Source organism: Aethalodelphis obliquidens, unplaced genomic scaffold (assembly GCF_003676395.1).
Source record: "Aethalodelphis obliquidens isolate GAN/ISIS:26980383/991018 unplaced genomic scaffold, ASM367639v1 scaffold10, whole genome shotgun sequence".
Classification (NCBI taxonomy): domain Eukaryota; kingdom Metazoa; phylum Chordata; class Mammalia; order Artiodactyla; family Delphinidae; genus Aethalodelphis; species Aethalodelphis obliquidens.
Window position 1 is genome coordinate 33614962 of NW_020837954.1, and position 256345 is coordinate 33871306.

The 256345-nt window shown below is 37.0% G+C and overlaps 3 protein-coding genes, 1 long non-coding RNA gene and 2 pseudogenes across 15 annotated transcripts; 2 read left to right on the plus strand and 4 right to left on the minus strand.

Moving 5' to 3' along the window:
* Nucleotides 1–20203: 20203 nt before the first annotated feature.
* On the minus strand, nucleotides 20204–22022 carry LOC113623040 (transformer-2 protein homolog alpha pseudogene; annotated as a pseudogene).
* Nucleotides 22023–24407: 2385 nt separating this feature from the next.
* LOC113622822 (uncharacterized) lies at nucleotides 24408–164883 on the minus strand. 2 transcript variants are annotated; one of them, XR_003433671.1, is made up of 5 exons: nucleotides 164748–164883; nucleotides 76671–76721; nucleotides 28474–28517; nucleotides 25548–25598; nucleotides 24408–25025 (listed from the first exon to the last, which is right to left on the minus strand). It is a non-coding gene; the product is annotated as an uncharacterized LOC113622822 (long non-coding RNA). The 2 variants fall into 2 exon arrangements; XR_003433672.1 differs by lacking the exon at nucleotides 164748–164883 and adding an exon at nucleotides 90364–90451.
* On the plus strand, nucleotides 32421–133784 carry LRRC9 (leucine rich repeat containing 9). The gene is made up of 32 exons (XM_027111400.1): nucleotides 32421–32501; nucleotides 39597–39815; nucleotides 40435–40575; nucleotides 41110–41173; nucleotides 41449–41519; nucleotides 46085–46267; nucleotides 49682–49837; nucleotides 53020–53216; nucleotides 54111–54242; nucleotides 61585–61761; nucleotides 62088–62205; nucleotides 65773–65905; nucleotides 68016–68138; nucleotides 68755–68870; nucleotides 73648–73860; nucleotides 78814–78933; nucleotides 88042–88233; nucleotides 89482–89607; nucleotides 91753–91887; nucleotides 92908–93085; nucleotides 95184–95404; nucleotides 96334–96456; nucleotides 100726–100856; nucleotides 104560–104668; nucleotides 105311–105450; nucleotides 108271–108407; nucleotides 119480–119697; nucleotides 121583–121651; nucleotides 126433–126573; nucleotides 130635–130779; nucleotides 132439–132607; nucleotides 133363–133784. The coding sequence occupies exons 1-32, from the start codon at nucleotides 32454–32456 to the stop codon at nucleotides 133400–133402; spliced, it is 4485 nt and encodes a 1494-aa protein (XP_026967201.1). The 5' UTR covers nucleotides 32421–32453; the 3' UTR covers nucleotides 133403–133784.
* Nucleotides 124317–124419, minus strand: LOC113623054 (uncharacterized; annotated as a pseudogene).
* A 120-nt stretch (nucleotides 164884–165003) lies between the features above and the next one.
* Nucleotides 165004–207060, plus strand: PCNX4 (pecanex 4). 8 transcript variants are annotated; one of them, XM_027111401.1, is made up of 11 exons: nucleotides 165004–165471; nucleotides 175237–175981; nucleotides 181194–181373; nucleotides 181464–181978; nucleotides 182227–182327; nucleotides 182453–182575; nucleotides 186807–187167; nucleotides 189734–189837; nucleotides 192877–193913; nucleotides 194275–194461; nucleotides 206796–207060. In XM_027111401.1, exons 2-11 carry the CDS (start codon nucleotides 175293–175295, stop codon nucleotides 207045–207047), a joined length of 3549 nt encoding a protein of 1182 aa, XP_026967202.1. In that variant the 5' UTR covers nucleotides 165004–165471; nucleotides 175237–175292; the 3' UTR covers nucleotides 207048–207060. The 8 variants fall into 8 exon arrangements, with proteins under 8 accessions (XP_026967202.1, XP_026967203.1, XP_026967204.1 ...); XM_027111402.1 differs by having other exon boundaries at nucleotides 165004–165321; XM_027111405.1 differs by having other exon boundaries at nucleotides 165005–165471; nucleotides 175237–176865.
* On the minus strand, nucleotides 193311–227469 carry DHRS7 (dehydrogenase/reductase 7). Of its 4 annotated transcripts, XR_003433670.1 has the most exons (8): nucleotides 227273–227469; nucleotides 220960–221112; nucleotides 219104–219210; nucleotides 218397–218636; nucleotides 215692–215814; nucleotides 214254–214469; nucleotides 207700–207853; nucleotides 193311–193327 (listed from the first exon to the last, which is right to left on the minus strand). XR_003433670.1 is itself a non-coding variant. In XM_027111410.1 (7 exons), exons 1-7 carry the CDS (start codon nucleotides 227403–227405, stop codon nucleotides 207809–207811), a joined length of 1017 nt encoding a protein of 338 aa, XP_026967211.1. In that variant the 5' UTR covers nucleotides 227406–227469; the 3' UTR covers nucleotides 207636–207808. The 4 variants fall into 4 exon arrangements, 3 of the variants coding, with proteins under 3 accessions (XP_026967211.1, XP_026967210.1, XP_026967212.1); XM_027111410.1 differs by lacking the exon at nucleotides 193311–193327 and having other exon boundaries at nucleotides 207636–207853; XM_027111409.1 differs by lacking the exons at nucleotides 193311–193327; nucleotides 207700–207853 and adding an exon at nucleotides 211065–211578 and having other exon boundaries at nucleotides 227273–227463.
* Nucleotides 227470–256345: the final 28876 nt, after the last annotated feature.

Below are 256345 nucleotides of genomic sequence, written 5' to 3' on the forward strand. Positions count from 1 at the left end.
TTTTATTTCTAAAATTTCTTCAGTAACTCCAATAGTTATCCCACTTAGTACAAATCATTATCCAAAACAAACAGAAAAACAAACAAAGAAAACCATCTGAGAATGACTTTCCAGATGGACAGTATTGGACTGATTAGGGATTCTGAAGTCAGGCAGGATTTGAATATCTATTGCATCACTTACTAGCAGTATAGTATAGCAAGAAAGAACAAAAGGGCATTGTGGTATCAGACTTCCTGGGTCCAAATTGTGACTATCCAACCTACTCAACTCAGGGAAATAACTTAACTCCTCCAAAGCCTCAGCGTCTAATATCTGTAATAATAATAAAAGTACAGTCATAATGTAGACCTCATAAGACTACTGTGAAGTTTGCATAAGGTGGGTCATACATTTAGGGTTAAGAGCATGAGCTCTGTGTCATGTGGCTTGAATTTGGGTACCAGCTCTGCCATGGTCTAGCTGTGAGACCTTAGGTAAGCTACTCTCTGTGCATCAGCTTCCTCATCTGGAAAATCAGAATAATAGTATGTCCTCCAGAAGATTGTGAAGATTAAATGACATGATAATATAAAAGACTTAGCATAGTGTCTGATGTATAGTGAGTTCTTTTTTTTTTTTTAATTTATTTATTTTTTGGCTGCATTGGGTCTTTGTGGCTGCGTGCGGGCTTTCTCTAGTTGCGGCGAATTGAAGCTACTCTTCATTGTGGTGTGCAGGCTTCTCACTGTGGTGGCTTCTCTTGTTGCGGAGGATGGGCTCTAGGCATGCAGGCTTTAGTAGTTGTGGCACATGGGCTCAGTAATTGTGGCTTGCAGGCTCCAGAGCACAGGCTCAGTAGTTGTGGCGCACAGCCTTAGTTGCTCCGCAGCAATGTGGGATCTTCTGGGACCAGGGCTCGAACCCGTGTCCCCTGCATTGGCAGGCAGATTCTTAACCACTGTGCTACCAGGAAAGCCCCTATAGTGAGTTCTTAATAAACACTATCTATTATTTTGTATTTAGCGCAATGCCTGACATATAGTCAGCACTCAATAAATGGTTCTAAATTATTCTAAAGGGAAAGCTCTTAATGCCTCTGCAAGACACTTTGATCCCATAATAAATACTGGTTTACCTAAAGCCTAATTGACAATGCTAGCATTCCAACTACCATTAATGGGTTGCATTTTCACAAAATGTAGAAAGCTGGGCTTCTGAAAACTAAATTACCCTAGAAATAAGGGTACATTAAACACTGCACCTGAGCAGGACACATGTAAAGCACAAACAGCTGCAAGATACTAGGTAGGTGCTCCGACGTGAACAAAAAAGCAAAATAATTGCAAGCTGAAGAAACATCATAAAAATCAATGGATGCAGAGCCACAGGCAACGATGCCCCTGCTTTGTTACAAAATGCTAAGATACAGCAGTGCTGAGCTGACCAGCTGGATCCACTGCCAGGAGTGCTGCTGTGAAACTACATTGAAAAGACTGCAGCTCAATATCAAAAAAACAAACAACACAATCCAAAAATGGGCAGAAGACCTAAATAGACATTTCTCCAAAGAAGATATACAGATTGCCAACAAACACATGAAAGAATGCTCAACATCATTAATCATTAGAGAAATGCAAATCAAAACTACATTATGATATCATCTCACACCAGTCAGAATGGCCATCATCAAAAAATCTACAAACCATAAATGCTGGAGAGGGTGTGGAGAAAAGGGAACCCTCTTGCACTGTTGGTGGGAATGTAAATTGGTGCAGCTACTATGGAGAACAGTATGGAGGTTCCTTAAAAAGCTAAAAATAGAACTACCATATGACCCAGCAATCCCACTACTGGGCATATACCCTGAGAAAACCAAAATTCAAAAAGAATCATGTACCAAAATGTTCATTGCAGCTCTATTTACAATAGTCCGGAGATGGAAACAACCTAAGTGCCCGTCATCGGATGAATGGATAAAGAAGATGTGGCACATATATACAATGGAATATTACTCAGCCATAAAAAGAAACGAAATTGAGCTATTTGTAATGAGGTGGATAGACCTAGAGTCTGTCATACACAGTGAAGTAAGTCAGAAAGAAAAAGACAAATACCGTATGCTAACACATATATATGGAATTTAAGAAAAAAATGTCATGAAGAACCTAGGGGTAAAGCAGGAATAAAGACGCAGACCTCTTAGAGAACGGACTTGAGGTTATGGGGAGGGGGAAGGGTGAGCTGTGACAGGGCGAGAGAGAGTCATGGGCATATACACACTAACAAACGCAGTAAGGTAGATAGCTAGTGGGAAGCAGCCGCATGGCACAGGGATATTGGCTTGGTGCTTTGTGACAGCCTGGAGGGGTGGGATGGGGAGGGTGGGAGGGAGGGAGACGCAACAGGGAAGACATATGGGAACATATGTTTATGTATGACTGATTCACTTTGTTATAAAGCAGAAACTAACACACCATTGTAAAGCAATTATACCCCAATAAAGATGTTAAAAAAAAAAAAAAAAAGATACGTGTACCACAACGTTCATTGCGTCACTATTTACAATAGTCAGGACACGGAAGCAACCTAAGTGTCCATCGACAGATGAATGGATAAAGAAGATGTGGCACATATATACAATGGAATATTACTCAGCCATAAAAAGAAACGAAATTGAGTTATTTGTAGTGAGGTGGATGGACCTAGAGTCTGTTATACAGAGTGAAGTAAGTCAGAAAGAGAAAAACAAATACCGTATGCTAATGCATATATATGGAATCTAAAAAACAAAAAAGAAAATGGTCATGAAGAACCTAGGGGCAAGACGGGAATAAAGACACAGACCTACTAGAGAATGGACTTGAGGACATGGGGAGGGGGAAGTGTAAGTTGGGACAAAGTGAGAGAGTGGCATGGACATACATACACTACCAAATATAAAATGGATAGCTAGTGGGAAGCAGCCGCATAGCACAGGGAGATCAGCTCGGTGTTTTGTGACCACCTAGAGGGGTGGGATAGGGAGGGTGGGAGGGAGGGAGATGCAAGAGGGAAGAGATATGGGGATAAATGTATATGTATAGCTGATTCACTTTGTTATAAAGCAGAAACTAACACACCATTGTAAAGCAATTATACTCCAATAAAGATGTTTAAAAATAAATAAATAAAATCAGCAGTAAAAAAAAAAAAACTGATATATGTTGACCAAAAGTTATTTCAGTCCTGTAAAAATGAACTTCTTCCTATATGTTGTGTTAAACAGGGAATCACTGAGTTCTTGGGATGTCTTTTTGCTCACTGATTTATATGCACATTTTATAGAAGTGACTAGCATAAAGTAGATAATACATTTGGGCTAAATAAATGAATCAAGTGTGAAGAGTCCCACTAGAAGAAGAGACATTGGGGATCCTTTAGACTAAGCAGGGCCATCACCTCCAAGGGACACTACTCCATATGATTCCTGAGATATCTACCCAGGGTCTCCACCAGATACCTCCAGATGCTATGATTTCCTGGGTTCTGGCTTTGATGCACATTTTCCTTCTGGAGGTGAAGTAGCTGAGACTTCAGCTTTCCATCTCCGCTTGTCCTGGTCTTTCCCTCACATATGGCTTCCCTTCTGAGAACTCAGCTTTCCCTAGTTTCACTTCAGCCTCTTTTCACCTTGCAAGTCTCCACTCACTTCCCAGATGAAGCAGAGTCACTAGCTTCCCACTCCTTGGCTTTCTGTTCTCTATGTCTGTCACCCATGGGATAGAGGCCTTTGTGCAGCTGTGGCCCCTGCAGGCTCTAAAATTAACCTCTTGCATTCTGTCAGTCCTTGCCTATTCTGCCCATTAACCCCTAAGACACATAGAGGAATACTACCCCCACCCCACAGCCATGTAAAAGGTCACAGCATTCCTAAATATTTCAAAGACTGAAGTCCATTGCACTTTTCCCTTGTTTCTCCTATAATTTGCTCCCTCAGCCTTCCAAATAAATTTGAAAGAAACAGAAAACTCTGTCCAAACTCTTGGCATGGCTCTAGCTTTAGCTAAAATCTTTGACCTGTAGACTTCAGCACAGATACCTTGAAATTTGGGCTTCCTCATAAATCACCAGGAGGGATAGAGATTCAAATCTCCAGTGATAATAAATACAGTCTCCTTCTCTGCTGCTATGGAGAATACACAGCTTAATTGGGGTGGATTTTGAAGGATGCCTAAAGATGATGGCTGAGTCTGGAAGCTTCAGTGGCAGTAGCAGAGCCATAGCTTAGTTTTTCCTAAATTACTCATTTAAATTAGCTCGCTCAGTTTGGATTGGAATAAAGCCACTCTAGATAATGAGTTTAAGGAAGGTCTGAATAGTCAGTCCATTTGGGCTACCTAAGAGGATATAGTTGTGATTCTGTCCAGATTACTGTGCCTACTGATTGAAGCTGATTCAATGCCCCTTAAATACTAGCTCAGATGTGTCTGTAATTTTTTTTCAAACTTGGTGGCCTTCTCAGGCACCATCTTAAACTGATACACTTAGGCTACACTCACTCCAGCTTTCTCTTCCTCTTTGAATTTGGGCAGGCAAGCCACTATGCCATTTACAAGCCCCCACTGGAGAGAGGGAGTGGAAGAATCCAGCTCTGGGCAATGAGGCCCCTACCAAAGGATGAATTTCATCAGGGAGCAACCCCAGCACCTTTATCGATCATTCTACAGTTCCTCAACAAGTTCTACCAACCTAAGAAGTTCTGGGAACTATACACTTTGACTGATAACTAAGGACCACATTTACTTCTACCCAATATTTCCCCAAATGTTACCATACTTCAAAAATTCCACAGAGCTCCATGCCCATCGCATTTTATGTGAATGGCATTCCCAGGAGCCAAACACTTGCAGACTTCATTGCCTCACTGGAATTGAAACGGTGAGAGACCAACCTTGAGAACTACCTCTTCATGATAACTACTCTGTTTCTCTAACAGACTGTAATCCTGAGTGTAATATGTATCCCACTTTTTCCTAGGTTTCAAAATTTGTGGTCTGCCTCAGAGCTGGCATTTTGCTCCCCTAACAAGGTCTATGGTTTTCCTGGACTCTGTCCAAAAACCAGCAGCCAAGCAAAGTGTTCCTGAGATATGCAGAGAATATCAAAACTTCCAGTACACTTATAGTACCATGGAAGCTACCACCCTGGTGCTGGGAGTCCCACTTCTGATGGGGAATGTTCATCCCTCTGAGAATACAGATTCAAGGATTCTGAGACTTCCTTCCAACCAGTCTGACAGTGCCCCAGCTGAGGAACACCATTCTTTACATGTTGGATTGGGGCGCAGTCATATTCTGGATGATTGTTTTCACAACTCCAGGGAGTTCTGGCCCATTCTCTCATATGACCCTGAATTGCTGCTGGCAACTCTGGCTCTTTGATGAAATGAATCAACCCAAATATGAGACTGTAAAGGTCAATTCTCTAGAGTCATCTTCCCTCAAGACATTCCCTGACACGCATGATTGGGGCAGGCCACCAAGCTCCAACAGTTGGTAGTACTTTTGGGGTTTGTGGGATATGACAGGAGAGATGTGGGAGGGATATATAAACACACCTTCTTCCATATTTCTTCATCCTGACTTCCAAGCTTACCAAACTGCTTAAGGAAAATAAGCCAAGCATCATTAAAGGCCCAAAAGACATTTAAAAACCACAAAGATGGTCCATCCTGCATCTATTCTAGTACACCCAGACTATCAGGGTCTTTCCTCTCGCCAAGCATATTGTTCTGAACATACCATGGAGGAATATTTCTCAAAGTATGTTCTAGAGACCAACTACATCAGAATCACTTGATATTCTTGCTTAAGATGCTTATTCCTGGGCCCTACCCCAGACCTACTGAATTAGATTCACTGGAAATAAGCACCTGAAATTATTCTTATATCCACTAAAACTTGAAAATTACAGCTGTGGAAGCACCTTTCCTAACTCAGCCCTGACTCAGCATTTTCACAAACTTATTACACAAATTTCCCACTCCCTATCCCTTGCCCATCTAACCACCCAAAATTATATGATATGGGAGAAGAAGCCCTTAAGAACCAAAGCACAGAAAGCCTGAGAGTATTATTTGGAAGAGGGCCATGTTTCCAATAAGGACAAAAACAGGTTGTTACAACCGAGAACAGCATCCAATTGTCCAAAGATTAAGCCAAAGGTCCATTCATTTGTTCTAAATCTCTCCTGGTGCAGAAGACAGAATTTATAAGTTCAGGCTCAGCTGGACTGAGATGATCATCAGGGATCAGGATTCATCTTTATCTCTCGGACAGAAATTCTCCCTGTAATGGGTGAAATGACCATTGGCAGATCATAACATCCATCCCACTAACTTAGTCCAGCCAGGAGCAATAAAACCATCTTTGCTGATAGCTCTGAGGAGAGCGCCCTGGGGAGGACTTCCATCACCTTGATTTGGGGTGATATGTGAGGTCCTTTAGAAAGAGGGCTAGTTATAATGTAGGGCAGGATGACTAACTTGTCCCAGTTTGCCTGGAATTCTTCCAGTTTTAAAGCTGAGAGTCTATATACTAGGGAATCCCCTCAGTTCCAGGCAAACCTGGAAGATTGATCACCCTAGGTGGGTCAGCCATTTTTCTATTTGAAATGAGTTCTCCACAGGAAAAAGCAGTTCTGTTACAAAAGAAAGGGGGAAGAGGGGCTGAAGCAGGGGAAAATATTCACTTCACCCAGGCCAGATCCATCTTGTACCTGGGTGGAAGCATGGTAAAAGCCCCCAATTCTCCCCCCTTCTCTACGGCAACACTGGGGCAGGTTGTCTTTCAGATCAGGCTGGGGCTGTGTGACTGGCCCAGGCCATCACCTCAAAGGGTGTCATCCCTCACTAAGCTCAACCAGGACCTGACTTCTATCTCCCCAGATTCTCTGCACCCTCTCTAGGTCCTTGGTCCTGGTTCCTGGCCTTGATCTGACTCTCCACTCTAGTAACATGGCACCTTGCTCTTCGGCTTTCATCCCTGGGTTAACCCTGGTTTCTGGCTTCTGTGTCTCTGTATTTGTTGTAACTAATCTGCACACTCCTCTGATGCCATCGCTGCATCTTGCTTGCATTTGGCTTGACGTTCTTTCAGTAGGGTCTTAGCAGTCCATCTGCAGCTAAGGTTTGCCAAAGCCTCCCAACTCATGCAGTTCACCACTGCCCCCACCTGTTTTCAGGTGGAATTCAACGTGGCTGCCCATCAAAATCTGTCCCAAACTGTAAATTTAATCCTTATAGTCACAGCTATTAGTTCTCTGACTTCACACACACACACACACCCTCTGATCCTTACAATTCTGCAGTGCAGGCACTTTTTCCCATTTCACAGATGAGTACACTAAGGCTTAGAGGCTTAGAGGAGTGAAGTAACTGGCCCACATTCACAAAGCCAGTCAGTTCTGAAGTTAGAATTCAAAACCTTGAGCTGACTCTATTAGGCAATATGACAGTGGTAACTAGTTGAAACAAAGATCACAAATGACAACTTCTGAAGACTATTTTTTAAAGTTCTGCTCCATGTGTATATCTATCCTTATATTACTGGCACTCAGCAGTGTCAAACATGTGGAATTTTTCAGAATTTAAAAACTAATCTCTACCTCTACAACTTAAATAGTAAAGAGGTTATTTTAAAATGTATCTTAAGATTGTTTTCCAGTAACCGATGGAGTACCATCTAGGCTTAGAATTCTAAATTTATTTACTTTCAATTACATACATTGCACCTTTTCTTTTCATGGGTCAAATATTGTTCTAAACCAGTGGTTCTCAGTGTGTGGCCAGTGACTCTTGGGGTTTGTGAGGTCAAAACTGATTTCATAACAATATTAAGTTATTATTTGCCTTTCACTCTCATTCTCTCATGGGTGCATGAAGCTACGTGATCTGAGATTCTGTAACAGATTGACTGCAAAATCAGGCATGAGAATTCAAATATCTTCCCTTACATCAGACACTAAAGAATTTTTAAAACATGTAAAACGTTGCTTTGTTTCTCACCAAACCTTTTCTTTAAGAAAGTACAGTTATTTTTCACAAACATATGTTGTTTATGTTAGCATGAAATGTTTTTAAAATAAATGAATAAACATGTTTTAAATTTCTGAGTTGTAATTTTGAATGGTAAATATCAATTGGCATAACTCACATAAACAAAAGTTCTTTGCGGTCCTCAATAATTTTTAACAGTATAAAGGAGACCAAAATGTTGAGTATTCCTGTTCTAATTAAGAGATTTTTTTGTGGTGAAATTCTAAATTAAAAGCTCTCTCTAGTATAAATAAGCTTTGATATTCTAGAAAGCGGGGAAAGATAGGGATATTTTACAAATTAGTCAAGTGTATTATTATTACAAAAAAAATAGAAACACAATAAACTTGTGATTTGAAATACCTGTCAGTCACTCATTACAGTCATTGACTCATCTGAGTCATTGTATTTATGGCTTTAATAATATTCCTAATGATTAGCAATTCATTTAAATTGAACTAAGAAATAAAACCTAAGGGAAGAAAATTAGTGACAAAATCTAAGAATATTTTTAAAAGCCTTGAAAAAATAAGCCTTGGTTTGTTTTCTTTAAATGGGATATCCAGTAGGAAAATTCTTAACAGCAACTTAAAGAATTGAGGCATTCAAAACAAGATTTGCAGATGAATTCAATAATCACTTCAGTTGAATTAGGAAGAAGTAAAAGTGAAGATTTAAAGATATAAAGTGCTTTCAGGGAAGGGAGAAACGTCTACAACTGAAGAACACAAAGATCTTGTCTGCAATCATCTCATTTATCCTTTCTTCTCCATTCTCAGATCTACAACTTTAGAAGGGGCTTAAATCTTTTCTCATTTATTTTCCTTTTGAATCCGATCAAGCGGCTGCTGAAATAGTTTTAAATGAGAATAGCAACATGATTACACTCACTAAAAAGATTTGATGTGGGAAAGGCAAACGTGATCCCTTTAAAGTCATCATTTTTATTCAGATATCTTTTTAGCTCACCAACTTTGGTTAGTAAAAGTATATTGGCAGCATTTCAGGGGTTATTTCTTGGGGCCACTGTAATAAGAAGGAGTCTTAACTGTTCTGTCATTTCACGACACACATGTGTTGAGTAACAACTCAGTGGTAAGTGTGCTCCTGAGGCCTGAAGGCAGGAGAAGCCTGAGAGAGGGACCCTGTCCTCTGAGAGCTGCCCAGTCTAGTGGAGAAAATTACAGTGAGGCTCAAGCTGACCTGATGTTTCTTTCCCATTTATTTTATTGTATGACATTTTACTTCCCCTGGGTGGTTCCTCTCTCCTTCCCTTTCTCAGACAAACCTAAACTGTCTACTAATGCATTCATTTACTAACTTAAATAAAAATGAATTCATTTTGAGAATTTTGCTGCAGCCGTTTAGATTATTGAAGGCACTCTAAGTTGCCATAAAAACTTAGCTGGAAACCCATTTATTTATCATCAGGCTTCAAGTCTCCACACAATTTAAATAATTTTCCAGAAACAGTGATGCTTTTTGTTGGAACAGAAGTTAAGAGTATTGATTGAGGGATGGAGAATGAGAGAATTTTTATTTCAACTGTTAGGATATATCTTGAGAAAGTAGGCAAACTGTTTTTGAAGAAGAGCAGGAAAAGTATGGCTTTGAGTTTTTTGTACTATCTGTAACCTTGATCCTTCGATATTTGCCCTAGATTTCATAGCCTTAGAGTAGTGGTGCATTTTAACTAGAAATATCAAATATCTGCTTATTCAAATACTCTACTAAAGTTGTGTCTGGGAAACACAAAAACAATAAAATATAGGCCCTTGCCTTCTGGATATTTAGAGATATTTAGGAAGAAAAAAAACACCTAACAAAATGATTAAATGGTAAAAAAGCAAACCTGCCAAAAAAGGAGAAATGGAGTCCATCCTCCACTTAGCCCATTTTTTCTCCAGAAACTACTCCACATTTAGAGAACTTCTAGATTTAATACATTTCTTGAACACATGAAAACTCAAATTTAATAACTAGGCATTTAAATATGTGCATGTATGAATATAAGATTGGGAAGCTGGAATAAGAAAAGGCATCTCAAGTGATCTGCTTATAAGCCAAGACCGAGGGGACCTTTCTACTGTAGCAGAAGCCTCTCTGAATGTTACACACCATACTGTTCTACTTCTAAGGTCACACAACCCATTTGCATCTCTGTCTTCTGGAATGTTAAATGTCAGTCGATTTGCCAGTAAATTAACAAATTTGTTGATTAATTCTATTGAAGTAGATATAACCCTAAAAATGTCTTGTTACACTTCCAAACAGTGATGAGTATATTCAAGACAATCTCCTCAAAAATCGATTGAGTTTTCAAAGACCCTCTTGAAATAAAGACTACTGTTTCCCCTCATTATCCATTTCCTTTTCTTCTACAGTAGTAAAATCTCCAATTTTAAGATGGATATAGGGCTACCTTAAATTAACATTAAAATTTTTCACCACCTCTTGCAGCTATCTGTGGACTTGTGACTAAGTTCTGGCTGATGGTATATGACTATCATATGAAATTTCGGCCTTCTCTTTCCTCCTCTCTGCTGCAAGCATCTTAGACCATGAGGTGATCTTATTAATCGAGGCCGTACAAAGCAAAGCAACAAGATAAAAAAGCTGGGTCCCTGATACCTTACTAATCCCAGACCACTATTTCCCAACATCGTATAAGAGAGAAATAAACTTCTATATTTATAAAGCCATGATTATTTTGTGTCTTCTTTCACTGCAGCCAAACCTAAGTTTAATATTCATCTAAATTCTAAATTAAAAACAATCATTTAGAATTGCACATTTGAATATGGTAGCCACTATTCACAGGTGTGTCTATGAGCACTTGAAATGTGGCTAGTCTGAATTTAGATATACTGCAAGGATAAAATATACACTGGATTTTGAAAACTTCATATGAAATAAAGAATGTAAAATCACTCATTAATGATGTTTTATATTGATTAGATGTTGAAATGAAAATATTTTGATATGTTGGGTTAAAAAAATATCATTAAAATTAATTTCATCTGCACAGTAAAGGGAACCATCAACAAAATGAAAAGGGAACATACTAAATGGGAGAAAATATTTGGAAATCATATGTATGATAAGGGGTTAATATTCAAAATACATAAAGGACTCATACAGCTGAATAGCAAAGAAACCAAATAATTCAATTAAAATATGGGCAGAGGATCTGAATAGACATTTTTCCAAAGAAGACATAGAGATGGTCAACAGACACATGAAAAGATGGTTAACATCACTAACCATCAGGGAAATGCAAATCAAAACCACAATGAGATACCACCTCACACCTGTCAGAATGGCTATCATCAAAAAGACAAGAAATATGTGTTGTCAAGGATATGGCAAAAAGGGAACTCTTGAGCACTGTTGATGGGAATATAAATTGATGCAGCTATTGTGGAAAACAGTATAGAGGTTCCTCAAAAAATTAAAAATAGAACTACCATTTGATCCAGCAGTTCCACTTCCGGGTATTTGTCTGAAGAGAACAAAAACACTAGCTTGAAAAGATATATGGACCCCCAGATTCATTGCAGCATTATTTACAAGAGCCAAGATATGGAAACAACCAAAGTGTCCACTGATAGATGAATGGATAAAGAAAAATGTGAGATATATATATATATATATATATATATATATATATATATATACATACATATGTAAAACTCAGCCATGAAAAAGAATAAAATCTTACCATTTGTGACAACATGGATTGACCTTGAGGCATTATGCAGAGTGAAATAAGTCAGACAGAGAGAGACAAATACTGTATGATCCCACTTACATATGGAATCAAAAACAAACAACAAAAAAAGAAAGCCAAGCTCACAGATACAGAGAACAGATTGGTGGTTGCCAGAGGTGGAGGTTGGGGGTAGGTGTGATGAAAGGGTAAATGGAGTCAAAAGATACACACTTCCAGTTATAAAATAAATAAGTCATGAGGAATTAATGTGCAGCATGACAACTATAGTTAATAGTGCTGTATTGCATATTTGAAAGTTGCTAAAAGAGTAAATCTTAAAAGTTCTCATCAAAAGAAAAAAAATCTGTAACTAAGTATGGTGATGGATATCAACTAGACTTACTGTGGTGATCATTTCACAATACATACAAATATCAAATCATTACATTGTACACCTGAGACTAATATAATGTTGTATGTCAATTATACTTCAATTAAAAAAAAAAGACTTTTCTGATGATAATATATGTGATATTTTAAATATTGTAAAAACATTAATTTTACACGTTTGTTTTACTTCTTTACTATGGCTAATAGAACATTTAAAATTACATATATGCATATGAGATTAAGAGATACAAAGTACTATGTATGAAATAGATAAGCAAAAAGGATATATTGCACAGCACAGGGAAATATAGCCATTATTTTGTAATAACTTTAAATGGAGTATAATCTATAAAAATATTGAATCACTATGTTGTGCAAAAACTAATATAATATTGTAAATCAACTATACTTCAATAATAAATAAATAAGTAAATCATTAAATCAATCAATCAATATTTTTAAAATAAAATTACATATATGGCCCACATTTTGTTTCTACTGAACAGGGTTGATCTAGAATACAAACTTTTTAATATGGGGGTCAGTAGCTGTCTTCACTGAAGATGAAAACAGACAAAAAAAGGTAGAGTCTATAGAATTTCAGGTTTAGGTCAGGCTTGGAGATAAACATTCTGTCAATAGGGATTTTTTAAAATTAAACTGAAAGATTGCTAACGTATCTTTTAAATAAAGAGTATCTGGGACGATTTTTTAATGTGACTCTGTTTTAAGACAAAAGGTGAATTAAATGGCCAAGGTCTCATAAGCACACAAATTTTAAAACTCTGATAACTCTGATACAAAATGCACTATCTTAGGTAAAATTCTTCAGTATGTGTATAAATACATATATACAAATGAAAATACATATGAGACATTAACATTATATATGTATTAGCTTTTACCATATGTTACTAATGTTTTCAAGGGCATGAATGGCTTATTTTTGAGGTCCTGGATTTGATTTAAGAGGGTCATTTAAAGTTAATTATAATCTAATGTTCAGCTTGGTATTCATCTTGTACATGCACAATTAAAATTCTGCTTCTATTCAGGTGTTGTGTTTGCAGGTTGGATCATATAATGATCATTCTGGCATAGCTAGCAAAATGGTGCTGGCCACCACTAGGAATTGTCTCAGAGTTCTCTGTATTTAATAACAGTGTTACATCTTTTTCCAAGATCTCTTGTCAAGTGAACAGATGTGTACTTTAGCCATGGTTTGTAAAGCAAATCAAGTGTTTCTATGTAGGCTGGCTCTAATTTCCACAGATACTGTCATCTTTGTGTACATGTGGCTAAGAAGTAAGCCTGTAGTAACAGTATAGCAAACTTTCACTTTTCCGAAATTGAAAAAGAGTTCCTTATTCTGAATAATGGAATACTCTGTTTTTTTCAGTGTCAATATTCATTTTAAATTACAAACATTTGGATTACACAAAAGTACACTTAACCCAAACTATAGAATTAGGCTTTAAAAAGCAAATAAATAATAACTCTTTCTTTCCTTCCCAAGCTTGGAACCAACTGGGAAATAGACATGAGACAGATAACTGGAGATTAAAATATCAGCTTTAATACTGGAAAAGTCATTGGGAGAATCGTTGTGTATCTGTATAGAAAGGCTCACTAGCATACGCTATTCCCACTAGATCTTGCTAGAGCGCACTCAAGGGAAAATTTGGGTCTATTCAGGCAATTCACTTAGGCAAAATTGCTGCCTCCCACTAATCTGGGGGCACCAACAGATGAAATCAGGAGCAAATCTCCTGTAGTAGATTGGGAGTGGGGAAGGGGGGTGGGGTCTCACATTTGCTCTCTTAACTTCTCAAATATTTTACTGTAAAATACTACAGATGGAAAAGAAATGAGGATAAATCTATACAAAGTCAAAGCAGCTCTAGTTTGGTGTATGTGTGTGTAATGCTTACCTACACATTGTGATATAAAAGTTGTGGGGACAGCCACTCTCTCTACAGTGCACATCTGCTGTTTTTGCCTTCCCAGCATTCAACATTCTGGTAAGAACACCTCAATTTTTCCTCACGTATCAACTCTCTTCTTACAGTATACCTGAGATTCTGGTGGACCTGACCCCACCCCTCAGCCCAGGCCAATCAGAGCATTCCAGTTGAGCATATGACCCAAGTTAGGCCAATCAGGCTTGAATACCAGAACTTGTGTTGAAACTAGTAGGAAAAAGACCCCCTCTTTCCATTAGGGTCCTTAAGCTGGCAGATGGCACTATGTGGAGATGCTCCTCTCTGAAAATGAAGCTGATTAAAATAGAATCAGAGTCATGGAGAAACTGAGTCCAGATATTTTCATTTGAAATGCTTTCCCTAAACCTATTCCTACCCCTGGACATTTGACCTGTTGCTTGTGAAGGTCAATTTTTTTCAATTTTCTTAAACATTTGAATTGGATTTTCTTCACTTAACATCAAAAAGATTCCAGGTTAATAAACTCCCTTGCCAAAAAAATTTTTTTTCCAGAAACCTAAAATTGTGCCACAAGAGGAATCTTTTCCTGGGAGAAGTATTATACTATCAATTCTTAGTGTTAACTATCATCTTAGTGTTAATTTTTTTACCAGTTTTTTTGAGAAAGGACAGTGGGATAATGGACATTTTTATCAAGGATGCTTGTATTTTTTCTAAGGAAAATAAAGAGATAAAGAAGCTAATTTCTTCATCATCGAATCAGCTTCTAGTTAGAGCTTGATAATTAGCTAGGGTATCTCAACATGACTGATTACTAACAGCATCTGGAAAAGTTTTTAAAACACAAATTTGTGAACCTTACTCTAGACCTACTGAATGGTATTCTCTGGGATATGTCCTTAGAATCTTAAAAACATTCTACAAGTGATTCTAATAATCAGATAGGTTTGCAAACAATAGGTTTGCAGTCTATTTTGGTTTAGACTAAGGTGGTGGTTCTTTAGCCTAGTGGTATTCATTCATTCATTTATTCATTCAGGCATTATTTTTAGGTTTCTACTTTGTTATTATCTACAGAAATGCAAGGATGAATGAGATGTAGCCCTGACTCATAAAGATCACAGTCTGGTTGAAGAGACTCACCATAGATAAATGTGCTATATCTGTAATGGAAGCATGAACCAAAACCTGGGTGCAAGTTGGGAAGAGAGAACAGCTCACTCTGCTGGGGTATTGAGTGAAGGTGTTGAAAGGGATTTGTAGGATAAGGTAGGCAGGAAGGGGAAAAAAGCATTTGAGGCCTAGGAACTAGTAGGTACAAAAGGGTAATGTGGTACAAGGCCTTGCAATACTCTGGAAATAAGTTTGGTGTGGATGGAGGAATTGCTGCCAAGTGGGGTGTGGGGTTGAGGAAGCAAGAGGTAATTTGAGCTTGTATTTTATGAAGTGCTAAAAATTTGGGATTTTCTTGTGTGGCCTCACTGGTATTCATAATCCATAGATCCTACCACTCTTATCCCCTTACCTTCTTCATGAAGTCACTTCCTTCCACATCCAGCTTAAATTCCAAGGTCAATCACTATTAACCTTCCTGTGAATACACTCTCAAGCTATCCGCGCTCTTTCACTTTGCTGCATATATCTGGCCAAATTCAACTCTTCTTATCTTCCATGCTAGCAGCCACACAGCTGACTGTGGATGGAGGAAAATCACAACCATACTGACAAGTATCACTTACACTCCTGATCACTAAACTCATAAGAAAGTAATGCTGTTAGGCAATCATACGCTGTTGCCCTAGTCCACTCACTCACCTGGATAATTACATCGTACTTTTTCATCTCTCATCAAACCTCAGCATCTTTCCAAATTCTTACTCTCAGATGACCTTCTTTCTACTTCACTGAGAAAACTGAAACCATGAAAAGAAGGCTTCTACACACCTCTACCACCATATATACCTACCCACCTGCTTCTGTACAAATCCACTGTACCTGATCTCCTGTCCAAGCTCTTAGCTAGGGCTAACCCTGTGACCTGTGTGCACCCACCTTCTCTCAACTCCTCAAGGATGTTGCTGCAACAATTCTCCCTCTATCTCCTGGATACATTTTGGTCCCCACTGGATCATTATAATTAGCATAAAAGCATGCTGTTATTCTCCCAACTTGAAAAATATCTTCATTGACCCTACTTCTCCTCTAGCTTATGCCCCCATTTCTCTTCTTCCTTTTATAGCAAAACTCTTTGAAAGAGTTTTCTGTAATACTCATGTTCTCCAATTTCTCTCCTTCCATTCTTCTTGAACCCACTCCTTAGAAACTGTCCATCTTCCTTGACCTATCATTACTCAATTTTCTTCATTTGGCTCTAGAACACCATACTTTCCTGGTTTTCCTCCCACTTTTTTGGCTAAGATTCTTAGTCTTTGGTGGTTCTTTCTCATCTCTCTTAACTTAAGTATCCAAGTGTCCCACAGCTTAATCTTTCAACCTCTTCTCTTTTCTACCCACACCTACTCTTTTGGAAATTTAATCCAGTCTAATGACTTTAAATATCATCTTTAGGCTAATGAAATTTGTATTTCCAGCCTGGATCTCTCTCCTGGACTCCAGACTCATAAGTCCAACTTCTTACTTAGCTTCTCTACTTGCATTTCTAATAGGAATCTTCAACCTAAAATATCCAAGTCTATGCTTTAATATCCTCCCACCCCTAAATCCTGTTTCATTTGCAGCTTTCCCTTTTCAGAAAATGCCATGTCTTTTCTACAACTGCTCAGGTCAAAGCCTTGGAATCATCCTGTCATTTTTTTCACACCCCACATCCAATCCTGTATAGTCTTCCCCAGACATCATCATGATTCATGCCTCGCCTCCTTCCAGTCATTACTCAGATATCATCTACTGACAGTGGCCTTCCCTGGACATCCAATTTGAAATTGCATAAACACAAACACACACACTTCTTATCTCCTTTCTCTTCTTTACTTTTCTTCTTAGCACTTATCTCTAGCTAACCTGCTATACATTTTATTTATTTGGCTTTTCTCCATTAGAATGCAAGCTACATAAAGATAGATATTTTAACCTATTTTGTTCACTAACTGTATCTCTAGTGTCTAGAAGAGTGCTTGGCTCACAGTGGAAGTTCAATAAATATTTGCTGAGTTAATGAATGCACAAATGAACACACATGTAAAGGATGATGCATGGGAGGTCTATTAAAGCATGACTTTATCAGATCTGTTTTTTAAGACCATAACCGTGGAGGTAATGAGGAAGATAGGCTAGTGGGCAAAGATTAGTGGCTGGAAAATAATTTAGGGGCTATTGATAAAAAAAAATTTTGCACCCTGAACTAAGGCAGTAGTGTTAGAAATAGAGAGAAGGAGATGAGCTGGACCAACTGGGGCAGGCATTAGGAAAGAAAACGGGATGGTCAAAGTGTATACAGGGATGTTAGTATGAGTTAACCTGCCTCATACCTGAGGTGGGGCAGAAAAGTCTGGCTACACTCTTCTTGTCTCTGCCTGGCTCAAACTGGGCTCTGCTCTCAACTCTAATCTTATTTCTGGCTCTTTTATTAAGTTCTGCTTTGGATCCCTTCCCGTATGTATAACTTTGGGCAAGATACTTTCCCCTTCCTAAAAGTACCTGTAATTATTTCCTAGAGCTGCTATAACAAATTACCACAAACTGGGTGGTTTAAAGCGGAAACTTATTCTCTCACAGCTCTGAAGGCTAGAAGTCTGCAATCAAGGTGTGGGCAAGGTCATGCTCTCTCTGAAGGTTCTCAGGAAGAGTCCTTCTTTGCCTCTTCCTGGGTTCTGGTGTGTGCCAGCTATCCTTGGCATTCCTTGGCTTGCAGGTGCATGACCGTAATCTCTGCTTCTGTCTTCACATGGTTTTCTCTCTGTGTCTGTGTCTTCACATGGCATCCTTATAAGGACACAGTCACTGGATTTAGGGGCTACTCTAATCCAGTATGACTGCATCTTAATTAATTACATCTGTGAAGAACCTAAATCTTAATAAGGTCATATTGTGAGGTTCCACATGGACTTGAATTTTGGAGAGACACCACTATCTTCCAGAGAAAGGAGGTGGACATTTAGGGTAAACTATCATTATCAATTTGTGTTTTATAAATCACAATCTTCATCTTGGAATTTCCTGTAAGTTTGCAGATGAAAAAAATTATTTGCTAACTCTTGCTTTCCCAAAGAAAGTGAAGGAGGGGTAGGATTCTATGGGTGTGTTCTAGAGGCCTAATACACCAAAGTGATCAAAATAAGAGACTGTTCATATAAAGCCCTTGGCATATTACTTGGTATTCATACATTCCACAAATCTTTCTTGAGCACTTGCTATGTGACAGCCACTGAGGTAGATGCTGGGAACACAACGGGAAATGAGAGAGATGCGATTCCTGCCCTCACAGAGCTCAAAGCGTAGTGGTGGAGGCAGACATTAAACATTCAGCAAAGATATAGGTGTAAGAGTAAATACAAATCCAAAAAGAAAAAGAAATTAATTTTCCCTGGTATAAAAATGGTAAAGAGACTCTTCTCTCCTCCTTTTCTTTCAGAGCATTTCTTTAGAGTACTTGTAATTGCGAATTCTTTCTTTGTCCCTTTTAAAAACCTAAGCCTCTTGCCAACTTTATAACCCAGGAATGTCTTTCTCAAGGACCTTGGAGACATCTTTTTGAAATGGAATCATCAGGGAAGATAGTGTCAGAGAAAACCAGAGCCAGACAGAAATTAAAGTGGTGAAGGTAAATTTCATGCAGGAACTATTATAATAGGGGAAGAGAGACATGAGTATGAAGCTCCATTCTGAATACAACAAGGACAAGTGGGGACTTACAGCCAAGGAGCAAGGTAAAGAGGGGTCAGTGGATAAAAAAAATTGCCAAGAGGAAACATCAAGGATAAGGGGGTTTCTGGCCAAAAGAACTTGATAGAATTATTAAGGAAGGTAGGATGGTAAGGTATTGGGGGGAGGGGAAGTGTGGAGGGAGGAATTTGATCAGATAATCACGGTTGGGAGATTTTTCCCCTATTACAAATGAGAACTCGGGTTAGTGAATGTGCTGGCTGTCCCCTGACCTTCTATTTAATATGGCCTGTGGTTTTGGTCCTCCCCGACCTTTGCCTTTGCAGTATATATATATTTTTTAACATCTTTATTGGAGTATAATTGCTTTACAATGCTGTGTTCGTTTCTGCTGCATAACAAAGTGAATCAGCTATATGTATACATATATTTCCATATCCCCTCCCTGTTGCATCTCCCTCCCACCCTCCCTATCTCACCCCTCTAGGTGGTCATAAAGCACAGAGCTGTGTTATGTAGCTGCTTCCCACTAGCTATCTATTTTACAGTTGGTAGTGTATATATGTCCATGCTACTCTCTCACTTCGTCCCAGCTTACCCTTCCCTGTCCCCGTGTCCTCAAGTCCATTTTCTATGTCACGTCCTCTTGTTTAAGGCCTAGTTATCATTTGAGAACATGTATGGGATGGGTTGTATCTGCTTGGCTATATAAAAGGGTTAGGTTTCTTTCTGTCTTCCATCTCTTCAGGGGATTGCCTGTGATATGAATCATATTCTGGTTTAACGTTTATTCAGTAATAAAATTGCTTTCTTTTCCTTCTACCTTTGTGGAGAGGTTTTCTGGGTAGCCAGGAGATTTTGGTTTTAATTATATTTCCCCAAAAAGGGGAATGAGAATTGTCAAGCACTACTGGTGGGAGGGAAATCTGGAACAGCCATTCTGGAAAGTTATCAGATGATATCTAGTGAAGTATATGTTTGCCTTTTGCCCAATAATTCTATTCCTGGCATATACCCCAGAGAAAATGTCCTTAAGAAAACAATTTCAAGGCTGTTCAATACCCTATTGTTTATTGTAGTCAAAATAGGTGCCCATCACTAGGGGAACAAATGAAAGATAAAACATGGTAGATATATATTATGGAATAATGTGCATAATACAGAAACAATGAACTACATGAACATACAGAAACAAGGATAGATCCTAAAATAGCACTGAATGAAAGAGAATCAAAATACAATTTATAGCACAATAACTTATTTTTTTCAAAGAAATTAACTTTTATTTGAAAGGAGACTACCCTTCCCCTCACTATTTCTAAGGACTCTATACAATAGCCTACTTAAACCACTTCCCCAATACCAAAATTTCTAACAGCAAAGCATACAACTGCTCTAAATAATAAGGCTTGTCCTTCACTGATTAAACTTCAAAAATTTCAACACAAAAATCAAACTTTACGTTTTTAAGTTTTAACAAATGTATTTTAAATACAACATGTTTTGTAGGAGTCCACAAGCTTTTCATCTCTAAAAAAATGACATAATTTTTAGGGTTCAAAAATTCCATTCTTCAAAAGAAATGACCAAGTGTTTTCTTCTATAGCTTCAAACTTTCTACACTCAATTATTTGATTGCTCCATGCCACCCCAGACAAACCTGACATGACTGAACTACTTTATGTTACTAACTTCCCCAAAAGAAAGTTAAAAAAGGAGTTTGTAGTAAATGCAGCTCTCTAATACCATGTCTAATACAATATCTAACACAAAAGAAGCTTTAAAAAGATCATTTCTTTCTTCATTCGATTAGTCAGGAGTTAATTTTCTGTAAAAGCAACAAACAAACAAAAAACCATTTACAAAAGCATAACACTAGGGGTTCCTGTTTTACTCAAGATGTTTAACTACTCAAAATGACAACAATTACATCTTTAAGAATATAATAAAAGGGGTGAAAACAGCAATACAATCGACAAAGTGTAGATGCTAAATAAACCAAAGATGTTTTTAAGGAGTAGGAAGGATTAGAAGCTTGGAGAAATCCAGAATTAAACAAAAAAAGAGAAAGGGAAAAAAAAAAAAGAAAAAGATGTCCTCAACAGCAGCCACTCTGTTTATCAATAGCGTTTTGGGCTGTAGGAACAAGATCTTTATTGTGATCTGTATCGACTATAGTAAGGAGAAGGTGATCTTCTTCTGTACCAGTAATCATCATCTTCATATCTGTCGTACCCACGATCATATCCTCTATCATAGTAAGAATCTCGACGTCTGCCACCTCCTCCACCTCCACCTCCACCTCCACCGCCTCCACCACCACTGTGAGTTGGTCTGCCCATGTATATGCCTGGTGTGGGTGTGTGCACTCTCTTGGTGATAGAATAATCTACACGAATTCTTCTACCATCCAGCTCCATTCCATTTTCCCTTTCCATAGCCTCCTTTGAGTCATCTATTCTCTCAAAATAAACAAAAGCAAATCCTTGTGATCGTCCAGTTCACTGGTCATAAACCACATTGACACCACTCAATGGTCCATATCAAGAAAATACTTCGCGAAGATCTCTCTCTGTCGTGTACAAACTGAGGCCAAACACTCCTAGACAAGTGTTGGGATCTGGATTTGCCCTGCTGCCTGTATGTCTTCTCTGGTTAGACATTGGAGAATGACTTCGGCTCCTGTGACGCCGGTATTCTAGTGTATAGGACCTACTTTGAGATTGTCTTCTATGAGAGTGAGAATGGGATCTGGATCAAGTGTAACGTCTATGAGAATGCCTCCTTGACCTCGACCTGGATTTTAATCTTGATCGAGAATGGGATTGAGAGTGTTTGGAAACTCTTGATGGACTATGAGATCCTGACCTGCTCTCTGATTTTACATGAGCATGAGTTCCCGTTGGAGATTTTGACTGAGAGCGAGGCTCTCTGCCCTCGAAGTTGTTCTCTCTACATCACTCATGTTGACCAGGCACTCCCCAGAACTAAATAAGAGACAGGTCTCGGCTTGAGGGCCGATGGCCTAATCAACCAGCTGACTGGACCGTGGGGAGGAGGAAAGAGTTGGCAACAACAGCCGCTCCACTCCACTCCCACTCGGTCGCAGGCTCTGGCAAAAATCCACAATAACTTTTTATAAATAAAAAATACAGACACACAAAACAGTACTGCCTGTTTTTCAAAGATAGATGCACAACTCAAGGTTTATAAGAAACATCAAATGTATGGCTATTATTGGGATGGGGGTGGGACTGGATATAAAATAAAACAAGGGCCTTATATAGACAAATGTCGATAATGTGCTGTGATCTGAGGAATACAATCAATTTTCTGAGCCTCAGGTATAATAAATAAATAAAAGACACAAAAGAAAGGAGGTAGAGGAAAGAATTCTCCCACACAAAGAACTGGTCAGCTCTCTAGCGAATTAAGACTACCATCCCTTCTTAAATTCACTATCCTTCAATTTGCTACCATAAAGCTAAATACAAATAGAATTAGGAAGGTAAAATAAGGAGGTTATGTTGTCTGAAGTGGAGTATCTTTTTACAATTCCGTTCTGGCTGCCTTTTAAGAAAAGCTTGTGCATTAATTATATGTCAACAAATCATGGACAAAGATTATTTAACATTTTTAGATAGACTCATTAGAAATAGCATTCTGTTGGTCTAATTAAAGTTTTATTTCAGGATAATTCCTACCTTTTAATTGAATAATATATATTTATTGCCAGACATGAGTAATAAGAGGACCCCTGCTGATGACTTTATATGCACCACAAAATTATCTCTTCCGCTGCCAAAGTAAACCCTAAGTTGTGCTGCCTTCGTGTTTTCACGATATATCAAATTTAAACATGTGACAGCAAATTTTCACAGATAATCTAATAAAATCATTAACTGGAAAGTACTCATTTGCATAAGGATCAAATGTCAACAAGAATATAAAAATTAAATTAGCATTTGAAATCTCCAGACTTTTGGTTCTCTGGAATTAAACTTGAAGACATTACAAAGCCAAATTGTAATTAGATGTCTCCACTGTTGTCTACCAATAAGAATAGGGCTTTGGGGGAAATCAATTTAACCATCTATTCAAAAGATTTTAATAAAGAAAGATTTTCTTATTTAGGTCTATAGTCATCTCTATTTTGTTTAAGTAATTCCTCTTTAATTCAGGTGGTGACACGGTAAGTGTGCCATAATCAGTGGTAAGATAGCTTCCCAATTGTTTTCAGGTTCAAGATACCTTTATCCATAAATAAAGTAGATTTAAATTTATATGTTTTGGCCTTTGTCTAGGAGTATGAACAGACTGATGAATGAAATGAAGTCTTATTTCACTTAGAATGTTTTACTTTGCTTGACTTTTAGTGGCTTCTACTTCTGTTGTTTCTGGTACAGACACATAAAACCATATCATAAAGAAGCTTTAAAATAAGAAAAGGAGATTAACAAGAATGGTCACTGATTCTGTATGCTTTCTCTGGTTTTAACTGTAATCACCTTTTGCTCCAAATACCATCTAGAACACGCTAACAGGCAATTCTTCCTTTAAGAATTACTAGGACAAGGGCTTTAGTTTGGCAACTCACCAATGGTTATCAGTCTACAGCTATACAGGAACTCTGACTCAGTTGCTGACCAAATCCTTGAGCTTTACCTAAAAATAACACTCTTAAAATTACTCATTTATATAATATAACGAAAACTGTGTTAGCTTTCTCCTAGTCCTTTACTGGTTAGGAAAGTCACAATAAAAATTTCTAACAATATCAAAGTAGATAATCTCTATACTTTTATGCAAGAGTTGCATCTCCCAAAATGAGAAGCTTGATGTAGATAATTCACCTAATTGATTTCTGATCCAATTTCTTAATTTAATTTAAAAGTTTAAATTTCTAAACTATTGTTATCTAGCTTTTACACTCTAAGATGAAAATTTACCCAGACAGGTCATCTTGTTCAACTAGATTTTCAGAGAAGTTAATAGTAAAAGTACAAATATGAATCAGATTTTTCTGGTCCTTTTTTTAAACCCTTAAACCATAAATATTTTAATTAATTTTTAACTAATGACAGAAACTGAAATTTCTGTGAAATAAAAAAATGTACAGGTAAAATTATTTTTTCTTTTTCTATGTTTATGTATGTTTATAAACAGTCAATATTACAGATAAAATATTTGAAATGAAAATATATTTAAAAATCTGCACTCATATTTTTCATGAGAAAGCAGTTTTAAACTATAGTCTATTGAATGAGGCAGCCATCTGGTGACGGAAAAGAGCACTACAGACACTATCTTGCATGAACTGAACGTCATAAATATTCTACACAAATCAACTTAACCTCAAAAAATATAGTAGTGCTCTCCAAAAGAAATATAATAGAAATCACATATGTAATTTAAAATTTCCTAATCGCCGCTTTTAAAAAGTAAAAAGAAACAGTAATTTTAATAAGGCATTTTTATTTAAACCAATATATCAAAACACATTATCATTTAAACATGTAATCAATACATATTTTTTTCATGCTAGGTCTTCAAAATACCATGTGTGTTTCACAGCACAACTCAATTCGGACTAGCCACATTTCACGTGGCTGTGGCTAGTGGCTGCCATGTGGGACAGCGCAGATCTAGAAAATGAAACGAGACCTGCAGTTACTTTGATTTGCCTAAGTTCATTCATTCCTCAGCCCCTCTGCCCACTCTTTTAAAAGTTCTTTCCTTTCCCTCTTTAAATTTTATCTTGTAAAATTTTTTGGCCTCCTGTACACTTTGGAATACATAAACGGCCCTCAAAAGTCTGTCGACGAACGACAAGAAGACCCTTGGAGGTCCTATGTCTTCTCTGAAGGGCACCAGGGCGTTACGTAGGCCTGCGCTGTCCTTCCATTCGGCTCGCTCTGCGCTCAGCGGCTTCGGGCTGCAGTCAGCTACACTCCTGGAGGGCGGTGGTGGCGGGCCGCAGGACCAAGAGCGCGCGGGGGGCATCAGGGCCTGTTTCGACCATCTGGCCGCCTTGACATCACAGCGTCGTGTCTTCGGGGTTCAAGTCCAGCGAGGCTCCGGGCTTCCAATGAAGGTCAAAGATTTTCAGTAGGAAAGAGCCGGGACTGGAAGAGGCAACGACTAAGTCCCCGCCATAAGTCGTCGCTTCCCATCCGGGCCTCTGATCCGGCGAAGGTGAGTGAAAAGCTACCTGCAGGGATCAAATGACCCGCAGCTCGGGAAGCTCCCCACCCTTTCCCAGGAGCACCAGCAGGGTCTTCCGGGTGGACCCCGACCTCTGCTGATTGGTTGGAGCTTGCCACCACGTGATCCAGAAACAAGTCGGCCACCGCTTTCCCCGCCCCTTTCTCCCCCTCCCCACCCAGAGGTCGCGGGAGGCGGAGGGCGGGTTTCCTAGGCAACCGCAGCGGGGTAGTGTGTACACACCAGGCCCCACGGTAGAGAGGGTGTCGTGCCTGCTGCTGCAAGACAGGGATTAAGAAGTGGGAGTGGACTCTGTTCTGTCTCGGATTGCCCCGGAATCCATCCTCTCTCTGGGATAAGGTGAGTGACTATCCCCTGGTGGCCTTTGGGAGTACCTCACCTGTAGGCAGGCCCCAGGAGTCTCTGCTCCCCTCTCCTCTCTCTGGCTACGCTGGGAGGAAGACAAGAGAGACGCAACGTTGAGGTCAAAAGACCCCTGTAACGGTGCAGTGGCGATCATGATAATGAGAGACAGTGACATGACTTTATCTGAGGTCGTCACGGTTGCCAGAGCAAAGCTGAAGAGGAGGAGGAGGAGGAGGAGAGGGAGGGTGGCCCACAGCCGCCTGTGCAGCCTTTACTGAGGGAACGAACTGCTCCTTGGACACACTTGATACTGCTCACCTAGAGCTGGAAGGGCGTTTTTTTGCCCATCAGTAATAATGGATGGATTCTGATCCATTTGTACCCAATTAATTTTTAACTAATTAATGACAGAAACTGAAATTTCTGTGAAATAAAAAAATGTACAGGTAAAATTATTTTTTCTTTTTCTATGTTTATGTATGTTTATAAGCAGTCAATATTACAGATAAAATATTTGAAATGAAAATATATTTAAAAATCTGCACTCATATTTTTCATGAGAAAGCAGTTTTACTTGACCATACAGGGCTTCTAGTTTGTAGAAAAGAAATTTGATTTGCTCACAATGACACCCTCCCCAGCTCTCATGGCAGACAAAAACATTACTCTTTGTACTCTAATTATTGTTCTACTCTGATTGGTCATGTACAGAAAGTATTTAAGTTATATCATATAGGACCCTGTGGCATGACAATTAATTCAAACCATTCAACAAATTTTTATCAAACACCAAGCATGTGTCAGGCACTGTGGTAGGTTCTTTGTCCCTGCCTTCAGTGAACATGTAACCTGTCAAGGAGGAAAGACCTGGAAGCATCACAATACAGTGGAACAGGTGTTGTATATAGGGCATATGCTGGGTTTAATTGGAGTCATGAGGAAAAGAATGATTATAATACTATCAGAGAGAATTAAAGTCTTCACAGAGAAGACCCTTGATTTAAATCTTTAAGGGTATATGGAGTATGCCGTAAAGTCAAGGGACAGTTAGGGAGGGGGAACAGCATGTGCCAAGAACAGAAATATCCCATGCCATTCAGAGAACTATAGTTGTGGCCAGAGCCTGGGTTGTTCCTGGGAGTTTGTGGTTGATGAGCTTGAGAGGTAGACAGGAGTTAGAGTTTGGAGACCATGAATACCTTCCAAGAGGAGCAGCGTGAGTGGATTTCCCTTTCAGGAGGTTGCTGTCACAGTAGAGTAGAGGATCGATTGGCAGGAAGTGGGACTATAGGGAAAGCATTGGTTAAGTTGAAGTGATGAGAGCCTGAATCAAAGCAGAGGCAATTGGATAGAGGGGAGGAAAAAAAAACAACAACAACGTGATAGACATTTAAGAGGTATATGCAGAAAGATTTAATGAGTGAGCAAAAGTGGGGGAAAGAATAAAAGAGTGGTTGAGCATAAGTTCCAGGCTTCTGACTTGGATGATTAAAAGAATGGTGTCACTTACCAAGAGAAAACATGCATTAGGAGAAGCAGGCTGGCTGGAAAATATAGAGTTCAGTTTTGAACATACTGAGTTTGAGACACATTCAGATGGAGCTTTCCATGTGTGTAGTTGGGTGTTGCACAGAAAAGAGGAAGATAAAAATTAGTAATTCTTCAGCAAGAAGGAAACTATTAATCAGAAAATTAAGTTTTACATAACAAATAGAGAGACGCCAAGGAGAAAAAGTCACACCAAAGCAGAAAAAGAGCCATTAGCATCATCAGATTCGATGACAGGGTCAAATTGAGAGCTGAAACATGTCTAGTGTCTTTGGCAATTAGATTATTGTTGACCTGGAAAAAGAAACTGCAGTGGCCTGAGGTGTCCTCACTGAGACTGCAGTAAACTGAGAACTGAATAGAGGTACTGAAGTATTGCTAATGACTACATATCTTTTGTAATGTTTCCTAATGCTATAATATGGTACTAATGACTTATATCTAAAAGTTTTCCTGTAAAGGGATCTAAAATCAGCTGTTCATTGAACACAGGATAGGAGAGCTTTTTTTTAAAGATAGTAATGACCTAACATTCATATATAGAGAGAAAAGAGACCCTAGAGAAAGAAAGAGGGGAATAAATGAAAAGAAGGAAAATTTGACAGACCAAAGTTCTGAAAGAGACTGAAGAGGATGGGATGAGTACACAGGAAAAGGGATTCATTTTGGGCAAGAGAAAGAATACTTTTACTAAGACAGGAATCAGAAAGTGAAAGAAATACAGTTGACCCTTGAACTGATTAACTGGGGGTTAATCCATGTATAACTTATAGTCGGCCCTCTTATCCTTCGTTTCTCCTTATCCTCGGATTCAAAAGGCATGGACCATGTAGTATTGCAGTATTTACTGTGGAAAAATATCTGCATATAAGTGGGTCTGTGCAGTTCAAACCTGCATTGTTCAAGAGTCAATTGTATATTTTAAGAGGTGTGGGAATTTAAGGAGTGTATATCTGATGGTGTCACTGTTCTCTGTGAAAATGGGGACAAGATCATCTGCTGAGAGAGAGAACTTGAGAAGAGTGGTGAAAGTTTAGAATAGTCCAGACGTTGTGAATCCCAGATCTGTATCTCTAGTCCTACTCCCTAGGAGAGGAAGTTGAAGAGGAAAATATAAAATGTCTGTTGTTGGATTCAACTCAAGTTAGAGACCATACATTTGCAGTGATTTCAACTCACATGACCAACTGGCCATGTGAAATCTTCCAGCAGCACTCCAAAGCAGAGAGCACAGGTGACTAGATCAACCCAAGGTTTGAGATTGGAAGCGTGAAAGCTATAGAAGCTCCTGGTAGCTCCTGGCTCCCTGGAGAAACTAGAGAAGATCTGTAGTTTCTTAGATGGGCAGGCCCTGAAAAGAGCTTTCCCAAGGTGCAGAAGAGTGGGTACAAGCTGGGCATCAGGACACTCACCTCTTGATGGAATCAGAAACTGGAAGCCTTGGGACCACTTGTGACTGGAGAAAACATACAAGACTTGTAAATACCAGGAAGGCCCATAATTATGCATAATTAATTACGCACAATCACATAATTCAGATGTAGTTATGCAAATTATAGAATTTGGGGGTTTTAAGTTAAATTTTGTTTTGCTAATTAACTATTGAATTACAACAAGGTTTTTCCTAAATGAGGGCATTGGTGAAGGGAGGATAAGGTGAAGTGAAAGAAAAGGTTGGTACCCCAAATATGCATAGTAGTCTTCTTGAATAAATGGAGAGTTATATCTTGTTCTAGAGGAAGACTCAATACTGTAAAGATGGAAGTTCTCCCTAAATTAATCTTTACAATCGCATCTCAGTCAAAATCCCAAGTGAATTTTTAAAAACTAAATGCAAAATAATCATAAGTCTTATTTGGAAAAATAAATATGAAAGAATAACTGGAAATTTCCAAAAAAGAAAATGAGATAGAAATTTACAACATGAATCACAGTAATCAATACAGGATAATACTGTAGGAATAGATAGAGCTAAGGGAAAGCAGATTAGAAAGTCCAAAATTAGGCTCAAGTATATGTGATAATTTAGTGACTAATGAAGGGAGCAGTTAATTTCTTCTGTAATAGGTATCTTGGACGTGGACTAGAAAACTTGGATGGCTGTTTGTTGACTTTGGGGGTGTTAAAGGCAGGTTTTATCCCTTGTGTGGTGGTGGGCAGACAGACTTTTCCTTTGGTGCTCACAGACATTAAACCAGAATGTAGGGGCTTCTCTTCTGATAAGAAGAGGTACTACAAAGCCCTCCTTTACTTGGGGTGCCATCCAAGTAAACCTAAGGAGGGAAGACTGTGGCCTGCATCTCTGTATGGGCCTCTGATGGATTATCTAAATTCCTTCAGGTTGTTCCTTGCTACATGCTCCCTTGCCTGGCCACTCCTATGCTGTAATATCTGGGGGTTGTCCAAGAATGGGGTAAAGAGACAGTTGCCAATTGGAAGCAGGGAAGGAATGATCAATATTACTTTTAATATAGATCCATCATCTAATCACTGCTCACCATCCTCACTACTACCACCCTATTCCAGCTGCCATCCTCTCTCACGTTATTATAACTGCCCCTTGACTGATCTCCTTGCTTCTCCCTTCAACCCCTACAGTCCATTTTCAACAGAATAGCTAGGGCGATCCTTTCTGAAACCTAAGACAGCTTGTGTTATTCTTTCTTTCAAAATCTTCATACAGCTTTCCATCTTACTCATAATGAAATCCAAAATCCTCATAAAAGCCTACAGGATAGCACATGATCTGACCCCACAGAACCTCTCTGACCCCACATCCTACTGGTCTCCATCTCCCTCACTGTGCTCCAGCTACATCATCTCACTTGCTATTCTACAAACATGTCAAGTATACTTTCACCCATTTTTTTTTTGCATTTTCTTTTCCCCATGCTTTGATGCTTTTCCCCAAGATTCCTCATAGCCCGTACTGCCTCATTTTCCACAGTTCTTTGCCCAGATTCCACATTATCAAAGAGGTCTTCTCTTTTCTCCCATATCTATTATTCTCTAACTGGTAGATATTAGTCCTCAATGCATAAATGAATGAATGAGTGAATGAACAGAGATTCCATTGTATGAGGATAACTTTCTGGGTGTACTTTTCTTTGTGGTGCTAGCTGGGATCCCTTCCTCAGCATAGTGGAGCAATGTCCCCAGTTTACAAAGCCTGAGTACAAATATAGGCTGTAAATATTACCCTGATACAGATCTCAAAATCCTTTGATTTGGACTCTTTGGATGGCCCACAGCCACTTTCTTCCCAATCACTGCTGCTCTGAGTTTGGGGAATTTTTTTTTTCTTTTTTTTTGTGGTACGCGGGCCTCTCACTGTTGTGGCCTCTCCCATTGCGGAGCACAGGCTCCGGACGCGCAGGCTCAGCGGCCATAGCTCATGGGCCCAGCCACTCTGCGGCATGTGGGATCCTCCCGGACCGGGGCATGAACCTGTGTCCCCTGCATCAGCAGGTGGATTCTCAACCACTGCGCCACCAGGGAAGCCCTGGGGAATTTTAAAGGATAGTTTTGTAAAATTTCTTCCTCTGGTACCTTGAATTTTGGGCTGGTCTGTACTGATGGGCTTTTTCTCTCAGTCTGATGCCATCTGCTTTATCTTCATTCAAAAGACCTTTCTCAACATCTCTGGCCATCAGTGCTCTTTTGCTAGCACTGCTACACATTCCTTTCTTATTTTCCTAGTTCCCTAGTCATTCCAGCGAGATTTGAGCAGAGAAGGTAGGTAAATACATGGCCTCAAGTCACCATCTTTTTTTTCTTAAAATTTTAATTTACATGTACACCTGCACATGTATGAAGTTTTGCATAAATGATTAAAAGTGAGCATATAAATACTTTAAAAATAAACATTTATGTAAAATTTCATAACATGTATGTAGAAACCACACAAATCTTAGGTATCTAATTTTATTCTCTCGAAGTAAATGCATTCCATTAGCACCTAGATCAAAAAATTTATCTTCATCAGCACTCCAGAACCTATCTTTTGCCTCCTCCTAGTCAATCAGCCCTGAAAGGTAATGACTATCTTGACTTCTAATACCATAGATTAGTTTCCAGATTTTATATGAATGGAGTCATGCAGTATGAACTCATTGTGTTTGTGTCTTCGTTTGTTCAATATTGTGTTTGTGAGAATCATCCATGTTATGTACACCAATAGTTTCTTTCTCATTCTACTCCTAGGTATAAACCCCAAAGAAAACTGTACCTATGTCCTGCATAATAAAACTGTCCAGGAAAACACTATTCAGCTCCAAACTGGAGACAGTCCAAATGTCTACTAACAGTAGAATGAATAAGTAAATGGTTATATATTCATATTATACAATACTAAACATGCTTTTTTAAAGTGTAGAGTTTTTTTTTTCCTTTTTACCTAGATCCATCTCCATGCAACCTCTCATGCCTATTATAACCACACCAGCTTTCACCTATATCCAAGGTAACTCATGTTAACAACTTAGTATGTATCTTTACATATTTTCTCCTTACATATGCATAATCATAAACTCACATACATATCTCTATTCTATATCTATACACACATGTATGTACACACATATCTGTGGAGGAGTTATTATCGTAAAAGGTAGAATCACAATAAACAAATAAATACAATTTCTACATATTGCTTTGTCATGTCCTCATATTAAAACCAGGATTCCTATATTTTTAAAATAGTATATGTCTGGAATAATATAATGAATATATTAAAAATTATGAAAAATTAGGTTAAATTTTATTGAAGCTACTTAGGTATTTAGTAGTTCATACCATCTAAAATGAGGAAGTTGACTAATTCATTTTAATAAACATTTATTACCATGCCTATGGTGTGTCATTAAGCCCTGAAAATTCTTTTCTTTGCTAACTGTACTTAGAGAACTGTATTCAGTTTGGAACACCATAGTATAATAGGATGAATGAACTGGAACTGGTTCAAGGGAGAAAACAGGGCTCTTTCTAGTGAGAGAACTAAAAGACATGAACTGAGGGCAAGGTGAACATATAGATGAGAGATGACTATGTTCTTCAAGTATTAAAGGGTCATAGTGTGAAAGAAAAATTATGCTTGTTTTATTTGAACCCAGGAGGTAAAATGACAGTGAATGGGGAGGAGTTATAGAGAGAGAGAATTAAATTCAGAATAAAAAATAACTGTCTAAGAGAAAACTTCATAGATGGAATGGACTGTCTTGGGGTCCAGACATACTTGGTAATGTACTGTTGGGAAATGTCAAGCCACAGGTGAGTAATTCCACCTAAGTAACTTTAAGGCTCCTTTAAATGATATGGCATGACTCTAGTACTTATTTCAACTTTTCCTTTTCCTTAACAGTTATATTATTATAACCTTCATTTTTAATGGAAGATGATTGAATGTGAAAACCTAAACCAAGAAGACATAATTAAAGAACTGGTGAGTCAAAGCCAGGTTTCTTTTCAACTACATTTGTAAGAATATTAAATGGAACATTTCTACACTCCTTTCTGGAGCTTATCTAGAGATTTCTTCTACACCATGATCTTTGGAAATAGAGAAAAATCATATATATGACACAACTTTTCTTGTGAGTGAAAAATGACATCAGTGAAACTGGCCGTTTATAATTTCTAATGGCAAAAATAAGTTTTTATCTTTTTTTTTTCATTTTAACATCTTTATTGGAGTATAATTGCTTTACAGTGGTATGTTAGTTTCAGCTTCACAACAAAATGAATCAGTTATATATATACATATGTTCCCATATCTCTTCCCGCTTGCGTCTCCCTCCCTCCCACCCTCCCTATCCCACCCTTCCAGGTGGTCACAAAGCACCAAGCTGATCTCCCTGTGCTATGCGGCTGCTTCCCACTAGCTATCTACCTTACGTTTGGTAGTGTATATATGTCCATGCCTCTCTCTCGCTTTGTCACAGTTTACCCTTCCCCCTCCCCATAGCCTCAAGTCCATTCTCTAGTAAGTCTGTGTCTTTATTCCTGTTTCACCCCTAGGTTTTTCATGACATTTTTTTTTCTTAAATTCCATATATATGTGTTAGCATACGGTATTTGTCTTTCTCTTTCTGACTTACTTCACTCTGTATGACAGACTCTAGGTCTATCCACCTCATTACAAATAGCTCAGTTTCGTTTGTTTTATGGCTGAGTAATATTCCATTGTATATATGTGCCACATCTTCTTTATCCATTCATCCGATAATGGACACTTAGGTTGTTTCCATCTCTGGGCTATTGTAAATAGAGCTGCAATGAACATTTTGGTACATGACCCTTTTTGAATTATGGTTTTCTCAGGGTATATGGCCAGTAGTGGGATTGCTGGGTCATATGGTAGTTCTATTTGTAGTTTTTTAAGGAACCTCCATACTGTTCTCCACAGTGGCTGTATCAATTTACATTCCCACCAACAGTGTAAGAGGGTTCCCTTTTCTCCACATCCTCTCCAGCATTTATTGTTTCTAGATTTTTTGATGATGGCCATTCTGACTGGTGTGAGATGATATCTCATTGTAGTTTTGATTTGCATTTCTCTAATGATTAGTGATGTTGAGCATTCTTTCATGTGTTTGTTGGCAGTCCGTATATCTTCTTTGGAGAAATGTCTATTTAGGTCTTCTGCCCATTTTTGGATTTGGTTTTTTTTTTGTTGTTGTTATTAAGCTGCATGAGCTGCTTATAAATTTTGGAGATTAATCCTTTGTCGGTTGCTTCATTTGCAAATATTTTCTCCCATTCAGAGGGTTGTCTTTTGGTCTTGTTTATGGTTTCCTTTGCTGTGCAAAAGCTTTTAAGTTTCATTAGGTCCCATTTGTTTATGTTTGTTTTTATTTCCATTTCTCTAGGAGGTGGGTCAAAAAGGACCTTGCTGTGATTTATGTCATAGAGTGTCCTGCCTATGTTTTCCTCTAAGAGTTTGATAGTTTCTGGCCTTACATTTAGGTCTTTAATCCATTTTGAGCTTATTTTTGTGTATGGTGTTTGGGAGTGATCTAATCTCATACTTTTACATGTACCTGTCCAGTTTTCCCAGCACCACTTATTGAAGAGGCTGTCCTTTCTCCACTGTACATTCCTGCCTCCTTTATCAAAGATAAGGTGACCATATGTGCGTGGGTTTATCTCTGGGCTTTCTATCCTGTTCCATTGATCTATATTTCTGTTTTAGTGCCAGTACCATACTGTCTTGATTACTGTAGCTTTGTAGTATAGTCTGAAGTCAGGAAGCCTGATTCCTCCAGCTGCGTTTTTCATTCTCAAGATTGCTTTGGCTATTCGGGGTCTTTTGTGTTTCCATACAAATTGTGAAATTTTTTGTTCTAGTTCTGTGAAAAATGCCCTTGGTAGTTTGATAGGGATTGCATTGAATCTGTAGATTGCTTTGGGTAGTAGAGTCATTTTCACAATGTTGATTCTTCCAATCCAAGAACATGGTATATCTCTCCATCTATTTGTATTATCTTAAATTTCTTTCATCAGTGTCTTATAATTTTCTGCATACAGGTCTTTTGTCTCCTTAGGTAGGTTTATTCCTAGATATTTTATTCTTTTTGTTGCAATGGTAAATGGGAGTGTTTTCTTGATTTCACTTTCAGATTTTTCATCCTTAGTGTATAGGAATGCCAGAGATTTCTGTGCATTAATTTTGTATCCTGCTACTTTACCAAATTCATTGATTAGCTCTAGTAGTTTTCTGGTAGCATCTTTAGGATTCTCTATGTATAGTATCGTGTCATCTGCAAACAGTGACAGCTTTACTTCTTCTTTTCCGATTTGGATTCCTTTTATTTCCTATCTTCTCTGATTGCTGTGGCTAAAACTTCCAAAACTGTGTTGAATAAGAGTGGTGAGAGTGGGCAACCTTGTCTTGTTCCTGATCTTAGTGGAAATGCTTTCAGTTTTTCACCATTGAGGATGATGTTGGCTGTGGGTTTGTCATATATGGCCTTTATTATATTGAGGAAATTTCCCTCTATGCCTACTTTCTGCAGGGTTTTTATCATAAATGGGTGTTGAATTTTGTCGAAAGCTTTCTCTGCATCTATTGAGATGATCATATGGTTTTTCTCCTTCAATTTGTTAATATGGTGTATCACGTTGATTGATTTGCATATATTGAAGAATGCTTGCATTCCTGGAATAAACCCCACTTGATCATGGTGTATGATCCTTTTAATGTGCTGTTGGATTCTGTTTGCTAGTATTTTGTTGAGGATTTTTGCATCTATGTTCATCAGTGATATTGGCCTGTAGTTTTCTTTCTTTGTGACATCCTTGTCTGGTTTTGGTATCAGGATGATGGTGGCCTCGTAGAATGAGTTGGGGAGTGTTCCTCCCTCTGCTATATTTTGAAAGAGTTTGAGAAGGATAGGTGATACCTCTTCTCTAAATGTTTGATAGAATTCGCCTGTGAAGCCATCTGGTCTGGGCTTTTGCTTGTTGGAAGATTTTTAATCACAGTTTCAATTTCAGTGCTTGTGATTGGTCTGTTCATATTTTCTATTTCTTCCTGATTCAGTCTTGGCAGGTTGTGCCTTTCTAAGAATTTGTCCATTTCTTCCAGGTTGTCCATTTTATTGGCATAGAGTTGCTTGTAGTAATCTCTCATGAAGTTTTGTATTTCTGCAGTGTCAGTTGTTACTTCTCCTTTTTCATTTCTAATTCTATTGATTTGAGTCTTCTCCCTTTTTTTCTTGATGAGTCTGGCTAATGGTTTATCAATTTTGTTTATCCTTTCAAAGAACCAGCTTTTAGTTTTATTGATCTTTGCTATCGTTTCCTTCATTTCTCTTTCATTTATTTCTGATCTGATTTTTATGATTTCTTTCCTTCTGCTAACTTTGGGGGTTTTTTGTTCTTCTTTCTCTAATTGCTTTAGGTGCAAGGTTAAGTTGTTTATTCGAGATGTTTCCTGTTTCTTAAGGTAGGATTGTATTGCTATAAACTTCCCTCTTAGAACTGCTTTTGCTGCATCCCATAGATTTTGAGTTGTCGTGTCTCCATTGTCATTTGTATCTAGGTATTTTTTGAGTTCCTCTTTGATTTCTTCAGTGATCACTTCGTTATTAAGTAGTGTATTGTTTAGCCTCCATGTGTTTGTATTTTTTACAGATCTTTTCCTGTAATTGATATCTAGTCTCATAGCATTGTTGTCGGAGAAGATACTTGATACAATTTCAATTTTCTTAAATTTACCGAGGCTTCATTTGTGACCCAAGATATGATCGATCCTGGAGAATGTTCCATGAGCACTTGAGAAAAATGTGTATTCTGTTGTTTTTGGATGGAATGTCCTATAAATATCAATTAAGTCCATCTTGTTTAATGTATCATTTAAAGCTTGTGTTTCCTTATTTATTTTCATTTTGGATGATCTGTCCATTGGTGAAAGTGGGGTGTTAAAGTCCCCTACTATGAATGTGTTACTGTCGATTTCCCCTTTTATGGCTGTTAGTATTTGCCTTATGTATTGAGGTGCTTCTATGTTGGGTGCATAAATATTTACAATTGTTATATCTCCTTCTTGGATCGATCCCTTGATCATTATGTAGTGTCCTTCTTTGTCTCTTGTAATAGTCTTTATTTTAAAGTCTATTTTGTCTGATATGAGAATTGCTACTCCAGCTTTCTTTTGGTTTCCATTTGCATGAAATACCTTTTTCCATCCCCTTACTTTCAGTCTGTATGTGTCTCTAGGTCTGAAGTGGGTCTCTTGTAGACAGCAAATATATGCGTCTTGTTTTTGTATCCATTCAGCCAAGCTGTGTCTTTTGGTGAGAGCATTTAGTCCATTTACATTTAAGGTAATTATCGATGTGTATGTTCCCATTCCCATTTTCTTAATTGTTTTGGGTTCGTTATTGTAGGTCTTTTCCTTCTGTTGTGTTTCTTGCCTAGAGAATTTCCTTTAGCAGTTGTTGTAGAGCTGGTTTGGTGGTGCTGAACTGTCTCAGCTTTTGCTTGTCTGTAAAGGTTTTCATTTCTCCATCAAATCTGAATGAGATCCTTGCTGGGTAGAGTAATCTTGGTTGCAGGTTTTTCTCCTTCAACACTTTCAATATGTCCTGCCACTCCCTTCTGGCTTGCAGAGTTTCTGCTGAAAGATCAGCTGTTAACCTTATGGGGATTCCCTTGTGTGTTATTTTTCCCTTGCTGCTTTTAATATGTTTTCTTTGTATTTAATTTTTGACAGTTTGATTAATATGTGTCTTGGCGTATTTCTCTTTGGATTTATCCTGTATGGGACTCTCTGTGCTTCCTGGACTTGATTAACTATTTCCTTTCGCATATTAGGGAAGTTTTCAACTATAATCTCTTCAAATATTTTCTCAGTCCCTTTCTTTTTCTCTTCTTCTTCTGGAACCCCTATAATTCGAATGTTGGTGCGTTTAATGTTGTCCCAGAGGTCTCTGAGACTGTCTTCAGTTCTTTTCATTCTTTTTTCTTTATTCTGCTCTGCATTAGTTATTTCCCCTATTTTATCTTCCAGGTCACTTATCCGTTCTTCTGCCTCAGTTATTCTGCTATTGATCCCATCTAGAGTATTTTTCATTTCATTTATTGTGTTGTTCATCATTGTTTGTTTCATCTTTAGTTCTTCTAGGTCCTTGTTAAATGTTTCTTGCATTTTGTCTATTCTGTTTCCAAGATTTTGGATCATCTTTACTATCATTATTCTGAATTCTTTTTCAGGTAGACTGCCTATTTCCTCTTCATTTTTTAGGTCTGGTGGGTTTTTATCTTGCTCCTTCATCTGCTGTGTGCTTTTCTGTCTTTTCATTTTGCTTATCTTACTGTGTTTGGGGTCTCCTTTTTGCAGGCTGAAGGTTCGTAGTTCCTGTTGTTTTTAGTGTCTGTCCCCAGTGGCTAAGGTTGGTTCAGTGGGTTGTGTAGGCTTCCTGGTGGAGGGTACTAGTGCCTGTGTTCTGGTGGATGAGGCTGGATCTTGTCTTTCTGGTAGGCAGGTCCACGTCTGGTGGTGTGTTTTGGGGTGTCCGTAGACTTATTATGATTTGGGGCAGCCTCTTTGCTAATGGGTGGGGTTGTGTTCCTGTCTTGCTAGTTGTTTGGCATAGGATGTCCAGCACTGTAGCTTGCTGGTTGTTGAGTGAAGCTGGGTGCTGGCGTTGAGATGGAGATCTCTGGGAGATTTTCGCCGTTTGATATTATGTGGAGCTGGGAGGTCTCTTGTGGACCAGTGTCCTGAAGTTGGCTCTCCCACCTCAGAGGCACAGCACTAACTCCTGGCTGCAGCACCAAGAGCCTTTCATCCACACGGCTCCTTAATTTGGGATGATTCGTTGTCTATTCATGTATTCCACAGATGCAGGGTACATCAAGTTGATTGTGGAGCTTTAATCTGCTGCTTCTGAGGCTGCTGGGAGAGATTTCCCTTTCTCTTCTTTGTTCTCACAGCTTCCAGGGGCTCACCTTTGGATTTGGCCCTGCCTGTGCGTGTAGGTCGCCGGAGGGCGTCTGTTCTTTGCTCAGACAGGACCGGGTTAAAGGAGCCGCTGATTCGGAGGCTCTGGCTCACTCAGGCCGGGGGCAGGCGGTAGGGAGGGTCACGGAGTGCGGGGCGGGCCTGCGGCGGCAGAGGCCGGCATGATGTCGCTAGCCTGAGGCGCACCGTGCGGTCTCCCGGGGGAGTTGTCCCTGGATCCTGGGACCCTGGCAGTGGCGCGCTGCACAGGCTCCCCAAAAGGGGACCTGTGTTCGCACACAGGCTTCTTGGTGGCGGCAGCAGTGGCCTTAGCGTCTCATGTCTGTCTCTGGGGTCCGCACTTTTAGCCGCGGCTCGCGCCTGTCTCTGGAGCACCTTTAAGCAGCGCTCTTAATCCCGTCTCCTCGCGCACCAGGAAATAAAGAGGGAAGAAAAAGTCTTTTGCCTCTTCGGCAGGTCCAGACTTTTCCCCGGACTCCTTCCCGGCTAGCCGCGGTGCACTAACGCCCTGCAGGCTGTGTTCACGCCGCCAACCCCAGTCCTCTCCCGGCGCTCCGACTGAAGCCGGAGCCTCAGCTCCCAGCCCCGCCCGCCCCGGCGGGTGAGCAGACAAGCCTCTCGGCTGGTGAGTGCCGGTCAGGTCGGCCCTGATCCTCTGTGCTGGAATCTCACCGCTTTGCCCTCCGCACCCCTGTTGCTCTGCTCTCCTCCGCAGCTCCGAAGCTCCCCCAATCCGCCACCCGCAGTCTCCGCCCGCGAAGGGGCTTCCTAGTGTGTGGACACTTTTCCTCCTTCACAGCTCCTTCCCGCTGGTGCAGGACCCGTCCCTATCTTTTTGTCTCTGTTTATTTTTTTCTTTTGCCCTAACCAGGTACGTGGGGGGTTTCTTGCCTTTTGGGAGGTCTGAGGTCTTCTGCCAGCATTTAGTAGGTGCTCTGTAGGAGTTGTTCCACGTGTAGATGTATTTCTGGTGTATCTGTGGGGAGGAAGGTGATCTCCACGTCTTACTCTTCCGCCATCTTCCTTTATTATCTTAAACAGGTAATAATCCAATTTCTTTCTTGAAAACAGTGTTTATGCAATGGTTTATCTTATGAGATGATTGGAGAAGAAGGATCAGACACTTCAAAACTGGAAATGTTTTTCTCAGGGTACCCTCGTATACTCGGATTATCATTATTTCCTAATTTAACAAGTCTCACAATTGTTGCTCAAGATATAAAAGAAATTTCAGGACTAGAAACTTGTTTACGGCTTAAAGAACTTTGGATTGCCGAATGCTACATAGAGGTAAGTCTAAACATAACCTTACATGAAGATTATGCTAAGTCCTTTGGCTTTGGAAAAATAATTCATTGAAGTATATGCTTGAGGCATGGATCAAAACAGATAGATTCATACATGATGAATTGCAATTAAACCCTTTGCCCAGTAAAACAAAACAGAACAAAAACAGATAAATGGACAAAATATAAAAATAGATTTATACAAAGGAGAAAATAGAAATAAAGAGCCAAAACAGAGACACATTCTACTTTTTAATAATCAAATCAAATCAAATAATACCCAGTACTGCTAGTCAAATTGGTTTACTTTGACCCTATTGGTTGTGTGAAAATTATAACATCTATATTGAAAAGCAATATTGCAAAATGTATATGGTTATGATTATAACCATATAAAAATAGATATCAAGTTGATTTAAAAAGAATATGAAAATTGAAAATAGTATTTAGGCAGAGGGATTGTATGATTTTTTATATTTTAGTACATTTCGCTGGGTGTTGATTTTGCAATCTATTCTGAACATGTGATTTTTAAGGAAAATGTACTTAAAATCTACTTTATTGAAGGATTAATAGAAAAACACAAGTTAACACTATTCAGGCTCCTCTTTTTTTTTTAACAGAAAATTGAAGGTATTCAAGAATGTAGAAATTTAGAAAAACTGTACTTATATTTTAATAAAATTTCTAAAATAGAAAATTTAGAGAAATTATCCAGATTGGAGGTTCTTTGGCTGAACCACAATGCAATTAAAAATATTGAGGTAAGATAATTTCAGTGATTTATATTTAAAGTCAACTCCTGTAGAGTTTAACCACAATGTCCAAGAAATATTCATGACTAGTTTAATTAGTTAAGAAGAACTAATGTGTATGTAGCATATTGTAACATATAGAGAACTTCGTATGCATCATTTTCTTTACTCCTCCCACCGTGTCTGGGAGGTAAGGTGTTATTTCTTCTCTGAAGGTTAAAAAAAAAAAAAAAGGAGGTTTAGAGAAGTTTTGAATATAACTTGCCTAAGATTTTAAACACACTCTGTGTGATGTGTTCTTTTTGCTACTCCTCCTCCTCTTTTCCTCTCTGCTTCCCTCCCTGTTCCCTTCTCCTTCAAAAATTCTTTCCAGGTTCCAGAGAACAAAGTAGACTTCACTGAGGCACCCACTTACTTCTAAGCTTGTAAAGTAAACAGCACCTGGTGCTTGGAACACCTGGAGAACTAACCAGATTGCTCAGATGATTTATAAACATAGATTTTAATGATTTCTTCTAAATTATATATTGTCTAAAATTTTAGGGTTTGCAAACTTTGAAGAATTTAAGTGATCTCAACCTTGCTGGAAATCTAATAAGCAGCATTGGTATGTACAGTTTCATTTGGAATATGAGAGAATGTTACACTAATTTTTTGTCAATATGAAAAGTACAGTCTTGAAAAGCATTTCTAAATCTATAATTACAGGATGTGAAAATACTACCCATTGATCAGTGGTTACTAATTATACAACGTTACTGTTAGTCTCATTTATATGCAAGAAAAAATAGTCATATACAACTCAGAAATATGACAAGATATGAACAGGAGGTAAAATGAGAAATTTAACTTTTTTCTCATCTTGTTTTTTTTTAATTAAAGGTCGATGTCTTGATCCCAATGAACAACTAGAAAGATTAAACCTTTCTGGTAACCAAATATGTTCTTTCAAGGTATGTTTAAGTGGAATAATTTATTTTATTCATCAACCTGGATCATGAACCATCTTTTTGCAGAAAATGGACTAAAGAGTCCCCACTTAAAGAGTAATTTATTTTGGACTACCCAATACTTCCAGAAATTTGAGAGTTACCTGATTAAATTGGCCCTAACGATCTGACACTATTAAAACCAAACAAATAACTATTTACTTGGCTCTTAGGATACCACTTTCTCTTAGTTTTTCTCCCATCTTTCTGGCTACACCTCTTTGGTTTTCTGGTTTCTCATCCTCTCCTAGCATCTAAAAAATGGATTGCCCCAAGTTAGTCCAAGATCTTTTCTCATTTCTATCTGCATTCATTCTCTAATCTAATCATCTTATAACTTTAAATACCTTTATCCACTTATTACTCCTAAATTGGTATCTCTACTTTCCCTAACAATTACCCCAAATGATAGACATCTCCTATCCTAACTCAAACTGATTTCCCCTCTACCGAACCTTTGTCTCCTGCAGCCTTCTCCCTTTCTCTAAATGTCATCTCAATTCTTCTAATAACTTAAGCCAAACTCCTTGAGTCATTTTTGACTCCTCTTATTCATTCATACCCCATAACCAGTCCATCAGCAAATTCTGTTGGCTCTACCTTCAGAATATATCCAAAGTCTGACCATTTTTTACCACCTGCATCACTATCAACCTGGTTGAAGACACCATTATCTCTTTCCTGCATTATTGGAAAAAAAAAAGCCTCCTAACAGTTCTCCCTGTGTTTACCCTTTCACTGCACTCAGTCTGTTCTCCACATAGAAGCCCACTCCTTTAAAAATATGTCAGATCAAATCATTTCTGCTCAAAACCCTCCCTTGGCTTCTCATCTCTTTCAAAGTAAAAGTCAGTTCTTACAATGGCCCACCAGACTCTATATAATCTAGTCTCCCCACTGTCTCTCTGACCACAGCTTCTACCACTCTCCCCTTTGTTTTCATCATTCTAGCCACTCTGGTCTCCTCACTGTTCCTTACATATATCTAGGACACATTCACCTTAGGGCCTTTGCACTTGCTGGAGTATTCTTACCCCGTATATCTTCGTGACTCATCTCATTTCTTTCTGGATGTTATTCAAATGTTATGTTCTTGGTGACACCTTTCCTGCCTAATTAAGTAAAATAGCAATGACCCCTACTACCCTCCTCAAGTGGAAGCATTCCATTACTTTTCCCCTGTTTTATTTTTCCTATTGGCACTTACCCACAACCCTTACTAGAATACAAGCTCCATGAGTACAGGAATTTGGCTTGTTTTGTTCACTGCTATATCTACAATACTTAAAGCAGTACTTGACTTGTAATGAATCTCAATAACCATTTGTCAAGCACATAAATGAGAGAGAAAAAACAAATAAGAAGACAATGTTTATGGTATATAATGTGGGTGAAAGCATATGGCATTCATAATTCTGACAGCGTCAGACTGAAGGTACATTTTCAAACACTTCCTCTAGACAATAGGTGAGCAAATTAGCTATAGAAATAATTTTGAATTGATCAATATTAAAGTAGGCATTCTTTTACTCAGAGAAGAATATAAGACACCAAAAATCTATAGAATGAGGCAGAATGTTATAAACACCTTAAAAAGAAATTTCAATAAAATTTAATTTTATTAGTCAAATTCAAGAGGAAATATCTGATGTGAACATTGAAGGGTTGACAGAATTTCAACAGGCATTGTAGGGAGGATTTTCTACAACGCAGTGGGAAGTAGGCATTCCAAGATGAGAAGAACAATATGCAAAAAGGTGTGGAGGTAAGAAATCAGTGTTATTTGAGTAACATCAGCAGCAGAGATCAGAGGGAGCTGTGAAAGGTAAATTCAGAATGCTGTAGCAGGTAATGTTTAAGGTAACAAATGAGACATAAGCAGGAGTTACCTAGGGAAATAGCATTCCAAGCAAAGGTGTGAAGGACCTAAGTGGTGGAAAGAGTGTGGCAAATATAGAAAACTAGAAATCCTCTGTGCCTGGAACGGAATGAGGGAGAGAATCATGAGTTGAGGCTGAAGAAGATAAGTGCAGAAGGCTGGGAGGATAAGGTATCACCCTGCCAAGAAGCCATATGGAAGTTTATCTCACCCTGGCCAGCCACGGCAGCCTTGTGGTAAAGAGCAGAGGCTGCACAGGCAGAAAGATCTGTCACTTCTAGCCCTGCCACAGACTAAGGGCAGCATAATACAATGGTAACATGAAGTTGAAGTGAAATAATAAAATAAAGCTCCTAGAACAATGACTAAACACAGTAAGCACTCAATAGATATGCCATTTTATTATTATTACTATCACTTTAATGACGTTAACCTATTTCAATCTCCTCATCAAAAGGATGGGGATAAAAATAGGATTATTGTGAAGGTTCATTGTATGGCATAAAATTAAAAAGGCTCTCTATAATAATTATGGCTTCTCATAAAAACATTGAACATGACTCACAGCAACCTTTATTATTCAAATATTAGGAATATTCCTGAAATATTATTATTCTGAATTTTTATGTCTACCCTTTCCAGTCACCCTAAAAAGATACTATCCTGGTGAAAGTGAGATGTGCTTTCATAGACTCCAGTGTCATCTAACTTCTGAGTGTATGTGGAGGATTCCTGCATAAGACTTCAAAGTTCACACCCGCCATAGCCCAGACTGATGGTCAAATGCAACACAGCCACCCAGAAATCAAACAGTATCTTTACTCTTCAGCATAGTCAATGGTTTACCTTCCTTGCCCTGCAGAATTTGACCAAATAATTCTCTGCACAGCTCTATTCAGAAATCTCCTTTTTAGAGTCACCCTGATTAGTTAGTCCCACTCATGCTATGGGCCTAGCCATAGCCTTAGGTCCAGCCAGTAAGCCAAGTTATCACTTGTCCAGAGAGAGTTTGGACACACATTATCCACCTCACCCTGTCTTACTCTTAATTCTAGCAGCCTGATTTCACTACTTGCTTCCCGATTCCATTTGTATTGATACTTTATCTTCTAAATTAGTGCCTCCTGGTCCTTGCTTTGGATTTCCTTTAATTCTGATTCTGAGTCTCTTAACTAGCAGTGCATTCATTTAAGTCCAACTCTACCATAGTACCTTCCTACCCCAGGCACCACCCTAGTAATACTATTATTGAGAAAGATGTGAGCGTGTCTTAGAGGTTGGTAGAAAGTAATAAGCATTCAATTCAATTCACATTATTTATTTAGTGCCTGCTGTGTTCTAAATGCTGAATGCTGGGAATGCAGTGTTAACAGGACACAAACCCTGTTCTCAAAGAGTTTATCTCAGGAATTGGCAAACTTTTTCTATAAAAGGCCAGAAAGAAAATATTTCAGGTTTTGTGGGCCATATATGGCCTCTGTCACACATTCTTTTTTATTTTTTCCCAACACTTTAAAAATGCAATCACCATTCTTAGCTTGTGGATTGAGGGCCAAAGCACATACAGACCCTTGGCTTATAGACTTGTGGATAATTGACAATAGGGTGTGATAAATTTTATAACAAGGGTAAGCCCTGTGGCTAAGAGAGTTCATAGGAGGAGCATCTACCCCAAGCCTGGGGGATGAAACAAGGCTCTCAAAGAAGAAGATACCTAGGTTGAGTCTTGACAGATTAAAAGGTAAAATTGGGGTGAAGTTCAGTCCATTCAAAGGCAGAAGCGTGAGTGAATGTCTAAATGGTCTGGGACATTCTGAAACTTCAAGTTGTTCAGTATGGCTAAAACATAAAATGTCAGGGTTTAAATAGAAGGGACAAGACTGAAGAGTTAAGCAAGGGCCAGATGCCAAATAAAGGAAGGTGTAAACAGTGACTTAAACTTCAAGATAAAAGATGTTAAGGAATCACATTGGTCTGGAAGTGCATCGTCAACCCCTACCCCTCCAGAGGCTGTGAGGAAAATGAGGCCCTCAGGAGAAAGCTAGCTTTCAGTTGCCCTTAATAGGCAGAAAGGGCATTTATAGAAACAAACAACAACAGCAACAACAAAAACCTCAAACCAAAAAACCCTAAAAATCAGGAGTTCAGTGTTAATTATATTAAAACATAGGTGCCATAGCCTTTGGTGAGAAGAGCAGACCTGGAGGCTGAGGAAAATAGCGAGCTGTGTTCCTGGGTGGTCAGTGTGGGGAGTATGGTGAAGGAGGTAGGAGACCTACATCCTTGTTATTCCTGGGGCACGTGTTAGCAAAGGGGCTGTGCAGAGAGGGAATGGTGTCTTAAGGAATAAATGGGCTTCAGGGTTTCATGTGGAATACATCATTTAGTAAATACTCTTTGTCATTTTACATTTAAAATGTATAGTTATATAGAGTCTGCTGTTTAATTATTGTTGATCCATTTTTCATGTATTTAGCATCTTTTTCAATAGAGAATAATACTTTATGCATCTAAATACCTTTAACATATTAAAGCACATAATTAGAATGCATTACATTAAGTTATGGGTGATCTTAAGAGCTAAAATGCCTCCTTTAGAAATGGAGAGTTGCAATTAATCAATTGACCATTATTGTTGCTGTTGTTTTAGGACCTCACTAACTTAACCAGGCTGCGTCGCTTAAAGGATTTATGTCTCAATGATCCTCAGTATAAAACCAATCCAGTTTGTCTGCTGTGTAATTATTCCACACATGTGTTATATCATTTGCCTTGCCTTCAAAGACTTGACACGTTTGATGTGTCAGCAAAGCAAATCAAGGAACTGGCAGATGTAAGTGCATACCTAATCAGGTGTCTGTGTCTTAAGTTTAATTAACTCCTTCTTTCTGGCTGTGTCAACATGTGGTAGGTAGTATGATCTTGTCAGTGTTGTCACCAATTCTACTTTTGCCCAGTGAACTGGATATTTCACATAGATGCATACAGATAATAACATTAGTACTAGAATCTCAATTTTGATGACAGTATTGGAAGGTAAAATAATAGAAAAACGTTTAAACTTATATAAAACTTGAAGGAAATCTGAAAAATTATCAGTGTTAAGAATAATTAAACTAATGCTATATATACGAAAATTAAGCCTAAATAAAGTAGAAATGAAACAAGTAACCTCCTCTCATTTGGAGTATTATATATCAAAATTAGAAGATACCCATGGTTGATGGTAGTATGCCAGGATTAGGTAGATTTTAATCTAATTAAAGATGGTTTGGGGTTCTCTGTAAGTATAAGTGAATCTACCCACACTGCCAAAATCTTGAAGATCTCCAAAATCTTGAAAAGGGCTTTTCCTGGGCTGTCACTGATGGTGAATCTCCCAGTAAGGGGACTACTATGCCATGGTATGAAAGGCTTTATAATTTGAGAGTAGAGTTCATAGGAATTTACCATGTTTTTTAATATTCTTCCCACATTATATTTCTACCTCTCCTTCTAGTCCATTGAGTCCCATTTGTTTATTCAGTTAACCATTCAATAAATAGTTTATGAGTGTCCAGAATGTGCCCACATGAAGCCCTCCCATCCTTTCCTTGTGGCTCATCCATCATCTCAACATAGATAAAGAATGTCTTTATCCATTTCTCTTGTATCTCTTCTCTTGGTAGCTTGAGGATTTATTCTCAAGTTCCACTGTCTCCTCTCATCTTTTCAAAACTGAGATTATCCTCTCTCCCATCCCAATCTAAGAAGTGAGCTGTCTTGTAATATTGAGCAAAAGGCTAGAGTTATTGTCTACTAGCAGATGTCCAGAGTCATTGGAGGGTCAGGGAGGAATGTCTTCTCTAACAATGTTAAATCAAAAATAATGACAAAACTTTGCAGTGACAACCATATTTTTGAAATTTCCATTATCATCTCTGTAGTTTTTCATCATACACTTTCTGAAAAGGTGAGCAGGATGAATGTGCTTCACTAAATTACTTGGCTGATTAATTTATCTAACAAATATTTAATGCCTATTACATTCGAGGCACAGTTCAAGGCACTAGAAATAGAGTGACCAAAACAGAAAAAAAAACCCTGCTTCCTTGGAGTTTACATTTAGTGAGAGAAGACAGATAGTAAGCAGCTAAATGAGTGAAAAACTAGTATGTCAGATGGTGATAAATGCTATGGAGGAAAATGAAATAAGGGTGAAGGAAACAAGATTGTTGGTAGGGGCAGAGAAAGGGCTGTAGGCTCTTTTCTATAGAACTGTTGGGAAAGGATTTACTAAGGCAACATTTGAGCAGAGACCTGAAGGAAATAAGGGAGCAAGTTTTTCAGGGATCAGCAAGTACAAAGACCTTGAGCAGGAGCATGCCTCATATTTTAAGCACAACAAGGAGGCTAGTATGGCTGGAGCTGAGTAAGCAAAGAGGAAAGAAAGAAGAGATGAATACAGGAGTGGTGGGGGGCAGATCACGTGAGACTGAAGAATGTTGTAAGGACTTTGGCTTTTACTTTGAGTGATATGAGGCCACTGGAAAATTCTGAGAGGAGGAGGAAACAAGATGACTTATGTTTTAAAGGGATCCTTTTGGTTAATGAATTAAGAATAGAGGATTAAAGGAAAAGGTGAAAGCAGAGAGACCAGTTAGATTCCAGAAACTTGGATGAGAGATGCTGATGGTTTGATACAGGACACTGTAGAGGGGGTAGTAAAAAGTAATCAAAAGTAATTGTAGCAGTAGTTAGAAGGTAGAATCCATCTGGATTTGCTGATAGATTGAATTTGAAGTGTAGATGAAAAGGTAGAGAATAATTCCAAGCAACTAACCCAAGCAACTGAAGGAGGGAAGGAGTTGCTATTTGATGAGATGAGGAAGAGTATGGGAGGAGTAAATTTAGAAGGAAGAATCACAGCATAATGTTAAGCATATAAAGTTTGAACAATCTTTTGAATATCCAAGATGGATATATGAGACTGTTATTTAAGAGAGTTGCCTGGATTGGAGATAAAGATATGGGAATTGAAAGCAGAAGGATGATACCAAGCCGAGGACTGGATGAATCACCAAGGGAATGTTGTGGGTGGGGAAGTGTGTCACTTGGGTAGGTAAGTTCTGACTTTACTTGCCACTTGTAGGCAAAAAAAAAAAAAAATCAAGAAACACCATCTGCCATTTCCTTAGTTACAGTTTCTTCTACTCAATTGCACCTGAGAAACAAGCTCTTCTTGATCAGGAATTTTTATCTGCTAATCATCACCCTAAAACAGCCTTTTTCCCCTTAACTCTTCTATGTTATGAATGCCTGATTTTTTGCAGAAGAATTTAGTAATTTCAGTTTCAGAATTTCATATTATGTGTGGAGAAGGAATTCTTTTGTCTGTTCATCAAGCCGTATATTTGTTTCCATTCTATCTGTTATGCCAAATAATTCTGTTGGGATCTTGACTATCCACTTTCTACTAAATAAATCACACAACAGTGTACAAGCCTTCCAACTTAATTGAGGTACAGATTTGCCGATAATGCCTTCATTATTTCAGGTAAACAGTTAAAACTAGGTCACATTATAACATGCACCTGATTTGTTTATTTTCTTAGCTAGTTCTTTTGACTAATATAACTCTTGAGCACCATTTACCTGGTATATTTCTTAATGGTGGATTTAATCAATTTATCATGATAAACATTAGTAACTGCATGATCCATTGATATTAAGGAATTCAAGATAACTGGATTAGATTGACAATTTAGTAATTTGCTCAATCTAAAACAAGTTCATTTAGAGCATTCTTTTATAGATTTGGGGGAAAAAAACCCACGAAATCCTATTTCTTAGCCATGCATTTAAAAAATGAATAATGTTACATTTGATTTTATTCTTTTAAATTTATTTTTTCTCTAAATTAATCAAATAGGAATAATATGTTAGCTTCAGTAGTACTGCCACATTAGCTAAATGACACTATTTTGTAAATTGAGTTCTTTCTATAGTCTCTTTATGTTGTCACTGAAAGTAAATATGCCTCACACTTAAAATATTATACACAAAGAACATCTCTGAAATTTTATGTTTTGCTTATTAAATTTAAATAGAGGATTCTGTGTAGCCATTATTTCAACTAATATCATTATTAGTAACTGAGCATGTAAAACTTAAAAATAATTATATAGAACATACCACACTCATATAATACCACTAATAATTACCTATAATGTTTTTTGTTTCAGCTAACCTTTTTTCTCACTTTTAGACCACAGCAATGAAAAAAATAATGTATTACAATATGCGTATAAAAACTGTTCAGAGGCATCTTAATGAAGATCTTGAAAAACTGAATGATCGAAAATGTAAATTACAGAAGTTGCCAGAAGAACGAATAAAATTATTCAGCCTTTTGAAAAAAAATGTGAGATTTAATATTGTAAAATTTCAATAGCCTTGTCTTAAGAAAACTGGCAGATAAGATACTATTATCTTTTAAATTTTATATGTATGTATACATTTATAAATATGCATACCTTTTAAAATTAATACTAAGTTTCAAGTAAGTTTGCCCTGAAAATGTTTTGATTCTAGGTACTTAACTAAGCTTCATTCTGTGCTTAGAAATCTGCAATTTAAAAAAGGTATAGGCAGGGCTTCCCTGGTGGCGCAGTGGTTGAGAGTCCGCCTGCCGATTCAGGGGACGCGGGTCATGCCCCGGTCCGGGAAGATCCCACATGCCGCAGAGCGGCTGGGCCCTTGAGCCATGGCCGCTGAGCCTGCGCGTCAGGAGCCTGTGCTCAGCAACGCGAGAGGCCACAGCAGTGAGAGGCCCGCATACCGCAAAAAAAAAAAAAGAAGTATAGGCATATTAATTTATAAAGTTTTAAAAATGCTGTGTAATTCAATATGATTCAGTGAGTTATAGAGATCTGTTAGACTTATTTCACTACATTTTTATTAGATACCAGCAGGCTGTGCTCAAAATTCATTTTCTTGTCTAAAATGCTAAAGTATTCTTTACTATTGTATGTTGTATACTATTAAAGTATAGCTTGTTATAAAGTTCCCATAATGTTGTATACTTCAATAGTTTGTGCTTTAGTAGTTATATGTGCTTTTTTAATTTAGAATAAATTGGATTTCCTTTACTAAAAGTAGACTCTGAGAAATGAAGGCTTACGTCAAAACAGAACTTTGTATGTATAAGAACTTATTGTATTAAAAAAAAAGGTATAAGAAAATAATGGTTTATTCAAAAAATGGTGTTACAAAAATAGTCAAACTACGTGGGAATAGGGGACTTGGATCCTTAGTTTATACTTTACTAAAAGTAAATACAGTGGGGAAAATAGAATTAAATGTAAAAATGAAAACATAAAAAAGCAGAAGAGTATATGGATTAATATATTTAACTGATCTCAGCCTGCCAAGTAAGAAAAATACTAGAAATCACAGGGAACAGAATTTAGCTTTGATTGAAAAAAAAAAAGTAAAACGCTTTTGTACTAAAAAGCATCATTAATGAAAATAAACAATAAATGACAGTCTGAAAAATTGTTTTCAACAAACATGAAGGACAAACATAATATCCTTAGTATAAAAGTACTCATAAGTAAAACAAGACAAAAAGGGACTTCCCTGGTGGCACAGTGGTTAAGAATCCGCCTGCCAATGCAGGGGACACGGGTTCAATCCCTGGTCTGGGAAAATCCCACATGCCACGGAGCAACTAAGCCCATGAAGCCCACGTGCTTAGAGCCTGTGCTCCGCAACAAGAGAAGCCACTGTAATGAGAAGCCTGTGCACCACAATGAAGAGTAGCCCCCACTCACTGCAACTAGAGAAAGCCCACACGCACCAACGAAGACCCAATGCCGCCAAAAATAAATAAATTAATTAAAAAATTTTAAAGAAGACAAGAAAGTATATATCCAAATAGAAAAATTAAGCAAATTCCATAAACTATCTTTTTACAAAAGAAGAAATAAAAACTAATAAACATGTGAAAGAGGACCTCAATCTGATTATTAATTTCCTAATATGAAATAAGACAACAAGCAACCATTTTCACCTATAAATTTGTCATAGCCTGCCTGGTGAAGATGGGTGTGACACTATTACACCACTGATGAGAGTGTAATTGGGTCATATATATTACTAACAGCCTAAAAATGCTCATAGCCTTTGACCCAGTAAATCTACTTCTAGCACTCCATTTAAAGATTTGGATAAATATTTATATGAGAATATTCATCACTGTACTATTAATAACAACAAAAAATTGGAAACTACCTAAATGTTTAAAAAAGAGAGGCAGAATTACTCATTCTTAAGATTGAATGGTATGTAGCGATTAAAAATCAATTTTTAAAAATATATTTAGTACTCTTTATGAAATGAACAGGTTTAAATTCATATTATAATCAGAAAGGTATTCTTAAAACATTAACGTAATTTATTTATTTGAATAAAAAACGACAGGAAAACCAGTATATGGAAATCATTTTATATCTGCCATTTTCATGTGCAAATGGATGTATTAATATGTGAAAAATAATAGTTATAAATTATATAAACTATAGGTATTTTTATAAAATATGCTTACTTCATTTTTTTAACAGCTGTATGTAGCCATTATAGAGAAAGGAGTACAGATACTTAGCAAATTTCTATTTGTATGCACTTCTCTGTGTACAGTACAATTTATCTTGAAATCCATTCTACGATGCTGGGGTTAGGGTAAGGCAAATGAGGCACTCACCCTGGGCCCAAAGTTTAAGGGAAGGTCTAAAACCTCCATAATTAAGATAAATCATGTATTTTATTATAATATATATTTTAAAAATATTTATTTAAATTTATTTGGTTGCGCTGGTCTTAGTTGCGGCATGTGGGCTCCTTAGTTGTGGCATGTGAGCTCTTAGTTGTGGCATGCATGTGGGATCTAGTTCCCTGACCAGAGATTAAACCCAGGCCCCCTGCATTGGGAGCATGGAGTCTTAACCAATGCACCACCAGGGAAGTCCCTATTATAATATTTCTTAAAAATACAAATGAATGCAAAAAAAGTCCATTACGAACAACAAGAAAAAATCACAAATATCAAAATTTTAAATAACGACATTGCTGTGCAGAGCCGTATAGGAGACTGAGGCAAAGAGAAAAATGTGCACCCCTATATCCATGCTTGTGTATATTTTTTATGTTGTTTCCCAGAATACCAAAGTAGTTGAAAAATTGAAAAGTAGGAGTGATAAAAGTCACATTATTTCAAGCTTATTCTCTTTGTTCCAAAACCAGCATTTCTTATCATTTTACTTTGGCTTTATTAGAAGCTAACTCATCAATAATATTTTAAAATTTATTTCTTTGCTTTTCTTATTTTCAGTTGAGAGAACTGCCATGTCTGAAGTATTTAATTTCACTTGGTCAAGAGAAATTCGTTGACCAAACTTGTACTAAAGTTATAATCACATGCTTGCCATGTTTTTATGAAGTTTGGCTTATTTATTATCTAGATTGCTACTTTGTTAATTTAAGTTAACTAAATATTTAATAGATTCCACTGAACAATTTTGCTCTCTGGCACATTGATTTCAACAGTTGGAACGGGAACTGACTGAACTCAGAGGATCTGGCAAAGGGCACAATGATAGATCCAGTAACAATAAAGTAACTGAGCTTGAAAAATCAAAAAACTGTGAAACTCTCACAGAAGAACCAAGTCTTCAGCAGAAGATAGTGACCAAACTAAATGCCTTGAATGAAAGGGTAACATTCTGGAACAAAAAACTAGATGAGTACGTTTAATGAATTATCTCGTTGTTCAAATTTGAAACATGAGGGAAAAGAATGTTCTGGGCCACTGGTCGAGCTCAATTCTCTTCTTCAGGAATGGAAAGAATTACAGTATGAAGTAAAACACAACATGTTTTTTCAGTCCAGTTCTTAGTAGAGGTAGGCATCATTGGTTCAAAGTTAGCATATAGTTTTTTAAAGAAGCAATACTTTACTAGGAACACTGGACTTCCCCTGAGTGGCTTCTTGTCACATGACTCTAGTGTCTGCAAATTAAAAACATTAGTTTTTTTAACGTTAGTTGCTACTGGTGCAGAAAGCACATACAAAAGTTGTCTGGAATCATGTAGAAAGAAACTCAGGTTGAGTATCAACTAGAAACATAAAGCAAGAAGACTTATTAAGTACTGTGAATTTTTTTTTTAATTTACTAAGGCACTAAGTGGATAAGTTAGTTTGCCCTGTAATAATAAATAGTAACAAAATAATAACTAATATTTATTGAGTTCTTACTCTGTGCCAAGCTCTTGGCTAAGAGCTTTTCATATATTTTGCCTATAATCTTCAAAAAGCCTATTCAGGTGTAGGTACTATCAATCTTGTCATTTTCTAAGAAGTTGCAGCAGAAAAATGTGACTTGTCTAAGATCTGAGAATCATAAATGGTGGAGCCAGGAGAGTCTTCTAACCTTCACTTACTCTGAGGTTAACAAAATTTGAGGTGATTTTAATTGCCAAAAACAGAATGTCTTTTACTTGGTTTAACTGTTAGCACCAAGCTGTCTTTATTCATTGATGAAAGCCTTATATTTTAACATCAGCTTAGAAGAAACTATCATGAATTTTAATGTTGTGAATTTTAGATCATTTTAATAGCTTTATTTTTTTCTTAAATAGAATTGAAGGAATTTATCGTATTGAAGTAAAACAAAAGAAGAAAAATCATAGTTTATTAATCCCATTTTTGTTAATTGAGTTGGAGACTGTGGGAAACATCTACTTTGAAGAAGGCACTCGATCTGATGACTGGTAAATCTTTTGATATTTAGTTATAGCTTTAAAACTAATTTTAAGTGCTTAGGATCATCAACCAAAATATCAACTTATAAAAATCTTAAAATGTCCCATTTCAAAACACTTACCATATAGAGTATTCATCCACTGAAAATTGGCAGTTACCTACTTTACCATATATACATTTCTCTGTTTATACTATTGCCATGAGCTAACTTGAAAACATCCTAATAGTATTTCTTTGCTCTTTACTTAATTTTCCTTAGCCCAAGAGCAGAATATAATTTAGAAAAGCTTATGGTCACGAATTAATTTTATGTATGTTTATACGGTTTATTTCTGGACTGAATATAGCCCTGGATTCTGAATACTGGGTGAGAGGCTAGAATAGGGAAGGAGTGGCAAAGCAGGATTGGCAACAGCAAGTTGCAAATACTGGAGGAGGCTGCCTAGTAAATTTCCTGGGGGTCCATGATCAAAGTGAAACCAGTTGTCTAGAGCTAGATAGAGTCAGGGTGCACATAGACTTTATGAGTTAAAATAAGGCAGACGCTTAAAAACCAGGAATTCGGGTGAAAAGCCCATTTGGACAAAAATGGCAAAGCCACCCAAAATGGAAACAGGAAAAAGGGATCCACACTTCAGAATCAAGTCCTACTGGTAGACACAAGGAAGTGGTTGTGTTGCTTCAACTAGAGGGTACAACCCAAAAAATGATCCTAAAAAAAGAGAGCCTTGGCACAAAAATATCATAACTTTCATATTTCTGCAGTCACTTTCTCAAAATTGAGAAGCCCGTGAACAAGGAAACATGTAAAGCTATAGCATGGACTTGATATATCACCCCAGAGGATGGTTTTACTCACTGTCACTGTTGAAACAAACATGATTTTTGTGAAGTAAACTACAAAACTTACAATAACCTTTTAGAAAGAAAAATGTGTGACTGTTATCCATTACTTTAAGCCAAGCCCCCTGATTCTATTAGATGTGGCTCTAACTCACCTCTGTGAGTAAAAGCTTCTGAAGGGCCTTGGGGGTACTTTGGTGGAAAAGTCTAAGACGCTCTGCCCAAGGGACAAAGGGATCTTCTAAAATACTTTCTTTTGTATCAGTAGATCCATTTGCCCAACAGTTATCACTGTTGCTTAACCACAATATTTGATTTTTATGTACAAAGATAGAAAAGGTATTCATCCCAGTCCCCATGTAAACAAGTAGAGGCCTTGATTTTTCAAGTGTTAAGAATTGAATGGTGTCTCTCTGCAGGATGTATGCATAATTCTTCAGTCTTTTATTTGTATTCACTTAACCTAAACAGAATTGCTTTTTATTATTTGTTTCTTTTTAACTTATCACAAAGTAAGCTCTTTATAAAACAAGTACATTAGTGAAAAAAACTATGTAAAAGCAAAATAACTAAAAAGCCATTTAGGTAACCGTGTCAGCCTGATAGTAATTTAGATAGCTTTGGTGGATTTTAATAAGCATTAATAATTGTTTACTTGGTTTTAATAAAAATAACCTTGATCCATTTTAAGGAGAAAATCAAATACATGTTGGCAGAATTTCAAGGACTGTTTGTTACTTTTAGCATACTACAAGCTTGGCTACCTTAGCTCTGATCGTTTATGTATATTAGGAAATAACTATTAAAGTGCTTTAAATTGCTCTGTGTGGTACATATCTAGTCATTTTATAATTTAAACACTGACTTTTCTTTAATATTTTTAAGGCCAATATTTAGCATTTAAATAAAAAGTACTGGGGTAGAGCTAGAACTAAAACATAAAGGTTTTCTCTCAGAAAAGCCTATGTTTATAGTAAAAGAGCATTGCAGATTTCTAATTGTATATCGTTAAAAATTTCTTAGTGGGCTTCCCTGGTGGTGCAGTGGTTGAGAGTCCGCCTGCCGATGCAGGGGACGCGGGTTCGTGCCCCGGTCCAGGAAGATCCCACATGCCGTGGAGCAGCTAGGCCCATGAGCCATGGCCGCTGAGCCTGCGCGTCCGGAGCCTGTGCTCCGCAACGGGAGAGGCCACAACAGTGAGAGGCCCACGTACCGCAAAAAAAAAAAAAAAAAAAAAATTTCTTAGCTTCATTTCTTTTTTGAAATTGAAGAGCTTTATTTTTCAGTTTAAAAAAGTCCTGATTTTACAGAGACTTGTCTGTTGAGTATTGTTGCCACTACAGCATTTTCATTATAGATCATATTATTTACCTCTGTATTGCCAACTGAGTTATATCTATTGACAACAGACAACATTTATCAACATTTATCAGATGGGGACTCCAATGCATCAAAGATGCTGTCCTTGTGCTTGAGAAGCTTTTTTAACCTGGTTATAGATACATGCATGGCATTTACAATTTAAAGAAATAACTTCAAAGTACCACAAAACAATATATAAGTGACTCTGTGAGATCCTTGGGGACAGATAGGATGTGCCTTATAAGTCATTACATCTAGCATAGGGCTGGCTGGATTCATAACTCAATAGATAACTAATTGAAGTCTCTATATCAATATATAGATATTCACTTAGTAGGTTCACTTTTGTCTATAAAATAACTTTCAGTAATTAATCTAACTTTATATATAAACATTTCAGGCTGTACTGTTTTAGAGAGCTACAGAAACTCAGACTTTTTGTTTTATACTGTTTTATATTTGTTTTTGATATGGTTTAAGTCAGCAAGTCAGTTAACAGTATTTATTAAATGCTTGTTTAGGATTTTGAAGTGATTTTAATAGATTATATTATGCTTCAGCCATTTAAAACCATGTGCATTCTACATTTGCTAAATGGGTGCATCATTTGTATATTAAGAACGTTTGTAGGCATCTCTCTGTGTAACTGAATATCTTAGTCAATGTGTATATCACCACTGTGGATGCTCACACATTCAGGTCTTACTGAATGAGTGGGGGCACCCAGTGACATGAGGGGCCCTCACTCTCCTAACCTCTGCAGATCTTGTTGCTTTTAGCCATTCCTTCCGTGTAACTTCACCTCTCTCTCTCTCTTTTTTTTTTCTTGTAGTTAGACATTTCCTATTTTCTTTTTACACTCTCCCTTGACAGTCTCTTCTACTCCTGCACTTTCAAAAATTACTTAAAGTTACAATCTCTCTCCTTTACCCCAGTCCTGAATTTCTACCTATTAGACATTTCTAGCCAAATGTCCAACTGGCAAGGCAAACTCAACACATTTAAAAGGGAACTCAGCTGTAAACTAAAAAATAGACAGTGGGGTTAGAGTCAGAAAGCCTAGGTTCAAACTCTATCTGCATAGTCTTAAAACAGTTATTTAACTCATCTGAATGTCATCTGTAAAATGAGAAAATAAAAAACTATCACAAAAGGTTACTGTTAGGATTAGACAAGGTGATGTAAAAATATTTAGTTCTTAATCTTTTTGCTTTTGTTTTCCTCTTCCTGCCCACAAACCACCCCTTCCTTCTGACTCCTCCATTCCTGTTTGTAGCACTACCACCCTCTTAGTCATAGAGGCACAACAAACACTGAAGCCATTCTTGACTCCATTCTCTTCCTCCATCTCCATATCCAATCAGCCTAAGACCCACAGGTTCTCTCCATAATGTCTCTTGCATTCGTTCTCTCCCTCTTTGTAACCAAAATCTCCTGCACATGGGCCATCATAACCTTCCTCTTAGACTATTGCTACATATAGCTGGTCCCTGCCTATGCCAAGAGCACTCTGTTAAAAACAAAACAAAAGCCTCCTGTAGCAACCTGTTATCTTCCAAATTACATTCTAACTCTTCACACTGACATTCAGTGTCCTTCACTGTATAGTCTCCAAACTACCCTAACCCCTTTTCAAACCCTTTCAGAGTCAGCTGAACTGTTCATGCCTCACTGCTCTTGGAATATATCTGGTACACCATCACATAAGTGGTTTTCTTTGTTCTACTTCCTTCACCCAGAATGCCTCGCATCCCAGGCCCTGGCTCTATCATTGCCTGTCAAAACTTACTTTATCTTCAAGGATGACATCAAAAGCCATTCCTTTGTGAGGAATTTTCTTGTCATCTCCATCAGCTATAGTCATTTCTTCTTCTTCTTTTTGAATCTTCATAGCACTGAGTTTTATCTCTCCTATCTTATACTCTATTATAATTTTGCTTGTACTTATCCATTACTTCTTCACTTTATTGGTTTATAAACTCGGTGAAGATAGAGACTGCATCTTTTTAATCTTTGAGTCTTTTCTACTTTGTTCACTTGCTCAGCATTCATCCACTGAGCTTCTACCATAAGTCACATTCTATGCTAGGTGCTAGTGATAAAAGTTAAATAAGATATAGTTCCCTCTCTAATCAAGCCTACAATCTGCTGTAGAAGACTATGGTAATGAAATAGTAATAAGTTCTGGGATGATTGTACACATGGAGAATGTAGGAGAGGGCAGCTATGTGAAGATCAAAGCAGAGTGGCAAGTTACAGAAAGTATTGTGGAAGTGGGGACACTTGAGGGAGATGCTTTGATCTGAGTTTTGAAGGACTGATAGAAGTTAACTATACGAAGAATTAGAGGAAGGACTTTGCAGGCAGAGGAAACAGCATGTGAAAGGGTGTGGAAATAGTATAATATGTTTGGAGAACTCAGTAGTTCCACATGACAAGGGCCTGATCATTAAGGGTCTTGCAGGCTGGGCTGGGTAGTTTCAATTTTGCCCTTAAATCTATCAGACTGAAAGAAAGGTGTAGCAGATTTCAATATTATTTTATACAAAGTCCTACAGAGTCATTATTTCAGGTTCAGACTAAAATGTGTATACATCAGACCAGTAATGACATGCTCCCCAGTTGCATGTAGCACATATTCAACAGTGCTGTAAGAAGTTATCATCCTCCATGACGTACTGATAATATTGTAAGTCTCAGTACTTCTCTATCAGCATAGGTCTGTTCTCCCTCCTCCAGCAGTATTGCAGCCTCTGAATGATGTTTTCTCATCCACGGTGTGGCCAGGTGATTGAATGAATTGCTTTACTTCTGTGACCCCAGGTAGCACAGAGCCCTTGTCCTCTCAGCACCAGGGTTCTGTATCTCCAGGGCTCTAGGAATTCCATATGAGGAAGGGATCAGCTGCTTAATTCCCAAAGAAAAGCTCTATGAAAGGATCATACTACTTGGAGTTTCCTGTGCCATTCCTGGTTCTTGCATTCCTGGGAGACCAGGCTAGAAGCTGGGAACTGTCCATTCATCACTTCCATCTATTCTCGATTACTCTCAAGGGCAATTCTCGATTACCCTTTTGTTACTTTATAACAAAAACCTTATCTACATAAAACGCCTATAGCACTAGTTTCTATCAGAGCACAATAATAATGATAATAATAACAATTAGAGTGCAAGTAATAATGAGTTTCAGTGGTTCCAGGACATGTTGTTTAGGGGTGACTTGGACTAATTTAGGCCCACCCAGGAAATGATCCCCCTATACATGACACTGTAGGTTTCCCACTGCACATGATGATCTGGTTGTTTAGCCGGACCTCTGAACTAGTTAGCAGCATTATGCTGGATTGCAGCACTATTTCTGTCTCCTTTACCAGACTGCGAGCTCCTCTGGGATTAGTTTGGTTTGGGCAGCTCACTTTTCAACTCTTGGGGAAGAGTAACTGGGCAGTTCCTAGCTGCACTGGTTCAGTCTTTGCTGGTGAGAAAGGCGAATGCTCTAAATTAGGAGCTCAGATGTTAGTCTTAGGAAGAGACACCCCATCAGGAAGCTTACCTTTGTGATCTTAGCCCACACCCACGCTCAGGCCCTGGTTGATTATCCCAGTGAGGACCAGTCATCTCATTCAAAGGCAGATGTACCCCATATAGGAGCACTTAACTTCCTTTTCAAACTGATCCATTTTTTTCAAATTTATTTTTTATTTTTACTTCTTTTCATTAAGGTAACATTGGTTTATAACATTATATGTTTCATGTGTACAACATTATACTTCTACTTTTGTATACATTACAGTGTGCTCACCACCAAATATTTAGTTTCATCTGTCACCATACAGTTGACCCCCCCCTTAAATTTCAAATTAATCTAAATTCTGTGCTACTTTAAGACAGTGCCAGAATTATTACTGTGAGCGTGGCCAGGCAAGGGCAGCAGAGAGCAAATGAGCATTGTGTACATTTTCCTGAGATCTTCACACAGCAGGCCCCTACTTCTCCTTCAATTTTTAGCTCAAATATCTTCTCTGAACGTCTTACCCAAGACTTGTCTTAAGTAGCCCCTGCCTCTCCAAGCCTCTCTTACCCCAAGCCTCTCTTTCTTCAGAGTACTTACCAGTTTAGATTTTTTTTATGTCTTGTTTATTTTTTTGTCCAACTCCCTTGGAAGATAGGGTCCATGAGAGCAGGGACCCTGCCTCTTTCACTTCTATATCCCTAGCTATGAAGTTATTGCAATAGCCCAACTAAGAGATGATGGTGATTTTAACTAGGAAAATAGCAGCGGTAATGATTAAATAGGGTCATATTCAGGATGTATTTTAGATGTAGAATCAAACAGACTTGCTGAAGACTTGGATATTGGTGAGGAAGAGAGGAGGCAAGGTTTATTCCTGGGATTTTAACCTAAGCTACCAGTTAGGTGATGTTGCCATATACTGAGGTGGAAAACACTCAGGAGGAGCAGGTTTAAAGGCAGGTGTGTTGGGTGAGTTAAATTTGAGAGGCCTATTACATATACAAGTGAACACAGCAAGCAGGTAGTTGGATGTTCAAGAGTAGGTATATCCAGCTAAGTGGGGTAAGGGTAAAGCCTGAAAATAAAATGTTGGAATTTACTAGTATAATAAATATATATGTATATGTATTTATATATATATATATAAATAATATATTTAAAATATGTATTTCCAAAGGACCAGGTGAAATCACCTAGGGATAGAGTTTATGGAAACAAGAGGAGAGCCAAAGACTGATTGCTGGGGCAATCCAACATTTAGAAGTCTGTCAGAGGAAAGAGAAGCAGCAAAGAAAAACATGAAAGAGCAGCCAGTAAGATGAAAGCCAGAAGCATGTAGTTTTACTGAAGCCAAAAAATGAAGTGTTTCAATAAAGGAAGATTGCTCCATATCTTTTAGTCAGAACAAATATATAATAATTAATGAAAGAACTATTATTTTATGTTTCAAAGTTTAGCGCCTCTTTTACTGATTGAATAAGAACCAAATCAGAGCTATACTATATGACCATTTATCTTTGGCAAAAAAAAAAAAAATATATTAGCTATTACTTTTTTCATATGTAACTTTGTGTTCTCAACATTTTAAGGAAAATCTCTTTTCTTTGCATATATTTTGTATTCCCATATAGGTTTAATTCCTGCTATGAATTAATTCTATCACGATTTTGTACATGGGACTTCAGAACGTATGGTATTACAGGAGTGAAAGTAAAACGTGTCATCAAGGTTAACAACCGTATTCTAAGACTAAAATTTGAAGAGAAATTCCAAAAGTTTTTGGACAATGAAGATATGCATGATTCGGAGTAAGAAGTTAACTTCCATAAGGAACATTTTTACAACAGTCTGATTTTATTTTGTAAAAGAAAGTCTGTTTTAAAAGTTTACAATGTTGAAAATATCCTTGTCAGTAGATAGTTCCTTTTCATGCATCTTCCTTGACTAGGATGACCTCATAGTTTATCCACATTGGAGCTCTTTTTGAGACTGAGGAGGAGTGCAAGTTTAATAATGACACTGGAACATCCAGCGTAAATGGGAAATATCCTGGGCAAGGCATACGGTCACTTATCTACAGCTAGGCTTTTCTGAAATCAATTCTAAAACTTTTTTTGTCTTAATTATTCTTAAGGAGCTATCGACAGATGCTGGAATGCCTTTTTTATGTTTTTGATCCTGAAGTTACAGTGAAGAAAAAGCATCTGCTACAAATACTTGAAAAAGGATTCAAAGACAGTGAAACGAGCAAGGTAACATAAAATGTCATTCAGAATAATGCTTTCTTCCTAATGAATAAAACTTTGCCACTGATTAAGCGTGGTTTGATTCTCAATGCTTTCATTCATGTTAGAGCAAACTTACACTGTTTCACAAAAAAGCTTAGTGCTATCATGGAAAGTACAATTTCTCAGTATCCCAGGGGGATTGGTTCCAGGACCTCCCACAAATACCGAAATCCAAGGATGCTCAAGTCCCTTATATGAAATGGCATACTATTGGCATGTAACCTATGCACATCCTTTTGTATACTTTAAATCATCTCTAGATTACTTGTAATACCTAATACAATGTAAATGCTGTGTAAATAGTTGTAAGTACAATGTAAATTCTATGTAAATAGTTGTGGAAGCAGGGCAAATTCAAGTTTTGCTTTTTGGAACTTTCCAGAATTCTTTTTTAAAAATATTTTCAATCTACAGTTGGTTGAATCATGAATTACTTTATCTTCATTATTATCTATTTAATCTTTCTAGGCATCTTATATTTTATATTGTGATCCTTTTGTGGATGATTTTGAAATCCACTTCTTTAATCTGTTTTAAACTCATCGAGGTCTTCTCCATCTTGAAAAAATTCATTCAGTTAACACTGCTGTGCTTTCTATCATCCTATTTTTCTCTTTACTTTTACTGCCACCATTTCTTTATTCTCTACTTCATTTTCCCCACCTTGATACTGATATTGCTTTATCCTTGGTCACTCCTGAGCTCCAAAATATCCAATCAACCTTTCTCGGTCCTCCACCCATTTGACGAGGCAGCTGTAGCACACTGGTATAGAGCAGTGTTTCCTAATCCTTTTCTCATCATGGCACGCATAAAATCAAAGTATTGCTGTATTTGAATCCTGGCTTTCCTACTCACCAGCTGGGTGACTTCACCTCTCTGTGCCTGTTTCATCCATTCTGTAAAGTGAAGATAATAATAGTATCTTCTTAACAGAATGGTTAGGATTTAGTGAGATATGTGCAAAAAGGTTCTTGGATACTTGTTCATAGCATCATTATTCACAATAGCCAAAAAGTAGGAGCAACCCAAATGTCCATTAACTGATGAATGGATAAATAAAATGTGGTATATACATACAAGAGAATATTATTCAGTCATAAGAAGAAATCAAATTCTGATACATGCTACAACATGGATGAACCTTGAAAACATTATGTTAAATAAAAGAAGCCAGACACAAAGGGACAAATACTGTACGATTCCACTTACATAAGATATCTAGAATAGGCAAATTGGTAGACACAGAAAGTAGAATAGAGGTTACCAGGGGATGGGGAGGATAGAGGGACAGAGAGTTATTGTTTAATGAGTATACAGGTTCAATTTGGGATGACGTTCTGGAAATGGATAGTGGTGATGGTTGTACAACATCGTGAATGTACTTAATGCCAATGAATTGTACACTTTAAAATGGTTAAAATGGTAGCTTTTAACCTTATGTGTTTTTTTTACCACAATAAAAAAAAAATCACAATAAAGCTTTCCAACCTCTTGGTGGAGAATAAATTGGGGGGAGTAGAAGCAATGACAGGGCCACTACACGGGGGAGGTCCTACAGCAGCTCAGGCCAGAGATGATGGTAGCTTCAGCAGGGTGGTATAGTGAGAGTGCCCTCACTGTACTTTCTGGAAGAGAAGTAGGAAGGAGGTGAAGAATTGAGGAAGGTGAGTGAAGTGCTCAGGGTCATATCAGAGAACTCTGAACCATCATGGGCACAAAGGGTAGAGGAAGGATGGGGCTATTTCTGTGTGTTTTCTGCCTGCCAGACACTGTGCTAGCACTTTATCCCCTGCATCTCCTAAAGGAGATACAATATCTCTAATCCTTCCAGCAGTGCTCTACACTGCTCTGTCCAATATAGTAGGCACCACCCACATGTGACTACTGAGCATTTGAAATGTGACTGGTCAGAATTAAGGTGTGCTAAAAGTTTAAGACATATAATACCAGTTTTTGAAGACTTAGTACAGAAAAAAAGACTATAATTTCTTATATTGATTACATATTAAAATGATAATATTTGTGAAATATTAGATTTAAAATATATTATTAAAATTTACCAAAAACGTTCTTAGACCAGTTTCTGGCACATAGAAAATTTTTTATTAAATTCACCATTATTGCTGAAACATTTGATTATGAGACTGACACGCAGCCTTCTGTGCTAAGGAGGCAGGTTATTGCTAAAACATTTGATACTTTTGATTGCTCTTTCCATTTTGAAACTCTCCTTTAGCATCCATACACTATTGTTATCCTCACATTTTTCTGATTGTCCCATCTTTGTTTCCTTTTCTTTCCCCGTCTTGCCTCTAAACAAGAAAATACCAGAAGGTTAACGTTTACTATTCTGCCCTTCTTTCTCCACACACCATCAATTACTCTCATTGTTAAGATCTTAGAAATGGGGCAAGATAATTGGCTAGAAAAATCACTGGGTAGCACAAAGCTCAGATAAGCTAAATTTCTATGTTATGTTGTGCACACAATGAGTAAAGATTGATATTTATGTTCTGCATCATTTAAGAGACGGGATCTGATTAAAAAGATATGCTGTGTAAGCAGCTGAGAAGGAGGATTTGGCTTAGTGTGGCAGTGTCTGGTCCAGGCAGAGAGCCATGCACATAGCCTCTATCTAATGGATATTTAGTGATGTTCATGGGAAATCTGAGATTATAATTACTAGAATGTGGAATTTGTGATCAGATGAGCCACATTTTAGTATTTATTTTTCTAAATCTCTTTGAATAACAGGTTTCAATAAGAAAATAGGCAATTCAGCATTTATATAAAAGATATATTTTAGATAATTTGGCTACTAATATTAAGCTAGTAATAATTTCAAAACTCCAAGAAGTGACAAGGAGGAGTAGACCTGAGTCCAAGGCATGACTTTGCCAATTTCTGCTTCAGTCCTTGGATAGATCATATAAACTCTCTTAGGTTTTTTTTTTTTTAACTGTTAAAAATAGAGATTTTTGTTTGTTTTAGAGCTGCTTTCACAGCAAGTAATATGAATATTTCTGATAAAACACTTTTAAAGAAGTAACTCTAATCACAATGCAAACTAAAATTTCCATGCATTAGCACAATGAGATGTATTTGGAAAATAATGTAGATTATTAGACCAATTATTAGACTTTTATTTATTTAAATAAGAATCTTCAGTGTAATTTCCCACAGAATTTTCTTTTTGGAATTTGCACAGTTGCTAGTGGAGTATCCTTGAAAACGTGCAAAACTATAGCTCCTGCACCACACAGAGTGGTCAGTTTTGACTCTGGCTGGTTTTACAGGAACAAATGTTGTTCTGTATTACTTTTCATAAATCTATTTGCATATAAATTTAAAATATATAAATGGTTTTATAGAATGAAGTTGCACCTGAAGGTTATCTACTTCTTTTCAGTGAGTCTGACCTGCAGTTTCCTTGTACAGACACATAAACATAAAATGATAAACCATCTTACTAAAGTTGAAGTATTGTCAATCTTGTAAAAATACTCATACTTTGTTTTTTCTTTACAGCTGCCTCTCAGAAAAGAAGCTGTTATTCTTGCTAACAGCCTAAGTATATGTGAGTGTCCCAGAATTGAATTTCTACAGCAAAAGTACAAGAATGAGAAGAAAAACTCTCTTGAGCATGAGCTCTTCAGACATGGTAATACAAGTATGCAGTGTTTCTGAACTTTTAAGTTCTAAGTATTCAAATTCATTAATTATTTGCATAATATTTTTGATACTTGGTTTTATCAACCTGGGAGGTTTTCTGAAACCCATTTTATTTAGTGTTTACCAGTGTAGTGATACATGACTTTCTGATTATTATTACTTTAGTCAGGTTGTCAACAAATATTTACTGAGTGATTATTATCAGCAACATCAATAGGATGAGACTCATTCGTTAATCATATTTAATCCATCTTATATGAAATAAACACTTTTCATAATCTGCTTTTGTTCATTAAGTTGTGTCCTAAAAATAAACTTAACATATTTATGTACATGTTATACACAAACACACACACACAATCACCATACAAACCCCAAATTCATAGGAAAGAGAAAAGAGAACTTGGCCTATTTATATGATAATCATTATATAAAGCACTCAGGAAAACAGGCCTTATTTGTCCTTAATTATCAAAATATAAGATGATAAGAAAATCTGGTTATATATCTAAAGTTGGCTAAAGACAAATTGTGAAGTGTGTGGATTGCTTTAAAGTTGCCTTATAGAAGATAAATGTTTGGTATTTTAATTTAGTCACAGTTATTAGTACTTTATTTGCATCTTGAATATATGTAAATAAAAGTACATGAGTCAGTTTGTAGGACACTTCTGGGAGAGGTTCCCAGGTACCCACAGACTGGAGACAAAGACCAGCTCATCATGTCCTCTCTTGCCCCACCCTCTTCCACTTTTCATTCTTCAGTTCCACCAGTATTTATTGAATGCTTACTGGGTATTAGGCACTTGGTTGGTGATAGGGATTTAGTCAATACAGACTAGACAGTTTCTCCGTTATGGTGCTTACAAATAATAATATCCAAATAAATGTAAAATTACAATTATAATAAGAGCTACAAAGATGAAGTATTAATGCATAGTACCAAAGAATGTAAAATAAACAGAATTGATCAGGTCAGGGAGTAAGGGACATCTATTCTTTGGTCTCAACTATTCAACCTTCTAAGGACTGGGTAGTCAGAAATTTGGTTAACTGAATTCTATAAAAGTAATATTCTAGGTTCCAGACTCTAGCTCTGTTAAGATGATGCATGCTGAACTAAATTATGTGTGTTTTTCAGTCTTTCATTCAGTTAATAATAATCAGAAAATTAAGCAGATTACTGAATCTAGAAAGAACTCCTATTTGAAAAAACCACTTGCTTTTTTTCTCATCCTTCTCCATTCTCATTTAAGAAATATCCATTATAGGGACTTCCCTGGCAGTCCAGTTGTTAATACTTCACCTTCCATTGCAGAGGGTGCTGGTTCCATCCCTGGCCGGGGAGCTGAGATCCCACATGCCTTGTGGCCAACAAACCAAAGCATAAAACAGAAGCAATATTGTAACAAATTCAATAAAGACTTTAACAATAGTCCACATCAAAAAAAATCTTTAAAATAAAAAGAAATATCCATGATGTTTTTCTTGATCCTTCTGGAATATTCTTTCTAAAACAATTAGGTTCTCCCAATTTACATTTCATAACTTGTACATAGTTTTAAAAAGTCATCTGAATACTTTATGCATAGTAATTAGAAGTTGTTTCATAGGATTCAGTGACTCCTAGAGATCCTTAGGATTTAGTGAATTTCAAGGTTCCTTAATATCTAAAGGGAAGAGAAATGTGCATCCATTCAGTAGACATGAGTGCCTGTATGAGTGCCTCTTATGATCTAAGCTATGTGCTGATGATACAGAGATGAATTTTTACCCAGTTAACAAGAACAACAAGTTTCTTAAATTAATTCATAAAAATATTGATAAATACTGTCTTCTTTCCTTCTTCCTTCTCTGTAAAGCTTTGCTTGATATAATCACAGGAATTCTCTTTTATAAACATTTTATTTATGCAACAAATATTTATTGAGCTTCTATTTTGGATCAAGCAGTGTGCTGTGTGCTTTACGGTGGCAGACAAGGTAGCCAGGATCTCTACCTTTACAAAATATACAGTCAAGTCTGGGGCCAATAAGGAAGATGATATGGGAAAATTATTCAAATGAATTAGTGTTAAAACATTTTGTTTTTTCACACTAGGCATCCTCCTGATTACAAAGGTTTTCCTTGGCCAGAGTGTTCAGGCTCATGATCAGGACTCCATCAGTCAAGCCAACTACCCAATGATTAATTCAGTATTCATTCCTCGAAAATATTTACTAAGTATGTCTGCGATGAAGATAAATCTTTTTTCATCTTTCTGAATACAAAATGTTTTCATTTAATACAGATGCTTACAGTTTAACCTCTACCTAACAAAACTTATTAACTTTTTTATAAAAACCTGTTCCTAGCTACTAATGAACTTCTATATTTCTATTTCCTATTTCAGTGACATTTATATATGTGTGCATGTAGATATTTTATTTTATAAAAGTTTGTTTTATGTTTTATATACACAGATATATATATATATGTATAATATATTATATGTATTTCAAAAAATAGAACCTACTCAACTTTTAACAACAAAAAAGTAATATATTTGTCAAAAACTATATGGCTAAACATTGAATAGAAAAGTGAAAAAGTATGAAAAGGGAAAGGAGATGAATATAACTAAACCCTACTAGTCTGTGTAGTGAAAGGGTGACTAGTATTTATAGAATTAAGAAATTGTCTACAGTGGTGGGACGATATAAGAGAAAAAAACCTCAATGACATAATATTTGGAACTTACTGAGTTTGTTGTTTATTAATCTATGTAAGGGTGAAAAATATTAAATATCATTTTGAAGAGTGTTTGTTTTGCTTGTTTTTGTTTTTTATTTTACCCTAGATTCTATCATGGGACAAAGAAACTGTGATTGCAGCATTCGGCAGTACAAGTGGTTTGTCTTTGATCATGACCTTGTTTTGCCTGAATACATCGTAGAATTTGAGTATATTACAGTGGTATGAATTCATTTTTTAAAAATTTTCTTTATTTTTTTGGCTGAGGCGGGTCTTAGTTGCAGCACGCGGAATCATCGTTGAGGCATGCAGGATCTTTCGTTGTGGCACACAGGCTTCTCTCTGTGTGGCACATGGGCTCCGGGCACGAGGGCTCTGTAGCTGTGGTACGTGGGCTTAGTTGCCCCAGGCATGTGGGATCTCCGTTCCCCGACCAGGGATCGAACCCACGTCCCCAGCATTCTATGTTATGGAGACGGCTTCTTTCCTTGAACCTCATTGAACCAACCTCTGCTAGTTTCAAACTTTTCTTCTGCAGTTTCCTCACCTCTCTCAGCCTTCATAGAATTGAAGAGAGTTAGGGCCTTGCTCTGGATTAGGCTTTGGCTTAAGGGAATGTTGTGGCTGGTTTGATCTTCTGTCCAGAGCACTAAATATTTTGCCATATCAGTAATAAGCCTGTTTCACTTTCTTATCATTCATGTGTTCACTGGAATAGTACTTTTAATTTTCTTCAAGAACTTTTCCTTTGCATCCACAGCTTGGCTAACTATTTGGAGCAGGCGGCCTAGCTCTCAGCCTATCTCAGCGTTCAGCATGCCTCCTCACTAGACTTAGTCATTTCTAGCTTTTGATTTAAAATGAGAGGTATGTGACTCGTCCTTTCACGCGAACACTTAGAGGCCATTGTAAGCTTACTAACTGGCCTTATTTATTCATTTATTTATTTTTGCGGTACGCAGGCCTCCGCACTGCTGTGGCCTCTCCCGTTGCGGAGCTCAGGCTCCGGACGCACAGGCTCAGCGGCCATGGCTCATGGGCCCATCCGCTCCACGGCATGTGGGATCTTCGCGGAACGGAGCACGAACCCGTGTCGTCTGCATCGGCAGGCGGACTCTCAAACCACTGCGCCACGTAGAAAGCCCCTAACTGGCCTTATTTTAAGACTGTCTTGTCTCAGGTAATAGAGAAACCCAAAGAGAGGGAGAGAGACAGGGAAATGGCTGGTCAGTGGAGTAGTCAGAACACACACAACATTTATTAAGTTCACCATCTTATATGAGCATGGTTTGTGGCACTCCAAAACACTTACAAGAGTAACATCACAGATCACAGATCACCATAACATATATAATAATAATGAAAAAGTTTGAAATATTATGAGAATTACCAAATGTAACACAGAGACATGAAGTGAGCAAAGGCTGTTGGAAAAATAGCACCGATAGACTTGCTTGATGTCTTCAATTTGTAAAAAATGGCAATAAACCAAAACACAATAAAACAAGGTATGCCTATGTATAAATATAATATGATTATTCTTTAAAGGACTTAATTTTCAAAACAAGTCATTATGACACCTAAATATTTTATCATGCAAATATATTACATGAGTAATATATAACTGTAGTCTCACTGGAAAAGATTCAAACTGTATTGAAGAATATAGAATAAACATGAAAATCTGCTTTCACCTCAATCCCACCACCACTCCCTTTCCTGAAGGCATCCACTGTTAATAGCTTTGTGGGTTTGCTTTCAACCTTTTTTTCTGTGCATTTACACATATGACAACATATACCATTTTACGTAGTAGAGTCAAGTTCTAAGTATTCTGTAAATTTTTTGCCTTTAACAATATGTTTTGGACAAATTTCACTTCAGTACACATAGGTCTATACTTCAGTCTTTTGGTGACTTCATACTATTCAGTAATACTCTGATTTATTTGACTGTTCCCCTGTTGATGAAACATAGGTTGTCTCCAATTTTATTACTACTTAAAACAATATTTCAGTGAGTATCATTGCAGATGCATCTTCCATACAAATATGGAAGTTTTTCTGCAGCACATATTTGTAGAAGAATTGGCTAGTCAAAGGATATATGGATATATGTGTTTTAATTTTGATAGATTTTGCCAGTACTCTTTACAGAAGTTGAACCATTTTATAAATTTCCAACAGTGTGTGACAGTGCTTGTTTCTTTACATCTTTACCAACACAGGTGTTATCAATCTTTTTGTTTATATCTTATGGCCAAAGAAAAGATATTTTATCCTTTCATGTGCTTATAGATTATTTACAGTTTTATGAATCACCTGTTATATCCTTTGATCATTTTCTATTGGACTCTATCTTTTTCATATTGATTGGAAAAATCTTTATATGCATTCTAGATGTTAATCCTTTATCTTTTATATATATGCAAGTGTTTTCTGTCACTTGTATTTTCATTTTATTTGTAGCAAAAAAAGTATTTGTCATTTTCATTTGTAATTTACAAGTTAATTTTTAAGAGATCAGATCTCTCCATCTTTTACATTATGGATTCTGAATTTTATGTCTCACTTCATAAGGCTTATATAAATATTCTCCTTTATTTTCTTCCAATACTAATATAGGTTGTTCTAAAAATTTTAGCCTTTTTTTTTTTGGCTGTGTTGGGTCTTAGTTGCAGTACACGGAATCTTCGTTGAGGCACGTGGGATCTTTTGTTGCGGCACACAGGCTCTTCTTTTGTTGCGGTGTGCGGGCTTCTCACTAGTTGTGGCGTGTGGGTTTTCTCTTCTCTAGTTGTGGTGTGCAGGTTTTCTCTTCTCTAGTTGTGGCGTGCGGGTTTTCTCTTCTCTAGTTGTGGTGCGCGGGCTCCAGGGAGCATGGGCTCTGTAGTTGTGGCAGGTGGCTCTCTAGTTGAGGTGCCCAGGCTCAGTAGTTGTGGTGCACGGGCTTAGCTGGCCCCACGGCATGTGGGATCTTAGTTCCCCGACCAGGGATCAAACCCACTTCCCCTGCACTGGAAGGCAGATTCTTTACCACTGGACCACCAGGGAAGTACCTAAAACTTTTAGCTTTTTAATTCTATCTAGAAATTGTTTTATTCTGTGTGAGGTTGGGGAGGTCAAATAATTTTATCCTTAAAAATGGACCAAGCATCATCTTTTTAAATCTATTTTGAAATATTAGCTATCATTAAAATTATTTTCATATATAAGTGGTCTATTTATAGATCCTTCTATTTCTGTTCCATTGATCTCTCTGTCTAATCTTGGACACCTACCACATTATTTTGGTTATTACAACCTGATGATATGTTTTGATATGTGATAGGGCAAATTCTCTTCCCCTGTCCCCACTTATGTATATTTTTTTAATTCTTGGCTATTCTTGAACATTTTCCTTTCCAAATAAAATTGAGAAACAGTTTGTTAAGTTCTATTTAAAAGTCCTATTAGGATTTGATTGTGATTGTATTGAATTTAAATTTAATTTGGGGCAAACTGGCTACTTTGTAGTGTTGGGCCCCTCATCCAGGAACATGATAAGTTATTCCATTTACTCAAGTCCTCTCCAACATTTTCCTTTATATACGTCTTAAACATTTCTTGTTAAGTATAGTTCTGGGCATTTATATTTTATATTGTTATGAAGCGGATTGTATCAGTCAAATATGCTTTCAGCAAAAGACACAGAAATCCAAACAAACAGAAAACAGAATAACTGAAATAACAAGAAGTAGTGAGGCCAAGTCCCTGGCTGTTGTGACTGACTTCAGTGATGTCGGCAAAGACCTCCATCATCCTTCTGCTTTGCCACTTCATGAACTCTTTTAATCGGAATATTCAGTTCTTTCATCACCTCTGGGAAGTTTCTTTCTCTTAATTCCTTGATCATTTCTTCTCTTCCATTCTCTGTTAAGCCCTCTGGAACCTCTGTTTGTTAAACATTGGACATTCTGAACTGATCCTGCATGTATTTTAATTTTTTTTCTCTTGTATTTACATTTCTGTTTTTAAATTCTGTGCTCTGGAAGATGTCCTCAATATTAGCTTCCACTTGCTAATTTGATTTGCTGTCATATCCATTTGCTTTCTCAGAACGTTTATTGAATATTTTCTATTTCACTAATTGTTTTTACTTTGACTTCAAAGCATTTACCCTATTCTTTTCTGTAGCAGCCTATTCTTTTATAGATGCTTTGTTCTCCCAGATTTTAAAAAATTCTCTTATGGGGACTTCCCTGGTGGTCCAGTGAGTAAGACTCCATGCTCCCAACACAGGAGGTCCAGGTTCGATCCCTGGTTGGGGAACTAGATCCCCCATGCCTGCTGCAACTGAGAGTTTGTGTGCCGCAACTAAAAATCCCGCATGCCGCAATGAAGATCCCGCATGCTGCAACTAGGACCCGGTGCAGCCAAAATAAATAAATAAATATAAAATGAAAAAGTAAAAAAAAAATTCTCTTACGGACCATTTTGGTTTTTCCTAGACCCATTTCTGTTTGTTCATGTTGTTTTTGCCCATTCATCCACAGTTCTTATGATAATTACTTAGTTGCCTGATAATTACCTAGAGCATCCTCCTGCTATTTTACTTGTTCACTCTGAACGTCAAGTTTCTTGGGATCTGCTCTTTGAAGTGGTTATCTCCTGCGCATATTTTGGCTGCAGGTTACATTTCTGCTCCTATTTGTCTGTCAGTTCAGTCCCTTCTGATTTATATCTCACAATTTTTAGTCTTTCGTTGGTACCCTCTCCACTGTTATAAAATATTTTTAACTTGTCTTTTGCTAGTTTTAGGGAATTTTCAGCAGGAGGACACACCCATTCTTAGCCCACAGTTTTAATCTACTCTCATAGATTTCCTAATGTGATACTCATCATAGATATTACTATATAACAGGAACAAAAGTTAATTCATCTTTCCTACATAGCCTATTTCTTTTTCAAAATGATAAATACAGCAACCAAATTTTCAACATTTTTAATAAATTTTTTAGGTCAAGGCTCACTCTTTATTTTCTGCATTCAACAATGTTATCCTAGAAGAGAGCAAAAAAAATTCAGAAGGATCAGTATTGTCCCAGGATTTGAAATTTGATGATGAAGTTATAAAAATGGATCCCAGGATCAAGCCCAGACCAAAACTTACTCGCTTGGATGATAAAACAATACTTTCCCTTGCCAAGACTAGCATTTACAGTCATATTGTGGTGAGTATTAAAATTTGGGGACATGAACCTTGAATTTGGTCAGAATCTATCGCATGAAATCTAAAGATATTAAACCACCTATCTGATGATGCCAGGCAGCATGCTGTCCATGCCAGGCATGCTTAAAAGTGCCCAGCCCTTTTCTTCTACTGATCAGTGTTGTCCAGTAGTAATATAATATGAACCACATATGTAATTTTGAATTTTCTATTAGCCACATTTTTAAAGATTTTTAAAATTAAAAGGTAAGATTAATTTTAATAATATATTATAGTTAACTCAATATATCCCGAATATTATCATTTCAACATACAGGCAATATGAAGATTCATTAACAGATAGTTTCATGCTAAGTCTCTGAAACCTGGAGCATATTTTACACTCACAGTACATCTCAGTTCACAGTTCAAGTGCTCAATAGCCCCACGTGGCTAGGGGCTATCATAGAGGACAGTGGAGGTCTAGAGGCAGCCTTGTAATTTGCAAGGAATTTCATTCCTGAATAACAAATAAACTCTCTTTAACTGATTAAGATAGTAAGTTTCAAAACAGTTTCCAGGACCAATCAACATAGAATACAGGAGTTTTATCTTTACAAAATTAATCAACAGAATTTGAGTAACTTATTGAAGCAACTTACTTTACACTGAGGAAATTCTATTGAGATATTAAGCCTCCCTCTATATCTTGACTCTCAATCTGTCCATTTCAAATCTGCTACCATTCTGTCCAAACTCCCTTTATCTCCGACCTAGACTACTTCCATAGGGCTACTACACAACTCCAGGAGGCACCATGCACATTGTATTCTGTTAATGTGCTCTTTGGATGCCATTCAGTATATAACTTGACTATAACTCAATACAAGGTGTGTGTGTCTGTGTGTTGGGGGCTGGGGAGGTACATGCCTACTAGAGCTATGCAAAAGAGGCCTTGTCCTGCTTCCGCTTTAAGGCCACAACCCATTCTCCATGTTGAAGAGAGAGGAGTCTTTTCAAATAGCAAGTCTGATTTGTCACCCCTCACTACTCCTATTTGAAATGCTCAAATGATCTTCCATTGTTTTAAAAATAAAACCAGAGTCCTTAATATGGCCTATAAGGTTTTGCATGACCTGGTTCCTGGCCTGTCTATCCACACTCTTCTCATACTACCCTCCCTTTAGCAACCTGTGCTCAGCCTCCTTCTTGTTTTTTAATGTACCCTGTTTGCAGCCACACAGAGCCTCTGCACTTGTACTGTACTCCTGCACTGTACTCCTGCATGGAATGTTCTCCGCTGACCCCGTTTGTCCTAGTTAACTCCCACACATATTTTTGATCTATACTTTAGCATTAAATCCTCTTACCTCTAGGTCTAGTTAAGAATCTAAGTAAGATTCCTTTGTCATATGCCTTCCTAAACTATAAATTCCACAAGGGCAGAGATTAGGCTGTTCTTAGTCATTTATATTCCCAGCATGAGGGCAAAAATATAAGATTGTACAGTGTACATTGAACAAAAGGGCCACACCTAAGGGGCAACTTTCAAATAAGAGTAGTATATTTACTACAACAATTTTTTGATGACTGTTGGTAAAATTTCTTTTACTAACAAAATCAGCCTATTGTAACAATTTTCTAAAAGCTGGAAAATAAAGGCATCTTGAGGTAAGGATGCCTTTTTCTAATTTACTCATAAACACTGAGTGGACTAGCATCAACTCTGCCATTATCTAGCACAATACCTAGCACACATGAGATACTCATTAGTTACTTGTTTTAAAACAGAATGTCTTGAGTGGTTCTTAACAAAGAAAGTGGGTTGTTTACTTGAACCTGCAGAAGTAGTAAACAAATTGATATTAACTGATAAATTGATAAGAATACTTAAGAAGACAAATTATTCTTACATGACGCTATCTTTCTATGCATGCACTGAAAGCTAAGGTACAGATAAAAATTCTGAAATGATTTTTATCTTGAAAGTCAATTACTTTGCTCCATCGTTACATTTCTAAATCCATTGTTTATGATGACAGTTTTTTCTCAAGTGATTGTGTGAAACAGAAAGTAAAAAATATTTTTTAAAATAATAAGTGAGGTCAACAGTTTTCAGTCTGCTTCTAAAAATATTTGAAACACTTTTTTAAGAAAGTTTATGGGATTGCGTTGGTTAAACTGTGTTAGCATCATCCACCAAATCTTCAAGTCTAGGAGACTGTCGTTACCTTAGAGGATTATTATTAGAGAGGAAGGAAAACTTCATAACATGATGGCAATATCACCACCTTTATCATAAGTGTGCAGTATACTTATTACAGGAGCAGTCTTCCAGCTGACAGCATGGAAAAATTGTTTCTGAACTATATTGTCAAGATTTCATATTTGAGTAATGAATTCTTGATAATAAAGCTTCAGTAATGAAAGGTTTAATAAATGAATGTGCTCTGATTGGACTGAGCTTATAGAACATGTATTCCTATAGATTTAAAGGGATTAAATAAAAGTTTTAAAAAAAACAGCACCAGAAGGTAGGTCTTTTTTATTATCTTTGGTTTGTGATAAGAAACAGAGGAGAGTTAAGACTTCAGAACACCTTGGGCAGCTTGTGACCTCCACCTGACTGTATTAATTTGGTCAACACGCATAACATAAGAATGGAGGGGCTTTTTCATATTAAATTTGCCTATATTGCTTAAAAGCCAGCAAATTTTCTAGGGTTTCCAGTAAGAATACTAGATATTAGAAGAAGGATATTTAGATATCACACCCTTTGTTCTCCCTTCTTTGTGCCGTTACTGTAAGAGAAACTGAGGGGAGGGTACATACCTCTTATTTTCTTTTCAGTTATCCCCACCAGGTCGAGTTTCATGAGGACATCTATAAAAATAAATAAAATATGTAGAAATAAAAAACCCAGAGTAACATAATTTTATTTATTTATAATTATTTATAATTATATTATATTTATAATTCTCTTACAGCACAATTAAATACTGAAACTTAGAGTTGTCAGTTATGTCTGGCTTTTGTACTGGTTTACTCATTTAGCATTTACTGAGATTTGCTGTATTTTAGGCAATGAAATAAGTATTGGGGGTTCAATGAATAAGTTATTTTCCCTGCCCCAAGGATATTATTTCAGTGGAGGAGACAGATATGGAAACAAATACAGGAAGTTTGGAGTTGCTGGGAGAGGTCCACAGAAAGAGGTGGGTTTTTTGTGGATTTTTGAAGGATATGAGAGATTTCATTGTTTTTGTCTTCCAAGCAGAGGAAATACTTTATCTGTAAGCACATGGTTTTGAAAGATCCTGGTGTCTTCAGGGAACACTGAGGAATTCAGTGTGACTAGAACATAGGGTGTGTGACAGTGGAAGTATAGGTGTAGGTTGGAATACAAAGAAGATACATGAGGCTGTGGATGGAAGAGTAAGAGGTTATAGCCACATCGGGATGGATTTCAGAAGGCAAATTTATAAGTTTACATTCTTTTGTTTAGGGAATAGGCTCTCTGTTTTTAAAGACCCTACCTTTGATAGCTTGTGTTTAGATTTAACTGTGGTCAGACTGGTGGTATAGAAATCCAGTAGAAACTATTGTAGTAGTCCAAAGGACAAAGAATAGTCTGAACTAAGGCACTGTAGTAGTGATGGTATGGAGCGGTTGATTTAAGAAACATTTCTAGAATCAAATGTATATAGAAAAGAGGGGAAATGGATGATCAACAATATCTGTTAGATGGTGAAACTCTTAATCAGGATTGAAAATATGTACTGCCAAGCAGATAAGAGAAGATGATGAATTCAATTGTGAACATGTTAAGTGTAAGTTATCTGTAGAATCTGTCATGTGTGACCTGTAAACTAGTCTGCATAAATTGGCCCTTCTTAATTTTAGCAAAGTTTTGATAACTATTTGACATTCAATTGTTTCTCCCTGCCAGGAATTTAGTTATGTCCACAGTATAATAGGGTATAAGATGGTGGTGGTAAGTGAAGAGGGTTGGGAGGTAGATACCTGATTTTATCATGATACCCATTTGTTGTGAATAAGGTGGTCAATTATATTGACATTTTCTTGTGCCACTATTTATTTTGTAGACTATGCATAAATCTTCATTTGATACCATTAACAATGTTATAGTTTAAAGAGAAAAATTATGTAGACATCAGGGTTTCCCCTAAATATAAAAATATAGTAACATTCTTTTTTTTTTTTTTTTTTTTTGTGGTACGCGGGCCTCTCACTGTTGTGGCTTCTCCCGTTGCGGAGCACAGGCTCCGGACGCGCCGGCTCAGCGGCCATGGCTCACAGGCCCAGCTGCTCCACGGCATGTGGGATCTTCCCAGACCGGGGCACAAACCCGTGTCCGCTGCATCGGCAGGCGGACTCTCAACCACTGCGCCACCAGGGAAGCCCATAACATTCATTTTTATACAGCCCAGGATCAAATGGGCAGGGAAAATCTGGGCCAAATTCTGATGTAGAAACTGTCTTAGACACTCTCCCAATTCCTTCTTTGATGTTGTGTCTCCCACTTTAACACCCTCAGCCTTTCTTCCTTAGTCCAGTGCCCTCATATGGTTTCCTGTAATCAGGATGTATCCTTGCCATCCTTTTTCTTGCGAGGCGACCTAGCCAATACCCAAAATCTTTAGGGCCTACACTGTTCACTAGCCTGAGAAATAAGTCTGCCCTAATGAATATCACAACAAAATATTTAGCCATTTTCTAAAAAGAATTTCATGCCGATTATTGATAAACTTAGAGCAAGTGGAAGATCAAATTAATCAAGAACCAGATGCAATGCTGCTATTAGAAACTATACCTTTTAAAATCATATTATAAAATCAGACTATACTTTCAAAATTATATTTTTTTCTCATTGGCTCTCTCTTAATGTTATTTAAATAGCTATAATTAGGATATAATCTGTCTCGTTTTTTATTTACATTTTATTTTACTTCAGAGTCTGAATCTACATGGAAACAGCTTGAGTAAATTGAGAGATCTCTCCAAGTTAACAGGACTTCGAAAACTTAATATCAGCTTTAATGAATTTACTTGTTTAGATGATATATACCACCTGGTAAGAACTGTCTTTTTGAAATTATTTAAGTAAAATAAAATTATTAATTTAATGAATAAATTATTTTTGTAATTTAGACCTCATATATACCATATTAACAGCCCAATTCAGGAACAAAACATACATAAACTATATATATAGTATGTTACTTTCTCTAAAATAGGCCTTAGATTTAGATTCTGTTTACAAACCAAATATACACCTGTGGCCATATCTGATTTCTAACTACTTGAAAATAAATGTAAAATTACTCCAGACCTGTTTTTAAAATGGCATTTATAAAGTGTCATTTCCAATTTCTTCTGCTCTTTTTTTCTCACTCTTTTTTTTTTTTTTTAACATCTTTATTGGAGTATAATTGCTTTACAATGGTATGTTAGTTTCAGCTTCACAACAAAATGAATCAGTTATATATATACATATATTCCCATATCTCTTCCCGCTTGCGTCTCCCTCCCTCCCACCCTCCCTATCCCACCCCTCCAGGCGGTCACAAAGCACCGAGCTGATCTCCCTGTGCTATGCGGTCTCACTCTTTTTTTTTCTCCTTATTGTGAGTCTTTATTTCTTCTTCACTTTCTAGTTTACCACTTCACAGCTAATGTTGTCAGGTCTTCCCATCTGTTCATTATCCATATGGTTAGTTCTCTTTCTCTCTGCCTTGTCCTTTCTACCCTCATCACACACATAGATCTTGTTTGATTTGTGTTTGCCTTCTTATAAATCACGGACAAATACAGTAATACACATGTACACACACGTATGGATCTTATCTGGCTTTTGTTTTCCCTGTTATATGTCATATAACAAAAATAATTACATATGGGTTCCAGAACTCCAACCCAGCATCCCCTGTTTCCATAGGTCCCAAGTCACTGACATACATTTTCAGAATATATCATCATTCTCAGGTCTTGCTCATTCTCTATCTCCTTGCAACCATGTCAAGGCCCTTGTACTGCTACTTCTGCGACTGTGGTGAGAGTTGCTGCTTTGCTTATTGGCCTTAGATTTTAGTATTAAACCCTCTTCCTTTTTTCTTTTACTAAGCCAAAGTCCTTTTTTTTAAATTGAGGTAACATTGGTTTATGACATTATATAAGTTTATAAAAGTGTGTACAATATTATATTTCAACTTCTGTATATACTACAGTGCTCTCACCACCAAAAGTTTAGTTTCTATGTATCACCATACAGTTGACCACCTTTACCCATTTTGCCCTCCCTCCACCCTACTTCCCCTCTGGTAATCACTACTGTGTTCCTTTTATCTATATGTTTGTTTTTATTTAGTTTGGTTTGTTCATTTATTTTGGTTTTTTTACTCCACATACAAGTGATATCATACAGTATTTGTCTTTGTCTGACTTATTTCACTTAGCATAATACCCTCCAAGTCCATCCATGTTGTTGAAAATGGCAAGATTTCATCGTTTTTATGTCTGAGTAATATTCCATTGTATATATGTACCACATCTTCTTTATCCATTCATCTGTTGATGGACAATTGGGTTGCTTCCATATCTTGGCAATTGTAAATAATGATGCTATGAACATAGGGGTGCATATTTTGAATTAGTGTTTTTTGTACTCTTCAGATAAATAGAAGTAGAAAAGCTGTATCATATGGTGGTTCTATTCTTAATTTTTGAGGAATCTCCATACTGTTTTTCATAGTGGCTGCACCAATTTACATTCTCACCAACAGTGTATGAGGGTTTACTTTTCTCCACATCCTCTTTTTAATTCTTGCCTTTTTGATAATAGCCATTCTAATAGGCATGAGGTGATATCTCGTGGTTTTGATTTGTGTTCCCCTAATAATTAGTGATGAACATCTTTTCATGCACCTGTTGGCCATCTGTATGTCTTCTTTGGAAAAAGCTCCTGTGCCCATTTTTAAAATTGGGTTGTTTGGGGTTTTTTTGTTGTTGAGGTGAACGAGTTTTTTAATATATTTTGGATATCAGCCCCTTATCAGATATATGATTTGCAAATATCTTCTCCAATTCAGTAGGTTGTCCTTTCATTTTGTTGATGGTTTCCTTTGCTGTACAGAAGCTTTATAGTTTGGTGTAGTCCCATTTGTTTATTTTTGCTTTTGTTTAGGAGACATATCTAGAAAGACATTGCTAAGACCGACATAAAAGAGCATACTGCCTATATTTCTTCTAGGAATTTTAATGGTGTTGTGAAACTGGACGGCCACATGCAAAATGGATTAAGGACTTAACTGCAAGGCCAAAGTCCTTTTTAATAGAATTCCCTTGGGTTTGGTATGCAACTGAGGAAAGAAGGTAGTTTAATAGAGGTCCCAGGAATATATATAAATTTTGGGCATTTTTGTTTAATTTTCTTCTAATGATTTGCTTGCAGTTCCAAAGGTTATAACAAGCATTATAATTTTGCTTAGGCACAGATTTAAAGACTAAACTCTTAAGTCATGCAAGGTGAGTGAGCTTAGCCAGCTGCCCAGCATGTATTTGCAATGTAGCTTTGTTGTTCTTTAATACAAAGATTTCTTTCATCATCATAGCCTCACAGCCTGCTTATTGGATGACTATTACCACAGTTATTTTACAGGTAAGGGAACTGGACAAATTTTATGCCCAAGTGGTATTTTCAAATTTTAGAACTAGTAAAGGTAGCTAGCTAGATATAGACCCCTCAGACATTAAGAATCCAGTGTATAAACATGTCTCTAAAAATGACTGTAAGGATCTTCGGATGTTCAGAGAGAGGAGATACTGTATGTAAAATAAAACACGGATACTGAAAACTACATATTACAAACAAGTGGTTTAGTAAATTATTATAAGGTGAACATGCTTGTTAACTAGCGTCCAAGTCAAGAAATAAAACTTTGCCACCTACAGCATAAACCCCTTCTATATGCCCCATTCCTTCAAGAAATCATTATCCTGACTGCTAATAGTTATCCTCTCCCTGCTCTTTTCCCCCTATAGTTCCATCACCCCAAATGTGTATCCCTAGCACAGAAATTTGGTTTTCCCTTTTTTTTTTTAATGTACTGTATTTTTAAAGTCTCTTTTAAGTTTCCCTTCTATCCCCTTCTGCTCCCCACTGTTTATCTGTAGAAATACTTGGACCTTCAAAACCAGAGTTTACCACAGTCCAGACCCTGCCAATTTGCTTACCTATGATACACCCTACATGCCCTCCACCCTCCAGATTTTCTACAAATTGGCAACTGGATCCAGAGATTGGATCAGACTCTGGTTCCATTCCTCTGGCGAGACTACAGGGACACATAATGTCTAGTTGTCTCACTTTTCTGATTCTAGGAGCCATTATTAATGCCTGTATCTTTTAATTCATTGGAGATTACAAAATAGCAACATTCTTATTCTAGAATTTCTTTTTCATTTATTAATTGGAACACTTTTACATAGAGACGTTTCCCCTTATCTATTATTTGGATACCCAGTAGGACTATTCATATAGAAAATGCAGAATAGATGTTTATTTGCTTTTATTTACCAACTTTGAAGATAATGAATTAGTTCCTTACGAATTCCCAAAGATAAGCAATACTTTTTTAGTTTTAATATCATTAGGAATGCAAGGACTTAAACATATTTGATGATATTCAATTTACTGCAATTACTATCATGATTGAAGCTCAAATTTTCTCATCCTTAGCCAGTGGAAGCATCATAAGGTTAGCTCCTTTTGCCATGACCCTAGTAGTCTGTGATAGCTTCTTTGCCACCTGGTATGAAAGATGTTCCATACACATTTTATGTATTTTTCTGTTGCAGACATGGGATCAACTATTTCTTCAAGGAGCCCTGGTTTCTTTTAGAGAAGTGGTATTTAAGGGCCACAATCTGGGTTTGTCATTGTTTCTAGGTCTTTCCATTGGACAGAATTTGTTGTGGGGGAGGGGTGTGTGTGTGTGTGTGTGTGTGTGTGTGGTATATGTGCAAGTAAAACTAACCTCATGAATTTATATTGATGCTTCCAATTCGAATTTAAGACTGCAAATCATTTAACTTAACCTTTCTCTGTTACTTACATTTATATCTTTTTTTCCCACACCAATAATCCTGATTCTCAGGGATACAAGGTGATAGAATTAGGATATTTAATAATCACTCATTTGTTTTATCCCCTATTACACACACAAAAGTCTCAGAATGATAGCGCTAATACTCTCATCAACATGTTACTGGAAAGATTTTTTAAAAATTTTGTGTACTTTTCATTCTTCTCTATTTTAAAAAATAATTAAAATTATCATACTATATCTACTTTGTTAGAGCATGTAGCCCTTACATTCTGTACACTCTCCCTTTTAGTTCATTGGTAATTGTGTATTTAATTCTTATCACCAGTTCTTAGGGTGGTATCAAACATTTTGATTGTCTGAAAAATATTCTATTATAGATTCCTCAGGAAGGGCTTATGGAAACAGTATCCCTTCGGTTACTGAATGTTGATAATAATTTATCTATGTCCTTTATACTTGAAAGGCAGTTTTGTTAGATATAAAATCCTTGGCTCACAATTTCTTTTCTTGGGCATCTTAAATGTTATTTCATTTTCTTCTGGCATAAAGTGTTGCGGTAGAAAAGTCTGATGAGAATGTATAATTTTTTCCCTTGTAAGTCACAGGCTTCGTTGTTCCGGGTCAATATTTCGGATTCACACTATGCTTTTCCAAAATGTAGATTAAAATCATTTTTTCTTTTATTTTTTTGAACTGGAGGTTTTTAGCAATTTTTCTGTTTCCTTTCTTTGGTTCTCTTCTTTAGGAACTCCCATTATCCATATGTTGAATCTTTACCTATCTTCACTATTTGTCACTTTCTCTTGAGTCCTTTTTATCTCTCCATTTAGATTTTAAATTGATTTGATTTTTAAAATTTTCATCTTTTTCACCTTCTATTTATCTTAAGGCATTATTTGTTGTGTTTACGTCTTTTGTCTTTGACTAGTTTAATCTTCATTTCTGAAATGCTTTTATTATTTTATTTCGAATTCTTTTCTGGGTTCTTTCATCTCATTTCTGAGTTTTTCTAATCCAGATTTATGTTGTTATTTTGTATCTTGTATCATTCTTAAATCTTTTTGCTTTTTCTGAAATAATAGGTTTATGGTTATGATATGTTTCTTGGGCATATATTTCTGGTATACTTTTATTGCCTGCAGCAATATAGCAATATTTCTCTCTCTCTGTCTTACACACACACACACACACACACACACACACACACACACACACACACGCACGCACACAGCTTTATCTGGGATTTGACCTTAATACTTTTTTGCTGCTCATTTTCCAGTGAAATTAGTTCTTAACTTTTAAAACAAAAGTGGGGTTTGGGAAAGCTTTTCTAATTTCACAGATCTGCCTCTTCTGCTGTTTATATGTACTGTTTAAAAACTGTAGCACTTACTTTCTGAAATTTCCTGGCTCTATTCCCTTCTTCCACTTCAGTTTGAACTTTCTCTTTTATTTGCCTTTTTTGTCCTTATCCTGTTTAATTTTTATTTAGCCCAGCAGTTTCTTCTCCAAGAAAGATTCAGTTCTGTAAGGGGGCCCGGGTGGGGCAGTTTGAAGATTCGTAGGGGCTAGACTGCTCCATCCCCTTCAGACCTTTTTACTGTAGGTCCCATGCACTCACCTGGTATCAAAGAGGGCAAAACTCCTCCCACTTTCAACTGCTGTATTCAGTTGGCCCTCATACCTTCCACTGAATATTGGTTGGCTATTTTGGGGCTTTCTTATTCTCAGGTCCCTCAGAGGCTGCCCTGATGCTTCCTTCTTCCTCTCACATAGACCTGGACACCATGTAGGTCTTGTGGTTGTTGGTGGTTTATCCCCACCAACTTCTTTGAGACTTATGGGGCTACCTTGTTATGTAGCTTTGTTATAAATGTTGTCCATAGAATTTTGGTTTTATTTTTAACTCTCTTTTTATGTGGGGATTCAGAGAGATTGAACACCTATGCTGCATAGGCTCTATATTCTACAGTAATCTACTTTGTATGTGTGTTTAATATTAATTATATTTATCTCAGCATCATAAAAGGCTATGATCTAATTTAATCACTCACCTATTATTCCTATTGTCTTCTAAGTTTTTTAATTTGCGTCTCATTTTTACTATCATTTTCCTTAAGTGTGTCTCTAACATGGAGAGTTTCCATACCCATCTTGCATGCTAGGCATTAGTTATACTAGGTTGCAGAAAGCAAACATATTGTTACTATGTGTTCATCACCCTGGCCTTGCCTTGTGAGTCAAAATACCCAATCTGTGACTGTTTATATAATGAAAGACCTGGGCTTCATAAATGGTGGAAATACACTATATAGTTTTTGTAGAGTTTTTAAAAATCTAAATAAGATATCCACATAAGGTAAATTGAAAGGGCATAAGCTGTATGCCTGTCATTCACTCACCTGAACTATCAGAAAAGGAGAGTATCCAAGCAAAATGAATAGGAACAGATTTATTTTTCTCTGAAAATAGTTACACCATAGTCAGAATTGGCCAAGGAAAGACAAATATGTATGGCTATCTGCAACTTTCATAGATTATGGGCCTAATTTTTTATGGAAATAGTACTTCTGTCTTATCTTTTCCAATGAGAAATTTATTGTTAAAGTGTTTCTAATGCCTTGAGACAGCTAATCTACATTTAGAGATTGAACTATTACCCCTAAAATATTTTAAAGAGGTCTTGTGGGTTTTAATTTTTGTAAGTTGGGCTACATTGTACTGTAACTTACAAAAGATTTAAACTGAAGCACAAGAAGTGTTAAAACACAAAACTCTGCTACAAAACTGAAAATATTATTCCTTGAATATTTATGGAGTGTATGGAGTCTGTTTTATATTCTGGGAATATAAAAAAGTGAAGATCCCACCCCTATTTTCAAGGAAAGAAGGCAGTTATCTTTATATGATGAATGATTCACAAATGCTAGTCTGCATGCAAGTGCCGGAATTTGGGACAAGTTTTTAACCACTTTTTGATGAAAAATAGGAGAAGATGGGCCATATAGTAAATTTTTATAAATCTAAATTAATTTAATTTAAAATACTGTTCTAAGATTATATCCTTAATACTTTTTTACTGCCAAATATCCTTTTGTTCAAGAAATTATAATCATAGTAAATTATAGGATTTATTTTTACTATGCTTACTTATGGAGATTAAAAAGTCAGTAACACTATTTGATTTCCAGAAATTTTTTAGATTTTAATGATCTGAACACTCAACTCTTGAAACCTGAGTCACTATAATAGACGCTATTCCAACAATATGAACTATGCGTTATATAAGCAGTGACTAATTCTATGGTGAATTCAAACAATTGTTTGTTTTAAACTGTAAAGAAATCAAGTTTATTTTTAATTTATAGTAATACTATTTTTATTTTAAAAAATATGTTGCAAAATATTTTCTTCAAGTACTCTTTATCTCTTTCTTGTTCTGGGTCTGAGTTCGTATATACTTTAAAAGAAAATTTTGTTTGCAACAAATAGAAGTAACAAATTAAAGTCTTAAAGACTTCTTACAAATATGTAAAATAAAGATCTGAATATATAAATGGCCAAAGACGAGAAACACAACAAACAAACAAACAAAATTTTTAAATGTCTAATATAAACACATGGAAAAGATGTGCAACTTCACTGATAATAATATAAATTAAAATAAGGTGGGTGGGTTGGTGGGTATTTAAGGAAACAAGCATTCTCAAATTCCATTGCTGGAAGAAAAAACTGGTACAAACTTCCTTAAAACTATTTGGCAACATTTATCAAGAGTCTTAACAATACAGAAATCCATAAACCAGTAATCTTATTCCTAAAAACCTTTTCTGAAAGTATATTGGCATCTCGGTTAAAGTATTATGACCATGGACATTTGTTGCAGTGTTGACAACAATTAGAAGCCACATAATTGTCCATAATGAAATGTTTAAAACAATACTAATAATTCACATATTAGAATACTATGCAATCATGAAAAATCATTTTTAAAAATAAATTTATTTATTTAGTTTTGGTGGCATTGGGCCTTGGTTGCTGTGCGCAGGCTTTCTCTAGTTGCGGCGAGCAGGGCCTACTCTTCATTGCAGTGCGTGGGCTTCTCACTGCAGTGGCCTCTCTTGTCATGGAGCATGGGCTCTAGGTGCATGGGCTTCTGTAGTTGTGGCATGTGGGCTCAGTAGTTGTGGCTCGTGGGCTCTAGACTGAAGCCTCAGTAGTTGTGACACATGGGCTTAGTTGCTCCACGGCATGTGGGATCTTCCCAGATCAGGGGTAGAACCCATGTCCCCCACATTGGCAGGCGGACTCTAAACCACTGTGTCACCAGGGAAGCCCCATGAAAAATCATTTTGAAGAATACTTAATGGTGTGTGAATATGTTAGAAGGGTACAAAATTCTATATAACAGAATAATATGTTTTATATAAGAAAAAATATAGGGCTTCCCTGGTGGCGCAGTGGTTGAGAGTCTGCCTGCCGATGCAGGGGACACGGGTTCGTGCCCTGGTCCGGGAGGATCCCACATGCCGCGGAGTGGCTGGACCCGTGAGCCATGGCCGCTGAGCCTGCACGTCCGGAGCCTGTGCTCCGCAATGGGAGAGGCCACAGCAGTGAGAGGCCGGCGTACCACAAAAAAAAAAAAAAAAAAAAAAAAAAAAAAATCATGTACTTCTAAAAAAGGAAATTATAGAATGGAATAGATTTAGTTTCTGCCTCTGAAGACGAAACTTTTTTAACCAGGCCATGAGTTCAATTGTATAAACTAGAAGCCTAGATATAAGAAATGTAATTCTTTGTTTGTTGGAGACAATTATCTTGCCAGTTTCTCTTTTCCTTCTCCTCCATGAAAACAAACATTGCCACTCTATGTTAAAAGGCTGAAGTGAGAATTAAGAGAAAATGACTAGGAAAATATGTACATTGATACCATTGCTGCAGTATAACTAGTGTTTGGGTTTTCTGTGAGGATTACCAAAAAAGCACGTAAAATACTTAGAGAATCAGAGAGAAAAGAACTGTGTAAATACAAACCGTGATCCTTCTAGCATCACTTCTATTTGTATGTGTTGCAGGATAACCTTGAATATTTGGATGCAAGTCATAACCATGTGATAACTCTTGAGGGATTTAGAGGTCTGATGAAACTTAAGCACTTAGACTTGAGCTGGAATCAACTGAAAAAATCTGGCGATGAAATAAATATGTTATGCAAACACACCACAAGCCTTCTCACTCTGGATATTCGACATAATCCATGGCAAAAGGTATGAAACAGAAATGTTTATAAAAAAGCAAACAATCATTTTTATTTCAAAGCTGTTTTCTCACTACTATTCAAGAATAGCCAGAAATAGGCAAACTATCTTTGTCTCGCTAGAATTCCCTTAAGTATTTCATAAGTTGAATTTAGTGTAGTGATCAAGTGAATAAAATGTTACTATAAGAAAAGTCTTTAATTTCACATCAGACTTTTTTTGCAACCTCTAATAGTTTAAGAGTATTGTGGTTTTAAAAGTGTTAGATGTCACTGCCATTTGCACACCTTCAGAGAATTTTCATAGTGCAGTATAGCTCAGCATGCTAGAACCCTATTGTAATGAGGCATAGGAACCAAGAATAATAGAATACAGTGAGAGAAACATACTATTGTTAATTTAAAAGTAAACATGCTTTTGTTAATTTTTCCCCCTTTAATAGTATGTTTCTCTCACTGTATTCTATTATTCTTGGTTCCTATGCTTCACATTCCCTGATGAACCTGAATTATAAAGTCTTATTTATGTTCTGTTATAAAAGGAAATTTGATTGAACGCTATTCTTTCTCATCACAAAAATATGTAGATTCATGCTAAGAAATTTCAATATTCAATGATTATACTGAAGAGTATCTCCAAGTATTTAAAATAAGCCCCAAGTTTATAATTTCAAGACTATTCCTTTCCTTGCTTTTCAAAAATGTATATAGACTGTGTTCAACATTTTTAAAAGGGACTAAAGCATGATTGGTTCTTTTAAATTGGCCGTATTACGATGTTTATACTATTGTATTTCTCCTTTTTAGCTCAGTAAAATTGAAGAATATTTTTCTTTTGCCAAATCAGACTTCCTGAATGATCACAGTACAGCTGTAGCCCTGTTGCCAAATTAAATGTCAAGAGCTGAAGATCTGTATTGGATCACCCATGGAGCTGACTAGCTAAATGCTGATCTAGATAAGCAGGAGGCACTGCAGTTGTTCTGTGAACACTTTTCACCACAGTCACTTTTCAACAGCTTGTGGGATTTCCTCTCTCCACAAGAGTAGAACTATCCACCTTCAAACAAAAAAGATTAATTCTTAAATATAATTTAATTTCAACTATTGTTTAAAGAATTAAGCCTTTATTTTTAGACAAATATAATAAAGTAGGAGATGCATAATTTGAATTATGTGGGAAGGAACAAAGAACTCCTTTCCATGTCATAGCACATGTAATATTTTGTAAAAATTAACTTTTGGTATTTTTCCCAAGCCAGCCACATTAAGACTGAGTGTTATTGGCAGATTAAAGACTCTTACTCAGTTAGATGGAGTCCTTATTTCTGAAGAAGAAGCAACAGCAGCTAAGAAGTTTATTTCTGGGACAAAGATTACTCAGGTTGGATTTTACTATTTAATATTTCTTGTTCTATTTAGAATATACAAATAATATTTCCCATACTCTTATTTTGTTATTGAGATTTTATATTCTCTCTTAGCATGCTAATAAAAAGATCAGTCTATAACAATCATATCACTTGAATTTTTTTTCTGTTTAAATGTATTCCATTTAAATACCAACTGGTTGTATGGATTCTCATCCCTGCACACTACCCCCAAAATACCTCTAGGGTAACTGTTTCTTTCCTAGTCAACCTGAACTCACCAGAGTCCTTTAGAACCTACATGAAAATAAGCAACTTTCTGTGGATAAGGTAAGCTTCGAGGCCTTGAGAAAGCATTTAGTAAATTATTTACCTAGTATTGATATTATTTGTGTCTGGCTGAAAGAAAACAAAACCTATTAACTTAGGGAAGGGGAAATACCTATATTATCCAGATTAAGAACGCTACTTTGGCCAAAGTAGCTTCAACATCCTAAATATCTCCACTCTAGTTATCTAGCTATTTACTTTTTGTGGAATATTTGAATATTAATTCCTTAATGTAATGTTTAATTTTGTATCTGTTCAAAGTGAAGGAAAGAAACTCTTTTGTTGATAAGAATATAATTAACTCCTGAAGAAGAGTTGGGGATTTATCCTACCAGAAATCAAAACTTACTAAAATCCTGTAAGACAATGTGGAATTGGAAGAGTTAGACAAATAGATCAATACAACAGAGTATAAAGACCCAGTGTAGACCCACACATACCTGGAAACTTGATAAATATCAGAGCTGCCTGTACAGATCAGGGAGCTAGTCAATAAAAGGCACTGGAACAAGTGCATTAAGGCTTTCACTACAAAAAGCAAAACCAAAAATGTTTTAGAAGAAAAGATCAGAGATTATCATTATAACCTTGAATGAGGGAAGAATTTATTATGCAAGAAACAAAGAGCATATACTATAAAAGGTTAGATTTGTCTATGTTAAAATTAATACATCTATTCCTCAAAGGGCAGAAAGTGAAAAGACAAGCTATATACTGGGAAAAGAAATTTGAAACACATCTGACAAAAAATATTCTTTATATATCCAAAATATATCAGGAAAAAGACAACCAATCAAACAGAAAACTGAGCAAAACATTTAAACAGACACTTCACTGGAGAGGAAATCAGAACAGCCAAACAACTTAGGAAAAGATGCTCTACCACATTAATACTCAAGAAAATAAACATTAAAACTTAAATGATCTACCAATTTATGGCCACTACTGGGGGGAAAAAAACCCTTGACAATATCAAGTTTTAGCAAAGGTTTGAAGTAAAGGTTACAATTGGTACAACCATCTTGGATAACAAATTGGCCCTATCTAGTAAAGCTAAATATATACATACCCTAAACCTAGCAAGTTATATACTCTAAAGAAACTCTTGCATATATATACCAAGAGTCATGCACAAGAATATTTATGACAGCAATGCTTATAATAGCAAAAAACTGAAATCAGCTCAATGTTCATTGATGGGAGAATTGATAAGGAAATATTATATAGCAATGACATATGAATGAACTACATCTACAGGAAGAAGCATAGAAGAATCTCATGGATATAATACTGAGCAAAAAAGCAAGTCATAGAAGAATATAAACATTCAATTTACATAAAATTTGAATATGTATAAGACTAATATTTTATTTATGGATATAAACATAAGTCTATAAAGAAAGAAAGTATGATAGATACAAAATTTGAGATCAATTGAATGCTTCTTAGGGAATTGATTCACTTGAGATGAGTGATGGCTTCCAAGGAGAAGGAGAGAAAAAAAGATTAGGATGGGGCACCCAGGGAGCTTCTAGGGTAGTAGGAATATTCTGGCTCTTAAACTGGTTTCATGATGGATTATATGGTGTTTGTTTTATAATAATCCTTTCACAGTTTTATAAATATTATTTTGTGGTTAAATGTCTGCTAAAACAAAAAAATGAGTGAGATATATAAAGTATATCCAGATACTGAAAACATTTTAAGGTAAAGAATATGTCATATTTTAAAAGTATTCATTGGGCCGCTCATCTAGGAAACAATTCTTTTAACTATATATATATGGACCTCTCTGTGCTATTTCCTTTATGTGTTTTTCGTTTTATTAGTTATCTCTCTTACGGCATTCTAGTACTAAAGAGGAGAGATCACGGATTCTTAGTATATGGCCTTCTGCCAAAATTCTGACACAGATTTCAAAATTAGGACCACATGCACATCTGAGTGGAAACTGGTACTTGAAGGTAAAGACAATTTATTAAACCTAATATAAAAATTTAATTGTTTTTTGTCAGCTTTGGCCTTTGTATCATAACGAGGGCATAGATAGGTAATGGGCAGAAAACTGGAAGAGCTAAATTAAAAGTAAAAGAGAAGTCAAGTCATGAGTAGTTATGTCACAGGGGCTAGAACTCAGCAGTGGTCACTACAGAACAGGAAATTTAGGATAAAGGTACACTGCAAAACCAAAGGGTAGATTCTGAGAATATATCAAAATAAACAAGAAAACTTTAAAGCTCAGAGCCAGAGACCAAGCCAAAAATTTGGATGGCAAGGTAAAAGGGATCAAGAATCCTGGCAAGAGAATGGAGGAACTGGTCAGAATTCAGCCAAGGCTAAGGGAAAAGTTATGGAGCACTAGCAGCTTCTTGCTCAAGAAGCACCCTTTTACCTCTTGCCAAAGATAGAAACTGGGCTAAGAGAATCTGACCCTTGAAAATGGAAGATATTAGTGGCATTCTTTTTATTACAGAATATACATAGATATTTAGTTGTGATGCCGGCTCTGTGATAGTCTTAGCTGACTCCACAGGGAGTTGTGAAATTAGAATGGCCCTTTAAATCTGTCCCAAGTTGGGCTGAGATGGCCAGGCCTTTCTTTCCTTTCATCATTGGATGTGGGCCAACCTGGGAAGGAGCATGACCTTGGACAAGGCAGCTCTCTGCTGCTGATGCTGTCCCTGAAGGGACTGACAGTTGAAGGCTTTCTGCCAACAGCACTTGCAGCAACTGGGACAAGTCCTTCACTGCTGGGAATCTGACTGGCACAGCTCAGTGTCTGTAATACCATGTAAGTCCCTCTGAGTTATAATCTTGTCAAATTTTACTTTTCTGTAAACTAAGAGCTTTGCAATATCTTTAGTTCCTAGAGGACTTTTTATGTTACTTACCACATTTGAATTATTTCATTAGCCTTTTTATCTTATAACATTGAAGTTATTGATGTCATCCAGAAGCAACATATAATGTGAATTATTCTACAGATAACTGCCTTAAATTTAGATGGGCAACATCTTTTTGAAATCACAAATTTAGAAAAATTGGAAAATTTGAAGTGGGCATCATTCAGCAACAATAATCTCACTAAAATGGAAGGCTTGGAATCTTGTGTTAACCTGGAAGAGCTCACATTAGATGGAAACTGCATCTCAAAGATAGAAGGTAAGGTATTAGAGAATTCTAAAGTCTTAAAATATGAATGTCTAATTAACAAGAGCAAAAAGTGAATAACACTGAGGATAGAATTTCTGAAGAGGAAGGTCTTCAGAGAATTTCCAAGAAGGTTTGGAGTAGAGTATTCTAAACACCTCTTTAGTGGGATCTGTGACTGACTGCTATATATAATGAGCCCAACTAGCTGCCTTCCCTCCCCTCTCTTAACCAGTGTTTACCATCTATTACCAAACTTAGCACATTACAAACTAGTCAGTGTTCAAAATCTGTACCATTGAGTAAATAAATGAAAGAATGAGGTGTGCTTTTGAAAAAGATAAAGCAGCTCAGTTCATTTTTCAAAATATGGAATTAAGGTTACATTTGGAAATTTGAAGACTTTCAACAAAATGAACATTTTATTCACTGGAGGTTGAAAATCAGATGTACTATATAAACTTTTACTGGGATCCACATACAAGTACAAATTAAGCAGCTTTATTAATGCCTGCATAAGTGTACACACACACACATCATGCATACTTATCTAGGTATAATACATTTCTGGATGTGCATTTTGGTAACAAGGCTGTCCTTGTCAAGGAGAGAAGGTAGGAATTGAAAATCATGCCTGAGAAAGACTTAATTTACACTTTATTAGCTTTTGAATTGTTTTTAGCATGTGTGTACTACGTTTTTCATAAAATAGAAAATTTTACTTTAAAAAATTACATATGCAAAAGCAAGTATTAAAAACAGCATGTATAACATTTGTTATACTTCATTTTAATGGCTGTTAACAATAGTTTCTAAAAATTGCTTGATCATAAGAATCACTTAGGATACTTATTGAGTATATAGATCCACAGGCCTCTCCTCTGTAGATTTTAGCTAAGTAAACAGTGCGGGGGGGTTGGGGGTGGGGGGGCGGAGGTGTAGGTCAGGCATCTGTGTTTACAACTATCACTAGTCTCCATTCCCATACAATAGGGTGTTAATTTTGCTATGTATGTAACAATTGAGAACCCTATTTCCTTTTTATTCCCCTCCATAAGCCTACTGAAGGGAAGACTCCTTCAACCTGTATTTTCCCTATACCCACTTTTCAAACATAGCTACCCCACTAAACTTTAACAGATATTTATCTTCTTTTTCCCAAACATAGATAGGCTTAATATGCATTTAAGGATTTTTGCTTTGATACTACATCCTAACTTGCCCTAGATTGATTTGCTTTCAGCATTTCATAGTCCCATGATAAAGGCTGGTGTGAAAGGGGTGCATGAATAAAATTTATTGAGGACTGATTATTTATTTGCTAAAAGCTATAACTGATACTTTTCAAATGCCATTCCGTTTAATTCCATAACCGTTAGAAGTAGATTTCAGTATATCCATTTCATGGATGAAGAAAATTTGTCTCAGAGGTTACATAATTTTACATAATTTACCTATGGTCCCAAATCTAGTGTGAAACCAACATTTAAAACCAGTTCTAACTCCAGAGTTCTTATCTGTCAACTGCACCATCCTACCTACAGTTATAAAGTGTCTACAGCACATAATGTACATAGGGGGTTAGATTGTGGTGAGAGGAAGCATTTTCTAAAGTTCTGTCTTAGACTGCTTTCAAGCATACAAAGGTAGAATTAGGTTCTTTTTAATACAAATGATGGCACAGTAAGGAATACTTTCCAGAGTGTTGTATTCTAGTTCCTTACCCTTAATGTTTTACAATGGGGGTTGGTGATTATTTTGAGCTTTGTAAAGTAGAGCTTTATATTATTGTGATGGTGAGAACCTTAATCAATTACATAATTTAAAGGTTATTTGAAAGCTTAATTCAGTATTTCCTATACAATACCTTCCCTTAACACCTAAAAAAAATGTGTCTACTTGGAAATCCAAAATTGGAATTTAATATATTATCTAGTACACATTTTATTCTTCTTTAACAAAAGGAAAAACAATGATGGTTAATACTATAAAATCTGTAAAGCCATTTGAACTTAGAAAAAGATAAACAGTAAAACAACCAGCCAGGTATTTTTTAAATTAACTTTTCAGTGCTGTCTGAATCTTTTCTTGAATTTGCTTATTTTTCTAGGCATTTCCAAGCTGACTAAATTAACCCGCCTCAGCATAAATAATAATCTCCTCACTGGTTTGGAAAAGCATACTTTTGATAACATGCTTCATCTTCATTCCCTTTCTCTTGAGAACAACAAAATCACTTCATTGAGTGGTTTACAAAAAGCTTTTACACTGATTGAATTATACATAGGCAATAACTATATTGCTCTCAATCAGGAGATCTACAATTTAAAGGTGACTATCTGGAGTACTAATGTTTTTGGTTTTCTAAATATTTTCTTATTTCTTTATACTATGAAAGTAATGCATGTTCACTGTACAGAATTTGGAAAATATAGAAAAATGTAAGGAAGAAAATAAAAATCAAGAAAAATGTATTTGATGTCCATTTCCTACCATTGGGACTTGCAGTGGCCTCTTTCCTTTTGCTGATACCATATTGCTAGGGCTTTATCTCCTACCAAAAACTTATGTCCATTTCCCATCTTTCCTTACTTGCAGCCTTATCCTCATTGTATTCCCCCAATACAACTACTTCTAGAGCTGCAGAGTCAACCTAATCAACAACAGCAACAAAACAAACCATTTTACATTATAGATGAGGATTAGTTTTACTCCCTCTTGTCTTAACCTCTCCCATCCATATCTACTCAGGGCCCTTCCTTCACAACAAACGTCTTATCTAATAAGGAAGCACATTTTCCCTTAAGATGAATTCTGCTACTCTCTTACAAGGCAGAAGCACTTCAGTTTTATCCCTCATCAGAAGACTGTTTTTCATTGTTTCATTTCACTGTTGTATCTGTATACACACATACTATTTAACAGATCATTATTCCATAAACAAAGTATATGTTTTAAACTTTGCTAAGTTTCTTTGCAAATCTTTATCATGGGTAATACATTTAGCACCAGCATCCAAAAAGGGATTCTGATCATATAATATAGACCACTGAAATACCGCACAAAATTAGACCTTAACAGTATGAAAGTATAATGCTTGCACTAAACAGCAGCATACTTAAAAGCACTCAAGTCACTATGAAATGATAGAGTAATTTAATATTAAAATTCAAGGATGATTAAACTCTTAAGGGGAAAAAAACTTGTTAGAGTGAGATATATATGTATATCACTTTAAATGTATGTATTTTTATTACCAGGGTTTATGCAACCTGGTCATTCTAGACATGTATGGAAACATTATTGTATGGAATCAAGAAAACTACCGGTTGTTTGTAATATTTCATCTTCCAGAACTGAAAGGTCTGGATGGAATCTCAATTGTAAGTTGTTTTATTGACTCATAGCATTTGGTCCAGGCTTCATATTAATATATCCATAGGCCATAATCATTTTGAATGTTGCTTTATCACTAGTATGTTACCCAAACTTATTATGCTTATTAAAATCTAGGTCTCCAAAGCACATTTTAGATCTGGGTTTTAATTGTTTAAATTGAGGTAGTCTGGGAGGGAAGATGCTGCGTACATTTGCACCCACTGAATTCAGTGCCTAACAAATTTATGAGACAGGATAGGAGAAACTGCCCTGGACCCCTACCGTCCTCTTGGGCCTAAAAACAGCTTCCTGTTACCTGGAAAAATACAGTTGTTAAGATTTAAGAAAAACATATTTGAACCAAAAAGTGGTATGTCAACATTACTAGTAAACTATACTAGTAAAAAATAACTTTTTATACTGTGTAAAAAATAACACAGAACATAGGACTGAATATGAAAGCAATATTTGGAAACTTGGATTCTATAACTAGTAAGTTCATACAGGGCTCCTGATTTCCATGTAACAGGATAAGTGCAAAACAAATGGGTGAAGAATAAAAAGGTTCCCTGTGTAACATTGCCTAGCCCCTGTCAGACAATAAAACTCATCAAATTTCTAGGAAACTGAGAGATAGTTCATGATTATTTGGGACTTTGAGGTGCTCTGAGAAAATTACTAATTCTAACCCTGATTTTTTTCAGGGCCCTTCTCAGAATGAAGAATCAAAAATATTCTCCCCCAAACACAAACAATTCTCTAGAATCTTGTATACTGGGTTTTATTTAGGTGTTGGCTTTCACTGAGGGACGCTTTAAAAACAGTCTCATGAAACTAGTACTGTATGTGCTCCAATGGTGGTGTTGAGTATCTTATCCTTCCTATCTCTCTGTGCCCTCATTTGAAGGGCCACCTGAGAAAGTGCTTTTAGAAGTCAGTGTAGGAAAACCTTTCCTCCCTGAGGAAAAGTTATGCTGTCCTCACTGACAATGAGTATTTTTAAACTATTTTCCTTTTCACTTTGACTACCTAAAAGCTCAGGGCCACATTTATGGTTCAATGACAGAAACCCTGTAGGACTTATGGTCTATCTGTCCCTATCCCCAGTTTTGATCTATTTAACTTACATCATCCTCAGTCTTGATCTTCACTATTTATTATTTGCATTTTACTATTTGAGTATATGTTCCTCCTGTAAGCTGCCATAAATTCTTTGTGGAATGAGGTAGAATATAAATATATGAATTAATAATGGACATGAAGACTAGATTGAATAATTTAGACTTTAATTGAGAGGTAATGGGAAGGCATTGAAGATTTTTGAATTGGGGAATAACATTTTGAAAACCATATATTAGGAAATTTAACAGCAGTGTTTAAAGTGATTGATGAAAAACCAATAGGAGGCTATTAGCGTGGTCTACATGTGAGGTAATGAGAAACTGAAATAAACCAAGGGGAAGTGGTTTTAAAAATGGAGAGCTGAAAGGTAGGAGAAATACTGGGAAGAATTGACAGAACTTGGCAACCAATGAAATTTGAAGGACGAGGAAATGGAAGAATAAAAGATGTCTACAAGACTTGAGTCTATTCCACTAAGAGATATCATAACAGAAATATGATTACAGGAAGAAAAGCATTTTCAGGAATAAGATGATTAGTGTTAGACACACGAAGAAAGCTGATAATTAAAACCAAAAGGATATAACATTGACTAAGGAAAGAGAGTAAAGAAAGTAAAGAAATCCAAGTGAGCCTTTAATACTTCCATTTAGGAAATGTAAAGAGGAAAAGAAGCCACCAAAAGTAGACACAGAGGGAAGTAGAAGAGCAATATAATCCTAGAGTGTTTGAGAGGTAAATGGACCTGGACTTTAGAAATGACATAGTCTAAATCCTTTATTTTATCAATGAGCGCAAAGAACTCCAGAGAATTTAAATGACATTCCAAGTGACATGACTTTTTAATGGTAAAGTATGGACAGCTGAGCCTCACTCTGTGCCCAAGGCTCCATGGATATATAATCATACCAGGAAGTAAGGGAGTGGTACTGGAAGTTCCAACCCTCTAATCATGGTTGCTGCCCCTGGCAACCAGCCCCCATTCTTAAGGACTTTCCAAAAGTCATCTTGTTAAGATACTCAGACTGGTTGAAAGGAGCTTGTCATAAATAGCAACACAGTCCTTTCACCTTTATGGCTCTGGACCTATTTCAGAAACCGAAAACAAAAAACCAAATATTATAATAAAAGATGCCCCTATGGCTCTTATATAGGAAATTATGAGGGTTTGAGGAGCTATGTGCCAGGAACAGTAGACAAAGACCAAATATAGGTTTCTTATTATAAATCACAATATCACAGCTCATGCTCTGGCCTTTGAACACAGATCCTTTAGAGCAAAATGATCAGAAAATTCAAAATATATTGGAATATTACTGTAATCCCATTCAGTAATTATCCAGTCCATAATCATATAGAAATGTCTCTCCCAGTGAGGCCACTCAGATTTGCAGGTTTCCATTGGAGACGTTGTCAGGTTCCAAAAGCAGGAGTGGTCTCAAAACACATAGCTTAATCCTTTCTTCAGGATCTGATATAATTGAACTGAGACAATATCATCTCTTGCTCTGAACCCCTTTTGAGGTAATATAATATTGGATTTCCTCATTACATAATCTATTTATTAATTCCTTTACCCGTAAGTGCCCTTCCCTGTTCTCTCCATTTATAACCATACTTTTCCACCTTTGGAAGGGATATTAGATTCAGCCACTGTGCTGGTCTAGTCTAGCATATACCTCCCCTCAGTCCACCCCACTTCAGATAGGACAAGGTTATATAGGTGCAAAACTAGTGGGCTATTTTTGCCACCAGGAAATACAGATACATTCACTGTTAACCCCAGTTTTGCCAGATGGGGTGAAGGTAAAACCTACCCCCATCAGGCCTTTAGGAATCCTGACAAAAGGCTTAAAAACATAGTTTCTCGCTTAGGAATTATCCCTGTTTCCAGTATTTGTAGTTGTAGCTGTGGTCCTGTGGCCACTGCATCAGGTAGAAAAAAAATTTGAGGTGATGTGAGGAAGAATGAAAGAAGAAATATAATGGTTGTACCAGCATCATCCTTCTTTCGCAAGAATTGCATAGTCATATCAGCATCCTTGTCCCATCCCCCAGATGCACCAGAAAAACAGAAGTCTATCCAGCGGGGACCCTCCTTTAGCCCCATTCATGTTCACACTGAGTATGAGCACTCTTAGGAAGGTATTTAAGCCAGCCCATCATGCTTTTATCTCCCCCCGCATTTTAGACAACCAATGTTTTAATTGCCCATTCTAGTTCTCTATTGAACTACTACTCTGAGGGGGATATCTTTCTGCCCACTGTTAGACATTATGGGCTGTTCAGTGTGTTCCTTGGTCTGAAGAAATAAGTCAACTGTCCAGATTGGTGCAATATCTTCTGTTCCAGTTCTTTTATAGCATTATGTGCATTTGCATTTACACTGGGTAAGCAAATCCCAGTCCAGAGTCAGTATATATTCCTGTCAAGACCCATTTGTAGTCCCCCAGGGCTACCAGCCTCAGTCTGACTTGCCAGCTATATTCAGGGCTTTACCACAGGGAAATCTGCCACATAGCCATCTGCAGTCTCTGTCTCTTTTGCTGGCAGACAGAACAGTTCTTATTGGCATTTAGTGCCTCAGAGGGTGCAAGAGGAATATGTCTAGATTCAGCCCATCTCCGCACTGCTGTAGACCCCCAATGTCCACCTATTTTATAGACCCAGGTGGCCACCTTAAGTGAGCATATGGGCATATCTGCTTGTCAATTCCAATCACCTTCCAAAATGGGAAGAGAGTTCAGATGGGCATCAATGTGTCCTACTTTAATGTACACCTCAAATTTCCATAGGGCTGTGCCCCATATGGGCATCTTTTTAATAGGTCAGTTTTCCATTGCCCTCCTGCCTGACCATATGGCCAGGCCAGGAACAGTAGATGAAGGTTTCTTATTATTATCTCAGTAACACACCAGAGGACTCACCACAGTTTCATTCCTCAGGTCTCAAGGTCCCTAGGTGGTCTGCCTTCTTCTCTGCACCTTTCAGTCTCCTATATTTATTTTATATATAATATCCAAGGGTTTAGCTGTACTTAGTAGGAAATAGGGAGAAATGAGGCTATTCCATTTTGACCTGGAACCAAAGAATTAATGTCATTTAGTCATCTGTAAGAGAGAACCTCACTTTCTAAATATCCTCATATACAGGAACCACCAGAGATTGAGTGTGCAAAAGATTTGTTTGGTGGCAGACTTACTTCTGACATGATTGCTGAACGACAAAGACATTCAAACTTCACCCAAATGCAAGAACTAAATTGGACTTCATCATCCATCAGGTACAATCATTTAATTCTATGCTATTTGATATTATAATATATAGTTATTATTATTTTTCTAAGGTTTATAATTTATACATCTTATCCAAATATAACCAGTAATTCAGAAAATCATCTACACTACTTCACAATTTCATACTAACTTTACCATCTTTGAATTGCATTAATAACTTTTATTATCACACACTATGATTAAAAATGTCATCAATCTCTTTCTAAGACCTTATATTTCCCTTTTCTTTTACAATCAAGCTTTTAAAATTAGAACATACTAGGTTTGCTCCTCACATTGTACCACTCTAATCCAATGCTCTCTGGCTACCACTGCCACCATTCCTCTGATGCAGTTCTCATGAATGTTATCATTGTCCTCCTGTTTAATAAATCCGTTTCTCTTCTTTTTCTATTCTGCACTCTTCACAGGCAGACATCTTTAGCCATAGTTTTAATTTATGACGATGACCCCCTAATTTACCCCAAATCTAGCCTCCTAATTTGAATATTCGATTGCTCTCTAGATAGCATCTAGGAAACAACATTCACCTGTTGTCGCCCAAGCCAAAAATCTAGAGTCCACTCTCTCTCCTTTGTCCTCCATTGTTTTGTTTGTTTGTTTTTTTGCGGTACGCGGGCCTCTCACCGCTGCGGCCTCTCCCATTGCGGAGCACAGACTCCGGACCCGTAGGTTCAGCGGCCACGGCTCACGGGCCCAGCCGCTCCGCGGCACGTGGGATCCTCCCGGATCGGGGCACGAACCGGCGTCCCCTGCATGGGCAGGCAGACCCCCAACCACTGTGCCACCAGGGAAGCCCTTGTCCTCCGTTTTTAATTAATCACTACATTCTATAGAGTCTGTGTCTTAAGTATGTGTCATAGTTCCCCCCTTCTTTCCATAGTCATTGCCCTTGTCCTAGGTTGGGGAATTAACTAATTTAGAAACTATTTTTTTTTTTTGTCTTATACAACCTTACCTGCAAATCCATCTATTATCCATACCGCCTTCTAAGATGCAAGTTTTATCAGATCACTTCCCTTCTCAACATTGTTCAGTGTCTTTCCACTGTCTACAGAATAAAATTTTAAATCTCTTTGTACAACATAGAAGGCCCTTCCTTTTTTATTATAGTTTCTCTGAATCCCATTTCTTGAGGACACAGACAGTGACTTTCATATTTGTTGTAGCCTTTCCAAACATATTGTCTGCACTTAGGAAATAAACTAATGAAAACATGTCAAAAGAATAAATGACTTTTAATGTATAAAGTGTGTCATAATTATAACTTTAGGGGTGAGCATTTGTTTAAAGGTGTGGTAGGCTTTTGCACAGCCAAGGAAACCATCAACAAAATGAAAGGACAACCTACTGAATGTGAAAAAGTATTTGCAAATTAAATATATGACCAACAAGAAGTTAATATCCAAAATATATAAACAGACCATACAATTCAACATCAAAAAAAAAAAAACAACCAACCTGATTAAAAATGGGCAGAAGAGATCTGGATTGACATTTCCCAAAGAAGACATACAGATAGCCAACAGGCACATGAAAAGATGCTCAACATCGTTTATCATCAGAGAAATGCAAATTAAAACCACAATGAGGGCTTCCCTGGTGGCGCAGTGGTTGAGAGTCCGCCTGCCGATGTAGGGGACACGGGTTCGTGCCCTGGTCCGGGAGGATCCCACATGCCGTGGAGCGGCTGGGCCTCTGAGCCATGGCCGTTGAGCCTGCGCATCTGGAGCCTGTGCTCCACAACGGGAGAGGCCACAACAGTGAGAGGCCCGCTTACCGCAAAAAACAAACAAACAAACAAAAAACACAATGAGATATCATCTCACACTTGTCAGAATGGCTATCATCAAAAAGACCACAAACAACAAATGTTGACGAGGATGTGGAGAAAAAGGAACTCTCATATACTGTTGGTAGGAATGTAAATTGGTACAGCCACTATGAAAAACAGTATGGTTTCTCAAAAAAACTAAAAATAGAACTACCATGTGACTCAGCAATTCCACTCCTGGGAAAAAATGAAAACACTAATTCAAAAAAGATACATGCACCCCAATGTTCATAGCAACATTATTTACAATTGCCAAGATATGGAAGAAACCTAAGTGACCATAAACAGATGAATAAAGAAGATGTGGTATATACATATAAAATGGAATAGTACTCAGCCACAAAAAAGCAGGAAATTTTGTTTTTGCTATTTGCAACAACATGGATGGACGTGGAGGGTATCATGCTAAGTGAAATATGTCAGACAGAGATAGACAAATACTGTATGATATTACTTATATGTAAAAAATAAACTATGAATATAACAAAAAAGACTCACAGATACAGAGAACAAACTAGTGGTTACTAGTGGGGAGAAGGAAGGGGGTGAGACAAGATAAGGGTAGGAGATTAAGAGGTACAAACTACTATGTATAAAATAAATAAGCCACAAGGATATACTGTACAACACAGGGAATATAGCCAGTATTTTATAACAAATATAAATGGAATATAATCTTTAAAAATTGTGAATCAGTATGTTGTACACCTGAAACTTACATAATATTGTATATCAATTATACCTCAATTAAAAGAATATATAAATGAAACAAATTGGGATATATGAAAAAAAGAAGTGTTTAGAACAAGGTGATTAAGCTTTATGCTCTTCTCCCTCATAGCTCAAAGGAAGGTAAAACACTTTTAAAGCTGTGGACTAGGAATCAAGCATTCTGACCAATTACCAAAACATCCTTACAAGGTGGAATGCCATAAAAGTTTTCAGGAGATTCCACAGAAAACTCTGTTTTCAAAGAAATTACCTACTTTCTCCTTTTCTTTCCTATCCCAAACCCCTTCCTGGCATTTCAGAAATAACCTATTTCATATATATCCTCTGCAGTTTACAACCTGAAAATCTTATGGTTTACCATATCAACTTCACTATGACTTCATGAACATGTATGGAATTATAAAGAAATTGGAAATGTTTATTTTTAATGTTTCTTTTATGATAGTTCTATATTTATGTGATAATAGACATGTTTTTTTAAATCAATGAAATTGTATGTCATTTTCTTACACATGTACCCAACAAAAATGTGTATTTATCTGATCATTTGGCCCATATATTTTATTTTTTTAAACTAACTTTACTTTTTATTTATTTTTAAAAATAAATAAATAAATTTATTTATTTATTTTTGGCTGCTTTGGTTCTTCGTTGCTGTGCGTGGCTTTCTCTGTTTGCAGCGAGCAGGAGCTACTCTTTGTTGCAGTGCGCGGGCTTCTCATTGTGGTGGCTTCTCTTGCTGCGGGGCAAGGGCTTTAGGTGCGTGGGCTTCAGTAGTTGTGGCACGTGGGCTCAGTAGTTGTGGCTCGCGGGCTCAGTAGTTGTGGCTCGCAGGCTCTGGGCGCAGGCTCAGTAGTTGTGGTGTACAGGCTTAGTTGCTCCGTAGCATGTGGGATCTTCCTGGACCAGGGCTCGAACCTGTGTCCCCAGCATTGGCAGGTGGATTCTCAACCACTGCGCCACCAGGGAAGCCCTGACGCATATATTTTATATTAAGGCAATTCTTTTCCATAGAATTTGTCAGATCAGATCTTTTAAAAACGCCTTTGGGGTTACACATGAGAGATTCACCAATATAATTTGCCTGTTAAAATTATAACTGTATTTACTCTGTCTAAATTCAGAACTGTGGATTTGATTCCAGTTGACCAATTTAGAAATGTGTGTAATGTGAATCTACAGAACAATAATCTTACCTCATTCAGTGGATTAATCTATCTGCCTAACGTGAAGGTGAGTCGCTCACAAATTTTCTTTTTTTCTTTCAAGGTTTTCAGTGCAAGTTGTAATCTTCTTTACTTCGGGCTAAAATGTATATTCATGTCATTAAAGAAGAGAAATTAATTTTCTGAAAGTATTTTTTCACCAAGAAAAAAAGCATTACTTCCCAAAGTTATTTCAGTTGATCTCAATTTTATGTGATTGTCTTATAAGCAGTGAGTCTTCCTGTCTAATAGGAGATGGGATGGAAGGCTGCCTCTGTAGTGAGTGAAGTTGGAGGATACTGTGGTTCTCAAAGCAGCCTCATCACCTCCTGTCCTACAGCTTTGAGCCATCTACTAATTCCTTTTAAACTTAGGGAAATAACGATCTCTCCAACTAGAGTTATTTCATCTAAATAAGGCTTGGAGAAGTCCGGAGTACAGATTGAGAAAGTTGAGCAACTTTCTAGGTCTCCATTATTTTGTTTGAAATGGTGTATTTTTCAGCATGTCAGATGATAAAAAACACATTCAAAGCCAAATCCAGACAATTTAGGACATAAAAATTTGTCATTTTTAACACTAATATATTAAATTATGTTGTATAGCCAAAGGTATATTTACAGCATCATTCCTATGTTAATATATGATTAATAATGGATTCCTTCCGTAGGTCTTATGCCTCAACTATAATCATATTGAATCAATCATGCCCCGACTAAAGCCTCAGACTCACTTGACCAATAGACAACTACTCTACCAGAAAGTGCCTTCAAGTGGCTATGGGCAGCAAGGAACTTCAAAAATAAACAGGTATTATTCTTTTTTTTTTACAACTATAAATAATTTTGGTTGGGAATTTAAAAAGCAGTTAGTCACATTAATGACAGCAGTACATACATTTAGCTTATTTTAATACTTAATTTAATAGCTACATGCCAAAAATAAACTTCACAAATAAAAAGATACCAAAATACTTCTTTGTTATTGTTTTTTCCCAGCCTTCTCCATTTCATACTTATATTGTATGATAAATAAATTTCATTTTATTGCTGAGTAGTATTCCATTATATGACAAGTTGTTTATCTATTTATCATTGATGAACATTTGGGTTATTTCCAGTTTGAAGCTATTTTGATTAAAGTTGCTATGAAAATTTATACACATCCTTTATATTGGAGACTACTCAGATTTGTTTTTTAACAGCTTTACTGAAGTACAGTTTACTTACCATATTCACTCATTTTAAGTGTATAATTTTTACTATTTATAGAATTGTGCAATTACTACCTACTGCAGTACAGTTTTAGAACATTTCCATCACACAATAGAGAGATGCCTTGTGTCTATTTGGAGTCAATTCCCTTTTGCACCTCTAGGTCCAAGAAACCACTAATCTACTTTCTAGAGAGTTATGTTTTCTAGACATTTTATATAAATGGAATAATATATGTGGTCTTTTGCATTTGACTTCTTACACTTAACATAATGTTTTTGAGATTCATCCATGTTATAGCATCTATTAGTAGTTCATTCTTTTTTTATTGCTGAATATGTTGGGCATTCCATTGTCTGGATATATTCCACATCATGTTTATCTATTCACCAGTTGATAGACATTTGGACTGTTCCCACTTTGGGGTTGGTATGAATAATGATGCTATAAAGATTTGTGTAGAAGTATTTGTATGTGCTCATGTTCACATTTCTCTTGAGTAGACACCTAAGAGTGAAATTCCTGAGTGGTATGGTAATTTAATTTTTAACTTTTTAAGAAACTGCCACACTGTTTTCCAAAGTGGTTGCACCACTTTACATTACCAAAAAATTTTGAAGGTTCTAATTTCCCCACATCCACACCAACACTTGTTGTCTGTGTTTTTGATTACAGCCATTCTAGTGGAGTTAAAGAAGTACCTTATTATGGTTTTAATTTGCTTTTTTTTTTTTTTTTTTTTTTGCGGTATGCGGGTCTCTCACTGTTGTGGCCTCTCCCGTTGCGGAGCACAGGCTCCGGACGCGCAGGCTCAGCGGCCATGGCTCACGGGCCCAGCCGCTCCGCGGTATGTGGGATGCTCCCGGACCAGGGCACGAACCCGTGTCCCCTGCATTGGCAGGCGGACTCTCAACCACTGCGCCACCAGGGAAGCCCCCATTAGCCATTATTATATCTTATTTGTGACTGTTTAAATCTTTTGCTTATTTTTCAATTATGTTGTTTGGTTTTTTATTACTGAGTTCTTTAAATATTCTGGATACAAGCCCTTTATCAAATAAATGATTTACAAGTATTTTCTCTCAATGTGTGGCTTGTCTTTTTATTTTCTTAAAGTGTCTTTTAAAAGAATTTTAATTTTGATAAAGTCCAATTTATCAACTTTTTGTCTTACAGATTATGATTTTGTTGTTGTACCTAAGAACTCTTTGCCTAACCTAAGTTCACAAAGATTTTCTCATATGTTTTCTTCAAAAAAATTTTTTTCCTCTTACATTTAGGACTATGATCCATTTTGAGTTTATTTTTGTACATGTTGTGAGGTAAAATGTGAGGGCTAAATCCATCTTTTTGCACGTGTATATTCATTTGTCCCAGCACCATTTGTTTAATATACTATCCTTTCCCCCACTGAGTTGCCTTGGTACCTTTGTTGAAAAGCAATTGACCATAAATATAAAAGTTTGTTTCTGGACTCTAAATTCTATTCCATTGATCTAGGTGTCTGTCCTTTTGCCAGTTCCAGACTGGTTTGATTACTGCAGCTTTATAAGTTTTGAAATCAGGACATGTAAGCCCTCCAACCTTGTTCCTTTAAAGATTGTTTTGGATATTCTGGGTTATTTGCATTTCCTTATAACTGTTATGATGAGATGGTTATTTTCTGGAGAAAAAAAGAAGAAAGAAAACCTGCTGGACTTTAGATAGAGATTGCATTGAATCTATTGATCAATTTTGGGACAACTACCATCTTAGTAGTAATAGTGAGTCTTCTAATCTGTGAACACAGAATATTTCTCCATTTATTTAGATCTTTAATTTATCTCAGCAATGTTTTGTAATCTTCTGTGTATACATTTTGTACTCCTTTTGTTAATTTTTTGTGAAGCATTTTATCCTTTTTTATACTATTGTGAATAGAAGTCTTAATTTCATTCTCAGTTTATTGAAGATGTATAGAAATTCAGTTGATTTTTGTATATTAATCTTTTACCCTGTAATCTTGCTGAACTCATTTATTGGTGCAATAATAGTTTTTTGGTGGATTCCTAAGGATTTTCTAAATATAAGATCCTGTCATCTGAGAATAAGGACAGTTTTACTAATTCCTTTCCAATCTGAATACATTTGTTTTTTTCTTTTTCTTGCCTGATTGCACTGGCTCTTGCTTTTTATTTCAAGTAACTCTTTCTATATTTCTTTGTTCTTTAGCATATAAAACTTTTTAAAGAAGAAAATGTGATTATTATATAAATTATGAAGACAGAATATTATAGTTTGATTTATTACTAAATTCATTCTTTTTCTTTTTAAACTTCAATTTATAGTAAATACATACTAAACTGTCTTTTCATGTTTATACAAACAGCTGGTTTGAAATTAAGTTTATGGGCTCAAACTTACATGTGTGTTTCAGAGATACAATGAGCAGTGAAAATTTGCCTCCAATAATGCACAGTTTAGAAGTTCTTCATTTGGGCTACAACGGAATTTGTAATCTCATTCAGCTACAGCTTAACAGACTAAGAAATTTAAAATTCCTCTTTCTTCAGGGTGAGTAGCAACACTACTCATGTGTAAGTCTTTATTATTAAAAACTGATTTGATTATCATCCTGTTTTGAAAGCAAATATAAGCATCAACATTAAAACAGATTCATTGACAAAAATATTTCAGTAATCACTAATGGGTTTATCTTGGGTTATTTATATAAATAATGTAAATGTGATATTCTAGAGCTATAGAATATTGCATTCTAGCTCTGACACCAAAACACATGGCATTTTCTATGCAGCATGAATGACATAATGGGGCTAGAGTGGTCTCAGTGGAAAGGGTGAGTCCAAAATGTAGTTTAAAAGAAGTAAATATTAGTACTTAATGACTAGATATACAAGGGAAGAAAAATAGTTCAAGATGTTTGCATGCTTTTATTAAGAGATTGGGCAAAATGAGGTACTAAAGCTAGGGAAAGATTAGTTAGTGTTGTGACAACTTTCAGACATGAAAATGGAAACTTTTTCAAGTTGTAGTACTGCACCACAGGTCAGAACTGGAGATGTATATTTTAGAATTATCCCAGTGGAGGTAACAGGTAAAGGCATAGCATATGTGCTTACTTAGTAAATAAGTATAGAGAAAGAATGAAAAGCCAAAAAGGGATGTGGAGACAAACCCACTACCTCTCAGCAATTCCCTTCCACACCCCACACCCAGTATTAAGAAGGGTGGAATAAGCACCAGCAAAGGAGACATTCACAAAATTTTGAAAGAAAACCAAGAAATACAAACTCTAAATGTCAGGAGAAAAGAGGGTGATTGACCTAAAGTCAAATGATAAAAAGAATGAGGCCTATGAAAAAAATACTGGATGTACACAATTGGATTCAACAAAAAAGGAGACCATTAGTAACCTTCAGAGTATCAGATTTGGAAGTGTGGGAAGAGCAAAAGCCAAAGTGAAAACAATATAGAGGGAAGTGGTTGGATAGGCAGTAAAGACAACAAACAGAGGTTGGATGCTCAAGGAACTTGTCCCTGAAAAGAAGGTAAGAGATCAGAAGGTAGCTAGTGAAATTATAAGCATATTTTAAAGGTTTGTAAAGAGGTGAGTTAGGTTAAAGATACTGAACAGGAGGAGATAATTCTAAGGTCAGTCTAAAGAGGGAAGAGGGCAAAAGTTGTAGAGGAGTATACAAATGTAGGCAGTGATAAGATTACGCCATGCCATGGTCTACCAGAGAGTTAATGAACTTACATTTCACATGTTGTGTTAAGTTTGCAAGATGGTGGGAAAGGTACAGTCTTTAGGGAAAGGGCAGGGTGGGGCTGTAGGGAAGCAAGTTAGAATCTTAAGGGTTAAGGGTCAAATTTATCTAAAATATAACTATCTAGTTAAATAAGTGGGAATTGGGAGACCATCAAGATGGCGGAGGAGTAGGATGTGGAGATCACCTTCCTCTTCACAAATACATCAAAAATACATCTGCATGTGGAACACTCCTACAGAACACCTACTGAACGTTGGCAGAAGACCTCAGACTTCCCAAGGGCAAGAAATCCCTACGTATCTGGGTGGAACAAAAGAAAAAAGTAAAAACAGAGACAAAAGAATAGGGACGGGACTTCCACATCTGGGAGGGAGCTGTGAAGGAGGAAAAGTTTCCACACAATAGGAAGCCCCTTCACTGGTGGGGACGGTAAATTGTAGACTTCAGGTTTGCTGTCTGAGACTGACTTGTTTCTGATTTTTATGCTTAGTATAGTTTTTAGTGCTTGTTATCATTGGTGGATTTGTTTATTGGTTTGGTTGCTCTCTTCTTTTTTTAATTACTTTTTAATTTTAATAATTTTTAAAAAGTTTTTAAATTTTAATTTAATTTTTTCTTTCTTTTTTTCTCCCTTTTCTTCTGAGCCATGTGGCTGATAGGGTCTTGATGCTCCAGCCTGATATCAGGCCTGAGCGTCTGTGGTGGGAGAGCTGAGTTAAGGACATTGGACCACCATAGACCTCCCAGCCCCAAGTAATAACAATTGGCAAGAGCTCTCCCAGAGATCTCTGTCTCAACACTAAGACCTAGCGCCACCCAATGGCTAGCAAGCTTCAGTGCTGGACACCCCATGCCAAAGCAAGACAGGAACACAATCCCACAGATTAGCAGAGAGGCTACCTAAAATCATACTGAATGCACAGACACCCCAAAAACACACCACCGGATGCAGCCCTGCCCACCAGAAAGAAAAGAGCCAGCCCAACCCACCAGAACCCAGGCACCAGTGCCCTCCACCAGGAAGCCTACACAAGCCACTGAACCAACCTTACCCACAGGGGGCAGACACCAAAAACAACAGGAATTACAAACCTGCATCCTGTGAAAAGGAGACCCTAAACACAGAGTTAATCTAAATGGAAAGATAGAAATTTGTCTGTCGGATAAGTGACCTGGAAGATAAGAATGGATAAGTGACCTGGAAGATAAAATAGTGGAAATAACTACCACAGAGCAGAATAAACAAAAAAGAATGAGAAGAATTGAGGACAGTCTCAGAGACCTCAGGGAAAACATTAAATGCACCGACGTTCGAATTATAGGGGTCCCAGAAGAAGAGAAAAAAGGGTCTGAGAAAATATTTGAAGAGATTATAGTTGAAAACTTCCCTAACATGGGAAAGGAAATAGTCAATCAAGTCCAGGAAGTGCAGAGAGTCCCATACAGGATAAATCCAAGGGGAAACACACCAAGACACATATTAATCAAACTATCAAAAATTAAATACAAATAAAAAATATTAAAGGCAGCATGGGAAAAACAACAAATAACATACAAGGGAATCCCCATAAGGTTAACAGCTGATCTTTCAGCAGAAACTATGCAAGCCAGAAGGGACATGTTTAAAGTGATGAAAGGGAAAAACCTACAACCAAGATTACTCTACCCAGCAAGGATCTCATTCAGATTCAATGGAGAAATTAAAACCTTTACAGACAAGCAAAAGTGAAGAGAATTCAGCACTAACAAACCAGCTTTATAACAAATGCCTAAGGAACTTCTATAGGCAGGAGACACAAGAGAAGGAAAAGACCTACAAACCCAAAACAATTAAGCAAATGGGAGTAGGAACATACATACTGAGAATAATCTTAAATGTAAATGGATTGAATGCTCCAACCAAAAGACGTAGACTGGCTGAATGGATACAAAAACAAGACCCATATATATGCTGTCTACAAGACACCCACTTCAGACCTAGGGACACATACAGACTGAAAGTGAGGGGATGGAAAAAGATATTCCATGCAAATGGAAATCAAAAGAAAGCTGGAGTAGCAATTCTCATATCAGACAAAATAGACTTTAAAATAAAGACTATTACAAGAGACAAGGACACTACATAATGATCTAAGGATCAATCCAACAAGAAGATATAACAATTGTAAATATTTATGCACCCAATATAGGAGCACCTCAATACATAAGGCAAATGCTAACAGCCATAAAAGGGGCCATCAACAGTAACAAAATCATAGTAGGGGACTTTAACACCCCACTTTCACCAAAGGACAGATCATCCAAAATGAAAATAAATAAGGAAACACAAGCTTTAAATGACACATTAGACAAGATGGGCTTAATTGATATTTATAGGACATTACATTCAAAAATGACAGAATACAATTTCTTCTCAAGTGCTCATGGAACATTCTCCAGGATAGATCATATCTTGGGCCACAAATCAAGCCTTGGTAAATTTAAGAAAATTGAAATCGTATCAAGTATCTTCTCCACCACAACGCTATGAGACTAGATATCAGTTACAGGAAAGAAAATGTAAAAAATACAAACACATGGAGGCTAAACAATACACTACCAAATAATGAAGAGATCACTGAAGAAATCAAAGAGGAAATCAAAAAATACCTAGAAACAAATGACAATGAAAACACAACAACCCAAAACCTATGGGATGCATCAAAAGCAGGTCTAAGAGGGAAGTTTATAGCAATACAATCCTACATCAAGAAACAAGAAAAATCTCAAATAAACAACCTAACCTTACACCTAAAGCAATTAGAGGAAGAAGAACAAAAAAACCCCAAAGTTAGCAGAAGGAAAGAAATCATAAAGATAAGGCCAGAAATGAATGAAAAAGAAGTGAATGACACAATAGCAAAGATCAATAAAACTAAAAGTTGGTTCTTTTAGAAGATAAACTGAATTGATAAGCCATTAGCCAGACTCTTCAAGAAAAAAAGGGAGAAGACTCAAATCAACAGAATTAGAAATGAAAAAGGAGAAGTAACAACTGACACTGCAGAAATCAAAGAATCATGAGGGATTACTACACGGAACTGTATGCCAAAAAAATGGACAACCTGCAGAAAGGGACAAATTCTTAGAAAAGCACAACCTTCTGAGACTGAACCAGGAAGAAATAGAAAATATAAGCAGACCAACCACAAGCACTGAAATTGAAACTGTGATTAAAAATCTTCCAACAAACATAAAGCCCAGGACCAGACTGCTTCACAGGCGAATTCTATCAGTTTGGAGAAAAGCTAACACCTATCCTTCTCAAACTCTTCCAAAATATAGCAGAGGGAGGAACACTCCCAAACTCATTCTACAAGGTCACCATCACCCTGATGCCAAAATCAGACAAAGATGGCACAAAAAAGAAAACTAAAGACCAATATCACTCATGAACATAGATGCAAAAATCCTCACCAAAATACTAGCAAACAGAATCCAACAGCACATTAAAAGGATCATACACCATGATCAAGTGGGGGTGTATCCCAGGGATGCAAGGATTCTTCAATATACGCAAATCAATCAATGTGATACCCCATATTAACAAACTGAAGGATAAAAACCATATGATCATCTCCATAGCTGTAGAAAAAGCTTTCAACAAAATTCAACACCCATTTATGATAAAAACTCTCCAGAAAGCAGGCATAGAGGGAACTTACCTCAACATAATAAAGGCCATATATGATAAACCCACAGCCAACATCATCATCAATGGTGAAAAACTGAAACCATTTCCTCTAAAATCAGGAACAAGACAAGGATCCCACTCTCACCACTATTATTCAACATAGTTTTGGAAGTTTTAGCTACAGCAATCAGAGAATAAAAAGAAATAAAAGGAATCCAAATCAGTGAAGAAGAAGTAAAGCTGTCACTGTTTGCAGATGACATGATACTTTACAGAGAGAATCCTAAAGATGCTACCAGAAAACTAGTAAAGCTAATCAGTGAATCTGGTTAAGTAGCAGGATACAAAATTAATGCACAGCAATCTCTTGCATTCCTATACACTAATGTTGAAAAATATGAAAGAGAAATTAAGGAAACACTCCCATTTACCACTGCAACAAAAAGAATAAAATGCCTAGGAATAAACCTACCTAAGGAGACAAAAGACCTGTATGCAGAAAAGTATAAGACTGATGAAAGGTATTAAAGATGATACCAACAGGTGGAGAGATATACCATGTTTTGAATTGGAAGAATCAACATTGTGAAAATGACTATACTACCCAAAGCTATTTACAGATTCATTGCAATCCCTGTCAAACTACCAAGGGCATTTTTCACAGTACTAGAACAAAAAATTTCACAATTTGTGTGGAAAGACCCCAAATAGCCAAAGCAATCTTGAAAAAGAAAAATAGAGCTGGAGGAATCAGGCTCCCTGACTTCAGCCTATACTACAAAGCTACAGTAATAAAGACAGTATGGTACTGGCACAAAAACAGAAATATAGATCAATGGAACAGGATAGAAAGCCCAGAGATAAACCCATGCACATATGGTCACCTTATCTTTGAAAAAGGAGGCAAGAATAAAGAATGGAGAAAAAACAGCCTGTTCAATAAGTGGTGCTGGGAAAACTGGACAGCTATAAGTAAAAGAATGAAATTAGAACACTTCCTAACACCATACACAAAAATAAAATCAAAATGGATTAGAGACCTAAATGTAAGGCTAGACACTATAAAACTCTTAGAGGAAAACATAGGAAGAACACTCTTTGATGTAAACCACAGCAAGATCCTTTTTGACCCACCCTTTTTATTTTGAAATAAAAACAAAAATAAACAAATGGGACCTAATGAAACTTCAAAGCTTTTGCACAGCAAAGGAAACCATAAACAAGATGAAAAGACAACCCTCAGAATAGGAGAAAATATTTGCAAACGAATCAATGGACAAAGGATTAATCTCCAAAATATATAAACAGCTCATGCAGCTCAATATCAAAAGAACAAACACCCCAATCCAAAAATGGGCAGAAGATCTAAACAGACGTTTCTCCAAAGAAGATATACAGATTGCCAACAAACACATGAAAGGATGCTCACCATCACTAATCATTAGAGAAATGCAAATCAAAACTACAGTGAGGTATCACCTCACATGGTCAGAATGGACATCATCAAAAAATCTACAAACAATAAATGCTGGAGAGGGTGTGGAGAAAAGGGAACCCTCTTGCACTGTTGGTGGGAATGTAAATTGATACAGCCACTATGGAGAACAGTATGGAGGTTCCTTAAAAAACTAAAAATAGAACTACCATATGACCCAGCAATCCCACTATGGGTATATACCCTAGAAAACCATAATTCAGAAAGAGTCATGTACCAGAATGTTCATTGCAACACATTTACAATAGCCAGAACATGGAAGTAACCTAAGTATCCATCAACAGATGAATGGATAAAGAAGACGTGGCACATATATACAATGGAATATTACTCAGCCATAAAAAGAAACAAAATTGAGCTATTTGTAGTGAGGTGGATGGACCTAGACTCTGTCATACATAGTAAGTCAGAAAAAGAAAAGCAAATACCGTATGCTAACACATAAATATGGAATCTGAAAAAAGAAAAGAAAAAATGGTCTGATGAACCTACGGGCAGGACAGGAATAAAGATGTATATGACGCAGATGTAGAGAATGGACTTGAGGACGTGGGGAGGGGGAAGGGTAAGCTGGGACGAAGTGAGAGAGTAGCACTGACATATATACACTACCAAATGTAAAATAACTAGCTAGTGGGAAGCAGCTGCATCGCACAGGGTGATCAGCTTGGTGCTTTGTGACCACGTAGAGGGGTGGGATAAGGAGGGTGGGAGGGAGGTGCAAGAGGGAGGGGATATGGGGATATATGTATACATATATCTGATTCACTTTGTTGTACAGCAGCAACTTATACTCCAATAAAGATATTAAAGAAAAATGAACTGTTAAGAAGGGAAATAAATAATATCTCTTAAGTAAAAAAAATTTTTTTAATTTAGAAGTAAATAAATAAGTGGGAGTTTTCTAACAATGGCAAATTCTGCTAGTTAAATATAAGATCCCTGAAATCACATTTAGCACTTGTTTTGGAGTTTTCTTTCTTAAATATGTTTAGTGAGCATTCTAAAATGAAAAATAGCCAAAAATATGCTACTGTAGACATTATTCAGCACTTAAAGCTATGTCATGTGATTTTTATACCACTGGACTTTATTAAAAGTGACCGTCCAAATACATTATTTCATGAAAGTAATATATTAACACAACTGAGTCATTTTTCTCAGTCTGACTTGAATAGTCTTTTTTTCATTCTTAAGTAAGGCAGTGGTAATGTTTCAAAGTCTGTGATTTAATTCCGTTAGCAATTTTATTGAAGGTTATGATGTTATCAGTTTCTCTAAGGAATAAAACAAAATAAGGTAACTTTCTCATATTTCATCAATTATGAGACACCCACTTTTTATATTTTAACATGTCTTGAAATCAGGTTGTATCTTAATTGATGGCATAACATAGTTTACCTAGCCATGTTTTTTTTCCTTAGTATACATAAAATATTGACCTATCTTAACAATCGTTGGCATCTTAAGTTCGACTAAATATGTTAAATTACAAAGAGAAGAATTCCAAGAAAGTGGGATCACATGTTCAGTAATATATTAGTTTGCTAGGACTGCCATAACAAAGTACCACAGCCTGGGTGGCTTAAACAAAAATTTATTTCCTCACAGTTCTGGAGGCCAGAAGTCCAAGATCAAGATATCAGCAGTGTTGGTCACTTCTGAGGGCCTCTCTTCTTGGCTTATAATTGTATTCTGTATCTTCACATGGTCTTCCCTCTGTGTCCTAATCTCCTCTTCACACAAGGACACCAGTGATATTGGATTAGTGATCACCCAATGACCTCATTTAACATTAGTTACCTCTTTAAAGACCGAAATATAGCCATGTTCTGAGGGGCTAGGGGTTAAGACTTCCACATATTAATTGGGGGGGACACAATTCAGTCCAGTAACAAAGAGGATAAATAGTGGATGAAAGATAGAATGGCACAGAAGCAGCATTGTAAAAGGTCTAGGGTAGGCCTGGTGTTGCCACTTTTATGTCATTGAGCAAGACAGTTTCTCTGACCCTCAGTTTTCTGATCATTAAAAAAGGATAGGCTTCCCTGGTGGTGCAGTGGTTGAGAGTCCCCCTGCCAATGCAGGGGACACGGGTTCGTACCCCGGTCTGGGAAGATCCCACATGCCGCGGAGCAGCTGGGCCCGTGAGCCATGGCCGCTGAGCCTGCGCGTCCGGAGCCTGTGCTCCGCAACGGGAGAGGCCACAACAGTGAGAGGCCCGAATACAGCAAAAAAAAAAAAAAAAAAAAGGATAAAATTTTCCCTGTGCTATTTTAAGAATCGAATAGAAAACACACATAAAAGCATTTGGTCAACTCAAAGGTTCTCTTCTTATATAAGTTATCATTCATACTTATAAAACTATTGATTGCTACAGCTGAGAGAAATCATAGGTTATAATGAAAGGATTGAGGTCTTAACGTAATAAATTCTTAATTTTTTAATGTAGTTGCAGTGCAAAAATATGTTGAGAAAGAAATAACAGCATAATTAAGGTATATTCTTCCAACCTAACATTACAACAAATTAGTTTATTTTAATAATTAGATATACCTATTTGAATACCTATTAGAATAATAATTAGAATAACCCAGTATACTCAGGAAGTGTATCTTTTTTTTTTTGCTTTTCTAACTACTTCCTGGTGCATTTTGGTCTTTCTTTTTAAGTTGTTTTTGTTTGTTTTTAAAATTAAATTATAGTTGATTTACAATGCTGTGTTAGTTTCTGGTGTACATCAAAGTGATTCAGTTATACATATATATAGTCTTTTTCATATTCTTTTCCATTATGACTTATTATAGGATATTGAATATAGTTCCCTGTGCTACACAGTAGGCTCTTGTTGTTTATCCATTCTATATATAATAGTTTGCATCTGCTAGTCCCAAACTCCAGTACATATTTCCCCCACCACCTCTCCCTCTTGGCAACCACAAGTCTGTTCTCTGTCTGTAAGTCTGTTTTTGTGGATGGGTTCATTTGTGTCATATTTTAGATTCCACATTTAAGTGATATCATATGGTATTTGTCTTTCTCTTTCTGACTTAATTCGGTTAGTATGATAATCTCTAGGTCCATACGTGTAACTGCAAATGGCATTATCTCATTCTTTTTTATGGCTGAGTAACATTCCATTGTATCTATGTACCATATCTTCTTTATCCATTTATCTGTTGATGGACATTTAGGTTGCTTCCATGTCTTGGATATTGTAAATAGTGCTGCAATGAACATTGGGGTGCATGTATCTTTTTGAATTGCTGGATCATATGGCAACTCTATTTTTAGTTTTTTCAGGCACCTCCATATTGTTTTGCATAGTGGCTGCACCAATTTACATTCTCACCAACAGTATAGGAGGGTTCCCTTTTCTCACAACCTCTCCAGCATCTATTATTTATAGACTTTTTTTTAACATCTTTATTGGAGTATAATTGCTTTACATTGTTGTGTTAGTTGCTGCTGTATAACAAAGTGAATCAGCTATACGTATACATATATCCCCATATCTCCTCCCTCTTGCGTCTCCCTCCCACCCTCCCTATCCCACCCCTCTAGGTGGTCACAAAGCACCAAGCTGATCTCCCTGTGCTATGCGGCTGCTTCCCACTAGCTATCTATTTTACATTTGGTAGTGTATATATGTCCATGCCACTCTCTCACTTCATCCCAGCTTACCCTTCCCCCTCCCCAAGTCATTAAGTCCACTCTCTACGTCTGCGTCTTTATTCCTGTCCTGCCCCTAGGTTCTTCAGAACCATTTTTTAAAAATTTAGATTCCATATATATGTGTGAGCATACGGTATTTGTTTTTCTCTTTCTGACTTACTTCACTCTGTATGACAGATTCTAGGTCCATCCACCACACTACAAATAACTCAGTTTCGTTTCTTTTTATGGCTGAGTAATATTCCATTGTACATAGGTGCCACATCTTCTTTATCCATTCATCTGACGGGAATGTAAATTGATACAGCCACTATGGAGAACAGTATGGAGGTTCCTTGAAAAACTAAAAATAGAACTGCCATATGACCCAGCAATCCCACTACTGGGCATATACCCTGAGAAAACCATAACTCAAAAAGTGTCATGTACCACAATGTTCATTGCAGCACTATTTACAATAGCCAGGACATGGAAGCAACCTAAGTGTCTATAGACTTTTTAATGACGGCCATTCTGACCAGTGTGAGGTGGTACCTCATTGTAGTTTTGATTTGCATTTCTCTAATAATTAGCAATGTTGAGCATCTTTTCATATGCTTCAGCCATCTGTATGTCTTCTTTGGAGATATGTCTATTTAGGTCCTCTGCCCATTTTTTGATTGGGTTGTTTTTTTGTTATTGAGCTGTATGAGCTAGGAAGCATATCTTCTGCAGCACTTTTATACATCTACTTTTATCAGTATCAACTATTTTAGCACTTAACTGTTGAACAGACAGATTCGGTCAATTCAGTACATTTTGTGCATCATATCTTAAAGGAAAAATTTTGCCAAATATTATTTGATGATGATGCTACCTTCCTATAAATTACATTTCTGTTTCTCCTTGGAAATATGTTCATTTTAATACTTCACTTCTTAAAGAATCATTTGATAAAAAAATATTTAAATGAAGATAGATAACTTTTATTCAGTTTGGGCTCACTTGACATATCATGAGTTATCTTTTTCAGGGAATGAAATCAGTCAAGTTGAAGGGCTTGACAACTTAGAATTCCTTCAGCAATTGGTAGTGGACCATAACCGCATCAGAGCCTTTAATGATAGTGCCTTTGCCAAACCAAGCTCTCTGTTGGCGCTTCACCTAGAGGAAAACAGACTACGAGAGCTGAGCAAATTACAACCTTTGGTAAAACTAGAGAAACTCTTCCTAGGATATAATAAAATCCAGGTAACATTATTTATGAGATTTAAAAGACTTAACTCCTTTGAATATAAAGCTTCCAAGCACACCAATGAAAATTTTGCTAGTGTGTTATTTATCATTTATATGACATGTAAATACTCTGGGATGCAGAAATGCTCACCTTGCTGCTAGACTTATAAACCCAACCAACCCACATGCATCTACCTGCAGATCCTCTAAGAGATATTTTTTGTTCCTGACTTCTCTTAGTCCAAGCTATTTGTGCATCTCAATCCTAGACTCCCTCTGCCCCTTTAAACTTAACATATGTACTTGTTCTACCTGACATTTGAATCAACTCCTGATAATGGACTTCGACTTGGCTTTAATAATCCATCTTTCCCCACTCAAGGCTTCCTAAGCTAGCATCCTGCATTTGTTTCACCTGCTCATAATTCAGCCTGTTTCCATTAGGCCACTGCCCCAACTGAGCCTGCCCAAACTCTCTTCTGAGATAGTATGCAGATAAGAGGGTTGAAGGTATTTCTCCTAACATTTCTCTCAGTGTTTTGCTGATGATCGGTTAGCCCTCCTTTTACCAATTTTGATATTTCTGCCCATACCTCTAAGACAATCTTGAAGACAAACTGAACTGTATACTGCCCTGCAAGGGCAGGGACCATGTCTTTCTTGCCCACATTTGTATTAGTATATAGCAAAGCATCTGGTACATAGTAGATACACGATCAATACTTGTTAGTGGCTCTTCTTGCTGGAGTTCAGGAAGCCTTTTCTGGAGTGATATAAAAGCCTGTTCAAGGCTACAAGGAAATCATGATCAGTGCCCCTTTCTACACAGCAACTAGTAAATACATATACAGAGAAAATTACATACAACTCACACATCAAGGGTCAAACAACATTCATCTGAGAAAAAGCCTGCCAAAACTGGCAATGGTTCTTCCAAAGCTTTATCCAGAAGAAATCTAAATTAGGATAATTGCTATCCTATAGGAACTCTTTCCAGTGATAGCAACTGAGCTAACACAAAGAATATGTCAAATCAGACTTACTTGAATCTGAGACCTTACCCAGTATCAAGCCTTACTAATAATTTCAAGGATACACAGGGTCTGGGGCATTCCTGTGGCTTCTCAAATTCCACTTCCAAGTCATCTAAAATAGGTCTAAATATTTTTATAGTTACTAGATGAATTGGCTAAACCCACTAGTCATCCCAAATAAGAAGAGGAGCATATCAATAACTTTGTTTTATTACTATGAACTAGCAACAACATGAAGCTGATCTTGTTGCCTAAATTTTGTCAGCAATAGCATTTTAGAAATAACTTTGCAGAAACTAAAATGTATTTGCAAACTTTCACCAATGTTAAATAGATAATAATAAATAATCCCATCCAGTAGCAAAGGCAAGTCATTCAACTAGAGAAATAGTTTTTCAACTATATACATTACCATCAAATATATCAGTATTAAGTCCATTCAATATGACATGCTCCTTCATGGTTAAGGTTGTGTTTGATATGCACCTTTGAAATTGTTTAGACTAGATTCACCTCCTTTTCTACACATCTAGGTCAATCCTCTTGGGAATTAACCAAATATAATCTGAGTTTTAGAATAGATCATAAGTCTTCTGAAAAAAATATGGTCTTTCCTAGTAAGCACTGCTGTATGGCCTGTTTCCCATGTTAGCTTGTCATCTTTACCCAGTCATGTATTTGGAATCAATAGTACACAAATCTGTCTTTAATCAACAATACAGAATATTGTCAATCAAGCTCACTTCAGAAGATTCAATCATGAACTCGTTGCAATCCAACACTTACATATAATTACTTCAAATCAGCATATATTTAAAGATGTTGGGTCTAACCAAATAATAACTTACTGCTTAATTTTTTAATAGGATATGGCAGAACTGGAAAAACTTGATGGTATCTCTTCCCTCAGAGAACTTACAGTTTATGGCAATCCAGTGAGTGTGTTATTTTTCTAATTTATTAGTTAATTTATTTTAAATATAATTTATAGTTGTATATAACTTATTTTTATATAATGTGAGAAAAGATTTAATTTTATCTGTTTCCATATGCGTAAACAGTTATCCAAGCACAATTTATTGACTAGCGTCTTCTTCCAACTGATTACAATATAAACTGTCATTGTCATATACAAGAGGGTCTACTTCTTGGTTCTACTTTGTATTCATTGGCCTATTTGTCAATCCCTATAACATTACACTGTGTTAATCACTAAAGTTTTACATTAAGTCTTGATGTCCAGTAGAGTAAGCACCTCTAATTTTCCTTGTCTTCCACCTTCTCTTTTTTTTTCCTTCACTGTCTTGGCTATCCCTGGCCCTTTACACTTCCTATGAGTTTCAGTAAACAGCTTCTCAAGTTATATGAGAATCTTGTTGATATTTTAATTGGAATTGCACTGAATTTATATATTAATTTTGGGAAAAATTTGCCACCTTTCCCGTCGGAGTCTTTGAAGGGATCAAATAAGTAGCATCCTTACTCACCTAACATTTGAACGAATTGAGAAATATGACAGTGGCAGATAGCTGAGAATATTTTGCTTAGCTTAGTGAGAAAGCCAAATGGGCCTGCTAACAGATGCCAAAAGTAAGTCATGATGACCCAGTAGCAGGAAATACTTCACTGAGGCCTTTCCACATAGGAGGAGAGCTTCTCCTGGAGGAGCAGAAGGCATTCTCCCAGCAATAAGCTCCTTCTCAAGAGGAAAGACAGGAGCTAAACATACCCAGTTTAATCTTCCCAGATTGGGACTTCCCTGGTGGCGTAGTGGTTAAGAATCTACCTGCCAATGCAGGGCACACGTGTTCGAGCCCTGGTCCAGGAAGATCCCACATGCCGCAGAGCAACTAAGCCCATGTACCACAACTACTGAAGCCCACGCACCTAGAGCCTGTGCTCCACAACAAGAGAAGCCACTGCAATGAGAAGCCCGCGCACTGCAACGAAGAGTAGCCCCTGCTCGCCGCAACTAGAGAAAGCCCGTGCGCAGCAGCAAAGACCCAATGCAGCCAAAAATAAATAAAATAAATAGGGCTTCCCTGGTGGCGCAGTGGTTGAGAGTCCGCCTGCCGATGCAGGGGACACGGGTTCGTGCCCCGGTCTGGGAAGATCCCACATGCCGCGGAGCGGCATGCCCGTGAGCCATGGCCGCTGAGCCTGCGCGTCCGGAGCCTGTGCTCTGCAACGGGAGAGGCCACACAGGGAGAGGCCCGCGTACCGCAAAAAAACAAAACAAAACAAAACAAAAAAACCCCACAACAACATAAATAAATAAATTTATTTTAAAAAAAATCTTCCCAGATTTATCAGTTAAGTCGCTCTCCTTCCCCGAGAGAAGGAGTGAAGGGACTGAGAGAGCCAGTAGTGCCACATCATAGAGCTATTTCCACCAAGAAAGAAATACAATAAGCAGTCTCCCGTAATATTTATAGCATTGAGCCTTCTCTTTCACAAACACAAATATCCCTGTGTTTATTTTATGTCCTTCAATAAAGGTCTGTGATTTTCTCCTAAAGGTTTTAATCATCTTTGGTTAGATTTATTCTGTTGTTTTTTGTTTTGTTTTGTTTTGTTTTTGCGGTACGCGGGCCTCTCACTGTTGTGGCCTCTCCCATTGCGGAGTACAGGCTCTGGACGCACAGGCTCAGCAGCCATGGCTTATGGGCCTAGCCGCCTCACAGCATGTGGGATCTTCCTGGACCGGGGCACAAACCCGTGTCCCCTGCATCGGCAGGCGGATTCTCAACCATTGTGCCACCAAGGAAGCCCTATTCTGTTGTTTTAATAGCTGTTTTAAACAATATCTTTTTATATTTTTCTAGTTGTTTGTTGCTAAAGTATAGAAATTCTGATTTTTGCATATTACTCTTTATCCAGGAAGCTTGCTGAACTCTCTTTTAAATTCTAATGGATTGTAAATTTTGTTGGATTTTCTCTGTAGACAATCATAGTATCTACAAATAATGACTCTTTCTTTCCAGTCCTTATGGTTTTATTTCCTTTACTTCTGTCAGTGTGCTGACTAGGACTTCTAGTACAGTGCTGAATAGACACACTGATAGTTACTGACCTCAAAAGAATGCTTCTAAATTGTCACTATTAAATATGTTTGCTGTAGGTTATGGGTAGATAACCTTCAACATTTTAAGGCAGTTCCTTTCTAATTCCAGTTTACTACTTGTTTTTATCAGGAATGGTCACTGGATTTTAACTAATTGGAAATATAGTATTTCTCTTTAATCTGTTAATATGCAAATTATATTAATAGATTCTGGTGCTAAACCATCCTTAAACTCCTGGGATGAATACTACTTGGTCATCTTTTATACTTTATTGGATTCAATTTGCTAAAATTTCATGTAGCATATCTCTATGGAAATAAGTAAAATTATTCTGTAATTTTACTTTATTATACTATTCTTTTCAAGTTCATCAAGGCTGTTCTTGCCTCATAAAATTAATTGGGGAGTTCTCCCTCTTTTTCTAGTCTATGAATTAATTTATATAAAAGAAGACTCGTGTGTTCCTTGAAGGATAATTAGATCCTGTCTCTAAAACCATGTGAACTTAATATTTTTTGAAGTTAGATTTTAAACTACTTATTCAAACCCTTTAATTGATATATATTATCTAGCCATTTTCTATTAAACTGATAAGAACAGATACTACACTTGTTCTTAACAAAAAGGCAAGAAGCAATTTCTATTTATTCAAAAGTCAATATTGAGAACTTATATTTTTCAATAAAATTGTCCTTTTATCTAAATTTTAAAAGCACTTCCATCATAATACTTTCATGAATTTTAAAAATCTCTACTATATCTGTGTTTTGTCACCTTTTTTATATCTAAATTTGTTGGTATTTTTTTGCTTTTTCTCTTTTATTCTTGATGAGTCTTACTAAAGGTTTGTCTATCATATTAATCTCTTCAAATAACCATATTTTGGTTTTATCAAGTGTAATTTTTCTTTTTTGTTCATTAATTTCTACCCTTTACCTTTAGTTTCTTGGAATTTACTTTTTTAAAATATTCTGGAGTAGAATGCCTAGCTCATTAATTTTTAATATTTCTTCTAAATGAATAAATTTTAGGTTACAAAATACTGCTTTAGCAATAGCCTAAAAGTTTTGATATGTTATGTTTTTCCTGCTATTTCTTAGAATCTACTTTACAGGGACTTCCCTGGTGGTCCAGTGGTTAAGATTTTGCCCTCCAATGCAGCGGGTGTGGATTTGATCCCTGGTCAGGGAGCTAGGATCCCACATGCCTTGCAGCCACAAAACCAAAACATGAAACAGAAGCAATATTATAACAAATTCAATAGACTTTTAAAAAAATGGTCCACTCAAAAAAAAAAATCTTAGAATCTACTTTACAAAAGATTTCTTCTTTAATCTGTGAATTATTGAGGATTATGTGTGTTAATTTCAAACCTATTAGGTATTTTTAGCTATCTCATTATTTATTTCTAGTGTTATTACATTTTAATCAGAAGAGACAGTCTATACATTCTTTGGTTTTATGAAACTGGCTTTGTGGCCTTGAATGTGCTCATTTTTTTTAACTCAATTTACGGCTTAGAGATCTCTCTCCATTAATGTATATGTATCTACTACATTTTAAAAAAATAGTTTATTCCCCTCTGATGATAATCTTTCTTTCTTTTGTTATCACAAACAGTGCTGCATACTTCTTCTGTGTTGTCAGTACCCCAGATCATCCCTATATTCAGAGATTTGCTAAAAGTCAAGGGACTTAGCATATAGCTATACTCATGGCTAAGATTTATTACTGTGACGTAATGAGGATACACAGCCAAGTGATGAAGGAAAAACACACGGGCAGAGTCTGGAGGAATCCATGTGCAGGCTTCCTTATGCTCTTTCCCTCACATGAGGGGATCACAGTGTGCACTCTTCACACACCAACAAAAATGTAGCAACAAATGTGTTATATTTCTGCCCAGGAAATCCCATTAGACTTAATAGCATTCAAGAGTTTTTTTGGAAGCTGGTCATGTAGGTACCCTGGGCCAATCACATACCAAAATTCCAGACTCCCAGAAGGAGAGCAGGTTGAACATGAATCCTATTGTTTGTATAAGCAGTCTAGGCATAGTGAACTACCCTTATCAGTTAAGGAATGGTGGGAGAGCTTCCAAAATCCAAGTACCAAACTCTTGTCAAGAGCTCCTTGCAAACAGATCCTTCTAAAGATAACAGCCTCAAGCCTACTATGTTAACACTTTCTACACACTTTCTTATGTACTTATGCAAGTATTTTTACAGTAGGTTAATACTATGAAGTGATGGATCATATAGTTCAATAGATGTGTATTGAATTAAACTGCATAGTGTCTATGGGAAATTATCATACAAGTTTCAAACTAATTACTTATAAGTGAACTTTTATAATATAATCCTATTCATGAGTTGGGATCGCCTGTAGTTAATGAACAATACCATATACTCTAAAAAGACATTAAATCTCCAAGTGGTAGCCTTGTTTTAAAAAAAAAAAAACTTCTCATCTTCATTTGGCATAACAGGGAATTGAGGAATCTTTCAATAAGGGAATTCGTATTTATATCATTTAATACTACAAATTAGCTGTTACATGTGATCTCTGCTGTCTATGCTTCTCTATAAAGGTTAATCTTTGAAATAAAAAGTTTTTTTAAGGAATGAATTGTTATTTTTAACTTTATTCAGATTTGTAGAAAAATGCTACATCGCCACGTGCTTATATTTCGACTGCCTAACTTACAGATGTTAGATGGAATCCCTGTGAATTCAGATGATAGGGCAAAAGCTGAATTTCACTTCTCTGAACCACAAGCAAAGAAAAATTTGGTAATAATTCTATTATTTACACTTTTTCTTTTAAAATACATAAATTATTAGTAGATGAACATTCTGTCATGAGTTTTTACGTAATGTTTAAACCTGAGGTATGATGTTTTTCTAGATAATTTTAGTATGTATTTGGTGATTACTGTCAAAAGCAGCTTGATCTGGTGAATAGAGCATATACACATAGAAGCTAGGAAAGCTCCTTATTCAAAAAACATACTTTGACATAAAGCAAATTATTTTAAACTGTGCCTCTTGTTCCATATGTCAGATAATGCTAGAAGGTAAGAAACTGTAACGTATCACTCTTATAAACAGTGACTAACAATAAAACTCTCTCCACTTAGGAGATAGAAAGGGAAGGAAGGAATAATGACCTCAAACTCTCTGGACTGTGTAGTTCATCTAAAAAGGGAGGTGTGTGCCTCTTTTCTTGTATATTGGCAGAATAATCGGGCCTTTTGCCTATGAACCCTAGTAGGGTATCTGAGCATGACAGGGAAGAGGTTAGAGAGAGAAGCCACAAAAGCATATAATTTGGAAATTCTATCATTGACCACCAGGATTTTTCATAACTATCTTAAAAGACTAAATTTAACACAGAAAAGCTATGGTTTTTGAACAAAGAAGTAACACTATTAGAGCTGTGCCTTTGCAAGGTTTAAGGAAGAAGGAGCTGGAGGCAGAGAAACCAGCTAAGAGGCTTTTAGAATAATCCAAGAGAGATTATGAAAACCTGGACTAAGGTGGGGCAGTGAGAGTGTAAATGAACCTCTACTGTCAGTGAAAGCAAGAGAGCAAGGGCGTTAGTCAGTGAACAAAGATTACTTTTAAAAGTTAAGTTGAAGAGGAAAGCAATAAGACTACTGTAGATGCTTTCATTTATCTCACTGGCTTACCCAACACTCTCCACTCCCTTTGTAAAACCAACTAACGAGTTCCCAGAGCACATTGAACGTTTGATACTAGTAGGCTACTCTCTAAGCTCACTTCTGCCTTCAGCAATTGATTCACGTATTTATTGAGTCGGCTGTGTTTTTTCAAAAACTTGTAACTTTTATTTTAAATAAACAGATACACAAGTACAAATTTTAAATTATTATTTCTATGTTTCTATGAAAGCCAAATGGGATTCTCTGTAAAGTCTGGAAAAAGGTCAATTACACAAATCACAAATAATTGATTACACATACACAAATAATATCAAATTAGGTTGGGAGGAAAAAACCCTGCAAAATAAGGAAGAAAATTATAAAAATTCAGACTAATATGTGGGAAAATTTCTTTAAATCTAGACAGTTTCTTGTATTCAAATTTTCTCCACATGTTGTTGAAGTCTTGCTACTTTAACGAAACCAAAACTGGAAATTGTAGGTAAAACCCTTAAGGGTGGATTTATCAATCAGATAAAATACCAGTCAAGGGACTCTTTCTTAAAGAAAAGGCCTTGACCCTTCATCAAAAGATGTGTGGGCACATGTACTTTTATGTTTTTAAATTTTTTTTAAGAATTATAAAAAGAATTATAGATCTAATTCTTATTATTCCCTGACTTTTTAAAATTAACCAAGGGGATTCTATTATGGGTGAAAATAGCTATAGAGACCTGTGAAACTTAGAGCTGTACAATGTTAATAAAGATTATCTAAAAAAAAAAAAAGATGATCTAGATTAGGCAGAGGAAATTGGTTCATTTATGGGTTATATTTACAAATGTTTTTCTAAAAACTATGCTTTGTGAAAAAAAGCTTAGCTACTAATCTGTATAACTAAGAGACAGCACCATCTAATGTCATCTACCTAATTATTGTCACAGTCTCTAGTCTTTAAAAAGAGAATAATTAAAATTTAGTTCAGTGATTTATGCCTCCTTTCCCTTTCTCTCTTATATTCCATGAGCAAGTCACTTCTTGCTTCCAGAAGTGGAAAACTAAAGGAAACTTTAGTCTCTTATTGCTGTTGTAACAAATTACCTCAAATTTGGTGTCTTGAAACAACACAAATTTATTATCTTACAATTCTGGAGGTCGTAAGTCCAAAAAATCAGTCTTACAGAGAGCTAAAATCACAAGTATCGGCAGGGCTGCATACCTTCTAGGAGAGAATTTGTTCTTTGCCTTTCAAACTTCTAGAGGCTATCTGCATTCCTTGGCTCATGGCCCTCTTCCAGCAATGGCATCACTTTGACCTCTGCTTCCATCATTACATCTTCTCTCACACTGACCCTCCCTGCCTCCCTCTTATAAGGACCCTTGTGATTGTATTGGGCCCACCTCGATAATCCAGGATATTCTCCCCATCTCAAAATCCTTAATTTAATTATGCCTGTAAAGTCCTTTTTTGCCACGTAAAGCATTCACAGGTTTTAGAGATTAGGATGTGGACATCTTGGGGGGGCGGCATTATTCTGTCTATCATACCATAAATGTGAGGCCTCCAGTGAGAGACCTATACAAATTGTAACATTTGATAAATTCTATTTTAAGGTAATGTTGGCTACATTTTAAAAATTCCATATAACTTCATAAATACTCACTAAATTCCATATAAAGAAATCACTTAGAGCAACTTTAAAGATCCCAATTTCCATACATATTTTTTAATTAGTTTCATATAGCAAAAAAAATACATAAACTCAAATTGTAGTCAATGATGGATGATTATTTCACTAAAGGTTTTGCTTGTTGGCTATTCTTTTCTATTTCTCATATAGTGAACTAAGATTTTTCCAATTCTGTACTACCATGTCGTCTTTAGTGATTCTAGATACCTATTCTTGCCATTCAAATCGGTGCCGTACATAAGAATTTAATTACCTTTCCATTTACTCTATATGTAAATACTTTATTTAAAAATTGGGTTTTAAAGAATTCATCTATATATGGTTAGTAAAATAAAGGGGGTATTTGAAGTCTTTATTTCAGAGAAATCTATTTTAAGATGCAATAATAATTTTTATTTTCCTGGCTAGAAAAAAATTGAGCTATTCATTTAGCTGTTCAGAAGACACAAGAACAGAATACTTTTCAAGTTTTATCAGTTCAGTCTAATGTATTTTTCTTTGTTTTAGTTGCTGCTGTTCTTTCTTTTTAACAGCAAAAAAAATAGGAAATAAATGAAATCTAAAGTTGACCTTTAAACCAGAACATTTTGGTGCTCCGGTTTCAGAAGAAAATTTGACAATATTCTAGTTTAATGATGGGAAGAAACTCCTATGAAGGAATTAGGGAATTTGGGATCAGCTTTAGTAAAAGGCCTGATACCTTAGTGCTCATTACGAAGCTGCATTTTGGTTACATTTACTGAAATATGAGGGAAATGGGTAATTTTACACAAACGGCAAAAGCCTGTATCTCTAAATAAATTAAAACATATATTCAGAATTCATATTTTTTAAAGTATAAACAAGGTCAGTCTTACTAAAGACAGAGCAGGCATAAATTTCTAGGGAAACCAAGAGTCTCCAGCCTAAAATACTTCTCTCCTCCATTTGCTGATTCCTGAAAATCTTTTAAAAGCCTCTTAATTCTCAACTAACATAAAATGTAAACACCGTTTAGAGAGTTAGCACACTCATTAAAAGTGATTGTTATAAGATGCTTTTCTTAGTCCCCATTTTATTTACTTGTTTGTTCTTGAAAAACTAATTAACTGCAAGACACCTGGTGAGGTAATGTGAGGAACACAAAGATGTGGAAGATACAACTCTTACCATTTAGAAATTCCTGTTCAGAAAAAAAAAAAAGATATCACAAAGGGGTAAAGGCACACTTACCTTGTTAAGACTCTTTGGAATGGGGTGGTGCCATCACCCTAGACTGTTGTAATGAGTACAATGCAGTCTGAAAAAAACAGAACATAAGGTTCTGAGGGGGGTTAAGGGCCCAAAAATCTGTCTGTTTCACAGTTTTTGCCTCATACAAACTCTGAGTTTAGGGAAGCATATAATTTCTGACCTAAAAAATTTTAAGGTGATTATCAAGTGGGGCTTGTGGTAAGGCTAAGACTACTGATCTGAGTTTTTGAGATAAGGCATTCTTAACTTTTCTTTTATTATGTAGTTTATTCCTGTTACCAACTCTCCTGTGGATGGTGGATCGTTTGGCCAAGTGAAAGCTCCTTCCATAAAGATAACAAATGTAATTCGGCCTGGTGGATTTGGCCATTACTTGGGATCTGACTTCACTTTAACTCCTGAAGTTGAAGGTATTTTGACAGTTTCTGAGTGAATGTAAAAAAGCAAAAACACTTCATTTGAAACAAAAATCTCACTTTGATTTCTAATACTACTTAAAATTGCATATTTTACATTTACATTTCCTAAAATTGAATGTTCAAGTTTCATGTGACCATTCTGATTTCAAAGAATCTACAGTATTTTTTTATTTTTTTATTTTTGTGGTACGCGGGCCTCTGACTGTTGGGGCCTCTCCCGTTGCGGAGCACAGGCTCCGGACGCGCAGGCTCAGCGGCCATGGCTCACGGGCCTAGCCACTCCGCAGCACGTGGGATCTTCCCGTACCGGGGCATGAACCCGTGTCCCCTGCATCGGCAGGCGGACTCTCAACCACTGCGCCACCAGGGAAGCCCTATATAGTATTTTTTGGTTCTACTCAACTACTAATATGTTGTAACTACACATTTGCTTGCAATTTGAACTTTGTGATACTTGCACAATTGTTCTTGACGTTTCTTTTCAAAGCTTTTATTACATTTTGTGTATTTCATAGCAAACGACTACTAAAACCTGTAGTACATCCTGCTAAAAGTAGAAATCAGAGGTTTAAAAATATTGGTAACAACAGACTCTTGGGGTTCAAAGGGTATCTTACAGAGAGAAGATCAAACTTCATCCTTGAAACCACAATATTATTTTATATATTCATGAAGCTATTAGTAGGGAAGTGTTTCAAGAGGTAGCTCTCTAAAGGAAGGGAGTATATTAAAAGGACAAGGCATGGAAATGTTTCGTTCTATTATATACATTTTCATTCAGACTTAGATCATGCCTTTTCTCTAATTCCAGATCTTCACTGGCTACCATTTTGGTGAAATTGGGGGTAGCTACTCTTTCCCTGAGGGCTCACCTCTTCCATTCTTTCTAACATCCCACTTTGCCTCAGACTACTGTTAGACAATAAAACTGAACATCACAATAATAATAAAATGATCTAAAAGCCTACTAAGAATATGCAATTTTTTTAAAGGAAACTCAGTTAAAAGAAATTCAACATAATTTACTCTAAGATGTTATTTTTTGTTTAACTTATTTTTCATACTTCTACATACTTATGGCTTCAAGATTTTAATCATAGTGAGAAATTTAATGCTTTTGTCCAGTAGATAGAACTATCAGTAAAACTAGACATACCAAATTGTTATTAGCCTCCTTAATAGTACATTGTCATCACTGTCATCTTCAGGAATGTCTTCAATATCTTTGGGGGGGGGGCATTAGTTCAACCCTGGATTCATTTCCATAAGTTTCTTCTCAGATATCTTTAAGATTCATTATGCAACTACTTTTTTAGGATTTTCTGGAAAAGTCCTATTTCTTTCCTATTTTCTGACTGTGTTGCCCCAATTTTTGTTTTGAAAAGTATGGTCATTTTATTGATACATTTATTATAGCACACAGCTCTGGATATTTATATTTTTAAAAATTACCAAGAAGGTATCAAACTGATCCACTAGCTCAGAAAAATTTAAGCAGCATTAAGTGCTAGAAATATAGTCCAATTTTTATTTTTATTCAAAAATTTTAATTCATGTTATGAAATATGTATAGCACACAGTCAACTGAAGGACAACCAAACCTTATTAATTTATTAATGCTTTTCATTGTTTCATAATTCCTAATTTCAGACAAAAAAGACAAGAATGCAGGGATTCTAACAAGTAATCCTCAGAGCATCCATGCAGAAATAGCTTTTCAGCAACTCAGAGGGATAAATCTCTCTCCATCTCTTTTATCACATCAGAATATGGCATCCCCAAGTGCAGAAATATACCAGAGCAACCAAGATGAGGGAAGGTAAAGCTTTTCTGTGTTTTAATATCACTTGTCATCATTAAAAAAAAAAAAAAAACTTCCCCAATTTGCTTGTCATCTATAGAAATAGGAAACTATTAATTGGGAACTACTATTATGGGAACTACTTTTAATTGTATTCTCTCCCAAGTCACTTCTAATCACTGAATATGCAAAGCAGTTCACTTATATTTTGAACAACAGATAAATTCAACTCTGAAATCACAAAGGCTGAGAATTATGTAAATTTTTCAAGCTTCTTATAATTCCCAGTTGCCCTTCCTCCAATTTGGATCCTAGCCCTAGAGGCCAGCTGAAGGCCTAAGACCATGCTACTTCTCATTAAGAATTCACTCTGCTGCTCAACACCTGTCCACCCAGATTTCCAGTTAATACCTGTCCTCTAGCTTCTTTGTAGCCAATCTCTGGAGCGTCTATTAGAGTGACCTAGCAGCAAATCTACCTTAAGCCTGGTTCTTGCTGTACTAACTTCCCTGCTATAATCAGTCGTGTCCCACTGAGAATATATTTAGTGAGTGTAATATACTGATACCATATTTTGGTATCAATGGTTTATCCTCATGATGACCTGATTTATAGATAGCCAAAAATAGGATATTATTCTTTCTTGTGTTGTCTTTTTGAAATTGTACACATATAAAATACAAAAATTATTTACTGCAGAATTACCTTAAGTGAGCTGATCCATTAAGAAATTGTCACCATTACTTGACTCATAAATATTTTGTTTCTGACAGAATTCCTGGCAGACACTTTCCAAGATCAAATCGAATGTAACTGCCTAAAGAGAAATGAATATATACCAAGAAACCTATTTCTGTTTAGTAGTTGTGCAAAAACTAGCAGCCAGTGTCGGTGATAAAAAATATAAGACAATCACATTACTTATGTTACTGAAGCACTTCAGTTCCATATGAAGATAATCTCTATCACCCTTGGTGAATTTTATTTAATATCATCTTTCTTAAACTTTCTTTATGGTTATCTTAATTATTCATTTGATTTTCTATGTTAGAAAAATCATGAAATATATCATACAACAATTGAAAAGATACAAGTGACATAAAACAAAGTTCAAAGAATCAAATGTTTAGTCCTGGGGTATTGGAAGCATTTAGTTGTAAAATCTCATTTTGGCTTCTCATATAAAGATACTAAGAAAAGGTAATTTTAGGAAATAAGCATACTTTCATTTGTAGAATATCTGTTCATTTAGGCTTACCTAAAGCTAAAGCACACATTTCTTACCAAACACAACTATTACTAAAGCAAGTTGAGTTGTGCTAGTTGAACTACAGATTAGTTTTTTAGGACTATATTTCGAAAAAAATAGCCTCAAACTGAGTCCGCCCTAAGAATTGTTTAGAGATGGAAATCATAGGCATCAATAGTACTTCCTGAAGGTAGCTATGAGTGCAACCAGCCATTCATGCTCTAAGAATAAAAGAATAGTATTTCATATACACAATTCATTGAATGTGCCCATAGTGATATAATTTTACAAACAAGTTTTAGGCTAAATAAACACATGTTCAAAATAAGTGGACACATTTAAAATTTGGACTCAATTATATTTTACTGGAAATAAGTTTTCTAAAATATTGACAATTACATTGTATAGTACTAGGAAAAATCATAAATCAAGTATGGTTTTGAATTTATTTATTAAACACAGTTCTTTAAATTAATGATTAAATTGCCAATCATATTTTTATATCAATGGGCTCCAAGATTCATGAAGTATTGTTTAAATTTTTCAAGTAGTGGTTCAACGCTACATGTAATTTTCATATTATTTTATGTGTTCCTTACATGAAAATAAATTATTTTTACTAAAATATTTGTATTTTATAATCTATCTGGAAATAGTTTTAAGGATATTTTGGAAACTAATGCCAATATATATGCAACAATTTTGTGTCTTCTTTAAATACTGTATGTTTGTAATTTAATGATGTAATATTTAAAATTTCAAACCTAATACAGATTGATTTTACCCTTCTTAATGTGTGGTTTTTAAACAACTATTACTCTAAGGTAGAAATAAGATCCTTTGTTTAAAAAGGAACCATGCAGTTCTTAAGATGTCCAGAAGATGTCTTTGTTGCCCTTTAGTTCTGACAACTATTTTCATTACAGTGTTGTGATAAGCACCTGCTCTTCACTATTTGTTACTAACTTGACATCATTTGCTTTTTCTTTCTCTTATGATTATGTATAAATGAAATGCTCAATATATGCTACTTTTATAGTAAAAAGTGTCTTTGTAAATAATAAACTGGATGGTAAAAATAAAGTAACAGGTTTTCATTGGAGAAAAATTTACAAGAGCAGAAAAGTATAAAGCAGGAAAAACATAACTTATTATTCAGCATCCACTTAACATTTGACATTTTTTTCGTGTAGCCATTTCTTCTATGTATTTTCTTCTATTCCATTTTCTTCTATGCATTTCTAATATATTTGATATCACTTGATTTTTTTGAACACATTGTTCAATTTTGAGATATTTTATTATAAAATTTTAATTTAATTCGAATTTGTTCTAGAAAGTAAATTTGTGATAATTTAATAGTAACAAACACTAAGAAGAATAATAAACGTATATGGCTTCCCTGGTGGCGCAGTGGTTGAGAGTCCACCTGCCGATGCAGGGGACACGGGTTCGTGCTCCGGTCCGGGAAGATCCCACATGCCGCGGAGCGGCTGAGCCCGTGAGCCATGGCCGCTGAGCCTGCGCGTCCGGAGCCTGTGCTCCGCAACGGGAGAGGCCACAACAGTGGGAGGCCCGCGTACCACAAAAAATAATAATAATAATAATAAATAAATTAAATAATAAACGTATACAGGCATTGCTAGGTGCTGTACAGAAACAGACATTGACCCAACCTTAAGAACATTTTAAATATAAATATACAATCAATACTTCCATATAAAAGCAATGAGGGGGATGATTACTAAGATAATTTGGCACAGTAGTTCTGAAGTTTTTCTGCCATGAAAGCAGATGATGATACATACTCTCCTGGACAGGTTAAGCTGTTGGTTATCTGCAGTTCTTAAAGCAGTTGCTATAACTTCATCCCCTTCCTATTCAACAAAACAAATGAAAATGTAATTGAATATGAGAGATGTTTTTACGGGTCTGCTTTAGATCTGCTCTAAAAAATTTTTTAAGTAGATCATTCACCAACTGTGAAATTTTAAATTATTCATAATACATTTCACAACCGATTGTAACAAAACAAGCAGGTAGTGCTTATTACTATAAACCACTAGTCCATATTTTACATGGTTTATCCTAATAACAAACTTATGAAATAGATGTGACATGTACTGTCTCAATTTATAGATTTAAAAACCTGGCCTTGGGCTTCCCTGGTGGCGCAGTGGTTGAGAGGCCGCCTGCTGATGCAGGGGACGCGGGTTTGTGCCCGGGTCCGGGAAGATCCCACATGCCGCAGAGCGGCTGGGTCTGTGAGCCATGGCCGCTGAGCCTGCGCGTCCGGAGCCTGTGCTCCGCAGTGGGTGAGACCACAACAGTGAGAGGTCCGCGTACCACAAAAAAAAACCCCAAAAAACTGGCCTTAAAAGGAAAAGATATCACACCAAATCCTAGATTTTTTCAACTCTAAATTCATTGCTTTTTTGATTACTACAAATGAACTGACAGTTAATTATTCCTAATGTGCTGTTTAATCAGCTGTTGTCGAGCCCTAATGTGTGTAAAAATTGTAAACTATTCATTCTCTTTCAGTGTATTTAACTTACGGAAAATGTATAATTTCTGCAGTAAAATTAGTTCTTTGCCCCCCAGCAAATGTCATGATAAATTTATTTTGCATGCAGTCATATGCATAATTGTATGACTTGTTTTAAATTAAAGGAGAATTCCACAAACAACCTGGAAAGCTAAAATTTAGGGCACTTTAACTATAGACAAGGAGCCTACCTTGCTGAACTGCATATAGATGATGTCAAAGTGATCTTCTGATTTCTATTTATGAAGATTGACTATAACTGTTTATTAAAACTTTATTATTTACTTGATTTCTCTACTACTGACACAAAATTAACTATGGTTGTGAACATATTTTTGCACAGAATATTTAGTGTGGATCTGTGCGTGTGTGTTTGCAGGCACTCATGACTAGTTTTAAAATAGTCCTTATGTTTAAGTAACGTGTCATTTCATTATTTATTCATAAGCTATCCTATATTATGAGAAGTGTTTAATGTTTTAAAACATTAGATCTTACTGTTAGTCATGCTATAGGCGCTTAGCTTCAATTAAATGTTACATAAAAAGAAGTAAATTATCTATATTTCTATAAGAGTAGAAGAAAGCACTTACATCTTGAGTTCTGTTGGTTATTCAATGAATCTATTATCAGTTTGTTTTGGTATAGAAACTGGCTGATTTTTTAAATTCCTCTGCTATAAAACTTAGAACTTTTGGACAACCTCCAAGTGCTTAACTACTTCTCTTGTTCATCTCTCTGTACTTTCCTCTATTACTGAATTTTTTTTCTTTCTTTTTTTTACATTGAAATATAGATGATGTACAATATTGTTAGTTTTAGATGTACTACATAGTGATTTGACATGATCGCCACTCTAAGTCTTGTAACCATCTGTCCCCATACAAAGTTATTAACAATATTATTGACCATATTCCTTATGCTGTATATTACATCCCTTGGCTTATTTATTTTATAACTAGAGGTTTGTACCTCTTAATCTGCTTCACCTGTTTCACCCTTCACGCCTCTCTGCCTCCCCTCTAGCAAACACCCATTCTTTGTATCTATGAATCTGTTTTCTTTTTGTTTTGTTTGTTTTGTTTTTTAGATTCCACATGTAAGTGAGATTATATGGTATTTGTCTTTGTCTGACTTACTTCACTTAGCAAAATACCCTCTACATACATCCACATTATTGAAGTATTTTTAAAGAAAAACCTGTACCAAATTGAAATTTTAGTTTGCAGTTGCCTTTCAGAACTAGGTCAGCAAAAAGTACACAGTTATTTTATCACTAATATTTTATTTCTACAAGTCTATATCTTATAAAAATATGAATTATATTATTACTTTTTCTTCAATTTATAAATAAAATTGCTTTGTAATCTACAGAAAAGACATTTCTCAGGCCCAATTTATGTGTTTTTTTATCTCAAATTTAGTTTTGGTGATGATTTTTCCTTATAATTAAAGTAAAATATATATAAATGATCTTATAGCAAAAACATGAAATTCTGTGACCTAAGAATAGAATAATACATTCAAAGGAACTTAGAAGGAGCTTTGAAAGTGTTAATTACCTTAAATCAAATTATTTCTCATTCATGTGTAATCTATTAGGCCTTACCTTAACTATATGCTCTTTTAGGTAAATCAGAAAGCAAATTCGTCAACATCATTTTCCATATAAAATATTGGTGATTCTGAAATGCTAATTTTAAAATTCGAATATTTTCCCTTATATTGTATCATTAAAAATAAGAGTATCTATTTCCATATGCTCTGAATAAAAATCCATTGGGATAACATATTTTGGTACCTTTTAAAAATTCATTTCATTTTGATCAAACAATAAAATGAAAATGGATGTGAAGTATTTTTTCACAAATAGTATTCTACATTTTCTTCTAGTTTTTAATTTTATAATTCTAATGAACTTCCAAATGCTTAAAAATATTTCATACCAACAGAGTTCCATTTTTAAACATTACAAATAGGAAAAAAGGTTAGTGATGATATTAAATAAATCATTTACAGTTTATAGTTTTATAAACCATTATGATTACATTTATTTTTAAACAACAATATCTGTATTTTAAACAAAAAAAAAATTAAGACCATGTGGTTTAAAAGCTGTAGATTTTAATCATGGACCTGCATGTTTTACATATTGCTTACTGTAAAACATTAAAATGTTTTAAATAATTTTAGTAGTTTGGCTCTACTCTTTGACTGTTTGTTTCATCTTTAATTACAGCATAACACCTTCCCTTCCCTCCCTGCCCCCAAATGTTTTACAAGTATGTTTCTCAAAGAACAACCAAAAAAGACTAATCTGTAAAAAATATATCAATAACATTTTTAAGTTTCCAATTATTTCTTATTTCATCCTACCAATTTAGCTGAAAACAGGTATTTACAAACACTGGTAGCCTACTTTCTTATAGCCTTTCATTTTTTTATGCAGTTCTTTAAATGATTTCAATCAACGTTAATGGTGCATTTTTAGTTAAGAAAATAGAATGAGAAGTCAATTTGAGCACTCAGATGAACAAGTGTCTTCAGAAAGAATAGGCATAAATGGGTTTAGAAAACAGAGAGAACAGGAGTAAAATGTAGTGAGCAGAGCACTCAGAGAAGCCAGATACAATGGAAAGAGTAAAATACTGCAGAGCTTTTTAAGCTACATACAATTGGAACAATGGACTTGATCCAGCCATCTATGTTAAACTGTTAAAATATAGGTGAAAAGCAAGATGGAATTCTATAAAGAGTGTTGAGGAACAGTAGAATGAAGAGCTTTAAATCTAAAGAGAGTGAATGCAGTCATTCAATAGGATGGAAATGAAGTCCAAATTGGCATATTTCCCTGGTTAATTTACCTTGTGACCAACTCTGTTCAGTTTTAGGTATTAAGCCATTATTAGCAACAAAACAGTCTTTAAATTGCCACCATTGGAGTTTTTAAGCAACAACATAGTGTACATCCGTGAATTTAATGAATACATGCAACTAACAGTTGGGGACAGGGGGCGAAATTTCCCCCTCTACCCCTGAGTTCTTATAGCTGGAATAATAATAAAATTTACACACGACAGGTAACAGTAGAAAAACCAGCTGAATTTTGTGCACACAGAAGATCATAAAATGATGCTCAGAGACTGACCAAAAGCAGGCAGCTTTTGTATCTTTTTACATGAAGAAAAATAAATTTGTGAGGATTTGACAGGATAAATAAACTCAGGTTTGGGTTCTTAATTAGTAAGGAATTTATGCAAAGTTTAGGCTTGGGTAGTAAATTAGTAAAGAAGTAACAAGGTTTGTTAATACAAGCTTCTAGGCCCTGAATTCCCTATGTCTTTTTGCCTCTAGGTACAGCGAGGGCACATTTCACATGGGAGGTTTATTTCCTACCTTCAGAGAGACAGAGAGGAGGGGTCAATATGTCCCTCTTGCATCAGTCGTGTTTTAAGTAACTTTAATTCAAAATAATCAATATGCCATTGAGGCATATTTTGGGGTGGTCCTAACACCACATAAACATACACAGATACATACAAGTAAAAATACAACATATAGGTCTCATATAATTGTAACAATTTAATATTATGGTCTATAGCAATCAGTACACTATATCAAACTTCCTATCCTCCAAAATCAAAAACAAAAAAAGGCTAATTTAGAGTTAATGGCAAAGGTGCAAGTGTACTATTACAAAAACTTGAAAAAGAAAGCTCATCTAGATAACACATGCAACTCACAGAATAGTATATTTTCGAATAATCAGATGACTTAAGTTTTTTAATTAGCTGGAAGTCAATCAGAACATTTGTTTTCTACATTTTGGGAAAACTTTTATTAAATGTATTGACATACTTTCCTGTTTTAGTAAGCAGAATAAATGAAATAAAATTTTATTTTCAATGATTTATAGTGTCTCAGGTGATATTTGTGCATGATTTACAATTTTAAAAAAATGTAGCTAAGAAAACTGTGTAGAATGTGACCGGAATTGACAATTTAACCTTGGAAGTGCTTAAGACCAAGATTCGTGATTTTTGCTTTTGTCTTCTGGCTTGCATTTTGTGTGTGTTCCTTCAATGACTAAGATGCTTAAATAATTTTTCAAGTTAGGTGAAAGTTCTAATATTTTTCATGTATAGTAAACTTAAGCATTACTATATTATTAAGTTTTGAATGAAAGTATTAATTATATTTATGGAAATAGATCTAAAACCTCTGTAGATAGAAACTAAATAAAACTAAAGCCCAAATATCTGTCAATGTTAACAAGTTGGGCCATTGTTAACTCTCAAAAAGAATATGAAAACGTCAGCCATATAATGTCATCCTTTAATACTTCGTTATTGAAAGTTTTAAATACCTATTCTTTTTAAGACTTACTTTTAACTAATATTGACATTATCAAGAATTTAAACAACAGCTACAACAGACTTCAGAAAGAGTGAAGATTTCCTATTACCATAGAACTGTTTTAATATACTGCTATTTCCAGACTTTTTTCCAATACATTGTAAGAAGATAAGAGTAGAAATGTATGTATTTACCACATGAGTATTTCAGTCACTTCAATATTTAGAAGAGAAATCATCATGAACAGCTATTAAAGATAATAAAAGCCAAACTTCTTTTTTTTTAATAAATTTACTTATTTATTTATTTTTGGCTGTGTTGGGTCTTCGTTGCTGTGCGCGGGCTTTCTCTAGTTGCGGTGAGCGGGGGCTACTCTTTGTCACGGTGCGTGGGCTTCTCACTGCGGTGGCTTCTCTTGTTGCGGAGCATGGGCTCTAGGCGCATGGGCTTCAGTAGTTGTGGCTCATGGGCGCTAGAGTGCAGGTTCAGTAGTTGTGGTGCACAGGCTTAGCTGCTCCGCAGCATATGGGATCTTCCCAGACCGGGGATCGAACCCGTGTCCCCTGCATTGGCAGGCGGATTCTCAACCACTGCGCCACCAGGGAAGCCCCAAACTTACTTTTTTTTTTTTCTTTTTTGTGGTACGCGGGCCTCTCACTGTGTGGCCTCTCCCGTTGCAGAGCACAGGCTGCGGACATGCAGGCTCAGCAGCCATGGCTCACGGGCCCAGCCGCTCTGCGGCATGCGGGATCCTCCTGGACCGGGGCACGAATCCATGTCCCCTGCATCGGCAGACGGACTCTCAACCACTGCGCCACCAGGGAAGCCCCCCGAAACTTACTTTTAAAGAGTATTATTTCCATGGAAGAAACAAACATGAAAGAAATTAGTTTTGGGTTAGGAAACACTTTTCTCTTGAAACTCAAAAACAACTTTAAAAAGTGAGTTATTTGTTTCTACTATTCAACCTTGCATAGTTTTTGATCAATTATTTTCAACTATATTCAAAAATCAATAAAGAATACAATTGTTAGACTAGATGGGGAAAAGCAAATGAAAACAAAGCAGAATATTGGTAACCAGAGTAATGTTATTCATATTTGGTTATAAAGAAGCTTGAATTGCCCTACTGGATCATAACTGTTTAAGTTATTTTGTCTTGAGATCAATTATTGACATTTACATACTGTTTTATTTCCACTGAATTTTGTAATTTTATTCATTATGTTTATGAGTCTTTTCATGATGTTTGTGGGAGAAAGAACAAAATTGATTTTTAAAAAATAATAAAATCAATCTACTCACTAGTTTAAATGAAGGTATAAGATTATGTAAAATATTTGAAACTTATGGGCTTATAAGTTTTTAAAAATTAATGCTATTCTTCTGATATAAATCCACTTATACATTTGGATATATGATTGAGCTTACTGTAGCTGAATGGCCTATGTATTAAAGAAGTAAGCACATGAATAATATTATAGCAGAGAATAGAGGACACACAACTAACAAAAAGAATGATATAAATCAAAAAGTTGTCCTACTACATACTGGATCATTTCTATTTCATGACATCATACTTTTATTATCCTTTCACATTTATAAAAGATGTAAAAAAAATGAGCTACGTACAGTCTCTTATCAAATCCTCAAATGATCAGACTATACTACAAAGCTACAGTAATCAAAACAGCATGGTAGGAACTTCCCTGGTGGTGCTGTGGTTGAGAATCCACCTGCCAAGGCAGGGGACACAGGTTCGAGCCCTGGTTCAGGAAGATCCCACATGCCGCAGAGAAACCAAGCCCGTGCACCACAACTATTGAGCCTGCACTCTAGAGCCTGCGAGCCACAATGACTGAGCCTGCGTGCCACCACTACTGAAGCCCGCACGCCTAGAGCCCGTGCTCTGCAACAAAGAGAAGACACCGCAATGAGAAGCCTGCACACTGCAGTGAGGAATAGCCCTCACTCGCTGCAACTAGAGAAAGCCCATACACAGCAACGAAGACCCAACACAGCCAAAAATTAATTAATTAATTAATTAAAAAAAAAAAAAAAGAAAGAAAATGAGGTCCAGAGATCACTAAAAAAAAAAAAAGTAAAACAGTACAGTACTGGCATAAAAACAGACACACAGATCAATGGAACAGAATAGAGAGCCCAGAAATAAACCCACACACTTATGATCAATTAATCTACAACAACTATACAATGGAGTTAAGAATACACAATGGAGAAAAGACCATCTCTTCAATAAGTGGTGCTGGGAAAACTGGCTACATGTAAAACAATGAGATTAGGACATTTCCTCATATCATATAAAAAATAACAAAAAAAATCAAAATAGATTATAGACCTAAATGAAAGACCTGAAACCATAAAACTCCTAGAAGAGAACATAGGTGGAACACTCTAACATAAATCATAGCAATATTTTTTTGAATCTGTTTCCTAAGGCAAAAGAAAAGTAAAAATAAATGGGACCTAATTAAACTTAAAAGCTCTTGCACAGCAAAGGAAACAATCAACAAAACAAAAAGACAACCTATGGAAAGAGAGGAAGTATTTGCAAGTGATATGACTGATAAGGGGTTAATATCCAAAATATACAAACAGCTCATAAAACTCATTATAAAAAAAATGAAAATAATTTTAAAATGGGCCGAAGACCTGGATAGACATTTTTCCAAAGAAGACATACAGATGGCCAAAAGACACATGTAAAAATGCTCAACATTGCTAATCATCAGAGAAATGCAAATCAAAACCACAATAAGATATCACCTCACACCTGTCAAAATGGCTATCAAAAAGTCTACAAATAAAAAATGTTGGTGAGGACATGGAGAAAATGGAATCCTAGTACACTGTTGGTGGGATTGCAAATTGGTGTAGCCACTATGGAAAACAGTATGGAGGTTCCTCAAAAAACTAAAAGTAGAATCACCATATGATCCAGCAATTCCACTGCTGGGTATATATCCTAAGAAAATGAAAATACTAATTTGAAAAGATATATGCACCCCAAAGTTCATAGCAGCATTATTTATAATAGCTAATATGTGGAAGCAACCTAAGTGCTCATCAAAAAATGAATGGATAAAGAAGACATGCCATATATATACATATATACATATATATTTATGTGTGTGTGTATATATATATATATATACGCCATACATAAATATATATGTATAGGCTGGCTGAAGATCTAGGGAGTTCTAATTCCTTGTTTCTTATATAGCTACGGGCCAAGAAGTTTTATTCTGCACAAAGACAAAGGTGAGATTAGAACCAAGAGTCAACACAGAAGTTCCTGGATCCCATCAAGAATCATACTGACCCCACAAATAGAGATAACTGAATCATCTATCTGTTTTTCTCAGCTGAAGTAGAAAACACCACAATTTAACATTTGCACACATCTTTTCCTATATCTTTCACAAAGTGAAAGATATCTTTATCTTTCAGTCATTTCTTCAGCCTACTGATGAGAATTTCCAATCAGGTTCACACTTACAGATCTTTGTTCCTAATCAGAGTAATTTTCTCCTGCATTCAGTAGACTGTGTGGTTTAATAAGAAATATATTTGGTCTTTCTCTCTGGTTCCTGGCATAAAGCTCCTAAAATCCTTGGAATTTCCTGAGTGGTAGGAGTTCCTTTGTCATTCATAGGAGCCCCTTTAGAGCACATCTGAGTATATACTAATGAGATTACTTAAGACTGGGGTCCTAGATAGTTTATGCTAATGGGATAACTTAGGGTGGTAACCTAGGAGAGGGTCACCAGAAAGACCATGTAATTAGAGTTGGAACTTTCAACCCCACCCCCAACCTCTGGGAAGAGGAAGGTGGTTGGGGGCTGGAGATTAAAGATCTACAAGAACTCTTGAACAATGAGAGTTTGATGAGCTTACAGGTTAGTAAACACATCCATGTGGTGGGAGGGTGATGCCACCTAGTCCTACGGGGACAGAAGCTCCTGTGCTTAGGACCCTTCTGGACCCCACTCCATGTACCTCTTCATCTGTATCCTTTATAATATCTTTCATAATAAACTGGTAAACATAAATGTTTCTCTAAGTTCTGTGAGCCACTCTAGCAAATTAATCCTGATAAGAGGGTTGTGGGAACCTCCAATTTATAGCCAGTTGGTCAGAAGCACAGGTAACAACCTGAACTTGCAACTGGTGTCTAAAGTGGGGCCAGTCTTGTGAGACTGAGTCCTTACCCTGTGGGAATCTGATACTATCTCCAGATAGAGAGTGTCAGAATTGAGTTAAATTTGTATTGATAGTACACCTAGTCAGTGTCTCCTGAGAGAATTGCTTGGTGGTGTGGGAAAAAAAAAAACCACACTGAAATGAGTAAAGAATACTGATGACTATGCAAACACCACAGTAATAATTATTGCAGGTAAAAATTATCTATGGATTCCTAAATTAGTAGATGGAAGTATAAAGAAGATATTTGAGCAGAAGAATTTCTAAGAATTTCTCCACATGATACTTTTTAATTACAAATAGAAAAATAGTACCTTTATAGTGGAAAAACCTGGTAAACACCACTTTAAGTGATCAAAGTTAACATCACCAATAATCAGAATAATAATTCATAATAATATCGTCACCATAACCATCACCAATGTCAATATCCTGATATGATGCACTAAGGGTACAGCAGCATTTCTGTGATATTCTTGCCAAAAATACACAACCTGATCGTGAGATGTCAGAAAAACCCAAACTAATGGACATTCTATATATAAGTGGTCAATAATTCTTCAAAAAGGTCAAGAGTATTGAATGATGAAAACTGGAGAACAGTCACAGATTGGAGGAAACTAAGGAGACATGACTAAGTGTAATATGTGGGTTCTGGATTGGGTCTTGGATGAGAAAAAGGACATTAGTGGGGAAAGCTAGTGAAAGCTGATAAAGTCTGCAGATTAGTTAAGAGTATTTATTATTGTTGACTGCTTGGTTTCAATCATTGTTCTGTTACATAAAATGTTATGTAAAATGCTAACATTAGGGGAAGCTGGGTGAAGGGAAGTGCACTATTTTTTCAGCTTTACTATATGTTCAAAATTATTTCTTTAAAAAAAGAATTAGGAATTTGAAATGTAAATTTTGGACAATGTTCCTGACTCAAATTGTCATTTTACTGATGCTTATGTGTAGGAGCAAAACTATCAGTAAGCTCTATTACCACTGTATTTCACACATTCTTCATGAAACTGGGGATCCAGGAAGGTCTTAGGGATCTTCTGTATTTTATTTTCATATCAGAATCAACAATTAATGTAGTTTATTTTAAAACATGACTTCCTTTTATGAGAACTTAACTCATAATTAAGCCATCATAGTTTGAAAAAAATCCAACTAATAGGAATTTTTGGTACAGAAATTTAACCACTCTATTCAGGCAACTGGAATAAGTATAATTATATAATAAAAACGTTATAATGTCCAAAAAACTTTTTTTATTACAAAAGAAGCACTATTTTGGCTTTTTGTTCCAAGTTTTTTACTAATTAATTGAACTAAAAATGTACAAAGTCGTCCCAGAACAAAAAGCAAACTATGTCTTAGCTAGAAAGATGAGAAGTTACTTAGTGACATAGCTAAAAGAAGTGGAACTGTGGAGGAGACAACTAGTTAACTCCCAGCATCTCTTCATCATTTTCCTTTAGTAAAAGAACTCTGATTATTAGCTAGGTACAGTGCTTCCCTTGAAGCTAAGTGTGGCCATTTATTTTGGCCAATGACATACATGGGCTAGTGCTGTATGGAAACTTTCTGGAAGTCTCCTTAAAAACGAAAAGGAAAACAATGTCCCTTTCCTTCGTCCTGTGGTGTAGAATATGACGGAGGAGTTCTAGTTGGATCAGGAGGGAAAAGCCCCTAAGGATGATGGCATAATAAAATGGATGGACCCACCAGCCCACGGAACTGCCATACTGACCCTGGAACACCTAAATCCAGACTTACTCTATATGGCAGAGAAATAAATTATATGTTGTTAAACCACTGTTGCTATGATTTCTCTGTTACATGAAGCTCAACCCATTCCTAACTGATACAGGAACATTATCAGAAAAGAGATGTGAAGGACTTTTATATTAAAATTCTAGCAGACAAATACAACTCAGTGGTAAGTAAGAAAGACAGCAAATAAGAAATGTAGATCTTAAGAAAGAGTATAAAATGGAAGATGTAAAATGAAGGCAGCAACTGGTTCTGAATGAGTTATATTAGAAGGTCACTGCAAAGTCCTTTAGTATCAGTATAAGGGGTGGCACAGAAGAATAAACTAGAATTTGGAGCTATTAAATAAAGATGAAAAAAGAAATCATACTTAAATTCTCTAAGGTTCTAAATGATTAGAACCTTAGAGAAAATAATTATACTTCAAAATTATTTGGATAAAATTTGGCAGATTGTACTAGTCATTGGCTTTAGTTGCAAGGAAAAGAAAATTACTCTGGTTAATGTAAACAGAAAAGGAATTCATAGGATATTGAACAGCTTATACAATCACCAGGAAGACTGGAAAACCAGGCTCATAGAATGAGTAATTACCAAGGGAAGATGGGTGATCAGAACACAGCATAACACTGCTTATGACATGGATCAACTCAATTAGGGTGCCAATACCTTGCTGCTACATGGGTGCTGCTGGGCCCTGAATGGTCCTGCTGCCATGAGAATGAATTCTAACTATTCCTGCTTCTTTACTTCTCGTGTTTTACATTGAAAGCTCCAGGAAGATGGCCAAACGTAGGTTGCTTCCCAAAACTTTATGAGAGTTTTTAAAAAACGTCTGTATTTTTGAACTTCCATGGTAGGAGATGTGGCCTGCCTTTCCACTAAGGCTCCCACACTGGCTCCCACACTGGCTCCCACACTGGCTCCCACAGTGGCAAACGAATGGGATTCAAACAGTGAGCACCCAAAAAGAGATAAATATGCAATACATTAAATAATTTGAAATATTTTAATGGAGTTGAACAGGAACATTGATGTTTATCTAAAAAATGTTTTAAGTTGCTTCACATCTATAAAGTGGGTATAGTAGACTATGAGAGTTGCTCTTTTTGTCAGCCCAGATAATTCCCACCCACCCTCTCTTCAGATTCCTTTGGGAAACTCCTCCTTGAACATATGAATTACTGTTGGGGCTGCTGATCATACGGGTGGGCACACAGGACCTGAAATTGAGATACAGACATTAGGAGAGGGTTCTTTATTTCCTCTACTGTAACTGCTTAACCAGGAGGACGTGAGTCTGAAGCCTCTGGAGGTATTTGCCTGCCACTAGGAGAGAATCTATTTGAAAGATAAAATAATGCAAACCAAGAGATGGAGACAGTCCTGACAATGGTATTTGAATCTCTGGATGCAGTCTTTCCTTAAGATCTACACTTGGACTTCTCAATTACATGAGCCAATAAATCCTTCTGGGGGTTCAATTACTGTCATTTGCAACCAAAAGTGTTCTGACTTAGTATAATACATAAGATCTAGGAGATAATATTGTCTCTATTTTGAGTCCTACAATTAAAGAGTAATTTGAAAAAATACAGTTCCCTCACTTCCTACAGTGGGGGTAGGAAGGATATTTGGCCATCAGTTCATAAAATATGAAGCACTAAAAAAACAAGTTCATAAAATAGTTTTAAAACTAATGAAAATGCATCTTCTCTGAGCATCAGAGGAACTATGGCTTGGGAAAACAAAAGGTGTGAAGTTAACAATTGCTTGAAAAAGTCAAAAGCAGAAGTAAAAGGCACAGATTTAAGCTATACCATAGGAAATTCATGTTTGATGATGTAAGAATTTCCTAGTAGAAAATAAGTAATTGAATGTTTCATAAGATTAACTTTTTAAAAAGATAAGAATCTGGCCTGTTTGATGTGGTATAAAGCTTAAATAACATTGTAATAAAAGTGAAGGGAGAGGAACCAAGATGGTGGAGTAGAAGGACGTGCTCTCACTCTCTCTTGTGAGAACACCAGAATCACAACTAGCTGCTAGAAAATCATCGACAGGAAGACACTGGAACTCGCCAAAGAAGAGATACCCCACATCCAAAGACAAAGGAGAAGCCACAATGAGACGGTAGGAGGGGAGCAATCACAGTAAAATCAAATCCCATAACTGGTGGGTGAGTGACTCACAGACTGGAGAACACATACCACAGAAGTCCACCCACTAGAGTGAAGGTTCTGAGCCCCATGTCAGGCTTCCCAACCTGGGGGTCTGGCAATGGGAGGAGGAATTCCCAGAGAATCAGAATTTGAAGTCTAGCAGGATTTCATTGCAGGACTTCGACAGGACTGGGGGATACAGAGCCTCCACTCTTGGAGGGCACACACAAACTAGAGTGTGCATCGGGACCCAGGGGAAGGAGCAGTGACCCCAGGGGAGACTGAACCAGACCTACCTGCTAGTATTGGAGGGTCTCCTGCAGAGGCGGGGGGTGGCTGTGGCTCACCGAGGGGACAAGGACACTGGCAGCAGAAGTTCTGGGAAGTACTCCTTGGCGTGAGCCCTCCCAGAGTCTGCCATTAGCCCCACAAAAGAGCCCAGGTAGGCTCCAGTGTTGGGTTGCCTCAGGCCAAACGCCCAACAGGGAGGGAACCCAGCCCCACCCATCAGCAGTCAAGCGGATTACAGTTTTACTGAGCTCTGCCCACCAGAGCAACAGCCAGCTCTACCCACCACTGGTCCCTCCCATCAGGAAACTTGCACAAGCCTCTTAGATAGCTTCATCCACCAGAAAGCAAACAGCAGAAGCAAGAACTACAATCCTGCAGCCTGTGGAACAAAAACCACATTCACAGAAAGATAGACAAGATGAAAAGGCAGAGAGCAATGTATGAGATGAAGGAACAAGATAAAATCCCAGAAAAACAACTAAATGAAGTGGAGATAGACAACCTTCCAGAAAAAGAATTCAGAATAATGATAGTGAAGATGATCAAGGACCTCGGAAAAAGAATGGAGGCAAAGATCGAGAAGATGTAAGAAATGTTTAACAAAGACCTAGAAGAATTAAAGAACAAACAAACAGAGATGAACAATACAATAACTGAAATGAAAACTACACTAGAAGGAATCAATAGCAGGATAACTGATGCAGAAGAACCGATATGTGACCTGGAAGACACAATGGTGGAATTCACTGCAGCAGAACAGAATAAAGAAAAAAGAATGAAAATAAATGAAGACAGCCTAAGAGACCTCTGGGACAACATTAAATGCAACAACATTCACATTATAGGGGTTCCAGAAGGAGAAGAGAGAGAGAAAGGACCTGAGAAAATATTTGAAGAGATTACAGTGGAAAACTTCCCTAACATGGGAAAGGAAACAGCCACACAAGTCCAGGAAGGCAGAGAGTCCCATATAGGATAAACTCAAGGAGAAACACACCGAGACACGTAGTAATCAAATGGGCAAAAATTAAAGACAAAGAAAAATAACTGAAAGCAGCAAAGGAAAAATGACAAATAACATACAAGGGAACTCCCATAATGTTAGCTGATTTCTCAGCAGAAACTCTACAAGCCAGAAGGGAGTGGCATGATATATTTAAAGTGATGAAAGGGAAGAACCTACAACCAAGATTACTCTACCTGGCAAGGATATCATTCAGATTGATGAAGAAATCTAAAGCTTTACAGACAAGCAAATGCTAAGAGAATTGGGCTTCCCTGGTGGTGCAGTGGTTGAGAGTCCGCCTGCCGATGCAGGGGACACGGGTTCGTGCCCTGGTCCGGGAAGATCCCACATGCCGTGGAGTGGCTGGGCCTGTGAGCCATGGCCGCTGATCCTGTGTGTCTGGAGCCTGTGCCCTGCAACAGGAGAGGCCAAAACAGTGAGGGGCCTGCATACCACAAAAAAAAAAAAAAAAAAAAAAAGCTAAGAGAATTCAGCACCACCAAACCAACTCTACAACATATGCTAAAGGAACTTCTCTAAGTGGGAAACATAAGAGAAGAAAAGGACCTACAAAAACAAACCAAAAACAATTAAGAAAATGGTCATAGGAACATACATATCAATAACTACCTTAAACATGAATGGATTAAATGCTCCAACCAAAAGACACAGGCTTGCTGAATGGATACAAAAACAAGACCCATCTATATGCTGTCTACAAGAGACCCACTTCAGACCTAGGGACACAAACAGACTGAAAGTGAGGGGATGGAAAAAGATATTCCATGCAAATGGAAATCAAAAGAAAGCTGGAGTAGCAATACTCATATCAGATAAAATAGACTGTAAAATAAAGAATGTTACAAGAGACAAGGAAGGACACTACATAATGATCAAAAGATCAATCCAAGAAGAAGATATAACAATTATAAATATATATGCACCCAACATAGGAGAACCACAATACATAAGGCAACTGCTAACAACTATAAAAGGGGAAATCGACAGTAACACAATAATAGTGGGGGAATTAAACACCTCACTTACACCAATGGACAGATCATCCAAAATGAAAATAGATAAGGAAACAGAAGCTTTAAGTGACACAATAGACCAGATAGATTTAACTGATATTTACAGGACATTCCATCCAAAAACAACAGATTACACTTTCTTCTCAAGTGCGCATGGAACATTCTCCAGGATAGATCACATCTTGGGTCACAAATCAAGCCTCAGTAAATATAAGAAAATTGAAATCATATCAAGCATCTTTTCTGACCACATCGCTATGAGATTAGAAATGCATTACAGGGAAAAAAACGTAAAAAACACAAACACATGGAGACTAAACAATATGTTACTAAATAACCAAGAGATCACTGAAGAAATCAAAGAGGAACTCAAAAAATAACTAGAGAGAAATGACAATGAAAACATGACGATCCAAAACCTATGGGATGCAGCAAAAGAGGTTTAAGAGGGAAGTTTATAGCTATACAGGCCTACCTCAAGAAACAAGAAAAATCTCAAATAAACAATCCAACCTTACACCTAAAGGAACTAGAGAAAGAAGAACAAAAAAACCCCGAAGTTAGCAGAAGGAAAGAAATCATAAATATCAGAGCAGAAATAAATGAAATAGAAACAAAGAAAACAATAGCAAAGATCAATAAAACTAAAAGCTGGTTCTTTGAGAAGATAAACAAAATTGATAAACCATTAGCCAGACTCATCAAGAAAAAGAGGGAGAGGGCTCAAATCAATAAAATTAGAAATGAAAAAGGAGAAGTTACAACAGACACCACAGAAATACAAAGCATCCTAAGAGACTACTAAAAGCAACTCTATGCCAATAAAATGGACAAATTCTTAGAAAGGTATAACCTTCCAAGACTGAACCAGGAAGAAATAGAAAATATGAACAGACCAATCACAAGTAATAAAATTGAAACTGTGATTAAAAATCTTCCAACAGGGCTTCGCTGGTGGCTCAGTGGTGGAGCATCCGCTTGCCGATGCAGGGGACACAGGTTCATGCCCCAGTCTGGGAAGATCCCACATGCCGCGGAGCGGCTAGGCCCGTGAGCCATGGCCGCTGAGCCTGTGCATCCGGAGCTGCTGCTCCGCAACGGGAGAGGCCACAACAGTGAGATGCCCGCGTAACGCAAAAAAAAAAAAAAAAAAAAAAATTTTCCAACAAACAAAAGTCCAGGACCAGATGGCTTCACAGGTGAATTCTATCAAACATTTAGAGAACAGTTAACACCTATCCTTCTCAAACTCTTCTAAAAATTGCGGAGGAAGGAACACTCCCAAACTCATCCTATGAGGCCACCATCAATCACCCTGATACCAAAACCAGGCAAAGATACTACAAAAAAAAATTACAGACCAATATCATTGATGAATATAGATGCAAAAATCCTCAACAAAATACTTGCAAACAGAATCCAACATCACATTAAAAGGATCATACACCATGATCAAGTGGCATTTATCCGAGGGATGCAAGGATTCTTCAATATACGTAAATCAATCAATGTGATACACCATATTAACAAACTGAAGAAGAAAAACCATATGATCATCTCAATAAATGCAGAAAATGCTTTTGACAAAATTCAACTCCCATTTATGATAAAAACTCTCCAGAAAGTGGGCATAGAGGGAACCTACCTCTACATAATAAAGGCCATATACAACGAACCCACAGCCAACATCATTCTCAATGGTGAAAAACTGAAACCGTTTCCTCTAAGATCAGGAACAAGACAAGGATGTCCACTCTCACCACTATTATTCAACATAGTTTTGGAAGTCCTAGAGAAGAAAAAGAAATAAAAGGAAAATCAGAGAAGAAAAAGAAATAAAAGGAATACAAATTGGAAAAGAAGACGTAAAACTGTCACTGTTTGCAGATGACATGATACTGTACATAAAGAATCCTTAAGATGCCACCAGGAAACTACTAGAGCTAATCAATGAATTTGGTAAAGTCACAGGATACAAAATTAATGCACAGAAATCTCTTGCATTCCAAAACACTAATGATGAAAAATCTGAAAGAGAAATTAAGGAAACTCTCCCATTTACCACTGCAACAAAAAGAATAAAATACCTAGGTATAAACCTACCTGGGAGAAAAAAAAACCTGTATGCAGAAAACTATAAGACACTGATGAAAGAAATTAAAGATGATACCAACAGATAGGGAGATATACCACGTTCTTGGATTGGAAGAATCAATATTGTGAAAATGACTATGCTACCCAAAGCAATCTACAGATTCAATGCAATCCCTATCAAATTACCACTGGCATTTTTTACAGAACTAGAACAAAAATCTTAAAATTTGTATGGAGACAGAAAAAACCCCGAATAGCCAAAGCAGTCTTGAGGGAAAGAAAAAGAGCTGGAGGAATCAGACTCCCTGACTTCAGACTATACTTCAAAGTACAGTAATCAAGACAATATGGTACTGGCACAAAAACAGAAACATAGATCAATGGAACAAGATAGAAAGCTCAGAGATAAACCCATGCACCTATGTTCAACTAACCTATGACAAAGGAGGCAAGGATATACAATGGAGAAAAGACAGTCTCTTCAATAAGTGGTGCTGGGAAAACTGGACAGCTACATGTAAAAGAATGAAATGAAAACACTTCCTAACACCATATACAAAAATAAACTCAAAATGGATTCGAGACCTAAGTGTAAGACTGGACACTATAAAACTCTTAGAGGAAAACATAGGAAGAACACTCTTTGACATAAATCACAGCAAGATCTTTTTTGATCCACCTCCTAGAGTAATGGAAGTAAAAACAAAAATAAACAAATGGGACCTAATGAAACTTCAAAGCTTTTGCACAGCAAAGGAAACCATAAACAAGATGAAAAGACAACCCTCAGAATGGGAGAAAATATTTGCAAACAAATCAACAGACAAAGGATTAATCTCCAAAATATATAAACAGCTCATGCAGCTCAATTTTAAAAAAACAAACAACCCAATCCAAAAATGGGCAGAAGACCTAAATAGACATTTCTCCAAAGAAGACATACAGATGGCCAAGAAGCACATGAAAAGTTGCTCAACATCACTAATTATTAGAGAAATGCAAATCAAAACTACAATGAGGTATCACCTCACACCAGTTAGAATGGGCATCATCAGAAAATCTACAAACAACAAATGCTGGAGAAGGTGTGGAGAAAAGGGAACCCTCTTGCACTGTTGGTGGGAATGTAAATTGATACAGCCACTATGGAGAACAGTATGGAGGTTCCTTAAAAAACTAAAAATAGAATTACCATATGATCCAGCAATCCCACTACTGGGCATATACCCAGAGAAAACCATAATTCAAAAAGACACATGCACCCCAACTTTATTGCAGCATTAATTACAATAGCCAGGTCATGGAAGCAACCTAAATGCCCATCGACAAATGAATGGATAAAGAAGATGTGGTACATATATACAATGGAATATTACTCAGCCATAAAAGTAATGAAATTGGGTAATTTGTTGAGACGTGGATGGATCTAGAGACTGTCACACAGAGCGAAGTAAGTCAGAAAGAGAAAAACAAATATCGTATATTAACGCATATATGTGGAACCTAGAAAAATGGTACAGATGAACCTCTTTGCAGGGCAGAAATTGAGACACAGATGTAGAGAAGAAACGTATGGACACCAAGGGGGGAAAGTGGTGGTGGTGGTGGTGGTGGTGGTGGTGGTGTGATGAATTGGGCAATTGGGATTGACATGTATACACTGATGTGTATAGAATTGATGACTAATAAGGCCCTGCTGTATAAAAAATAAAATTAAATTAAAAAATTTAAAAAAAGAGGGAGGAGATATGGGGATATATGTATAGCTGATTCACTTTGTTATACCGCAGAAACTAAAACACCATTGTAAAGCATTAAAGACGTTAAAAAATAAAATTAAATAAAATAAATAAATAAAATAAAAAATAAATAAATAAAAATGAAAAAAACGTGAAGGGACCCATTGTAGTCATTTCTGTCATTACCTATCAATATAATCTTAACTTCTCTGGACCCCTGGTTTCCCACCTCTTTTTTTTTTTTTTCGCGGTACGTGGGCCTCTCACTGTTGTGGCCTCTCCTGTCGCAGAGCGCAGGCTCCGGACGCGCAGGCTCAGCAGCCATGGCTCACAGGCCTAGCCACTCCGCGGCATGTGGGATCTTCCTGGACTGGGGCACGAACCCATGTCCCCTGCATCAGCAGGCAGACTCTCAACCACTGCGCCACCTGGGAAGCCCTCTCACTTCTTAACACAAGCATCTCTTTCACCTCTAAAATTGTGACTGAGCATTAAAAGCTCATTTTGGTCTCACAATTACATTTCTTTAAACTACCAACATACATGCGCTAGTAGGACAGATATCAAAATACTAATTTGAGCATAACAGAGAACAGAATTTGGGGATGTTCATTTTAAAAATTCTTTTTCCAACTGCTTTATGCATTTCATTTTTTCATTGTCTTGTACTCTTAACTCTATTAACTGGCCCTTTTTACAACTTCTGATACATATCTAGAAATCCATCCATAACTTTGTGATCATTGTAGTAAAATATAGAACATAAAATTTACCATTTTAACTTTTTTAGTTTTTAATTGTGGTAAAAGATACATAAAATTTACCATCTGAACCACCTTTAATTGTACAGTCCAGTGGCATTAAGTACACTGTTGCACAGCCATCTATCTCTAGACCTCTTTTCACCTTGCAAAACTGATATTCCATTGTAATAATATTCCATCGTAAGTATATACCATATTTTGCTTATCCATTCGCCTGTCGACAGACAAGGTTTGTTTCCCCCTTTCGGATATTGTGAATAATGCTGCTATGAACATTGGTGTAAAAATATCTGTTCGGGCTTCCCTGGTGGCGCAGTGGTTGAGAGTCCGCCTGCCGATGCAGGGGACGCGGATTCGTGCCCTGGTCCGGGAGGATCCCATATGCCGCGGAGCGGCTGGGCCCGTGAGCCGTGGCTGCTGAGCTTGCGCGTCCGGAGCCTGTGCTCCGCAGCGGGAGAGGCCACAGCAGTGAGAGGCCCGCGTACCGCAAAAAAAAAAAAAAAAAAAAAAATCTGTTCAAGTCCCTGTTTTCAATTCTTTTGGTATATACCCAGAACTAGAATTTCTGAATCAAATTCCAAGTTTAATTTTTTTGAGGAACCACCATATCATTTTCCACAGCAGCTGCACCATTTCATATTCTCATCAGCGGTGCATGAGGGTTCCAGCTTGGGAATACTTTTAAACATAAAAAAATTAATTATTTTTAAATAACATATAGTGCTTCCAAAACAACACTGAAATGATTGTCTAAAACACCACCATGCTAATACAACTATCATTTTCTAAAATCTAAATGCTTTCTCACTTGTATATTTTTACAGAATTATACTTTATATATTTTTTGGGTTTTTCCACATTATAAATCTAAGCATTTTCCATGATATTAGAAACCCAACGTAATTATCATTTTAATATTTGAATTATATTCAACTAAAGGGAAATATTTTCTTTTTTTTTTTTTTTTACATCTTTATTGGAGTATAATTGCTTTACAATGGTATGTTAGTTTCAGCTTCACAACAAAATGAATCAGTTATATATATACATATATTCCCATATCTCTTCCCACTTGCGTCTCCCTCCCTCCCACCCTCCCTATCCCACCCCTCCAGGCGGTCACAAAGCACCGAGCTGATCTCCCTGTGCTATGCGGCTGCTTCCCACTAGCTATCTACCTTACGTTTGGTAGTGTATATATGTCCATGCCTCTTTATCGCTTTGTCGGGAAATATTTTCTTAATCATACCTCTGAACATTCAAATTGCTTCCACTTTTACACCATTAAAAATATGCAATAAACACATACACGTATAAATCCTTTTTCTTCTATTGAATACTTTCCATAGGAAGGTATTAATCAGCTAAAAGATGTGCACTTTTTTACAGAGTTTTTGGTAAATATCACTAATTTTTTTTTTTTTAACAAAGGAATCATATAGATTTGTATTACCCCAGCACTCTCACCAGAAGGAGCTGTGATGGGAGGTACCGTTATCCTTCTTCGTATCACTAATTCTCTAACAGATTGCTTATCACCTAGCAAATACACATGTTTACTAATAGAATTCATGAATGAATAAATGAGAATGCCATTTAACTGAATCCTAACTATCACTGAATCTTATTTCGTTTGCTAATTTAAGAGAACCAGTGCATTTTGGACTGGTTTAAACTATTTATTTTAACACAGTTAAAAATCTGGCCTTCAAATCAGGAGGTCCATAAAAGAATGACAATATGTAGGTCTTCTTGGCATTTAAACATTTTCCTACACATTTCCAATATGTAGGTCTTCTTGGTATTTAAACATTTTCCTATACATTTCCAAGTGTAATATAATTCCACTCAATTATAACCTTTCTTTCTAAACATAAAATATTACTGTGGGACCACTTTCCTAACTTGCATAGTTTATGGTATTAGGTAGATACATCTCCTATTTAGCATTTATGTATAAGCAAATAAAATAGTATCAGCCATACTCTACTTATCATAACTGAAGTATAACTGGCTCTATGTTTTCTTTGTTCTTTTTTCTTATGAATTTTCTATTGATTAAACTGTTGAGTCCTTTGACATTAAATGTTTCTTTTCATCTTTGTATCTGCCAAACTGACTAGCACAAAAAAAGGATCTGTACATAGTAGGTAACAATAAATATTCTGGTATATTTATTACGCTATATATTTATTTTCTATTTGATCTAATTGAGAATAATTTTAAAGAATCATGATACAAATAAAGTATATATGCATTAAAAATACACATTACAAAGATCCCCTCTTTATGTTAAAGTAGTAGAATAAAATTATCAGATAAAATGAAGCTTTAAACTATCCTAATGTTTAATGTAGTATTCAAGTCTTCTTCATAGATTGTAAATTATAATGGGAATGTTACTAGAACTGTCAAATTCTTCCCAAAGCAATCTTCAAGCTAATCAACATAGACAATCACTCTTTTCACTTCTATAGCAAAAGGAAAATTTTAAGCAATATCTTTTGACTGTCTTGAAAATTGCTTAGTTGGAGGCTTTATTTTAAAATGCAACAAGCCTGAAATATTAAATGTAATTTGCAATGCAGCCTAGAGAAAGAATGAAGTATTTAGTACATTTTTCCTAACTGTTTCTGGTTGCTGCCTGGGTAGCTCCAGCACTTCTCTATCTTCAAAATCACCTTTGAGGGTTTCAACATCTTTTGACCACTACTTTTAATCAAAAAGGCTAAACATAAAATAATTTGACTCTTATGTGGCAAAAATCTTAACAACACTGGCTTTGACATTTTTATTTAATTGACCTTAAACAGAGATTCCTCAGAAAGTAAACTGTTGGCACTTAGTGAATTCTGATTAAGGTGACACATTACCCGATGTTAACATTGACAGAAATCACTGTCCCAGGAAAAAGTGGTCAATACTGAAGTTAGCAGAGTTTAGCTTTCCAATGATAATCATGTTTGTTTAGGTCTGCCTGACAATAAATAAGGCTCAATCTTTTGTTAAAAGATTGTTATTTAGAAAACTCATACACCTTAAAAATTTTGCACACACAAAAATGTTATAGCCTGTCTTTATTTCCACCCATACCATGAGATGTTTAACACGAAAATAATACAAAAGCAAAAATACAGAATTAAATGGAAATTTATGAGATGTAGCCCAATCTCTTAAAAGGAGGAAAGTGAAGTCCAGAGAATTTGACTTGTTCAATGTCAAATTATTGAGTTTCTTGCAGAGAGTGAATTATAATTCAGATCTCATTATTTCTGATTAAATATGCTTTCTATAGTTCTATGAAAATCATTGGCCTTGCCCTTCACACTAAGAGCACTGTTTTCTTAATTTTCCACTATTTTAATCTGCAATAAAGTTCCCACATCCATTTATCCAACATGGAAGAAGAAAGCAGTTGTTGAGTTCATGCTTCGATAAGGAGAGAGGAAAATACTGGTCTAGTAAATGGAGGTTATGAAAAGAAAAGTGGGCAAAGTATTTCAGAATGTTGTCAGGTAGAGCTGCTTTTATTTCTGAATAGAAGGAGTCATTCTCTTTGGGAGGAGGCAGTAATGGATGGGATGTTGGGGTTATAATCGAAAGGAGGGGAAAAACAGCTCAGTGCCCTCCTCATTGTTCTTAACGACTGTTCATTGTCTAATAAGGCAAACACTATTCACTATGTGCATCAGGAGAATCAGGAGAAAAAGGAATAAATTTTATTTCTGGAAGAATCCACATCATATTCAAGTTCGTATTTTTATGCTGTATTATAGTTTTAAAGAAAATGTATAGTGGGGGAAAGAGACATAGATGAACAAAGGAAGTCTTTTTATAGAGTAAATGTAACTTTTAGGTTTTCATAGCCCAATGTTCTAGCCCAGTGTACATTTGGGCATATCAATGATACAAGAACAAGTTGCCCAGGGATACTGGATTGTAGAATTCAGAGTGTACGACTGTATTCTAACTGGGCCATTTGGCGGAGAGTGGGGGGAGTTTCATTTGATTTTTTCAGTAGAGAGTATGAGTATTTGTTTGGTATTACATGTGTTAGGAAGGGCATATATGCCCTTATGCCCTTAAAATAAAGCTTATCTCTAAAATTTTATTCATTATTGTTGCCAGGAGAAAAAGTTATAAGGGAAAAAATTCACAGGGAAAAAAGAATCCACAGACAAGTTTTATATAAAAACCACAAACAAAAATGATTCATTGTTTTTTTTTTTTTTTTTGCGGTACATGGGCCTCTCACTGTTGTGGCCTCTCCCGTTGCGGAGCACAGGCTCCAGACGCGCAGGCTCAGAGGCCATGGCTCACGGATCTAACGGCTCCGCAGCATGTGGGATCTTCCTGGACTGGGGTTCGAACCCGTGTCCCCCTGCATCGGCAGGCGGACTCTCAACCACTCTGCCACCAGGGAAGCCCTCATTGTTTCTTAACATATGGTTATTTCTACAAGTAAATGCATCTCTTTCTTGCACGCTGCTCTTTACTGGTATATACATTTTCCACTAATTACAAAGTCTTTTAGGAGGAAAATTTCTATGTAAAAACATGAATGTTACTGGCTTGAAATTTATAGACAGAGTTTTTTTTAATGCAGTAGGATTAATGATTGTTCCGATATTCATTTCTATACACTGGTTTTCGTTTAAACCAAGAGCCTAAAAAGCACCTCTGGCAAATTTTTTTTAAATTACTGGCATAAATTTTATTAAAAATTGTTGTGCTTTAAAATTATATTGCTAAAGACAAACCACGTATGAAAATTTTTTCCATTAATACCTAGTCATTGCTGGTTCAACAAAACAGGATTATCATGTATTTTATTTTATATGTTATATATAACAGATACTTTTGATATGTATATTTTATGTATATATGTGTATGAATACACTAATCTGTGTATATTTTACATATATACTAAAATTAGGATTTTATACCCAACATTAGAAAGAAACCCTAATAATTTTGAGAATGTATACATAAATTCAGTAAATGTTCTCATTTAGCATAAAATGAACTAACTTTAAGGATTCCTATCGATGTAACTCTGAAGTGGTCAAGATTTTAAGCAGTCTCTGACGATCAGAGCTCAAAATTTACCAGTATACCAAATGACTTATTGTAACTTTTAACTGTAATATAACACTAAAAAATAGCATTTTTCTCCCTATGAAAGCATCAATACTGTAATCATTTATTCACAGAAACTAGCAACTACATTTTTCAAATTATTTTCTGGATTACAAGTATTATTATAAAAACAAAAATCCACTGTGCCAGTTTTCTGGTTATACAGCAGCTTGGTGGAGTTTGGGGAAGGGTAGGGGGGGTGTTTTTGATTGTCAACTTATTTTTGTTTGTTGGCTATTTTACGATTTAAAGATTATAAACGCAATACATATTGATTGTTAAAAATAAATTACCAGCGTAAGAGTAAAGTAAAAGTCCCCTTCCTATAAAACCCCAGATGGGCTTCCCTGGTGGTGCAGTAGTTGAGAGTCCGCCTGCCAATGCAGGGGGACACGGGTTCATGCCCCGGTCCGGGAAGATCTCACATGCCGCGGAGCGGCTAGGCCCGTGAGCCGCGGCCGCTGAGCCTGCACGTCCGGAGCCTGTGCTCCGCAACGGGAGAGGCCACAACAGTGAGAGGCCCGCACACCGCAAAAAAACAAAAAAACCCCCAGTTTACCTCTTCAGAGGTTGAATTCTATCATCGTTTCCTATGTGTCCATTAAAGATAAGTTTATACAAACCATGCTCATGCATACATCTAGTTTTTACATAAGATCATACTATACAAACTGTAGTGTAATTTAAAAATTTCATACTTAATATAAGTTGGACATGCTTGCATAGCAGTACATGTAGGTGTACATCCTTTTTAAATTAATTTATTTAAAACTGTTCCCTATTTAAGAATGTTTTGCATTTTGCTATTGCAAATGTTTTAAGTACATTTTTGTACAAATATTGCTACCTACTTAGGTGAGATATCTGTAAAGGAAGGTATCTGTAAGGTATGTTTCTAGAGATAAAATTTCTCTGTCAAAGAGAATTGCATTTAAAATTTCTAGATGGAGCCAAGCTAAGTTTCAAAACGTCCCTCTAAACTGCTATCCCACCAAAGCTGGTTATTGTTGATATTGTTGTTGTTATTTATATTTTTTGTATAATTTTACTTGCCAAATGTGGTTTCATATCCCCTAAATTATTTATCTGTGAGTAACCTCCAATTTTCATGTTTTTAAATATATTAACCTGAAGAGGGCATCACAATGCAAGCTCTAAGAAGTAATTCTAACCAGTGTGGACTTTTCCATTCAACAGCAATAGTATCATGAGTCTGGAGACATTATGAGAGGGTATATAAGCTTTCTTCTACCTTTAGGCAAATTACACCTAACCTTCCCCCACCGCCACATTCTTATTTAATTACAACTTCAAACAGAAATTTTATCAGGCAAACTGTTTAATGCATTTCCTTATATATTCATTCTATAGGAAAGTAAAAATAATGTTCACACAATTCTAAACAATTGGTACACTTATAAACAAAGAAGTTAGCAGGCAAATGCCAGGAAAAGGACACCAACTTGAGGTTACTAACTTCAGTTCTAGCATTAGAAATTAAGGTTACTAATAATAAGACATCTTTTTCTTGGTAACACTGTCAACAGAAGAGGTTAACTGATGCTCCAAACTTAATACAGGACACGGGGGATAAAGACTATGAAATCTGCAGAGTCAACTCTTATTTATATATGCCAAAATAAAGGGGAATCATTGTTATTCAGATCTGCATGTAACTTAATTTTTGTAAAGAGTGAAATTGTAAATATGCCTGGGGATATTTACAGAGTTTGGTTACGCTTAAAATTTGATCTTTCAGTGAAGTTATATTCACAAACTTTTACAAAATGTAACATAACTTTAAAAAATGAAACTTTAGCCTTTTAAATACTGCAATTTAGTGATTTCCAGGCTACTAATAATTTTGTGTTCCTTTTTAAATGACTATGTAAAGTAAGTTCCAGTGGTGATAACTTTCTAAAATAATAATTGAAACACCTCTAGAATTAAAAATCTAATCTATGGAGTTACTGATGTGAAATAATTAAATTTAAAAGCTACACAATAAAATTCAAATTTCTTCATCAAAATCAAAACCTGAGAAACTCTATCCTTTCACCCTACAGGAATTACTGTAAGATTTTCAGAACTGTAATTTAAAATAGATTGTCTTTTATAACAAAGCTTAAAACCAATTAATGGCAAAGCTATGATTATATTATACATTATTTGTTCTACTTATGAATGTTTGTGTGGTATGAGATATTTTCTATAATAAAGGACGCTTCAGTATGAAACTTTACAATTAACAAGTGGTCACTCCCTGTCTTTAATATCCTCATAACCCAATGTCACCCAACTCAAGTGCCTGTGAATATGCTGGAACATACTAAAATTTCTACCCATCATATGCCCATTCACTTGGCCTTTGTATACATTTACATGCATATCACGATCTGTGATATAAATGCAATGAGATGAATTTCAACAAGCCATGTAAGAAATCAATCATTTTATAGTCCCTTTCGTCTTCTCTCCTGATGCTTTTCTTTGCAGCCACTAATATCCAAATCTTGGCATTCAATTCCAATATTGTGATTTCAACTTTTTTAAAAATGTAGAATACTGGGAGGGTACAGAGAGGGTAACTTTCACATAGGAGCTCCTTGGTTTCAGGGAGACTGAGAGGAGGTTCAAAGGACCCTCTTGCATCCGCTATTCCTTAAGTAACTTTAATTCAAAATAATCAATATGCCACTGTGGAATATTTTGGGGTGGCCTGCCCAGGCCCCAGTAGTTCTAACTCAGGCTTCCAGACCCCAGAGCTTCTACTCTTAACCACTCTATATTGACTTCCTAGTGGTAGCTGATGCTTCAAAGATGCTTAATGTGGTACCGTGACCCATGATGACTGACGTTCCCCAAAAGACTGGAAAACATTAGGGATGGACCAAATACACATTTCCTCTTAACATCAAACTAGGAAAAGTCCTATCTGCAAATTGTATCGTTGAAAGCAAGTATATATGTACCTCATTGTCATGGATGGCACCCAGAGTTTTCTTCCATATGCTTTCAACAAACTACATTTTTCCTCTAGATAGATTTATATCTTCTTTTTTTATAAGCCTTGGCTTTCTTTTGATTAATACCAAAAGGTTTTCCCCATTATGGCTTGAAAACCTAAGTGCTTAAGAACTAAGCCATCATTTTCAGTAAAGCCACAAAAGAAACAAAAAAGGGCGCATTCATAGTTTTTAGTTAAGGAGATCCTTATCTAAAGACGGTCCTCAAGCCAATCAGAAGTCTCGTGTATGCAGAACTGCTAAGTTATCAATCACGTGGGAAAACTCGGGTACCTTGATACCGACAAATTGGCTTCAACGTTCCGGTACACGTACCTCTAAATCGTCAGAGACCAATTTAAAGATCTCAGGGGCCGCCTCCTGGGCTCCCAACTGGCAACTTGGAAGGTGTCCAGAACTTGGAGAAGCAATGAAACTTGGTGGAAAATGGAGGCAGTGGGTGATGGGCATGCGTTTAATTTTTAAACTAGCAAAACTGGGGACTTCGCGGGCACCCTGTAAAGATTCCCGGCCCTGAAATTAATACCACAATAATAGTCTACCAGTTTTTTTGTTTTGTTTTGTTTTTGATGGAACACTGTAACTTTGCCTTATTTTATTAATAAACAGATACTTTAGTGGCATGTTTCACTTATGGGTATTTTGGTTCCTAGTATTTAAAATACAGTCACAAATCCAATCATGGGGGGGAAATGCAATAAAGGGGCGACAGCGAACACGTATATGTATGAAGTATCACTTAAAAGCATTTATTACCGTCGGTGTGTTGGGTGGTGACGGCCAAAGTGCGGCTGTAGTTAATGTACGTCGCAGAACCCTGAGCGGCTGGAGTCGCACTACGCCGGGACTCGTCAGTCGGATCACTGGGCACCTCACGCTCTAAAAATGGCGGCCGCGCCTCTATCCACCAGAGAGCACTACCCCAGAGGAACGTCACGTCACCAGGGCAACGACGCTCTTGCGTAAGGGCGCGACGCGGGTGAAAGTTCAGGGCTGACGCTGTGAACCCTGACGCTGCGAACCCTGACGCTGCGAACCCTGGCGCCGCGTCTGGGCCCAAGGCGAGGCTGGAACCCAAGCGACTCCCAAGGTTTTCGGCCAGGCGAGTGTTGGCCCGGGCCTGGGAGCGGACGAAGCGCGCCTCTCCCTGCGCTCGGCCTCGCCTGGTGGGCCGGAGGCTGGACGCCCAGACGCGACCTCAGGCTAAGGGGCGGGGCGAGCGGAGCGCCCGGCCCTCCCCAGAGCACGCGAGCTCCGTTCCGCGCCGGGTGGCGCCCGCTGGAGTTGACGTTAGCCATGGAAACGGGGAGCGGGTCGAGACGTCACCGCGGTAAGCTGGTTGCCCCGGCCGCCACAGCTCTTCTGCCTCCGCGTTCGGACCGCAGGCAGCCTCCCGGCGGGAGCGCCCTAAACGGGTTTACCTGCAAAAACGCAGTCCCCGGGATGCCTTCGCGTCGCCTCTTCCTTCAGGTGACTCGAGGTACGTTAGATCCCCGACACCCACCTGGGAACTTCTTGGTAGCCTTAATTTCCAAGGCTGTGCAGAGTGATTATTGCACTTTTTAAGACGTGAGATGAGCTCAGTCGCTAGAGGCATCAATCTGGTGTGATTTTAATTTTCTTTCGTAAGGCAGCGTTAGCCCGTTGAGTTTTAGCATTTTATTTCTAAGAGACACTTGCGAGATGGAAAATGGCCCTTTCAGTCTTAGTTTAGGGATGGCTTTGTTATCCCAATAAAGTTTACACACTATGCCCCTTACTACTGTGTTCATTCTCTCTTTTATCTCCCCTTTTGCCCCATAGTGGTCAAATCATGGACCCCTGAACAGGAACAACTCTTTCCCCACTGATCTGCATCCTCTCTCCACAGCCCGCTGTTTATCAAGGGCCAACATTTACTTCAATGAAGTCTACTCCATCAGAAGTCACTTACCAGGCCTCTGAACTGATTTTCTCTCTTATTCAGCTGTATAATATTAGGTGGATTTTTCCTTTGTTAGCTCATTTCTGCATTTAGGGCAAAGACCATCCTTTATATTATTGAGTGTCTACTACCACCTGTGCCAAATTTCCAAACCGTTATCATAGCATCCAAAGCCAGTTCACACGTTGCCATTTTAGTAATTTAACTGTTTGGGCACCTGACCATTGCTTTAAAATTTCCTACTTAAAGAGATGCCTGCTAGTTATTAACTGCCACAGAAAATACCACGTTGGGGATCTTTTCTGTTTCTTTTTGTTCTGTAAGAACTTTATTGAGATAAAAATTCACATTCCATACAATTCAATTTTAAAACATGTTCATCACTCCCAAAAGAAGCACTGTACCCTTTAGCAGTCACTCTCCCTGCCCCCAGTCCTCACTATATCCACCAGCCCAGGCATACCCTAATCTGTTTTCTGTCTTTATAGATTTGCTGGTCCTGGACAATTCATATAAATGGAATTATACAATATGTGGCCTTTTGTGATTGGCTTCTTCCACTTAGCATTCTGTTTTCAGGGTTCATTCATGTTGCGGCATGCATCAGTACTTCAATGTCATTTATAGTCTATTACTATTCTATTGTATGGATATATTACATTTTATTTCATCTGTTGATGGCCGTTTATGTTGTTTCCATTTTTTGGCTATTAATAATATTTCTGCTATGAATGTTCATGTACAAATTTTTGTGTAGACTTATGTTTTCATTTCTCTTGGGTAACTACCTAGGAATGAAATTGTTAGATCATAGGGTAACTCTATGTTTAGCCTTTTGAGGAACTGCTAGACTGTTTCCAAAGCAGCTGCAGTATTTTACATTATCACTTGAGGGTTCTGATTTCTCCATAAACTCAGCAGTACTTGTTATTGTCCGTCTTTCTGATGGCCAGTCAAGTGGATTTGAAGTGATATCTCATTGTGGTTTTGGTTTGCATTTCCCCAATGAGTAATGTTGTTGAGCATCATTTTGTGTGCTTATACTGGCCATTGGTATATTATCTTTGGAGAAATTCAGATCCTTTGCCCATTTTTAAATTATTTGTTTTTTCATTATTAAGTTGTAAGAGATTTTTCTATATTCTAGTTATAAGTCCCTTAACATATATATTTTTTGCAATAATTTTCTCCCATTCTGTGAGTTGTTTTCACTTTCTTCATGGTGAGAACCTTTTCTTTTAGACGCTTTCCCCACTTGTGTTTAAGTCTTATCAAGCAGTCCTACCTGCCATGGCCATGCTGGCTTAGCTAACAAAAGCTTCCTATTTTGACATTTGTAGATTTCTCTTAGGTCCACCTTCCTCGGAAAACCCTTTTTCCAAATTTGTCCTTCTATTTGTTAATTCACGAAAGAAACTTTCCTTTCATATGTCAGTAGCTTGGTGTGATTGAAAAACTCTGTATTCTTCCAGCTGACATTATGTGTTGGTTCAGTCACTTAATATCACAGGTTCTCAATTTTACTTTCTGTAAAATATATTGATTTATTTCTGGTAATTCATGTGAGTGGTAGACTTCATTTGCCTGATACTTGATTTTGAAGGAAGAGCTTATTAATCCATTTGAATTTATAATGGCTAAGATGTGTGAGGTGTGGGAAGGGTAGATTGGGATAGGAGCAGAAGTATTACTGGCAGTGCTGCACATTTATGATGCTCTGATGTGACCTTTGGCTATTTCCTACCATCTTAGTTTTCTGTAAGTAATGGAATGCTATCAGTTCATGTTCTAGTGTTGTACATTTGGGAAGTGTGAATCATAGAACCAACAACTCATCATTCCACCTGGGAAGCTTTGCCAATACATAATCTGCAATAAATAGATCCTTTGAGCTATCTAATCACCCCTCCCATCCAGTCAGAGTTTTCCCTACATACCAATTCCTGTGAATTTACAGAAAACTCTTAAATTGAAAGACCCTTCAAAATCTGGAATTTAAAAAATTACCATTTTGTATAGCCAAAGAGATGTTAACGTCCTTGTTCTTTTTAGGCACTTGGGTAGATTTTCCTTTTACTGGTAAGGGAGGAGTGTGCTTACTACATAATCGATAAACTAAAGCACGAAATGTATTTTTCATCTTTAAGCACCAGATGTCTTTCAAAAGACTCTTCAAGAATCTAGCTGTTAATCCATGGCATAGCATTTGGTTCAGATTCCATAGAGTATTTTCATAATTACAGGGGTAACTATCTTTGCATCTGTAGATTCCTATTAGTACCCTCAACAGTTAGTACTTGGCTATCTAAAAAATACACATATGTGTTCTGGTGATGACAGATGATTTCTATCCAGAGTAACTGAGAATTAAGTTGTTTCATATCTTGCCAGATTTAGTAAAATTTGACAAGTATATTAAAACATAATAAGTTTCCTGAAAGTACAACAAAACTATAGTTGAGGTACAGTGCAGAAGTGCTCAGTAAATATGTGTGGATTCAATATCACCTCACACCTGTTAGGATAGCTGTTATAAAAAAACAAAAGATAACAAGTGTTGGGGAGGATGTGGAGAAATTGGACGCTTCCTACTGTTGGTGGGAATACAAAATGGTACATCACACAGAAGTAGGACAGTGCTACTGAAAACAGTATGGGGAATCCTCAAAAAATTAAAAATAAAACTGCCATGTGATCCAGCAATTCTGCTTCTGGGTATTTATCCAAAAGAATTGAAAGCAAGGTCTTTCAACATATTTGCACTTTCATGTTTACTGAAGCATTATTCATAATAGCCAAAAAGTGGAAGCAAACCAAATGTCCATCAGCTGATGAATGGATAAAGAAAATGTAGTATATACATAAAATGGAATATTAGTAAGCCCTGAAAAGGAAAGAAATCCTGCCATATGTGACAACATGGATGAGCCTAAGACATGGTAAATGAAATAAGACAATCATGGAAGGACAAATACTGCATGATTCCACTTGCATGAGGTATCTAAAATCATCCAAGTCCTAGAAACAGGGAGTAGAATGATGTGCCAGGCACTTGGGGGAGGAATAAATGGAGAGTTGCTGTTTAACAAGTTTTAGTTATACAAGATAAATAAGTTCTAGAGATCTACTGTACAACATTGTGTTGTTAGTTAACAATACTGTATTGTACATTTGAAAATTTAAGAGGGTAGATCATATGTTAAGTGTCCTTGCCGTAAAAAAAAAATCTAATGTAATAGAACAGAAAATAAATGTGTGGATTCAATGAATGAAATCAACCAACAATAAAAAACAATATGCTAGATTAAAAAAAAAAAGTAACCTTTGCTAACCAAAATCAGGCAATTGCTAAAACTTCTATTTCTAGGAATTCTTTTTGCCAAATTTAGAGAACTATAAATTCAGTATAATCCCCCAAAACTGCCACTTTTTGTTATCTCTTTCTTTGTTTTAAGGGATTTTCAGTCTGATATATTGCATGGTTACTGAGTTAAAGTTTTGGTAACTAAGTACTCCTTTCTAGGTCATTGCTAAATTGATCTGTTTCCTACCCTTTTGGATAATGGGTAAGAAATGTGGCTCAAATTCCAAAAAAAGTAACATTTCTATGGCTATTTTGTTGGCCTGCTTTCAGAGTAGCATATGAAGAAAGCATATGGCCTAAATGATTATTGTGATGCCACCTTTATCCCTTAACTTCTCTTTTCACAGCTTTAAAATTTTTTTCCCTAAGCCTTGAGCCATTTTTCATTTTAACATGTTGGAGGTAGCAGCCATATAAATGCCTCAATCTGTCTTTAACAGTCTTTCAGAGCATATGCCAAATTCTCATTCAGGGAGTTAGTTTTTGTTTTTTTTGTGTGTGTGTGGTACGCGGGCCTCTCACTGCTGTGGCTTCTCCCGTTGCGGAGCACAGGCTCCGGACGCGCAGGCTCAGCGGCCATGGCTCACGGACCCAGCCGCTCCGCGGCATGCGTGATCTTCCCGGACCAGGGCACGAACCCGTGTCCCCTGCATCGGCAGCGGACTCTCAACCACTGCGCCACCAGGGAAGCCCCAGGGAGTTAGTTTTAATTATTCTGATTTTATTTTTTCACGCTACTAATCCAGATTAGGATTTAGAAGATCTCTCTATAGAAATGTAACTGTCATTTCATACAAATAAAATATTTTTGAAGTATTCCAGGATCTGTAATTAAAGTTTAAGTCAAACAGTACCAATTTATCATAATTTTTGCCTAAATGAATTTACAATATCTGTCATGTAATCCTCTTTTATCCTTAAAATACTAGAAAAAACAACCTGATGTACTTGCTATCAAATTTCCATAATTTTTTTTCTCGTGTACCATTGTTCATGACATTCTTCCTTAACTGGTATATCTTTTTAACTCTACTTCACCTACCTAAATCTTTAAGGTTGTGATTGAAGCCCAGGCCGATATTTCTGAAAGCAGTTTCCATAAAACACTGCACACATGATCTGTTATTAGATATCAAGGGAAAAATGGGTTCCAAGGACAAATAAGTTTGGAAATCTCAAATGACGTATTTTAAGCAGATTTGCAGTGGTATTTTTTTTAACTTGAAGATGTCTCAGAGTCTTTAGTCTGCTGATATCCATTGTGACTCTTCAAGATTGCAATCTGGTATATAGTTTCTCAAACTTCTTTGAGCACAGACACCTTTTCAAAAAACATTCTGTAGGGCAAACAATCCTGTATCCTTCAGCCTTTCTTTTTATATTCCATTAAAATAAATCGCCATCCCAGTGTCCTCCCCCATTCTCCTAAAGGCTTCTTGAGGGAACTTATACCCTTCATACTTTTTCATCTGCCCTCACTTTATTATCGCTCCTGCCTTATTTTGCCTCTTGTGTCTGCCGTTCTTCCTGTTTTTCTCTCCCAGTAAGAGCTAGTTGCTCCTTCCTGGTAATGAAGGAGATTAAAGTGTAGCATAAGACAAGGAGCAAATTAAAATTGGACTTCTGACATGTTAAAATCCTCTAGCCATTTCCTTCTCCATGGGAGAAACCCAGCCATGTTTCTCCCTCAGGCCCATCCTGCTCCAGTATTACTGGGATACTATACTGCTCTAGGCAAAATCTTCTCTGAGCCAATAGTACTATCATTAGACGCCATTATTTAGTCCATAAGAAAAATAAATGAAGATACTTTCCAAACATTTAAAAACTGGGAATAAAGAGTTTATGGATTTACTGTTTTGAATGAGGCAGGATATGCTGGAAGAAGTTTTCAAAAACAGTAAATAACATCCAACTTCCCTTTTAACAACAATATTTAATGTTCTCCAACTTTAATCATCTTACTTAAGCTATGCCAGTAATGTACTAAATACATGCCTTTCTGTGCCAAGGTACAGTATTTTACTAAATATTATGGAGAACCAGAAGTATCTCAAGATTTGGCCCTTACCCACAAATAACTTAATAGCAGAGAAAAGAAAAACATTTGAAAAGATAACATGTAAAGAGGTGAACAATACAAGAAATGCCCTCTGTTGATACATGTTACAAGATGAGTACTATGAACAAGCAATGTTTTTGATACACAGATAGGAGAGAGGCATAGTTTGGTCTAAGTGCTCTGCAAAATTTTCAGTATGGATTAAACTGAATCTTGAAAGTTGACTAAGATTAGTAATTATGGAAGGAAGGAGAAGACATCCTGGGCAAAGGAAAGGGTATGAGCAGACGGCCAGAAGGCCACAGGATGTGTTTACAGGGCATGGGTTGAGAGTTCTAGAGGATATTTGGTACTTTAAAGAGGTGTCAAAATGTTATATGTAAAATACACACAAACACAGCCTAGTGAGTATGACTTTTGAAATTTTTTACACTTATACACACCGAATAACCATGTATACGGACAAGTGTGTGTACTATTTTTTTTTTTATACAAATGGGATCATCAGTGTGTTTATTGTACTTTGCAGTATATTGTGGGCATCTTTCCATGTTTCCAAATCAACAGTAGATCTTGAGAATATTCCACTGTTTGGAATCTAATCACAGAGTATTCCATCAAATGGGTGAACATTTAAACTAAATTTACAAAAGACTCAGAAGTACTAAAAGGTTAATGAATATGGATAGTACCATGCAGCTAGATAATCTAGTTTATAAGATATCTTCGATTTCTGGCTTCCTTTCCCAGCGAGCCATCTCACCTTGTTCCTCACTTGCCTCAGTGGAAAAGGAGGGGTCAGCTTTTACCTAACTCCCTGGGGAAATTTCAGGTACATCTAGATTCTTCAAAATGCTCAGGCCAGCCATCCAAGCTCAATTTCCTGTCTGATAGTATCATCCATAGATAATTGAAATCAGAATCTTTACCCACACTCATAGGAGCATGTCCTTACTTACCTATGGCTTGTACTGAACAAGCATATCAATACAATACACTGACATCACTGACATCGGTACAGGAGATATGCTCATTCAGAGGGGAGGAAGGCAATCTTTTCATTTCCTGAGATTAAACGATCAACCATTAAGGTTCCATCTGGCCCTGTGGTTCTGTTATTTTGTGAGTACTTGCAGGGCTGTCATGTGAGTAAAAGCTATGACTTTCTATATAGAGCTAAGGCTAGTAGCTGGAAGATATAAGATGATAAACATTTACAGTATAAAGAATTTCCCAAAAGTATAGCAAGAGGTGCTCTAAGGTAGTAATTCTTAGTGATGACCAAAAAACCTTTTGTGATACCCAAAAGCTCCCTCCATGGCTGATGTTGGTTGGGTAGAAGTGACTTGCAGAAAGACTCTTCTAAACTGATAGGAAGAAAGGTTACTTTAAGATGGCTTTAAATTTTTTGTGTGTGGTAAAATACACAGAGCATAAAATTTACCATCTTGACCATTTCTAAGTGTACAGTTCAGTGATACTCAATGCATTCACATTGTTGTGCAGGCATCATCACTGTCTCTCTCCGTGATTCTTTTCATCTTGTAAAACTCTATACCAATTAAACAGTAACGACCCATTCTCCTCTCCCCTCAGCCCATGGCAACCACTATTCTGCTTTCTGTCTGTGATTTTGACTACTCTAAGTACCTTGTAGATTTATATAGTATTTGTCTTATTGTGACTGGCTTATTTCACCACGCATAATGTCCTAAAGTTTCACCCATGATATAGCAATTTGCAGGATTTCCTTTCTTTTTAAGGGTGAATAATATTCCATTGTGTGTATATACTAAATTTTGCTTATTTATTCATCCTTTGATGAACACTTGGTTTGCTTCCACCTTTTAATTATTGTGAATAATGCTGCTGTAAACGTGAGTATACAAATTATTTCTTTGAGACCCTGCTTTCAATTCTTTGTAGTATATATCAAGAAGTGGAATTCTTAGATCATATGGTAATTCAATTTTTAATGTTTTGAGGAACTACCATACTGTTTTCCACCGCAACTGTACCGTTTTACCTTCCTACCATCAGTGCACAGAGTTCCAATTTTTCCACATCCTTGGCAACACTTATTTTCTGGGTTTTTTTTTTTTTTTTGATAGTAGCTATCCTAATGAACATGAAGTGTTATCTCATTATATTCTGATTTGCATTTCCCTAATGATTAGTGATGTTGAGCATCTTTTCATGTACTTATTGCCATTTATATATCTTCTTTAGAGAAATGTCTGTTCAAGTTCTTTGCCAGTTTTTGAATTAGATTGTTTTTCTGTTGTTGAGTTTTAGGAGGTCTTTATATATCCTGGATATTCACAACTTATTTTTTTCTCCCATTCTGTCAATTGTCTTTTCACTCTGTTGATAGTGTCTTTTGATGCACATGATTTAATTTTTGTGAAGTCCATTTTGTCTATTTCTTTTGTTACCTGTACCTTTGGTGTCATACCCAAGAAATCATTGCCAAATCCAATATCAGAAGCTTTGTCCTATGTTTTCTTTTAAGAATGTTGTTGTTTTAGGTCTTATACTTTAAAGCTCTTGATCCATTTTGAGTTACCTTTTGTATATGGTGTTAGGTAAGGATCTAACTTCATCCTTTTGCATGTGGACACCCAGTTTTCCCAGCACCATTTTTTGCAGACTGTTCTTTCCTCATTGAATGATCTTGGCACCCTTGTCAAATATTTGACTGTATATGTGAGGGTTTATTTCTGGACGCTTTATTCTATTCTATTGGTCTATATGTCTGTCCTTATGAAGATGGCTTTAAACTTAATTTTTCATTTCTAACTTAGTATATGACCCCTGAGGTAATGCTTCACTAGCTGATCTTGTTAACAGGCAACTGTTTTTCAGAAACAGGAAAAGGGAAAGTTGAAGAGAACGGAATCCATATTATTTGATCCTTAGTTTTTTATGGCCCTTAAATGAAAATAATCTAGACTAAAGCATATATGGGTCCTTTTATTATTTCATGTTTTGCTAGTTCTGGTAGATTTTGGAAACTGACAAGAGAAAGAGAGGCTAAAAATTGAGGCATGAAGTGGTTTGCATGTGGTAACATAGTAATAATATGCTTAATAATAAGCATGTAATCTGACTCTTGGAGTCCTTTGGTTTCCAGTTCATTGTCCTTCCTACTGCATGTTGAGCTGCCAGTGGCTTTTTATTGAAATGCTATTTTAGCAGGGTTTGACTTTTTGAATTATCAGAAAAGTTTACTATAATTGTTAAGTGATGTGACTCACACTTAGTATTTCTACTTTCCACTTCTATTTCCATTTCAATTCAAAGGAATTATAGAGAATATCCTTATTTTATAGAGCAGGGGTTGGCAAACTATGGCCCACAGGCTAATCTGGCCCATAGCCTGTTTGTATATAAATACTATAAAGTTATATTGGAAGACAGCTACTAATATCCACTTATCTATGGCTGCTTTTCTGCAACAACAGCTGGGTTGAGTCATTGTAACAGAAAAATATTTACTATTTGACCCTTTATAGAAAAATTTTGCTTACCCTTGTAATAGAAAAGTTAAGAAACAAACAACAGAAGCACTCAGGGAAATGATTGGTTAAACCACTAGTAGCTTTGAATTGAGAGTACTGGCTTTTTGAACTTTCCTTTGACCTCAAAATCTGAAATTCCAAGTTTATCTAAGTTCCAGGTAAATTAATAGTGAATATGACTTTTTTCCAAATTAAAAAAAAAGTACTTAGCAACTATTTGTTTTGTGCCAAGTATGTGTCAGGCAATGGGAAGGAGCTAGAGAAGTGAAGTTACAAATCCTGCACTAGGGAACTAACTAATGGAAATATGGGATTTTTCTCCCTCATGTTTTAAGTATGATATTTTCAAACAGTTTTTTTTTTCTTTTTCTTAGAGACTGCTGTGTTACAGAAAAGGATGTGACTTTCAGAATAATCCTGAGTGAGAAGGATGAGTCCAGATGTGCCTCTGCTGAATGATTACAAACAGGACTTCTTTCTGAAGCGCTTTCCACAGACTGTTCTTGGAGGCCCTCGACTCAATTTAGGCTATTGTGCCCCTCCTTACATATATGTTAATCAGATTATCCTTTTTTTGATGCCATGGGTTTTGGGTGGAATAGGAACACTTTTGTACCAGTTAGGCATCCTGGAGGACTATTATACAGCAGCACTTTCAGGTGGACTAATGCTTTTCACTGCATTTGTCATCCAGTTCACAAGTTTATACGCCAGAAGCAGATGGGTGACAGTGGAAAGAATGCTGACCACAGATATCTTAGCAGAGGAAGATGAACATGAATTTACAAGTTGTGCTGGTGCTGAGACCATCAAATTTCTAATTCCTGGCAAAAAACATACAGCCAATACCGTTTTTCATTCTGTTCTTGCTGGCTTAGTGTGTGGTCTTGGAACATGGTATTTGCTTCCGAATAGAATAACCCTGCTTTATAGCAGCGCAGGAGGCACTGTTCTACTATTTTTCTTTGGATGGATGACATTGTGTATAGGAGAATATTCATTAATTGTAAACACAGCTACAGAGACTGCAACTTTCCAAACCCAGGATACTTATGAAATCACTCCTCTTATGAGACCTCTTTATATTTTTTTCTTTGTTTCTATAGATCTTGCACACAGGTAATAAGCTATCAAATACTTTATAACTTTATTTTTAAGCATACATAGTAAGAGCACTCTCCTTAGTATTAAAAGAAAAGAATCTATGAATTAAAAGTCACCAAACCATTGGGTGATAGGTTGTTTTGATGAATAATCTCATAGGACTAATCTTTGTTAAACATTCATCCTAAAGCAGTAATTAAATCTTGTTGAAGAGTAAAAAGAAAACCCTTTATAAGATAAATAAGCAAAATTTCAATCCTGTGTTTTACTTTAAATAAGGAGCTATGAATCTGTAAGATAGCCTGGGTGAAACCTGTGAAATGAGATGGAACTTTCCTGTGAAGGGAAAATAGAGAATTTATACACATAAATGTTAATGCACAGATTGAGTGGATTTAAGATGAATAGAATAACTTATTTAATTTTGTTATAGTAATTATATAGAATATTGTTTTTTTTAAATCAATTTGCTATGGAAGAAAAATAGAAAATAGCAATTTTAAACAAAATTATTTGATGACTTCTTTTGCTTGCCTTTTCTAAATCTGACATTTCTTTCTCTGTTCCTATAGATTGCAGCATTCTCTATCACAGGTAGAAATGTACAGGCACCACTTTATGGACTGAGTGTTTGTACCACCCCCATTCATATATTAAATCCCTAACCCCCAATGTGGTGATATTTGGAGATGGGGTCTTTGGGAGCTAATTAGGATAATGAGGGTGGGGCCCTGCTATGATGGGATTAGTACCCTTATAGGAAGACACACTAAAGAGCCTGATTTCTCCCTCCAACATATGAAGATGAAATAAGAAGGCAACTGTCTTCAAGCCAGCAAGAGAGTTTTCACCATACCCTGATCATGGTAGCACTCTAATCTCAGACTTCCAGACTCCAGGTCTGTGAGAAATAAATTTCTGTTGTTTAAGTCACCCGACTATGTTATTTGATTATGAGCTGGCTAAGATTTTGATACCAAGAAGATGGGTGCTCCCATAACAAACACCTAAAAGTGTAGAAGTGGCTTTGGAATTGGGTAATGGGTAGAGGCTGGAAGAGTTTTGAAGTGTGTGCTAGAAATGTGGACATTAAAGGTAATTCTGGTGAAGTCTCAAGACAGCAGTGAGAGCATGTTATTGGAAACTGGAGGAGAGGGCGATCCTAGTTATAAAGTGGCAAAGAACTTAGCTGAATCATTTTCTAATATTTTGTGAAAGGTAGAACTTGAGAGTGATACATTTGGATATATAGCCGAGGAGATTTCTAAGCAAAGTGTTGAATGAACAGCTTGATTTCTCCTGACTGCTTATAGTAAAATATAAAAGGAGAGAGATGAATTGAAGAAGCAATTGCTAAACAAAATGGAACCAGAACTTGAAGATTTGGGAAATTTTCAGTGTATACATATTGCAAAAAATGAGAAAGCATGTTCTGAAGGGAACACCAGGGGTGTGGCTGGACTGTCGCTCAGTGAAGAGTTTCTGGGATTATAAGAGCAGAAACACTTCCAGTTTGAACTAAAGATGTAATGGATGAAGGCTATTAAAGTTATTAAATTTGACAGGACAGGGATATTAGAGCTATTTGATGGTGAACATGGCGCTTTTCTTAAGCACCAAATGATCTGAAAAGTGATTCAGAGATTATCAGGTTTCAACAAGCTAGAAAGCCTCTTCTGGAAGCCTTGGGGCTGGTAATACCCTGCAGAGCTCTTGGGGTGGTACCCTCACCTAGAACTTTTTGGGTGATGTTGCTGCCCTGGGGGCCTGGAGGGCAGAGTATGAAACAAAAGAGGATTATTCTACAACCTTAAAATCTAATGGAATTTGCCTTGCCAGATGTTGGACTTTTTTGGGGACCTATCACCCCTTCTTTCCTGTTTCTCCCTTTTGGGATGGGAATGTCCGTCCTTTGCCGGTCCCACCACTGTGTTTTGGAAGCACAAAGCATTTCTGGTTTCACAGGTTCACAGCTGGAGAGGATTTTGCCTCAGGATGGACTTTAGAGTTGATGCTGGAATGAGTTAAGAATTTTGTCGCTGTTGGGAAGGAATGAATGTATTTTGCATGTAAGAAGAACATGAATTTGGGAGATCAGGGTGGAATGTTACGGGCTGAATGTGTGTGTCTCTTCAAAATTCTTCTGTTGAAGCCGTAACCCCCAATGTAGTGATATTTTAAGAGAGTCTTTGGGAGGTAATTAGGTCATCAGGGTGGCCCTAGTTCCTGATGGAATTGGTGCCCTTATAAGAAGAGACACCAGAGAGTTCCATCTCTCTCTCTTTCTCCACTATGTGAGAATACAGTGAGAAGTTGGCTCTCTGCAAGCCGGGAAGAGTTCTCATCCGAACCCAATCGTAATGGCACTCTGATCTCAGATTGTGAGAAATAAATTTCTATTTGAGCCACCTAGTCTATGGTACTTTGTTATGGTAGCCCAAAAGAAGACAAGGCATTTAAAAATATATAGCCAGTTTGTGTACTGAAACTGACCGATTCTTAGATTTCTGCTATTCCTTAACTCTTAACCTCTTCTAATTGTGCTACATTTATGGACCAAAGAACACTATAATACCCTTGTAGTTCTTCACCTAATCAAATATTGTAAGAGGAGAATTAATTTATGGAAATTCTATTGTAATTGATTTCTTAGTACCACAACCATTTACTAACTATAAAATATATTACAATTAAAAACTTGATTTTGAAAAATTAGCAATAAAATTGAGTTTAAATGTATATGTATACATTTGACCCCTTTTGAAAGATTTATTTATAACATTCTTATTTTCAGAATATAAATTATTGAGTTACTATCTCACTGTGCCATTTCTGATATCAGAAATTACCTGCTATAAAACATCTTTGCATTTAAATGGTGCCCTAGGTTCTTTTAATCTTTTTAAAAATCTCAGTTAATTTATAATTTGGTTACCTTGACTACTCATTTTTCATTTCTCAATAAAAGAGCATAAAATGTTTTTTTTACTATATTCAAGTTGGATTTAATATAGTTTTAATGTTTACAGTTTAATGATTATAAAAAGATTTTTTCAACTATAAAAGAGGCAGTCCTCGAACCTATTTTTAAAGAAAATATGAAGTTTATATAGAAAAATTAACCTCCCATTTCAATTTTAGAAAAATTTTATCTTCTTATTAACAAAATAATAATCAAGATGTTCTTTATGCAGTAGTAGGTGTGATACTGCATATAAATACTGTATGAAATGTGTACTCTATTCGAATTTGGAGAGTTGTCAGATATGTCAAGTTGTATCTTAATATTCTTTCAGAGAATGTGAAAGTTGAAGAGACAAGCCCTATAGTGTAGTGATCTTTTCTCTTCCTGCATTCTTTAGTCTACCTAGTACAGTTGTATATTAATAATTTTAAATGACTTTTTCTATGCATTTTTATCAAAGACAAGTGTGAAACCTTCAGTGCTTAGTTCATAGACTCTCAGGAACTGTTTGAATGAATGATGCATGTTTATATCATCTTAGCCACTACATATTAGGAACATCTTTTTCTGGGCATGTGGATCTTAGTGTACAGAATTTGAAATATTTTTATGGTTATTAGAAAAACAGTTTTTTCTTGTGGGCTTAGATTTTTTTGCTCTAGAAAATTACTGTAATGTTATCAGAAATTTTAGGATTTAAACATTTTTCTGTTATAAAAGAACCACAGTAATCATCTGTTTGATCATCCTGAGTCATACACACAGGAAAGTAATCACAATGTTTGGTTATTTCAATTATGTATTCTTATATTGTGCTATTCTTGTGTATAAACACTTTTCTGTACTATTGCTTGTTTACTTAAGAACAAAAAGAGATTGGGGGGTAAAATAGAACTTGGATAACATATTTCCTAAGTATACATTATTTTTACACAAATTATCCTTTCCTTGAATATGTTAGCAAGAGAAGTGTTGTCTTTTAAAAAAACAAAAAACAAAAAAACTATACAAATCTACATGTTTTCCTTGACCTTCCTATGGCTTATTGTGTGTGGTTTGATTTTCTTTTTTGTTACTGGAGTGTTTTCTTCTCAGAATGAAATGAATTTTTTTTAAAAACTACACTACAGAAAGTATCCTCTAATTTAGCATCACATTGTTAACCTTGTGTTCATTAATTCTCTCTGCTTATAAAAATTTGAAGGACATACATTATGAAGCAGAGTGCATTAGCTGGCATCGTCCTGATATCTGTGTAAGGAAGCACATTATACCATTATTATAATCATAGTTGCTATGCATTTGCTTCTCGGCTATTAACATACACTTAAGTGTATAAATATTAGTTGGCTTTCTCCTTGACTTTGATTCCTAGCAGCTCAGATATTCAAGTACAATTATTATGCTATAAGTTTTGAGATTTAGTTTTCTCTTTTGAAAGTTGTCTTTGGAACTCCATAAGTACTACAGCGTTGTTGGCTTCCAGGCAAGGTGTTTGGCTAACCTTATTCCAAAAACTTAGTAACATATTGATAATGTTTATTCCTCTGTGCTTTAAAGTTTTTGTTAAATTATTTGAAACAATTTGATAATGTTACGTTTAACTGGTAAGTGCTGTACCAAAAACCAGTTCCTCCAGTTAAGATAGAAGCCTTCACTAATTTATGAGACTGTGTTGTACAAGTTTGTGTTCTCAAATCCATACCACTGTTTATACAAAATAGAAACAATATTATATGTTTGTTAAATTCCCAGGCTAACCCAGAGACATGTTCATAACCTAATGTTGCTGACCTCTGATTTTAAATATACTGATTTCAAATTCCCAGACCTGGGAGCAAGACAGTACAGGAGAGAGTAGGAAAAAGAGAAGAGCTTACTCTCTTTGCTAGCTACTAAGATATGAACAGCAGGAAGGCTTTGGCTTTCCTAGGGTTGCTTGCAATTTTAAATTTAAAATTTTTAAACTCTATAGAATCATTGGTGGAATTGCAGCCAATGTAATTTAAAGATTTAAGGGAGAAATATTTTTGTCCTGTACTACACTTGTATACAATTGAGTACTTGCTGGTATAGAGGAAGGACAGTGGTCACAATTTATGTTTTTGATCTTTTGCAATTTGGGATTAGGACCTTCCTGTAAATATTCTTTTGTTTCAGGGCAGAGGTGGGGTATAAAGGGAGGTGTATGTGTTTTGTTTTTCCTTTAAAGATCTTCTATTTATTGTTTTGTATGATTTAAATATTTTCTTTTTATTGTAGGTTTATGGTAAATATACCAGTTCTAGAACAAATTAATCAGATTTTACACATCTTGTTTATATTTTTACCCTTTCTGTGGGCACTCGGGACCCTACCCCCACCTGATGCACTTTTCTTATGGGCAATGGAGCAGGTTTTAGAGTTTGGCCTTGGAGGCTCATCTATGTCAACCCACCTACGGTAATTATTTTAAATATTAAAGTGATATGTAATTTATTCTCAAAGAACATTTTTTCTTTTCAAGCAGATCTTTTTTTTTCCCCTCTGCAGGTTGTTAATAATGTTCATCATTTCTACTGGAACAGCTGTAACATCATATTTCATTCCCAGCACTGTTGGTGTGGTTCTTTTCATGACTGGACTTGGATTCTTACTGAGTCTTAACCTAAGTGAGATTGTTTTTGGCTTCAAACACAGTGTGACCGGACACAGAGTTGGAACCAAATCTAAGGCTTTACCCAACGGTTTGGAAAAACAGTTTACTTGGAAGGAATACCTTTTCTACAGCATTGTATTAGTCTTGGCTCTCTTAGAAACTGGTTTGTTGCATCACTTTGCTGGTTTCTCACAGAATTCCAAAAACAGTCCCCAGGCTATTGTTGGCTATATTTTGATGATATTATTTATAATACTATGGATACTTAAAGAAATTCAAAGTGTCTATATATTTGGAATTTTCCGGAACCCTATCTATCCAAAGCATGTGCGGACTGTGACTTTATTCCTAGAGAAGCAAACAACGCTCATGAAGATTGGTGTTGTCAGACGGATTTTGATAAATCTAGGTAGGAAGACAAATATTAATAAACTTGTATTTTATCTAGGAAGTGTACAAAAATATTATGGAATTCCCGTATTTGTATAATGTTATACTGCATACAAGTGTTTATTCGTTTATGTTTTGGTTTATTTATTGGTTTTTTTAGCTCATTGCTTAAATGTGCTCATAAAAATACTCATAGGCCAAAATAAAATATGGTAGAAGGGCTTATTTTGCCTTTATTAAATTTGTCTCTTTTCTTGTTTGCCTTAGTGTCACCTTTTGCTATGATAGCATTTCTTTCATTGGACAGTTCCTTACAAGGACTCCACTCTGTGTCTGTCTCCATTGGATTCACAAGAGCTTTTAGAATGGTAATGCTAATATGCACTTAATAGTATTTTACTATTCCCAAATTTAATTATGATTTTGTTTACTCTAACAGTTTACTTAGATTATCAAATTCTGCCTAATAAAGTGGTAAATTTGTGTACTGCAGGTATGGCAGAATACAGAAAATGCTTTATTGGAGACAGTCATTGTATCATCAGTGCACTTGTTGATCTCCAATACAGACATATGGTGGAACCGAAATCTGGATACAGGAATCAGACTCTTACTGGTAAATATATTTTTAACAGCTTTAATGAGATGTATTTCATATACCATAAAATCATTCACTTAAAGTGTAAGGTTCTGCGATGTATATTCAGAACTTTGCAGCCATCACCACAATCTAATTTTAGAATATTTACAACATCCCAAAAAGAAACCTCATACACATTAATAGTCATTTCCATTCTGCTCTCCATCTCATCTACTCCCTACTCCAGCAGCAGCAACCATTAATCTACTTTCTGTCTCTAAGGATTTGCCAATTCTGGACATTTCACACGAATATGATTATACAGTATGTTGTCTTTTGCATCTGGCTTCTTTCTCTTAATGTTTTCAAGATTCATCCATGTTGTAGCATGTATCAGTATTCTTTTTTATTGCTGAAAAATATTCCATTGTATGGATATATCACATTTAGTTGATTCATTCATTAAATGATAGATACTTAGGTTGCCGCCACTTTTTGACTATTATGAATAATGCTGCTATGAACATTCAAGTACAAGTTTTTATATGGACATGTGAGTTCGTTTCTGTCAGGTATGTTTACCTAGGACTGGAATTTCAGTTACACACGAACTTTATGTCTTAACACTTCAAGGTATTGCCAAACATTTTTCCAAAATGATTGCACCATTTTACATTCTCACCAGCAGTGTATGAGGATTCTAATTTCTCTACATTCTCACCAACAGTTGTTATCTGACTTTTTCATTATAGCATTGTCATGGGTCTTTTCACGATTTTGATACTGCATTTCTCTGAATACTAATGATTCATCTTTACATATGTTTCTTGGCCCTATGTGTATGTTTTTGGGGAAATGTCTGTTCAACTTCTTTGCCCATTTTTACCTGGGCTACTTGACTTCTTACTGTTAAGTTTAAGAGTTCTTTATATATTCTGGATACAAGTTCCTTGACAGATATATGACAAGCAAAAGTTTTCTCCCATTCTGTAGGTTGTCTTTAGCTTTCTTGATAATGTCCCTTGAAGCAAAAAAGTTTTAATTTTGATGAAATTCAATCTATCTATTTTTTTCTTTTGTTGCTTGTATTTTTGGTGTCATATCTAATAAACACTGCCTATTCAAGATCGTAAAGATTTGCTATGTTTTCTTCTAAGAGTTTTATAGTTTTAGCTCTTACATTTGGGTCTATGATCTACTCGGAGTTAATTTTTGTATATGTTATGAGGTAGGATTCCAAATCCATTCTTTTGTATATGAATGTACAATGGTTTCAGCATAATTTATTGAAAAAGCTATTCTTCCCTCAATGACTTTTCTTGGCACCCTGCCAGAAATCAAACAAATGTAAGGGTTTATTTCTGGGCTCTTATTCTTTTTTCCATTCATCTATATGTCTGTCCTTATGCCAGTACTACACTGTCTTGATTACAGTAGCTTTGTAGTAGGTTTTAAAATTGGAAAGTGTGAATGTTATGACTTTGTTTTTCTTTTTCAAGATTGTTTAGACTATTCTGGTACCTTTGTGTTACCATAGAAATATTGGTTTTGGCTTTTCAAGTTTTTCAAAAAGGCATCTGAGACTTTGATAGAGATTGCCTTAGATCTGTAGATAAAATTTGGGGAATATTGCTGAAACCGAGTAGGACCCTGTGGGGCTCCTGGGCACAAAAACCTTTCTGTGTCCCCTTCCCTGAGTTCCAAAGGGCAGGTTCAAACAGTTGCTAATCGGGGAAGGGAGAGGATGGAGAGACAAATGAGGAGCAGTCAAGAAACAATAGTGCAGCCTTAGGAGCAGGGTCCTGGTTCCCGCTCAAGGGATACACATAACAATATCTTTGAGCTCTTCTGCAGAACTAAAACCCCCACCAAATGGAACTACTTGATGAAGCACTCTTCATTCCAGAGAAGGTCACAGTTTGCCCATCATCACCTGATGCCATATAATCTTTGGATTGAAGGAATGCAGCAAGGCACCCTGATCCTTACCAGCAACACTGCTCCCCTTGACTATAAAACTCCTCACCCCACCTCCACCACCGCCACCCCCGGGTTTGGGACACACAGTTTTGAACACACTAACCCGTTGTGGCCCCCTTTGCCTGGCAAAGCAATAAAACTATTCTACTTCACCCAAAACTCTTGTCTCCGAGGTTCAATTCAGTGTCGGGATACAGAGGCTAGATTTGGCTTCGTTGCTGTCTTAGAAATATTAATTCTTCCCATTCATCTACATGACATGTCTTCATGTTTATTTATATCTTCTTTATGTCAACATTGTTTTGTAGTTTTCAGTGTACAAGTCTTACAGTTTTATTAAATATTATTCCTAAGTATTTTATTCTTTTTGATGATATTATAAGTAGATTGTTTTCTTAATTTTGGGGGTTGTTTATTGCTCAAGTATAAACTGCAGTTGATTAGTTAATGTTAATCTTATATCCTGAAACCTCACTGAAATGTTTTATTGTTTCTAATAGATTTTTAGTGGATTTCTTAGGATATTCTGTATATGAGATCATGTCATCTGCAAATTAGATATAGTTTTACTTCTTCCTTTCCATTCCTTTCCAATCTGGATGTCTTTCATTTCTTTTTCTTACCTAATTGCCCTGGCTAGAACCTCCAGTATAATGTTGAATAGAAGAGGTAAGAGTGGACATCTTAATGAGGAAAGCATTCAGTCTTTCTCCATTAAGTTGATGTCTGTCTTTTACCATTCCTGCTTCTATTCCTAGTTAAACTTTTTTATCCTGGAGGGTGTTGGATTTTGCCTCTTCTATGTCTATTGAAATAGTCATGTGGTTTTGGTTTTTTAATCTACTAACATGGTGTAATATATTGATTTTCAGTTGTTAAACCAATCTTGCATTCCTGTAATAAATCTCACTCAGTCTTGGTGTATAGTCTTGTCTTTATGTTGCAGGATTCAGTTGGCTAGTGTTTTGTTGAGAATTTTTGTCTGATGTATATATTTGTGGCTTTCTTTTCGTATCTTTCGTTTAGATATCAGAATAGCAGTGACCTCATAGAATGAGGTGGGAATTTCATATCAATAATCTTGAATGTAGTATTCAGTATGTATCTTAAAATATTCTGTACTATGTAGTATTTTGTAGTATGGAAGCCATCTGGGCCTCAGCTTTTCTCTTTGGGTAGCTTTTAAATTGTTAATTCAGTTTCTCTACTTGTTATAGGTATATTCAGATTTTCTATTTCTTCTTGAGTTGGTTTCAGTAATTTATGTCTTTTTCTAGGAGGTTGTCAGTTTCATCTAAGTGATCTACTTTATTGGCATATCGTTGTTCATAATATTCTCTTATAATTCTTTTTATTTTGTTCTGTAAGATTGCTGGCAATGTTATCTCTTTCCTTCCTGATTTTAGTAATTTGAGTCTTCTATGTATTTTTCTTGGTCAGTCTGGCTAAAGGTTTGTCAGTTTTGCTGATCTCAAAAAAACAGCTTTTGGTTTCATTGATTTTTCTCTATTATTTTTCTATTCTCTGTTTTATTAATTTCCACTCCAATCTTTATTATTTCCTTACCTCTGCTTACTTGAGATTTAGTTGCTCTTTGTTTTCTAGTTTCCTAAGGTGGAAGATTAGGTTATTGGTTTAAGATCTTTCTGCTCTTTCATTTGTAGCTATAAATTTCCCTCTGAGGACTGGGTTTGCTGTATCACAAGTTTTGGTGTGTGTTTCATTCATCTGAAAATGTTTTCTTGTTTATCTTGTGATTTCTTCTTTGACCTGTTGGTTATTTAGGAATTTGTCTTTTAATTTCCAGATTTCTTTCTATTGTTGATTTAATTCAGTTTTGATTGAAGAACATACTTTTCATGATTCATATGAATACACTTAGTATGATTTCAGTCTATTGAGGTTTGTCTTATGGCATGATGTCTGTTTTTTAATCTGTAAAATATTCTCTAAAATAAGGATAAATTAAGGATAGTTGCTTAACTGTTTACTACTGCTAGTTCTCATGACTTAACAAGCATGTAATGCAAAGCTTAATCAACCTTAAGATAGACATAGCACTGTGTTCTCTTTAGTACTACTTTTTTTTTAAGAGAGGTGAAACTTAAAAATGTAGTCTCATTTATTAACTGTGAGATTGGAGAAAATTATAACAAAGGATCTCATGTAAGGGCTATTTCCTCAAAAATATTGGAGCAGTAATAAAATTATACTGTTTTTCTTATATGATCTTGAAAATTTATGAAAGGTATTTAAGAATAAAAACTTCATTTTTATGTCTCTGCAGGTTGGTATCATGCGTGATCGTCTGATTCAATTCATCTCTAAATTGCAGTTTGCTGTGACCATACTCTTGGCGTCATGGACAGAGAAAAAACGTAGAAAATCAACCACCACTTTATGTGTACTCAACATTGTCTTCTCTCCATTTGTGTTGGTCTTCATAGTTTTTTCTGCACTACTCTCTTCTCCCTTACTCCCCCTCTTCACCCTTCCTTTGTTCTTGGTGGGGTTTCCTCGACCTATTCAGAGTTGGCCAGGAGTTGTGGGTACCACAGCCTGTGTGTGTGCAGATACAGTGTACTACTACCAGATGGTCCCGAGTTTGAACACTGCCCTGCAGTCTGCAATGGCAGCTGGAAGTTTAGGTAAGTAAATGGGTTGTGCTTAAGAAATCCTCACAAATGCATATAAAGTACAAAAAAATGAACAGACAGAAAAACAGTCTTTTGATCCAGCTGTTATACAGATTCTAATACTTTGATGTGCAGGCAGAAAGACTAAATATGAAGAAGTATATCTCCTACTCCTTATTTTGAGGGAAATAAAGTTATAAAATAAAAATATGAAGTGAAAATTTCATTTAGGTGATTTGACAATTTTTAAAAAACATTTTCTTGACTAAAATCAAGTTATAGTCCCCCTATGAAACATGAAACACCTTATCCCAAAATTTTCATGAATTTTAATGAGTTCATGTCAAGTAGATATAACAGCTTAGGCCCATAAAGAGTGAAAACTAGCATTATATAAATATCAGATTGAAGAGCTTAAAGGAGTCTGCTTGTATCTTATTAGTTAATGTCTAGCAACTTGTCTGACAAGGTTAGAGGGTAAGGGAACATAAAAGCTTTGGTCAGTGATCGGTAACCTCCCAAAATGAAGTGCTATACGAATATTAGCAAGATTTTTGATGAGAATGAGCTAATATTATAATTATAATTTTGTGATAATTTTATAATTTCATCATACACTAACTGTAAATTCAGCTATATTGTACTTCTCAAGGTTGGTTTTAGATAAAGTACAAGCCGATGACAATAGTGTGTTGTCTCCTACGGTATGCTTTAGCCCCTGAACTTGTTTTAGGTATGTCCAGTGACTTCCTAGCAGACTGACTCCCCTGGCAGAGAGTAGCAATTTAAAATTAGAATTTTAATGAAATGTTTATTTGGGTTGAACTTTTCTAATTATCTATTATGTGAGATAATTTAGGAAAAATTTTATTTTTCTGATATAAATTTTTTATGAATAAGCATTTTCCTTATAGGAAATATTCTATACTTTTAATACTTTCATACACTTCCAATTAATTTTTATTATATAGTGCAATGCCACTTTTTAAAATGCCTGTAACGTTAAACTCACATCTGAAATAATAAATACCTTAGTAATAAGGTAGAAATTATACGTTATTATCAAATCAATTATATTCAACCAGTAAGTGTGTTGTAAAGTATTTCCTGGGAGAAAAACAGAAAACAGTGAGGTAACATTTCACACACATCTGATTGACAAAAATATAAAAAAAGTCTGACATTAACAAGTATTGGCTAGGGAGTGGGGAACAGGAACTCTCAAACCCTGTTGAAAGGGAATGTGTAAATTCATACAGCTACCTTGAAGAGTAAACTTAATAGTCTGTAGTAAAGATGTACATATCCCATGGCCTAGGAATTCCAGTTTTAAATTCCATGATCCAGTGATTGCAATTCTAGAGAAACTCTTGGACGTGTGTCTTGAGGGTCCCCAAGACCATTCCCAAATTTGATGATTTTCTAGGGGGACACATAGGACAGCATATAGTTGTGCTCATAGCTAAGATTTAGTATAGTAAAAGGATGCAGAACAAATACAGCAAAGGAAAAGTCACATGGGGTGAGAGACTGGGTGAAAGCTTCCAGGAATCCTTTCCCAGTGGAGTTACACAGAACATGCTTAATTCCCCAGCGCCTTGTTGTGACAGTATGTGTGATATGTTGACTACTGGGGAAGCTTATTTGAGACTCAATGCCTAAGGCTTATATTGAGGGCTGGTCATGTAGGCACCCGCTGCCTACGAAATACCAAAATTTCAGGCTCCCAAAAGGAAAGCAAGTGCTCAGTATAAACTGTATTCTTTGCACAGACAGTTTAGGCACAATGCGAGACTGTTTATCAGGTAGGGTGGTGAGAGCTCTTTTGAAATACAAGTTCCCAGTTTCCAGCCAAGGGCCAACTTTGTAAGCAGGCCTTTCAACAGACAGCAGTTATTTCTGCTATGTTAACTCTTTCTACGTAATACATTGTACAAGCAGACTTGTACAAAGATAATTTATACAGCATTATTTATAATAGTGAAAAATTGGAAAACATCTGAAATGTTATCAGGGAAATGAATATTTAAATTCAGCTATATTTGTACAATGAATTCTCAGTATAGTTACAGTGAAGGAGCTTTGTAGTCGATATATAATGTCTCAGAGACAATGTTGAGAGAAAAACTAAGTTTTAAGAGTATTTGTACAGTGTGGTAGATAGCATTTTATGTAAATTTTTAACACCACAAATTTATAGGCATGTATATAAAAATGTCCAAAATGTTTTAAATCATTAATGTGAAGTTGGCTTTTATATATTTAATATATTTTCCTAATATATTTAATATGTATTTAAGGTTTTACATAACAGGTTCTAATTTGTTGTTTTTCTGGAAAATATATTCTTAATTCTTATAAATTATCACCTATAGATTTTCTCTTCCAACTGTTCCTGTAAAGAGCTTAATTTAATGCCTCCTGATATGCAATGGATAGTTGTTTGTATTCTTGACCTAAAAAGAGGGTAGAAAGAATTATTAATTAGTTCCAAGTGTGTTATTAATTTTAAAGATTCACGTGGCAAAATAAAACAAGCTTTAACAATTACTTACTTTTTTTTTCTAATTTGTTTTAGGTCTCCTCTTACCTGGGTCTCATTACTTGGGCCGTTTTCAGGATCGTTTAATATGGATAATGATTCTAGAATGTGGCTATACTTATTGCTGTATTAACATTAAGGTCAATGTGCATTTGAAACCTCTCTAGTACATGTGTAAAAATTTTGTTATGCACACATCAAAGAATTAACAGCTCACTTTGGAAGAGTATTTTTTTACTTGTGAAAACACTTAGGATTGTTAAAGTGTATTTCAGTATGCACATATTGATAGACAGACTAGTGTTGACTGTATGATAGAGCATAGTAACAAAATACACTTGCCCCTTTTTTATCCAGTCTTATTCTTTTTATCCCTATCTAGTTGAGCATCTCAAAAAGGTGACTCAGTAATATTTTCTTCACTCCTATATCATACAAGCATTCTCAACTTAATATAAAAAACTTCTTTTGACCCCACTGCCCTTACCTGCTAATACTGTTTTTCTCCTTTCAGAGCAAAATGCCTTATTAGAGTCACTTATAATCATGTCTCCAATTTCATTTCTTCCATTTTTCTCTTCAACTTACTCTAGGTTTTTGACCCTATTACCTATTACTCTAGTAAAAACTGCTGTTGTCAAGGTCTCCAGTGGCTGTGGCATTGCTAAATCCAAGGATTGATTCTCAGACCTGTTCTTGACCTGTCAGCAGAATTTGACAGAGTTCATCTCTTCACTTGTTTCACGGATTAATCCTTGACAGTCTCCTTTGATGGTTCCTTCTCTTTCCTTGACCTGTTAATATCAGACTGCCCCAGTCCTTGCTGACAACTCCATCCTCTAGTGGCTCAGATCAAAAACATTTGGGCTTTAGTCCAGTGATATTTGACTCCTTGTTTACTTCTATACTGCATATCCAATCCAACAAGAAATCCTGTTGGCTCTGCCTTTAAGTCATATCCTGTATCCCACCACTTCTCACCACCCTACTTTCAGTCACCTTCATTTCTTTCCTGGATAGCTGCAATCACTTCCTAATTGGTCTCTCCGCTTCTGCCTCTGGCCCCCTACAGCCTATTATCAACCAGAATGATCTTTAAAATCTAAGTCAGATCATGTCACTTCTCTACTCAAAATCCGACAGTGAATATCTTCTTTTGTTCAGAGTAAAAGCCAAGGCCCTAAAGGGTCAGGCTCCCTATTTGGTCTCATCTGCTCCTTTAACCATCTCACCCTACTCCAGCATACTGGCTGTTCCCTCTGCCTGGAGCACTCTTCCTCAGACAGCCACACAGCTAACTCCATCACCACCTTTAGGGCTTTGCTCAAATGTCACCTTCCCAATGAGGTCTACTGTGGGCATCCTATTTAAAATTGAATACCCACTCCCATTCCTGCCTGCATTTCCAATCCTCCTTGCTTGCTTTACTTTTCCTCTATTTTCATAACACTTATACCTTCTAGCAAACTATGTAATTTGCTTATTAATTTTATTGTTGATTACCTGTGTTCCTCCACTCTCTAATATAAATGTTGCAAGAGCAAGGATCTCTGTTTTTATTTGGAGAATATATCCTGAGCCCCGGAACAGGGCCTGGCACATAGTAGGCCCTTAATAAATATTTGTTGAATGAGTAGTGAATGAATGAATTTTTTTGTCTTAATGCGGATTGGATAAAATTGCTGGTGACTAAAAAGCTGTTCCTTTAGTCCAGTGGTTCTCAAAATGCAGTTCTCCAGATTAGTAATTTTAACATGTCCTGGGAACTTTTTAGAAATGGAAATTCTTAGGCCTCACCCCAGACCTACTGAATCAGAAACTCTGGGGGGGTGGTGCCCAGCAGTCTGTGTTTTAACAAGTCTTCCAGTGATTCTGACTTACCTAAAGTTTGAGAACTACTGCTCTAGTCTAACATCTACAAGTAGGAGAAGGCAAAAAATCATGTAGAATATGGAGGACATTTTCATTGCTTAATTTAGTTCTATTTTTTTAATGGTACAGTTTTATAATACCTAATAATGTGGGTCCTTTTATTGATCTTTTATGCTCCATGAAATATATGATATATAGATACACTTTTTGGTGGCAGTCTTTCTTTCTTTCTTTTTCATTTTTCCGGACACAAGCTTGCTTAGATATACCATCTACTAACATTTATATAACACTTTAAATTTGACAAGACACTTTCATTACTTGCTTTTCTCTTCACAACCCTATGTGCCAGGGTTATTTTTCTTTGAAAGAGAAGCAAAAGGAATCTCAGGGGGTAAGTGACCTACTCAAGATTGTGTACTAGCATCTGGCAGAGCCATGATTTAAAAGCAGATTCTGATATCACATTCCGTGTTCTTTCCCTGGATCATAATACAACCTAACAGCATTGCCTTTTATTAAAATCACTGGTAGTTTTGTAAAGATGTATAAATAAGCAATAATTAATAATAATAGTAAACAGTGACCTGAGGTATCCTCTTCAAGTGAAGTAATCAAATGGGTTTAAAATTCATATAAGGACATATTCATAGTATTCATTCTTTCAGCATATATTTGTTGCATCCCTTATTGTGTGCCAACTACTAGTTTAGGCACTGAGGATACAGTAGTAACCAAAAGAGAGCTGCTCTGTGGAGTTTATATTGTAGTTGGAGGAGATAGATAATAATCAAATACATAAATCTGTATTATTATTACGTTATTATAATTTTTTTAACTGGAACAAAGGAATAGTTAGATAAATTATGGCATATCCATATAGTAGAATACTGCTCTCATATAAAGTAGGCTGGAAAGGATACAAAGCTAATGTGCATATTGTGTAGTTCCAATTTTGCTCCCCCCTCAAATTTGTATAATTTTTAAAAGTTTTTAACAAGTGTGATTCAACCTTGATGTACAGTCTTAAAATTATGGTCATACTCATTAAAATTGTTTTGCTAATTTCCAGTGGAATTTCTAAAATTTCTTTAAAAATATATCATTATTTTTCATATCTGTATCCAACATCAAATATATTGTGTCATTAAGTTTGAATTAAGGTGTAGCTCTTGGGTTAAAGACTTTTTTTGCATTTTACATATTTTTATTTTGAGAATCCAATCCATGAGTATTTACAAAACTAGTTACTTTTCTCTGTGTAATAAGTGATCATAAACTCAAGTATTTTCTTATTTCCTCTTTAGGGGTTAGAATTGCAAGAGACATCCTGTCATACTGCTGAAGCTCGAAGAGTTGACGAAGTTTTTGAAGGTGCCTTTGAACAAGAAGAATATGCAAGAGTATGTTCCATTAATGAACACTTTGGAAATGTCTTGACACCCTGTACTGTTTTGCCTGTGAAACTCTATTCTGATGCCAGGAATGTCCTGTCTGGCATAATTGATTCCCATGACAACTTAAAAGAATTTAAAGGTGACCTTGTTAAAGTACTTGTGTGGATACTTCTTCAGTACTGTTCCAGAAGGTCCAACATGCAGGAAGATGTTCACAAAACTGAAAATAAAGGGAAAGCATCTCTAATAATCCTTCCTCCTTTGAATACTTCACCACAAACCGAATCCCCAGAAGACACAGATAGTTTAAATTCAGAAAATTTGGATGACTGGTCTGATGATGTTTTTGGTGAAGAGCCAACTATCAAAAAAGGAAAAGAAGAAAAAGATCAGTTGAAAGTTTTGCCAGGTATAAATTTGCCTATTCCAGGATCAGTGGAATCACAGAGGGTTGGTAAACATTCTACAGGCACAGTTACTGAAAATAGTCTTTACCAAGCAGTTGCATTGGGATACCCTGCTACTGACAAAGGGAAACAAGAAGCCATGGCATACATCCCTCTCATGGAGTTCAGTTGTTCTCATTCTCACTTGTTAAGCTTACCTGAAGAGTGGATATCTAATTGTTTGCCTAATTCCAAAGTGAAGGAGATGAGCTCATTATTTCCAGAAGACTGGTACCACTTTGTTTTAAGGCAGTTGGAATGTTTTCATTCAGAAGAAAATGCCTCAAATGTAGTGGAAGAAATTGCAAAGGACAAAGTTTTAAAAGACTTTTATGTTCATGCAGTAATGACTTGTTATTTTAGTTTGTTTGGAGAAGACAATATGATTCCTAGTCCTGGTCATATATTGAGAGTCTACAGTGGTGTTTTCCCTTGGTCTCTTGCCTTGGATTGGCTCACAGAAAAGCCAGAACTGTTCCAACTAGCCCTAAAAGCTTTCAGGTAATTCATTTTGATTACATATAAGTTGTAACATTGGCCCAAAAATGTTGATTTTTTTATAACGTAGAAGGAGATGCTCTTTCATTTCTAATTTTAAAAAATAATCACTTTCCAAAAAATGAAAAATGCTTGGTATGTACTCTGATTATATCGGGAGCACACTTAAATTTGTACTTTCTTTTTATGTGGAGAACCTGTTTTTTGTATGGCTTACTGGATTGTTTTGCTTTAACTCTTATCATTTCTCCCAGATCTTTTTTTCTGAAATATATATGATTTCAGTTCAGTGTCTTTAAAAATCTATTTCATCTATAAAGTTGATTTTAAAAATTCTAAAATTCTTTGTTTCTCCATTTTTTAGGTATACTCTGAAACTAATGATTGATAAAGCGAGTTTAGGTCCAATAGAAGACTTTAAAGAGCTGACTAACTGCCTTGAAGAATATGAAAGTGACTGGTACATTGGTTTGGTATCTGATGAAAAGTGGAAGGAAGCAATTTTACAAGAAAAACCATACTTGTTTTCTCTGGGGTATGATCCTAATATGGTAAGGTTAAAAATGTGTTCTTAAACATTTTCGTATATTAACCTTAAAGAATAGAAATCAGTTATAAAGTATTTAACCTAAGTGATAGAGATAAATATATTAATTATAGTATTAAGGTATTTGTAATCATGACTTTATGGCCAACATAATCCAGTCCTAGAATGACTGATTATTTACTTTGGCAAAGCTAATAGGAGCCAATAAAGAATGTTGTGTAGCTATTATGCAGTAACTGAGCTATAAGATAGTCAAGTAAATGTAATTTGCTATAGCATATTTGACTAAATGGGTTGTATTTGTACGGCAAATTCAAGTGTATGAATTATTACTTTGGATTTGAATCCTAGAAGAAAAATTTGTAATTTGTAAGCAAGTCTGACTTGTGAAAATTCAGAGACTCTAAATAAGGAATGCCTTTTTTAAGATTTAGTACTTGTTCTCATTGCATTTAAAATGTCATTGAGTGTGCACAATATGAAAGAGTCAGTGTTATGAGCTTATTGTGGGTTCCACATGTGGTGTTACTGCACATGTGCTTCCCAATGAAAATGATGAAAGTTATTTTTTAAAAACAACCATTTAAAGTCTTAGAAATGGTCCTAAGGGCATATAGCAAATAAACATTTATTAAAGAAAATCTTCTGAAACCTAAGAACAGTTAGAGACTACATCATTTGAACCAAGACCCATTGCCTCCCAGCTCAGCAAGACAGAAACTCCACTCAGACTGGTATGGCCAAGAACACAGGGCTCCCTCTCCCCTCAGCTCCCAGTTGGAGGACTGTTTTCCCAGAAGAGGAAGGACTTCAGCATTTCTCATCTTCCTCCCACCTGCCTATTGTGAGGCTTGGTTCTGGGCATGTGTAATCAAGAGGTTGGAACTCCCTCTGGCCACCCCTAACTTGTTGGATGGAGGCTTTACCTGGGCCTGGTGTCACTGACAATAGCGGGGCCTGATTCCTCTTGTCTATGGATGTTCCACAGTGGGAGTGGCAAGCCAAGAAGACCTGAGTTTACTGCTCCCCCTCTACCAAACACATGTCCTGAAGCATAGGTGTTACTCAGAAGTGCGTCATTATCTTACATCCCAGTTCCAGCGCTCTGGCTCAGAGATTCTGCCCACTGGGAGAAGCAGACCATTAAAAAAAAAAAAAAGCTCTAGATCTCTTACCAAAGGAAGTGACTTCATTTGCACATAGTTTGGACACACTGAAGCTTAAGATGTTCCTCAAAAAACAGTGGAGGTGGTGGTGAAAGTTACTAGAGGCAATTGGTAAAATTTAGAGGTCTCAGCTGAACTGCAGGCCAGGTAGATTAACAGAGAGAACCAGGGAAAGAAACAGCGGAGAAGAGCCCTCCTGGGGTCAAAACGAATCTCAAACACTGACCTCCAAAACTGTTCTTTCAAAGGAGCCCGAATTTAATTGGATCACTCTGGAGCAATTTAGGTCCCAGGTCATTGTTGAAAATGTAGAGCAACCAGCTGGGTGTGAGCATTTAACAAAGAAAACCTTGCCAAAACCACTGCCATCCCATCATAACTGTGGGCACTCACAAGGCTGCACTCCCTGAGGAGCAATATCAAAGACTTCACAATTGAACGGGAGGTAGGATTAACTTCACTAAAGTCATCCAGCCATTCACTAAGCAAATATGCAAATAATAATAACAAGCCCTGGGGTGTGGGGTAGAGAGGATCAGTACCCAGAATTGCTGCAGTGTTACCTAAAATGTCCAGTTTTCAACAAAAATTAGGCGATATGAAAAAAAACAAAAATAACAAGAAAGTCTGACCCATGTGTAGGGTGGTGGGAAGGGGGACATGACAGAAATGTCCTGTGAGATCAACGACATGTCAGGTTTAACAAAGATATCAAAGTAACCATTTTATATATATGTTCAAAGGACTGAAGGAAATTATGATTAAAGAACTAAACAAAGTGGGAAATGAAGTGCTTATAGAGGGAACCTACCTCAACATAATAAGGGCCATATATGAGAAGCCCACAGCTAACAACGTACTCAGTGGTGAAGAACTGAAGGTATTTCCTCTAAGATCAGGAAAATGACAAGGTTGCCCACTCTCACCACTTGTATTCAACATAGTATTGGAAGTCCTAGCCAGAGCACTTTAGTTAAGAAAAAGAAATAAAAGGCATCCAAATTGGAGAGGAAGAAGTAAAACTGGTACTATTTGCAGATGATGTGATATTGTATATAGAAAACCCTATACTCTATAACAAACTATCAGAAAGAGAAATTAAGACAACAGTCCATTTACAATTGCATTAAAAGAATAAAATACCTAGGAATAAATTTTTTTTGTAATTGGAAGTTTGTACCTCTTAATCTCCTGCACCTACTTCTTTCCTCTCTCCATCCCCTTCCCCTTCTCCCTCCCCTCCAGCAACCACTTGTTTGTTTCCTATGTCTGTTTCTGTTTGTTTTTTTTTAATGTTTGTTCATTTGTTTTGTTTTTTTAGATTCCAAATATAAACAAAATCATATTTGTCTTTTTCTGTCTGACTTATTGCATTTAGCATAATAGCCTCTAGGTCCATCCATGTTGTCACAAATGGCAAGATTTCATTCTTTTTTATGGCTGATTAATATTCCATTGTATATATGCCACATCTTCTTCATTCATCTATTTATGGGCACTTAAGTTGCTTCCATATCTTGGCTATTATAAATAATGATGCAATGAACATAGGGGTGCACATATTTCTTTTCTTTTTTTAAAAATTTATTTATTTTTTATTTTTGGCTGCATTGGTTCTTTGTTGCTGTGCATAGGCTTTCTCTAGTTGCAGGGGGCGAGGGATACTCTTTGTTGTGGTGCATGGGCTTCTCATTGAGGGGGTTTCTCTTTGTTGCGGAGTATGGGCTCTAGGCACGCAGGCTTCAGTAGTTGTGGCACTCGGGCTCAGTAGTTGTGGCTCACGGGCTCTAGAGCACAGGCTCAGTAGTTGTGGCATATGGGCTTAGTTGCTCCGTGGCATGTGGGATCTTCCCCAGACCAGGGCTCAAACCAGTGTCCGCTGCATTGGCAGGTGGACTCTTAACCACTGCGCCACCAAGGAACTCCTATACTTATTTTAATTAGATAAATACCAAGGAGCAGAATTGCTGGATCATATGGTAGGTCTATTTTTTTTTTAATATCTTTATTGAGGTATAATTGCTTTACAATGGTGTGTTAGTTTCTGCTTTATAACAAAGTGAATCAGTTATACATATACATATGTTCCCATATGTCTTCCCTCTTGCGTCTCCCTCCCTCCCACCCTCCCTATCCCACCCCTCCAGGCTGTCACAAAGCACCGAGCCAATATCCCTGTGCCATGCGGCTGCTTCCCACTAGCTATCTACCTTACTATGTTTGTTAGTGTGGTAGGTCTATTTTTAATTTTTTGAGGACTCTCCTTACTGATTTTCATGGTGGCTGCACCAATTTACATTCCCACCAACAGTGCGTGAGGGTTCTTTTTTCTCCACATCCTCACCAACACTTGTTATTTGTTGTTTTTTTGATAATAGCCATTCTGACAGGTGTGAGGTGATATCTCATTGTGGTTTTGATTTGCCTTGCCCTGATGATCAGTGATGTTGATCATCTTTTCATGTGCCTTTAGGCCATCTATATGTCTTCTTTGGAAAAATGTCTATTCAAGTCCTCTGCCCATTTTTAAATTGGGTTGTTTCTTTTTTTGATGTTGAGTTGTATGAGTTCTTTGTATATTTTGGACATTCATGCTTTATCAGGTATATTATTTGCAAATATCTTCTGCAATTCAGTAAGTGGTCTTTTCGTTTAGTTTATAGTTTCCTTCACTGTGCAAAAGCTTTTTAGTTTGATGTAGTCCCATTTGTTTATTTTTGCTTTTGTTTCCTTTGCCTGAGGAGACATGTCAAAAATATGTATTGCAAGTCTCATGTAAAATAACTTACTGCCTGTGTTTTCTTCTAGAGGTTTTATAGTTTCAGGTCTTACATTTAAGTCTTTAATCCATTTTGAATTTGTGTATGATATGCGAGAATACTCCAGTTTCATTCATTTGTATGTAGCTGTCCAGTTTTCCCAACACTGTTTATTGAAGAGGCTGTCTTTTTCCCACTGTATGTTTTTGTCCCCTTTGTCATAGATTAATCACCCACATATGTGTGGGTTCATTTCTGGGCTCTCTGTTCTGTTCCATTGGTCTATGTACTGTTTTTTTTGCCAGTACCATACTTTTGATTACTGTAGCTTTGTAATATATTTTGAATTCAGAGAGTGTGATACCTGCAGCTTTGTTTCCTCTCAAGATTGTTTTGACTATTTGGGGTCTTTTGTGTTTCTATACGAATTTTAGATTATTTGTTCTAGTTATGTGGAGAATGCCATTGGTATTTTTATAGGGATTGCACTGAATCTGTAGATTACCTTGGGCAGTATGGTCATTTTAGCAATATTAATTATTCCAATCCATGAACACAGTATCTCTTTCCATCTGTTTGTGTCATCTTCTATTTCTTTCATCAGTATCTTATAGTTTAATGAGTACAGATCTTTTACCTCCTTAGTTAGATTTATTCCTAGGTATTTTATTCTTTTTGATGCAATTGTGAATGGGGTTGTTTTCCCAAAAGAAAGCTGGGTTAGCAATGCTTATATCAGACAAAAGAGACTTTAAAACAAGGACTGTAACAAGAGACAAAGAAGGACATTACATAACGATCAAGGGATCAATCCAACAAAACGATATAACAATTGTAAATATTATGCGCCCAACATAGAAGCACTTAAATACTTAAAGCAAATATTAACAGACATAAAGGGAGAAGTTAACAGTATCACAATAACAGTAGGGGACTTTAATTACCCCACTTGCATCAATGGACAGATTCTCCAGACAGAAAATCAATAGGGAAACACTGGTGTTAAATGACACATTAAACCAGATTGACTTCATAGGTGTATACAGAACATTCCATCTGAAAGCAGCAGAATACACATTCTTTTCAAGTGCACATGGAACGTTTTCCAGGATAGATCACATGCTAGACGACAAAACAAGTCACAGTAAATTTAAGAAAACTGAAATCATATCAGGCATCTTTTACAACCACAACAATATGAGACTAGAAATCAATACAAGAAAAAACCTGCAAAAAACCACAAACTCCTGGAGGCTAAATAATATACTGCTGAGAAACTAATGGATCACTGAATAAATCAAATAATAAATTTAAAAAATACCTAGAGACAGATGAAAATGAAAATACAATGATCCAAAATCTGCAGCAAAAGCAGTTCTAAGAAGGAAGTTTATAGTAATACAAGCCTACCGCAGGAAACAAGAAAAATCTCAAATAACTTAACCTTACACCTAAAGGAACTAGGAAAAGAAAAGCAAACAAAACCCAAAGTTAGAAGAAACAGAGAGAGAGAGAGAGAAACAAAGAGCAGGGCAGAAATAAATAGAGACTAAAATAATAGAAAAGATCAATGAAATTAAGAGCTGGTTTTTTGAAAAAATAAGTAAAATCCATATACCTTTTGCCAGACTCATCAAGAAAAAAAGGGAGAGGGCCCAAATCAGTAAAATCAGAAATGAAAAAGGAGAAGTTACAACTGACACTACAGAAACAAAAAGGATCATAAGATAGTGCTGTGAGCAACTATACACCAGTAAAATGGACAACCTAGAAGAAATGGACAAATTCTAAGAAAGGTGCAGTCTCCCACAACTGAACCAGGAAGAAATAGAAAATATGAACTGACCAATTACCAGTACTGAAATTTAATCAGTAATTTTAAAACTCCCAACAAATAGAAGTCCAGGACCATAGCTTCATAGGTGAATTCTACCAAACATTTAGAGAAGAGTTAACACCTATTCTTCTGAAACTATTCTAAAAACAAAGATATCACAAAGAAAGAAAACTACAGGCAGTATCACTGATGAATATAAATGCAAAAATGCTCAACAAAATACTAGCAAACTGAACCCAACAGTACATTAAAAGGATCATACACTGGGATCAAGTGGGATTTTTTCCCAGGGATGCAAGGATTTTTCAATATCCGCAAATCAATCAATGCGATACATCACATTAACAAATTAAGTAAAAAAACATATCATCTCAATAGATACAGAAAAAGATTTTGACAAAATTCAACATCCATTTATGATAAAAATATATATATATTCTCCAGAAAGTAGGGGCATAGAGGGAACATACCTCAACATAATAAAGGCCATATATGACAAACCCACAGCTAACATCATACTTAGTGGTGAAAAGCTGAAAGCATTTTCTCTAAGATCAGGAACAAGACAAGGACTTGCAGGCAAGACAATGCCCACTCTTTCCACTTTCATTCAACATAGTTTGGAAGTCCTAGCCACAGCAATCAGAGAAGAAAAAGAAAGAAAAAGAATCCACATTGGAAAGGAAGAAGTAAATCTATCACTGTTGGCTGATAACATATACTTTACATAGAAAACCCTAAAGATGCCACCAGAAAACTACTAGAGCTCATTAGTGAATTTGGTAAAGTTGCAGGATATAAAATTAATATACAGAAATCTGTTGCATTTCTATACACAAAAAAACGAAATATCAGAAAGAAAAATTTAGGGAACAATCCCATTTACCATTGCATCAAAAAGAATAAAAACCTAGGAATAAAGCTACCTAAGGAGGCAAAAGACCTGTACTCTGAAAACTGTAAGATGCTGATGAAAGAAATTGAAGACAACACAGATGGAAAGATATACCGTGTTCTTGGATTGGAAGAATCGGTATTGTTAAAATAACTGTATTAACCAAGGCAATCTACAGATTCAGTGTAATCCCTATCAAATTAACAATGGCATTTTTCACAGACCTAGAAGAAATAATTTTAAAATTTGTATGGAGAAACACAGAAGACCCTGAATAGCCAAAACAATCTTGAGAAAGAAGAACGAGCTAGAGGAATTATGCTTCCTGACTTCAGACTATACTATAAAGCTTCAGTAATCAAAATAGTATGGTACTGGCACAAAAACTGACACATAGATCAATGGAACAGGATAGAAAGCTCAGAAATAAGTCCATACACTTATGGTCAATTAATCTTCGACAAAGGAGGCAAGAATATACAATGGAGAAAAGATATTCTTTTCAATAAGTGGTGCTGGGAAAGCTGGACAACTGCATATAAAAGAATGAAATTAGAAATTCTCTAACACTGTATACAAAAATAAACTCAAAATGGATTAAAGACCTAAATTTAAGACCAGATACTATAAAACTCCTAGAGGAAAACATAGGCAGAACACTTTGAGATAAATCGCAGCAAATTTTTTGGATCTGCCTCCTAGAACAATGGAAATGAAAGGAAAATAAACAAATGGGACCTAATTAAACTTAAAAGCTTTTTCATGCAAAGAAAACCATAAACAAAACTAAAAGGCAACCTATGGTTTGGGAGAAAATGTTTGCAAAACAATGAGACCGACAAGGGATTAATTTCCAAAATATGCAAACTCACACAGCTCAATATTAAAAAACCAAACAACCCAATCAAAAAATGGGCAGAAGACCTAAATAGACATTTCTCCAAAGAAGACATACAGATGGCCAACTGGCACATGAAAAGATGCTCAACACTGCTAATTTTTAGAAAAATGCAAATCAAAACTACAGTGAGATATCACCTCACACCAGTCAAAATGGTCATCATCAAAAAGTCTACAAACAATAAATGCTGGAGAGTTTGTGGAGAAAATGGAACCCTCTTACACTGTTGGTGGGAATGTAAACTGGTGCAGCTACTATGGAGAACAATATAGAAATTCCTTAATAAACTAAAACTAGAGTTACCATATGATCCAGCAATCCCACTCCTGGGCATATATCTGGAAAATACAAAAACTCTAATTCAAAAAGGTGCATGCACCCCACTGTTCATAACAGCACTATTACAATAGCCAAGACATGGAAGCAACCTAAATGTCCATCGACAGATTAATGGATAAAGAAGATGTAGTATATATTGGGTTGGCCAAAAAGTTTGTTCAGGTTTGTCTGTAAGATGTTATGGGAAAACCCAAACGAACTTTCTGGCCAACCCAATTTACATACACACACATATATATACATACACACATACATACATAGATATATACACACAGTGGAATATTACTTAACCATAAAAAGAATGAAATAACGCCATTTGCAGCAATGTGTTTGGACCTAGAGATTATCGTACTAAATGAACTAAGTCCGACAGAGAAGGACAAGTATCATATCACTTATATGTGGAATCTAAAATAATAATACAAATGAACTTACTTACAAAACAGAAATAGACGCACAGACATAGAAAACAAACTTATTTTTACCAAAGAGGAAAGGGGAGGAGGGATAAATTAGGAGTTTGGATTAACAGATACACACTACTATATGTAAAATAGATAAACAAAAAGGACCTACTATATCACACAGGGAACTATATTCAATATCTTGTAATAACCTATAATGGAAAAGAATCTGAAAAAGAATATATTATATATATGTATTTATGAATATGTATAACTGAATCACTTTGCTGTACACCTGAAACTTACACAACATTGTAAATCAACTATACTTCAGTTTTTTAAAAAATCATATGATCATCTCAATAGATGCAGAAAAAGCTTTTGACAAAATTCAACAACCATTTATGATAAAACTCTTTAACAGAGTGGGTATAAAGGGAGCATACCTCAACATAATAAAGGCCATATATAAGAAGCCTACAGCTAACATCATACTCAGGGGTGAAGAGCTGAAAGTATTTCCTCTAAGATAAGGAACATGACAAAGATTTCCACTCTCACCACTTTTATTCAACATAGTATTGAAAGTCCTAGCCACAGCAACCAGAGAAGAGAAAGAAAGGAATCGAAACTGGAAAGATAGAAGTAAAACTGTCACTGTTTGCAGATGATGTGATAGTATACATAGAAAATCCTAATGACACCACCAAAAACTACTAGAACTCATACATGAATTTGGTAAAGTTGCAGTATACAAACTTAATATACAGAAATATGTTGCATTTCTACACACTAATAATGAACTATCAGAAAGGCAAGTTAGGAAGACCTAGGAGTAAATTTTTAAAAGAATGTGAAAGACACTAAAAACTATAAGGCATCGATGAAAGAAATTGAAGACACAAATAAATGGAAAGATATTCCATGCTCATGGGTTGGAAGAATTAATATTGTTAAGATGTCCATACCACCCAAAGCAGTCTACAGATGCAGTGCAATCCCTGTCAAAATTCCAATGGCATTTTTCACAGAAATAGAATAAACAATCCTAAACTTTGTATGGATCCACAGAAGATCCCAAATAGCTAAAGCAATCTTGAGAAAGAGCAAAACTGGAGGCATCATGCTTCCTGATTTCAAACTATATTACAAAGCCATAGTAATCAAAACAGTATGGTATTGGCATAAAAACAGACACATAGGTCAATGGAACAGAATAGAGAGCCCAGAAATAAATGCACATATATATGGTCAATTAATTTATGACAAAAGAGCCAATAATATGCAATGGGGGAAAGACGGTCTCTTCAATAAATGTTGTTATGAAAACTGGGCCACTGTCTTACCACTATACACAAACGTTAACTCAAAATGGATTAAAGACTTAAATGTAAGACCTGAAACCATAAAACTCCTAGAGGAAAACATAGGTGGTAGCTCCTTGACATCGGTCTTGGTAATGATTTTTTGGATTTGACAACAAAAGCAAAAATAAACAAGTGGGATTACTTCAAACTTAAAAGCTTCATTCAGGGACTTCCCTGGCAGTCCAGTGGTTAAGACTCTGCATTTCCACTGCAGGAGCACAGGTTTGATCCCTGGTTGGGGAACTAAGATCTTACATGCTGTGTGGCTCAGAAAAAAAAAAAAATTAAATTAAATTTAAAAATAAAAAGCTTCATTCAGCACAGCAAAGGAAATCATCAACAAAACGAAAAGACAATCTACAAAGTGGGAGAAATATTTGTAAAACATATATCTAATAATGGGTTATTATGTTTTAAAATATATAAAGAACTCATATAACTCAATAGCAAAAAAAAAAATCTGATTTTAAAATGGGCAGGGGATATGAGTAGACTGAATATGAATTTTTCCAAAGAAGATACACAGTTTGCCAACAGGGACATGAAAAGGTTCTCAACATCACAAATCATGAGGGAAATGCAAATCAAAACCACTATCACCTCATAACCTGTTAGAATGGCTCTTATCAAAAAGACAGGAAATAACAAGTGTTGGCTAAGATGTGGAGAAAGGGAATGTAAATTAATGCAGCCACTCTGGAAAACAATATGGATGTTCCTCAGAAAATTAAAAACAGAACTACCGTATGATCCAGCAATTTCAATTTTTAATGTTTATTCAAAGGAAATGAAAATAATAATTCAGAACCATACCTGTACCCCCATGCTCAATGCAGCATTATTTTTAATAGCGAAGTCATGGAAATAACCTGTATACCTGCAGATGTATGGATAAAGAAAATACACACACACACACACACACACACACACAGAGGAATATTATTCATCCATAAAAAAGGAAATCTTGCCATTTGTGACAAAATGGATAAACCTTAAGGGTATTATGCTAAGTGAAATAAGACAAAGATAAATATCATTTGATCTCACTTATCTGTGGGATCTAAAAAATCAAAAAGAAAAAAACCAAACTCACAGACACAGAGAAAAGATTGGTGGTTGCCAGAGGGTGGGAGTGGGTGCAATTGGTAAAGGTACAAACTTCCAGTTACAAAATAAATAAGACCTGGGGATGCAATGCACAGTGTGGTTAATAATACTGATTGTATATTGTTATATTGCTAAGAGAGTAGATCATAAAAGTTCTCATCTCAAGAAGTGATGGATGTTAATTAGACTTATTGTGATTATTTCACAATATATCCAAATATTGAATCATGCTGTACACCTGAAACTAATATGTCAATTATATTTCAATTTAAAAAGGGAGGTAAAGGAAGGTATGATGACAATCTCACATCAAATAGAGAAAGAATATCAATAGAGATAGAAATTATAAAAAAGAACTAAATGAAAAATATACTAGAGGGCTAGACCATAAATAGCATAACTTAACCCAATTTAAAAATAACAAAGGATTGTATAGACATTTCTTCAAAGGAAATATACAAATGGAACAATAAGCACATGAGAAGATGCTCAATATCATTCATCATCAGCAAAATGCAAGTCAAAACCACAATGACATCACTTCATAGTAGGATGTCTAAAATCAAAAAGTTAGATAATAAGCGATGGTGAGGATATGGAGAAATTGGAACTCTGATACAGTGCTGGCAGAAATGTAAAATGGTACTACCACTTCGGAAAACATTCTGGCATTTTCTCAACTAGACATAGAGTTACCATATGATCCAGTAATTCCACTCCTATATACCCAAGATAAATGAAAACATAAATCCACATGAAAATTCAAATATAGCAGCATTATTCATAATTGCTGAAAGATGGACACACCCAACTGTCCATCAACTGATGAATGAATAAACAAATAGTGGTATATTCATTCAATGGAATATTATTTGGCCATAAAAAGGAGTGAATTTACTTGATACATGCTACAACATGAATCAACCTTGAAAACATGCTGAATTAAAGCCAGTCACAAAAAAACACATGATTCCATTCATGTAAAATTTCCAAGACGAGGCAAATCAATACATTAGATTAGAAAATATATTAGTGGTTGCTAATGACTGGGGAAATTAAGGGATAGGAGGATAATAGCTAAAGAGTACAAGGTTTCTTTTTGAGGTCATGAAAATATTCTGCAGTTGTGGAGATAGTTGTACGTATCTGAACATACTAAAAAGTCATTGAATTATATATTTCACATCAGTAAATTATATGGAATGTGAATTATATCTCAATAAAGCTGCTTTTGAAAAGAGCCTATTGGATGATTGTTCACTGACTAGTATTTATGACTTATGCATTGCTGAGGCCAGATGAGATGAGGGAATAGAGAGGAAAGTAAAGAGAAGTGAGTGCAGTGGCTATCAGGAAATTTTTTTCTCTTGCACTTATTTGGAGAGCAATCAGATAGATGTGATTCTTGATTCTGAAGACAAGCAACTCGTGTACATTTTGATACACTACTTTCTGTTTAAGTTTGCCTAACTACAATGGAATTTTTCTCTAATTTTATAAATAAAGGCCTGAATATAATCTCTTTTCTTTTGCTTTCCCTCCCACCTCGTTTATTCTTTACAGGGAGTTTACACTGGGAGAGTACTTACCCTTCAAGAATTATTGATCCAAGTTGGGAAGTTAAATGCTGAAGCTGTTAGAGGTCAGTGGGCCAATCTTTCATGGGAATTGCTTTATGCCACCAATGATGATGAGGAACGTTATAGTATACAAGCTCATCCACTACTTTTAAGAAACCTTACAGTACAAGCGGCTGATCCTCCCCTGGGATATCCAATTTATTCTTCAAAACCTCTCCATATACATTTGTTTTAGAACCCATTTTAACTTGTATTGTGAGCAAATGAGATGTCTAGAAAATTAACAATATGATTCCTCATAACTTCACTGGACTTCTCTCTCTCCTCCCACAAGTCAGATGCCTAAGAAAAGCTAAGCTCTATAAAGTTGATTCTCTTAGGTATCTTAATGGTTTAAAACAACAACTTTATGTCTAACATAAAAGTTAAAATTAGTTGGCCAATATTTGTGCCCTATTGAGTGTGGTAGGCTTTGGTAAATATAAAACATTTGTGTAAGATAATATAATGAATTTTTTAATGCTTTCTTAAATGTATAAGTGACTGCCCTTAGTCAACAACTATGTAATTTTTACATGCTTAAAAGATACACATATCAGTGTTTTTAAGTCAAGATAATGGATCCTACTGAAGGTTACATAATGTATATATATTTATTTGAAATATTAAATTTTATAGTATTTTCAAACTTTGTGCTATTTTATTTTAATATTTAACATGGTTTGTTTCCATATAATCTATTCATTTTCTTTTCATATACTTCAATTCAGAAACCTTAAAAATTTTCAATAAAATCTCTTCCAAAAAAATCTTTCTTTTTTTTCCCAAGTATCCTTTTGATATGTTTGAAAGGAAAAGGTCATCCCATTCATCATGTGAATACTCACAGGATCAGCAACATTAAGGTAATCTGATTATGACTGTTAGAGGCCATTCTGTAGATCTGGCTCCTCATGCATTCCTTTTCAACTGAATATACGGCTTCTGAAGAACGACTTATCCAGTAGGACTACCAGTTACTAGTGTCTTAAGGTGTTTGAACTAAAGGCAGAAAGAGATGGGAGAAAATTTTTCATAATGTGATCAGGCTTTTATTTTCACCCTTTTGCTGCTTAGAACTTTTTACAGGTACTTATAAGGAGGATGAACAATGAATCTGCATCATTTGGGACATGAATTTCCTCTACACTTTATTTATTTCCGTCTATAGTACCCGTTATTTAATCTGTAGTAGCCTCCTGAGTAGGTAGTACAGTAATATATTCTCTTTAGTAATGATTGAAATTATTTGAAATGTACCAATTAGGTTTTTATTACTATTACTCCTTTATTAAGTGGAACACTTCAATACAGCAGTGTTAAAGGATAGCTTTTTGGACTAATTTCAATTAATGAATTCACGAGATTCGTGTGTTAAGTCATTTTGGGGGAAGCAATATAGTATAGTTAATAAGATAGGGTTTGGTGTTACATCTGAGTTCAGATCTCAGGCTTATGATTTATGTAACAGATTTATTAGCTGGAAAATTACATATATATACCTTTTTGTCACCTAGGGGAATTTTCTCATATCATTAAAAACACTAGTTATCAGTTTTAATGACTGTATAACATTGATAGATATGACAAATTATTAGACTGTCCCCCAAATAATGGGCATCTTAAGTTGTTTAAAGATTTTCAGTATTATAATAGTGCCAAGCCATGCTTTCCCTTTACCATGAATTTTTCTCAAACTACCGCCATGTCCCTCCATTTCTTTTCATGGCCAAGTTTCCTCATCTTCATTCACTTGTCAAAACATTCCAGTCTGGATTCCATCTCTACTATCTCCCCAGATAAAGAAAGTTTTTATTAAAGTCATTGTTTACCTTCATACTGTCAAACCAACTACAGCTGGCCCTTGAACAACGTGGGTTTGAACTGTACATGGATTTTTTTCAGTAGTAAATACTAAGATACAAAGTCGATTGAATCCACAGATAAGGAGGAACCACGGATACAGAGGGCCCACTCTAAATTATATGCAGATTAAAACCCCAGCACTATTCGAGGGTCAACTATAGTTACTTTTATATTCTCGTCTTATTTGTTTTCTAAGTAGCATTTGACACATTTGACAACTCCTTGAATTTTTTTCTTTTGGGCTTCCCTGACGCTACATTATCTTCATTTTCTTCCTGTCTCCCTGACTACTCCTTCTCAATCACCTTTGCTGCTTTTCCTTTTCCACCTGACATCTAAATTTTGGAATTTCTTAACAACTGGTTCAGGCCCCCTCTTCTTACTCTACATTTCACCACAGACAATTCTCATTCACTCCCAAGACCTAAAATATCATCAATAAGTCGATGATGTTCAAATACATGTACTCAACCTCTCTTCTTAGCACTGAACCTGTATATGTAACTATTTATCTCCGTCTCATATATTCAAAATATCTGACCTGATTGAACTTGCCCTAATACCAGCTTTTCTGACTTCTACCTTAGTACTGCCTAGGTAATTCACATGAGACATCTCACAGAGAATTAGGAAAGCTGGGCAAAATAATATTTTTAAGTCTGTTTAAAGGTATCAGAGAACCAAGAAGACAGTGAAGAATTATATCACCAACCAAGATCCAAGGCAAAATGAAACTTAAGAGACCTGAGCTCAGCATTTGAGCTGCTTTTCTTCTAGGAATATTTGCCAATTAAGGAAGAGGTAGCTGAGAAGATAACACTTTTGGCAGACTTGCTACTAAGTTAGAGGGTTAAAAAATGGAGTCCAGGGCTCTCCAAAGAAAGAGGGTGAACAAAAAAAATAGATACATTTTCAATCTTTTCAATCCCTAAAACTGGATTAAGGTGACCCTGGATTTGTAGTGTACCTAGCTAATACCCAGAGCAAATGTACATCTTCTCTGGACCTTTTAAGTTATTTTTATAATTTTTCATATTTATGTTGGACCATCTAAAATAAAGCACCTGAGGAGATAAGACAACATGAGCCAAATCCAAGAGAAACAACAGACAATAGGAACAAACCCACAGGGGTTTATAACTGGAGGCTTTTTCCTCTTAATCCCCTTCACCTATTTTGCCCCCTACCCCACAATAATCACCCGTGTTTTCTCTGTGGCTGCGTGTCTGTTTTTTGTTTTCTTTTTTTTTGCGGTACGCGGGCCTCTCACTGTTGTGGCCTCTCCCGTTACGGAGCACAGACTCCGGACGCGCAGGCTCAGTGGCCATGGCTCACAGGCCCAGCCGCTCCGTGGCATGTGGGATCTTCCTGGACCGGGGCACGAACCCATGTCCCCTGCATCGGCAGGCGGACTCTCAACCACTGCGCCACCAGGGAAGCCCTTGTTTTCTTTTTTTTTAATTACACATATTAGTGAGATCATGTGGTATTTTTCTTTGACATTTCACTTAGCATAATACCTTCTAGATCCATCCATGTTGTATCAAGTGGCAAGATTTCTTTTTTTAATGGCTGAGTAATATTACATTTTATATAAATACACAACATCTTCTTTATTCATCAATGGACACTTAGGTTGCTGCTGAGATTCTCAATCTTGTGTTTTATATCTTTAAATATACCAAACATAATTTTCAAGCCTGTGTTTAATAATTCCATTATCTGGGATCCCCTGTGGACAAAATGAGCACTATCTTCTGTGCACACAAATTTAAGTATATGTAAACAGAATTGTTATAGTCATCATTTACTTTCTTCACTCATCACCGTGCTTCTAGGATATATCCATCTTGCCATGTATGCATTTATTCCATTGCTTTTACTTGCTGTACCTCATGGTATCACTCCACCATTTACACCTTCCCCATTTCCCAAAGATAGCCACCGGGGTGGTCTCCAACTTCTCCACCAACTATTCCAGTTATTTTATGGGTGTTACCTTGTCTATAGGTAAACTGTGAACTGCTTATACATAAGAACCATGTTCTTCTTCCCCTGTTCTTCTCCCTTCTATTATGGCCTATGCATGTTTTCTACTATAAGGTGCTAAAGATTAAAGTAAAATTAATGATAATAACTAAAATAAGAAGTTGCCAATGGAATCTTCCTGAGCTGAGTTTAACCCAGGCTTTACCCCTTACGAGCTCTGTGACCTTGGGAAAGTAACACCTACTTGCTTTGGTCATTTCTTTCTTCATCTATTAAGGTGGATAATACCACCTACCTTAGAGGGCTGTTATGAGAAATAAGTGAATTAACTAATTACAAAGCACCTCAGTAGAGCAAATGACATATAATAGATTTTTAATAAATTATGGCCGCTATGAGTCCTACCTACAGCTTCAAATTCCAGTCATTTGTACCTGTCAACTCTTCCAAGAGAGTGTAAGCACCTTGGAAGCATGCCATTTCAGACACTTCTTTATATCTGCCCATTCCCCAGCACTCTGCTTCATGTAATATTCCATGCATTTATGCTAAATGGATTACTGTAATTCTTTGGTTGGCATTCTGCTAACCTAGATTTTAAGCATACATGCTAGAGTATGTTAAAATGCTCTTTAATCCAGGAATGTAGTATGTATTAATACCCTTATTGCAAGACTCCTGGCAATCTTATTTATTACACATTGAAAGGAAAGTTGTATCTATTAAGAAGTAAAATCACAAATAAGTCTTCAGTGCATAAGAAAATTGCTGTTGTTATGTTTTCCGTTTCTCTTTCCATTGGCTTGAAAAATGCAAGTACTCCTTCACTGATATTTTGTCTTCCAGATTTTAAAATAAGAGGAATCTGCATCCTATAACAGAATGACAGAAACATGAATCAGTCTCTTCTTCCCCGGTTTTTGACAATTAATTCCTTCTATTTTGAGGAGCTATATCATTATGATTCACTGTTGAGAATCCTTATAAAACCTGGGCAAATGCTTAAGTCAGAATAAAAATCATAGCCAAAACTCTAGATCTACACAAAAATATCTCTAATGGGCTTAGCATAGTTATTTCCCTGTCATTTGTTAGCATCTGACTATGCCATTTCATAAATGCTGAAATTTCTATTATTACTCTTCTGGATCAGCATGTCATACCTACACTGACTTGCCTTAGTAAATACAAAGAACAGTGTCTTTAGAATTAAAATAATTGACAGACAACTTCAAAATCTTTTGTGGACTTTGAGTACATTGCTTAAAGAGTAAAACAAGGCAACTCAGTCTCTAAGAGGTGACATTTCATTTGGGAAGATATCCATTTACCACTTTCAAGAATTTGCACTAAATAAGACATAAATTATAACACAAAATTCAATGCAATTCTTTATGCCTAAAATTAATAACGATTCATCAAAACAAAGTTCCAGACATAATGTTCCTACCTTAAATGACAGAAACAAATTCAAGTATTATCAACAAGTACATTTAGTTTGGGATAATACTGGCATCTCTTAACTTAGATGCTTATAAACAAATTTCAATAAGGAGATGGATATATACAATACAAAATAACAGTGGGGAGGAAAGAAGCAAGGAGGAGAGAATTAAGTAAAAAAAAAAAAAGAGGAACAACTTTTAAAAGTTTCTAGGGTTTTGTGTAAAGAATAAGGTATATCTCAGAAATGGTTTTGGGAAATGAAAGGATGCCCAGTTTATCATAAAGTGATAAAGCAGTAAGACCACGTAATAAGCAATATTTTAAAGATGTCGGTAGGAAGAGAGAGGTCATTATTTTTAGCAAATGTGAGATGTAATGAAGTGCCTAGATTTACTGAGTGATGTTTATATCTTGCAGTTAGGTATTCTGTAAACAAAAAAAAATCCTTCTTACGGACATTCCTGAAAGAACAGCTGCTACACTGGGACTGAAACTCTAGCCCCTAGTCCTTCTTTGCCCTCTGAAACAATTATTTCTATAATGCATTCTCTCTCTGCCATATTATTTAACTCTTTGATCTTTACTATCTGTTTGCTGAATATCCTCCTGCCATCAAAACAAAAGCATTAACAGCTAATACTTAATAATCATAACACTCCACGGTATGTTTTAAGAGCTTTCCACATACTAACTTATTTACTCCCCATAACAGTCCTATGCCTAGGTGCTATCAGTAGTCTCCATTTTGTAGATGGGGAGACTGAGAGAGAAGTAACTTGCCTGGGGTCATGGGACGAGTATGGGGTAGAGCTGGGATTTCAACCTAGGTAGACCGGCACCAGGCTCCATGCTCTTAACCAGGATGCTGTGTCACCTCTTTAGTAAGGTGGCCTTTCCCTCTCAACTCTTATCCATCACTGGGCACAATGCCACTATATCTGCTGTCCTCTAAATTTCAAACCCAGTTGTAATATTTGATGAAGCTCTACCTTCGGAACCATCCCACACTACCAAGTCCCAGTGTTGGGACTTAATGTTACCAAAACACTTATAAATGTTTTGGCCCAAAGCAAACTAGTTAGTAGAAAATGAATAGCCCCCTTCATGATTTTTCAAGCTCTAGACATGTTAGTGCATATTGAAAGTTTTAGAACCTTTAAGTCTCTTTAAGTATTTTGTTTTCTTTTGTTTTTTGCTTTTTTCACTAATTCATTTTCACCGTCCTGCAAAAAGCTGGAACAAATGTCTAACAATTTGTGATTGCTTAAATAGTGGTAGGTTATATAATGATACAAATGGTATGATCCCATTTTATAATTCTCCTTATATACAATCCCTGCTAACATTTCTAAAAGAAGGTAGTAATCACTGAAAGAAATACTTTAACAGTAAAAACCATCCACAGAAATAATGCTTCTTTGCATAGTCATATCTATATGATCTATAATTTTTAGCTTAACTCATTACATATCCTGTGCTGTTTATACATTAAACTCTTTTGATGGTCACAATTTTCTCAGAAATAGTTTATAACATTCCTTACTTTTCTGGAAGAATGAGTGCTGAAAGAATGAGCGATCAGCGTATTTTCCTAGACACATCTCAGATGTGCAAAGTGCTTCTGGAACAAAGTCAAAGGAACCAGCACTACATGTAAGAGTGCATCTCTTTTAATAGTGTGGAAGTGCTTTGACGGAGGTAGGCACAGGGCTGAGGTACACCAAGTCCTGGGGAGAAATGGGAGGGGAGGCCAGGTATCAACCCAAGGAGGTGACACTTGTAGGATGTAAACTTGTAAGATGGGTTGGAGTTTGTGGGGACACATGGTAGAGAAAAAGCATTTTGGCCCATACACTAGCCAAACAGTAAGTATAGAAGAAAAAATGGCAATCCTTGATTTGATTTACCTTGTAGAAAACTTTCTCCAAGACCAGTAGTAATTTATAGTAAACCAACAGATATGCATGGGGGAATGGAAAACTTTCTATACCTTTTGTATTTATATCATGAGGTTGGTGGAAGGTTAGTTTTCAAGCACTAGAAGATGTCATACTTTCCTACAAGACGGATATGTATTCAGAAATGTATAAATCGGTCTTACCACACCATTCTTAAAGTTCTCAATCCTTTTCTTCCCTAATTTGTCGGTTATCCACCAGGCCCAGGTTGGCATATACTGCCACAAATATGCCATTAACAAAAAAGGCTGATCCGCGATCCAAACTTCCTTCAAATCATTGGCCATGCTGATTAACATCAGCTGCACACAACGACTGGCTGCCATCTTGTGGGACTGATCTGCATTGCTGCCTGTAGTCTAAGAAAATTTTGAAAAATTAGTGAGGGATGTGTATTTATCCAAGTTATCTCACAGAACTTTTAGGCTAGAAAGGACCCAGAAGACATCTAGTTGAGTGACTCCTTTAAAGTGGCCTCATGCCCCTTAGGAGTCCCCACAGGTACTAATGGGTTCCTATAAGCTATTTGTAATATTTCAAAAAGCCTAATGGAATTCATACACTTAACCAGATAAGATTGTGCAGGCTAACTACAAGATAAAAGTTCTCTGCTTTTAATTAGAATTGTACCGTCTTAAAGTACTTAATGATAATTCCATGTCACTTAGTAAAAAATTTTAAATTATTAATACATACATTTAGCAAGTGAAATTCTATAAAATATGGAGTCCATGAGGATGAAATGGAGGAAGAAGATAAAAGCGGTTTCTTGGTATTGAACACATCTGGTACTGCTACTCTAGTTAACCCACTACCATTCTACAAATAAACTGAGGCCCAGAAAGGCAGTAACTTACCTGTGCTCACACAGATCATTTAGTAGTAGCCAGTTCTATATTCCAAGTCCCTTGATTCCTATAATAGAGTGCTTATTCTATTTTACCATAGTGCCTCCACAGAAAATGTGAAAATGTAAACTGTATATGTAAACATTTACATAGAAGCATATATAGATTTATATCTCAGTAGAAATATTAGTGGAGAAGAAGGAAAATTTCATGGCCTTTAGAGGGATTTTTGTATTAGTGAGTGATACTGGATTCTTCATGAGACATTCACTATTCATTTGATAGATCACATGTGTAATCTATGAGCTGAGGGAAACACAGGCCTGGGTGAGGCTAACCTAAAATTAGTACAACTCAACAAGCTTTTTTCTAAGCTCCTTCACCATAATCCCTTTTTAAAATCCCAGTAAGATTTAATGTACCAAAATTCAGCCACACAGAACCTTTCAGTGTTGCTATAATTTGTGAATTGATTAAAACTGGGTTTTTAAAATACTGATAGCGCACATAATAGTGGATTACTTATTAGCAGTATCTTAGTAATTTCTTTAGCTTTTATTAAAACTGGATGCCAAAGCCCTATCAGCTAACCTTAACCATTTTCCTAATGCTGAGTTAAGTTCTGTAAAGAGTTCATAAGCAATTCTAACATGAAAACCCTGAGGCATAGTGATATGATGCCAGTGTATAACTACTAAAGCACTCAAATTATTCCCCAACTAGAAATTTTTACCTTGGTGACTTCTTCAGTTAGGGCATTCTTCACAATATTTGATTGCACAGGTCCTGGGCAAACGTTAGAAACTATTATACCTGGGTATGTAGCAAGTTCAATTCGGAGCGTATTAAAAAACCCCTAAAAGGCAAAAAAAAAAAAAAAGCAAGTAAAATTAAATACAGACACATATCTCATGTTTACTAATAGCATGGAATTACTTTTCTTCAACTTTTTTGTTTCTTTTTTCTTTGCGATACGCGGGCCTCTCACTGTTGTGGCCTCTCCCGTTGCGGAGCACAGGCTCCGGACGCACAGGCTCAGTGGCCATGGCTCATGGGCCCAGCCGCTCCGCGGCATGTGGGATCTTCCCGGACCGGGGCACGAACCCGTGTCCCCTGCATCGGCAGGCGGACTCTCAACCACTGCGCCACCAGGGAAGCCCCTCTTCAACTTTTTATAAAGGACAACAGCAGCAGAAAATATGTTCTGAAATGCCTGAGTAAAGGATAGGAAATGTAATTACGCAAGATGAGGTATTTTTAAGTGTAAGACTGAAGGCAATCTAGAAGAGGCATTCTCAGCTCTTTCCAGGTATGAATGGTTCATCCCCGCATTGGCAGTGGCAGCTCGTGCCACCAGTGATTTAGCACTGAATAAGTGAGAGACTACCCCTGGAGAGTCTGATACACCCTCCCACCTAGTCGCCGCCAGCTCCCCACTCCAAAAGGGTTGCATGTTCTCCATTGAGCATCACTGAGGCTGGGTTTCTTTTTCTCCCTCGAAGTGGCCTAAAGTGCAGATGTTGGGGCAAGGGGGAGCAAGCGGGGATTAGTACTAAACCGAAACTATCATAGAGGAACAGTTCAACCTTTTCAATTACTATTTGAATAGATAATTAGTTTCAGCAAAGATTTATATTTTGGGGGTAGTAAGAGAGTACACAGCTAGTTAAAAATGTAATATGATTGCTTACTCAATGGCTTTTGTAAAAACAAGCTGGACCCTCTAGACTTACAGGATACTGCCCATTTCTAAACCAAATAGGGAGTAAACATCTACATCCCTTCATCTCCTCTCTAAATCAGGAAATATTCCAAGACTACATTGTGATAAACTGAATTAACTGAAAAGCCTAAGCAGCTAACCCAGGGTACATTCATTTATGATCCAATAACATCAAACAGTTACCAGCCTTTAATGCTGATGCCTAACAAACACAGGGTCTTTGAGGGTTCACGCTGTCAGAGACTAATACAGTGCCTGACTGATGGACAGGAAAAAAGGCTTCATGAATGAACTCCTGCACCCTTAACCTTCTGCCACTGTAAGCAAAAGAAGGGAGAGGACACCATGAAAGCCAATACACCAGACACGAAAACCTCTCCTTGTTTGAAATCACATCTAGTATAGTGTGTGAACCTCTGAATGACAAATAAGTTCACTCTCTAGCTTGCTGGGTATCGGGGAAGGAAATGTGCTCTTCAAAAAGAGCCTCCTGGTCTCAGTGTTCAGCTACTGGTATAACCAGAGTCTCAACCTGCCACATGGTATCAGATGATCAAATCCAATAATAAAACAGTGAGTCTTGGAGGGCAGGCCAGACAACTCATATTGTGTTTGACTGAAAGCATCCTGCATGTCTTATGAGACACTAAGTGTGAAACAGATGGGGTGGCCAACTTCCCTCATCTGCCTGCCTGAGACTTGCCCAACTGCTCTGCAGGAAGTAAATGATACCCCATTACCAAATATGAGGAAATCATCACTCCCGTATTTCATTTCATCACTCTGCAACTGTCTGCTCTTCACAGCAGAAAGAGGATCCTAAGGAACCAAAGCTTCAAATTTTCATGAAACTGATGACCATTCAACTATTGCATCTCATTATTCCAACAGTGAAACATTCTACTTAAACTGACCTTCAACAGCATTAATTATAAATCATTTGTCTTTCTTAATCATTCTCCTCCTACTGGCCTTATGATTTAATTTGCTCCATGTTATAGTTTAGTAACATTTCTTATCCACTCTTGAGCCAACATTAAAAATTCATTCGTTTCTAATATTCACATCTCATAAATTATGCAAGCCAAATTAAGCTTTCTCCGAGACTCTGCCTTAACTAGATTTTCTTCTTCCAATGAAATCAGAGTAAACAGAGTCAAGGCTAGTCCCAGTAGGGATATGAAACGCAGGGCTCATCATTCAGTGGGCAGTTCCTACATCTGACATGCATGTACATTTAGAAATTCAGGTAAAATAAACACCAACAACAATGGGGAAGGAAAAAGAAGTCACAGAAATGAGGAGGACAAGTACATCCTGAAATGTGTGTAGAAGAAACAAGGGGTAGACCCCAAATTTGCCATGAAGATGTGTTAGAAACGAGGATAAGGTAAAGGGTGACATGTCAACTAGACTATACAGTTTTCAAGGGCAGGGATCATATCATATCTTATCACCTTTATACTCCCAGGACCTGTTGCAGTGCACGACACAGTGTAGGTGCTCAAGACATGTTTGCTAAATTAGGAAGAGGCATGTAAGACTCAAGTCTTTTTTAGCATCTTCTGGGTAAGTCTTCTACCCGAGATCTCCTTGGGTCTCTCTCTGTCTCTGTACATCACTACCCAGTTCCGTTGATCTCTTGCAGTGAAGGCCATATGCCCCATATACACATTCAGGTCAGTTCTATCCGAGTTCAGTTTTGGCAGCCTTACCTGAAGAGCATGTTTGCTGGCACAATATCCAGCAGAAAGGGGTGCAGATATAACACCCAGGAGGCTAGTCACAGTAACAATTTTTCCTTGCTTCCTCTCAATCATGTGAGGCAGAACACACTTTGTTAAGGACACCGTCCCTAAGTAGTTAACCTCTATTAGCTCCTTGTAGACGTCCAGGCTGGTGTCCACACACAAAGAACGCTGGGATACTCCACCATTGTTGACCAGAATGTCAATCTAATTAAAGAAAATCAGAAAAGAGGCACTTTAGAGATGACCTGTAAATGTATTGTTGGAATTCCCAGGGATGGCTGGTTATATTGTTAACTTGATGAATCAATGGAACAGGATGGTATATTTCCAGAAGTCAGCAATAAAAAAGATAAAATGAAAATCAGAATTCACCTATGGAACTAAATTCTCAACTTAAGTGACTTTTTATGGAAAATAATGTCACAAAAATAATAGGCACAGTGGATTTTTAGCTTCTTTTGTTCTACATGGAGGAGTTAGTATTTGTTAAGGGAGGAAAAGTTCTAATTACATAAAGCCACAGACTCAGAGATTAAGAGGCCCAACTCATGGGCCTTCATCACACTGCATGAACCCATTTGCCTAAAGCCCTTTGAATGACAGCACCATAGATGGGAATCTCTTTTGCAGCTACTTCAAAGCAAGATTCATGCACTCAAAATGCTACTTACTTTGCCAAACTCCTGGAGAACCGCTTTGGTAGCCATTTCATGGGAACTTCTGTTAGTCAGGTCAAGGGGCAAAATGAGTATATCTTTTCCTTTCAAATTGCCGTTCTCTAAATAAAGACACTTAAAAATTAATGTGGAAGTCATGTGCTATTTACATTAACATTTAACACCCACCCTACAACCACATTTGGCAATGAACTTGTTTCTGGGTGGCCCTGTGGATGAGGTTCTCTTCAGTGACCAAGAAGAGGACTGGTGGTGATATGGCAACATATCATCGGACAAAAAGCTGGGTACACAGGAAGCAGAATTCCTCTCTTCAGCTTGAATATATACAGCCTAATATTGGAACAGACTCTGGAAGAAATCAAGATTATATTACAAACTAAAAAAAGCAAAAATTTTAGAGCAATTTCTTTAGAAGTACAGAGGTACATCTGTACAACTGTTATATGACAGGTTCACTACTTGATTTTTAAGCACATTTTTAAAAATTTTATGCTGAAAATCAATAAGTTGAGTCCTCCAGTCCCATGACACATAGAAGCTTCCTTCCAGAGGCTAAGGTTTCTAGGAGGCAAACAAGGAAAAGGATACAATCCTGAAATTCGCAACCAAGAAACAAGTTGTGCTGTAATGGCCCTTTCTATTTCTGTTCATCAAAAGAGCAACTGAAACTAATTTCCTTGAATAACCTTGAAATACAACAAGGTTGTGTTTCAATAAGAAAAACAAGTAGAGAAAACAAGAGGTGTAAAGGCTTTATGGGCAAAGGAGTAAATTGTGAAACAGTAACTGTTTTTTAAAAGAAATAGTTTGGACTAATGATCTGACAAAAGGAAACAGCCTTACTCCAGCTAAGAAATGCTGTTATGGTTCATTTCTGCCAGTGCAAGTCTCAACAGAGGAGGAGCAACTGCCGTTAAGTGGCCCAGTTCAAAAACACAAGAAGCCTTTGAAAGCAATATCGTGAAAGAGGGCTTGTGGCCTTGGCAACTAACTCTGTTTCTGGGTGGTTAGTTCCATCAGCAAAGTGAAAGAAAGATTTTTAAAGAATGACAGGTAAATGACCCAAAAAATGGTCTACTGGAAAATTCAAAATTATTTCAGTGTAGATACTAAATGTCCCATGAGAAATAATAACTTTATTACTTGAGGCTGCTTTCACTGTGAACATAACTACACCAAAACCCAAACCGACAAAAACATTGTTGTCCTATATATATGAAAAATACTACCTCAAGTTGCATTTTTCAAACTTAATTCTATTCCGAGACTTCCCTAGTGGTCCAGTGATTAAGACTCCGTGCTTCCACTGCAAAGTGGCATGGGTACGATCCTTGGTCCAGGAACTAAGATTCCCACATGTGTGGCATCCCCCCCCCAAAAAAAATTTAACTCTATTCCTGTTTATTCCTGGTAACAAAAATCTTATACCATTTACTATGATTTTAATATCTGATGTTTTACCAAAATGTCAATTAAATTTTTCTGGTTACATACATGTATATCATACATAAGAACCAAACTGTTCTTTCTTTAAGACAAAAGTGTAAGACATTTATTTGGTCACTAAAAATCCACTAGCATTTGAGAGAATTGATGGTCACTCCCTAATGCTAAGAACCAGTGTCAAAAAAAAAGTAGAAATGTGGCAGAAAAAAAGAAGAAAAAGGCCAGGCCAGCTAACTAAGAGACGACAAAAGGAAGAGGACTTGGATCAAAGCACGTAGAGCATTTGGAAACAGAGTCCACTGCCCAGGAGAATCCCCCTCTTCTCTCTAAAATTGCCAAATTTTGACTTTGGGTTCTGATTTACTTCTAGGAAGCACTGCTGCTCTTTTAGATGTACTTACCAAGGCATCTTCTTTTCACCCTTTCCAGCTCATGCACTCTTCTGGATGACAGCACAAGAGAAACTCCTAGTTTGGACAGCTGGTAAGCCAGCTCTTCACCAATCCCACTTGATGCTCCAGTCACCCACACCACCATATCAGTCAGCTCCCATTCTATTGAAAAAGGAGTGGGGATTGAGGGGAGAAAATAAGCTATGAGTTACATCCATAAATCAAAGATTAACCAAAGGAAAAAAGTAGTTTTAAACAATATCACTGAATATGAAGACATAATGTGTGGTGCTTAAAAATTTAAATATCCTATGTTTACAGCCTTGATTGTGGTGATGGTCTCACAGGTGTATACTTATCCCCAAACTCATCCAGTTGTATACATTAAATATGGACAGTTTCTTATAATCATACCTCAATAAAGTGGTTTAAATTTTTTTAAATTAAATATCCTAAGAAAACACTTCCTACTTAGTGCTACAAATCACATTAGTAGCAGTTATCAACATGTTATTTTGTGTATTCTAGACTCTTGGTGAGTTTTCCAGACTTTACTTCAAGGTATAACTCCATGGTCTGACTCTAAGACTCTATTTATCTGTATATTTGATCAAGAAAAGTAAGGGTAAGTAAATAGAAAGTATCTGGATTCACATTCTCACTTTCCTTATTCATAAATGAGGGATTCAGATAAGATGATCACTAAAAGTCCCATCCAGTTTTCAATTCTATTATTCTAATTTCTTGCAAATCTGAATATACCAAGTTCTACTCTAGGGTATGGTAGAATCACCCTGGATTTTTAAAGTCATGTTTTCCCCATTTGTCAATCATATCTGATGCCTATCAACTAAAGGTTTTTAGTGCCCCCCAAATGCCTGAGCTTTCACCTTAGAAGAATCTAGTAGTTCACCCAAGAAGAAATACATATGAGCAATGAAATGTACTCTGCTTGCCCAAGTATCATCTTGTTAAAGATTGTAAAAATTGTAAAAATAAAGCAATGATGAGTGGTTTATTCTCCAGTGAAAAACTTATTTGCACTGAAGCACACGATAGCCACCGTCCATCTGAATTCATAGAGAGTCACTGTAGTGCAGTGTTCCTGTGTGCCTTGTTTATTAAAATGTGTTATTTATCAAAAATAGCAAACAAGGTTTTATTTAAGATACACCTTGCTGATTTTAGATCAGAAAAGTTAAAATCAGGAAACTAGTTTACTGTTTTAGTCAAACAATTCTAAAACCTAACTGGCGGGTAATCAGTACGAGCTCTGGAGACTATCGGCTTAAGTTCCAGCTGTGTCACACACAGCAATGAAATGCTCCCATGTGAGAACTCGGTGCCTTAATTTTCCAAACCTGGAAAACTGAATTAATAATAAAACCTTCTTCATAGGACTGTTGAGAGAAATGAGTTAAAATGTGTAAAGCACTCAGAGCAGTGTGTGACACATACTCAGTGCTTAATAAAATGTCAACTGTAATTGTTGCTAAAATTGATTAACAAATGGACTTTTTGGCAGCAAAACACATTGTATGTTGTAATTTCTCCAGCCAGGGGCAATGGGGTTACTAACTTTAATGGCTTAACATTTTTTCATTGCTTCCTATGTGCTTAAACATATTACCTTATGAAAACCCTCACAAGGACCTTATGAAACAAGAATTATCTCAGTTTTATAGAAAAGGAAACTGAGGTTTACAGAGATTAATTTACAGCACTAGACTGTAAATTTCCTTAAGGCTAGAACCCTGACTCCCTTATTCACTGCTGTGTCCTCAGTGCATCACACAGAGACTCGCATAGAGAAAGCACTCCATAAATCACTGTTGAATAAACACCCAAGAACCCTGGCAGAGCTAGGATAGGAGTCCAGGTATATCTAGCTCCAAAGCCCACACTGTGATCACTAGCCTACACTGACCACGTTTTAATAAGATCAATATCTTAGAACCCAACTATCTTAGCCATTCAAGAAAATGTCCTCAGGAAAGAGGTGTCATGTAAATATCTGAAGTAAGGACAGAAACATCCCAAATACTGTGTCTGGGCTACAATGCTTTCCTATCATCTTTTTTCTTTTTTTTTTTTTTGGCTGCAGCTTGAAGGATCTCAGTTCCCCAACCTGGGCCACGGCAGTGAAAGCTCCAAGTCCTAACCACTAGACCACCAGGGAACTCCCACATCTGATGTACTTTTGTGGAAAGGCTCAACTGAGCATCCTTCCTGAAGGACTTTATCAGGAATAGCAGAATGTATATTCATAGTCATTCATTGACGACTCATTGTTCCAAAGTTCTGCAATACACAAGACTCCAAGGTGAATATAATTTGTTTGTAACTATTTACTAACTAGCACAGAACTAACAAAGATTTCTTCATTTGTATACCAATATGCAAACATTATTTAAAGGCAACAATGAAAACCCACAGGCTCACATTTACCTTAGTACACCTGCAGTTCTGGCACCCTTCTTCCCACTCTGGAGAAGAAAACTTTTTTATTCAGCACCAACTTTTGTTTAACAATTCAACAGAATCTGGCATACATAACTGGCCTCCCCTAAAGAGCTTCTGAAAGCAGATTCTTGGAGTTGGAAGGACACTTAGAGTTCAACCCTCAACCCAGTTTCAGAATTCTCCCCTCAGGCTGTTGACTAGGATCTACTTAATTTCCTCACAGGAGGAGTAAGCTAGTTATCTTTATCTCTGAGGCACCGGTTCCTTTTTAAGGCAAGTCTAATCATTTAAGGGGTTCAGAGATTCTTTCTTATACTGATAACTTTTTAACTTCTATGGACCAGCAGCCATTGGCAGCACTTCTGCCTTGTGGTGTCAGGAAGAATAAATCAAGCCTGTTTTGCACATGACAGTGTCTCATTTATTTGAAGACAGCTGTTATGTCCTCCCTACATCCTTTCATCTCTTGCTTCTCTAAGGCTAAACACCTCCAATTTCTGCTACCTTCCCTCAGATGACATGGCATCCGATTTCCTCACTCTTCTGCTCATACCCTCTGCACAAGCTCCAGCTGGTCAATGTTCCTACTGAAAGGAGCCGGCCAGAGCAGGACACAGGATTCCCATGGGGTCTGGACAGTTCAGAGCAAGGTGACATGACTAAATCGCTTCCCTTGTCCCTCAGAAGGGAGGCTCCGTGAGGGCCCAGGCAGTGGCTGGCTCAGTCACTGCTGTGTCCCCAGTGCCCAGCACAGAGGCCAACACAAGCAGGTATTCAGAAGACATCTGCTGTTGTTTGCAGTTTGTTCCATCAGACACTAAACATCTCCCAGGATTGCCTAATCTTTTCTGGCACTTCACAGTTGACTCACATCGAGGTTACGGCCAACTAAAATCTGAGTCTTCCTCACATGTGCTGCTGTTGAGACTTTTCCTACTCTGGACTGGTGCCATGGATTTTTCTGCATCTACATGCAATAACTAAAATTAGTCACTCTTAAATTTCACCATGTGAGATACATGCTTGGAAATGCAGAGACTATCTCCAGAAGGATACATAAAAGGCAGGAAATGGTGGTTGCCTCCAAAGAGGCATACTGGGTGGCTGGGAGACAAGGGTGGAAGAGAGCTTTACTTGTCACCACACATCCCTTTGTATTTTTAAAATTTGCCTTATGTGAGTATATTGTCTATTTTTTAAAGTGACAAAAAGTAATAAACCTATAGAGAAGAAAAAGAGGATAATTTTTTTTTAACCTTCAAAGAGTCTACCCATCTTTGCAGGCTGAGCTGTTTTGGGAACTTGAGTCTATCTTCATGTTCCTTTAACTTTTTTTCATTATCACCTCACCCCCACCCCCAGCCCCTAAATGTCTTTTTAGTCATTTTTTCCTAATAACTCCTCCAAGACATTTTAATTTCACAGATATACTGTACATCTGTTTATGTATTTACATATATCTATCTTGCTTTACACATAAAAGGAGTTCTATAAAGTTTACTCTTCAGTCAATGCAGGTTTAAGAATGGTGAACTTTAAAAATTAAGTTAAAAGTTAAGTTAAAATTTAAAAGCTATTAACATTTAACTTTACAACTGTAAACTTACAAAAGTTATTTTGCTAAATAACTTGTAATGTATTTACTTAAATTGTAATGTATTATATTACATATGTAAATTGGCAAATTATACAGCTACATAATAATAGCAAAGTAATTAAATGTATTAAAAAACCCTTCAAAACTGATACTTTTCCAGCAAAAGTAAGACACTGAAAAAACTAAATGAATTTCTTAAAAATTACCTTTAGCCACCTTAACTTTTACTTGATATGTTAAAATAACTTTTCATTTAACTAGCTGCTAGATATTGTCAACATTTTTCCTTTTCAGCACTTGACATTATCAGTTGAATAACTTTTATAGAATAATAAAATATAAGATATTTTTATGGAATTCTCAAAGTCCAATTTAACACAAAAGCACTGAGGATCAAACACAAACATCCACAAAGCAGCCAATAGGCACATGCATTCCATCTGTTGAGATGGAGCAAATGACTAAGAGAAAGTCTACCAATCACAGCCATCTATGTACCATAGTTCTGTAGCCCTGATCTTGCACATGTGTTATGTATTTTCCATGAACTCAATGTCAGCCCTACACATGCTATACCCCCAAAAAACCCAAGAAGAAAAATGAACTACTAAGGAATAATATTTTGTTGGGTAGAGATGAGCTTTGGAGGGGCATAAAACATTGTACCATCTAAGAATTTTTTCTGTCCCCAAGAACCAATTCTCACCCCTGTGTAAGTGATATGGCTCCTCTCCCCTCCCTGGCTCCAGTTTTTGGGGTTTTTTTTTTTAACAGTTTTAATGGAGTATAATTGCTTTACACTGTTGTGTTAGTTTCTGCAGTACAGCAAAGTGAATCAGCCATATGTATACATATATCCCCATATCCTCTCCCTCTGGAGCCTCCCTCCCACCCTCCTTATCCCACCCCTCTAGGTCATCACAAAACATTGAGCTGATCTCCCTGTGCTATGCAGCAGCTTCCCACCAGCTACCTATTTTACATTTGGTAAGGTATATATGTCAGTGCTACTCTCTCACTTCGTCCCAGCTTCCCAACCCCGCCTCGCCCCCCCACCGCCACGCCGTGTCCTACAGTCCGTTCTCTATATCTGCATCTCTATTCCTGCCCTGCCACTAGGTTCATCATTACCTTTTATTTAGATTCCATATATGTGCGTTAGCATACGGTATTTGTTTTTCTCTTTCTGACTTACTTCACCCTGTATGACAGACTCTAGGTCCATCCACCTCATTACAAATAACTCACTTTCGTTCCTTTTTATGACTGAGTAACATTCCATTGTATATATGTGCCACATCTTCTTTATCCATTCATCTGTCAATGGACATTTAGGTTGCTTCCATGTCCTCCTGGCTATTGTAAATAGTGCTGCAACGAACATTGGGGTACATGTCTCTTTTTGAATTATGGTTTTCTCAGGGTATATGCCTGGCTCCATTTTTAAAGCATACTAGTTATCACTTCCAAGCAAACCTCCTCACATAATTTGGATAGTTTCATACAGGAAACTAGGTCCAGGGAAATCCCACTTCCCCCCTGGCCCTTACAGATCCAAAGCCTAGCTCTGGGTAGTCTATTGAATTTCTGTGAGCATTAGTTTCCCTATCTGGAAAATAAGCTTAAGAGTCACTGAAAAGGTGACCTGTCATGTGTGAAAAGGGCCTAGCCCAGTGCTTAGCACATAGAATGCGTTTACTAAACGACCATCAAATATTAAGCAGGGCAAAGATAAAAGTGAGACAGGCAGAACGTCTTTTAGTATGCCAGTAATGATCTTCCTCCAGGCAAAACGCCAATCCAGTTCTTTCTATGGTTATACTTTTATCCCAGTGAGTAAGCAGGTATGTGGGTGACTCTGGATTACCTCAAATTTAATTTCGCTACTCTGAGTAGAGTGAGAAATGGCAGATAAACAACCGCACAAAGTAGCCTCAAAAGGAGTCTCCTTTACGAACGCACTTTCTCAAAGTATTGTCCTCCCACGCTGCATCTGAATCCCTGGGAGCGGGGTTGAGAATTCTGAGATCTGTGGGCACTCCACAATGCTCTCTTATGCTGGCAACCAGGGAAGTCCATATGGACCAGGACAGAAGACAAAAGGCCCCGGCCCCTTCCTCCCCGAACCGCAGCCCCGGGGAAAGACGCAGCCTCGCTTCCCGGAAGCTCCACGCCACCCTTCGCGAGGGACGCAAAGGCAGCGGAAATCGGACCGCACGAAGCCCGGCCTCCCACTCCGGAAGGGCGACTGTGGGGCCTCACCTGGGCGTCGCCCCTGCCACTCGGCCCACAGCAGGGTCAGGTCGCCGTCGGCCCGCAGGAAGCGTAGCAGCTGCACCACGAGAGCGAGCAGCGCGCACAGCGCCAGCAGCCAGAGCAGCAGGTTCCAGCTCATCACGGCCGCGCGCGCCCTGCTACGTAGGACGAAGGCCGACAGACCAACAGAGCCACCGCCCTAGTCTTAAGCCGCGCGGCAGCGGTCCTGCCTCAGCGCCGCCGCCTCCACCGCCGCCGCGCCCGCCCCCGGCCCGGGCCCGCCCAGAGAGCCCGCAGAAGGGAGGAGTGGTCAGGTGCTCCCAGACCGGCTCCCCGCCGGCCGGGAGCCGCCCCTCGGTTGCGCGCGTTGGGCGTGGGCAATGCCGGACCAGCGCCCAGCCCGGCGATCGCTGCCCAGGTTTTGCCTGCTTGTGCTCCTAATAAGGGGTTGCAGTAGGAACAGACGTCGTGGATGACTTAAGCACTTGGCGATACTCCTGTTGGTACGGTAGTTACAGCATTTATAATCTCAAGAACGATTCTTTTACAGTTGTTTTGCGGGCAAATAGTTTTCGAAGCTCAGGAGGAGCACAAATATTCCAACCTATGAATTCGACCTCCTCCTCCCCCTTCTTATCTTTCTTTCTTTAACTAGATGAACCCAACAAACCGTCAATTTGTTTCCACCCCACGCCACCCCCACCCCCTCACCGAATTAACCCAGTGGCTGAGTAAGACTGGCCCCGTGTCCACCTAAATTTGGAAAGCACCTTGAAAAGTGACCCTGGCCCCATTGCTGAATGAGAAAGTGCAGGTTGGGCAACTTGAGTCTAGTGCTAGGAGCACGGACTGGGGACTTGAGCCAACTCAGTTGGAGTCCAGGTAGCTGAGCCCTCAGTGACCCTGAGTAAATTTTTTCCTTATCTGTACCCACAAAGAATATGTAATTTTTTAAAACAAATTTATTTATTTATCTTTGGCTGCGTTGGGCCTTCTTTGCTGCGCGCGGGCTTTTCTCTGGTTGCGGTGAGCGGGGGCTACTCTTCGTTGTGGTGCGCCGGCTTCTCATTCTGGTGGTTTCTCTTATTGAGGAGCACAGGCTCTAGGCGCACGGGCTTCAGTAGTTGTGGCACGTGGGCTCAGTAGTTGTGGCTTGCGGGCTCTAGAGCGCAGGCTCAGTAGTTGTGGCACACGGGCTTAGTTGCTCCGCGCATGTGGGATCTTCCCGGACCAGGGCTCGAACTCATGTCCCGTGCATTGACAGATTCTTAACCACTGTGCCCCCAGGGAAGCCCAAGAATATGTAATTTAAATGAGAAAAATGCCTGTGAGAGGAGCACAGTGGCTCATATGCAGTAATTATATTCATTCTTTTGTAGTTATTAGAATTAATTATTATTTATTGTTTCTATTATAATTATCATTTCTTAGACTCCAACCTGAAAGGTGAGGGCTTTATTTATAAACTCTATATTCTACACCTATAGAGTTCTCTTACACCTGAAAGCCGTAAGAATGTTTATACTGTGTTGAATCAGAAATTGTGATATTGTTCTGGGTTCCTGGAGGAAGATGTGCCCTACCTAGCTAAACCTTGACCCTGACTGATAGTTTATCCTCATCACAACTTGGAATAATATTGCTCAAGAGTTACCCTTATTGCCTTGTCACCTTTACAATATGGGTTTTGTTTTCCTTATGACAAATGACTTTTCAAATAAGGTGCTTAAAAATAGTTACCAGCTGGAGCTGGAACCGATCTCAGGTTCAGCTGCTCTTGCTCAGTGTTCCAAGAGACAAGGGTTGTTGAAAATAGAAAGATGCTTTATTCAGGAAGCTGGCAACCTAGGAAGATGGTGGACTAGCAACCCCCAAACCATTTCCCACTTGTCAGTTAGAGGGAAAGGGTTTTACAGGGAAAAACGGAGAAGTTTCAGGAGTGTGCAGAACAGCACAGTCAGCTCCGACAAACATCCTGAAACTGGTCATGTGGTGGTCTGGTCGGTGTCATCTTGATTGTTTTAAGTGCAGTTAATCTTCAGTTCCAGGTCGATTTGTCTCCATTTCCTTGAGGCCAGTTCTTGCAAATTGTGTAAGATGGAGCAGCTTATGTCATGGCTATAGTCTAGTCATCATGCAGTTAGCTTTTTCCATATGGTAGTGGTTTTAGTATTTTGCAAAACAATTCAGGAATGTGCATCAGACACTGTTATCTACGTTCTTCAGGGAGGAACTAAAGATTCTGTGACTCTGTTGTCCTAATCATGAACTGCTTGAGCCTGCTCTTTTGCGACTCAGGGGAGGCCTCAGAGACTACAGCTTTTCTACAAACAAGAAACGGGACATGGAAGCGCTTTTGTACATGGAAGCGCTTTTGTACCTGGGAGGGCCCCGCAGGGTCCTGCTCGGTTTCAATACTACTACAGTGAACAAATTCTTTTCAAGAGTTTCCTCTGAGCCTTTTTCTCCTTCTGTAAAATGAAATGGTTGAGTTAGACTTAATGTCCCAAGCCAGACCATACCCATGGATGGGTACACTCTATTCTCCATCACAAACTCCAGCTGGGGGTGGTGGTGGTGGGGGTGTGTGTGTGAAAGGGGACAGGTCTGCAGATGGCAGTTATGGGAGTGGGAGCTGGGAAGCAGGCCCAGGGCTGGGAAAAACTGGCCCAAAGAATATGATTTTTGGTCTGCCCATCCCTGGTGAGTAAGAGGTCTATGTGAGCTCTGAACATCTAAGTCTCAAAAATATGTCTTTGTCTTTTTTTTTTTAATGGAAAAGCATTTTATTTTAAAGATAGCAGTGTGTACATGTCAGTCCCAAACTCCCAATCTATCCCTGTGTTTTTGTCTTTTAATCAGATGATTTGGTGCAGTATGAATGTCTCATTCATTCCAGGGTATGTACTTGTTGTAAACTTATGGACATTTATTAATTAACAAGCTATAATGCTTAATTTTATGTGTTGACTTGGCTAGGCCAGTTTTTGGTCAAACACTAGTCTAGATGTTGCTGTGAAGGTAATTTTTTTAGATATGATTAATATTTAAGTCGGTAGACTTTGAGTAAAGCAGACCAGCCTCTATAGGGTGGGTCTCATCCAATCAGTTAAAGGCCTTAGGTAAAAAAAAGACAGAGGTCCCGAGAAGAGGGAATTCTGACTCCAGACTGCCTTTGAACTTGGGTTGCAATGTCAGCTCTTCCCTGAGTCTCCAGCCTGCAGACCTGTCCTGCACATTTCAGACTTGCTGGCCGCCACAATTGTGTGAGTCAGCTCCTTAAAATACATCTCTCTCTCTGTATATGTATAGGTATAGGTGTGTGTGTGTGTGTGTGTGTGTGTGTGTGTGTGTATATCTCCTATTGGTTCTGTTTCTATGGAGAACCCTAACTAGTACACAAGCTATAATAAAACCGCACAGTCATTTCACCTCACCAGCAGTTCTTGCATTGGAAAATGAAAACAACAAATTAATGTATAAATTTCCACATCAGAAATTTTATTTTACCTGAATAGAGGCATAATTCATTTTGGAATTCAAGTGTATGTCTAAAGATTTAGTTACTATCATCAGAAAAAATAACTGTTATAACTAACATCTTCGCAATATAAAATGTCCCCATTTGTTCTATTTACCAGTGAGAAAAATCCAGCTTCAGATCTGCCGCCTCTGGTGAAGATACTCAGCAAATTCTTTTCATAAATAGTGTCCATTAGGGTTGCCTCTTCCCATTTTGCACAGAATTTACCTTAAACTTGGAGCCAAAGTGCTCAAAGCAAATGAAAGACAAATGAACAAATGAAGGGACTCTTCTGAGGCCAGTGGGGCATAAGAGGCAGAGCAGTGGAAATCTGGCCTCTCCTGAATCAGTCCATTCATGAGCTGACAAATTTTAACCACTGAAATATAACATTCCACTAATTTTTAAAAAAACTTATTCAAACATAAGCTACATTATTTCCTCTATGAACAGAGCAACTTAAACAATTGCCAAGAGACAAGGAGAGAATCATTGTCACTTCAGACCCTATGCCATTCCCATTTGGAAAGAGCAGTGGCTTCTCCTTTCCTCACGTCTCAGTATATTTTTATGAGGTCAGGACAGCACTGATGAGTGTGGCCATCACTTAAGTCCCCATGAGCCAAGGCAGTGGTTCCTCAGTTAGGACAGGGGCCTTTCACAATTAGAGAAAAAGGACTGAAACCATATACTATTGGGTTGGCCAAAAGGTTTGTTTGGTTTTTTTCTGTAAGATGACTCTAGCAGCGCTTAGTTGTCTTTAACTTCATTCGAAACAACTTTGTTAGATTGTATTGTGACAGCTGTCATATCAGTGTGCATTTTTAAAAAAACATCAAAATTGGTGAATTTTTGTGTAGCCATTTTAATATTGAAGAAAAACAACATTTTCAGCATATTATGCTTTATTATTTCAAGAAAGGTAAAAACGCAACTGAAACGCAAAAAAAGATTTGTGCAGTGTATGGAGAAGGTGCTGTGACTGATCAAACATGTCAAAGGTGGTTTGCGAAGTTTCGTGCTGGAGATTTCTCACTGGTTGATGCTCCACAGTCAGGTAGAGCGGTTGAAGTTGATACGATCAAATCAAGACATTAATTGAGAACAGTCAACATTATACCACACGGGAGATAGCCGACATACTCAAAATATCCAAATCAAGCATTGAAAACCATTTGCACCAGCTTGGTTATGTTCATCGCTTTCATATTTGGGTTCCACATAAGTTAAGTAAAAAACCTTCTTGTCCGTATTTCTGCATGCAATTCTCTATTTAAACGTTACGAAAACGTTCTGTTTTTGTTCAAAAATATGTGATGGGCAATGAAAAGTGGATACTGTACAAAAATGTGGAATGGAAGAGATCATGGGGCAGGCTGAATTAACCACCACCAACCACACCAAAGGCCAGTCTTGATCCAAAGAAAGTGATGTTGTGTATATGGTGGGATTGGAAGGGAGTCCACTATTATGAGCGCCTTCCAGAAAACCGAATGATTAATTCAACCAAGTACTGCTCCCAGTTAGACCAACTGAAAGCAGCACTCAATGAAAAGCATCCAGAATTAGTCAACAGAAAATGCATAATCTTCCATCAGGATAACGCAAGACTGCATGTTTCTTTGATGACCAGGCAAGAACTGTTAGAGCTTGGCTGGGAAGTTCTGATTCATCCAACGTATTCACCAGATGTTACACCTTCAGATTTCCATTTATTTCAGTCTTTACGAAATTCTCCTAATGGAAAAACTTTCAATTCCCTGGAATACTGTAAAAGGCACCTGGAACAGTTCTTTGCTCAGAAAGATAAAAAGTTTGGGGAAGATGGAATTATGATGAAGTTGCCTGAAAAATGGCAGAAGGTAGTGGAACAAAAGAGTGAATATGTTGTTCAGTAAAGTTCCTGGTGAAAATGAAAAATGTGTCTTTTATTTTTACTTAAAAACTGAAGGAACTTTTTGGCCAACCCAATATATTTCAGCACCTTACAACATGATTCTACAAACACACAAACTTACTCTCATCAAAAGTATCCATTTTGGCAAATAAATCCTAGTTTGGTGCTAAATCATCCCCCTACCTAAGCCATGATTCACATCCTAAATTTCACAATACAGTGAAAACAGAAAGTAATCAAAACACCACTCTAATTCACAAAACATTAAGATACTATTCTTGATTAATTTCCACTAGAAATATGCTTCAAAGCATTTAATTGCTTCCTCCTAAACACCTACATATGTTAGACAAGCATCAACAGCAGCAACTTTCTTATTCGTAAGCATTTAAAAGCAAAAGTGTTTCAATCCACAAGCCTCATGGGGGCCCAGGTAGCATGCAGAGAAACGAGGTCATAGTTGATGACAATATATAGTCAGATGGAGAATGTTCTAGGCATTGATGCAACAGAACTTCCATTCTAACTCCTGCAATACCTTGTATGCTCTGACATCTAAGGCTGTTCTTTGGCAGAAGCCAAATATAACTTTATAACAGTCATGAAAGTGAGATAGCGGCTTCCTTCCTCAATGTTTTATTTTCCAGTTATGAAACTTCCTTTTCTTTCGTCTTCAAAAGTTTTTGAAGAATGTTGCTTACAATAATTAAATTTCCTTAAACGGCTCTTCTTTGTCTCTTTCCAATCCCATTGCAAACCTCCACCAACCCCTGCCCACTCCCATCCTTCTCTAGAAAGTTTTTTCTGGCTGTCTGGAGCGATATCACCTCCTCCCTAGTCTTACCTCTTTTTACAATTACTTCTGATTGGAACTATTTCTGATATCTCTAATTATGTTTAGGGCTAATATATTATTGCTTCAATGAAACTTTAAGCTCCTTGAAATAAAGTAACAAAGCTAATGTTTCTTTTGAAGGGTCTGCAATATTTAGCTTAGTGTAAATATAACAAACGGTAAGCCCCAAATTGAATTAAATTCTCCTTTCTTTGAAAGTTAAACCTCCATGAAGCTCTCAGCTCAAGTTGATTATTAGAATGAGAGTTCCTAGAATTTAATAATTCAAACTTCTCCTAGTGTCATTAAAATGCTTTGAATAAAGTCCCAAGCAAGGGCTTTTGTATAATCTGTAACCTTAGTTTTTAATTCCAGCTGTGATAGAATGATAACCCACCTTCCCTCCTTTTAGTAATGGTCACTTTTGATGTATGGGCTCAGGACCGATCAAAGTAGATCAGCCAAGATATAAGCAGTGGTGTATAAGAAAATTGTCACCTTCCATAATAAAAGCATATATTAAAAATAACTTAGAAAATCCAGATCCTCCAAGACTGGCAGTATCTGGGGGAAGAAAAAAAGACCCTGTGCGTGGAAACAGAGACTGAGGAAGTCTGGAGAGAGAATATTCTCCCTCAAGAACAAGAAGGGGTTTGTGGCTTTTGCTTGCAGACATGTTTACAACCCCTGGGTACTTTTGGAAATCTGTTGGACGTGCTTTGTTTTCATAGTGCCTGGTGGCCAACGGCCAGGTGTGCTAAATATCTGTGCAGCATGTAAAGACATACCCAATAAAGAATTGTCTGGCCCAAAATGCCCACAGTGCCTGTCCAGAAATACTGCATCCTGGCCATGGTGGAGAGAGGCTTCGTGGTCTATCCCCTGCTTAAGGGAAGGATTCCTCCATACCCTGTGCATCTCCTGGGCCATACTGCATGTACAAGCATTCGGATTACTGTTTAGTATCCTGATATTCTGCAGGCAGACAACATCTTACCTGAAGGGTCTTGCATCTCTTATAGAAATTGCTTCCTTCTCTTTGATAATCTCATGGGATTCCTCAATAGGAACATCTCACTGCACTGCTGGCCACATGTTGTTCTGCATATCATTGCATTTCTTTAGATTAGCTGATTTCAAGATTATCTTGAGTCTCTTAAACATGAAAAGTTCACCATATGGTTCCCTCTCTCTGTTTCCCTGTCTCTCTCATTGAATGCCTCATTTCAAACTTCCTTTTACATATCTCAGTAAATCATTTAGTCAGTGGTGCTGGTTACTCAAATCTACACTTGTGGTAAAATTGTGTAAAATTAAACATGCATGCCTGAGCGCGCACGCGCATCCACGTAAAGCTGGCAAAATCTGAATAAGTTCTGTGGATTGTGCCAATATCAATTTGCTGGCTCTATCATTGTTCTGAAATTATATAGAATGTTACCATTTTACATAATGGGGAAAACGGGGTAAAGGGTAAACAGAACCTCTCTCTGTTTCATTTTTTCAACTTCCTATGAGTCTATAATCATTTTAAAGTAGGAATATTTTGTTATAACGTGCTTGCTCTAAAGTAGTGTTATTTGAAAGTAGACTTGGATTAATTATAAATGTATATTGCAAATTCTAGGGCAACTACTTTAAAAAGTTAACAAAAAAGAAATATAATTTATATGCTAATACAGGAGAGCGTATTAGGCAGTTCTTCAGAGAAACAGAGCCAATAAGATGTGTGTGTGTGTGTGTGTGTGTGTGTGTGTGTGTGTGTGTGTGGAAATTTATTATGGGAATTGGTTCATGCAATCATGGAGACTGAGAAGTCCCATGATCTGCCATCTGCCAACTGGAGAACCATGAAAGCCAGTGGTGTAATTCAGTCTTAGCCAGAGGCCTGAAAACCAGAAGAGCCGGTGGTATAAGTCCCCGTCCAAGTCCAAATGCCCAAAAGCACTGATATCTGAGATCTGGAGAAGATGGATGTTCCAGCTCAAGCAGAGAGCAAATACACCCTTCCTCTGCTTTTTTGTTCCATTCAGGCCTTCAACAGATTGGATGATGCCAACCTGTATTGGTGAGGGTGATCTTCTTTACTCAGTCTACTTATTCAAATGCAGTCTCCCAGAAACACCCTTACAGACACACTCAGAAATAATGTTTTATCAGCTATCTGGGCATCCCTTTAGCCCACTCAAATTACCACATAAAATTAACCATCACAAAGAGAAAATAGACTCATATAAAATACTCAGTTAAAAACCACAAAAGGCAGAAAAAGTGTGGAAGACAAAATTAGGAACAAAGAACAAAGGCAATAAATAGAGCAATAAACAATAACAAATACGGTGGATATTAGTCCAATTATATCAATAAGCACTTTGAATGTCAGTGGTCTAAAAACAAAAATTAAAAGGCACAGATTGTCAGAGTAGATCAAAAAACAATACCCAGTTAAATGTTATCTATAAGAAACTCACTTTAGGGCTTCCCTGGTGGCACAGTGTTTAAGAATCCACCTGCCAATGCAGGGGACACGGGTTCGAGCCCTGGTCCGGGAAGATCCCACATGCCGTGGAGCAACTAAGCCCGTGCGCCACAACTACTGAGCCTGCACTCTAGAGCCCGCGAGCCACAACTGCTGAAGCCCGCGTGCCTAGAGCCCGTGCTCCACAACAAGAGAAGCCACCACAATGAGAAGCCCGCGCACCGCAACGAAGAGTAGCCCCCACTTGCCACAACTAGAGAAAGCCTGCACACAGCAAAGAAGACCCAAATCAGCCAAAAATTAAAATAATTAATTAATTTTTTTAAAAAAGAAACACTTTAAATTTAAACTGAAGAAATCAAAGAGGAAATCAAAAAATACCTAGAAACAAATGACAATGAAAACACAATGACCCAAAACCTATGGGATGCAGTGAAAGCAGTTCTAGGAGGGAAGTTTATAGCAATACAATCCTACCTCAAGAAACAAGAAACATCTCAAATAAACAACCTAACCTTACACCTAAAGCAATTAGAGAAAGAAGAACAAAAATCGCCAGTTAGCAGAAGGAAAGAAATCATAAAGGTCAGATCAGAAATAAATGAAAAAGAAGTGAAGGAAACAATAGCAAAGATCAATAAAACTGAAATCTGGTTCTTTGAGAAGATAAACAAAATTGATAAACCAGTAGCCAGACTCATCAAGAAAAAAAGGGAGAAGACTCAAATCAATAGAATTGGAAATGAAAAAGGAGAAGTAACAACTGACAGTCAAGAAATACAAAGGATCATGAGAGATTACTACAAGCAACTATATGCCAATAAAGTGGACAACCTGGAAGAAGTGGACAAATTCTTAGAAAAGCACAACCTTCTGAGACTGAACCAGGAAGGAATAGAAAATATAAACAGACCAATCACAAGCACTGAAATTGAAACTGTGATTAGAACTCTTCCAACAAACAAAAGCCCAGGACCAGATGGCTTCACAGACAAATTCTATCAAACATTTAGAGAAGAGCCAACACCTATCCTTCTCAAACTCTTCCAAAATATAGCAGAGGGAGGAACACTCCCAAACTCATTCTAAGAGGCCACCATCACCTTGATACCAAAACCAGACAAAGATGTCACAAAAAAAGAAAACTACAGGCCAATATCACTGATGAACACAGATGCAAAAATCCTCAACAAAATACTAGCAACCAGAATCCAACAGTACATTAAAAGGATCACACACCATGATCAGGTGAGGTTTATCCCAGGAATATAAGGATTCTTCAGTATACACAAATCAATCAACCTTATACACCATATTAACAAATTGAAGGATAAAAACCATATGATCATCTCAATAGATGCAGAAAAAGCTTTTGAAAAATTCAACACCGATTTATGATAAAAACTCTTCAGAAAGAAGGCAGAGAGGGAACTTACCTCAACATAATAAAGGCCATATATGACAAACCCACAGCCAACATCGTTCTCAATGAACATAGTTTTGGAAGGTTTAGCCACAGCAATCAGAGAAGCAAAAGAAATAAAAGTAATCCAAATCAGAAAAGAAGAAGTAAAGCTGTCACTGTTTGCAGATGACATGATCCTATACATGGAGAATCCTAAAGATGCTACCAGAAAGCTACTAGAGCTAATCAGTGAATTTGGTAAAGTAGCAGGATAAAAAGTTAATGCACAGAAATTGCTTGAATTCTTATACAATAACAATGAAAAATCTGAAAGAGAAATTAAGGAAACACTCCCATTTACCACTGCAACAAAAAGAATAAAATAGCTAGGAATAAACCCACCTAAGGGAGACAAAAAACTTGTTTGCAGAACACTATAAAACACTGATGAAAGAAATTAAAGACGATACAGACAGATGGAGAGATATACCATGTTCTTGGATTGGAAGAATCAACATTGTGAAAATGACTATGCTACCCAAACAATCTACAGAGTCAATGCAATCCCTATCAAACTACCAAGGGCATTTTTCACACAACCAGAACAAATAATTTTACAATTTGTATGGAAACACAAAAGACCCCAAATAGCCAAAGCAATCTTGAGAAAGAAAAACAGAGCTGGAGGAATCAGGCTCCCTGACTTTAGACTGTACTACAAAGCTATAATAATCAAGACAGTATGGTACTGGTACAAAAACAGAAATATAGATCAATGGTACAAGATAGAAAGCCCAGAGGTAAACCCATGCACATATGGTCACCTTATCTTTGATAAAGGAGGCAAGAATATTCAATGGAGAAAAGACAGCCTCTTTAATAAGTGGTGCTGGGAAAACTGGACAGCTACATGTAAAAGAATGAAATTAGAACACACCCTAACACCATACACAAAAATAAACTCAAAATGGATTAAAGCCTATATGTAAGGCCAGACGCTATAAAAGTCTTAGAGGAAAACATAGGCAGAACACTCTTTGACATAAATCACAGCAAGATCCTTTTTGACCCACTTCCTAGAGTAATGGAAATAAAAGCAAAAATAAACAAATGGGACCTAATGAAAATTAAAAGCTTTTGCACAGCAAAGGAAACCATAAACAAGATGAAAAGACAACCCTCAGAGTGGGAGAAAATATTTGCCAATGAAGCAACAGACAAAGGATTAATATCCAAAATATACAAGCAGTTCATGCAGCTCAATATCAAAAAAAAACCCAACCCAATCCAAAAATGGGTGGAAGACCTAAATAGACATTTCTCCAAAGAAGATATACAGGTTGCCAAGAAAGACATGAAAGGATACTCAACATCACTAATCATTAGAGAAATGCAAATCAAAACTACAATGAGGTATCACCTCACACCGGTCAGAATGGCCATCATTAAAAAATCTACAAACAATAAATGCTGGAGAGGGTGTGGAGATAGAGAACCCTCTTCCACTGTTGGTGGGAATGTAAATTGTTACAGCCACTATGGAGAACAGTCTGGAGGCTCCTTAAAAAACTACAAATAGAACTACCATATGACCCAGCAATCCCACTGCTGGGCCTATACCCTGAGAAAACCATAATTCAAAAAGAGTCATGTACCACAATGTTCATTGCAGCACTATTTACAATAGCCAGGACATGGAAGCAACCTAGGTGTCCACTGACAGATGAATGGATAAAGAAGATGTGGCACATATATACAATGGAATATTAGTCAGCCATAAAAAGAAATGAAAGTGAGTTATTTGCCGTGAGGTGGATGGACCTAGCGTCTGTCATACAGAGTGAAGTAAGTCAGAAAAAGAAAAACAAATACAGTATGCTAACGCATATATATGGAATCTAAAAAAAAATTGGTTCTGATGAACCTAGGGGCAGGACAGGAATTAAGACACAGACGTAGAGAATGGACTTGAGGACATGGGGAGGGGGAAGGGTAAGCTGGGACGGAGTGAGAGAGTGGCATGGACATATATACACTACCAAACGTAAAATAGATAGCTAGTGGGAAGCAGCCACATAGCACAGGGAGATCAGCTTGGTGCTTTGTGACCACCTAGAGGGGTGGGATAGGGAGTGTAGGAGGGAGACACAAGAGGGAGGCAATATGAGGATATGTGTATATATATAGCTGATTCACTTTGTTATACAGCAGAAACTAACACAACATTGTAAATTATACTCCAATAAAGATGTTAAAAATAACCACATTAACTCGAATAAGTTAGTGAAAATGGCACCACCATTTTCATTGCAGCATTGCCAACACATGGAAGCAATCTAAGTGTCCATTAATGGATGAGTAGGTAAAGAAAATATGAACTATATATATAGTGGAATACAATGGATCATTATTCATCTATAGAAAAAAGGGAAATCCTGCCATTTGCAACCATATGGATGAAAGAAAATTAAGGACATTATGCTAAGTGAAATTAGTCAGATAGAGAAAGACAAATAGTACATGATCTCACTTACATGTGCAATGTAAAATAAAAAGAAACAAAAAACAAACTCATAGATACAGAGAACAGACTGGAGGTTGCCAGAGGCAGGGGGTAGGGGTGGGCGAAATGAGTGAAGATAGTCAAAAGTACTTATAAGATAAATAAGTCATGGAGATGCAATGTACAGTATGGTGACTATAGTTAGTAATACTGCATTGTATATTTGTAAGTTGCTATAGAGTAGATCTTTAAAGCTCTTATCACAAGAAGAAATATTGTAACTGTAGTGATGGATGTTAACTAGACTTTAGTGGTGATCATTTTGCAATATATACAAATATCAAATCATTAAGTTATTCACCTAAAACTAATATAATGTTATATGTCAATTATATCTCAATTTGTAAAAATGTGATGAAGTACTAATTCAAAAAAAAAGATGTCTCTCACCCATAGTCGGGTGTCCCCAAAAAGGAGATTCACATGGACCTGCAAAGCAGAGTGTCAGCAACAACCACAACTCATCTGCCCTAATCTTTTGCCTCTGCTCCGACTTGTCCTTAAATGATTTTGCAGAATGAATTGTGGAAATCTCACTGCTTCCACCCACCATTGCAAGAACATCAAGTTTGGTGTCCAGGCTTCTGTTTCCAAGGTTTCTGTCTGTAGGTTGCAAGACTGTCCCCGTTTTCCTGAAGAAGGAAGGAAAGCATCTTCTTCCTCCCCCATGCCTTATGTACTATTCTCTGTGCTCAGTCTCACAAAGCTAGTGTAAGTCTACCAGATCCTATCAGCATCAAACCCTTCTCTCCATGGGAGCTGCAAACCAGCCTGTGGACCAGTTAAGGAGAGCAGGCACCACTGATATGCTGAATCATTTCCCCAGCACAAGTCCCCAACCAGAGTCTATGAAGGGACACTGATGGGGGCTGGGACTTGAGTCGTGGGGGAACGTGGAGTCTACATTACCTTAGTCTAGGTTTAGCAGTCAGAAATGTACCTTTTCATCGGTACTTGGGTTGAGGTAGCACCAAAACCTAGGTGTTCAGAGACTAAAGCTGATGACCACACTTCTTCTTTCCAACAAAGGCACTTTTGCTGAATTCAAAGGATCTCAGGTAAAACTACCTATTGTCTATCAGGGGGTTCCTTTAAAGTAAACAAAAGGGGGTGAGGGGCTTTCATTACTAAACTTTGCATCTTCTATGGAAGGCATCCATGAATAAGTCAGCACCGCCCTCTACTGGATAATCTTTGTTTACTACTCAATTGTGTCCAAGGTGATTTAAATAGAATCTTTGATTTTTTTTTTTTTTTCTGAATTTCAGTGAAAGCTGCATGGAAACTAAGACATCCGAGCTGTCTGGATATTCCTCCATGCCTATTAATATGGTCAAATAATATGTTCCTCAAAAAGGAGGCTTCCCTGGGACGAAGTGAGAGAGTAACATGTTGGTGGGAATGTAAATTGATACAGCCACTATGGAGAACAGTCTGGAGGCTCCTTAAAAAACTACAAATAGAACTACCATATGACCCAGCAATCCCACTGCTGGGCCTATACCCTGAGAAAACCATAATTCAAAAAGAGTCATGTACCACAATGTTCATTGCAGCACTATTTACAATAGCCAGGACATGGAAGCAACCTAGGTGTCCATTGACAAATGAATGGATAAAGAAGATGTGGCACATATATACAATGGAATATTACTCAGCCATAAAAAGAAATGAAATTGAGCTATTTGTAATGAGGTGGATAGACCTAGAGTCTGTCATACAGAGTGAAGTAAGTCAGAAAGAGAAAGACAAATACGGTATGCTAACTCATATATATGGAATCTAAAAAGAAAAATTGGTTCTGATGAACCTAGGGGCAGGACAGGAATTAAGACACAGACGTAGAGACATATATATACTACCAAATGTAAAATAGATAGCTAGTGGCAGCCATATAGCACAGGGAGATCAGGTCGGTGCTTTGTGTCCACCTAGAGGGGTGGGACAGGGAGGGTGGGAGGGAGACGCAAGAGGGAGAAGATATGGGGATGTATGTATATGTATAGCTGATTCACTTTGTTATACAGCAGAAACTAACACACCATTGTAAAGCAATTATACTCCGATAAAGATTTTTTTTTAAAAAAGGAGGAGGCTTCCTTTTCTAATTTTTAGAATTGCAGGTTTAAAAAATGAATTCCAATGCATTAACAACAAAGAGAAAGAGTCAGAAAGACAGAGGTAGAGATGAGGGAAAGAAACAGGGAGAGACCGGGAGAAAGAGACACATAGCCAGAGAAGGAGAGCCAGTTCTCATCAGAGTAAATGGGTACTGGTTTCCTACTTTGGCAACCTCAAAAATAAACTCAAGTAAATGCTTTCTTTGTGACATCACCAGCTGCAGTTCTTACAATGTGTATGCTAATTCTAGCTCATGAGATAAACTTTTTATCTTCTTGAGACAAAATTTAAGCTGTAAGCCTGGTCAACTATAATGATTGGTTCTCCTGCTGCGAAAAAGTTATGCTTTGATAGAATTGTTGTTGGTTGAGAGTCAGCCAGCAAACTGCTGTATCCAACATAGTAACAGCATGAAAACCAACTGATATCTAGCCCAAATTCAGACTTACAAGAAAAAAAATAGTAATTAAAAGATACTACTACATGAATAGCTCTTGCAAGGAAAAAAAAAAGGAAAACCCTATGTAAATTACACTATGTGCCATAAATTGTCCCGACAAGAACACCTGGATGCAGCCATAATAAGACAAAATGCAAATTCAGAATAAACCATCATTTCTGGGTTAAAAATCCTAAACCAGACTCTCCAACCCTGACCTCCATCATCTCTCCAGGATCCTGGAAGGATCATGGGCTTTAGCATAAACAACCTGGATTCAAATTCCAGCTCTGCCATTGTGTGGCTTTGAGAAAGACCTTGTTTTCCTTATCTGCAAGGTGGAAATAATAAGACATAAATCACAGTCTGAGGAAAGTTCAATGAAATAAAGCATGTAAATCACTTAGTATCTGGCATATATTAGGTTTTCAACAAAACTCTGGTGTTCTCTTTTCCCTTTCCTCCAAATTCTTATAGCTACCTGGTTACTAGACAACTCCAGGTGACACACAGGTCATCAATTCTAAGGAACATGTCTAAGATTCGTCTCCCTTTACATCCTCTTTCCTAATTACTGCCACCGTTATTCACCTAGTTGTCCAAGCCAGACACCTCAACATCACCCTAGATGCCATCCTCCTGCTTACCTCCATGTGTCTAAAAAACTCCTCTGTCGGGCTTCCCTGGTGGCGCAGTGGTTGAGAGTCCACCTGCCGATGCAGGGGACATGGGTTCGTGCCCCGGTCCGGGAAGATCCCACATGCCGCGGAGTGGCTGGGCCTGTGAGCCATGGCTGCTGAGCCTGCGCGTCTGGAGCCTGTGCTCCGCAACGGGAGAGGCCACAACAGTGAGAGGCCCACATACCGCAAAACAAACAAACAAACAAACAAAAACTCCTCTGCCTTCATGACTCACTAGGTGTTCCTCTCCTGGGAAGAACCTAGATTTCCCTGGTCCTCTCAGGCTGAGTTAAGTTCTCAATCTGGTCCCATGTTCCCAAGGCACCCCAAAGATATGTCTATTAGAGAACTGGTTATACCATTTTGTGACTTGTTTCTCTTTCCCACTGGGCTGTGAGTACTTTTAGAGCAGAGATTGTCTTGTTCAAAATTTTACCCGCAAGTTCTAACATCGTACTTGCCACATGAGGATACTGAAAAACATTTGTGGAATAAATGAATAGAGGTAAGGATTAATGAATATGTTCTTGGAGTTTCCAAAATGGTACTCTCACCTCTTTCCTTTATGGGGCAACAGAGTTAGGAGTCAGATGGAGAATGACATCGGAACCCACAAGCCAGGATCAGGCTTCCTCTTCCTCCCCCGAAGTTTAGATTTCTAGACCCTGGAAGTCAGACAAGGTCTGCTGAGCAGCCATCATCCCACAGGGGAAGTGGCCACCTGCCTTACGCCTATCACATGTAGAGTAGAGAGAGGCCTGCCTCTGGAAGCTCGTCCATGGGCCTTGACCCAGGTGTGCTTACCCACAGAATCAAGGGCAGAGGGAAATGTGTGCTTTTTGCAGGGAAGCCAGTTATAAAAATGAGGATGCTCTTTTTTAATTTTTTAAGTTTTTATTTTTGGCTGTGTTGGGTCTTTGTTGCTACACGTGGGCTTTCTCTAGTTGCAGCAAGTGGGGGCTACTCTTCTTTGTGGTGTGTGGGCTTCTCGTTGTGGTGGCTTCTCTTGTTGCTGAGCACGGACTCTAGGCGCACAGGCTTAGTAGTTGTGGCTCGCAGGCTGTAGAGCGCAGGCTCAGTAGTTGTGGCGCATGGGCTTAGTTGCTCCGTGGCATGTGGGTCTTGCCGGACCAGGGCTCGACCCCGTGTCCTCTGCATTGGCAGGCGGATTCTTAACCACTGCGCCACCAGGGAAGTCCCGAGAATGCATGTTTTAGTGCAAGTTGTTCTCTGCATGGGGTGCCAGCTGAGGGGCAGGAGGGGGCTGAAATCCAGCTCACACTCTGCTAGCCAAGCTGGGCACACCAGTTTGAGTCTTTGTTGAATAAAAATACCATTTGCTTGTCAAGCACTGTGTTTAAAGGGCTGTGTCCATCCAGAGAGGGACCTTTGTCTCATTTGTACAAAAGCTCCATGTGAACTCATGGGGCTCTACTACATATGCTTTCCTCAAATCTCGCCAATCAGATGAGTCTTTCCCCCTTCCCTGGAGAAGAATTCAACAGATGGAAGAAAGGATGGAAACTCCCTTCCCCTTGCTTGCAAAATGGTGGATGTTTCATTTTTTATGAGCTAGGAGAAGAAAGGAAGAGTTCTTCTTAAGAAAAATAGGTGGGGAGAAGAAAATTAGCATTAAGTGAACATCTATTATGTGCCAGGTACTGGAGCACATGATTTGGTTAAATCATTTCATATCATTCAAACAAGTCTGTAAAAATTGGTATCTTCAGATGAGTATACTGAGGATTAGAGCCGCGAAGACCACACATCCGAAAGCAATGACACTGGCTCCAAAGCCCATCATCTTACCCCACCCCATGATACTTCGTCCTCTTCAGACAGAGATCTTACTAGTAGTGACTTATTCTTTAGTAGTTCCAGGAGCTAAAGAGCATGAAGTTGAACAATGCAAGCACCACTGTTTTCCCAGTGACCTGAAACAAGAAATACCATCAAGGCAGCACCCAGTTTTCAAACAGGTACATTTTAAAAGTTCATTCTAAGACTAGGACTTAGCAAATACTTGTTCTAAATTATAAATGAGGGTTAGGTTCTTGGACTAGCTTACAGAACTGCTTTTAGTGTGGTTTGGAACCTTAAGCTCTGAAATAGAGCTTCTCTGATCCTCTGTGAACAAGGAGTCCTGCCGGGCACCCTTGCGAGCTGGTAAGCTCCAAGATGGACGGACTAGTTATGTATAAAGGAGGTTTGTAAGGCAAGCAGCATAAAATGAAGGGCCTAAGTAAAAAGTCCTACAAATAATGTTTTGAACATCTCTATTGCAGGGTTTCTCCATCCCAGCACTATCAACATTTTAGACCAGATAATTCTTTGTTGTAGGAAACTGTCCAGGGCATTGTAGGATATTTAGCAGCATCTCTGGCTTCGACCCGCTAGATGCCAGTAACAACATCCCACCGCCAGTTTTCTGTTTATAGCCAAGGAAATGTCCCCTGAGGGACCAAAATCGCTCTCCACTGAGGCTTTGGAATGCAATGGTCTCTGAACAATGGCTTACAGCCACTTCAGTCCTCTGCAGCTCTCAAAGGCCAGAAACCCAGGCTTCTGTGGATAAACTATGAATACACAAAAACACAGAACATTTTTAAGAGAAAAACACAGTTTTGAGGGTAGTGAAAGATTATTTGCAATACCTTTTAAGACTGAATACCTTTAAAGATCTAGGTATTTTAATACCCTAGAAAGACTTATTACCATTTTCTTAAATAAGGGATGATTGAAAATTGCTTTCCAGTTTCAAATAAAATATACTGCTCCTCAGAACAGTCTAAGACATTTTAGGTGAATTATGATACATTTGTTTTCAGGTGCTGATTTGGCATCAACAATGGGCCTTTTCTTTGGCTGTAAACAGAAAAATGTGGGTGTGGACATAATGAAGCAATTGTATGGTTGGAAATAGTGAATAACTCACATCCCTCATAGAGAGAGGGTCATGCTACCTTCACAGCACAGGCCAAGAAAATTCCCATGATACTCAGCCACAGAGAAGAGTTTCAGATTCCACAAAATACTTTGAGTTCCCTACTGTTTTCTACCATCCGACTATTCTCTGCTTTCAAAGGAGCAAAAAGTAAAGTTTCCTTCACAGGCCATCATGCTAATGCCCAACTGCCCCCTGGGGGAGTTCAGCCTCTCTTTTATATGAAAATTAGAATTCTTATCTGATCAACATCAAAATCTCCATTCAAAGATGAATACAGAGGCAGTGAGTTGCTGTAGCTCTCTGAAGGTTACACAAAGCAGAGGAAAGAATCAAATTCCAGGATTTATGTCTCCTGAGTCCTCTGTAGACATTATTGTATATTCTCCACTTGGGAGCTGAATCCTGGGAGCTAGCTGTTACCATTAACCTGACCTCTCCTCGTCCGCATCCCCTACCACCAAAGCTCTAAAAGAGAGCTGAAAACATGCATAGTTTGTATATGAGCAGAGTGGAATGGTTAAAGTGGGGAGTTTGGAGCTAGATCTGCCACTTACTGGCTCGTGAGGACCCTTGGTACCCTCACCTCAGCCTCTGTGTTTCCTTATCTATCCAACTGAGATAATAAAAATGCCTACTTCTTAAGGTGGTTATGAGATACAAATGAGCTAATATTTGTAAAGTGCATAGAATAGTGTCTAACATCGAGCGAGTGCTATGAAAGTATTCGTTAAACAAAATTATAAAATAGATAAAACAACATGAGGTTTTGGTCCCATTATTGCAATCAAACAACGCCCTAGGGGAAAAATTCAGAAGTAAGCTTTTTGTCTTTCCTACCCACAATTCCTTCTTTCAATCCCTTCTTCTTTTTTCTATGTTCATCTTTAGCCCCCTTTCAAGGTTCCTACCAGGGTGTTAGCAGATCACAACTGGTAATGTTTTAAGGTGCCTGGATAAGCTTCTTCTAGAGGGTACTTTGAATTCCACAGAGACTCTAAAAGGCTGAGAAAGTCACCAGAGCTTAAAGAAATGAATCTCCAACACTGACACATCACTGAGGAGTTGTATTTTCAGGTGAGGGTACACTTCCTGTACCTGGTCTCACACTCCTGATGCTGGCCCTGGGGAGAATGGTAATGTAAGTTAATAGTTTTGAGCTTAAAAATTAAATTAAAAAAATAAGCGGCCTCGGGGATTCCCTGGTGGCGCAGTGGTTGAGAGTCCGCCTGCCGATGCAGGGGACACGGGTTCGTGCCCTGGTCCGGGAAGATCCCACATGCCACAAAGCATCTAGGCCCGTGAGCCATGGCCGCTGAGCCTGCGCGTCCGGAGCCTGTGCTCCACAACGGGAGAGGCCACAACAGTGAGAGGCCCGCGTACCGAAAAAAAAAAAAAAAAAAAAGCGGCCTCAAATTTCTGTATTCTAGCCTATGGCAATTGTGGTGCTCTCTTGAAATGAGTCATCCTAAGCCCAAGTTAGAAGCAAACATAAGTTTCCAGATGTCAAAAAATTGTTTATTTTTTACTAAATAAAAAAGCGAGCAAGATGGAGTGTCGTTTTTAATACTGCTTATTTTTACTAGCAGTTAATGTTTACTCACTTCTGATTTTCCGAAGATGATCCCCTTGTAAGCTGTAGCCTAAATGCATTTAAATTACCTTTGAATATCCCAAGCACTCCTTACTACCATGGAAACAGAACCAAGGATATGCAGGATTACTCCTCTGGGGCATTATTTGGTGCTTTAGATACTTTTGATTGGTTGCTTACTCCTCTGCTACCCCTTCTCTGAAATGCAGTCTTGTCGGTTGGATTTATTTTATTATCCATGGGAGCACACAATTCACCAAGTAGTGGAAAGAGCCATTCATCCGTCAAAGTCCTTCCAGAGACGTTCCCAATCATGGGCAGCATTAGCTAGGGCAAATCCATATGTGTCAGAAAACATGGGCAGATCTAATCCAGAAAGATTTAGGCATTTGTCCAGTGGTCTATGAGGTAAGCTGCACCTTTTGTGCTTTCATGGTAGAGGAGAAAATCATGTCCTAGAGCACCCAAAGAATGCTGCGCAATTCCCCGGCCGTTGAGAATGTGATTTGGCAGTTGTACAATTCTGTATAAGGGGCATATGAGATAATAATAGTAAGCGACCAGAATGGAGAAAGGGACAATTCCTGACTCTGTTGATAAAGTATTTATAACCTTAATAAAATAACTGGGCTGTTTTCCCCCATATGTAAAATGGCTGCTTACAGAGTGTAGAATTAGAGCTTGGGTTCATCTTGAAGTCAATGTTTGTAAACTAATGATCCTTTGGGTGAAAGATTAGACATAAAGAACAAATATTATTTCCTTTGTTTCATCAGTCCATAATGAAAATGGGAGAAAAATGTCAAGGTCAAGTCTGTCTGTCTGGTTCAGAAAAATATCACCTGAGACATGATGAGGATCCATCTCAGCCACTTAAGCGCACAATGTTCTCATGCCTCCTAGAATAACTAGATCCATGAAATGTGCAAAGGCTTAAAACAAATATTTGTGATTTTTGGATTCTTTTTTTCTTCTCTTCTTAGAGTTACTTGGAATTCTCTGGACATTTATCAAGAGACGAGCTGCTTATTAGAATAAATATCTTGGCAATAAAAGGGCACAAAGGCCAAATAAGCTGAGCCTACCTAACCTTTGCCCTGCATAGAAATGAGTGTGACATTTAGATGCTGAGAGATGAAAACACTGACCTGTAAGGTTAATCTCTATCGCATATGAAAGTTCCTCTACATCCATGAGAAATATATTAATAAATATATTCACAGGTGTTTCTAAAAGATGAAGAAGGTGGACTGATAGTTTATGTGAGTGGATATAAAAATAGTATACAGAAACTTTAATTAGTAATCAGATAAATGAAAAAAGAACTATTTTTTAACTGGTTAGCAAAAGCAACTTAATCATCTAATGCTGGCAGTTACGGAAGGTGAGGCAGACACATATTCATATTATGTCTGTGGCCACCAGCATCTTTTGAACAATCTTTTTATATTTGAGGAAGTTGTCAAGTTTTAAGTCCTACCTCTTAAGGGAAAATACAGAACTCATTTTCCCAAGCTCCTTTGCAACAGGGATATAGACTTGTAACTTACAAATACATCCAGTTAAGAATTTGGTATAGAAGAGGGAAACAGGAGGAAGCAGATGATGCACAGAATTCATTTTCTGATGGAGATGACAGCAGAGGTGTGCAGCTTTGGAGAGAGCAGAGTTTCTATCATCAACCAGTACCCAGACTCAGCAAGTGAGCTGCAGTGTTGTCTCCTGATGACAACAACAGAATCTTCTCTGGAACTGTCCCATAGTGTGGTGTAGGCATTCTTCATGGCTGTGGAGCCTCCAAGACATATTCTCTGGACCTCTAGAAGGGCCAATAATTCTTTAGTTTGCAACTAAAGACTTTGATTAATATAGTACACACATTCATACATCCTCCATGCAAATATAAATTGCAACACCACTTCTGTAAAGTGCTGTAGTATTATATATCAAGATCCAGAAAAAACATTCATCTCTGACTCATTAACCCTCTTCTAAGAATTTATGCTAGAGAAATAGCCCAAAGGAAGGAAAATGGCCCTATGAATGGGCATGATTTAAAATTTCTAGGGATTAGGAACAACCTGAAGGCTCACCAACAGGGGAACAATTAAATCAGTTATGGTATACCCTTGGTAGTCAGTAGAATCTCAGCATTTCTGCATGATAAGTGTTTGAGATACATAATTTTGTTGGAGGGAAGTTGGGGCTTAAAGCTGCATTTCAACAGAGCGCATGCTCTTTTTACTTGGGCTAAATATTTATTTGAGGCTTTTTGTGGGGAATGAAGAATGGAATTGGGGGGCACTAAAACCTGCCCCAGCTATGCTCCAGAGCTGCCACTATTGGCAGTATATTGCACAGTGAATAAAATAATTATTAGGAAGTTTATATAACAAGGTAGGAAAAAAATGCTCATGGTATCTTGTGAAGGGAATAGAGCAAAGCACAAAATTATGTTGTGACTACAGTAGTGTAAAAAAATGATAATAGTAAATTAGGCCAGGTCTGGAAGGAAACAACAGAAAGACAGTATGATTCGTTGAGTGGCAGAATTGTCAATAAATATTTTGTTCTTGTTTTCTGCTAATGTCATTTAATGCAACAAATATTTTTATGCTTTACAAAATTATCTAAAGTGTTCAAAATTATATCTTTTCTTTGGCAGTGTGTCCATGATATTGTGGCAATATGGCCACCTCCTCAGGTTGACTTTGACACCTATTGTCTTTTGGTGGAGTTAGACTCAATCTGGGCTCTGGGTAACCTGGCTACTTTTGACATGCGTGGATCCATGGGAGCAAAGGAAAAAAGCATTACTCTAAGAAATCACCAGCCACATAGGCCTTTCCATCAGAACTCTAAAAATATAACTGCTCACATGGAGTTATGGGGACTGCTGGGAGAGTAAATTGGCAGACCTCTTTGGCATTATCTACTAAAGTCAGAGATATCCTTACACTATGACCCAGAAATTCTACTCCTAGGTATTTACCCTGGAGAAACTATTGGCACATTTGCACCAGTAAATATGTGCAAGAATCTTTATAGTTTATGTTCCTATTCACCAAAAACTGAAAAAAAAGTCAATGTTCATCAACAGTAGAATGAATAAAAAATGGGACAATGAATGTATACAAACTACATTTAGACTCAACCAAATGAATAAAGCTCATAAACATAACGATGAATGAAAGAAGCAAGATATATGGTAAGACTTCATTCACAAAGAATTTTAAAGTAGGCAAAATTAAACTATGCTATTTAGGGGTGCATACAAAATTGGTAAAACTACAAAGTAAAGTAAGGAAATAATGAATTCAAATGTCAAGATAGTAGTTACCTCTGGGGAGGGAGAAGGAGTTGTGTTTGGAAAGGGGCACACTGGGGCTTCTGGGATGGCAATGTTCTTCCTTGATTAATGGTGTTTTGCAGATTTTCACTCCATAATTTCACATTAAACAGTGGTACATTTGTGTTTTACACTCTTTGTGTACACGATAGTTCATGTTTTGAAAAAAAGAGAGCAAACTCTAGTGTGTCAGGGGTGTCTGTCAGGGCTGAGGAGGTTGAGAAGGCACCTCTTCTAGAAACAGAAACCACTTTCATTTCATTGAAGTAGAGGTTGAAGGGTGGAGAAGTTAGTCGAGACCTTGATTAATGAAATGGAGCCACCTCCAGGATCTGGTTATCCAGGAGCATGGCTCAGAAACACTACTTAATGAATAAATGTAAGCTTTTGAATTCCGCAAACAAGGTATTAGATAGACCACCAGAAATTGTGCATTTGGAAGGCTCCAAACAGTGGAAATGAGAGCCCTCTGCAGGTCCTGAAGGTTGGTGCCCCAGGAGAAGGAGTCCTCTCTTAGTTCATGCCACTGCCGTCTCCGGACAACAGAGAAGTTGAGGTTGCACCTTCTTGATCTGAATTAGGGTTATCCATTGCTGTCATGAAGAGTCATGAACACAGGCACGTGTTCTAACTGGCCAATCCCCATAGGGCTTTGTGGCCCATGAAAGTGCTCTGAGATGAACGGGAAAACATCTCAGGGACTGCTAGCCTGGAGACAGGATTCCAACAATTTTAAATGGAACCTAGAATGATGGAGTAGTAAGCAGTAGGGAGTTGTCACTACATTTTGCCATGACCAATGTGGACACCTGACTCACTGCCCTCATTATAAACTGTTGCCCTGGAAGATTTAAGGGAAGCTTATTAAACCTTCCTTAAAGTGACTTGGAAAGCAAATACATAGCAATTTATTCGTTGATTGGTCAGCATCAACTGGATGGTCTGCCCTAAGCTAAACAATCAGCCAAGAACCCCAAGTTTGTATCGATTACCTGTGTATTTGAAATCGATCATTTAAAGCGCAAGACGTGAGGGATCTTCAAGATGGAGGAGGTGTAAGACAGAGATCACCTTCCTCCCCACGAATACATCAAAAATACATCTACATGTGGAAGAACTTCTACAGACCACCTACTGAACGCTGGCAAAAGACCTCAGGCCTCCCAAAAGGCAAGAAAATCCCCCACGTACCTGGGTAGGGCAAAAGAAAAAACAGAGACAAAAGAACTGCACCTCTGGGAGGGAGCTGTGAAGGAGGAAAAGTTTCCACGCACTAGGACGCCCTTGGCAGGTGGGGGCTGGGAGCTGAGGCTCAGGCTTTGGAGGTCAGATTCCAGGGAGAGGACTGGGGTTGACTGCATGAACACAGCCTGAAGGGAGCTAGTACGCCACAGCTAGCCGGGAGGGAGTCCGGTAAAAAGTCTGGACCTGCCTAAGAGGCAAGAGACCATTGTTTCGGGGTGTGCGAGGAGAGGGGATTGCTTTCCCTTGTGCCCACAGAAGGCAGAGCAACACCTGAAGCTCCAGAGACAGGCGCAAGCTGTGGCTATCAGCTCATACCTCAGAGATGGGCATGAAACGCTAATGCTGCTGCTGCCACCAAGAATCCTGTGTGCAAGTGCAGGTCACTATCCACACCCCCCTCCCAGGAGCCTGTGCAGCCCACCTCTGCCAGGGTCCCATGATCCAGAGACAACTTCCCTGGGAGAACACACGGTGGACCTCAGGCTGGTGCAACGTCACATTAGCCTCTGCTGCTGCAGGCTTGCTCCGCATTCCAGTTATGACTACCATACCCCTCCCTCCCCCCCTCCGCCTGAGTGAGCAAGAGCACCCTAATCAGCCGTGGCTTTACGCCCCTGCTGTCTGGGTGGGGAAGAGATGCCTGAGGGTGACCTACACACAGAGGTGTGGCCAACCAAACCTGAACCTCAGGAGCTGTGCGAAGAAAGAAGAGAAAGGGAAATTTCTTTATGCAGCCTCAGGAGCAGCGGATTAAATCCCCACAATCAACTTGATGTACCCTGCATCTGTGGAATATCTGAACAGACAACGAATCGTCCCAAAATTGAGGCGGTGGACTTTGGGAGCAACGGTAGATTTGGGGTTTGCTGTTTGTGACTGATTAGTTTCTGATTTTTATGTTAATCTTAGTTTAGTTTTTAGCACTTGTTACCATTGGTGGATTGGTTTATTGGTTTGGTTGTTCTCTTCTTTTTTCCTTTTTTAAAATTATTTTATTTAATACTTTTTTTAAATTAAAAAAATTTTTTTAATAGATCTTTTTTGGAATATAATTGCTTCACAATACTGTTAGTTTCTGTTGCACAACAAAGTGAATTAGCCATATGCATACACATGTCCCCATGTCCCCTCCCTCTTGAGCCTCCCTCCCATCCTCCCGATCCCACCCCTCTAGGTCATCACAAAGCACCAAGCTGATCTTCCTCTGCTATGCTGCTGCTTCCCACCAGCCAACTATTTTACATTCGGTAGTGTATATATGTTGATGCTACTCTCACTTCACCCCAGCTTCACCCTCCCACCCCATGTCCTCAAGTCCATTTTCTATGTCTACTTCTTTATTCCTGCCCTGCGACTAGGTTCATGAGAACCTTTTTTTTTTTTTTAGATTCCATATATATGTGTTAGCATACGGTATTTGTTTTTCTCTGACTTACTTTACTCTGTATCACAGACTCTAGGTCCATCCACCTCACTACAAATAACTCAGTTTCATGTCTTTTTATGGCTGAGTAATATTCCACTATATAAGTGTGCCACATCTTTATCCATTCATCTGTTGATGGATACCTAGGTTGCTTCCATGTTCTGGCTATCGTTGATAGTGCTGTATTGAACATTGTGGTACATGTCTCTTTTAGAATTATGGTTTTCTCAGGGTATATGCCCAGTAGTTGGATTGCTGGGTCATATGGTAGTTCTATTTTCAGTTTTTAAAGGAACCTCCATACTGTTTTCCATAGTGGTTGTATCAATTTACATTCCCTCCAACAGTGCAGGAGGGTTCCCTGTTCATCACATTCTTTCCAGCATTTATTGTTTCTAGATTTTTTTTTTTTTTTTTTTTTTTGCGATACATGGGCCTCTCACTGTTGTGGCCTCTCCCATTGCGGAGCACAGGCTCCAGGTGCGCAGGCTCAGTGGCCATGGCTCACAGACCCAGCCGCTCCGCAGCATGTGGGATCTTCCTGGACCGGGGCACAAATCTGTGTCCCCTACATCAGCAGGCGGACTCTCAACCACTGTGCCACCAGGGAAGCCCCGTTTCTAGATTTTTTGATAATAGCCATTCTGACTGGTGTGAGGTTGATTTGCATTTCTCTAATAATTAGTGATGTTGAGCATATTTTCATGTGCCTCTTGGCCATCTGTATGTCTTCCTTGGTGAGATGTCTATTTAGGTCTTCTGCCCATTTTTTACTGGATTGTTTGTTTTTTGGATATTGAGCTCCATGAGCTGTTTGTATATTTTGGAGATTAATCCTTTCCTGTTGTTTCATTTACAAATATTTTCACCCATTCTGAGGGTTGTCTTCTTGTCTTGCTTATGGTTTCCTTTGTTGTGTAAAAGCTTTTAAGTTTAATTAAGTCCCATTTGTTTATTTTTGTTTTTATTTCTATTACTCTAGGAGGTGGGTCGAAAAAGATCTTGCTGTGGTTTATGTCAAAGAGTGTTTTTCCTATGTTTTCCTCTAAGAGTTTTATAGTGTCTGGTCTTACATTTATGTCTTTAATCCATTTGGAGTTTATTTTTGTGTATGGTGTTAGGGAGTGTTCTAATTTCATTCTTTTACATTGTAGCTGTCCAGTTTTCCCAGCACCGCTTATTGAAGAGGCTGTCTTTTCTCCATTGTATGTTCTTGCCTCCTTTGTCATAAATTAGGTGCCCATATGTGCGTGGATTTATCTCTGGGCTTTCTATCCTGTTCCATTGATCTATATTTCTGTTTCTATGCCAGTACCATACTGTCTTGATTACTGTAGCTTCATGGTATAGTTTGAACTTGGGAAGCCTGATTCCTCCAACTCTGTTTTTCTTTCTCAAGATTGCTTTGTCTATTTGGGGTCTTTTGTGTTCCATACGAATTGTAAGATTTTTTGTTCTAATTCTGTGAAGAATGCCATTGGTAGTTTGATAGGGATTGCATTGCATCTGTAGATTGCTTTGGGTTGTATAGTCATTTTCACAATATTGATTCTTCCAATCCAAGAACATGGTATATTTCTCCATCTGTTTATGTCATCTTTGATTTCTTTCATCAGTGTCTTATAGTTTCCTGAGTAGAAGTCTTTTGCCTCCTTAGACAGGTTTATTCCTAGGTATTTTATTATTTTTGTTGCAATGGTAAATGGGAGTGTTTCCTTAAATTCTCTTTCTGATATTTTGTTGTTGGTGTATAGGAATGCCAGAGATTTCTGTGCATCAATTTTGTGTCCTGCAACCTTACCAAATTCATTGATTACTTCTAGTAGTTTTCTGGTGGCATGTTTAGGATTTTCTATGTACAGTATCATGTCATCAGCAAACAGTGACAGTTTTACTTCTTCTTTTCCAATTTGGATTCTTTTTATTTATTTTCCTTCTCTGATTGCTGTGACTAGGACTTCCAAAACTATGTTGAATAAGAGTGGTGAGAGTAGACATCCTTGTCTTGTTCCTGATCTTAGTGGAAATGCTTTCTTTTTTCACCATTGACTATGATGCTTGCTGTAGGTTTTTCATATATGGCCTTCATTATGTTGAGGTAGGTTCCCTCTATGCCTACTCTGGGGAGTTTTAATCATAAATTGGTGTTGAATTTTGTCAAAAGCTTTTTCTGCATCTATTGAGATGATCATATGGTTTTTATCCTTCATTTTGTTAATATGATGTATCACATTGATTGATTTGTGCATATTAAAGAATCCTTGTATTCCTGGCATAAACCACACATGATCATAGTGTATGATCCTTTTAATGTGCTGTTGGATTCTGTTTGCTAGTATTTTGTTGAGGATTTTTTGCATCTATGTTCATCAGTGATATTTGCTATAATTTTCTTTTTTTGTGATCTTTTTCTGGTTTGGGTATCAGAGTGATGGTGGTTTTGTAGAATGAATTTGGGAGTGTTTTTCCCTCTGCAATTTTTTGGAAGAGTTTGAAAAGGATGGGTGTTAGCTCTTCTCTATATGTTTGATAGAATTCACCTGTGAAGCCATCTGGTCCTGGACTTTTGTTGCTGGAAG

Excerpts from the sequence above, each read along its gene's own strand:
- LRRC9 (XM_027111400.1), top strand. The coding sequence starts at position 32,454 with ATGATTGAATGTGAAAACCTAAACCAAGAAGACATAATTAAAGAACTG. Across the intron at positions 49,838-53,019 it reads TCAGCCTTTTGAAAAAAAAT|TTGGAACGGGAACTGACTGA; the intron begins GTGAGATTTAAT and ends TGATTTCAACAG. Across the intron at positions 61,762-62,087 it reads GAAGATATGCATGATTCGGA|GAGCTATCGACAGATGCTGG; the intron begins GTAAGAAGTTAA and ends ATTATTCTTAAG.
- PCNX4 (XM_027111401.1), top strand. The coding sequence starts at position 175,293 with ATGAGTCCAGATGTGCCTCTGCTGAATGATTACAAACAGGACTTCTTT. Across the intron at positions 187,168-189,733 it reads AATGGCAGCTGGAAGTTTAG|GTCTCCTCTTACCTGGGTCT; the intron begins GTAAGTAAATGG and ends AATTTGTTTTAG. Across the intron at positions 194,462-206,795 it reads TGGGGTATGATCCTAATATG|GGAGTTTACACTGGGAGAGT; the intron begins GTAAGGTTAAAA and ends TATTCTTTACAG.
- DHRS7 (XM_027111409.1), bottom strand. The coding sequence starts at position 227,405 with ATGAGCTGGAACCTGCTGCTCTGGCTGCTGGCGCTGTGCGCGCTGCTC. Across the intron at positions 221,113-227,272 it reads GTGGCAGGGGCGACGCCCAG|AATGGGAGCTGACTGATATG; the intron begins GTGAGGCCCCAC and ends CTTTTTCAATAG. Across the intron at positions 215,815-218,396 it reads CCAGCAAACATGCTCTTCAG|GGGTTTTTTAATACGCTCCG; the intron begins GTAAGGCTGCCA and ends TTTGCCTTTTAG.